This window comes from Oryctolagus cuniculus, chromosome 11 (assembly GCF_964237555.1).
Source record: "Oryctolagus cuniculus chromosome 11, mOryCun1.1, whole genome shotgun sequence".
NCBI lineage: Eukaryota > Metazoa > Chordata > Mammalia > Lagomorpha > Leporidae > Oryctolagus > Oryctolagus cuniculus.
The window spans coordinates 26895386-27160248 of record NC_091442.1 but is presented as its reverse complement, the minus strand read 5'-3'; the positions used below and the strand labels follow the sequence as shown (position 1 = coordinate 27160248).

Below are 264863 nucleotides of genomic sequence, written 5' to 3'. Positions count from 1 at the left end.
TGAGGAAATGGCCCAGGCACTAAAAGCTGTCTGTGCGGAGTCACAGAGTTGGGGCTAGTGGCAACATCCCCTTAGACAATGGGGGCACAGCCACTAGTGCAGAAATCTGGGAGGCAACCATGATGCTACCCTTGTGTGCGCGTTGATGTTGGTCCACCAGCAAGTCCATCACTCCGTCCTGATCTCGGCCATCTCCCTCCTAGCAGTATTGTCCCGGTCTCCTCAGCCACCTGTCCTGTCCCTGCCTTCCTAGAACCTGTCCTCCACACTGACTGCACAGCGGTCTTTGGCAAGTATGAATCAGACTGCAGTACCCCCTGCCCCCCTCTTTTGAGGGCCTTCAGTCTTTCTGTTGCTTTGTAAATAAAGCTGAAACTCCGCCCCTAACAATGACAAGAGCCTTGTGGCCTCCCCCTTCCTCGTTCTCCGGCTTCATTTCACCCAGGTGCGTTTACCTGGACACTGATGAATCTTCAGCTTCAGGGCCTACACTTACATGGGCCCCTCCAAGGCTGGGGTAGCAACGTAGCGATGGGTTTGCATGGGTATGGCTTTTTGTAAACTTTGCAGAAATGGAGTATGTAACCACAATCTTTTAAGTTCAAGGTCTCTTTCCACTCCAGCTCTCTCTGTCATGCTAGGCTGGTGGCAATGGAGTGCCTGAGGGGTGCAGCTAACGAGAGGTGGGTTAGGTGTGCACTGACTTCATGTGTGGAGGGCTCTGTTGTTAGGGTTCCACATCACTTCAGTCTGTAGTTAGCTCACTGCTACCCATCTCAGTGTAGGACTGCCTTGCCAAGCTGACTCACCCTGCACTCTGACCAGGGCCCTACGATGTGTTACTGCTCAGCGTCAGGACTGTGCACATAGACTGGAGAGGAAACAAGGTTTGAAATGTACAGAACCAGAAGCTAGTCCCTGGAAAATTCTTCCAATCATCAGACACATGAAACTGTAAGCAGAGTTGTCATCGAGTCTGGTGAAAGAAGTGCTTTGCAGGTGGAGATCTCTGTTGGCAGTGCGGCGTGTCAGTTACGACTGCACTGCCTGTGTTTTCTTCACAGACAGAAGACATCAGGGTTTTGTGTTTGAAGAGAACAGCAAACAGCTGGTGCATCCATGTAGGAAGATGAGTGGTTTTTTTAAAATTATTATTTGAGAGGTAAAGTTACAGACAGAGAAAGGGAGAGACAGAGAGAAAGGTCTCCCACCTGCTGGTTCACTCCCCAAATGCCACAATGACCAGAGCTGAGCAGATCCAAAGCCAGGAGCCAGGAGCGTTTTCCAGGTCTCCATGCAGGTGCAGGGGCCCAAGGACTTGGGCCATCTTCCTCTGCTTTCCCAGGCCACAGCAGAGAGCTGAATTGGAAGAGGAGCAGCCAACACACAAACCGGTGCCCATATAGGATGCCAGTGCTGTAGGCGGAGGCTTAGCCTACTATGCCACAGTGTGGGTCCAGAAGATGAGTGTTTTATGATATCATTAAACAGGATCATATCTTATGTGGCATATTTGTTTTAGCAATGTCTGGTGCTTACAAATGAAATGGCCTGTAGACCACAACAAAGGTAGTAATTCATAAAGAGGAATACATACATTTCAAATCAAAGGCATGGATTACGCTCAACTTTCCAATAATATAATCAATTGGGGTAAATCATAGAGATGCATTGGGAAAGATTTAAATTTATTGTTTGACATGAAATACTGATATGAATGAAGAAAATAGAGAACTCATAACATACATCTAAACGGGGGCATTGACAATGAACTGTTTACTGTGTTGTTAATTCCATGTTTAGAATCAGTCACTATACAACCAGACTTACAGGCTATGGATGAAAGGAACGGAGGGGCTTCCCCACATTTGACAAGAATCCTAAAAATGTACGTGGTGTTAAGCTTTATATCTTAAAGCAAGTTGTTCAAAGTATCCATCTCCACAGTTACTCAACTTTGTAGGAGACTTCTCTCTAGTCTCCTTTTAGGAGATAATACAACAAAAGCATTGCCTTATGACCAGATCAGACTATACAGCAAAAAATGTGGAGAAAAATTAGTATAGAGTCATATCATACAGCTAATGAATAAATATGCTATGTGTCTAGATTTTTGTGATGTTTTTCAGTTTTTAAAGTTTGTAATTAGTTATTTTTCCTTTCATTCTAAAAAAAATCCCTTTCTAGCCTAATCCTGTATTTGTGACTCTGTATTCCTTCTCTTAAGGAGTTCCTTGAACTGTGCCAGCTTCAGGTCCCACTCACGCACTGCCCCTCCACCCCCGGCCCCAGCCACACTGGATATCCTCTGACCATTCCTCCAGAAAGTGCATGACACATTGTTGCATCAGAAACATACTCACAAGTGAATGAGTGACACAAAAATGGGATGCCATAATGTTAACAGCATGAAAACATGAACTTTGTGTGTTGTATTTATCCCTGCATCCCAGTAGTGCCTGGCATACAGCAGGTGCACAATAAGCACTTTTTGAAGGAATCCAGGAGTATTCCACTACAGACCATGTTTCTTTCTCTTGGCCCCAGCTATACCCAGCTTGCAAAACATTTGCCTGAGATGGTTTCTACAGCTCAGAGGTGTCATTTTCATTTTAAAGACTAAAGGGAGGACCAGAGAAGGAGAAGTGGCTTGCCCCCAGGTAACTCAGTCAATGGCCGAGTTGAAGTTCATACCCAGGTCTCTGATGCCAGAAAGCATCGTCCTCTGAGGGCCTCCGGATAAGATGCCCCACAATGAGCAAGCAGATGGTGGCAGGAGCCCAAGGAGGGAGATCCCGGGGAAAATGACACTATATGGACACTAGGTGGCGCCCACATACAGCATAGTAATCATCTACTCAGGGTAAGGAGTCGGAAACATCTGCCCAAAGGGCACCTTTTTACTTTATTTTATTTATTTTTTGACAGGCAGAGTGGACAGTGAGAGAGAGAAACAGAGAGAAAGGTCTTCCTTTACCGTTGGTTCACCCCACAATGGCCTCTGCGGCCGGCACACCGCACTGATCGGAAGCCAGGAGCAAGGTGCTCTCCTGGTCTCCCATGCAGGTGCAGTCCTTGGGCCATCCTCCGCTGCACTCCCGGGCAAAGGGCACCTTTGAACCTTTGGTTTCATTTTTCTCAGCTGTTCTGCTTTTGCTTTCCAGGGCATTGCTCTCTGGGTCTCAGTTTTCTCCTCTGCCAAATGGAAGTGTTAACACGTATTCAGTAGTTGAATATTGTGTCCTGGTGTCTGTGTGTGGCAGTCATTCAGCAAGCATGAGCCCTGTGATAAGGCCCAAGTGTGCTCCAGCTATGTGAAATTCTTCTCGGTCATGCATTGCCTTTTTTTTTTTTTTTTTTTTTTTGACAGAGTGGACAGTGAGAGAGACAGAGAGAAAGGTCTTCCTTTACCATTGGTTCACCCCCCCCCCCCAATGGCCGCTGCAGCCGGCACACCACGCTGATCCGAAACCAGGAGCCAGGTGCTTCTCCTGGTCTCCCATGGGGTGCAGGGCCCAAGCACTTGGGCCATCCTCCACTGCACTCCCGGGCCACAGCAGAGAGCTGGCCTGGAAGAGGGGCAACTGGGACAGAGTCCAGCACCCCAACCGGGACTAGAACCCGGGGTGACAGCGCCGCAGGCGGAGGATCAGCCTATTGAGCCACAGCCCGGCCCATGCATTGCTTTTGACAGATTGCCCTGCAAAGTAATTTCTGTCATCATCCCCACTTCATAGGGAGCAAAATGAAACATAGAAACTTACATTATCTGCCCAATGTCACAAAACTGATGAGTAGCGGACCTGGGATTCAGATCCAAGCAGCCTGATGGCAAAATGCTCACCTGGAATCACTGCGTTATATTGCCTATGTGCTGCTGCTGTGGAGGAAGGAGAGGGGAAGAAGGAAGAAGGGGACGAGATGGAGGAGGGAAGGCAGAGAAGGAAGAAGTAGGAGGGAGAGGAGAAAGGAGGAGGAAGAAGAGAAGAAACAGGAGGAAGACGACGAGGAGGAAATATATGCCAATAACCTAGAATGTGTCCAGTGTCAAAAACTGAGCTGACTTGGGGCTGGCACTGTGGCAGAGCAGGTAAAGCCGTCGCTTGCAGTCCTGGCATCCCATATGGGATGTCCGGCTGCTCCACTTCCTATCCAGCTCTCTGGCCCAAGTCCCTGGGTCCCTGTGCCCATGTGGGAGACCCAGGTGAAGCTCCTGGATCTTGGCTTCTGCCTGGCTCAGCCCTGGCTGTTGAGGCCATCTGGGAAGTGAACAAGTGGCTGGAAGATCTCTCTCTCTCTCTGTCTCTCTGACTCTGTCTCTCTGTCTCTGTCTCTCTCTCTAACTCTGATTTTCAAATAAAAATAAAATCCTAAAATAAAATGAGCTGACCAATCAGACTCCCTCCCTATAGACATTAACTTCAAGAAATCACTAAGAGTGGGAGTAGAAGTGAAAAGATGGAGAAAGACCAGAAGGCAAAGCCCCAGCCCATGTTAAAGGAAGCTGGTCACAGTGCTGTGAAGAAGCTCAGACCCATGGAGGGTCGTGTGCGAGGGTCCCAGCTGCCAGTCTCTGCTAAGGTCCCATGCAACAGCCAGCATCCACTGTCAGACATGAGCTAGTAAGCCTCTGGCACAGACACCCTGAGAGAGCCAAACTGCCGCAGCAACCCCCAAGACCGTGGGAAATAAGGATTATGACAATGATGAGTGGTTGTTGCAATAATCATAGGACTGTTGTTCTAACTTGGGGCAGTTTGTTGCACGCCAGTATGCACAACTCATGCTGTCTGTATGGTTCAGGGTGGCTTCCACAGAAAGGCAGGCCTCTCAGAGTTTCTCATTAATCATAGTGAGAGTTCCCGCCTGCCCTCACCAGCTCTGGGTCCCAGGTCCTGCTCTGTTCTTCTACTCGCTCCTAAGTTTTGGTTTCTGACCTTGTTATTGATTTTCCCATCTGTGTCCCCTCTGCTCCTCACTCTGGGAGGAGCCAGGCTTAGAAGGATAGTATTGTTTGGGTTGCTTTGGCAGGAAAAACTCTGGACTTTGCTTTTGGCAACCGCAGTGCACGCGCTCCCCCTGCCGCTCACTGGCTGTCCTGGATGGAGGTGATTTCCAGCCTTCGCTGGGGACATTGTCCCCACCCCAACCTCCAGGGCCCCAGCACCTGGCTCAGCATGAGCCTGCTCAGACCTGGGATCAGAAACTGAGAGTTGATTCCAGATGTGTATTCTTGGAGAAGCCCAAATATTCCACAAGAGGAGGGCAGGTTCAGGGGGCTCTGGGTCCATCTTTCCAGGTTTGAGCGTGCGGAGTTTGGTTTGTGCGCCCAGTTGTGAGAAGCTGGGAGAGGCAGAGGTGCTAGTGGTTGGCACTGTGCATGGGAGCTGATGTCCTGTCTACTTTGCATGCCTGGATAGCAGGCAGAGGTCTCTCCAGGTGATGGGTGCATGCCGCTTGTCTGTCTGTCATGGGCATAGTTTCACACACCAATCCCATAGCAGTAAGAACAAACAGACATTTGTTACCCTTCCCATTGCCAAGGGCTCCATAAAGTGGTTTATGCACATTATCCCATTTAATCCACACAGCAGTCCTCTGAGTAATCACTGTTATTATCCCTTTTCTTGCAGATGAGGTAACTGAAGCTCAGAGAGGCTGAGGAGCTGTTATTTAAAGCAAACAGTAATGAAACATTAGAGCTGGAATTAAAATAAGCACATTTTTTAAAAGATTTCTTTATTTACTTGAAAGGCAGAATTACACGGAGAGAAAGATCTACCATTCACTCGTTCACTCCCCAAATGGCCAGAACCTGGAACTCCATTCTGGTCTCCCATGTGAGTGGCAAGGATCCAAGGACTTGGGCCATCTCCCACTGCTTTCTCAGATGAATTAGCAGGGAGCTGGATAGGAAGTGGAGCAGCCAGGACTCGAACCAGTGCTCCTGTGGGATGCCGGCATCGCAGGTGGTGGCTTAACCTGCTGTTCCACAATACCAGCACCAGCAAACACATCTGTAATCAGACCACACACGTTATGAACATCATCAAATTCCATCTTGCATCCATCATACTAGCAAACATCAAGAAGATTGATACATGTTGACCAGATGCGGAGCCCAGGAACTCTCATGCTTGGGTTGTGGCAGTGCAAAAGAACAGCCCATTTCAGAAAACAGATCTGTGGTCAACTTGGGCATCCCCATGCCTCCAGTTCAACTCTGAGACATAAAATCTAGAAAAACTCTCGTACTTGTGTGCCGGGAGACATGAACAAAAATGATGACAGTGGACAGTGGTAGTGGGAAGAATAGCAAAAAATTGTGTCAGGCAGGGACAGGTAGGAGACAGAAACCACATCAGTTATTTTAACACAGAATTTCATATAAAGAATTACTAACTAGGTATAAAGTGCTTAAGTGGGTGAGAGGAAGGTTATAAAAAGAACTTGAAGGTAGCAATTACAGGGAGTCTCTACCACCCCCAGGGCTGAGGGAACAAAGGAAAGAAGCTGAGACTGCCAAAGCTTCCAACTGCAGAGAAAGCTTCGTGGAGCTGAAATTCAGGTGTCTCAGAAGGGGAGTTGTGTTCTGCTGGGACTGGGCGCGCCGTGCCAGGGCAGGGACTCAGACTGGAGAGGAGGGGGCCTGGCTATCAGAACTACTGTCTCTGGGCTCAGGCAGGGACCCCGTGGGGTTGGGACTACACCCTGGAGCAGGTGATGCCTCAGCCTGGAACTGCTGCTGGAGCGTGCTCCCAGGGAAGGGGACGAGCCATTCTCTCTCCGCCAGCCAGGCCTGACCGGGACCAGCTGGTGGCACACGTCCGTGCTGTGCAGGGGCACAGCCCCAGCCTCCCAGAGCAGAGATTTTTTTGCTGTCAAACATTATATAAAACTCTCAGGTCAGTCTATGTGTAATGCACCCCCTCCATTCTGCCTCTGTATGCAACAGATTTACTTTTACAAAGCCACAAAAACGATTTTTTTTTTCGAGGGCTGCTAACTTTATTGTTTTGTTGTTAAGGAGCTTCTCGCAAGGGTTCAGAGCAGTTAAGTCACACATTCACGGTAATGTCCCCAAAGAGGACTCTTCTGCATCTGAGATGTTCAGATCCGAAAGTTTCGGCTTTGGGCTACAGCTTCTTCTTCCGAGTCCCAGCCACACTGGCTCTGTCCTACGCAGGCTGACTTTACCCTCCTGAGCAAAGCGTCCCCTCCCTTCTCCCCTGCCCAATCCTCACCTATCGACCATTCATTACCGTTGCACTCTCTTGAATACTGTTAACTCCTTCTCCTATGTGAGGGCAATGGCTGGGTTTCATTTATCTTTTTTTTTTTTTTTTTTTTTTTTGAGATTTAACTACATGCAAGCAGATTTTCAAAAATGAAAAAGCTACAAATAATCAGATTATCCTCACAGGATGGCTTTTTTTATTTTTACCTCCTTTCTCCCGTCTTTCTGGCCAGGAGATAAAAAATTTTTAAAAAGATTTATTTTATTTATTTGAAAGACAAGAATTACAGAGAGAGGTAGAGGCAGAGAGAGAGGTCTTCCATCCACTGGTTCACTCCCTAGATGGCCGCAACGGCCAGAGCTGCACCGATCCGAAGCCAGGAGCCTGGAGTTTCCTCCAGGTCTCCCACGTGGGTGCAGGGACCCAAGGACCTGGGCCATCTTCTACTGCTTTCCCAGGCCATAGCAGAGAGCTGGATAGGAAGAGGAGCAGCCATGACTAGAACTAGCATCCACATGGGATGCCAGTGCTTCAGGCCTGGGCTTTAACCCACTGCACCACAGCGCCGGCCCCAGGAGATAATTTTTTTTTTTTTTTTGACAGGCAGAGTGGACAGTGAGAGAGAGAGACAGAGAGAAAGGTCTTCCTTTGCCGTTGGTTCACCCTCCAATGGCCGCCGCGGCCAGCGCGCTGCGGCCGGCGCACCGCGCTGATCCGATGGCAGGAGCCAGGAGCCAGGTGCTTTTCCTGGTCTCCCATGGGGTGCAGGGCCCAAGCACCTGGGCCATCCTCCACTGCACTCCCTGGCCACAGCAGAGGGCTGGCCTGGAAGAGGGGCAACCGGGACAGAATCCGGCGCCCCGACCGGGACTAGAACCCGGTGTGCCGGCGCCGCTAGGCGGAGGATTAGCCTAGTGAGCCGCGGCGCCGGCTCCAGGAGATAAATTTTTAAAATCATGACTGCAGACCTTTTCAATGGAGTGTGCTGTTGTATAAGGATATTTCAAAAGTTCGTGAACAATGGAGTTAAAAGGTGCTCATTCTGGCACAAAAATATTTTTAAATACATGCATAGTTTTTTCAAAATATTCATTTTCCAAGAACTTTTTCAAGACCCCGGAATATGCATGGATTTCAAAAGTTTTCCACACCCAACTAAAATTGTCTTTTAATTGCATTTTCCATGAACTTTTTTTTGAAGTCCCCTCACATTGTGAGCTTGATGCTTGTTGTTAGGGAGGTCGTTGTCACAGATCCTGAATGAATGCATGAGATGTCATTTCTTGATGATCACTGGCCGGTGCTTCGTGGAACATCTGGATGTATTCCTTGGGACCCTTCTGGTTGCAAAGGAAGGAAACCCTGTTCACATCGGCTTAAGCAAAGACAAACCAATGTGTGTGCCTATGGGTGGCAGTGGTGGGGTTTCCTGGCTTCAGCCACTGGGAAGAATGCCAAGCTAACACAAGACTAGGGCCTGAAATCAGGCACTCCTCCTCCCTGTCTCTGGGGTGGCCCTCTCTGCTCCTCTTTGCAGATTTGTGCCTCTCCTCCTTACCACAGTCAGTCCCTGTCACGGCACATGCTCACTGGCAGCCTTCACTTTCTAATTGTAGTGGAAACAGCATCCAGATAGCAATCCCAGGGAAGGACGGTGATTGGCTCTGTTGAGTCACATGCCCACCCACTGGGCCAATAACATAAGGGCAACTATAAATTAAATAATGGGCCAGCCCTAACAACATGCCCAGCTCTAAGGCCAGGGTGGCAAGAGGGCCTGTTATCATCAGATGAAGGGGAACAGGAAGACATGCTGAGAAAATAGAAGACAGTCACTAAGCACTACACAGGGTTTGATTTCTCACCATGGCGTCCCTTGGGTGCCATCTTTACATAGCCAGTTCCTTCTTTGAACCGCTGCCTTGTGGGAAATTCCCAAGAATAGGATGGCCACTCTGGTACTTGCCAGAGCCATATACCCTGGTAGTGTTTTCAAAATGTGTTCACAGCCAGTAACTTACCAGGGCCTCACAAGAAACCTCTAATACATGACAGAAATGGAACCAGAGACACAGAGACGTGGACAGATAGGTGCAGGGACACACAGAGGATGGGGACAGAGATGAACTCAGAGTCTGGCTTCCTGACTCCCATTTGGATGCTCTCCCCACTGAAACACCGGAGTCACCTTAGACTGGAGTGGGAGGGTATAAGTCCATTGTCATCTCTGGCTGGTTAAGGGAGGGAGCTCCGTCTGCTTTCTTCTGCTCGGAGCTGGGCCAGCTGCCTTGAGGAGACAGACGGGCAGCCCCTGCCCTCGGATCCCGTCCGAGCTCTGATCGGGGAGGTCCCTGCGCTGGACCTGGTGTCCTCCCAGTGGGTGGTCTCAGCCCGAAGCTCCTCCAGGACCCTGTGCAGATGCCTGAGCGTGAGCAGCAGCTGCTGGTCCTGGAGCTGCATCTCAGCCTGTGACAGAAAAAGAGCCTGTGAGGGGTGTGCAGAGCATGGCTGGGTCCCCATAAAACCCCTTCCTGTCCCTGTCGCATCGGAGACAAGCCTGCTTGGCAGGTGTGCAACCTGACAGCACTGTATCCACCAAAGCCTGCTGCTTTGTCTGCAAAGCAGAAAGCAAACGACTTTCTACAAACGAGGACTGCATGAATGAGTGCGCAGAAAAACATGCTCTAAAATGTGATGCGTGTAACTCCACTCTCTCCTTTTATCTTCGCTGTAACTAACGGATCATTTTGTAGGTACTAAGATGAGAATGGCTTCTTAGTGAAACAAGATAAAGCTGGCAGGTTGGAGGCTGTGGGAACAGTGATTCTCACCATAAGATCCGGGAATGCTTGGGTTCCCAAAACCCTTTCAGGAGCTCAGTGAGGTCAAAACTACCTTCCCGGGGCCAGCATTGTGAAGTAGCTGGTAAAGCCACCACCTGCAGCACCAGCATCCCACATGGGTTTGTGTCCCGACTGCTGTACTTCTGATCCAGTTCCTTGCTAATGGCCTGGGAAAGCAGTGGGTGCTTGGGCCCCTGCACCCTCGTGGGAGACCTGGAAGAAGCTCCTGGCTCCTGGCTTCAGTCTGGCCCAGCCCTGGCGCTTGCGGCCATTTGAGGAGTGAACCAGCAGATGGAAGACTCTCTCTCTCTCTCTTCCTCTTTGTAACTCTCTGCCTTTCAAGTAAATAAAATAAATCTTAAAAAAAAAAAAAACAAAACACCCTACCTTCTTCACAAGACTAAGACACTGTTTTCCTTTCTCACTGTCGTCCTCTTAGTAGTGTACAGTGGAGTTTTCCAGAAGCTAATGACCTGTAATATCTCAACAGATTGGAGGCAGAAGCAGACAGGGGAATCCAGCTGTCTTCTGTTAAGCCAGTCATCAAAGCAATTTGCAAGCAAGTAAAGCAATATTACTCCTCGCTGAATATTTGCTTTGAAAAATAGTTATTTAAAATCAGATTTTATCAACAGGTAATGAGGTTATTATTTTAAGTGCATTGATAAATATTAAAATGTCCTAAGTTTTGGTTTCTAATTCAGTCAATATTGATATACTCACATGAATGAAAGATTGGTGTCCTTAATAAACTTTGCAAGCGTAAAGGGATCCTAACACCAAAAGACCTGAGAACCACTGCCCTGAAGCTCTACCGCCACCGCTCGTCCGTCTCCAACCTTTCTCCCATTTTCCCCTAGGAATTTTTCCCTACACATTGTGGGGAGCAGCTCGGACTGGACTGTTACTGGAATTAAGACTTATTCTATGCATCTGCTCTCCCACAATGTGGCGCTGGGAGAGAAGTAAACAGCTTCCGCACAGCTGCCTCCAGTTCAACCAATTAACTGTAGGACTTGCTCCTGATTGGAGAGCAGCGTACTCAGCCGAGTTAGGATTGGCGGAAGAGGACTATAAAGGAGGAGAGAGACGGCATGCACCGGGAACATCTATGGGGAACATCTATGGGGAACATCTAAGGGAACCCGTGCAGCCCCCGAGAGAACCGGCCGGCGGTGTGCCGCTCCCCTGCGGAAGTGGGGAATGTGGCCAGGGGGAACCGCCCTTCCACGGAGGTGGAAGGGATAGTAGCCAACCCGGGAAGAACCAGCAGCAAACCCGGGGAAGGCCGAGCAGACGAAAGAACAGCGCAGGGTCCTGTGTCGTTCCTCCACGAAGAGGGGGAGCGACACACATTTTCTCTCTTTCGTGTTCCCTTTGAAAATGTTAAAATACCGGGCCCGCTTTTGGCCCTTGGTTAAGATACCTGCTTCCTGTGGAGGAGGACCTCGGTTTGATGAGCAGCCCCAGCTCTGGGCTTCAGTGTCTACAAATGACGACCTCAGAAGGCAGCAGAGGGGCTCAGGTGGTCAGGGTCCTGCTTCCTACGGGGGAAACCTGCACTGATTTCCTGCCTCCTGGCCCAGTTCCAGCCATTGCAGGCACTTGGAGACTGAACCAAGAGAGGGCAGCGCTCTTTCATGCACTCTCTTTCTCTAGAATGAATACATTAAAAATCTTTAAATGCTAAAATTTTATTTTCTGACTAAATAATTCTTACACTGGATATAAAATTTAACAGCTCCTAAGATCATATAATTATTTTCTTTTTTAGAGATTTATTTATTTATTTGAGAAGCAGAGTTTTGGACAGAAAGAGGGAGAGACAGAGAGATCTTCCATCCGCTGGTTCACTCCCCAAATGGCCACAACAGCTGGAGCTGGGCCGATTTGAAGGCAGGAGCCAGGAGCCAGGAGCTTCTTCTGGGTCTCCCATGTGGGTGCAGAGGCCCAAGCACTTGGGCCACCTTCCACTGCTTTCCCAGGCCATTAGCAAGGAGCTAGATTGGAAGTGGAGCAGCCAGGACTCAAACCTATGCCTGTATGGGATGCCAGCACTGCAGGCAGAGGCTTAACTTACTACGCCACAGCGCTGGCCTCAAGGACATATTATTAAAAGTCTCTCCCCTTGTTTCATGCCAGAACTCAAAGTTTCCTTCTCCAGGGGCCGTCAGTGTACATGGGTCCAGCTTTCCCTTCCCACACTGCTTGAAGCACAGCACATGGCCTGACTTGCAGTCTTACTTTCTCCTCTCTCTTTCTCACAGATAATTATTGTCAGCCCTCCATGGCTCTAGGTCCCACGTCTGGATTCAAGCAACTGCAGCTTAAAAAGCTTTGGGGAAAAAAATTGCCTCTGTATTGAAAATGTTCAGACTTTCATTTCTTGTCACTAATCCCCAAACAATACAGGATCACAAGTATTTACATAGCATTTACATGGTATTCAGTAGTGGAAGTCATCTGGAGGTGCTTTAACATATACAGGAGGATGCGTATTGGTTATATGCATTTCCCTTTTTTTTAGGATTTATTTATTTAAAAGGCAGAGTTACAGAGAGAGAGAGAGAGAGAGAGAGAGCTTCCATCTGCTGGTTCACTCCCCAAATGGCCACAACGGTTGGGGCTGGGCCAGGCAGAAGTCTGGAAGCTGGAACTCAAGCCAGATCTCCCATGCAGGTCCAGGGGCCCAAGTACTTGGGACATCTGCTGCCTCTTTCCCAAGCACATTAGTAGGGAGCTGGATCAAAAGAAGAGCAGCTGGGACTTGAACATGTAGGATGCCAGCTTTGCAGGCAGTGGCTTAACCCACCGTGCCACAATGCCAGCACCAATATCCATTTTCTAAAAAGGACTTGAGCATCCATGGGTTTTGGGATCTACAGGGGGCCCTGGAGCCAGGGTTGACAACTATATTAATGTTCCCCCATTAAAAGCAGTGTTGTAGTTTTCTAGACAAAGAGCAAGTCCATGGGCTCCTCTGAGGCATGAAAAATCCTGCTGGGACAGTGAGAAGCTGGGAAGAGAGGGCCTGCAGGTGAAGGTATAGGCCGTCCCCCTGAGAACACTGGGATTCTTCCAGTAGCAAAGCAGGTAGTTGTGGGAGGTCCCTTCCCAATTCCTAGGAAAACAATCCATGTCTCCTCTGCTCTAGGGATTTCCACCCGTACATCTCTTCATCCATCCTTCAGCACTGGTTCAGGGTATGTGTGGTGAGAACAGCATTGAGTACCCAACAGGGCAGCCATGTTAAGGGAGGCAGTGGACATGGTGACTCTGGCTGGGAGGCCAGAAGACCCTGAGTGGTGGGGAAGTGTCTTATCTCACAAGGCAAGAGGTCCAGAGCAGGTGTGGTGCTGGGCTTAGTTTGCTCAATCTCTGCAGTGCCCAGCTCTGCACAGGCATCAGGCGGGTCAGCTGTGTGGTCATGGGTGTCTGTGGCTCTTCCCCCTCTTTTGGATCCCACCAAGACCCTGGGGTCCACAGGATCCCAGGCAAAGAGGGAGAGAGTGCTTTTGACTGTGGTAGTCACTGGCCTCCCTAATTTGTCCCCTCTGCTCCATGCAGGCACCATCCAGTGCTGGTCCTTCTCTGACAACCATCAAGTGGGGCTTCTTGGGTGGGCTCTGGAGGGGCCCTTATTGTCATGCAAATTCCATGCGATCCGCATGTCCAGGATCAGTAGGAGGAGGCTCAAGCCCCCGCTTCATCTCTCGGCGTCATGGGGAGACACGGAGACTGTTTCAGGTTACCTACCTCCCCTCTGCCCCTGGGTCTTGCTCCCTCTTTGTGGGGAAACAGGCGCTTTGTTTTCAGGCACCAAGCAGTCTCAACTTAGGCCCCCAGTGTTCAGGGAGCCTGGGGAAGTCCAGCTGTCCAGTCCTGGGTACCTGCGGGCTGGAAGGAGCTGCAGCCCCTGCTGGAATCCCCTAGTCCCAAAAGAAGCCTCTATGGGGTTAGGCCCTCTCTGTGGGGTAAAGACAGGGGTGGGTCCCAGCTGGCCTGTTGCCTGGCAACCCAAAAAGGTCCTTCTAGGACAAACACAAACCCGTGTTTCCCTCCCATAATGACAGACAGGTGTGTTGCAATACAAGCCTCTTTCTTCAAGTCCCTGCACTGCCTCCCTCTCTCCCTTGTCTGGTGTCCCCACACTCTTTGGGGGCACTCTTCTAGTTTTGGACTTGGAGAAAATGCCACAAAGAAGGGAACAAAGTCTGGCTTCCCTGAGCAGACACCAAGAGAGCAACGGGTGTAACTGAGGTGTGCAGGAGAGTTAGTGCCCCGTGGGCTGGGTCTTTAGAGCAGGAAGTGAAAGATGAGAACAACCTGGACCATGCATTTTCACATCTCTCTCTGCCGGGGGCAGTGTCTCTGTCAGCCCCTGCAGAGAAGTCCTGCAGGGGGAAAGCCAGCTGCTGTGAGACCTGCTGGGCCTCTTTAAGGCTCCTCCCAAAGCCAGCTCCGGGACACCAAGCACGGCCTGGCATTGTGCTGCCTTCGCCTCAACTCCCAGTTGCCCTGCCCCTCAGCACTCCAGGCTTGTCCCCTCACATACATCCTCAGTTCAATCTTCGTCTGAGCCTCTGCTTTTGAGAGGATCTGGGCTAAGACAGCGGGTGGAATTCATGTCCACCTGGGTCAGGATTATCAGAGCCAACATCTGGGTGCTAAGAGCAATAGGGTACTTCAAAAACCCTGGAAAATGGAATTAAAAAGTAAGTTTGTGGGCTGGCGCTGTGGTGTAGAGAGTTAACGCTCTAGCCTGCCGGGCTGGCATCCCATATGGGCGCTGGTTCGAGTCCCAGCTGTTCCACTTCTGATCCAGCTCTCTGCTATGGCCTGGGAAAGCAGTAGAAGATGGCCCAAGTCCTTGGGCCCCTGAACCCATGTGGGAAGACCTGGAGGAAGCTCCTGGCTCCTGGCTTCAGATTGGTGCAGCTCCAGCTGTTGCAGCCATTTGGGGAGCAAACCAGTGGATGGAAGACCTCTCTCTCTCTGTTTTTCCATTTTTTTGTAACTCTGTCTCTCAAATAAATAAAATAAGTCTTTTTTTTTAAAAAAGGTAAGTTTATTTTGGTGCTCCATATTTTTGAAATCCACTCATAGTTCTCTGATAATATGCATTTTCATTAATTAAAAAAATTTTTTGTGGCAGCAGGTTAAGCTGCTGCCTGCAACTCCGGCATCCTATATTGGGGCACCAGTTTGAGTCCTGGTTGCTCTGCTTCTGCTAACGTAGCTAGGCGAGCTCCCTGCTAATGTACGTGGGTGAGCAGTGAATGATGGCTTAAGTTCTTGGGTCCCTGCCACTGATGTAGGGAGACCTCTATGGAGTTCCTGGGCCAGCCCCAGCTGTTGCAGCCATTCGGGGAGTGAACCAGTGGGTGGAAGATCTCTCTGTCTCTATTGTACTGCCTCTCAAAAACTAAACAAGGCTTTTAAAAAGCTATTTATGTATTTGAAAAGCAGAGAGATAGAGGAAAAGAGACGGAAAGAGATTGCCTGCTGATTCTCTCCCAAAATGCCCTCAGCATCCAGTCCTGGGCCAGGCCGAAGTCAGGAGCCAGGAACTCAGTTCAGGTTTCCCACGTGGTTGATACCTGCTGCCACCTGCAGTGTACATTCTCGGGAAACTGCAATGGAGAAAAAGCCCAGGACTCCAACCCAAGTACTCTGATGAGTATGCAGGTGTCTCAAGTGATGGCTTAACTGGCTCTGCCAAACACGTGACCCCTTCTTAAAAAATAATTTTTATTTGAAAGGCAGAGAGACAGAGAGATTTTCAGGAATATTTTGAGATCTCTGGGTTTCAATTTTTTTTTTTTTTGCACCAAAATGAACTTATCTCTTACTTCCATTTTCCACAAACTTTTGGAAAGTACCCTGTACGCTCAGTGAACCTCCTTGCTGAATCCTGACCGTAACCTCTGCAATGTGGGTACGATTATTATCCACATTGTGTGATAAGGAAATGAAAGCGCAAAGAGGTAAAGCCACTCACTCGAGGCTGCAGAGCCAAGAGCTGGGCATGTGCCCAGGAGCCAGCGCAATCCTAAAACCCGTCTGGCAGACACCGCGCCCCGTGCCTCCTATGTAGGCCATGACCTACTTATTCTAACACCTGAGATTGCCTTTGTGTGCTGTGTGGCTGGTCCTGGGGGGGGTACGTGCAGGGCCCATACCCCAGCCCAAAGCCTGTCCTCAGCCAACAGACCCCTGGGAAGGAAGACCAGGGAACCCTGGAAAATATGGGGTGGGAGCCTCCGGCAAAAGAAACGCAAGGCTTACCAGTTCCTTTCTCAGCCATTCCAGGGTCTGCCCAAGACTTGGGGTTGGCTCCTCTGCTGTTTTCATCTCCGTGTCCTTGGGTGAGACCTTGACACTGCCCCGGTGATGGGCCCGAGGGACCTCTGACTCACAGAGCCTCCCACCTCCGTCAAGCTGGCAGCAGAGTCCGGCCAAGTCACCGAGGATGTAGTTAATGAGAGCAGAAAGTAGCTCACATTGGAAAATGTAATTTGGCTTTTTTTTTTTTAAGGTTTCAGTGCTTTGAACAGAATAAAGAGGAAGGAGGAAGGGAGAGAGGAAGGAGGGAGGAAGACCATCAAGGGTACGGATGCCTCTGTGGCTGCTGCATCCAGAGCCAGGCTGGTCTGATGCCAGTAGGATCTCAGAAACCATCGATCTTTAAGTGATACTGATAATCATTATCATGAAAACAGGGGTTCCTGCCTGAGAGCCCCTGTTTCTTTTTAGATTTATTTTTTATTTGAAAGGCAGTTTTACAGAGAGAGAAGGAGAGACAGAGATCTTTCAACCACCAACTTACTCCCCCAATGGCTGCCATGGGCCAGGCTAGGCCAGGCTGAAGTCAGGAGCCAGGAATTTCTGTCCGGGTCTCCCACATGGGTGGCAGGGGTCCAAGTCCTGGTGCCATCTTCTTCTGCTTTCCCATGCTCATTAGCAGGGAGCTGGGTTGGAAGCAGAGCAGCTGGGACTTGAACTGGTGCCCATATGAGATGTCAATGTTGCAGGTTGCAGCTCAACCCGCTGTGCCACAATGCCACCACCCCCAGCCCCTCCCAAGAGTGTGCTTTGCATATCAAATATGTGTATACCTCATGTGGGGCAGATGTTCCCCTGTGCCTCTAATCCATTTTCCTTCTCATTCATTTATCTACAGGATTTAGATAAAGGGATAGGCTCACTTTCCAAGTTCCTTTGCTTCTGGAATGCCCATATGATTCATTTTTAGAAAATGTGATCAAAGGAGAAACTTCTTAAGTTCAAGAAAAGCTTTCTTTCTAATGTAAGGAAAAATGGGGGTGGGCATTTGGCTTTGTGGTTAAGATGCCTGGGTGCCATATTGGAAGGTCTGGATTCAAGTCTCAACTCCTGCTGCTGATTCCAGTTTCCTGCTGATACAGATTCTGGGAGGCACCAGGTATGACTCAAGTAAACAAGTCCCTGATGCCCATTGAGTTCCTGTTTTGGCTTTGGCCTGGCCCAGTTCTCTCTCTCTCTCTCTCTCTCTCTCTCTCTCTCTCTCTCTCTCTCCTCCCACCCCTCACTCTGTCTGTCTTGAATAATTTTTTACAAACAGATAAACGGAAGATGTCACTGGTACTTCCCCTTTACTCCTATTTTCTCTCCCTTTCTTCTGCCTTGAATAGGATGCAATGCCTGGAGCCACAGTAACCATCTTGCAATCACAGACAAAGGCCAAGAAACTGACAGAGTTTTGAAACTTGAGTCATGGAATCATAAGTAGCAGCTCTGTTGAGGGGGCCAATAGATTGCATTTGTCATTGGGCACTCGCTTCCTTACAGGACACACAATCCTCACTGACACAGTTTCTGCTTCACAACACCCCAAGCAATGAGTATTCTTTCAGTAAATACTTACTGAGCATCTACTGACTGCATACCAAGTTCTGCAAGAAGCAGCCCCAAACCAGAGAGAGAGAGAGAGAGAGACTCCTTGTTTTCCTGGCTCCGATATCCCAGTGGATAGAAGAAAATAAAAACCAAATTAATGCTATAATAAAAATAAAGAGGATTTTTTCTCCTTATAGGGATTAATTTTTGTAAATTTACTTCATACACATGAAGTAGAAGCCCAGACCAAGAATTAACCTAGTGATTTCAGATAAGGATCTGAGCTGACTTGCCAGACAAACTCAATCCATGCTGGAGGGAGGCTGCACAAGATACCCACAGAAAGAGATCTGCTGAAGATGAAGACATAACCCCAAATTACAAAGCACACAAGGGAGGTCTGGCACTGTGGGGTAGCGAGTACAGCCGCCACCTGCAGTGCCAGCATCCCATATGGGCGCCGGTTTGGGTCCCAGCTGCTCCACTTCCTATCCAGCTCTCTGCTGTGGCCTGGGAAAACAGTAGAAGATGGCCCAAGTCCTTGGGCCCCTGCACCCACGTGGGAGACCCAGAAGAAACTCCTGGCTCCTGGCTTTGATTTGGTGTAACTCTGACTGTCGCGGCCAACTGGGGAGTAAACCAGCAGATGGAAGACCTCTCTCTCTCTCTCTCTCTCTCTCTCTCTCTCTCTCCCCCCCCCCGCCTCTGCCTCTGCCTCTCCTTCTCTCTCTGTGTAACTCTGACTTTCAAATAAATAAATCTATAAAAAAAGGCACACAAGGGAACCATTCAGCATAAGTGAGAGGCAGAACACACCATCCACTGCGGTACTGGAACCCCCTTCCCCTGAGAACTCCAGGTGAACACGATTCTAAAATATTTTGGGTAGAAAGGCAGACAAAAAGGGAACAACACACAGTACAAACAGTATTTTAAAAAGAACTCAATAGAATTTATAGAAGTAAAGACTGTAGCATCTATAAATTAAAGAGAAGAGTGATATTTATTGCATTTCCAGAAGACAGAGCTAGGGCAGTGGGTGCAGGACATAAAGGTGCAGGTTGGGACTCAGTGGGAGGAAGGGGTTGTTTGACTTCTTCCAGGCAGTGGCCATTTGGCCAGTGGGGTGCAGAAGCATAGCCCAGATGAGTGGGGAGGCCAGAGAAGGGACTTCACTGGCTTGGGGGTGGGACCTGGGACTCCTTCCAAGTGTGAGAACCATTGTGGGAGATAAGGGACGCTGTATAGGAAACCAGAGCACCTGGGCTCCACCTCTGACTTTACCAAACTTTCTTTGTGAGCATGGGCCTCGTCCTTTCTCTCTTAGGCAAAACAAGGCTCAAAACAGTTAGTAGATTGAGTCATAAGGAAGCCCACATTTCTCATACCCTGTGGTTTACAGTCTGAGATGCATTCTGACTGTCACATGCAGGTAAAATTTTTCTGTGCAGTGTCTCAGCCATCAATCTTTAGAATCAAAGTGTATCTGAGAGACTCCCATCTGGCACATTCACAACCTTCCAGAAATGGCTCCTCCCTGGCAGGTCACCAGGCATTGTGTCACCTGGCCCCCTCATCATGGGACAATGGCTTGAAGCAGAGATGGGTGCCCCAGCCCAAGGAGGCCATCTGCACACTGGACAGGAGGAAGATCCTCGGTTCCTGAGTGGCTGGTATTCCGGGAACTATGCTCTGAGTGGCAACCAAGTGATCCAAGCAGAGCTGTTCTTGGAGACTTGGGGTCTGCACAGACAGAGGAGTCGGGTTATCCCAAGCACGCTGTGTTAACAAACCTCCCCCAAACCCCATAGTTTTAAACAAACATCACTAATTTTCCTGCCTGAGTCTGTGCGTTGGCTGGGGTTGTGTGCTACTGGCAGCAGATCTGCAGATCTGAGGCTGGTCTGTGGGTTCCCTATCTTCCTAGAATCACGGGCATGCAGGGACACACTCTTTGCTTTAGTCCTAAGCTCAAAACTATGACATCGTTGTCTTTGTTACATGCCATTGGCCAAGCTCCGGCTGTTGCAGCCAATTGGGGAGTGAACCATTGGATGGAAGACCTCTCTCTCTCTCTCTGCCTCTCCTCTCTCTGTGTAACTCTGACTTTCACATGCTAATGCACAGGAACGCACACTCCACCTACAGAAAGATCAAGTGTGTGCAGTTAGGGAGGGTAGAGAAGTGGGAGTGAGAATGCCACACTAGGAAGGGATCAGTTCAGAAGTGGGGCCAGGCTTGTCAGGACTCAGAGGGAAGGTGACAATCAGAAACCAGGCCAGAGATGGAGACAGGAAATGTTGCACAGCAGCGGCAGGAGACGCAGAAAGAACCAGAAAGAAAGTGGTTTCAGAGCAAGACTTAACCATAACTTAGGACAACCAACAATGTGTTGATCTTCTACTCGAGACCAGGCATCATGCTAAGCCTTGGACATACACAGCCTCATTTCATCTTCAAAATCTAGGACTGTGGTTCCCAAACTGCATGCCAAGGCACCCTGAGGCATTGGAAGAAGAACACTCTGCAAGACAGTTGCAATTCTGAGGGGAACACTGACATCTGTGGATGCTGTGTGAACAACCATCATTAAGTGTGTGAGCCTAACTATTTAATGAGTGACTGTTCAGTAGCTCTTGGACCTGGTGCACTGTGAAAGGATGACAGACATGCTCTGGGGGCCTCCGCCTGTGGATTGCATTTTACAGATGATTACGCGTCTATCCTATTGTTAACAACTTTCTGCAGATGAGGAAACAGGCTTGGTGAGGCATGGATTTTCCTAGGGCCACACCAGTAAGCAGAGCTGGAATTTGAACCTCTCCTGACCTGAGTGGGGAGGGTCTTGAAGCACCAGAGGGCCACGTGGGGGTTCAAACCAGGCCCAGCAGGGTCCTTGCTGGGAGCACTTGACAGCCTGGGACCTGTCCTCTGTCCCCAGTGCAGATGCCTAATTACCCTGGAAAGCCATTTCTTGTGGTTAACTTGTTTTGATACACTGTCATTTATTTTTACTTCACTCTTGGGATTCTGACTCAGAGCACATTTTACTTCACAGGCTCAGAAAAGACTTGGCACATGGAGATGAGGAGCTGCAGCTTTGAGTGAGGAAAACGCCGTGACCAGAAGAGAAAGCCGGAATGGCTGTCCATTCAAATTCCTGGGCGACCAACGGCTCAGCCTTCGTGTGCCAGACCCCGGGGTACAGCCTGGGGATACAGTGGTGAGCCGGAAGCACCTCACTCCTGACTTCACAGGGCTTGTGGTCCAGCTAATCAGGTGGTCCATTAACAATCAATTCATTCAAACATTTGTATACTACAAGTCTGCCAGTGTTTGAGTGTGTGTGTGTGAATGTATATATGAAGGAAATAATTTGTAAAAGGAGAAACTATGACCCAGGTTAGTTCATAGCAAGTCAGCAGCTATGACAAAAATTGAGGTTGTCCCTCAATATCCCTTCTCAAAAGACTACATTTCCCAGACTCCCTTGCAGGTAAGTAGGCAAAGTGATTAAATCCTGGCCAATGGGATATCAAAGGAGGTAATGAGTACAATGTGTGGGTCATGCCCTTAGAGGGATGAGGAGATTACCTCCCCTTCCTCCACGTCCTCCTCCTGGTGGCTGCAGTGTAATGATAAGGGCTGGAGCAGGGGCTGTCACTTGGAACACAAGGTGAGGATGGCAGACGGAACCCAGGTCTCCTGTGATTGGTGAACAGAAGCTGAGACTGTGGATCCTAATTTCCCACCCTCCCCTGCACTCCTCTTTTCTCTTTCCACAGCAAGGAGAGAACAGAGCACCCAGGTTTGCCATTCGCCAATACTGGGAACATCAGCCAGGAAGGCCAGAGGTGCACACCTGTAGGTGTGGGTGCGGACACTGCCCCCCAGAGGCTAGAGGGCACCACTGATTTATTTCCTCAAATCCCTAAACCATGCTGGGTGCTGTGACATCAGGAGGGCTCTGTGAAAGTACAGGTGCTCCAGGCAAACCACATGAGCCCAGGTGGTGTTGGGGGGAAACATGAAACAAGCACACAAGCCCAGACTCCAGAACTCAGCCTGATTCCGAGACAGAGTTTGAAAACCAAGGGGCAGAAGGGAGAGCAGGCAGGCGTGTGGCTGGCTCATCAGCCCTGGGACGCAGGCCTATCGGAGGTCTCTCAATGAATCTGGAAGTCAGGGCCCCTTGGGTCTGACTGGACTTCTGCTACCTCTGCATGGTTTAGGGTAGGATAATAGCTTCTCTTCTTTGTACTGGATTTTCCCAAATGTGAAAATGGGGATGACATCATCAACCTCTCAAAATGTTTTTGAGTGCTTTGAAAATTATGATGAAACCTGGCATAGTCATTAGAAGCACAGAGCTGAGGCCTGATTTTGAGACACCAGGCCCGTGACCTTGGCCACGGTCATTGATGAGTCAGTGTCTTGAATTCCTTAAAATGGGCGTAATAATAGTAGCAACATGCTAAGGGGGTTAAGATGATTGAGTGCACTAATACTTGCAAAGCACATGCCTGACATACGGGGAGGGCCATATAGATTTTTTTTTTTGACAGGCAGAGTGGACAGTGAGAGAGAGAGACAGAGAGAAAGGTCTTCCTTTACCGTTGGTTCACCCTCCAATGGCAGCCACGGCTGGTGCACTGTGGATGGCGCACCGCGCTGATCCAAAGTCAGGAGCCAGGTGTTTCCTCCTGGTCTCCCATAGGGTGCAGGGCCCAAGCACTTGGGCCACCCTCCACTGCACTCCCTGGCCACAGCAGAGAGCTGGCCTGGAAGAGGGGCAACCAGGAAAGAATCTGGCGCCCCGACCGGGACTAGAACCTGGTGTGCCAGCACCGCAGGTGGAGGATTAGCCTATTGAGCCGCGGCGCTGGCCAGGGCCATATAGATTTATCAGATAAAATGAACATACAAGCAATTCATTGCTATTAATTATCTCTGGGCCTTTTAAATGTTGTTTCCTCTTTCAGGAACACTTTCCCTTGCTGCCTGCTCTCTTTCCACCCACTTCCTGTATGCAGCCTTTCCAAGTCCTCTGGCTGCTTTCTCAGTTGCTTCCCACGGCACCCAGAGTGATGGGTTGGATTTGTGTTTCTCAAACTTCAACCACTCATATACATCTTCTCCAACTCAGCCTATCACTTCCTCTTTGACTGACTTGTATGTGTCTCTAAATTGGGTATCTTAATAGGAATAGTTCTTCTGGGAGGCAGAAAGTCTCAATTAATAGTAGCATACATGAGATAGAAGTCTATTTCTCTCACATATGAAAGTATGGGGACTGTCCCAGGCTGGTGTTTCTGTCTGGTCATCTGGGATCCGGGTTCCTTCAGTTTTGTTACTCTCCTCTCATGCGCCAAGACGGATGCTCAAGCTCAAGCTATGAGGTGTCTACTTCTGGGAAGCAGGCAAGAAAAGGGGTGGGGAGAAGGAAACATCCTCTTAATTACAGAACATTTGCTGTGTTTTGACCACATCACCTCCTCTGGCCTTCCAGCTGCTTGACCATACCTAGCTGCAAGGGAGGCTGGGAAATGGAATCCTTGTTCTGGGTGCACTGTGCTAGCTGCTGATCACACAGTCTACCCTAGGGAAAGAAATCTTGGAGGAAACTAGCAGACTCTATTGCTCTTGCTTCACGTAGACTCATCCCCCACCCCACCCCCCATACTTTAAGCAATATTAGCTATGATATCTCTAGTCCCATTAGCTAGTTATATCTACACATATATTTTCTAAAACAACTTAAAAACTCAGCCAATGAAACAATCACACACACACACAGAGGTATAGATATGGCTATGGATGTAGCAGAGAGGATGGGAGACTGTTACTTTGGTAGCCCCCAATGATCCATGTCGCCCAGTGTTTACACCCTCATGTAGACCCCTCCCCTTGAGGGTGGGCAGGCCTGTGGCCTGCAGCCAGTGATAGAAGGCAATGGGGCAGTGCTGGGCCAGTGTTAGGTCTAAGCCTGAACATCCAGAAGCTTCTTTTGTGCTCTGGGGAAAGTTGAGGGCTGTATAAGAACTCTGACTACCTTGAGACCACCATTGTGAAAGGAAGCCCAAGCTAGCCACGGGGGGAAACCATGTGGTTGGGAGTGGAAAAATCTGGCTGACAGTTAGAGCCAAGCCCACAGGCACATGGTCAAGTCTGCATTTGTCCAGCCAGCTCCTACCTGATGTGGCTCCCCAGCTGACACAATACAGAGGAGAGTTGAGCTGTCCCAGTTGAGGGCAGCCCAAAACACAAAAGCATGAGCAAGTAAGTTATGATTTCCTTTTAAGCTGAGTTGTTGTAGTGGCTGAATACATAGCAATAGATAACCTAAACACATAAACACCTGAAGTCCACATGACACCCTGAATTATGCCGTGTGCTACTTGCCTTTGGGAAATTCTAGATGAAGTGATTCTCTAATGCTCTATGGTCCTCACTCTCTCTCACAGGTCACAGGTCTCCCCAGATACGTAATTGCAGTTAACTGATCGAGGCCTTATCAGGTGTCAACATGACCACAACAACCTCCTAGGACGCGGCCAGAGCAAGAACGTTTTCCTGTGACCACATCACTCCTTGCTTACCAACCCCTGCAGCATCCTCAAGGGGATCATCTCAAGTTCAGCTGCACACTCAGCCTCAACAGGTGAGCATGAGCCACAGTTGGCATTGACCTACCCTGAAGGACACAGCACAGGAACCTCAGCTTTCTCCTATGGTGCTCAGTCATCAGGCGCTCCTCTGGGCGAGAGTCCTTGTTGCACTGGCAGAGCAATACCACTCAGAGAGAAGATGTATCCCCAAGGGCACAAGGTTAGTCCTGGCTTACAGTTTTAGCTCGTGGGAGCCAATGACTTTGGATCTGCTGTTATGTCTCTGACCATGCTCAGGAAGCCCCCAGTATGGTTTCCCACCAGGTATTTATAGCCCTTCCAAACAACGGCTTTATTTTTTGAGAACTACTTTTAGATTCTCAGAAAAACTGGGAAGACAGTGCAGAGTTCCTGTGTACCGCATACCGGGATTCTTCTGTCATTAAAGTCTCAAGTTAGTGTGTGATACACTTGTTACTATTAATGAGACGTTATTGCTACATTATTGTGGTTTTTTTTTTTTTTTTTTTGACAGGTGGAGTGGACAGTGAGAGAGACAGAGAGAAAGGTCTTCCTTTTGTCGTTGGTTTACCCTCCAATGGCCGCCGCGGCCTGCGCATTGCACTGATCCGAAGGCAGGAGCCAGGTACTTCTCCTGGTCTCCCATGGGGTGCAGGGCCCAAGCACTTGGGCCATCCTCCACTGCACTCCCGGGCCACAGCAGAGAGCTGGCCTGGAAGAGGGGCAACCGGGACAGAATCTGGCGCCCCGACTGGGACTAGAACCTGGTGTGCCGGTGCCGCAAGGCGGAGGATTAGCCTATTGAGCCACGGCGCCGGCCTATTGCTGCATTATTGTTAGTTAGAGTCTAAACTTCATTTCTGCTTTTACACAAAGCCCTTTTCTGCCCCCAGATGCCATCACAGATGCCATTTAGTTACCGTGTCTCCTTGGCACCTCTTGTTTGTGACAACTTTTCAGACTTTCCTTGGCTTCTGATGACCTTGACAGTTCTGAGAACTAGTTAGGTATTTTTCAGGATGTCCCTTAATTTAGATTCACATGATATTTTCCTCACAATTAGACTGGGACTGTGGGCTTTGAGGAGGAACATCACAGAGGTCAAGTGCAATTGTTATTGCATCACATCCAGGACGCGTGACAGCCACAGGATTTCGTGGTTGGTATTGACCTTGACCACCTGGCTGTGGTCATCCGGTTTGAGTTTCTCTGAAGTAGAAGGTCCCTTTCCCCCTTTCCACAAGATGGCCTTGGAAAGGAAGTTCCACGGCACAGCCCACACCACAGGGTTTCAGTCCTGCAGCTCCACCCGAGGACCAGGGATCTGCAGATTTGAGGTTCTGCGTGTACATTCATCTTTCCTCTTCATTTGCTCATTTTATTTTTTTAGTTATTTATACTCGTATGTACTTAAGGATGTTCATTTTATGCTTTCAGTTACAATCCAATATTACTTTATTTTGTTATTAAAATTATCCCAGCTTTAGCATAGAGAACTTTTCTTAAAATTTACTTGTGTAGTTGTTAGAGAGGGAGATACCTATGCACACACATGGAGGGAGAGAGAGAAAAAGAAAGAGAGAGAGAGAGAGAGAGAGAGAGAGAGAGAGAGAGAGAATCTTCTAACCACTGGTTCACTCTCCAAATGGCCGCAAAGGCCGGAGGTTAGGCCAAGTCAAAGCCAGGAGCTGGAACTCCATCCAGGTCTCCCATGTGGGTGGCAATGGTCCATCTTCTGCTGCTTTAGCAGGGAGCTGCATTGGAACTGGAGCATTAGCAGGGAGCTGGATCAGAAATAGAGCAGCTGGGACACTCATAATGGATGCCAGCATTGCAGGTGGTGGCTTAACCTGCTGTGCTACAACGCTGGCCCCAGCACTGAGATCTTTCAGTTGGTTCCTGTGTCCCTTGGCATATCCCCTTCATTTTGTGTGTGTGCATGTGTATGTGTGTAGGCATGTATATATGTGTATGTGAATATACATGTGTGTATATATGTATGTATGTGTGTATGTATATGTACGTGTGTGTGTGTGTGTGTGTGTGTGTGGCATGCCTTTACTTTCTGGCAGTATAAGATGCTCCAGGCTCATTGTGCATGAGGGTTCTTTAAAAAGATCTTGGAAAATGGAATTAAAAGATACATGTATTTTTGGTACAAAAACATTTTGAAATCCATGCATAGCTTTTTCATAGTATGCACTTCCCATGAACTTTTGGAAGACTCCTTGTGTTTGCTGCCTTAATCCTAGAAACAGTTTCCTAAGGGGCCCTGGTCGCTTTTATTGGGGAATGAGGTTAGAAACCAAGATCTCTGTGCTGGGAGTGCTCGCGGCTGTGGAGTGTGGGCTGTCATTGCCTCTAGGCCTCTCAGCTGACGGAGTAGGAAATACACACATGCACACATACACACACACACACACACACTCACATGCACGCATGAGCATTCCCAAACCCACCAAAAGGCTTCAGAAAGTTCATGATAAAGTTCATGGGAGAATGGAATGAAAAGAGATGAGCACTTTCCATGGACTTTTTGAAGTCCCCTTGTATATAAAAGCCTGGCCTAGCATGCTAGCAGACCAGGTTGTTTTGAGGAGTCCATGAAATCGTGAGAGGGTCAGAGCATGAGCACACTGCGGCACGCAGCTAGGCATACCTCTGCAGGGGACATCTCTCCCTGTAATCATCTGCACCCTAGGTGAGTGAGCCCCAAGTGCCCAGTGACATCTCCACTTCTAATCCTGTCCGCATTCCTCCTTAGAGCATCCTCCTTGGCATTTTTATCCTAAGCAATGTTGCTTAGTAACATAGTGGACATGCATTCATCTGTTTCCAGGAAACAGGGCTGACAGTTAACCAAAGGTCAAATTCTCATGCAAAAGAGGAAAAGGTTTTGCTCACCCTTTACCCATGCTCATCAGTGGCTCCCCACTGCTCTGAGCACACACAGCAAGCTTCGTGGTCTATAAGCAGTGCCTGTAGTGGCCAGCAAGCTGAAGAGTCCAGTTCCACGACCAAGTCCGTTACTGAGCCCTCTGTTAAAATCACACGGATTTCCTCCAACTCTCATACCATTCTCCCTCCTGCCCCAGGGCCTTTGCTCATGAAATCCCTCTTTTTGCCCTCTTGTCCTGGCTGCCTTCTACTTCTTCTGATCTCAGCTCAATCCTCATTTCTGCAGGGTAGCCACCCCTGTCCCCAAAACTAGCACCCTTGTCTGAGACTTGCACAGTACTGTGCACCTTCACTGGGGAGCACTTCCTGCAGTTGCGATGACATATTTCCTTACTGTTTTCTCCTGGGGTTCTCGAGGGTGGGGGCGGAGTCTGTCTAGTTAGCTAGGACATAATAGGCATGCAAGAACTATTTGCTCATCCTCTGCTTTTCTTTTTTTTTTCCATTTTTTAATAAAAAATTTGGGAAATAATATTTACAAACCCTTGTCTTGAGGGCTGACTTTTTAAAAAAATTATTTGACAGGTAGAGTTATAGACAGTGAGAGAGAGAGACAGAGAGAAAGGTCTTCCTTCCATTGGTTCACTCCCCAAATGGCCGCCATGGCTGGCACTACACCGATCCGAAGCCAGGAGCCAGATGCTTCTTCCTGGTCTCCCACGTGGGTGCCAGGGCCAAGCACTTGGGCCATCCTCCACTGCCCTCCCAGGTCACAGCAGAGAGCTGGACTGGAAGAGGAGCAACCGGGACTAGAACCCGGCGCTCATATGGGATGCTGCACAGCAGGCAGAGGATTAGCTAAGTGAGCCACAGCACGGGGCCCCAAGGGCTGACTTTCAAAAGATCACAGCGAGGGGGCTGCTCTGCTATGTGCGAAACCCTGACCCAGAAGCTGGTCAGCTACGAATGGTTCCCCACGAATGTGCGTTGCGTGACGTCATCCTCTTCTTTTCATTCGAAGAACATTTATAAAGGCCTCGTAGGTGTTGGCCCCTTCCCAGCCTCTGGGCACTTGCGGAGTTGGTAGTAAACAAGCCGAGAACGGAGCCAATGTCAGGGGCTGACAAAACAGAGAGCAGCACAGAGTGAAGAAGTGCAGGGGCACTGCTCGTTTTTAAAGGGTGGCCGGGAAGATGTCTCTGGGCAGGTGACATCTGAGTAGAGACTCACAGGAAGTGAGGAACAGGACTGGGTGCTGGGGACACCCCGGAGAAAAAGGCCTGGGGCCCAAAGAACAGTGAAGGCAGGACTTGCACAGCTGAGGCAAGGAGCGGTGGCAGCCAAAGGCAAAGCTGTCATCCGGGCCTCGTAGATCTCGCCGAGTCCACTCAGATGAGTAAACTGAGCTCCAAGAGGGGAGCCCCAGGCACCAGGGCACTTGCTGTGAGAGGTGGAGCCGGGCTTCGCACAGGCATCCGGGGCCAGTGTTCGCTTCCCTTTGCAGTCCTCACAGGCAGGCCGGGCTGCCAGGAGGCAGGGAGGAGACAGAGGGTGCCCCTGCTCAGGGCTCAGTGACGCTGGCCTCGGAGGCCCAGCCCTCCAGCTGCCGGGCGGACTTCTGCTCTCGGCGTTTGAGGACAGGTGAGGCCCTGCCCACAAGGAGGCTGAGGAGCCAGGACAGGACTTCTCGTCTACTCGAGCTTCCAGATGGCCACCAGCTGCTGATGCACCTAGAGCCCCCGGGACTGTGCTGTCATGGTGGCAGGGACAGAGGTGGACACTGGGCTCACACAGGTGGGGGAGCCACAGAGCCCACTGAGTCTCCTGGAAAACCCGGTGCCACCCATGCTCTTCAGGTCGAACCTCTTGGTTTGTAGGAAATACACAGTAATGGTCACCCCTCCTCCGCACTTGTCCCCCCATACCGAACCACCCTGAGTGCTGGGGGATCCACGTGGGCCTTCTTCTCCAGGAGCTGCCAGTCTGATGGAGGAGGCAGGCCAGTAACTGGAAAAGCACACCTGTCAGATATGAGGTCGATAATGGAGGCAAAGGAGGATGGAAGTGGAAAGGATTCCAGGGCGAAGCGGTGCGGGTGAGGGGGTTGGACAGGCTTCCCAGGGAAGGAGGCACTGCGGCTGGGCCTTGGAGGGGCCGCTGTCCCACAGGGTAAGAAGAACCTGCAGAAACCGAGCTGGTGGGGGGGCCCGTCAGAGACTTCTTTTCAGCCTTCAGGGGGCGCCCTTGAGCTGTGCAGCTGCACGCGCCAGGGGCGACTGGCCGGCCCTAAGGGCCCGGGAGGGCACCTGGGTTCTACCTGGGGCTGCGTGCATGTGTGCGTGTGTGCGTGCATGTGCATGTGTGCAGAGCTGAGGGCATCCGGGCCTGGCGCCATAGGGCTCTCCAGCGGCGGGGAGAGGCAGTCGGCGGGGGAGGGTCCCTTCCTCCAGCAGCCCCCCGCCCCGCCCCTGCGCCCGGAGATCGCGGGCTCACGGCTCGGGTTCCCTAAGCCCGGGCGCAGGCGGCGCAGACCCGCCCTCCGGAGAGGGGAGGATGCCTTGGTGCCCCCCAACGCCATCCCCGATCCATCGCCCGCCGTGCTAACTCTCCAGACGCCCTCGCCAGCTGCGGGCGGAGCTCGATCCGCGTTGCTCGAGGATCCTCGGCCCCCGCCCCTTCCCCGGTCCCTCCCTCCTGGAGCCCCCCAGCGGCCGCCGCCGCCGCCGCGGTACAGCCCGGCGCGGCGCGAGCAGGTACGTGCGCCTCGGCGGCGGCTCCCTGCCGGGCCGGGAAGGGGGCGGGAGCCGGAGAGGGAAGAGACGGCGGTGGCGGTCGGGCCCGCGCCCTCCGGGGCTGCGCCGCAGCTGAGACCCCCGCGGGCGGCGCCGGCTGCAGGGAGGTGGGCGGGCGCCCGGGGAGGACGCACCCTCGGCAGCCCGGTGCCCTTCGCCGCCCGCGTGGGGAGGCAGAGAGCGAGGCCCGGCACAGGTACGCACGCGGGGCGGGACCTGCGGGGGGCGGCGGGAGGCTGAGGGCCCGAGGCAGGGAGTGGCGGCGAAGGACAGTGGCCTGACCTCGCGGCCCGCCGAAGGACACGCGGCCCTGGGACCCGGGCGCACGCCGGCCCCTGCCGAGCCCGGCCTCCCTAGGCCGCCTGGCTGCTCCGCTGCAGGCGCCACCCGGCCGGGCCCCGTTCGGCCTGGGCGGGCCGGTAGCGTTGGTGGTCAAGGGCAGGAGCAGGGGGCGTGAACCGTGGGCCGGCGGGCGCGCGGCCCCGGTGGGCAGCCGGGGAGCTGGGGCTTTTTCTGTGCGGAACTTTGGGTCTGGCAGCGTGTACCTGCGTGTGCGTGTCGGCGCGCCCGGGGCTTTGTGTACAACTTGTGCGTGTGTCTGTGATCGGGTTTGGGAAGCTGCGCTGGCCCCGGCCGAACGGCCCTCTCCGCGGGTGTCAGGGAGCGCGGGTGGGATGCTGGGCCCCGGGGGGTCTCGGGTCTTAGCAGTCCCAGGGACAGTTAACAGTCTGTCCCTGTTTTTGTGCGTGTGACCAGTCCTACCCCTCCTGGGGTCTGGGTACCACTGGCGTCAGTGCATCTGTGGGTCCCACTACGTGCCTTCCCCTGTTTGTGGGTCCCCCTGTGGGCACAGCCTCTGGGGAGCGAGTGTGGACCCGGGGTGGGAATGGCAGCACTGCTGGGTGTGAGGCGGGCAGGAGCACGCCTGATATTGTTTCTGCTTCTGGGTAGTGGAGCCGGCTGGGACTGGCGTACCTGGTGGGCGTCTCTGGACCCGTGCAGGAGAGCAGAGAGGGAGGAGGGGCCTCCTGTTCTCTGCTGCCTCACTCCCACATCCTAAGGGAAAAGTTTCGGGTTCCTGTAAGGTGGAGTGCCCTGCTCCGGGAATTTGGGTGCCCTGACGGGGGTGTCAGTGTGTCAGTCTAGAAAAGGGGACCCCAAGCTGCACTGGGAGCTGAGTTCTATGCAAGGTGCTGAGGGCTGGTGTGGGAGGGGCATCTGGGCACCCACATGCACCCTCTGTGGGCCCTATTTAGGGCTGGGCACTCAGTGCTAGGCGTGAAAAGCCAACCAGCCCAGCTCTCCTTTCTTCTGTTCTCCGGAAAGAGCGGAAGAGCAGGAGGGCAGGAGGGCAGGGCTGCAGGTGGAATTCAGACTTATTCCTGCCCTCCGAGATGCTGTTGGTGGCTGTGAAACAGGTGGATGAAGTGGAAGGCCCACGGGGAGGGTCGGAGGAGCCCGGGAGCGGGGGCAGAGTGCAGCCAGCAGCCCGGGAGCGAGGGTTTGCAGGGTGTGGGTGCTAACACCTCTTAGGGTAGCTGCCTGCGACTCCCTGCTCCCCCACACGCGGGCGGCGTGATCTTGCTTTACACACTGGAGATGGCGCTCCTGGGTGTGCAGTCTGCCGAGGGTTGTCTGAGATGCTCCCCCGTGAAGCACCCAGCAGGAAGTAGGTGCTTGGGTAGGGGGGTCTGTGGGAGGAAGGAGGTGGTGGTGGGCGTGTGTGGGAAGGAGACATGGGCTCGGCGCCCAGATGGAGGGCCCGGGGTGTGCTCAGAAGATGCAAGTCCGTGTGAGGGGAAGGTCAGAAGGATCGGACAGTGCTTTCCCGCGTGCAGGCTCCTTGAGCTTCCTTCATTGGTTCACTGTACGCATTCTCACTTCACTTGCTCATGTTCACACACACACACACAGAGAAGCTCTGAGCGTACACTCAAAGAATATCCTGCCATAGGAATGCAGAGAGAGAGAGTGTGTGTGTGGCACAGAGCCCCTGTCCGCCTGGCAGGCTCCGTGCCATGTACGGATTGTGTGCCTGGGGCTCTGGGGGTGTGCACGTGGAATGGTGTCATGCCGTGGGATAGGGATTGCATGTGACCCCGACTGACCTCTGAAGGTCATCCCTGCCCCTTCCCAGCGTGACCTCCTCACTCTCACTGCTGGGGAGTTTCGGACTCATCCTCCAAAGTCTGACTTAAATGCCAGCAACCCCCCAGAAGCTTCCCAGACTTTCTTGTTTGTTCCCATAACACCATGGCCATCTCCACCATAATCCTCCCCCCACCCCTGCCAACAGTGGTCACTTCCTGAGTCTGCAGGCTTTGCATGCATTAGTTTGATGAAATCCTCACAACAACCTCATGAGGGAGACATCCTTTATTCCCATTTTACAGATGGGCACACCAAGTCTGGAGAGGAGGTCACATCACTTGCCTAAGCTCAAGTGGTAGAACTGGGATTTGAAGCTACTTTGCCTCCACCATGGTGACAGCCCATTGCTAGTCCTTACTGAGCACTCACTTCTGAGTACTGAGTGTAGTGTATCTCAATCTTGGCATCTCTCTCGGGAAGTAGGGGGTAATGAGTTATTGTCCTTTTATAGGTGGGGAAACCGAGGCCCATGGAGGCGAGGTGAGTTGCCCACAGCCACACAGCAGCCCGTGGGGGAGCAGGATACTAACAGGGCCTGTCCTGCTGCGTCCATCTCCCCTCTGTGTGGTGAGCTCTCTTCAGGGGAAACCACACAGTGTGAGGTCGGCACCAGTAGGCACGTGCAAGAGGTTTGCTCAGTCAGTTCAACTGACTTTTTGTTTTCTCTTCTAGCGGCCAAGGGGCCAAGGGATGAGCTGGGACCCTCCCCTCAAATGGCATCTTCCCCTGGTCTGGAACTGAAGACGCTGAGCAATGGCCCCCAGGTCCCTAGGAGACCAGCTCCCCTGGGCCCAGGCGCCCCGCCCAGGGAGGGTGTGGAAAATGCCTGTTTCTCCTCAGAGGAGCACGAGACCCGTTTCCAGAACGCCACGAATGCCAGTCCCACCGGGGGTGTCCCTCCACTGTCCCGATCCCAGCAGGACGATCTGTCTGTGCACTCGGAGGAGGGGCCGGGCCTGGAGCCCGTGAGCCGCCCCGTGGATTACGGCTTCGTTTCCGCCCTGGTTTTCCTGGTGAGTGGGATCCTCCTGGTAGTGACAGCATACGCCATCCCCCGCGAGGCCCGCGTCAACCCGGACACAGTGACAGCGAGGGAGATGGAACGGCTGGAGATGTACTACGCCCGCCTGGGCTCCCACCTGGACAAGTGCATCATCGCGGGCCTGGGGCTGCTCACGGTGGGCGGCATGCTCCTGTCCGTGCTGCTGCTGGTCTCCCTGTGCAAGGGCGAGCTCTACCGCCGGCGGACCTTTGTCCCTGGCAGAGGTTGCAGGAAGACGTATGGCTCCATCAACCTGCGCATGAGACAGCTCAGCGGCGATGGGGGCCAGGCCCTGGTGGAGAATGAAGTTGTCCAGCTCCCGGAGCCCAGCCACACCCTGCAGCGGTCCTAAGAAGGAGCCTGCAAGTCTGGCTGCTTTAGCTCCAGGGCTGCTCCAAGGCCTGGGGGTTTCAAATGGAGCCTCCACCTGGGGCCAGTGGGAGGAGTCTCAGGGGTGGAGGGGGAGCCCCCTGGGGCCTGACGCAGGCCCCACTACAGTGGGAGCCCAGGGAGCTGTTTTGTAGCTTGAAGTTTTGCAAAAGGTTTTGGTTGGAGGATGGCTTCTGCTGCTAAAAATACAAAAGTTTGGAAACTGCTGCTCCTGGAAGGTGAGGTTTCATGGCCTGAGGACTGGGAGCTGTTTGGAAGGTTGCCCACCCCGTGCCTGGGGTCTGGGACTCCCGTTGTCCTCATCAGCCATGTGCACAAGTTGGGTGCCCTTGGCGGGGCCCTTTTCAGCCTGAACCATCTAGGGTGGGAGGCGGCTGCATGAGGAGGGGAGAAGGATGCGCCTGCAGCACCCGTGTGGACTAACCCGCGCCCCTTCCCTATCCAGGCCTCAGCCACCCTGTCTGTAAGGGAGGGCTGGGACGGAATGACCCCTGGGGTCCCTCCAGTTCTGCCATGGGGACAGAAACCTGGGCTCTGTTCTGGCCACCCCTTCAGGGCAAGAGGGTGTCTCTGGGCACTGATCGCTCTCCATGCCATTTGCTGGCCTGACCTTGGAGCCCACCACTGCCAATCATCAGCAGCTCTCGGGGTACTGCTTCCAAGCCCCGTGGTTGGCCTGGGCTAAGTCCAAAGTCTCCTACAGCCTGGTTTTGGTCTTGGGGTCTAATTTCCTGCAGTCATGCATTTTATACAGTCAAGTACACAGCAAGGGCTTTGCTGTCTTTCTGTGGGCATGAGGCTGGCCTTTGTCACCTCCCCCTCAACAATGGGAATCTTATCCAGCAGAACAATCTAAATATTTGGGACTGGCCCTCCCGCCTCAGTCGTAAAGTGCGGCTACCAGCTCCGTGGGGAGGACTTGGGCACACCCGGCGTCCTGGGCGCTCTGGCTGCATCGATTGCTGTTTGCTCCTATTCGCTTGTGGAATATTCCCAGCCTCCTTCCAGGCTCTCTAAAGACCAGGCAAGGAAGCAGGTGCTAGGGGGCAGGAAGATGAAGGTGTTTGAGGATGGGGGGAGGCAGCGCTCGGTCCGCAGGGCCCTGGAAGTCTTCACACCAGTGAGCCCCTGCTGCCTTGCAGGTCCTGCCTCCTGGGGCTCCTGACTGTCTTGCCAGTGGAGGGAGTGAAGGTCCGGGAGCCTGGTCTGCAGAGGCCTGATGGCCTGTAACACGAGCCCTCAGCCCGGGGAGTGGGCCATCTGCGCAGTGTGATGTCACAGCCCCAAGGCTGATCGAATGTCTGCTCTGCTCCTGCCAGGGGAAGAGACCCAGGGGGCGGAGGACCAGGCTTGCCTCCCTTCTCCTCTCAGGTTCCACCATGGTGTGAAAGGGGGCGGGGTTTGAAAAGAACAAAGCCCCAAGATGGTGGAGAGTCCCAAGTCCTGGGCTCCCACTGGTATGTTCACTCCTCCCAGCCTTAACAGGAGCAGTGGCAGGAAGCAGTGTGAGCTGTTCTGGGTAACTAAAGCTGAATGGGACATCCTGAGTAAGGGGCTCAGGTTTCGCAAATCCGTAAAGATGATAATAAAAATATTAAGGATCTCTGTGATGGGGTGGGGGTGGGGGGACTTACATGGAGACGAAGCCTGTTGATGCTGCATCTGGGACCGTGAATTCCTATCAGGTTAAAGGCTCTGAAATGTATTTAGGGGCTGAATCTGTTAGAAGATCAAATCCCAGGAATCTCCGGCTTTCTTCAAGCCAGAGAAGCCTGCTCTGCGTTCTAATGTAAACTCCTTTAGAGATGTGTATAATGGGTTGAGGCAGTCATTACTTTGTCGGTGAATTAAGAAAACTTGAGAGATGCCAACATTTCCCTAAGATTGCAGCTGAGGTCTCCCAGCCGGCGGAGCAGAAGCAGGTGTAGGAAGGTGTGAGGAGCAGTCTGGGGGAGGGTGCTGAGAACTCGGCAGGTTTCTCTGGGAGTAGGTTTGGAGTCATCCCAGGGGCCCCTGTGGTCACTGGAATATGCCTCATCTCCCGGCAGACAGGCTTCTAGGACTCCCAGTCTGCTTTGCCAATGTCTGAACAGATACCGATTTTGGAGTTGGTAAGACCAGGATTTGAATCCATGTTTGGCCATTTTCTGTGTGACCTTGGGCAAGTTACTCGACCTCTCTGAGCTTGGGTTTCTGAGTGAAAAGAGCCTACGAGGGGAAATGACGCCGATCAGAGGTAACTGGATACGCGGTGGCCAAGGTCCAGTAACAGTGATGTTCCCTTTCCCCACCCCATTTGGGGGTGACTGCTGGGTCTGAAACCACGGACCAACACCTCGGCCTGTCTCAGACCCACCAGCTGATCTGAAGAGTCTGACGCTGGCCACCCCTGGCCCCTCGCCCAGTCCAGGGATCGCACTGGTGTCCTGGCGTTCTCTCCTGTCCACCTTCCTTCTCAGCTCGTCCTGCCCTTGGCAGCTGGAGGGAGCTGACGGGGCGGTCAGGTCCTGTTGCCCTCTGTCTGAATGCGAAGGCGCCCTCTTGCTCTGGCAGAGCCAAATTCTCACAGCCAGAGGCCAATTTCCTGCAAGACTAGCCAAGCCGGAGGGGCCAGGCCCCTCATTTGGCCTGGGCCCCTTTCGAGGTGCTGAATTGCCTTTGGTGTTTGTGGCTTTATTTTTCCTATGGGTGGCCCCCTAAATTGCATAGGTTTCAGGTCTCCCCAACCTGAGTCTGTCCCTCTCAGTGGCCTACAATGTCCTGCACAATCTGGCCCCTGGGTCGCTCTGACCTCACTCCAGTTCAGCCATATTTGCTTCCTTGTCATTCCTCAACTTGGCAGGCACACTGCTGCCTCAGGACCTTTGCATGTAGTTTTCTCTCCATATCTGCAAGGCCTAGATTGCACCTCTTTAGGGGCTCTATTCAAGATCACTGCCCAGTGATACCTGCTGACTACCCTGTTTAAAGTCTCTCCCACCTCCTGGCCAAACCCCACCCCGTTTTCTCCTCCTGGCCTAACCCCCACCCCCTTTCCTCCTTCCCTGCTCTGTTTCCCTCTGGAGCTCTTACCACCCCCTGGCAGGCCATGTCTTAATTTCTTGTCTATTCCTCCCACCTCCCCCACCAGACTGCAGGCTTCTGGCATTTCAGTCTAACTGGCTCATGCTGTACTCCCAGTACTAGAAACATCCACACATAGTAGGTGTTCACTGTTGAAGGAATGGATTGGTAAATGAATGCAACAAGTTTCCTGCACCTGCTGGGGCAGCCAGGCCCACACGGTGTCCTGGAGCCCCCCAGTCCCTGCCCAGCTCCTGGTGTCTCATCTAGAGGTAGGAGTCAGTGATGGAGAAGAGCTGAAGGGGCTTCAATACCACTGGTCCCTGTAGCTGGAGCTTGGGGACCTGTCTGCTGTCTGTGCTCCTGTCTAGGCCTTGATGAAGGGAGACCCTCCTCCTGCAGCCTTTTCAGGACAATTATGCTAGGAGGTGTTAGCTGGGTGTCCAGGAGCTGAGATCACCACCCAGAATCTCCCTGACCAGGCCCTAGGTGCCCAGGCCAATACCCAGTGTCCATCTCACTCCTGTCACTTAGCCAGGCCCCCTGCGAGTCTCCTGGCTAGAAATGCCTGGCATCCCACTTTAAATGCTCGCTTTCTTGGGATTGAGCATTCTCTTCCCTGGGAGTCCCTTAAAGATGTCTTCCTCCCCGCATGTGCATCCACACACAGGCACACGCCCATATGCCCATACCTGAGCAGGCACACCGTGCACACCCCTGCACTTCTCCTTCCTGACGTCTCTCAGAAGCCATGGACATGCATTCTCGTGAAGCAGCTCCTAGCCAGGGTGTGCTCTGGGTGATGGACCCTGTTTTCTCTTTCTCCCCCAGTCATTGGTCTTGCCGACCCCAGGCTGCCAACCTCACAGCCATTGCCCTACTTCCCCTCCCCCAGCTTGGCTGCTGTCTCTGTATCCATCCAGCGCTCCCTCCACCCCCCTTGCAGGGAAGGGGAGTTCCAGGAGAGTTTCCACCTAGCATTTTGGAGGGGACCACATGGTCCTGGGATGCAGAGCAGGCTAGCCAGGTGCTGCTGGTCACCCCTTTCCCTGTGGGCCTTTGGGCAAATCTCTCCACCTCTCTGGTCTCCTAGAGGCACACTGAACACCTTCCCGCTCTGCCTTCACAGACTGCGGGGCCAGGAAACACAAGCAGTTCTCCAAGGCTGCACACACAGCACCTGTGTCTGGAGAACTTCGAAGGGGTAGGAATGCGAAGGGGGGCATTATGATGAAGCCGTGTCAGGTTCTGTCATGGCATAGTGAGGTGTCAGTGGCACTGGCAAAGCCAAGGAAGTGCCCTTGGTTTCTCCTGGGAAGTAGACTTGCCCTAATGTTGCTGAAGAGGCAGGTGTCAGTTGGGGAAGGGAAGCTGGCCTGGGCTGGAGTGGTAGGGGGCGCCCTGGCAGTGGAGGTACTTTAGCACTTACTGGGCAGGTGTTGGGTATGTTCAGGGGTGCAGCACAGTTGGGTAGGATCTGGCCAAGAGGCTCCTCAAACTTCCACACCTCTCCTTTGGGGACAGCCAGTGCCACAATGGCCAGAGACTGGTTCAAGGCGGTAACAATATGGGCCCTGTTCTGTCTTCTTGTCAGTGGCCCAGACCCCCTGGTCCCCACACCATTCCTCTTCCTGGGCTGGGCTGTGTCCGAGCAGATGGCCAGGATGTCAGAATGCTGCAGAGGTGGCAGCGTGGCCACTCTCCAACTCCTAGAGCTGAGTGCAGAGGGCCTGGAGGCAGAGCCCCTCGTGGAGGGCTTCTGCCGGGGGTCGTGCATCAGGTCTGTGAGTGGGAGCATTGCCTCCAGAGGCTGGCGGCCTGGCTGCCTGGGAGTTGCTTGGGGCCTCCTCAGGTGCTCCGCATGGGAGGCAGCAGGGCTGGGAGCAGCACCTTCCCCAAAGGCTGCAGCGAGCAGTAAACGAGCTGGCGCTTGTAAAGCACTTTGCCTGGCGCATGGCTCTTCATGACTGCTCACAGGTGTCGGCCCTCCAGGCAGCCACTCTGCCTTCCTCCTGGAATGGGGTGCTGTGGGCTGGTCACAGGCTGTCTGGGGACACAGGACAGTGTTGGCCACTGCTGTGATGGAGGCAGGGTGGGTGGCGTGTCTGCGAGGGCTGCATGCAGAGGGGGTGCCTCATTGAGCTGGGGTCAGAAAAGCCTTCCTGGAAGGGAGGAGGGCTAACAAGGGCTGAGTATAAGGAAAGGTACTCGAGGCAGAGAGGAACAGCACCAGCAGAGGCTCAGAGGTCTAAACAGCCAGTGTGCCCTGGGTGTTGAGAGGAGGCATGCTGAAGGGCAGGGGCCCAGAGCGGGGCTTTGTGCTGCATCCCCTGCAGAATGGGGCTGACTGACCAGAGTACTCAAGTCACAGGGTCATTACCAGGATGGAATTCACAGGGGGACAGTTCGTGGCAGCCCTTAATATCGCTTGCAGAGGTGTGTGGCAGGAAGATCCTCTGATATCAGATGCAGTGTAGAGGTGTCTGTGACACTGTGGGATCCAGCACTCAGCCACCCTCCCGGGGTCCCCGCTACAGAGGTCACAACCTTAAGCTCCAGGCCTCCATCTCGGCAGCCCGTCCCGTCTTGGCCTCTGAGTCATCAGAGTCAAGGTGGCAGTGGCTGCTCTCCTGGACCTGGCAGGAGGTAAGAGTGGAAGGGAACTCACTAATCAGCTTTTCTGGCAGGAACGCTGGCCTCAGGGGAGCAGGAAGGTAGGGAAGAAGGCGGCTGCTATGCCAACCTCTTACTGGGTGGCGCAGTGTCTGGGCCAGCGCTGACTTCAGGTTAAGGGCAGTCAGTAAAAGGCAGCTCTCTCTCATCTCTCTTCCCTTCCTCCACTCTCCATCCTCCTCTTTGTGATTCCTTTGTGCCTCTCTTTCCACTGAAACTACTCAGGGGGGGTCAGGCGGCCACAGGTGAGTCGTTCCCATTGCTGACTCCCTGCCAGCTGCCAGACTGTCCTCCTCAAAGTCCCTCCCCTCCCCCATCAAAGATTAAAGCAGAGGCCCAAGTGCAAATGCCTGCAGGGCCTGGCAGGTGACACTGATGAGTGCAGCAGGTGGCTGGGAACAGCAGTGGCAGGATTAAAGGGGGCGCCTGCTCTCTCCAGCCCTGGCCGGCTGCTGCTCTGTGGTGGCTGGGCTCAGGGTAGCCAGAGCTCCAGCTTTTTCAGCGGCAGCTGGACAGCCGGACCTCTGTGTGGGTAAAAGGATGCTAAAGGGGATTATCTTACTGCCAGCGAACTGCGAACTGCAGCTGAGGCCAAGGGACTGTCCAATGGATGCCGCCTGCTGGGCCCAGACATCCACATCCTCACCCCCTGGGGCTTAATCCATCACTCCCAGAAATGGAAGAGCCCTCCAGAAGGGGACTGGCCTCTGCCACTGGGCTGGAAACTTGCAGAGCTGCAGGGCCTGCAAACCATCCAGGAGCGCCCATCCGAGCATCCTTCATTCTCTCAAGGGTTTGCGCACCTACTCTGTACTAGGCTTTGGAGATAAGTGTGGAAGAGAGAAAGACCATAAAGAGAATGTTCTCAAGAGGGTGCAAGGTGCATTCTGGAGCCCACTGTTTATGAACATGGAGACGAGGCCTGTTTCTGACCAGAACAACTCCTGAGCTGGCAGGCCCATGGGAACAGCCCAATGCTGGCTTGAAGGGGTAGTGATGCGGGGGATCAGGAAGGAGGGCGGCCCTGCATCCCCTCCCTGAGCTCTGAGGCCTGGAAGGCAGGTGGAGGGCCCTGGCACGCCTGGTGCTCAAGAGCTGCTGTGGCAGATGGTAGGTGACCGCCGCCAGCAGATGTGCTGGGAGCTTCCGGCAGACGTGCACCCTTTGAGGGCCCAGGGCAAAGCTCTCACCACCTCCATACACTATGTGTGCAGCCTATTGGAGACCACAGAATCAAAACAACCCCCTCAAACCCTAGAATTTAGAGAAAGACCACCTCCTCCCACCCTCTTCTCCATCAGCAAGACCAGGGAAGAGGCACTTCTTGTGGCTCTCTCCTCTTCCCCGACCACACCAGAGGAAGTCAGAGGGGACTTCTTGGAACTGGAAGTGAGTTGGAAAGTAAATTGGGTTGGACTAAGTTTGAAAGTGACCAGTTAACTACTGGCTGGGTCCCAGCTGCTGAGATGAGAAAGGGAGGTTTGACAGAGCTCAGCTGGATGAAAGGCAAACAGTGAACAAGCATGAGGTATTCAACTTCTAACAACCTAGAGTGTTCTGTGCCTGGCCCTCTTCTATGCCTTTCCAATCCTGCTCACACAGTCCCATGACTACCCCACAGAGGGGCCCATCATTACCTCCATACAATGAAGAGCTTTGGCCCAGGCAGGTTAAGGAAGCTGCCAAAGGTCACACAGTGGGTGAAAAGCAGAATCAAGTTAATAACCTGCTCATGCATCCCATCGAAGAACACGCAGGCCAGTCGGAGCATGGGCTGGGGGCTACTACTCTGAGGTCTGGAGTTACGTGGGAACTAGGAAGCTCTGCGGCAGGGAAGAGGAAGGCATATGGGGGAGTACTGAACTCAGGCCCACGTCCACTTAGGGCCATGGAATACTACTGGTGAGCAAGACCTTAGAGACAGGTGCACCTTTACCTCCATTTACAGATAGGAAAAGTCAGAGGGGATAGGATGTGTCCACAGTCACCATGGCTTAGCCCTCAGCCCATTCTTCTCCTCATATGCTTCTCACTTGAATTTATGTCCTGGGAACTAAGAAAGGATAAGGGCTCCTGTGGGTGTAGTCTGAAGGAGAGGGAGAGGGCAGACTCTGTATTTCGACCAAGACACCTGGGTCCAGTCTGTTTGTCCTCAAGACTGGGCCAGATGATCCAAGTGGACTGGGGAACAGCAGTTTGGCCTATCCTAATGACCACCCCCAGCAGATTGACAGAGGGTGGGCGCTGACCAGGGTGCTGAAGCTGAAGGACATCGTCTGCTTTGGACAGTGTTTAGTGAAATGCCTTGGTCTAGGTGGCAGGTCTCTGTGGCCTGGGAAAGTCACTCATTCAGTGGCTCTGAATCTACCTCTTTACCTGCTCAGTGGGGAAGATTAACTCTCATCCTACCAAACTTAGGAGGCCAAGTGACAGGGCCCTGTATACATCCCCCAGGGCCCAAAGTGGGCTCTCAGGAATTCACCCTCATGGGCTTTTTGAGTGTTTCTTCTGTAGAATGGAGGTTGTGATGGGTGGTTTTGGGTGCCTGTTCAACCTGGGTGCCAAGATTACAGGTAGGAACAGAGGCTCAATTTGCAAACAGGATGGATTTCAGTCTCAGACCATCCTGGGGATTAGGTACCTTCACACAGATCCTGACTTCACCCTGTAAGTGCCAGACAAATGCTTTTTTCTTTCTCTGGGGGCAGCCCAAGGTTCTTTCCTCTTGTCCTTGAGCTCCACCCTTATCTACTCATATGGTCTCATTAATAGTAGCAGCTAGTACCTACTGAGCCTCTGCAGGCTGCTAATAAGACACATTATCAGGACGGATCCTGCAAGAATTCTGCAGGTGGAGGTGGTGCTCTTCTTGCAGATGGGAAAGGCCACGTACTGGCTAAGGCAGCACTGGGAGTCACACCCATGTCTGCCCAAATCTGAGACCCCTTCTGGACCTAGAAGGAGTTACTGGGCCTTTCCAGCCCCTCTTTCCCAGTTCAAAAAATGGGGATGACACCTCAAAGATTTGAACATAATGAATGCTACCTTACAAGAGTGCTTATGTACTTAGACATACATGAAACACATTTGGGTGACCAATGAGGGTAAGGGAATGGAATAGATACTGGGGTTATAATAGGCACACACTTAAAACAGGAGGGTTCTTGCATGCATTAATCATAATGTGCCATCAAGCAGGAATGACTGACTCAATTCCTTGCATTTGATAAACAGGTGAAAAAAAGCTTCCACCCTTGAACTTCTTAAACTTTAATGTGCACATGAATTATGGGAAGAACTTGTTAAAATGAAGATTGCTGTTTGGTCTGGGGTGGGGCCAGAGATTCTGCATTTCCTGACAAGATCCTAGGTGATGCTGCTGCTGGTGGTGGTCCAAGTAGAAAGAATGGAAAGTCTTTCTTTCCCTTCTCTGTTCTCAAACTTGTGTGATTACATCAATCATAGAGAAATTTGTAAAAAATGGGTTTGAGGGCCTTACCCTAGAGATCTGGGTGGGGCCCAGGATGTACTAATGCATACTTAGAGCAAGTATCTCAGGAGATAGGCTTGGCACGCAAGGCTGTGGGACATCCACTTGGCCCGTGGCACCAACACAGATGGGAGACTGGCTTACCAGACCTCTGTCCAATGCACTTTACTGACTGGAAAGGTGGGAAAAGGAAAAGGGACCTCCATTGCAGCTACAGGTTGAGAGTTGATGTAGATCCTAACAATCAGAAGCATTGAACTAATCCTTCAACTTGGACCTGAGCTGAGTGGGGTCACGCTGGCGGCACTGGTGCAGCTCTGCAGTTCCTAAGCTCCAAGTCATGGCAATGACGACGACGTGATCTCTGCATGCTAACCTCTTTGGCTAAAAAAATTAGTTTCTTTTTACTACGACTGCAGACTTACACTTCAGCAGTGCCCTACTAATCTCTCGTCCCTCTGAACCCTCATCACATTGTGACTCACGACACTCACCTTGTGTGGCTCATCTGTAACAGTTAGTCACATGGTCCCCTAGGGCCCTCTCTTAGACATTGCCATCAACCCCATATTCCTCCAACCCTTCCACTTTGTAGCTCCCTTCATCCCTGCCACTAGTAGGGTTTTCTGTCATTGCTGCTTTTTTGCATTCTGGGGTCTGTCCTCAGTCACCCAGGCTTGCCACCCCTCACTGGCTGCCACCTTTGCTTTCTGATCCCATCCTCTGGGGGCAGATTCAGGGCTACCAGGGGTATGCCTTGTTGGCAGTCCAAGAGCAAACAATGCCTGGGATTTGGATGCCTGCCTTTGAGTCTCTCTATTGGTGCAAAAAGTCAACAATGGTCTACAAGCATGAAACATTTGACAGAGAAATCTGGGCGTGTGTGCCTGTGGGCAATCTTTCCTCTCCTAGGGGTAGAACCTGTCTTTATTGGAATTGTACCAAAATGGACAAGATTAGGTAACAGACTACAGATTCCAATTTTCCTGTGAAGAGACACATGAATCAGTTACAAAAAAGTGCCATTAATGACAACAGAGAGGGAGCCCACGAGGAAAGCTGGGTTCCAGAGTGAGGCTGTATGGGACTGGCTGCCCTCTTTTGAACTCTTGTCAACAGGCACTGGCCACCCAGCACAGGAACAGTCTCCATTCTGAGCACAATATATTCTTGGGACCTTAAGAGACTCTTGATTTCTCAATGGAGGTTGGCAGATGCTCACAATTAGATAAATGTGATGAGAAACACAGCCAGCTCTGAGAACTAGGGAGGAGACAAGCTAAGGAAGAGAAGGTGGGATGTGAGTCAGTGCATCCCAGAAACAGAACTAGTGGTCCATGGCATTTCACCACCAACAGACAATCACTTAGAACCAGGCCTTTATTGTACTTGTAAAGTCATTGGATGAACAATTAAATTTTGCACCAAGCAAAAGTGATGCTGTGAATCTCACTAGAAAAGGCCATGGAAATTTCTTGCATCATATCAAGCCGAAAACATCTCCCAAAGTCAAACACAACTCCTCTGCAGCTCACCAGCCATGGTCACCCATGGTCTATTCCCCATGGTGAGTGCCTCTGGTCTCTGCCTTGTTTAGCCTAGGTCAAATTTCTTCTTAAAAATAAATAGAAGGCAAAACCCACAAGATACCACTTCACACCCACTAGGATGGTGATAAGCAAGAAGATGAAGAATAACCAGTACGAGGAAGTGAAGCAACTGGAACCCTCACAAGTTACGGTGGGAGGGCCTAGTGGTGCGGCTGCTGTAGAAAAAAGCTTGGCAGAGTCTTGGAACGTTAAACACAAAGTTACCACGTAATCCAGCAATGCCGTGCCTTGATTCCTACTAGCCAAAAAGCAGTAACCCAACTGTCCACCAACTGGTAAATGAGCGAGCAAAATGTGACATATTCATGCAATGGGCATTATTCAGCTACACAAAGGAATGAAATACAGACAGATGTTTCAAGATGAGCGCATCTTGAAAACATTACACCCAGTGAAAGAAGCCAGAGACAAAACGCCACTAGGAAGTGACTCCACTTATGAGAACTGTCTAGAATAGGCAAATCTTTAGTGATACAGGGATAGATTAGTGATTTCCTGGACTGGGGGTTGGGAGGAGGGAGAAAGGGAGTGACTGCTCATGGGTATGAAGCTTCTTTTCAGGGTGGTGACAATGTTCAGGAATTGCATATGGTGATGGATGCACAACACTGTGAAGATAGTAAATAAAGCTCACTGAATCGCATATTTGAAAAAGGTGAACTTTTGGTCTGTGAACTGTATCTCAATAAAGCTATCACTAAGAAAGAACAGGTTATGAAGTGTGGATGTTTATTGTTAAGGCTACAATTTGGGGGTTCTACAAAACACACACCTGCAACGTCCCCACCTGCTGCTCGGGGAGGACTCACAGCTGGAGGGAAGCAGCCCACGTCAAATCCAGCACCAACAGCTTGACCAGGAAGTTCCTAAACACCCCATTCCCTGCCCACACGCAACATCTAAGACATGGCCTGTGCTCCTCCTTGATACAGGGAGACCCACGTAACAAACAACTGATTCTGAAGAGGAATCACTATATTTTCTGCTTCAGAAAACAGAAGTATGTGTATGATTGTATTTTCAAACTTTGCTCTAGAAAACGTAAGTGGAAAATTTATTATTAATCTTATTTTTTCCTTGAATCAGACACACTGATCTACCCTCCCTGCCTGATGTCTCCAGTCTGATGTTCCTTTTACAGATGCTTCCTGTTATAATAAAGGATGCTTTCATGAGCAAATCGCTCCCGATCCCTTTGGTTACAGGTATGATCTGATTCCCAAACCAGAACTCATATTTCACTAACCCACCAGCCCTCAAGGAAGGAGGTTATGAGCAAGGATGGCATCTGTGCCTCTGCCTGATATCTGGGTCTTTCCCTAAGTGCACAAATGTTCTAAGGGGTTCAAAGCTGTCAGCTACCTCTGGCGTCTTGGTGTTTGACATGGAAAGGGCCTGCTCCTGCAAGCCTCCCACCCTGGGCCTGAGGGTCAGTTTAGCTTACTGCTACCCATCCTCAGGCTGAGCAGAGGAGCAGCATAGAAACAGCCTAGCAGTGCTTCAGCAAAGCTACAGGAGCCTACTGCCCACAAGCAAGCAATACGTCCTAACTGCCGGGAGGGATCAGAAAAGCTGAGAAGTAAAAGGACCCCCACACATCTGAAACGCCAGTGGGGAAGCCAAAGTGACTAGTGCCTGGACCTGTGCCTCTGAACCGCAGCTGTAGGGTGCTCTTTCCACTGTAGCACAGGGGCTCATCACTGCCCACGTGGCAGGCCTCAGCCTGAAAAGGATCTGGAGAACACCAAATGTCAGGTGGGCATGGACACAGGACAGTGGCTTCCAGAGCTGGGGCTCCCTGTTCCTCCCGAATTTCACCACCACACTCAGACAGAGCCCATGCTGCCGTGATCTTGACTGGGCGAGGGACGAGAGAGAGGGAGACTCAGTAAGCAGTACCAGAGAGCCTTGACTTTCAGTCTGCTCCTTCGGCCCAGTTCCTAGGGGCCCCAGCCAGAGAAAGCAGCACTGATGTTTCAGGGCAGGGAAGGATCTCTCATTTCATAGGTGGGCGAGAGGCCTAAAAGGTGGGACTTGCTTAGGGTCACTCAGTGAGTTAGGGCAAAAATGAGATTAGCCTCTAGGTCTGTTCTGTTTATTCCTCTGCTTATCAGGCTACTGCTGCCCAGGGGCAGATGGAGCTGAGGGCCGGCCCAGAACAGGAATACGGGAGGACTGTGCCCTTGTCAGAGTGATGCAGTCTTTCCACAGTGTGCCTGCCCTGTCCTAGGAGACCAGTGCATTTCTAGTCACTCATTTTCTATCCAAGGAGTCGGACCCATCTTAGCGATCTCAGGAGCAACAGCAGTTTATGAGCGCAAGTGCCTGAGAAGCAAGAGCAGGCCCTGGGCGGGAAGAGAGTTGCTGGGCCCTACAAAGACTAAAACTCTAAAGCCTTGTCACCAGAAGGAGCTGTGTGCATCAAAGCAAAAAGAAAAGTGAGAGACCGGCAACGTGAATTTTGTATTGACATTTGGTTCTTCATAATAACATCCAAAATGCGTTCTGTTCTTATAGCGCTGTGACTGGGACTCCGTCGGGTGGAGGGTTTATGTTGCCGGAGGCTCCCTTGGAAAGTAGGGAGGAGCTGATGGTGTGAGATCTTTGGGACCTAAGGCAGCCGGGTGGAGAGCTGCAGCAAGTGCCTCAGCTCTGATAAGGGGAGGGGAGGCAACCCCAGCCGGCCAGCAAACACATGGGCAGAGTCCCTGGGCCCCAGCCCGCAAGAACACGGTTGCTGACGGGGCCAGTGGTGGCAGCTCCAGGAGAGTGGAGAGAAGGCTGGGATGTTACATTCTTGAGGCCTTCACAGGTACATGTCATCGTAGCCCGGCGGGGGGAGATGGTCTGGGTTAGGTCTGGAATGGAAAGAGGGGCTGGTGAGTCGGAGTGCGGGAGGGGCCGGAGCACACAGGCGGATGGAGCCTGCCCCCAGGGTGCTGTGGTGGAGCGCGGCAGTTCAGACCACGACTCAAGAGCCTGGGTTTGATTTCTGAGTCCCTCACCCGGGGTCAGTGACCTCAGCTTTCAGAGCCTCAATGTCTGCATCCATAAACATGAGGATAGTACCACCTACCCAAGACTGCTGACAGAGGATACAATGAGTCTGACACATGCTTAACTTCTAGTTAGGGGTAGCTCTTCCTCCTTCTGAGTCCTCCCTGGAGGGGAGCTAGGGGAAGGGAGGCACTCAGAGATGGCGAGCTCCTGGAAGGCTCTATGGAGGCAGCAGACAGCACCACGGTAGAGGCTCTACCGTCTCGGCATCAGTGGGTGGAGGCAATGGCAACTCTGCTCCTGGTTTCAGAGACTTTAGCTGCCACTACACGGAACTGAACTGCCATCAGGTCCCGCTTCTCAGCATACCTGGGTGAATACCTACCCTGATGGGCTGGTCCCAATGGGTCCAAAGGGGTCAAAGCGAGCTCCTGGGGGTACAGCGCCTGGCGGAAGCCGGTTCGGGAGGCCTGAGGATGGGTCAATAAGTGCTCTTGGGAAGCCAGATCTCAGGGGATCCACAATCATGCCACCTCTCCGACACCTGAGGCAAGAAGGCAAACTGGGTAAGCAGCCATGGCAAGGACTGCCCTTCAAGCAAAGGTGAAGAAAGGGGGCGTGGATGAAGACTGACCGTGTCCACTCTGAGGGTCTGACAGTCATGTGAATGGTGCCTGAAAGCCAGCAGGAAGCTGGCAAAAGCAAGAATGCTAAGGGACTGTACTTTTGGTTCTGTAGGCCTCCCTGAGCCTACTGAGAACCCTTGTTATGTCCTATACCCAAGCGGGGTGATCTGATCAAGAACAGGAGCTGGAACTGGCTAAGGTCAATACAGAGCTGTCACAAGGCTCTACAGGGCATATGTTAGGTTGAAGGACTAATAACTAAAAACAACCCATGAAGCCAGTTTCTTTGGCTCTGTTTCCCTTTTGGGCCTCAGAGCCATCTGAGCCTGCCTGTAGGTTGCCCAATTCTGGCTCCTGACAGCATCTGTCCCCCAAGGAGTTCCATGAACCTGACCTCACATGCTCCAACTAGGAGAGTGAGCTGCTATTCCCCCGAGGTCACTGTTCAGGCTGCACTGGAGAGTTAAGTGACTTCCCCTCTATCTAAAGAGGAGATGTCTAAGTTGGGGTCACCTTGCAGCAGAGGCTAAATCCAGTCTGAATTCTGCAGAGCAGACAGTGCATAGCCGAGGCAGCAGTAACTTTATGGGGTGTATGGCAAGGATCACAGACAGTCTAACGAGGCTCAAAGACTCCCTTTATCTAGCGGGGCAACCTCACAACAACCCTGAGCAACGTTCAACTCAGCGGCCCACTGTGTGCTCCTCCATCAGTGCCTGGGCAATCCTGAGGCGGCCCCCGTGCTGCACTCGGGCGCTGCTATGGGCACGACGCACAGTCAACACCAGGGCTTGCTCAGCCGCTTGGCAACAGCTTCCTCCTCCACCCCAAAGGAAAGCCTCAAATTAGAAGATGAGCTGGGGCTGAGAAGCCACGGGAGCCGGTTAGGTTGCTGCCACCTCCCCAGCAGTACTCACCCAAAGGGGTCTAGGTCTTCTCCCCCGACGGCAAACGGGCCCAGGGGATCACACCTGAAACAAACAAGGAACAATTACCACACGTCACAGAGCAGCCAGGCGCCAGGCAGCCAGGGGCTCGAACCCAATGCCTGCAGGGTCAGAAAGGCACTTCCAGGCAAGGGGGACGGGTCCCTGCAAGAGACCGTAACACAAGGAAGGGATCCTTCCAAGGGGTCCTTGGCACAGATGAATACCAGTATTATAGCAGCAATTACGTGAAAAGGGCTCATCACAAAGCTAACCACATGGAGAATCTGCCTGTTTAAAGCTAAAAATATTAACAATGGTAACCTCCACATAAATTCTATTTTATTCGACCCTTTCTCTGTATAATGAACAAAGAACTTTTCATCAGAAAGTTATTCTAAAACCCAAACCCCAAAGCTCAGGTTTAAATGCTTCCCAGGAGTAACAAAGGCACGGAGTCTCAGCAGCCGGAGCTGTGCCTCTTATGTTTGTTCACCGTGGGTCTTGCATGAGCTCTTCCACTACTACACTGCACTGTTTAGGCACTGGAGCCCTCTGGAGCGTCATGGGCCACAGCCACTGTCAGTTCTCAACAGTCTCCTCTCCAGTCCCCCCACAAAGCCTGTTTTTGCCTTCACTGACACTGTGAGCTGTGAAAAGGAGTGGCTACTTTCTGGAGGACAACTCAACATCCTCTCTCTAATGCATACACAAAATAGAACCTGGCTTTTGGAAGTCTTGTGTAGCTTTATATTGAGCCAATAGTTAAATGCCTAAGTATCCATCTTAAATTAAGAATACAGAATTCAAATGAAAATATATCTAACAAAGACTTTAAGCAAGGAAATTGGCATCAGCTTAAATGGGGACCAGTCTGGTATCACGTGGTATACTCCTAAATGCAGCCATGGAAACAACAGAAACAATGTCCTCAGAATGTTTTCAAAATGCTTTTTCTCAAGTGTGAAGTGCGGGTGTGGGGAGGATTATCAACAGCAATGGGAAATCAACTGTGAAAAGTACGTGTGTGGGGGCGTGTATGTGTAAACAGAGCTACAAAGAGGCATTCTCAGAGTGTAAACAGTGACAGCACTCCTGGATGGGGAGTTTCTTCTCCACACCCTCCTGTGATTTTCTATACAGGATCTGTATACAGTAAGGCAGAGAATTAGTATTGAAGAAAATGTGCTTTGGAATCTGCTTGGAGCTCTGCAAGCAGTACAAAGCCAACAGTTCTGGGGTTCCCGCAGCTCCTGCCAGAACACAGGGTCGCTTGATACACAGCAGCTACCCTACACTTACAGGAAAGAAGCCATTAATTAGAGAACTGGGAAGAAATCCAAACAGGCGCTTCTCCATCGGTTTCACCTAATGGGCTGAAAAGGATATTGCAACTGAAGCAGATCAGGCCAGGTTTCCAAAGGAAGGAATTATTCGTGACCTAGGTTATTGTTCCCAGGCCACGGCTCACGGAGCTAGTAGTCAATGTTATTGGTGGCCTCCGACATCCTGCCTCACTGGAGACAGACCAGGCGGTGCCAGAGGGCACCCTGCCCACTACAGAATGGAAACAGGGGGGCTTTTGGTGGCTGTTAAAACGCCTCCAAGTAAAGGGCCTTGACTGCTCCTAATTTCTGGACCACAGCGTGTGGGAAGGGAGAAGAAAGACAACAGTGAAGGCTAGAAAGGCAGCCACAAGTTCCACTCTGCTAATCTGCGCCCTTGAAATTTCACAGCACATTCAGCAGTCACTACAACCCACGCACATTTTGGTGAACTCACAATGCACAAGCTTAGAATCTGACAAAAACAACACAGGGGGTCCGTCACCTCCCTCAGAGCCCCCTTGGCCGACCCTCAGTTTGGATGTGTGGAGATGAACTTATGGGCATTCAAATGCAAGTCATTTTTGTACAAGGATACTTTGAAACATTGTGGGGGGAGGGAATGCAATAAAAAATGTTATGATGCAAAAAATCTTTGAAATCACACATACTTTTTTCATAACTGCATTTTTCATGACATTTTTGAAGACCTCTTGTATGCATGGATTTTAAAATATGTTTGCATAGAAATAAACTTCCCTTTTAATCTCATTTCCCATAGACTTTCTGAGGCAGCCTCGCCTCATCCAGGGCCTCTGAATGCAAGCTTCTAGTGCTCACCTGCTGATCAGCTGCAGGGAAGAACCAGCTGCTCTAAGCTGTCAGGAAACAGGCCGGGGCTGGACCCACTGGGGAAGTACCTCCCAGCGGAAAAGTGGCCTGCTAAGCGGCTGGGGTGATCTTGAATGCCAGGGATGTCTTCCTCATGTGCTCCCCTTTCCTTTCCTGTAAAACCCACATGCCTTGTCTGGGCATGGAAACCAGCTGCTGCCCTTCTAATGGCCCAGTGGCCCAGTGAGTGAGCTGGACAGGCCTCAGGGCTGGGAGCCACAAGACGTGCTCTCTACTTCGCATCCTGGATCTTCTAGCTGGCTGGCAGAGGCCTGTACCTCAGCCTTTGGGGTCTGCTATGATGTGGAAACACAGTATCGGATGTAAACAGATGTCTTGACAGGAAGGGCCTGGAAGAAGGGGACCAGGAGCCACATTTGTTTTCTGTCAAATGCTGTGCAAAACTTAGGTTGTTTTTTCCAATTTAGTTTTCAAAAGATGACTTCATAAAATCTGATTTTCTAAATAGTAATGCATTCACTAGCTTTAAAATTGATGAGTAACAAAGGACCAGACGCTGGTCCCTTAGAAAGGTTAGATTGTGAGGCCGGTGCTGTGGCGTAGCGGGTGAAGCCACCACCTCCAGTGCTGGCATCCCATTTGGGCGCTGGTTCTAGTCTTGGCTGCTCCTCTTCCTATCCAGCTCTCTGCTATGGCCTGGGAAAGCAGTAGAAGATGGCCCAAGTCCTTGGGCCCCTGCACCACGTGGGAGACCAGGAAGAAGCTCCTGGTTCCTGGCTTTGGATTGGCACAGCTCTAGCTGTTGTGGCCATTTGGAGAGTGAGGCAGTGGATGGAAGACCTCTCTCTCTCTCTTTGCGCCTCTCTAATAAATAAATCTTAAAAAAAAGATAGGTTAGACTGTATACCAGCATATTTTCTGTAACACTAACATCCTAGCATTTCCATAAAATGAATGAGATTCACACTTCAGTGGGATAAATGCATTTATGAAGAGCTGCAGGCCACTTCCAGATAGGTTCTGGCACCAAGCTCATGACACAAACATTTGGTTTTTGGAGCTCTTTTGATTTTAGAACTGTAGCTAAGAGGCAGTCTCACTGTAACAGGCAAACATCTCATTTTTAAACCTGTCCCCAGCCCATAGTCTTTCCACAATGAACACAACCTGTTTCTTGTATGCGCCTCCAAAAACACTGCACAGAGGAGCAAATTATGTGCCTCCCTTACCTACTTTAACAGCTGCATGTGCTGAGCTCAGCAGTCCTCTGAGTAAGTCTGATTACCACCCCTGATTTTAGAATGAGGAAACAGGCTCTGAGGGGCAACATTTCTTACAGAAATCCACAGAGTTGGGTAAAAGACAAAGATCAGGTTCACACCAGGCATCTTTAGAACCTGGGCTGTTGCACTTGGTGTTGAGACCACTTACTTCTTAGGTGGTTACTGTAATGTTCAGATTTAGATCCACCATTTTACTATTGGTTTTCCAATTATTTCCTCTATTTTTTATTACTCTGTTTATACTACTAAATTTTAAATTTACTATGTTTTAGACTACATCTCTTCGTATAGTTTTGTTGTTGTTGTTGTGTTTTTTTTTTTTTTTTTTAAGTGTTTGCTCTAGAGATGATGATCTCTTACTGGACTTTTTAGTCTATTTCAAGTAGAATGTAGAAACCTTAACATTACACACAGGTCCCCTTAATTCTCCCCTCTTAATGCTACAGTTTCATAGACTACATTACATCTACATACATTGAAAATCCCATCATCTAATGTCATATTTTTGGATCTCAATGGAAAAAACCCACATATTTTACAGAACTCCAAAGAACAGTCCATTACATTGTTCAAGATATTTAGCCTTTCTATTGCTCTTCCTTTGTTCCCGATGCTCCAAGTTTCCATCTGGTATCGTTTCCCTACTGTCTGGAGAACTTCTTCTCGAGAAGCTCTGTTGACTCTGATTTCTTAGTTTCTTTTCAAGAAGAATATCTTAGTATCCTTCAGAAGTGAAGGTGAAATAGACAACGTACTCAGTGACTAAAATTCTGGGTTGACATTTTTTTCCGAGTATTGTTCTCCTTTCTGGCCGCCATGGTTTCTGATGAGAAATTCACAATCCTTTGACTCCTTGTTCGTCTATGAGCAATGCCTTGCTTTTTTCTAGCTGTGTTTGGAATTTTTTTTTTTCTATCTTTAGTTCAGCAGTTTGATGATGATAAGTTCTGGTTTATATCCCTTAAGATTTGCTGAGTTTTCTGAATCTGGAGGCCTACTTGTTACATCTGAGGAGTTTCCAGTCATTATTTTCTTTAAGCTATTTCTTCTGTACTTCGCTTTTCTCTCCTGGACTCCAGTGGCCCTAAGGTTAGACCTTTTATGACTGTCCCAAAGGTCCCCGAGGCTAAGCATTTTCTCTATTGTTCAGTTTCTACTCATCTATCCTCTAGTTCACTGACTCCTCATCAAACCTGTTCTGATACTGATGCATCTACTGAGGTGTTAACTTAGATCACTGCATTTTTCAGCTCTAGAATTTTCACCTGACTCTTCTTCAGATCTTCTCTGTTTATCTGCTGAAACTTCCTTATCATTCTGTCCGTTGCTCACTTCTAGGGGCATTTCTTTAAAGTTGCTTAGAAATCTTTGTCAGATAATTCCAACATTCGTGTCATCTCAATAATAGCAAATACTGATTGTCTTTTTGTGAGCTGAAATTTTGACTCTTTTATGCCCAGTGATTTTGGAGTTCTATCATAGATATTTTGAACATTTTGATATGAAGTTTGGAAGAATCCTGGTACTTTTGTTTCAGCAGGCAATCGACTTGGTTGGGTTTGGGTTCCAAGATCTGGTTTCATTGTCAATTCTGTTTTAAACCCTTTGCATACATGTATGCAAAAGGTGTGGCATAGTGTATCACATACGTGCTATTTAGTGATCTGTATGGGACCTGGATCCGTAGTTCTGTTCTCAAAGTCTTTGATACGCTATTCAGGATCAGGTCCACTTACGCACAGCTTTCAGGTAAGCCCAGGAGCCTACAATGTTATCGGATGCTTTCTGAGCTCCTCCCTCCCTAGGGCCCTCGTACTTTCCATTTCCTGGGGAGAGAGCATTCCCGTTTTGGTTCTCTGGCCAGAAAGGGGGGCTTTAGTTACCTACTTTGCCACATACTTCCCATGACTGTGCCACTGTTTTCACACATCCAGAATCAAGCAGAGAGAGGACAAAAAGCAACAGTGGTTGGCCTCACACTCTTAAGACGAAGTCCTCTTTTGACCGGGAGGTTCTTCTCCCTCAATGTTAGGTGTCAGACTGTCACAGGCTGAGGAGTGGGAAAACTAAATGGAGAAAGGACAAAGGAAGCAGAGAGATTTTCCCTTCCCTCTCTGGGCTTTAGTAGAGCTCTCTCCTGCACCTTCAGCCAGAATTGCAGGGCTCTCTCTCCAGGCTGATGTCTACCTCCTTGTTTTGGGCTTTCTTGAGTTCAGACTAGAGGATATCCGTGGGGCACACAGGTGAATTCTCTGTCTGTTTGACGGTACAAACTCTGATCTTCTCCTATCTGCTTTCCCAAACTGCAGGGTTTTCAGAGTCCTCAAATACTTACTGCATGCATTCTGTATGAAAGTCAGGATGGAGGTGCTTCCTCTAGAACCAGAAACTTCTTAACCGGTGCACAGCACCCACAGCGCTCGTTTCAACAGGCCAGGCTGCTAGTCTACACCCCTGGGTGATCGCTGAGTGTGAACACAACACTTATCCACACACCAGGCTTCTCTGGGAGTTCCAACTGTGGGTTCATGGAAAATCCAGCAGCACAGACCTGAGTGAGTATTTCCAGGTCCTAGTCCCTAATTCCACAGCATTATTTGACCCATCTAGGCCAGCACTTTGAACCTGTAAGGTGTGCATGAATCTAGGGCATCTGGCTAACAGATAAGTTCTAATTCAGAAGCACAAAGGTAGGACCTGAGATTCCAGTTCTGGGTTTTTCATGAGCTCCCAGGTGATCTGCCACTGCTGGCCTGGGACTACAAATGGCTAGGTTGTTTCTTGGTCAGCTATCTCTAGAGACAAGAGTGTATGCACTTACACAAACGGCACCAGGCCACATGCCCGGTGTATGCACACCAATACGTCTTTCCTTTCCCTTACCTTGAGGATACCTATGACTTGAAAGGTGAGCCAAGGACTGAGAAATACCACATTTAGGTTAAGCAAGCAAACATTTTTAAAAGAAACCAAGAGGAAAAAAATGCATAAATTACACTGAAATATTATAAAACATTTAGAAAAATGTCACCATAATCCGAGTCTAATGCAGTGATTATTTTGCTTTTTTCTCACCTTTCATAAGCATGTTTTTAAAAGTTTATTTATTTTTATTTATTTGAAAGGCAGAGAGAGAGAGAGAATCAATATTCTCTCTGCTAGCTCACTTCTGAAATGCCTGCAATAGCTAAAATCAGGAACCAGGAGCTTCGTCTAGGTCTCCCACATGGGTGGCAGGGACTCAAGCACTGGAACCATCATCTGCTGTCCCCCAGGGTGTGCGTTAGCAGGAAGCTGGATGGGAAGTGGAGGTGGGACTCTACCCCAGGCATCTGACATGGGATACAGGCATCCCAAGTTTTTAATGTAATTTTGGGTTCCAGTGTTTTCCTCCCCATAGGAAGTGCATTTCTGGAGTTGTCTTTGCTATCGACATTTTTAATAACAATCACTCAAGTGAAGGAAATTCTTAAAATCTACTTAATCTACTGTAGGCATTGATATTGCTTTTGGGGTGTGTGTATATAACTATAAATAATGTATTAATGGATAACTTTCATTCCTTTTTTCCCCCTCCCACTATGTGACAGCAGTAGCCAACTTTGGTTGGCAGACAGGAAGGAGTTATGTGCAAGAATTCAACTGCACCTGATTTAGATAATGAGATTTGGACTCTTCGACCTAATGAGACTTAGAGAAGATTTTAGACTGAGCTGATGCAGTAATGGGATAAGACTCCTGGGCCCCTCTGAGAGGCCAGAAGGTAGAGTATGGTAAGCAGAATTTTGCTTTCTCTTAAGATTCCACACACTCTGGTACCCAGAACCTGTGAACAAAATGAGCAAGCACTCATGCCACTATTTAGTTATACGGTGCAACTGACCCCACGATGAGAGTTATCTGGCAGACTAATCTAACACAGGAGCCGTAAAAAGCTGGGGCAGCATTTGGTTCAGCAGTTAAGATGCTGCTTGGATGCCCGAATCCCACATTGGGAGCTCCTGCTCCTGATTTCAGCTGCCAGCTACTGTACACCAGGGGAGGCAGCAGTGACAACTCACATAGTTGGGACCCTACCACCCATAACAGAGACTCAGATTGAGCTCTGGCTCCCAGTGTTTGGGGAGTGAACAAGTGGATGGCAGCAATCTGTCTCTCTGGTGGCAGAGGAGACTGGAAGCCTGAGAAGGCTGGTTCTGAAGATGGAGGAGGCCACATGAGAAGAAATACAGGTGGGCTCAGGGAACTGCAAGAGAGAAGCCCCAAGGAACTCGGTTCTGCCAATGACCTGAATAACTTGGAAGCAAACTGTTTCCCAGAGCTTCCAGAAAGCAGTGCACCCCTGCTGAGACTTTGACTTTGAGTCCAGACAAGCAAGTCCATATTTCTTTCTTTCTTCTTCTTCTTCTTCTTCTTCTTCTTCTTTTTTTTTTTTTTTTTTTTTTTTTTTTTTTTTTTTGACAGGCAGAGCAGACAGTGAGAGAGAGAGACAAAGAGAAAGGTCTTCCTTTTGCCGTTGGTTCACCCTCCAATGGCTGCTGCGCTGCGGCCGGTGCATCGCGCTGATCTGAAGCCAGGAGCCAGGTGCTTCTCCTGGTCTCCCATGGGGTGCAGGGCCCAAGCACTTGGGCCATCCTCCACTGCACTCCCGGGCCATAGCAGAGAGCTGGCCTGGAAGAGGGGCAACTGGGACAGAATCCAGAGCCCCGACCAGGCCTAGAACCCGGTGTGCCAGCACCGCAAGGTAGAGGATTAGCCTACTGAGCGGCGGCGCAGGTGCAAGTCCATATTTCTGACACAGAGAACTGAGACAAATGGTTGCTGTCTGAAGCCACGAGGTTCACGGGGATTCGTAACACAATAGGAAGCAAAGACACATATGCTGATGACAGTTACCCCAGGCTATCTGCTCTACAGTTTGGGTTTGACTAACTTACAGATACTATGGGATGATAAATAAATAAATCCTAAGTGATTTAAAGGAAAAATGCGACCAACTCCAACACTGGCAAGGATAGGGAAATTGGAAATACCAATTAATACAACTGTTTAGGAAGGCAACAGGACAAAATAATAAAATCTGCATCAAAACCTTTACAAACAGGCTTAGTCCCGAACAGTCATTCCTCAGGAATGTGTGCTAAGGAGAGGACCTCCACTGACACAACATGTGAATGAAAAGCTTCTCCAATGACACATTAAAGCTCTGGCCGTCCCAAAACAGAACAACTTGCAACATCCTTAATTCTTCTTCCCTTCAGAAAGCAAGTCCTGTCAGGTGCACCTCCCAATGACGCCCAGGCCCACCTACCCAGATCTCCACCCACCGCCACTACTCCTTGCCTGGAGGCCTGGGTCTTCCTATTTTGATCCTTGCCCCTCTATAATCCACCTCTACAAAGGAGTCAGGGAGACTTTTTAAAAATGTAAACAACTTGAAGTCCCTCGACCTGCAGTGGCCTGGGCAGACTCCACAGTGTCACCTCCATTCTCCGTCTCACTGCTGAACTGAGTTCCAGCCACACTTTCTCTTTGTTCTTAGAATAATCCAAACCAAGACAGTTTCTTCCAAAACAACTGCTGACCAACGTGTGAAAAGGAGGAAGTCCTAAAGGGCTGAATCCTGCTCTAATGCTCACGAGCTGTGTTACTTTGGGCAGGTTATTTAACCTCTCTGTACTTTTTTTTCTCCTATAAATGATAATGACAGCACCTACCTCATTTTCTTATTTTGAGGATTAAAAAAGATATTTTACACTTAACACAATTGCTCAGCACACTGTAAAGGCTCAATAAATACCAACTATGTTAGCATGTTACATGTAAGGCAGTTAACTGGGATGCCTTGAGAGAAAAAAGTCCCCTCACATGTTGACATGAGTGAAATATACACTTCCTTACCACCACCACTCCTCCCTACACTGGTTCCTTGGCAATAAGAGACAATTACACTCAACACCACAGTGCTTTTTACTGGTCCTTTAAAATCTGGCTCTTCAGGTGTCATCGCTATGAGCCTTTCCTTCTCCCTGCCCACTCAGTGTTTCAGGTGAATCACCCTTCTCTGTGTGCTGGAGCAGAGTAGACACATGCCGTCACTGCTTTAAAGAGACTCGTGATCTAGAAGGAAAAGGGTGGCTAGCCCTAACAGACAATGAACTCCCACAGGTTGGGTCCTCAGCACGTAGCCCCAGTGCCTAGTGCAATGCTTCACCCATGATGGACATTTAAACAGACTGGCTGGGGATCAGAAAAAGTGAAGGCTTTAGCTGGGCTCAGGTTCAAATTGTGGCTCCAGGAACATGTAATGGCTGTGTAATCCCCTAGCCCTCGCTTTCTCTTTGGTAAAACCCTTAAAGAAACTATTCCCTGTCAAGTTCTAGTGCAATAGAAAGAGCTACAATTATTTGAAAAGATTATGAAATGACCCCTTTCCTTTCTAACAGCCTCTGTGTGTGAGGCTGCAACAGAAACAGCATCCCCCATCCTCTTTCCCCCCCTTCCCCTGCAACACCCAGTACAAAGTGGAGAAGCGGAAATAAGAGATTTGCAAAAATGTAAAACAAGGTCACCTTTCTCAATACATCTTTTTTAAGAGTTATTTTAATAAAAGCATGTTATTTATATTATCACAAGTGAGTTTGTTAATTTTTATTTATTTTCACTTTATTTGAAAGGCAGAGAGGCAGATTTTTTTTCTTTCTTTTTAAAGATTATTTCAAAGAGTTATGCAGAGAGAGAAGGAGAAGCACAGAGACAGACAGACAGAGAGAGAGAGAGAGAGAGGTCTTCCATCCACTGGTTCACTCCCCAGTTGGCTGCAATGGCCAGAGCTGCGCTGATCCGAAGCCAGGAGCCAGGAGCTTCTTCTGGGTCTCCCACGCAGGTGCAGGGGCCCAATGACTTGGGCCATCTTCTGCTGCTTTCCCAGGCCATAGCAGAGAGCTGGTTAAGAAGTGGAGCAGCTAGGTCTCAAACCAGCACCCATATGGGATGCCGGCACTGCAGGTGGCAGCTTTACCCACTACACCACAGCACTGGCCCCAAACAGATTTTCAAATCAGCTAGCTCACTCCACAAATGCCTACAAAAGCCAGGACTAGGCCAGACTGTGAAGTCAGGAACCAGGAACTCAATCCAGGTCTCCAACAGTGTGGCAGGGACCCCTGCATTGAATTCCAGGGATGTATCAGCAGAAACTGGATCAGAAGCAGAGGAGCTGGGACTTGAACCAGGCATGCTAATACGGCATACAGGCATCCTAAGCAGCACCTCATTGCTGCACCACTGTTTGTACTGTTACTTTTAAATGAATAAATGTGCATTTAAAAAATCTGAGCTGTAATTTCTAATACAGTAAGTACTGATAGATACAATTCATACAAGAGTTCTTTGGGGGCCTCAATTTTTAGAGTGTAAGAGGGCTCCTGAGACCAGACATTTTGTGATTTGCTAGCAAAAAAACCCTAACCGAAGGAAAGAAAAAAATATAATATATATAATGTATGTATATAGTGCTATACTATTTATAATGAAAAATTGGAAATGTTTATAATAACTCCATAGAGGCTAGGTAAACTATAGCATACTAGTAAAATATCAGATATTAAAAATGTTTGGTACTTTAGTAAATGGGTTATGAAATTTTAAAAGAACATAAACTATCTGGAGCATTTAAAAAATATGTAGATACAGACTAAGCTGGATGAAAAGTGAATCCTCAAAATGAATTCAGAATGACATAAGTAAGAGCTTTGTAGCTAAAGATTTATTTTTAGTGAAGCTGGTTAAGCATAGGAAAAACTAGTCTTTCAAAACAAGGAAGAGGATTTGGGGCACACAGCTTCTGGACTGAGGACAGATGGAGCAAAGTGAAACAGGTTAGACTTATAACAATAATGAAGAGTTAGGCTTACACGAAGGACGCCTTCCCTCACAGGTTGTTTTTATTAGCTCTTTCCTAGAGGTTTCAGGAGCAGGACAGACACAGGTCTTCACCAGCAGGGAATGTCCTTTTTAAGTTCACTCCTAGCCTAGGAGCACCAGTGTCACAGCAGTGTACCCACTACCCTTTGACAAGCTTTGGACACATCACTACACATCTCTTTATGTGCTAATGCAGGTGTCCCAACTTCCGTTTGCATTTTGTAGGTTTCCAGGGATGAGACATGGGACTGTGTCCTGTGGGAAGGGATGGAGGATACTATTTGGGCTCAGGGCGCCAGCTACAGCTGTGCAGTGACAGAGTGATCAATGCCCTGAAGCAGCCAGATGAGCCCATCACTGTGTAGCTTTTCTGTCTTTCCTGCTGGGGCCTCAGCATTTGAGAAACAAAAGGTGGAAGTGAATACCTGGTTACTCAGCAGCATGGTGGTGGTGGTGGTGGTGGTGGTGGGGCTATGGTGAAGGAATCGGTGTCACTACAGCCATCTGTACTGACAGAGCAGGGGCCTGGCAAGGTAGCAGTACACAAGGAGAGGGAGTGCTCACTGCTAATATACAGAAATACAGTTGGCTTTTGGCTATTGTTCTTATATCCTGCTACAATGCTGAACGTAATAGTTCTAGCTTTTTAAGAAGATGCCCTGTACACAAGATCTCACATGATCTGCACACAGAGACGGTTTTACTTCTTACTTTCCAATCTGGACATCTTTCATTTCTTCTCCCTGAATGGCTGCCCAGGCTACATTTCAGGCTCAATGCTGCATGGAAGTACACAGAGCAAACATGCTTGTCTCCTGCCTCACTGCTGAGCTTAGGAGAAAGCATTCCATCTTTCTGCATCAAATCAGCTGTGGAAGTTTTGTAGCTGCTCTTTACTGAATTGAGCAACTTCCCTTCTATTGTTGAATGCTCTTTATCATGAAAGGATGTTGGATTTTGGCAAATGCTATCACTCTGCCTACTGAGATGGACACATGGCATTTGCCTTTTTTCTTTAAAACAGTACGTTATGGTGATTTATTTTCAAATGCTAAGCCAACATTCCTGGGATAAATTTCACCAGATCACAGTGTAGAATGCTTTTTTATGTTGTTAGATTAGGTTTGCTATTATATTTTGTTGAGGACTTTAACATCTGTATTTATAGGCGATACTGGTTTGTAGTTTTCTCATGTCATTGACCTCACAAAAGGAAGTTCGAAGTACTGAATTTCATTCTATTTTTTTGAAAACCTTTCTGAAGAATTGATATGAATGAAAAACTCATTATTAAACACATTTTCAAACATATCTAAAAACCAGTAAGAACAGTATCACAAGCCCCTGTTCATCCTTCTACCCAACTTTGGTAATTATCAACTGTCTGCCTTTCTTATTTTACCTGTAGCTCTTCTCCAATGTTTCACTCTTTTGAGAGCGAAATTATTTTAAAGCAAATTCCAGACATATCACTTCACCTGACATACTTTAACACACCTCTCCAACAGAAAAAGATCTTAAAAAAAAAAAAAATCACAGGGGCCGGTGCTGTGGTGTACCAGGTAAAGCTGCCTGTAGTGCCGGCATCCCATATGGGCACTGGTTCGAGTTCCAGCTGCTCTACTTCCGATCCAGCTCTTTGCTATAGCCTGGGAAAGCAGCAGAAGATGGCCCAAGTCCTTTGGCCTCTGCACCCACATGGGAGACCCAGAATAAGCTCCTGGCTTCTGGCTTCAGATCAGCTCAGCTCCAGCCATTGCGGCCATCTAGTGCGCGAACCAGCAGATGGAAGACCTCTCTCTCTCTCTCTCTCTGTCTCTGACTCTCTGTAGCTCTGCCTTTCAAATAAATAAATTTTTTTTTAAATAATAATTTAATTATTTCCTAATATTATCTAATATCAAGACCAAGCTCAAATCTTCCCAAATGTTTCAAAAATGATTTTTAGAATTATTTTGAATCAGCCAGCTAATCCTCCGCCTATGGCGCCGGCACACCAGGTTCTAGTCCTGGTCAGGGCACCAGATTCTGTCCCGGTTGCCTCTTTTCCAGGCCAGCTCTCTGCTGTGGCCAGGGAGTGCAGTGGAGGATGGCCCAAGTGCTTGGGCCCTGCACCCGCATGGGAGACCAGGGGAAGCACCTGGCACCTGGCTTTGGATCAGCGCGGTGCACTGGCTGCAGCGGCCATTGGAGGATGAACCAACGGCAAAGACAGACCTTTGTCTCTCTCACTGTCCACTCTGCCTGTCAAAAAAAAAAAAAAAAAATTACTGTGAATCAAGATTCAAATAAGGCCCAAAACTGTATTTAGTTTATGTGACTCTTTGAATAAAACATCCTCCTTCTCTCTTTTCTCCCCACGCCATTCACTTATGTGATGGGAAAAAAGTCAGTCTACCTGTAAAGATTTTCCATGGCTCAGTTTTGGCTGTTGAACCCTCATAAGTCTGTCTAGCTTGCTCATCTATCCTTTATACTCCTTTAAACTGCGAGTGAGATCAGGACTGAGGTTGCTGTGAACTTACTACTGCATCATGTTAGAGGACTTAACAGCCACCCCCTGTATCTATTGGTTTTAGCAAATATTGACAATTTGTCACTAGGTCCATTATTTCAGTATAAGTTACAAAATGGTGACTTTCTAATTCTTTCAGTTCTTCTAAGACCAGGAATTCGACCTTCACATTTCGAAACCTGAGGTCTGTGATCCCCAGGTAGAGTAGAACAGTCTCCAGGTGCCACTGTGGAAGCTCTGTGGGGTTTCTGCTTGTCACAGTGGTTGCAGAGCCCTCCTAGTGTCTATAAGCAGAGACCAGAGAGGCTGGATGCTCTACAATTCACAGCAGAATCCTGCAAAATGAAGAATGAACTGCATCCCACACAACTTTTCTTTTTTTAAAAGGTTTTTTTGTTTTCTTTGTTTTTGACAGGCAGAGTGGACAGTGTGAGAGAAAGACAGAGAGAAAGGTCTTCCTTGTCTGTTGGTTCACCCTCCAAAGGCCGCCATGGCTGGCGTGTTGCGGCCTGCGCATCACGCTGATCTGATGGCAGGAGCCAGGTGCTTCTTCTGGTCTCCCATGGGGTGCAGGGCCCAAGCACTTGGGCCATCCTCCACTGCACTCCTGGGCCACAACAGAGAGCTGGCCCGGAAGAGGGGCAACTGGGACAGAATCCGTCGCCCTGACTGGAACTAGAACCTGGTGTGCCGGCGCCGTAGGCGGAGGACTAGCCTATTGAGCCACGGTGCCGGCCCCACACAACTTTTCAATACTGTGTTAGAAACTCAGAGGTATAGGGGCCGGTGTTCTGGTGCAGTAGATTAATCCTCCACCTGTAGTGCAGGCATCCCATATGGGCACCAGTTCTAGTCCCAGCTTCTCCTCTTGCAATCCAGCTCTCTATGGCCTGGGAAAGCAGCAGAAGATGGCCCAAGCACTTGGGTCCCTGTGCCAGCATGGGAGACCTGGAGGAAGCTTCTGGCTCCTGGCTTTGCACCAGCTCAGCTCTGGTTGCTGGGGCCATGTGGAGAGTGTAAAAGAGGATGGAAGACCTTTCTCTCTGTCTCTCCCTCTCACTATCTGTAACTCTACTTCTCATAAATTAAAAAAAAAATCTTAAAAAAAAAAAAAAGAGGGGCCAGTGCTGTGGCATAGTGGGTAAAGCTGCCACCTGCAGTACTGGCATCCCATATAAGCGCCAGTTAGAGTCCTGGCTGCTCTACTTCCAATTCAGCTCTCTGCTGTGGCCTGGGAAAGCAGTGGAAGATGGCCAAGTCTCTGAGTGGGAGACTGGAAGACACTACTATCATCTAGCTTTGGATTGGCTCAGCTTCAAATGCTGTGGCCATCTCGGGAGTGAACCAGCAGATGGAAGACCTCTCTCCCTCTCTCTCTCTCTTTCTCTGCAACTCTGCCTTTCAAATAAATAAAATAAATCAAAAAAAAAAAGAAAAAAAAAAGAAATTCAGAGGTATAAAGTCTACAGAATTTACCCTAGTTTACAATAAACAAAGTTTATTTTCCACCATTTTAATATATTTGTCCAGGAATGTAACTATGGTTTTAATTGATGAAATACTGTCCAACCACTATTTTGTTCACTACTTCCTTAACAGCTGTTTATCATTTCAAAAAAGTATTGGTAACAGCAATACAGTTTTGTGGTATTTGAGTTGATGATACAAAATATCTATACAAGCCAGTTTTTTGTCATATCAAATTTAAGCTCATTCCACAGAGGTATGAATGTCTGTTTTCCAATGCAATCATGTTCAGACAACTATACATGGAAATAGACATTATCTTATTAACCTATTTTTAATAGTAAATATTCAACTATGTTAGGACTTTATATTATTGTTTAGAAATGTCTATTAGGTAAGTTAGATTATCTAGGAATTCTGTTTCAATATAGTAAAAGATAGTTCACAGAATATCTGCTTTGATATGGGCAATAGATCTATAAGAGCTGTGAATTAGTATTTACTTCAGGACTAAATATCTTCCCCATTTTGTTGCTGCTTAGGTCTTATCCTTTAAACTTGTCACTGTACTATGATTAGAGAGCACTGTGCACGGAGTGAAGACTCCTGACCTTAGTCCTGGCTCTGCCTGTTTCTCAGTGGCTGGGGACTGTAGACAGGGCAGGTAATCTTACCTCTGTTCCCATATGTAAAATAAGGAGGTTGGACCAGACAAGTTGTTCCCAACCTCTTCAATAAATTTTAGCATTTTCTGTTCTCTCGACAGGACCCAGTATTTTCAAAGATTTTGTCAAACTGACTTGCCAATTGTTACTTGTAATAGTTAATATGATTTTCCATTTTAAACTAACCAAAGGGATACGACTGCAAACAGAATAAAATAACAATAGCTGTGAATATTTATCGAGTGCTTGCTCATTATGTGACCCACAGGGAACCATGCCCCCTAACCCCATCAATGCCACCCTTACTACCCACTGTGGAATTCAAACTGGGAAGTACTGTCTCAGCTACTGAGACTTATCCCCCTCCTTAGGGCAGAAGTCTTTAGTCCTAATGCTGCCATCCTAATCTGCAAAGACGTTGGATGTGACCTGCTCACACCCCATGTTGTTTGGAAAAACTTCTGAAATTGTTAGTGGTCAGGGGACTACCCCCTTCCCTCAAAGGTCTTCTGTATCTGTGCATTTTCCCAAAAAGCCTGGGTTTCCAAAAAATCACCTAGGCAGCAACTGTGGACTATTGCACACTAGCTTGAGCACTGACTGGTTCCCTTGGGCAGTCGCAGGGCTCTGTGAGGCCTTGAGAAAGGAGGCCAGCAGCCTTCAAGTGCTAGAAGTTGGGGTGACTAGTTCTAGTGGAAGAACTCACTGCTTCCTCCCTCCACTGAGACAGGGAAGACTCTGTTGAAGACACACGAGGATGCGGGAGGGAGTCAAGCAGCAGAAAGGGACGAGACGTCCAGAATCCATGTGCAGAAGAGGGGGATGCCCGCTGGGGGCGGGGTACTCACCAGGGAGGCTGGCGGCTGGTATGAGGGTGGTGTGGAGGAATCCGGAGTGGGTCCACCTCGCTGGCGGTGGCAGGGGGAAACTCCCGAGGGGGACTGTTTACGTTAGCCTTGTCCCACTGCTCATGGATAGGCGTGATGATTCCTGACACGATGCGAGACCGCAGCTCCTCACTGTTCTTGTAGGTCCTGTAGGGAGCAGATGAGGAGTCAACTGCTTGCTGCTGGCTGCCACGCCTCTGTGCAGTATTGTAGTGGCGGCCACGGCGGCTGCCCTGACGGCTCTTGGCACTGCGCTTAGTCTGTCTGCAAGGGTGGATATGGGCCGTCCGGCGGACCTGTGTGAGGGGGGCAACAGCCCGGCGCTGTCTCCGAGATTTGGGCCTAAGCTTCTTAGGCATCTGAGTTGCCCCTCCTCCATTACCACCCCATTAGAAAGAGGTGAGGGTGTAGGGGCACAGGGCCTGGACTGGCTACTCCCCTGACCCTACCCCACCCCTCCCTCAGCTTCATTGTGTGTTCATCACGTGTCATGGGGAGGGTCATGGAAGGCCAAGGGTCTCTGGGGAAGATGAGGTAGGTTTCTGGTCCGGGTAGGCAGGGCTCTGGAGGGTTAAGGTCCAGTGTGTCACTAACTCAGGGGTTCTTGGAAGACTGCCCATACCATCTGTCCCATCCTGCCTGGGCCTCTTTTCTCTGCCTGTGAGAGACAAGAAACATGAGCTACAGCTCAGATACTGAAGTGGCCCAGGGAACAAAGAGTAGGCAGGACTCCAGGGTTCCTAAAACTCTGGTATTTTAAAGTGAGTCATATCCTATGTCACAAAGCAACTTCACAACTGAAATCCTACAGGGGATAATCTGACCGTGTAGAATCAGATTAGAAAACAACCCAGAAAGGAAGTCTCTAAATATATGGAAATTAAGCAACACCTTTCTAGATAATCCATGGATCAAGAGAGAGTAGCATGAAATTAAAATGAAAATACACCATATTAAAGTAGGTGGGATACAGCTGGTGAGAGTAAACCCCACAGCACTAAATAATTAAATTAGAAAAAGACTTCAAACCAATAATCAAAATTTTGACCTCAAGAACCTGGAAAAAGAACAAATTGAACTCAAAGCAAGCAGAAGTAAAGAAATAACAAAGAGGGGGCCAGAGCTGTGGCATAGCAGGTAAAGCCGCTGCCTGCAGCACCAGCATGCCATACGGGCATGGGTTTGGGTACTGGCTGGCTGCTCTGTTTCTGATTCAGCTCCCTGCTAATGCACCTAGAAAGCAGTGGAAGATGGTACAAGTCCTTGGGCCTCTACATCCATGTGGGAGACCTGGATGAAGCTACTGACTCCTGGCTTCGGCCTGGCCCAGCTCCGACTGTTGCAGCCATTTGGGGAGTGAACCAGCAGATGGAAAATCTCTCTCTCTGCCTCTGAATCTCTTTCTCTGCAACTCTAACTTTCAAATAAATAAAAAAAAAATCTTAAAAAAAAGAAATAATAAAGAGCAGAAACTAAGGAAAACAGGAAAATAGAGAAAATTAACGAAACACTTTAAAGCTGGTTATTAAAAAAGAAGAGTAATGTTGACAAACCTCTATAAGACTGGCAGATACCAAGTGAGAAGACACAACTCAGCACCACAGAGAATGAAATAGGGAGGCCAGCGCTGTGGTGTAGCGGGTAAAGCTGCCGCCCGCAGTGCCAGCATCCTATATGGGTGCCAGTTGGAGTCCCGGCTGCTCCATCCAATCCAGTTCTCTGCTATGGCCTGGGAAAGCAGTGGAGGATGGCCCAAGTCCTTGGGCCCCTGCACCCACGTGGGAGACCCGGAGGAAGCTCCTGGCTCCTGGCTTTGGAATGGCCCAGCTCCAGCTGTTATGGCCAGCTGGGGAGTGAAGCAGCAGATGGAAGACCTCTCTCTCTCTCTCCCTCTCTCTCTGCCTCTCCTTCTCTCCCTGTGTAACTCTGACTTTCAAATAAATAAATAAATCTTTAAAAATAAAAAGAATGAAATAGGATATTCTAACAGATCTGGAGCCACTCAAAGGACAACTGAATACCAAGAACAGCTCAATCCAACAGCTCAGAACAGACAATTCTTCCAAAATTATTTAACAGGAAAAATCAAATAGAAAAATTTAAATGGTTTTATTAAAGTAACTGAAATCGTACCTAAACCCCCCAAAAAGATAAAATATCCAGGCCCAGAGTATTTCAGTAGAGAAATCTGCCAAATATTTAAAGAAGTCACATCAATTTTACTTTTAGAAAACAACAGGAGGGGGCTCCCAAATAATTTTATGGAGCCAGTATCACTCTGATATCAAAATTAAACAAAGACAATATAAAACAAAACTACACATTAGCATCTCCCATGAACTTAGAAGCAAAACCCTTCACCAAAATACAGACCCAAACTGTATAAAAAGAATTATACAAGATCAAGAATTTATCCAAGGCATGCAAGGCTAGTTCAATCTTCACAAACCAATAAATGTAATCAACTATATCAATAAGCTAAATCATCATCATATGATTGTATCTACTGATGCAGAAAAAAAGTGTTAGATAAAACCAACACGATAAATCCATTCATGACAAAAACACTAAACTAACAAGAAAGAGGAATTATAACAGAGTGGAACTTATTATTCACCTCAATTTACTAAACATCTACAAAAATCTACTTCAATTCAAATGGTGAAAAAAGCTAACAGTATCTTCAAAGGTGAAAAATGGAATACTCTGCTCTAAATGGAGTACTCTGCTCTAGGACTAGGAACAAGACAAGGATGTTCTCTTTCATTACTCTTATTTAACAAATACTGGAAGTTCCAGGCATTGTATATGGCAAGAAAAAGAAAAGGCATACAGATCAGAAAGTAAGGAAGAAAACTGTCCCTATTAGCAGTTGATACTATAGTCCTGAAGTTTCTTTTTTTTTTTCCTATGGAATTTACATAGACAACCTCCTGGACAACTTTGAGTTCAGCAATGTGACAGGATACAAGATCAGTTATACTTCTGTATGCTAACAATAAATATTTTTTTACTTTATTAAAATACTGAGTTTATTTCACATGTATGTTTGTCTCACCACTATTTCCACATCTGACCACTGCTACTACTGTGTACTATCATAACATTCTATACATAGTTAAAACCAAGCAAAGGGTAGAGTTCCAACTTTAAAAACTAAACAGGCATTTTGGACAACATGTTCTTGGCAATGGACTTTGGACAACAGTTATCAAACACTTCTGGGAAAGTTCTCACTCTGCATTATAAAAAGGACAGCCAGATATCAACTGTTACATAAATGAAATAAGATGGAAACTGTTTAAACTATTTTTTTTTTTTTTTGGACAGGCAGAATGGACAGTGAGAGAGAGAGAGAGAGAGAGAGGTCTTCCTTTATCGTTGGTTCACCCTCCAATGGCCACAGTGGCCGGTGCGCTGTGCTGATCTGAAGCCAGGAGCCAGGTGCTTCTCCTAGTCTCCCATTGGGTGCAGGGCCCAAGCACTTGGGCGATCCTCCACTGCACTCCCTGGCCACAGCAGAGAGCTGGCCTGGAAGAGGGGCAACTGGGACAGAATCCAGTGCCCCGACCGGGACTAGAACCTGGTGTGCCAGCGCCGTAGACAGAGGATTAGCCTATTGAGCCACGGTGCTGGCCCAAACTATTTTCTTAAAAAGACTTCTTGCACTGCCAAAGATCTTGAATGGCCTCTTGGTTAGTCATCCGGAAGCAATTCTTCACATAATTGATGAATTTGGCTTTCATTCTGGGAAGAGAACCACCTTTTTCTATACTTGCTTGCATTTTTGCTTTAATGTCTTCTACAGAACTAGTTCCTTCTTGTGTTTCAGGAATTTTTGCTGTTTTTTGAAGGATTCTTGACCTTTTGATCTTGGTTTTGATTCTTCCATTCTGGTTTGATTTCTGTGCATTTTTGGCTGAAGTATCCCCTATAGATTTCTTCACTGGAGCTTTTTCTTCAGTTTCCTAATCACCAAAATCATCATCATCATCATCATCTTCGTCAGAAGCAGGTTTTACTTTATTCTGTGGTACCTTGCTGCCACCTCCGGGGCAGACCGTTTTCCAGATACACTTAAAAGCTTCACGTCTTCTGACTCTGTATCTTCCTCCACAGCTACTAAGTGCTGTCCACTAATATGCACAGGCCCCGAACCACACTTCAAGCTTAAGACCGCAGGTGGTGTTATTTCAAAGCCCCCAAGGGAAACCATTGGCTATACAGACATTTTCAGTGTTGCCAGTGTTACTTTAATTGGACTGCCTTCATAATTCATTGCCTCTGCTTCAACAATGAGCAGTTCGTCTTTTGCACCAGCACCTAAACTGACCGTTCTTAAAGATAGCTGGTGCTCATTTTCATCATTGTCCACTTCAAAGTGATAATCTTTGCTGGTCTTTAGTTCACAACTGAAATGACAGTTCCATGGCCTCAGGGAGCTTGTGTCCATGTCATCGAATCCTCCATGGGGTGGAGGGACGAACTTCAGTGGGAAAGAAGGTGGATGGAGATAAGACACCCACTGCTGCAAAGAACAGCTGAGGAGGAAGGAATCATGCCAGGGAACAATAAACATTTGAACACCAAAACTAAGAATTGAGCTTCTTTTATGATCACACCCTTCCCTCTTTTTGTTTTTTAAGATTTATTTATTTATTTATCTGAAAGGCAGTTACAGCAAGACAGAAGCAGAGAGAGAGAGATATCTTCCATCTGCTTGTTCAATCCCTAAATGGGTGCAGCAGCTGGAGTTGGGCTAATCTGAAGCCAGGAGACAAAAGCCAGAAGCTTCTTCCTGGTCCCCCATGTGGATGCAGGGGCCCAAGGACTTGGACCATCTGTTGCTGCTTTCCCAGGCACATTAGCAGGGAGCTGGATTGGAAGTGGAAGAGCTGGGACATCAACCTGTGCCCAAATGGGATGAAGGCACAGCAGGCAGCAGCTTTATCCACTGTGTCACAGCGCCAGCCCCATACCCCTCCCCTCTTAAGGAAAGAAAGAAAAAACTTATATAGCACTTACATACTGACAATTACAAAAATGATGATGAAAGAAACCAGTAAGACCCAAATAATGCAGAAACATACCATGTTCATGGCAAAATGTCAATTCTCCCCAAACTGATCTATACATTGAATGCAACTCCTATCAAAGCTTGTCCAACCCAGACAAGCTTATTCTAAAGTTTATGCAGAAACGTGCGGACTCTGAAGGTGCTCGAACACCTAAGACTATCTTGACAAAGAAAGTATGTCTCACCCTTCCCAGCAGACTGACCACACAGCTATAACAATTAATACTGGCAAAAGAGGAAAGCCTCTCTGTCTCTACCTCTCTCTGTAACTCTTTCAAATAAATAAAATAAATCTTCAAAAAATGTAAAGGAACTACTAATGTACACAACTCACATAGATCAGTGGAAAAGAAAAGAGAATCCAGAAATACTCATAGGAGCACAAACAACCGCTTTTTGACAAAGCTACAAAAGCAATCCAATGAATAAAGAACAAACAATATTGGGATTGGACATCCACCCATCCACCGGCAAAACAAAGAAACAAAAAAACCCCAGCCTACATTGCACACCTTCCACAAAAATAGACTTAAAACATATTACAGGGGGCCGGCGCTGCGGCTCACTAGGCTAATCCTCCGCCTTGCGGCGCCGGCATACCAGGTTCTAGTCCCAGTTGGGGCACCGGATTCTGTCCCAGTTGCCCCTCTTCCAGGCCAGCTCTCTGCTGTGGCCCGGGAGTGCAGTGGAGGATGGCCCAGGTGCTTGGGCCCTGCACCCCATGGGAGACCAGGATAAGCACCTGGCTCCTGCCATCGGATCAGCGCGGTTTGCTGGCCGCAGCGTGCTGCTGCGGTGGCCATTGGAGGGTGAACCAACGGCAAAAGGAAGACCTTTCTCTCTGTCTCTCTCTCTCACTGTCCACTCTGCCTGTCAAAAAACAAAAACAAAAACAAAAACATATTACAGGTTTCAATGTAAAACATAAAACTATAAAATGGGAAAAAAATAAAACTACAAAATGGGAAAATACATAAGAGAAAGATAATTCTTCCATCTGTTGGTTCACTCCCCAAATGGCCGCAACAGCCAGAGCCAGGTCGATCCAAAACCAGGAGCCAGGAGCCTCCTCTAGCTCTTCCTACATGGGTACGGGAGCTCAAGGACTTGGGCCATCTTCTGCTTTCCCAGGCACTGCAGGCAGTGGCTTTACTGAAGCCACAGCGCGGGCCCCACCCAGATGTCTTTTAATGACTGAATGGCTTAACAAACTGTTGAACAAACAGTATAATGAAACACTAATTAACGATATAAATGGGGGCCAGCGCTATGGCACAGTGGGCTAAAGCCCTGACCTGAAGCACAGGCATATCACGGCTGCTCCTCTTCTGATCCAGCTCTCTGCTATGGCCTGGGAAAGCAGTAGAAGAGGGCTCAATTCCTTGGGCCCCTGAACCCGCAAGGGAGACCTGGAGGAGGCTCCTGGCTCCTGATCCGCACAGCTCCGGCTGTTGCAGCCAACTGGGGAGTGAACCAGTAGATGGAAAACCTCTCTGTCTCTACTTCTCTCTGTAACTCTTTCAAATAAATAAAATAAATCTTTAAAAAATATATAAAGGGGCCGGCGCCGCGGCTCACTAGGCTAATCCTCCGCCTTGCAGCGCCGGCATACCGGGTTCTAGTCCTGGTCGGGGCACCGGATTCTGTCCCGGTTGCCCCTCTTCCAGGCCAGCTCTCTGCTGTGGCCAGGGAGTGCAGTGGAGGATGGCCCAAGTCCTTGGGCCCTGCACCCAATGAGAGACCAGGAGAAGCACCTGGCTCCTGCCTTCAGATAGGCGTGGTGCACCAGCCGTAGTGCGCCGGCGGCGGCAGCCATTGGAGGGTGAACCAAAAGCAAAAGGAAGACCTTTCTCTCTGTCTCTCTCTCTCACTGTCCACTCTGCCTGTCAATAAATAAATAAATAAATAAATAAATAAATAAAGGAACAAACTATTAATGCACACAACTCACATGGATCAAAAGGGTATTATGCTGAGTGAGAAAGGCAAATCCCAAAAGGTTACATATTATACTGTTTCATTTACATCAAATATTTGCAATGATACAATTCTAGAAATGGACAACAACTTAGTGGTTGCTGGGGGTCAGAGGTCTGGGGTGGCTGGTGTGTGAGTCAATAAAACAGCACCAGGAGGGGTAGTGATGAAAACGTTCTGCATCACTGCACTGTGTCAGTATCCTGGCTGTGACACTTTCCAAGGTGTCATCATTGGGGTAAGATGTAAAAAGGGTACAAAGTGGCTCTTATTTCTTACAGGTGCACATTAAGTCTATAATTAACCTAAAATGAAAAGTGTAATTAAAAGTGCATTTATTATACAACTACAAAGTAAGTTGAGACTATGAAATTCAGACATTCAGATTTTCTCTAGCACAGAAGGAGGCCCAAGGAAGGCAAGAGAGAAACCGAATTGAATGAGGCAAAGGGACCCCTAGGTTCTGCCCCATCCTTTCCACCAAAGCAACTCTATTCTTCCTAGCTTACCAGAACATAGTGCTTGTGGAAAGTGCTCCAAGGTGAAAAAGCCCGAAAGTTTCAATGACTTGGAGGACAGAAGAGCCTGCAGCCTGTTCAGCCTCACAGATCATGTTCCCACTTAGAACAAAGACCCTTGGGGACCCTGATGCTTCCCTACCAAAGCTGGAGAGAGGACAGAAATCTAATTCCTCTTCCTTTCAATTAGATGGGCTGTGTGTGATATGGGTAGAAGGCCTCTCATACTCCTAGGTAGGTGTTTTCCTGTGGAAGCCAGGCCTGATTCAAAAACTGCCAAGTCCTGAAGTTCGTTCTACAGTTTCTGAGCCTTGGTAAAAAAATAAAACAAAATAAAAATAACAACAACACAAAAACCAAAACTGTCATTTTGGTAGCGACAAAAGACAGCCACTATCATCCTGTCTGACACAGAACAGGCTTATTATCAGCAATGCAGCGTTGGCTCACACATCCCTACCCAGAGGAGGGGAAACACGCAGGATGACCTGTGAAGGCAGGCCAGGAACGTGGCCGAAGCAGGCAGCTAGCTCAGTGCTGCCAGCTGGAAGAAGGGGAGTGTGGGAGGGCTGTGATTAGCAGCACAGGGCAGCCCAGCGTTCAGAGATCAGTTCCCATGGAGATGACTCTTGGTGATCCGACTGCTTTTCCCTTTGCGTACCACTAGCAGCTGGGCCAGCACCGAGCACTCTGTGTACTAACGTCTCATTGCATTCTCACAATGCCCTGGAGTAGTACTATTGTGCCCCTCATTTCACAGTAACCAGAAGAGACAACAAAATCGCTTCCCTCTCACAATACACAAATACCAGTAACAGATGTATTTAAAAATAAACAAATGGAGACACCGTCACCAATTATCTCTCTGTATTGCTGTTGGCACTAAATGCTCTAATGTGCACTAATGGCCTACATAAATAATTCCTGGGTTCTTCCACAGTGTTGTCAGTTTCTTTCCCAATGGAATTCTGGATGAAGAAGCCAAAAGAGAGACCAAGTATCCTTCTAATAGCCCCTTAGCGGGGACAGGAGCATCGCGGTGTGTGCAACACCCAGAAGAGCAGCTCTCTGTCATGGCCAGGCCTTTGTCTACAAAACGCAAAAGACATGTCGCCACCATCATCTCCAGAACTCTTTTCATCTTACAAAACTGAAATTCCAAACTAGTTAAACAATAACTACCCAGTCTCCCTTCCTCCAGTCTCTGGCAATCATCATTCTATTTTCTGTCTCTATGAATTTGACCACTTTTAGAAATCACGCATGTAAGCAGAATTTGACAGTGTTTGTCTTTTTGTGACTAGCTTATTTCATTTAGCACAATGTACTCAATGTTTAATCATGCTGAAGCACATGTCAGAATGTACACCCTTTTTAAGATGGAATAAAATTCCATTGTATATATACACACCACGTTTTGCTTATCCATTCATCCATGTGGGTTGCTTTGACTATTTGGCTAGTACTAGTAATGTTATGAACATAAGGGTACAAATATTTCTTCAAGATTCTTCTCTCAATTCTTTTGAGTATGTGCCCAGAAGTAGAATTGCTGGATTATATAATTTCTTTTTTCTTTTTTTTGAAGAACTACCCTCAACTACTTTAGTTTCCTCAGTGGCTGTGCCATTTTATAGTTCCATCAACAAGGCACAATGATCCCCAATTTCTCTACCTTTTTATTGATATTTATTTATTTATTTTAATAGTAGCCATACTAACGGGTGTGAGGTGGTGTCAATGCAGAGTTTTAAGAAAGAATCACAACCATGATCTGATCCATGTTTTAAAAAGACTGGTCTGGAGCCAGCACTAAGTGCAGTGGGTTAAGCTACCCCTTGTAATTTACATCCCATATTGAGTGCTGGTCCAAGTCCTAGCTATTCTGTTTCCAATCAAGCTTCCAGCTAACGCCCCTGGGAAGGCAGTGGAAGATGGTCCAAGTACTTAGGCCCCTGCTACCCATGGGGAAGACCTGGATGGAGTTCTTGGCTTTAGCTTGGCATAGTTCTGGCTGCTATAGCCATTTGGGGAGTGAACCAGCAGATGGAAGATCTCTGTCTCCCCCTCTCTATCACTCTGCTTTCCAAATAAATAAATAAATCAAAAAAAAAAAGAAAAAAAAAAAAGACTTGTTTGATTGTTGTGTGGGAATGCACCGGAGGGTGGAAGGAAGGAGTAGATTATGGAAGGGACCTCCTCACATGGAGAGGGTAAGAGACAGAGGAGCAGCAAGAATGCTGGTGGTGGGTTATTTGGAAGTCCAAAAGGAGTGGAATGGGTTCAATATAGTTACTGCTGCTTGGATGCAATTAATGCAGCAGGATTTCTAGGTAAATCTGTGGTTCACTCAAGGTTTGATCTCTGTGAATTTATAATGATGCACAGCTTCACCAAAAATCTATAGGAGGTAGGCTGGCGCCACAGCTCAATAGACTAATCCTCCGCCTTGCGGTGCCGGCACACCAGGTTCTAGACCCGGTCGGGGCGCCAGATTCTGTCCCGGTTGCCCCTTTTCCAGGCCAGCTCTCTGCTATGGCTCGGGAGTGCAGTGGAGGATGGCCCAAGTCCTTGGACCCTGCACCCGCATGGGAGACCAGGAGAAGCACCTGGCTCCTGGCTTCGGATCAGTGCGATGCGTCGGCCGCAGTGCGCTGGCTGCGGCGGCCATTGGAGGGTGAACCAACGGCAAAAGGAAGACCTTTCTCTCTGTCTCTCTCTCTCTCTCACTGTCCACTCTGCCTGTTAAAAAAAGAAAAAAAAATCTATAGGAGGTCAAGTCAACAAGGATGGGGGAAAAGCCCCTCGAATGGAAGAAAGTGGAATGAGCTGGGCCTGACTATACAGCAAGCAGGTAACTTATTACTCTGAGGGAAAATCAAGCATGAATCTAAGTATCTTTTGAACACAATACTCTGACAATGCAGAGTCCCACTGTAGAGAGCCAAAGGACAAAGATAACTGGAAAGAGATCATACTCGGAACTTTATTTAGAAGTTTGCTCTGGGTAAAGGCTAATGGAGAAGTTCAGAAACTATTTGTGTGTCTTTTAAGACCAAGCACACGAATAAATATGGTGATGCTACTGGGAATCAGTATTCTTGCCACAGGAAAATGGAGACAGAAGTAAGGAACAAGAGAAGAATCCCGGGGTATTAGATTAAAAAGACAGGTAGCCGTGAATTTATAATTTAAGGAAAAGATTCCTAGCACTATCCACTGAAAGATCCTAGAAGCTATGCACCTTAATATTAGTGAGTACACTGAGGCCCCGGATTTTGTTTTTTAAATACGATTTCCCATTAAAGGACATCACGGCTCTTCAGAGAAATGACTGATGCCAGAGCAGGAGCAAGGGAAGGACAAGGTGAGCTCAGAACATCTTACTGTGCCAGAAGATGACATCAGGAGATCCAAGGAGCCAGACTGAAGAGCCTCCCCCTGGTAAACTCTGGGACAACCTGAACGTTGACATTAACAGAAATGACTACAACAGTGAGTAAAAAGAGAACTCCAAATCCAAGAATACACATTAATGTTTAATAAATGAAAAATAAAGGGGACAGGGAGAACAGTAAATTCTTGTATGTTTATATAAAAAGAGCTAATTAAAAATGTAGGAAGAATGATAAATACACAAAATTACTATTTTATAATCATCCCTGTAAAAGTTGGTTCAGGCAAGAATAACCAATAGATGCTAAAATCACAGGGCAAAAGACCATTGTGAAACAGAATATTCATAATCTTGTAATATCAATTACTTAATTTTTCTATATTCCTTTGTGTTCTTGAGTCATCTGAGAATTATGTGCAGATTTTATGAGCCTTCATAATTTATCAAACATAGAGGAAAACAGACGCCTTACAGAAATCTGGCAGATAACAGCACCAGTGATAAGGCTGACAGATATCATGTCCCCGATGTGAAGCCCTGAGGACAGGCGCTCACAGATGTAGTTCAACCTGAAGCAAATGAGGAAGCAATCTGATGAATCTGCGCATGTGCAAACAACGTGAAAAATCCTGCACACTGGATCCCAAGTCTTCAAAATATCAAGGCCTTGAAAAACAGCAAAAACAAGTCTAGTAAACTGTGCTACATTAAAGATTTAGGGACAAAAATGAATGTAATGTATGATTTTTGGACAGATGGGGAAAAAAACCAAAAGACTAGCTATAAAGAACACTGCTGGGATGACTGCACAAATCTGAACTGGGACTGTATATTAAATAATACTGTATCAACGCTACCTTCCCTAAGTGTGATTAAGGTTATGTAGGAGGAGGTCCTTCTAAGATACATGCTGAAATACTTAGGGATGAAGACTTATAAAGTTGGGCCGGCACCGCGGCTCAATAGGCTAATCCTCCGCCTTGCGGCGCCGGCACACCGGGTTCTAGTCCTGGTCGGGGCGCCGGATTCTGTCCCGGTTGCCCCTCTTCCAGGCCAGCTCTCTGCTGTGGCTCGGGAGTGCAGTGGAGGATGGCCCAAGTCCTTGGGCCATGCACCCGCATGGGAGACCAGGAGAAGCACCTGGCTCCTGCCATTGGATCAGCGCGGTGCGGGCCGCAGCGCGCCGGCCGCGGTGGCCATTGGAGGGTGAACCAACGGCAAAAGGAAGACCTTTCTCTCTGTCTCTCTCTCTCACTGTCCACTCTGCCTGTCAAAAAAAAAAAAAAAAAAAAAAAAAAGACTTATAAAGTCTGCAAATAATTCTGAGGTGGTTCAAGAACAAAAAAGAATATGGAAAAATGAAGCAAAAGTGGAAAAAGGTTAACAATTGGTCAATCAACATGATGGCTAAATGGGTGTTTGTTGGGTATTTTTGTAATCCACCTCAATAAAAAAGGTTAGGATGTCAAGAATGAGAAGACAATCCACAGGCTGGCAGAAAAAATTTGCAAAACACACATCAGATAAAGGATTGTTATATAAAATATCTGAAGAACCCTTAAAACTCAACAAGAAATTGGACAACTCAATTTAAAAAGGAAGAAGGAAAGACCTGAAGGAAACCTTTGTTCAGAAATATAGATGGCAAATAAGCTCAAGAAAAGATATTCTACATCATATGTCACTAGGGAATTGCAAATTAAAACAATGAGACACCACTATTAGAATGGCCTAAATCTAAAACCCTGCCACTATCAAATGTTAGCAAGGGTGTGAAACAATAGGATCTCTCATTTATTACTACTTGGAATGTAAAATGGTACAGCCATTTTGGAAGACAGTTTGTATGGAATCACATTCTAACTATGCAACATTCTAGAAAAGGCAAAACAATGGAGAAAGTAAGAAGGTGAGTGGCTCCCCAGGGCTGGGTGGGTTGGGAGAATGATGACTAGATGGAGCACAGAGGAGTTTTGAGGTAGTGAAACCACTACATCATATTCCAGTGGATAAAGTCTAAATGTATCAGAACCACAGGAAGTATAATGACAAGAGTGAGCCCTGATAGAGACAAAAACGTCAATGTAGGTTTGTTCATTGATTGTAACAGATGTCCCACTCTGGCAGGTGACCACAGGTAAGGCTGTGCAAGTTGGTATATGGGAACTCTGCACTTCCTGCTGAATTTTGCTGCCAACCCATTTGCTTTAAAAGAAATTGAGGGTGGCGTGGAGACTTGACTAAGCACACTTCCTCCAATTGGTGAGGCCTGGACTCTACCCGGAAGCCACTATAGCAGCTCATGGGCTCTCGATTGTTTTTCATTTCCTGTAGCATTTCCTATGTGTATCTTCTCTTCCAGAAAATTAAAAATGGAAGACAGAGTTGAGAAGTGACTGTGCCCAGGAAGGAAAAGTTCTGCTAACATCCCTCAACTATCTATGGACATCTCTAACCCAATCTTACATCTTGCCACCAAATCTCTCTTCCTACTCCCAAGGAAACGACAGCATTTAGAAGTACCTGTGGAAATCACCCAGGTGTTCTGCACTGATATAATCATCCAAGTTCAGAGTCAAGTCTGCCACTTGCTGTGTGCCATATTCCTAGAAAAACAAAAGACAGGGATATTTCTGGGCTAATGACTGGGAGTGAGGGAACAACACTTAAATACTCAACCTAGAGAAGCACTCACATGTTCACAAAGACACATACTACTAAAAGGATGGTTTGTAATCTATGATACTTCTGTAAAACTTGGGACTTCTCTGATCTAGGGATACTTCTTTCTGAGGCCAGAAAACCCAATGCCCAAGCCTTTGGGCAGCTCAGGCACAGCACGTCATTGAGGTACCAAACAGATGCACAACTTCAACTTGGAGGTGAGCAACATGGAGAAGTGAGGCAGGCAGAAATCTTGCTAAGGAGGACAGCAGCTGAGGCTGCAGGGGTCACATTAGTGGCTGACAAGAAAAGACACTGGCAGCCCTGGCCAGTACCTGATGTCTAGAAGTGGTGGCAGTAGCAGTGGTTTCTGTAGCACTGTTCCTGGAAGCCCAGACCTTTATGTGGGTCAATGAGCCCTACCCCTCCTTTACTACATACTTTCTAAAGATTCAACTAACCTCAAGGGATTTTGTTACTTGCCACTAAGGACTCTGTCTGATATAGCACCTTAATGTTCACCAAAAGGGAAAGGGATACAGGAATACTTAGTACCCAGTAGTTAAAGTCAATGAAATTTACCTGTATGTAGTCCATGTAAAGGCCAAACCATATTGAAAAAGCACAGTGCAGAACACAGTTAGCAAGATAGTTTTAAATGAACATACATGGAAAACCAAGACAAAAATGTAACAAAAATAAAGCCATTGCCCTCAAGGTGCTTACAGTCAGTGACAGACACAGACACTAGAGCAAAGCACAAGTATGTACACAATTACAAGATGGGGTGAGTACCAAGCAGGAAAACAAAATGGAGAAAGAGGCAAAGTTAAGATTTTTCTGGTAGACGGTGGTGGCTAGGTGGGCCCCAACTTTTTGTGGTGGAACTTTTGAGAAGGAATGAGCTGAGCTGGGGGCTGGTGCTATGGTGTAGTGGGTGAAGCCACCTCCCGTGGTGCTGGCATCCCATATGTGTGCTGGTTCGAGTACTGCTGCTAGACTTTTGACCTAGCTCCTGCTAATGGCCTGGGAAAGCAGCAGAAGATGGCCCAAGTGCTTGGGTCCCTGCACACATGTGGGAGACCCAGAAGAAGCTCGTGGCTCCTGGCTTCAGATTGGCCCAGCTCCAGACATTGCAGCCATTTAGGGAGTGAATCAGCGGATGGAAGATCTTTCTGTCTCTGTAACTCTGATTTTCAAATAAATAAATAAATCTTTTAAAAATAATAATAATAAGAGAAGGGATCCAGCCAGGCTGAAGGAATGTGGGAGGGGGTGAGTTACTGGCAGGCTGGGGGCTAAGAAGGCTCCAGCACAGGAAATATAGAGGGTGAGCCCTCCAAGGAGTCAAGAACTCAGCTAACTTAAAGAAACTAAAATAAGCCCACTGGGTTATGAGATTTCTTCACCTGTGTTGTCCTCTAATGGGTTCACCTTAAATCATTTAACCATTTCTCCACTAATACAAAGTCCTTCCTGGTAACACCAGGCAGTGGGCATCTTGGTGTACAAAGCTTTATCTAGAGTTCTCACTTTGGTATGAAGTTCCAGAAGTGAGGTTTCTGGGTAAAAATTTCATAACATTCACAGCTCTGGATCCATGCAGGTTTCAAAAGGGCCGTTCCCAGCCCTGCTCCCTTCAGCAGACCCCCGAGTGTCTCGGAGACTCACCAACACGTTAATGATCATGCTGTTCTCCATGGTGACGGCTTTCACCAGGAGCTTTCTGGACCCATCCTTAGCCTCATAACGGAGCACATAGAGGTCTTTATTGCTGTTCCACCCCTCTGGCAGCAGTTCTGATTTCTTATCATCGGGACTTGGCTAGAAAAGAAAGACAACAGGGTTGAAAGGAGAAAGATCATGACCTAAGAACACAGAGCTACAGAGGACCTTAAAAGCAATCAAATCCCACCCCTCACTTCACTATGAGGACATGTCTGAGGTCACAAGCAAGGCAGAGGCATAAGACCTCAGTCTCTGGACTCCTGCTCTCCTGTTCTCTCCCCCTATCTGACTGTCTTTACGATGCCGCACTAGAACCTGCAGCCTTGGTTTGATAAAACATCCTTTCTTTAGCCCCTGTCAAGAATAAGGCCAACCAACCTTAACAAAGGATGTTGAGAAAATCTAAATCAAAGGTTTGCACCTTGGGTCATTAACGTGTTGATTACATACTAAGGTAGCCCCCCAAAACCCCAAGAAAATGCAGCAAACAAAACTTCTGAATAATTTTCCTGTAAACACAAAACAGAACATCTGTACAAGACAGGAAGAGAGTTACAGAACAGACACCTGTGCAGCTGCCAGCTGCTGGAGAAACAGACATCACCACTACTGCTGAGGCCCTGAGCAGCCAACCCCAGCGACTCTCCCTCCTTTCCCCTCAAGGGCGATTTTTAAACAGTGCTTTCCTTAGAGTTACATTAATATGCATGTAACCACAGATATGCACTCGTTACAGTGTGTTTAGATTTGTGTACATGACATCATTTTCAGCATTTTTTATTGACAGCCACCCATGCCCATGAATTTAACTATGGCTGGTTCATAGTCACAGCTCTTGGTGAGTGTGCTGCGACTTGCACACTCACTGCTGGAGATCAGGAACACGTCCAGGTTATTGATTACGCTATTATCAACAATGCTGCTCTGAACATTCTTGTACACATGTGGATGAATTTCTAGAGTATGCCTGGAAGAACTTTCGATTTATAAGATAAAGTCAAATCATTTACCCAAAAGGTGCTTATCTGCCCACTCATTAGCCACAAACATTCCACATGGTCTGCAATGTCATGCTTCCAAAACTTTTTAAGCCTGGCTAGCCTGGTGGGTGTAAATGCTTCTGACTGTGGGTTGAAATGCTCTCCTTTCTTTTCCTTGTTAATAATCCTAGGGCTTTCCTTTTACATACTAAACTTTGAGAAATGTTCTCCAACTGTTTCTATTGTGAAATGAATACACTGAATTCTCCATGAGGAAACGATTTCTTAAAGAAGGTCTGTGAAAGAAAAAAAAAATGCTGCCATAAAGACAGTTACAATTTATAGCTTCTGTTCCATGAGAGGCTCTACAGAAAAAGTTAACAGCAGTCACAGGAGAGGAAGACAGTTTCCTTGGCTACAAAGGAAAGGAATTAATAACCTTCAAATAATAAAAAGTTGGGAACCCTAAAACTAGCAAAGTATGACCAAGGACAAGAGCAACTAACAGTGTACAAGTACAAACAGTAGCTCAACTCTACTAGCATCAGGGGAGCACAGGCTGAAATAGACCCGCAGGCTACCCCACAGGACTGGGCATATGCGTCTTCTGTTTTCTGCCGGATGTTTATGCGGGTGTCGGGAGAATAACCCCCAGGCACTCCGGCGGGCATTTAAACTCACACAGCCTCTTTGGGGAGCACTCAAGCAATATTTAGCGTCATTAGGTGAGCCAATATTCCATGAACCAAAATCCTAGCTCCTGGAAGAAATTCTGTATAGACACACAGGGAACATGCCAAGGGATCTTTAGCATAACCTTGGCTAGAGCAGGAAAAAAAGGAAGGTAAAACGCAAAATATGCTTACAGTGGAATACCACATATTAGTCAGAAGGAACAAAGAGCTAACTGTAACATGATACATAAAAGTAAAAAAAAATGCTTTAAAGACAATTTTTAAAATGAGATTCACAGTCCAGAATCATTCATATGAAAATTTTTAAACTACCCAGAAACATGCGCTATATATTTTCCATGGCTGGACATCTGCACTGCACAACACCGAGCAGCTGCACTGAAAATATTAGGGGGAGGGGTGGCCAAGTGGGGCCAAAGATGAAGACCAAGGGCAAAAGACAAAAGCCCAGCAATCTGAACTTTACACCAAGGACAGCAGAGGACACGAATTGGGAGCAGCTGGCTTCTCCGCTTTGGCCACCGCTGGTGCTCAGGAATCCCCTGGAGGTAGTGGATGCTGCAACTGGCCTGGATGAAAATCTGGCCCAATAATGAGGAAATTCATAGGCCTGAAGCTGAGAAATAAAAGTAACAAAAAGCAAAAGTGAAACTAATCAACCATTCTTCCAAGTGGGAAAAAGAAACTCGCCTCCTCCCACCCTGGACAGGCCTCCAGCACCACAGTAGGCATGGTGGACGTGAAGTCTGCTTTGTGAGTCAGGGATCTGATGACATGCCTCAGCTTTGTCCTGTTGAGGGTCTTTTCATTTACATAATATCCTCCCCATATAGCATTCGATCACCAGAATTCTCTCTTGAAATAAATCACTTGGGGAGCCGGCGCTGTGGCGCAGCAGGTTAAAGCCCTGGCCTGAAATGCCAGCATCCCATATGGGCGCTGGTTCTAGTCCCGGCTGCTCCTCTTCTGATCCAGCTCTCTGCTGTGGCCTGGGAAAGCAGTAGAAAATGGTTCAAGTCTTTGGGTCCCTGTACCCACGTTGGGGACCTGGAGGAAGCTCCTGGCTCCTGGCTTCGGATGGGCACAGTGCCAGCCATAGCGGCCATTTTGGGGGTGAACCAATGGAAGAAGAGCTTTCTCTCTTTATCTCACTATCTATATTTCTACCTGTCAAATAAATTAAAAAATTAAAAAAAAATCATTTGGTCTGCTGACCATCCCATCCCTTTTGGTTTTTAGAGTAAGAGAGAGTCCCTGAGGTCAGGTAAGGCTCATGCCTTGCCCTGCAGAGCAACTAATGTTCCCCTGAAAGCAGAGATGGGACTGAGAGGGACACGCCCCAGTGCTATCAGGCCAAACATAGCACTCAACTACCCTTTGGGCCCTGAGGTCAAATATCAGGTGTCCCAGAAAGCTAAGCTGGAAAGCAGCCAGTGCAAGATCAAGTGCTTTAACTCACTGGAATGAAAAACTGAAGCATGGTCATTACTAGTCAGGTGCACAGCTGTTTGAAATTCAGAGTTCCTGGCTACCCAGACTATAACTGGAGATTTTCCCAGCCATGCCCACCAGACCAGTCTCAAGAGAATACAGGTGACTGATTGACTTCCCAGGTAAAATCCTGGGGATGGAAGCATTCTTTAACGGCCATGAGTTCACTCCAGTGTTTCTGGGCTAAACTAAATGCAAAGAAATTCAAAAGGATCATTTTGGGCATTTTCTCTTTCTTTAAAATGCTTAGATTTCTACAACAGAAAACAATATTCTCTATCTGAAGTCCTTGACCATTTCTATGCTCTTGCCACCTAAATCACCTGTCACGGTTGTAAAGCTCTTAATGGGGAGTAGCACTGACTTTAAGAAGGAAATCCAAATTCAAAAACAGGATTTTTGTTGAAGTCAATTGCAGCACAGCTCTTCCAACCAAGTTTTACATAGCAGAATAGGCAAAATCAAAGAGAAAAGCAGACAGCACAACTTTCTATTTAACTGCTGACACATAGTCAAGAACAAGCTCTTGGGACCTTCTTCCCCTCTTATCACCCCCAGAAGGGTGGGGAGCAGGAGGTAGCTGGAGGCAACACAAACATCCTCTGAACCTGGCACACACTACCGGTCTCAGCCCAGTGTGCTGGCCCCAGGCTAGAAAATTAAACCTGCTCTTTAATAAACTAACAGCAACGATGCCTCTCCAACAGCTTCTGCTCCAAACGAGAGCAGACGTGGCAGAATGGAGAGATCAGCGCAACTGAGCCTCGTGGTGCTTGAGAAAAGGCCAAACGCAGCAAAACTACACCACAGTCTAGTCTGTCACCTAAACACCCATGGGGGGATGGGGGACAGTAGGCGAGGCCTTCCAAAACCCCCATCCCCCAGGCTCCTTGGCCTCCCCAAAGTTGTCACATCTTTTTCTGGCCTGCGGAGCCCCACAGCACATAGTACCAGGAAAAGAGAATTACATGGACCTTTGGGAATTGGTCAAGGATATTTATTTTCAGGAAAACAATATTAAAAACGAGATTATATTCTTTCTGCACATTTTACCTACAATTCTGGGGGCCTGGGGTGGAGGGCAAGAGGAAGATGACAACTGGAAAGAAGCACTCTCCTGTGTGAACAAACCCATTTATATAAACTGTCAAAGTGAGATGGGTGCTGAGGAAATGCGAGGGGATGGGCGGCGGGGGCGGGCCTGCAGCACTGATGCGTACCTGTGGCAGGTACTTCTACACAGTCCCCGGAGGAGGGCCTGGGGTTCTGAGAGTGTGGCAGAGTGGAAGCAGCCAGCTGGGCGTGAGGAAGGAGTAAGGTCTCTGGAGAGGGCTAAGGGCAGGGCAGACCTATTTCTTCTGATGGACAGGGCAAAGGGCAGGGGGAGCCAAGGACCGATGGGGAACATCAAAGTCAAAACCAAGTCACTCTACAACCCCAGCGCCCCGTGCACCAGCCTCCACACTAGCTCTCTGGGAGAACTTTCCGGGGCCAGTGAAAGGGCTGGCAAAGATCAGAAAGCCAGAGTGGGGCAAGTAGAGACGGTGTTTGTGTTGGGGAACCAGGCGTGAAGGGGAGCCTGACACTTGGGGGAGGGGGCTGTCTCCAGCTGGTCCCAACGTCTAAGATGCTGAAAGGCACGGTGAGTGGAAAAAAGTGCAGTGTGATGGGACAGAGCAGGGATGGGTGCGTTTGGGAAGAGACGGCTTCTGCTCTGTGTGTGAGAGTGAGGCCGGCCCTTCTCTTCCAGTCTCATCTCCAGTCTTAGAGCCCGCGTGAGGACGGGGTCTGTGTGAACCTGGAAGTGGGCATGGGGATGCTGAGTGTGTCCCAGGGGCCCCAGTGAGAGACCTGAGGCCTGAAAACCAGGAGCCAGAAAGGCACGCCGGTTGTTGATTCTCGCTGATGGAGGCAAGGCAGGAGTGGGTATAGTAGTTTTAGGCTTTGGTCACAAGGGGTAGAGAAGAATGGGGACAGCACTGGCAGGGGTTAGGAGCATAAGCTGGCTAAGTGTGCACAATGCATAAAGCCAGTTGGAGGGAACCCTAAAGCTGTGTCAGCAGAGGAAAATTAGTTAGACTGTGACGAGAATCTGAGAAACTACAAAAGGATTAGAGGACTCCAGAACTAAAGTTAGAAATGAAAGGAAGGAAGAAATCCCACCACAAGATCTAAGGTGTGGGGTGGCCTGCTCCTCAGAGTCGCTCCTGGGTGCGACAGGGACAGGACCCTGACAGGGAGGGGCGGGCCTGGGGCTCTCAGTGCCCAGAGCTGCTTAGGAGAGGAGTGAGTGGAGTGTGGCTGCAGGCCTTCCAGATGGAGGAGCCAGGAAATGACAAGGCAGAAGGGGCCAGGCCTCCGGCTTTGAAGAGGCAGAAGGGGCTGGCCATGTTGGGAGGCACTCTTACCCAATTCTCACACCAAGGGGTGTGTGTGTGTGGAGGGGTTTCCCTGAGGCAGAGGCTGAGCTGCAGGGGGCAGTGGCAAGTGGACGGGCCTGGGTCCTTCAGCAAAGGATGAAGGGCGGGTGCGCACTCTGGGCCCCTGCCCAGGGGTGCAGAAAGGGCAAAGCTCACGCCCGTACTTGTGCTTGGATCCGGATGCCTGGCGCGGGCCAGTACTGGGTGTGCTGTCCCACGCGCCCCACCTCGCAGCTCCGTGGTAAGGAGTTCACAGAGGGGAGCAGGTGGGTGAGAAGAACCCTGGGGGGCGGCCCCTCTGTCTCGGTGCGAGGCCCGTACACTCCAGGTCTGGGAGACTGCCGGGCTGTGCTGAAACGAGTTGCTGTCCTTCAGTTTACAAATCAATGTCGCACCAGCTGTTAGGAGGGGCGCCGGGCTGGGCTGGCACAGCTTTGCCATGCCCCGGGGAGGGGGGAGGTCAGGGGCTCTGGATCGGGCCCTGGGCCTCCGGACAGAGGACGGCTCCCACTCCACCCCGGCGGGCTCCGCGGCGTACCTGGTCGCTGGCACCCACGCCGTAGTAGCCGTGGGTCACCACCTCCCAGTGCAGGAAACAGATGAGCGCGTCCTGTGTGCAGGTGATGACCGGCGCCACCGAGGCGAATAGTACTTCCAAGCCCGCCATGAGCGTCCGCAGCTTCTGCGGGGAGAGGAGGGAACGGGGAGAGTGCAGTGAGTTGGCGTGGCCCCGCGACGAGCTCTACCTCGGCTCCGCTTTTCCGTAGCTCTGCCCGGGACTCCACCAGCGCCAAAATGGAGACGCCCAGGGGTGGGACGCAGCTGCCGGAAGTAACTGCAAGCGCCGGCGCAGCGGCGCAAGGCGCGCCGGACGGGAAACGCTAGCGCGATGCTGAATGGTTCCTCCAGGGAGCGCGCGTGCAGGAAGCGGCGCTTCAAAGCCAGAGTCTCCTGAGCCCCTCCACAGCCCTCAGGGTCTGCTACAGCCATGGCGTTGCGACCCTGAGGAGGGAACGCTTCCCTGTGAGTCACAGTCTCCCTATCCGCAAATGGGGGAGTGCTCGAGTGCAGAAGAAGCTAGAGAATATGGCCCAGGAATAGTCGCAGTAACTGTTAGCTCGTGTGCCGTGCCGTGCCTAGACGCTTTACTTGTGTTCACTTACTGAACAATCCTAGGTAGTTGGTATTAGTGTTATAATCATCTCACAGACGAGGAAGCCGAGGCACAGAGGGACCATTTGACCGAAGCAACGCAGCCGTCCAGCGAGTGGCCTGGATGGTTCTGGAAACCCACAGTCTGGCTCCTGGGATAACCTTTATAAGTGTTTATTGTGAGCTGCATCCTGTACCAAAACCTTTGCATAGCTCCTTCAACAACTATGCGAGGGAGTTCCATTTTTTCCATCAGCCCGTTTGGCAGATGACAAAGGGTTGAAGCCGCTTCTCCCAGAAGCCTTGGCTCTGCCCTCAGAGCCAAAACTCCTGACCCACTACCGAATTTCAGTCATTTCTTTGCCTCTCTCCTTCGTGATTTCTATCATTTCTTGAAGTCCGGTCAGTGCTTTTACTCAAATCAATGTAGTTTCCTCACGTACATGCCATGGTGGGCTCTCCCTTGGATAGCCCCAACCTCAGCACTGCCCCCCTTCACCCTGCCTTGCTGTGGGCTCCTCTGCAGTCTGCAACCTGAGACTCATTTGACACAGGTCAGGACCTCACAGGATTCCCTTTCCACCCTGGGGAAGAGCAAAATCTTCCCCCGTGGTCTGCCAGCCCCTGCCCCAGCTCAGTGCTCTGCTGACGTCATCTTCTCCATCTGGACCCACATCCCCTGTGCTGGGGGCAGCCATACTTTTTGGCTCCCCTCTGCTGTTGATCCAATGTGGCCCAACCCTCAAAATGTATTCTGCATCTGCACTTCCCACCACCTGCACTTCCACTTGTTCTAAGTCTCCAGCATCTCACACTTGGACCATTACAGCTGCCTCCTAACCAGGCTCCCCCACCACATGGGAGCCTCAACACATGTCCCCAGGCCTTTGTGTCCCTAGGGGGATTGGTTCCGGGATCTCTTTGAGATACCAAAATCCATGGGTGCTCAAATCCCTTATAGAAAATAGTGTGGTATTTACATGGAATCCACACACATCTTCATTTGCCTCTGGATGACTTATAATACATAATACAGTGTAAATGCTATGTATATGGCTATTGCATTGTGTTGTTTAGGGGATAATGACAAGAAAAAAGTCTGTGTGTTCAGTACAGATGCACTTTTTCTTTTACCATGTGCAGTTGATTGGATCTGCAGATGCAGTATAGGTGCAGGTGCAGAGGGCTGACTGTACTGCGTTCTCTGCTGGGAATGCTCTTTCGCCAAACATCTTCATGGTTTGCTCCTTCATTCTAAGGAGCCCCTTCCCTCACCACCCCCCAGCCTCAGCAGGGGGCTTTCCTGACCACCTCATCCAGAAAAACTTCTTTAACCCTTACCCTGACTTCTTTATTGCAAAGCATTCATCATAACCGGATACTACTTTAGATATTTATTGCTTTTTTTGGGGAAAAAATGTCTTCCTAAATGACTGTGACAGAGCGGTGGTAGGGACCATGTCTGTCTTGTGCACAGCTGCCCCTGGGTGGCTTCTACACTCAATGCACACCTACTGAGAGGAACAAAGCATGAATACTGCATGAAGGAATTCTTGGCTTAGTTTCCCCCTTTGCAGTCCAGGGCTCACTTTGTCAGCTGACCCTGTGCCTCTCCTGTTTTGTGGTCCTAGGGTTTCCAGGTTCTTTGAGCCCCATCTGCTGAGGTTCTGGCTGAGCAGGTGTGAGATGCAGACAGGTAAGCTGACTGCACTCTGATTGATGCTAAAGCTAAAGCTGGTAGTGACAGAACTATCTGAGGCATACTGCCTGTGCTGTAAAGCTATTTATCCTTTCCACTGAGAAGCCTTGGGCTTTCAGCTTCACTGATATTGCTTGCTCTGTTCCTTCTGCTTGTAATGTCCTTCCCCAGTTAAGGAAAATTCTTGCAGATTCATTCCCACTTTCATAGACTGGACTTCCATGGATGATGGAGCAGGCTATGCACGGCACAAAGATGCCTGTGCAATGGCAGCCCTATTCCCAAATGCCTGCTACGAGCCAGCTGATTCTTGTTCCTATGGCTCTTGCTCTGTCTAGTGGTAAAAAAATACAAAGATAACTCACTGTGAAAACTTCCCTAATAACGGGGTACTCAGGAGCCTCTGTAAGCACACAGCAAGCACCTAACACAGAGTGGGGGTCGGGGAGGGCTTCCCAGAGGAGGAGGTGGCTGACTGTACAGAACGTGGATGGAAGATTGGGACTGGATTATGGACCAAAAGGTAAGAGGGAAGAGCATGCACTCAGGCACGGAGTGTGTTATGCAGCTGGTTCTGTGTGATCAGAAGGTCATTGCTGCTTTCCGAGTGAGGCCTCCCCTTGTCTCTTTGGCCTACAATTAATTTTTCTTTCTTCTGTGCAGTTGGCATCAGTGGGATGCCAAGGGATGGGCCTGGGACAGTGAGAGCCGTTAGTCTCAGTGGAAAGGAGAATTTTATCATTGAAGTTGATTAGACTCTCTGGTTCATGGTGGCAATAAAAAGCACACTGACATTTGGTCAGTTTTATTACTAATTATAAGGCTTTTTTTAAAAAACAGACAATGTACAACCCCTGGACACCAGCACCTGGGCAGACAGTTCCCTCACTGCCACCCTTGGTTCCACTCTGTGTAATCCTGATTGTAGCCGTTATCTCGTTGAACTTTGCTTCCCTGTTACACTCTCTAATTCTGTCTTGGTGCGGGTTTCTTCGGGAGCAGAGTCCAGGAAGTAGCAGTAGGGGAGAGGGCACATGAGATGGGAAGGGAAGGGAGGGTGTGATCCAGCCCAGCCACTCTGTGGGCAACTGGAGCTCACTCCTGCTGGGAGCTCTGGAGGCAGCACAGGATGTATCTCCCAGCTCCCAGCTGAGGGAGTCGGCTGGGGTTTTTTCACCGACACCTGTGTCTGGAACAGGTAGATAGCTGCTTCTGGGATCATACAAAGCCCTTTGGCAGGTAGTTGCAGAATTGAGAGCAAGCAAGAAAGGAGTCTTTGGTGCCTAGAGATCCCTACTGAGGAGTGAACAGGGCGTTGCCATGGTGGCTCCTCTGGACTCTCTCTCCCAACTAAGGGTGAGCTATACCTTAAAAAGTTTGTGTCCCAGCAACTGCTAGGAAGTAGGTGCTAGCTCTGTATGTTGAAAGAATGAGATGAGCTCTGTCTCCTGTGTTTTGTTCTGTCTCCCTTGGCCCCAGGACCCTCCCTGGGTAGGAACCTGGGCTGGAGATTTGCAATCCCACACCTTGTGTGGACTTACCTCCACCAGCGAGTCCAAGGCTGCCCTGTGAGACTTGTGAGTGGCTGACAAGCAAGTGGCAGGTGCCTCCCTGGATGGGCCCCTACTACCTAGGCAGAACAGAGCCCATGCCAGAGACGAGGGCCCAGGAAGATGGAAAGAACCTGGCAGGTGGCTGCAGCCATCTGTTGCTGGTCACCAAGTGACAGCAATGTGGACATTCTAAGTTCCCTGTCTCCCTAGAAACCATGAAGAAATGAGTTTGAGGGGGCAGGGCCCAGACAGGCACTGATATCTATCACTCAACATTGGGATTCTTCCTTTCCTTTGGCCTTCTGTCAGCCAGACACGTCACCCACTCCAGGAAGACTTATGTGACTAATGGTGTTCTTTGCTTCGACCAAATGGCAGACTGGTGCCCAGGACTTCCCATTCCCCTTGTCCTCTGCATACTGGGTACCTGGAAAAGACAACTTATTTTTGGAAAGAGAATTTTAAGGTAGCTCTGTTTTTTTTTTTTTTAAAGATTTTTAACATTTTGGTAAAATGCAATAACAAAACATCTATCCTATTAACTAATTTAAGTATGAACTTTAAGAAAAGTGTTATCTATTTATTTGAATGGCAGAGTTAGAGAGAGAATGCTTCCATCCACAGGTTCACTCCCTAAATGGCTACAACACCAGGCCTGGGCTAGACTGAAGCCAGGAGCCAGGAGCCAGGAGCTTTATCCAAGTCTCCCACACGGGGTGCAGGGGCTTTTCCAGGCACATTAGCAGGGAGCTGGATTGGAAGTGGAGCAGCCAGAACTCAAACTGGCACCCATATGTGATGCCAGCATTGCAGGCTGTGGCTTAACCTGTTATGCCACAACACCAGCCGCAGTAAAAACTCTTAAAATGTCATTTATATTGTTGTCCACCATCATCACCGTCTATCTCCAGAACCCTTTTCATCTTGCAAAAACTGAAACTTGGTGCCCATTAAACAATGACCCTCCATTTTTCCACCCTGCACTCTAGGGCAACCACCATTCTACTTTCTGTCCCTATGAGTTTGTCTACTTCAGATAGCACGTATGAGTGGAATCATATTCTATTCATCTTTTCGTGATTGTCTTCTTTCACTCAGCATAATGGTCTCCAGATTCATCCATGTTGCAGCTGAGTCGGAATTCTCCTCCCTTATAAGGTTAAATAGCATTCCATTGTTTGGGTATAACACTTTTTTTTTTTTATTTATCCGATGATGGCTACTTGGGCGGCCTCCACCTGCTGGCTTGTGTGAGTTATGCTGCTATGAACATGAATAAATGTCAAGACTCTACTTTTGGGGGTCAGTGCTGTGGTGTAGCGGGTAAAGCTGCTGCCTTCAGTACTGGCATCCCATATGGGCGCCGGTTCGAGACCTGGCTGCTCCTCTTCCTATCCAGCTCTCTGCTATGGCTTGGGAAAGCAGTAGAAGATGGCCCAAGTCCTTGGACCCCTGCACCCACGTGGGAGACCCAGAAGAAGCTTTTGGCTCCTGGCTTCGGATCGGTGCAGCTCCAGCTGTTGCAGCCAATTGGGGAGTGAAACAGCGGATGGAAGATCTCTCTCTCTCTCTCTCTCTCTCTGCCTCTTCTTCTCTCTCTGTGTAACTCTGACTTTCAAGTAAAATAAATAAATCTTTTTTAAAAAAAAGACTCTACTTTCATTTCTTTGGGGGTATGTACCTAGAATAGGCATTGCCAGATTGTATGGTAATTCTATTTTTATTATTTTATTTTTTTAAGATTTATTTATTTATTTGAAAGGTAGGGTTACAGAGGTAGAGGCAGAGGCAGAGAGAGAGAGAGAGAGAGAGAGAGGTCTTCCATCCGCTGGTTCACTCCCTAGATGGCCGCAATGACTGGAGCTGTGCTGATGAGATGCCAGGAGCCAGGAGCTTCTTACAGGTCTCCCACGCTGGTGTAGGGATCCAAGAACTTGTGCCATCTTCTACTGCTTTCCCAGGCCACAGCAGAGAGCTGGATCAGAAGTGGGGCAGCTGGGACTCGAAATGGTGCCTATATGGGATGCCAGCACTGCAGGTGGCAGCTTTACCTGCTATGCCCCAGTGCTGGCCCATACTTTTACTTTTTTAAAAATTTTATTTATTTATTTGAGAGGTAGAGTTACAGACAGTGAGAGGGAGAGACAGAGAGAAAGGTCTTCATCCACTGGTTCACTCCCCAAATGGCCACAATGGCCAGAGCTATGCCAATCCAAAGCTAGGAGCCAGGAGCCTCCTCTGGGTCTCCCATGTGGGTGCAGGGACTCAAGGACCTGGGCCATCCTCCACTGCTTTCGCAGGCCGTAGCAGAGAGCTGGATTGGAAGAGGAGCAGCTGGGACTAGAACCGGTGCCCATATGGGATAGTGGCGCTGAAGGTAGAGGATTAACCTACTGTGCTACAGCACCAGCCCCTATTTTTAGTTTTTTTAGAAACCATCAAACTGGTTTCCACTGGTGGCTGTACCATTTTACATTCCCACCATTGACGCACTGAGGTTCCAGTTTCTATACTTTTGGCCAGTGCTTACATTTGGTTTTTGGGTAGTTGCCATCCTAACAGGTGTGAACTGCTCTCTCATTGTGATTTTGATTTGCATTTCCCTATTGATGGTGATGCTCAGCATCTTTCATTGACCATTTTTATGTTTTCTTTGGAGAAATATCGATTCAAGCTTCTTGCTGACTTCTGAATTGGATTGTTTGTGTTTTAGGGATTGCGTGTGTGTGCGTTAATCCCATATGAGGTATTTTATTTGCAAATATTTTCTCCATTTCTGCAGGTTACCTTTTTACTGTTTCTTTTCTTGGACAAAAATTTTTAATTTTAATAATTTGTCTACTTTTCTTATTTGCTGCCTGTGTCTTTGATGCCATATCTAAGAAATCACTGCTAATCTAGTGTGAATCTCTGTTGCTTTATGATTTTGAGTTTTATCCTTTTAGGTCTTATGTTTACGTTTTTGATCCATGTTGAGTTAATTTGGGGGGACGATGTGAGTACAGGTCCCATTTCATTCTTTTGTGCGTGGATATCCAATTTTCCTGGGAAAGGAAAGCATAGGTATAAGGAAAAGCATTCAGGGTGGAGACAATTAGTCTGGGTGTAGAAACCGCTCGGGTCTTGAGGACACCCAGAGGACCTGTGCAGAGACAAGGCAGGCCACAAGAGAGCGCCAGTGCCCACCCAAAATACCAGCAAAGGGCAGCCTTGCAAAGTGAAGCACACACTCCTTCGTTCTGAGTCACTCTTATACCAGGAGGATCAGGGGAGCCCTAGCCTGGAGCCCCCCAGCAGGCTGTGCCCACAGTGATGTCAGCCTTCACACTGGGAAATACTGCTTTTGGCTCTGAGCATCGCTGACCTCAGGGAGAGACAGTCCCCAGAGAACCCAAGTCCCAAGGGGCACAGAGCATCTGTTTCTGAGGAATAGTAGAACTGTCCAAGGTCTCTTGATCTGAGCTGAGTTCAGTCAACTAGGGCCCTTGCTGGGAGATGACTGGATCTGTAATGTAGTTGTCACTGTCTGCATTTGCAATGATCTTTGTGGTTACACCAATTATAATTGGAGGTTCAAGTGATGGGATAGTTGCATAAATAATTGTACCCCCAGACATAGCATTTCCCCAAATACTTCCTAGAAGCTCGCAACTACTTCCATTGTCATTTCGCTCTTCCTTACCCCTCCAAAGCTGAAGTCGGCACTGGCACCAGAGGCCACCCTCCTCCTGCACTGCCCCTGTCCTCAGCAGGTGTTTGCATCCTTTCCCAGACTTGCTCCTGCCCCATCCCACACCTGCACAGCTGCAGCCCCCAAGGCTGCCCCATGTTGGTCAGGCAGGCGCATGGGTCACCAGCTTCACTCTGGAAGGCCAGCAGCTTCGTCTCACTCTCCCCAAACTGTACCATTGGTGAGCACAGGACTGCATATCTGGCTCACTGCTGTGCCTCTAGCACCCAGAACACCACCAGGCCCCACAGTAGGTGCCAGTGCATTTTTGTTGAGTAGATGAAGGAAGTAACCAATGCACAATGAGGGAGAGGATCTAGGGCTTGGATTCGGGCACCCTGGGTTTGCATCCCGGTCTCAGTGCTTTCAGACCATGCAGCTTTGGACAAATGACTTATCGGATTGTCAAGGAGGGATTCCAGTAGTATCTCCTGCAAGGCTTGTTGGGTGAATTCCTGGAGATGATGTCAACCAAGCGCCTCCCACAGTCCTAGCCAGGGCTCCCAAGCGGTGGCTCATTATTTGAAATAATGAGGCCTTGGAAAGCAACTCCTGTTTATTGAGGATTTACCATGTGTCTGGCAGTAGGCACACATCATCTAATTGCATTTTTTTTAGCAATTTTAATGAGAGGTTAAGTAGTTCAGAGAAGTGAAATAACTTCCACAGGGTCACACAGCTGAGAGCAAAGTTGTCTCAGAGTCCAGGCTGGAAGGCAGTAGCACACAGGCTCTCAAGTCAGACGTCCTGGCTTCTAGTCCTGGCTCCATAGCTTACAAGCAGGATGGCCCTGGGAAAATGTCTCCTCAGGGAGACTTAGAAAGTGACAGAAGAGGGCTACCCCTGGGGTGTGGTCTGTCCTCTGGGATTTGGGGAGGCCAGAGACATCACCAGCTGTGTGGCTCCAGTCTCGATCCCAGATCTGGAGCCACCTGCCAAGGCCTTCAGGCCCTGCTCTAATCACAGCATCTCCTGGGCCCCCATCAAGTACCAGGCTATTTGCAAATATGTTCTCTGTACCCTGGAGCTGAATTCACAGTCTAGCCAGAGGTAGTACACACACACACACACACACACACACACATGCACACACACATACACATGCATCACACCCCACACAGTGCTCGGGAAGAAGGAAGTGCTGGCTTTAACTGTGTAACCTGGTCAAGTTGTTTTCCCTATTATATAAGCCTTACTTTGCTCATTTATAAGCAGGGGGCTGATAGTTGCGTCGGGGCTGATAGTTGCATCCTGCCTGAAGGTATCTAGAAGGTTCCTCAAGGCAGGGCTGGATTCTGAGCACTGGCAGTGAGCAGGGGAGCCAAGGGAGGGTTGGTTTCCAGCACGATTACAGTAAGTCTCAGGCACGGAGTTCTCAGGCCCAGTGAAAAGATAATTTCCAAGAAAAGGTCAAAATCGTGACTCTCAGCTGTGAAAATGGGCACGTAATAACAATTTTATTTCACTCATTAAGTAATGAAGGCACAGACAGATGTTATAACTGGTTCAAAGGAAACATTTAAAAAGGACAAATTTATATGGGGTAAAGGAGTTGAATCATAAATGGAAGCAAAGCTAGTTCTTTCCACAGAGGGGAGGGAAGTCATTTCTAACGGATAACACAGCCTTTGCATCTGTTGGTTACCTGCCATTTACAAAGAGGTGCAGAACAGTGAGCTGGGCAGGGTTCATGCAGGTCTGCTGCAGTTTTGTCTGCAGTTTGTTTTGGCCCAGAAATTCCAGGCTTCTCCTCTGGGGGAAGTGGAGCACTTCTCGACTTGCCTAGGTTTCAGTTTCCTCATCTGTAAAATGGGCTTACTAACTGTAGCACCCCCAGAGCTGGCATGGAGATGAAGTGAGCTGGGAGAGTGGCGTGCTTCAAGTAAGGCTGCACCCAGCCAGCGGAGACCTTTCTTTTTAGGGCTCCACACCGATTCTTCTAGGAGTCACCAAATGCTGAGTGTAGCCAGATCATGCACCTGTCATTTGTGTGTTGCCGCACGTCATCGTCGTCACAACCTGGTGAATGAGAGACCCCTACATCACCTTAGATTAGGAAATTGAGGGTCACAAAGGTGACAGCCCTTGGCCACTCTGAAGGTCAATACAAGCTGGGTCAAAACGCAGGTCTGTCTAAAGCCATGTGTGTGTTGACCACATGTGTGACCTTGGCAGCTGTCCTGCCCTGGCCAGCTGCGGGCTGCTCATCTCTCCAGGAGGGTTGGAATCAGCCGACCCCTAAATGACCCCAATTCCTCCACTTCATGGACACTTTTACGGCTGCCAAGCTGGCCAGGCCGCAGCGACTCTGGGACTGGCCTGGCAGTAGGTGGCATGGGTGTGGCCAGCAGGGACATGGCCGGGATGAGGTCCAGTGCCCAGCATGCAAGCTTCATCCCATCCAGAACCACCATAGTTTCCACCTTGCTCACATGGCCTGGTGGAAAGTCCTGGGCCGGCTGGACTTTGGCAAGAGAAAAGGAAGAGTTTCCCAATCACTGGGTCAAACCCCAAGTTGGTGAGGATGGTGCAAAGGGAGCAGAGGCCTTCTTCCTCTGTGGCAGTGTTTCCTCCTGCCTTGTCTGTGGCCTGGTGGCCACCCTGCACCACCATTCCCTTAGAGCATCCCATGCCATCTGCAGCAATGCAAGCTCTCCTGCTTTGGGTTGCTTCTCCATGGCACCCTGCTCCGTGCCAGACCCTTCAGTGGTACCAAAGGTGGAGCTGTCATCTGGGAGGGCCCAGCTGTCAAGACCTCCCAGAGGGCTGCAGTGCTTAGGAGTGCTTGGTCAGCAAAGGAAGGACAGCTCAAAGGAGTCTGGGCACAAAAACACAAGTTATTGGTTCTTGGAACAAAATCATCCTAAGGACAGAAGCAGAGTGAGCAGGAGTAAGAGGGGTTGGGAGTAAGGTGGGCACATTTTAATTCTGGAGGCCAAGGAAGGCCTCATTGACAGGGCAGGTTTGAGTGAAGATCTGAAGGAGGTGGGGAGTAGCCAGATGATGTCCCAGGCCGAAGGAGCAGCAGATGCAAGGTCCCCGAGGTAGGGGTGTGCCTGGTGTTTGTGCCCAGAGCTCAGGGAGGGAGGCGAGAAGTGGGCGATGAGGTCAGAGGAGTAACTAGGAAGCCAAATATTATCAGTAGGGTCTTATAAGTCGAGGAAAGGACTTGGGAAAAATTTTAAGAAAACTTTGTATCCCATAGCATGAGAGCAGGGTTGGGTTTCTGCAGACTTGGGTGGCAAGAGGAGTTAAGGTACGGAACAGAAGTGGGAGGAGAGAGGGATGAAGCAAGGCCTACCCCTTCCTGGCCTGGCTCACCTTGACCGTGAGAGGCCTACATCAGGAAGCAGAAGGGGAATTGGTCATCTGGGCTCCACTGCACAGCTAAGTAAGGACCCTGTGGTCAGTGACAGTCCTTGCTGGCAGAAGCCAACTCTGGAGTTCCCTAAAGCCCTGAGGTGCCTTGGCTGAGCCAGAGCCGTCTACAAAGTGAGGCCTTGGGGTGGACAGGGCGTCTTCTGTAGAGCAGATCCCAGGCCTGGCTCCCATCCAGGGTGCCCAGCTGGTGGCTGGTGGGCACTGTAGGCTCTGGGGTAACCCACAATCTTGGGAGAGAATAGGAGTTGAGAGCCAACCAGGTCATTTTACAGATGGGGACATTGAGGCAGAGAGCAGGGTACACTCATGCTGTGAGTGATGCAGCAGCAAAGTGGGCTTGAATCCAGAGTTCCGACCCCCCAAAGCCAGCACTGTTTTCTTCTTTCTGGGGATATGAAAGAAGCCAGTGAGCGCACCAGCCCCTAGTATCAAACTCTGTGTTTGAATCCTGGCTCCACCGCGTGGTGGCCATGTGACCTGGGCAGGGCACTTCAGCTCTGCCAAGTGGAGGTACTAGCTAAACAAAATAAAACAGTTCCTGCCTCCCAGGCTTCTGTCACTGGTGCAATTAAATAAACCATACCTGACATCAGTGAAAATGGTGGAGTGAGACTTCCAAAAATTCTCACCTCCACAAAAACAACAAGGAAACTGGCCAAAATGGACAGAATCAACTTTTTTCAGGACTCTTGAAATTAACCAAAGGCTTGGCACCGTGGAGGAGTTGTTGCTTCACGAAGGCAGGCTGAACCTTGGTGAGAACACCACGTGTGTGGCATTCTTACCTGCCCCCGCCACCTGTTGGCAGCTCTGCGGGAGCCTTGGAAATGAGCTTCTAGCAGTGTGGAAGCAGCGCAAGGTGGAATCTCCTTCAAAGCCACATTCTTTGAAAATGCCTGTGTTGCATCCGTCAGAGGCTGCCTGGAAGAGCCCACTTGCACGGCTGTCATTATTTAACTGGCTCTGAGCTTACCCAGCCTGAAGAGCCTTTTTTTTTTTTTTTTTTTTTGCCTCTTTACTGGGAGCCTTTGTCAAAAACCTTCTGAGGCAGTTGTTGAGCTCTGGGACTGCTTTGGTAGGGCATGACACTTAGGGCACACCATGGGGGAACCAAATAGCTTTATAAAGAAAACATGGGGAATGAGATGTCCCAGAGGAGCTTTCAAAAGCTGTGATGTGGCCGTGTGTGTGTGTATTGGGTCATACACATGCCAGGGCCAGGCACATACACAGGAAAGACATGAGAGCCCTAAGCTCCTACCGCTGGCTGACTTGTTTTTTTCTTTAAAGATTTTATTTATTTATTTATATAAAAGTTGGGGGAGGGGCGCTGTGAAGACTAAGGCAGAATGATGGATTACCTGGCTGAGTTTTGAGAGTGTGCCTCAAAACACAGAGATGGGGAGACTTCTTAGTTACAGGCATTCTAGGAAGTCTCTGCCCAGCTGTTAGCTGACCACTGATTTCTGTACTGAACACACAGAAGGATACGGAATTGAGAATTCATTCAGAAAAGTCATTGAAACCAACGACAACAAACAGCAAGAATAGTAAGCCTTGCGGTGGGGGAGATCCCACTCCATATTACGTTATGTAAATTGTCTAATTTTCTTTTTCCAAAAATATTTATTTATTTATTTGAAAAGCAAAGTGATGGGTGTGGGGGAGAGAGAGAGAGTGTGCTATCAGAGTGGTTCATGTGTTACCACTGATAAACTCATTGACACATCAGCATCACTCAGAGGCTGTAGTGTGCATTAGGATACATTCTTAATGTGGAGGTTCCTTGTAGGATGATGAAAATGTTCTGAAATTAGGTGGTAGCAATGGTTACACAAACTACTCTATTGTGTACTTTTAAAAGGCTGAATTTTTTGGTATGTGAATTATCTTTTAATTTTCAAAAAGTTTTAGAACACTGCTAGACACAGGATAAATTCATTAAACATAAACTGTACTAATTTTAAATTTTTAATAAGGCTTAAGAGGATAGCAGAATAGGGGCCAATGTGTGGCACAGAGGGTTAAACCACTGCCTGTGACACTGGCATCCTCTAGGAGCACTGGTTCAAGTCCCAGATGCTCTACTTCAGATACAGTTCCCTGGTAACATACCTGGGAAGACTGCAGAAGATGATCCAAGTGCTTGGGCCCCTGCCACCCATGTGGGAGACCTGGAAGAAGTTCCAGCTATTTAAGGAGTGAATCAGCAGATGGAAGAGTCAGTCTCTCTCCCCTTTTCCCCCTCTCTCTGAAACTCTGCCTTTGAAATAAAATTAATAAATCTTTAAAAAGAGGATAGATAATTAAGTTAACTATCCTGTGTCCTGTCTTGACCTCTATTTTTTAGAGAAGAAAAATTGGGGAAAGAAGCAGAATAAGAATGACTGTCAAACGTGTGAAGCCCTTTTGGTCTACAAAGCTGTCCTAAAATCTTTTTCTGAAGGAAATGTCCCACCCACCACAAAGCAGGCACAGCCTTGATCACTATTACATAGTCATTCATTATCTCATTAGTTTGTTTCTTTCCCCCTCGACAATGTGAGCAGATATTTTGTCCAATTAACTTGGCCTCCTTGGCACACAGTAGGTGCACTTTTTGGTTATGTGAATAGATGAATGAATGAATGAATGAATGAACGTCCCTATGATCTCATTTGAGCTTCAAGCCTACTGTGAGGGTATGCTTGGTTCTTAGCCCCCACAGAGGTAGAGACCTGAGACTCACCTAGGTAGGAGACGAACACTCTGGCTTTTTGGAAGGGCAGGAGTGCATTAGGGCCGTCCATCTGTGCCCTCAGGGGTCCTCCCTGTGGCTAAGGCTGTTTCTCTTCCTGTTGATTCACTGTAGGACTGCTGTTATCAAGCTCCTAGTCCCTCCAGCAGTCTCTCTCACACTGATCCCGACAGTGTGCCCCATCAGGTTCTTAGGACCGTCCTGTTTCACAGACGTTGAGTCACACATTCTTTACACTGACTCAACATTCAATGTTCTCATCCCTAAAATGGGTGTAATCCATGTTCATGCATGTTCAGTGTTGCAATGTCAGTTCTTTTTTTTTTCTTAAAGATTTATTTATTTATTCAAAAGGCAGAGATACAGACGTAGAGGTAGAGAGAGACAGAGAGAGGTCTTCCATCCGCTGACTCACTCCCCAGATAATCACAGTGGCCTGAGTGGGACCACTCTGAAACCAGGAGCCTGAAAGTTTCTTCCAGGTCTCCCAAGTGGGTGCAGGGGCCCAAGGACTTGGGCCATCTTCCACTGCTTTCCCAGATGCATTAGCAGGGAGATGGCTCAGAGGTTGAGCAGCTAGGACTTGAACCGGCACCCGTATGGGATGCTGATATCTCAGGTGGCAGCTTTATGTCACGATCACAGCACCTACTCCTAGGATTATACCTAGCATAAATGAATTCTGTGTGTACCAGAAGGCATGTGTGTGTGTGTGTGTGTGTGTGGTATTCATAGAATATCATAGTATCTATGATAGCCCCAGACTGGGAACAATTCCAAAGTACAGTACTAGTGGCATGAATAAATTGTGAGATACTCATGCAATAAACAACGAGTGAGCCTATCCTTCATCCAACAATATGGTTGTATCTCACCATCATAACTGAGTGAAGGAAGCCAACACATTAAATATGGACTACAGGATTTCATGTCCATAAAGTGAAAAATCAGGCATCAGAGGCCCTGCTGGGGCTACTGTTTGGAACAGGGAAGGAGTAGAACATGCGGTGTGGCAGTTAATAGTGTGTTCACTTGGTCTACCAACCCAAACACTTGGAATTCACGCACTTTTCTATTATATAAGCTATACTTGAATGAAAGGGTTGATTTTTTCAAAAGCAGGTATAGGGGCTGGTGCTGTGGTGTAGAGGTTAAAGCTGCTACCTGTGGTACTGGCATCCCTTATGGGTGCCAGTTCTAGTCCCGTCTGCTCCACTTCCGATCCAGTTCTCTGCTGTAGCCTGAGGAAAGCAGTAGAGGATGGCCTAAGTGCCTGCACCCCTGCACCCGCATGGGAGACCTGGAAGAGGCTTCTGGCTCCTGGCTTAGGAAAGGCCCCACTCTGGCCGTTGTAGCCATTTGAGGAGAGAACCAGTAGATTGGAAACCTCTCTCTCTCTCTCTATCTCTCTCTCTCCCTCCCTCCCTCCCTCCCCCTCTGCCTCTCTGCAATTTTGCCTTTCAAATAAATAAATAAATCTTAAAAAAAAAAAACAGGTGGGGCCAGCGCTGTGGTGCAGCAGGTTAATGCCCTGGCCATATGAGCGCCAGTTAAAGTCCTGGCTGCTCTACTTCCAATTCAGCTCTCTGCTGTGGCCTGGGAAAGCAGTGGAAGATGGCCATATCTCTGAGTGGGAGACCGGAAGACACTCCTGTCTCCTGGCTTTGGATTGGCTCAGCTCCAAATGTTGTGGCCATCTCGGGAATGAACCAGCAGATGGAAGACCTCTCTCCCTCTCTCTCTCTCTTTCTCTCTGCAACTCTGCCTTTCAAATAAATAAAATAAATCAAAAAAAAAAAAAATAAGGGAAAGAAAAGAAAAGAAAGAAATTCAGAGGTATGAAGTCTACAGAATTTACCCTAGTTTACAATCATTTAACATATAAAACAAAGTTTATTTTCCACCATTTTAATCTATTTGTCCAGGAATGTAACTATATAAATGAGAATAGTAGTAACGGTCAAGATCCTTCTACTGAGGAATGCTTCACAGAAGTGTACCTAGAGTTAGAGAACTGAAATATTTCTATGTGTTTTTCTTTTTTCCCTTTCCTTGTTTCCAGCCTTTCCTCCAGGCCTCCAGGGGCGTCCATTGGCCTTCAGTAGGGATCAGGATTGTTATGGGGGTGCTGCAACTATTTCAAGGGAAACAGTTTATGTTCAAGACAGGTTTTTGGTACAGCAGTTATGACACCAGCATCCTGTATTGGAGTGCCTGGGTTTGAATCCTGGCTCCACTTCTGATTCCAGCTTTCTGGTTATGCACAACCTTGGGAGCAGCAGGTGATGGCTCAAGTACTTGGGCTCCTGCTACCATGTGAGAGACTTAGATTGAGCTCAAAGCTCCTGGCTTTGGGCTGGCCCAGGCCCAGCCATTGCAAATGTTGGGGAATGAACCAGTGGATGGGAGCAGATTCTGTGTCCCTCTCTTTCTCTCAGATGAAAAAAAAATTTAAAATTTAAAGAAATAAAGCATTTTTTAAAGTTCATGTTCAATTTTGGCCTCTCAAAATAGTAATTCTCACTCCTTCACAAGGAAATAGCCTCGAAAGCCAGTGTTACTTAGAGATAAACCAATTTTTCCTCAACTTTTTATGGTGCCGTGAAGAGCCTGGACAGCGGGTAGGAAGGCTCTTGGCTCTAAGCCGTAGCTAGGACAACATCTGGGAGAAGTTGTTAGGGATATTGTGTCTGCTTGGAAAGACCATCAGGCAAGAGGGAGAGAGGACAGGGAAAGGAAAGGGAGAAAGCAAGATGCTCAGGAGCTTCTTACACACACACACACACACACACACACTCATGCACACCCATGCACAGATGCACTGCAAGGGAGGCGGGAGGCTTCTGGCAAAACGTCCAGAAAGACATAGGGATCTGTTAAAGGCAGCAGAGATGGCGTCGTCTGTGTGCAAAGCTCTGATCTCCTCGTCTCATAACCTGGTTCCCGCTGTTATCATCTTCATTTTTCACACGTGGAAACTGAGGTTTCTTCAGGGGTGTGCTCAGTCATGGTCATAGCTTGACTCCAGCTCTCGACGTTGCTCCGATCTGTGGCACTGCACTATTCATGAGATACTTAATGCACCCCCGGACTGTAGAAGGTGTTCGTGATCGTGACTTCCCATCCTTCCTCCCAAGTGAGTTGTATAGGACCCGATCGTTAGAAATCAAGGATCTCCAGTTCCCTGCTATTGCACCTGCAAAAGCAGCAGAGGATGGCCCAAGGTCTTGTGCCCCTGTACCCACGTGGGCGACCCAGGTGGCCCAGCTATGGCCATTGCACCCATCTGGGGAGTGAACCAGTGGATGGTTCACTGCGTGTCTCTCCCTCTCTCTCTCTGACTTTCAAATAAATAAAGCTTTTAAAAAAAGAAAGAAAGAAAGAAAGAAAGAAAGAAAAGAAAAGAAAAGAAAAGAAAAGAAAGGGATCTTGAGTTCTAGTAAGACCCAATTCTGCTGCCAACTAAGTAGAACCCAGCTAATGCTTGCCCGGAGTTCCTTGGTGACCACATGCCTCCTGCTGCCCAAGATCCTGTCCATGCTTCAGCTCAGTGGCACCCTTGGAGGTCAGGGGATAGTCCCCACCATCCTATCTTGTAGATAAGGAACCTGAGTGCTCGAATTGCTTCCAGAAGGTTCCTGAGCAGATTAGTATGGAGATTTGTAAGTAAGCCACTGCTCCTCCCTGGGGCTGTGTCTGTAAAATGGGGAGAAGGACCCTGAGTCTGGAGGATTTCTGAATTCCTCCAACCAGTTTGAAGTTACTGGAGTGCAAGAGGAAGAGAGGTACAGAGCAGGGAAAACACAGGGAGAAGAGGAGAGAGAGCGCAGCGACTGAGTGTTAAAGGGGTGGCTTGGATTGCAGCTTTTATTTTTTAGGTCATAATGAGGGACAATTCAAACCAGATGTTGTCCTGGTGACTTGCAGTAGCCAAGAGTGGAACTGTGTTGTGATAAAACCACATTAGCATGAAGCAATGTATCTATCAACATCCCCCAGCCAAATGCAGCAGTTGGCGTTTTGAGGAACTGGGTCCCCATACTTGGTTTCAGCCTTTGCAAGGTCCTCACACCCAAACTGGGTTCCAGACTCTTCCAGGAAGGGCCTGTTCTTCACTGAGCATCCAGCCCCCAGCATTTGCTGACACCTCACTGGCAGGGCCAGGCAGGGACCCCAGCCACTCACTTGGCGACTCATTGAGGCAGGCTGGGGAGGCAGGAAGAGCAGCCGCCCGGAGGAGCCAGGCTCAGTGGGGGCTGATGGAGCAGGGCCCAAAAGCCCACAGGATCACAGGCCACATGGTTATTACTTTTTAATGAAAATGGCGTCCTTTCCCCTTATTACAAAAGCCATGTCTGTTTATTTTAGCAAAATTAGACAGGACAGACCAGGAGAAAGAAAAATTAAAAACGACCCATGACCTGGTGAGAGCCGTTTCAATGCCAGGGTATATTCAGGGGTCATGAACTAAATGCCTCCAGGGCTGGGTGGTGAATGTCACCGTGGGCTGGGTGGTGAATGTCACCGTGAGCTGGGTGGCTTTAAAATTAATACAAATGTGTGCATGAGATGAATTAATTTATATGAAAATTAATGTAAGTATGTGGACTGTGATATTAAAGAATATCAGGAATGTCTAAATTTGTGCAGAAACAGAGTATATGCAGTCAGGGAAATTGTGGGGAGCAACCCGGTCTAGACTAAGTTACTGGAATTAAGACTTATTCTATGCATCTGCTCTCCCACAATATGGCGCTGAGAAGGGAGAAACAGCTTCTACACAGCTGCCTCCAGTTCAACCAATAAACTGTAGGACCTGCTCCTGATTGGAGGAGAGCAGCGTACTCGGCGTGTGGGTAGCAGAGTTGGGATTGGTGGAAAAGGACTATAAAGGAGGAGAGAGACAACATGCACCAGGAACATCTAAGGGGAACATCTATCTGAAGGAACACCTGTGCAGCCCCCGAGAGAGCCGGCCGGCGGTGTGCCGCTCCCCCGCGGAAGTGGGGAAAGTGGCCAGGGGAACCGCCCTTCCACGGAGGTGGAAGGGACAGTAGCCAACCCGGGAAGAACCAGCAGCAAACCCGGGGAGGGCCGAGCAGACGAAAGAACAACGCAGGGTCCTGTGTCGTTCCTCCACGAAGACGGGGAGCGACATAATGGTGCCGTGACTCGGATATGAAGTCTACTCAGGGTTTAGTGTCGTTCCTCCATGAAGAGGGGGAGCGACAGGAAATGGCATTCAGAAGTCCAAGAGATCTGAGGAACTGATTGAGGCCCCAAGGGCACCGTTGTGAAATCCCTGCTGGCTCTGCTTATAGATCTGTGTGAGTGTGTATGTGTGTGTACACGTGTATTATGTACATGTATATAAATAAAGACGTACACAACTACACACATCCATACTGATCCATCAAGGGGAGCTTTATGGGTACACTGAGTATAATATTTAGTTACAGGTGGAAGTGCTCAGGTTGAAAGCAGATTGAGGCCCAGCTCTTCTACCCCTTCTGCTCACCTTCTTATCCCAACCCAACCCCTAAAGAACTCTGGGCAACCCAGTGATTTGTTGTCTTCAGTGTTTGATAGACCAGTAAATTACACTTTCTAGGAATTAGCGGGGTCTGGTCTAGAGTTGCCAACTTTCTCTGCTTCTGTCATGGCAGACATGGCTAGCTACTCTCTCGAAGGCCACTGCCTACCTCTCTGTCCTTTTCCTTTGTGGTTTCGTTTGAAAGGGCTGTGTACCCTGTCCTGGGCAGTTAGACTTCCTTGGTCAACCCAACATGGGGATGCCATTCCTTTTGCCAGGTTCTTGATTTCTTAGAGTCTCTTGCAGCTAAGGTTGGCCCCATGACTGAATGTAGCCAATGAGACATACCCAGAAATCTACTGGAGAATTCAAGGAAAGCTTTTGCTCTCCTGTAAAAAGAAAGTATCATTGCACCATCTTGTCATCCCCCTTCCTGCTCTGTCAGGAGCAGCGCCAGCTGTCTCGGGGCCGTGAGAGATGGGGCCGGGGAGTCACAGGCACCTGTGTCCCCTCCATGAGTCCTGACACTTCCCCAGCAGGCACTACCTCCAGACTTTTTCCTATGTGAAAAGAAATAAACCCCTTTCTGTTCATACCACGTTAATTGGATTTTAAATTCGCATCTTGTATGAAAGTTAACGTCTGTTATCATTAAGCTGAAGAAATAGAGCAGAGGTAGTATTACAGAAAAACAAGTTTTTATAAACATACTGCTGTATCTCCAGTTTTCTGATTTTGCTAACACTTTCACAAAGCAGCCTTAGCCCATGGACAAAAATGTCTGGAGATCGTCAGCGTTCACCCTGTGAGCAGCTCGCATGACTAAGGAGTGGCCCATCCTCAGACTGCTGGGCATTACCCTGACCAGGGCCTGCGGCTGGACATACAGATTGCTTCCAGCTATTTCCTGGATAAACAGTGTTGCAATGAACATCCTGAAGCTCAGGCTTTGCCCTCATCTTTATCGGTTTTCTCTTGGTAAATTCCTATAAGTGGACTTTCTAGGATGAAGATTAGTTATGTTTTAGGCTTTAGCTCACATGGCCCAGTCGCCTTCCAGAAAGAGAAGAGGAAGTTGCAGTCATCTCCCACAGATGGACTGATGGCATAACTTGAGTCGCCCCAGGCCCCCTCCTAGGCTGTACTTTGGGCCAACGAGGTTAGAGCTGGCTGGTTTCTGTCCTCTACAACCCAGAGTCCTGATCCACCCACCTGTGCCACCCTCCAGTGCTCTCAAGAGCAAAGCCACCTGCACATCTACACGTGGTCATGCCTCATCCTGAAACCCTCCCACACCCTCTCCTGTCATGTTGTGAGAATTAAGTCACAGTTCTGCTCAGCTGCAGCCACAGGGCTGTGTCATCAGGGCCTGCTGACATCTTTAGCTTTACTGGATGCTTCTTCCCAGCACCTCCAGTCACATGGAGCCATTCATTCTTCTACAAGCACATCGTGAGCTCTTATACTTGTTGTTCCCATCCCTGGAGAGGCCTTTCTCCTCTTTGTCATCATGTTTATGTTTCAGAATTTGGCTCCAACATCACTGCTACCAGGAAGCTGCCTTGACCTCCCCATGCTGGGCAAGGGCCTCTGCTTGGGGCAGACTCCTCCATAGAATGCTTCCATCCAGTATGCCTTGGGCACACTGGGTCTGTCTCCTTCTTCTACCAGACTTTAGGTCCTCAAAGAAGAGAAGGGCAGAGAGGGAGAACTCCCATTGAGAGAAGCACTGTTCTGTCCACTCTGTCCTCTTCCCTGCCCTCCATGCAGGCCTTTGTTCCAAGTTCCCCTCACACACCCCAGGAATCTCCTGATGGCCTCAGAACCCCCGTGGACCCCTCTGGGGCCTGGCTCATGTGGCTTTGCCCCTGAGGAGGCAGTTGGTGGGAGAGTACTGGACTTGGTACCCCATGGCCTGGAACTGAACCCAAGTACACCCTTCCTTCTGTGCTCTGAGCAGAGGGAGGGGTTGGAAAGGGAACATGCAGGCAGCCATTCCCGCTCTCACAGTGGGTAGCTAATAATCACTCACAGCCTCAACTGGCTGAGTCAGACTGAAGATGCTGGCAAGTCGTCCTCCCAGAAGTTTGAGCAGGGAGTGAGTGGGAGGCCCCGTAAACGCTAAAGGCGTCACTGATGGTTTGTGACTCCATCCTGCCCAGATGTCATTGATGGTTTGTGACTCCATCCTGCCAGGCATCTGGCCCCTGTTCTTCTGGCAAAAGCTCTGATTTTCCTTGGGGCATTCACTCTGCTCCTTTCACTCTAGGAGGGCAAGAAGTTAGCTATTCCCTGGACTACTGTGACTGGTTCAGTTATGTGGACCTGTGACCTAAGAGCCAGAGTTATTTACTCCGTGGACCACTGTGATTGGTTCAGGTGTGTGGGCATGTGACCTGAGAGCCAGTCAGAGTTAGTTACTCCATGGGCCACTGTGATTGGTTCAGGTGTGTGGGCATGTGACCTGATGGCCAGAGTGAATCCCAGAACTGCTGCTAGGATTACTGGATTCTTGTCACTGCTTTGTGTGGCTTTGGAATCCAGAAGCTGCACCTGTAGGTTGCTAGAGGATGGTGTCCACACTGGTGGATCAAGACAGAGGCCAGATTCCAATGACGTTGTCTGAACCTTCTATCCTACTTCTCCTGGGCTGTTTGTTCTCTCTTCCTTCCCCTTTTCTCCTTTTTCTTTTGCTCTCCTGTATTTCTCCTCCCTCTGTTTCTTCCCTCTCTTACTCCATCTGCTACCCTGCCCATCACACTGCAGACATCCCAGGTTGTACACTGGCTCAGCAGCTCCCTACGCCCCAGGAGGGTGGGGGAATAACATCTGGCTGGAGAAGGTGTGTGGAAGGGGCAGAGTCACTGGGAAACAGGCAGTATTTTCAGAACCTTTTACAGGTTCTGAGCTCATGAGTCAGTTGGTATCAGTTCAGAGCCTGCCCCTTGCTGTGGAGGGAGAGGCTTCCTCCTTGTCTCCCACTTGCTCACTGCCAGCACAGTGGAAGGGAGCACCAGACAGTACAGGGCAAATTAAAGGGAGCATTCCCCATTGTAGTTTTAACCTCATCCTTGTCACTTGTCACATTGATTGGCAGGAACCATAAAGACATCATGGCATCACCTGAACCCATCTATCTCCTCTGTCCAGCCTGGGCCCAGCTCCACTTCTGGACACCATTGACTTCGGTGCTCACCACTGGCTTTTTTTTCCCCAAGATTTATTTATTTATTTGAGGGGTAGAGTTACAGACAGAGAGAGGGAGAGACAGAGAGAAAGGTCTTCCTTCCGTTGGTTCACTCCCCAAAGCCTCAATGGCCAGAGCTGCTCCGATTCCGAAGCCGGGAACCAGGAGCTTCTTCCCAGTCTCCCACACGGGTGCAGGGGTCCAAACACTTGGGCCATCTTCTACTGCTTTCCCAGGCCGTACCAGAGAGCTGGATTGGAAGAGGAGCAGCTGGACTAGAACCGGCACCCATAGGGGATGCCAGTGCTGTAGGCAGAGGATTAACCTATTGTACCACAGCACTGGCCCCAACTTTGGCTTTTAATCCAGCTTCATGGTCACTGATAGTAAGCTTAGTCTCCAACATGTGACTTTGTGGCCACTTCACATATTCAGGAGAGGTTAATTATAGGTTATTACTGAGAAACAAATTACAAAACATAGTGGCTCAAAATAGAGATGGGAAAACTGGAACCCTCAGGCCAAATCCGGTCCTCTGCCTGTTTTTGTAAATAAAGTTTTATTGGGACACAGCCACACCCATCAATTTGTGTAGTCAGTCGTTGCTTCTGCAGAGTCGGGTCATTGTGATAGACCATGTGGTCCACAAAGATGGAAGTATTTCCTGTCTGGCCCTTTCCAGCAACAGTTTGTTAACCCCTGACTTCACATAACAATAGTGACTTGTTATCTCTCATGCGCTGTGCAGTTCAAGGATTGGGGAGCAGGTCAGCCAGGTGCTTGTGGCTCCAGAACTTTCATGAGGTCACAGTTAGGCATTGGCTGGGGCCACATGGGACAATAGAATGGAATTGAACAACAGCCACCCTCTTTGTTTGGGGCATGAATCTTTCTAGTTTACCAGAGTCCTCACCATTCCTTATCGTTTTCCTTTCAGGGAAAATGAATTTCAGTGACCATTAATAATTATCTTTGGGGATCAGCATTGTAGTGCAGTGGGTTATGCCATCACTGTGACACCGGCACCCATAGGAGTGCTGGTTCGAGTCCCAGCTGTTCTGCCTCTGATCCAGCTCCCTTATAATGTGCCTGGGAAAGCAGTGGAAGATGGCCAACATGGTTAGGTCCCTGACACACATACGGGAGACCCAGATGGATGACCAGGCTCCTGGCTTTGGCCTGGACCAGCTCTGGCCCTTATGGCCATTTGAGGAGTGAACCAACAGATGAGAGATCTCTCTGTCTCTTTCCCTCTCATTCTATTGCTCTTTGAAAATAAATCAATAAAATCTTAAAAAGTAATTATCCTTGGGGCCGGCGCTGTGGCACAGTAGGTTAGTCCTCCGCCTGCGGCACTGGCATCCCATATGGGCGACGGTTCTAGTCCCGGCTGCCCCTCTTCCAATCCGGCTCTCTGCTATGGCCTGGGAAAGCAGTGGAAGATGGCCCAGGTGGTTGGGCCCCTGCATCCACATGGGAGACCAGAAAGGAATTCCTAGCTCCTGGCTTCAATTGTTGCAGCTCCGGCCGTTGAGGCCATTTGGGGAGTGAACCAACGGAAGGAAGACCTTTCTCTCTGTCTCTCCCTCTCCCTCTCTATAACTCTACCTCTCAAATAAATAAATAAATAAATAAAATCTTTTTAAAAAGTAATTATCCTTGGGGTGTTTCCCTCCTGTGGAGAAACACTTCTCTGCATTCCCATCTTTATCAAAAGATAAAAGGCAAAGAAAAGATACACTGGGAAGGCCTCCCCTTTTAGGAATAGCCAGGGGAGCTTGTGAAGCCCATCAGGATACCAGCCCGTACCTTGTAAAAATAGGTGGAAGGCGGGAGAGCACTCTCAGGCGTACAGTCGTTACTTTCTCCCTTTCCACCATGGGCCCTGCTTCGAGGTACTGCTCTCATTTTCTCTTTGTGCTGCGGACCAGTCTGACGGACCTCTCCTGCTCAGAGCCTATGTCAACACTGAACACTGGTGGATTTTCCACTCTAGAATGGAAGAAATAGGAAAGCTGTAGTCCTGGTCTTCATCTTCCTCCTCTTCCTCAGTGTCTTCCGAAATGGCTAGATGGGGAAATACAGGGGAGCTAGTGTTTACATATGGACAACAACAGCGCAAAAGCAGCTCAGTGTGTTTTCACAGCGTTGTGTTTTTATGTGACTTGCAATGAGGTGCTTTTATTTTTTGTTTTTGGCATCTGCTGTTATGCAATAAGTTTAATTTAAAAAAAACAATTATGAAGTCAAAAACTGCAGAAAGTTCTGAAGAATCAATGACTCAGGTTTTATGGGCAGATTCCTGAAATTAGATAAAAAGTGCTCTTGTGTTCTAGTTATAACTGGTTTGGGTTCTTAATTCAGAGTTAGTAGAGGCAACTGCAAAAAGCAGCAGCCCCTGTTTGATATGATATAGTTGTCTTTGGTAAAAACAACAACAACAAGCCGGCGCTGTGGCTCAATAGGCTAATCCTCCACCTAGCGGGACCGGCACACCGGGTTCTAGTCCCTGTCGGGGCGCCGGATTCTGTCCCGGTTGCCCCCCTTCCAGGCCAGCTCTCTGCTGTGGCCAGGGAAGGCAGTGGAGGATGGCCCAAGTGCTTGGACCCTGCACCCCATAGGAGACCAGGAGAAGCACCTGGCTCCTGCCTTCGGATCAGCGCGGTGCGCCGGCCGCGGCGGCCATTGGAGGGTGAACCAACGGCAAAGGAAGACCTTTCTCTCTGTCTCTCTCTCTCACTATCCACTCTGCCTGTCAAAAAAAACAAAAACAAAACAAAACAAAAAAAACCCTAAAACTTTGGAAGCAGTTCAAGTGTTGATAAAGCAAACAGCAAAGCACATTACTAAAGCAAAAGAATTACGGGTGAACAACTAGAAATAGGTTTTCAGACGCAATCCTGTTGATGATCACCGTCCTAAAGTCCTAAAAGCCAGGAAACATCGCAGAGAATCTTTTTGTGGATCACTGAATTGCTGGTGAGATTCAGCGGCTGCCTAACTGGAATAGAAATAGGCTCACATGGGGAGGTTTGCATGCTTAAGTGTCTGTTCCCCAGGGCTTGCCTGGGAGAGAGCTTGCCTGGGAGAGACTTAAATTGCAACAAGGTTAAAAACCACACTTACAGTTACAAGATCCAGAGTGCTTTACTTCCAACAGCACACCTGAGGAGCAGGCAGCCTCCTTCATGGCACACTCGCTGGCATTAAGTGGGATTGTCGCTGGTGCAGACAGGCTTGTCGGACTTGCCGTCAGGGTGCAGCTCAGCACAGAGGGAACACCGGCCTCTGCCAGCTTTGAAATCTCATAAACATTGTTTTCCACCGGTGCGCTGGATGTCTTCACTGGACTTTGCTTCTGGGATATAATGTGTTTGTGATGAGTAAACTGACTTCCCCCAGTCAGTTTCCTCTAGTCCCATCAATAAGTAAAAACATTGAAAAAATAGGGACCACATTTCTTATTAGGGGAGAATATTTCTGTGTATCTAATATGTACAAAAAAGTGTGTGTGTTTTAAACAGTTACAACCATGGTTTGTAAATATTTCTGCTTAGTATGCAGAGGGTAGCCTCCCTAGCTTGGCATTGCAGATCTTTTGTAATATGGTCCCTCCTCCCCTCCTGTCCAAGACAAAATGTCACAGAGACTAAGAGTTCAGATGCTAGGTTCAAATCGCATGGGTTCACCAGCCCTCAATTTTCTCATCTCAAAAATAGTGATAGCAGTAGTACCTACCCAGCTCATCTAGGGTCCTGTGATCGCCCTTCCAGCTCTGATTCTAGCCGTGTTGGCACTGTAGCTGCTTGAATACACCAGCATGTTTTAGGCCTCTGCCTTTGCACGCTGTGCTCCCTCTGTCTGCAGTTCACATGCCCAGCTTTCCTGTTGCAAAGCTCAGTCCACAGTGACCCAAAAAGGTTGTCCTTAGTATCGTTCACCAAACTGATTTTCTCCCAGACACAGCCGAGGAATGTGGGATGGTATTTGTTGGTCTCTCTGTGATTGGATTGCGGTCATGTGACAAGATCTGTGGCCATTTAATAGTAGGATTGAGACCCCCCAAATTCTCTCTTCCCTCTGCCTCAGCATTTGGCTCTCGGAGCTAGGATGATGATGGTGTGAGCAGAGCTACAGACAAGGTGTGTAAGGGGTGTTGAGTAAATGAAATCCACCTTGAGTGGGTTAAGCCTTTCAAGGTTGTTGGGGCCAGCAATGTGGGACAGCATATTAAACTACTGCCTGTGACACCAGCATTCCAAATGAGCACTGGTTTGAGTCCTGGCTGTTGCATTTGCAATCCAGCTTCCTGCCAATGGGCCTGAGACAACAGCAGAAGATGGCCCACGTGCTTGGGCCCCTGCCACTCATGTGGGAGACCCAGATGGAGGTCCAGACTCCTGGCTTCAGCCTGGCCCAGCCCCAGCTATTGTGGCCATTTGGGGAGTGAACCAGCAGATGGAAGATCTCTCTCTCTCTCCCCACCAACCCCATCTCTCTGTCTCTTTCTCTCTCTCTCTCTCTCTCTCTCTCTCTCTCTCTGTGCCTTTTAAGTAAATAAAATAAATCTTAAAAAAAAAAAAAAAGAGTTGTTACATCAGGCTACACAGACCACTGCAGTGCTCTCCGTGCCTTCCTCGGTCCTCGCAGACAGAGCAAGCGGTGCAACCCTCCATCCATATGCTATTCCCTCTGGCCACCATGGAATTCCTGGCCAATGTGTCTCGCCATGCCCAGGCACTGCAGCCCCTCCCAGTGGCCCTGCGCCAGTGCCCGGCGTAGAAATGTTCCCTGACTCTTCTCTGAATGAATGCTGTACTCAGCTTCTTTAGTTCTTGGCACTTTATTCTCAATTACAATTATTTTGATTTATTAACTCGTCTATTGTCTGCCTCTGCCACTTAGCAATAAGCTCATAGCCTGGGGGCCTAGCTCAGTGTCTGACACAGAGATATTAGTAAATGAGTGATTGAATGCATGATCAATGACAGCTGCATCCAGTGCTCAGCATGGTGCAAGTCTGAAGGAGCCGGCGAGTGGATGGCTGCTGGTACAGTCCAACAGCTGATGGTGATGGCAGCCCCAAGCGTACACTCTCAGGCCACAGACAGGAGGCCCAGGGTAAGGGGCTGTAGCTGCTGCCTCTTTGTTTTTCCCCCTGTGACCATTTAAAGCCAGGAAGCAAAATCAAAGGGCCCTGGATTCAAAGGGCACTAATTACCTTTCAAAGAGTTCCCCTGGGCTTCAGCAGCACGATTCCCGTCCATTCCCGTCAGAGGCCGTGGCCGTGGGAGTTTGTGGTTCCTGGGCTGGGCTTTGAAACTGGGAGGGATTAATGGGGCTTGATTAAGCCGCAAATGTCAGGAAGTGCAGAGGGCAGCTAGGAATGCTGGCCTCCTCCGTCCTGGAGTGGGGGGATCGGTCACTGACCTCCCCTCCCCGCACTGGGCTTGACCTTCTGATAAAGGGATCGAGGGCACAGGCCTCATCCCCCTATTCCCAAGGGCACGGCTTTCACACTCACAATGACGCTCATGGACATGGACATGGACATGACGTGGTGATAGGAGAATTTCGTTTTGCCTTTGAAAGCTGCCCACGAACTTTCCGTGGCTTGACGTCGGAACAGCAAGCTCCTCAGCTCCGCACAGGCTGGAGTTAAAATGATGATGAGAATGACAATAACAATAACAGGCACGAGCTCACTGAGTGCCTCCTTTCCTACTAGGCCCTGGGCTCGTGGCTTTCTAGGTTGATTGGGCTGCACTCCTTGCTCCCCCAGGAGGAGATGGGGGCCATCACTGCACCCATTTCGCAGAGGAGGAAATTGAGGCCCAGAGAAGCAGAGTTCCTTGCTCACGGTTGTGCAGCAAGGGAGTAAGAGGTTAGAAGTTAGCCGTGGGTCTCCTTCACTTCAGAATCTGAGCTGTTCTGCCCTGTGCATGCTTTTGGGGGCATTCTCAGGGTCTACCCACTGATATTCCTGCATGAATAATTCTGTGTAAAACAAAAGGACCACACCAGAAGTGGAAAGACACACTGCAGAAGCCTGTACTGACTGTGATGGAGCTCTGCTTGGGCTTTGGCTGAGCCCGGCCTCACTCGGGACCACTTTATTAAGCCCCTACCAGTGGGGAAGCGGCTGATAGTGCTCCTTGCAGGTAGTTCTTCAGCTGCATGCAGCTGGAATCAGCTCGGTGAGGAGGACACGCGCTGGATTTGCTAGTCTGGTAACACACTAGCCCCTCGCCTGTCCACAGGGATTGCAATAGCTCAGTACCCATGGCTCCAGACTTGTGAGCTTCCAGACATGCCCCCGTGGCCAGTTCTGGCCAATGAAACCTAAGTGGAAATGTCTACTTTCTTAATAAAAGGGCCAGACATTGCTTTCCATGTCTTCCTCCTGCCTGGAATTTGATATGGTACCTGACTTGTGGCAGCTATTTTGTGCTCAGAGGGAAAGGCCGAGAGAATCACAGCCATCAAGAATCACAGGCTGAGAGGCCAGAGGTGTGGCACAGTGGATTAAACCATTGCCTGCAATGCTGGCATCCCATGTGGGTACCAGTTCGAGTTCCAGTTGCTCCACTTCCGATCCAACTCCATGCTAATGTACCTGGGAAAGCTGCAGAAGATGGCTCAAGTCCTTGGGCCCCTGCACTCATGTGGGAGACCCAGATGGAGCTCCTGGCTTCTGGCTTTGGCCTGGTCCAGCCCTGGCTGTTGCATCCATTTGGAAAGTGAACCAGTGGATGGAAGAGTCTCTCTCTCTCTGTGTGTCTCTCTCTCTTTCCCTCCCTCCCTCCCTCTCTCCCCCCCTCTCTCTCTGTATTTCTCCATCTCTCCCTCTGTAACTGTGCCTTTCAAATATTTCAAATACATAAAATAAATCTTAAAAGAAAAAAAAAACCTGGGGCCAGCGCTATGGCACAGCGGGTTAATGCCCTGGCCTGAAGTGCCGGCATCCCATATGGGCATCAGTTTGAGATCTGGATGCTCCACTTCCGATCCAGCTCTCTGCTATGGCCTGGGAAAGCAGTGCAACATGGCCCAAGTCCTTGGGCCCCTGCACCTGTGTGGGAGACCTAGAAGAAGCTCCTGGCTCTTGGCTTCAGATTGGCGCAGCTCTGGCCATTGTGGCCAACTGGGGAGTGAACCAGCGGATCGAAGACTTTTCTCTCTGCCTTTCTTCTCTGTGTAACTCTGACTTTCAAATAAATAAATATATCTTAAAAAAAAAAAACAACACAGGCTAAGTCGTCAAACCAAAGCTGGCTACTGTCTCCATCTAGACTTTCTGAAAGTGAGAAGACTAAAACTCTTATTTAAGTCTAAGCTGAATTTTCTATTGCTTCAAATCAAAGTAGCTTACTGGGTATAGGCTTTCTTATGTCTCTCATGTCTCTCTCTCTCTCTCTCTCTTTTTAATAGATTTTATTTTATGCATTTTGAAAGTCAGATCTACAGGAGGCGGGGAAGGGGAGAGAGAGGGAGAAAGAGAGATAGAGTCTCCATCCGCTGGTTCATTCCCTTGATGGCCACAATGGCCAGTGCTGGGCCAGGCTGAAACCAGGAGTCAAGAGCTTCTTTTGGGGGTCTCCCATGTGTGTACAGGGGCCCAAACACTTAGGCCATCCTCTGCTGCTTTCCCAGGCCATTAGCAGGGACCTGAATTAGAAGTGGAGCAGCTGGGACTTGACCTGGGGCCCACATGGACGCCAGTGTTGCAGACATGGCTTTATCTGCTATGCCACAATGCTACCTGCTCTTGGTTTTTTAAGATTTACTTATTTATCTGAGAGGCAGAGTTACTGAGAGAGAGAGGGAGAGACAGAGCAAGAGAGATCTTTTACCTACTGGGTCATTCCTCAAATGGCTGCAATAGCCAGGGCTGGGTCAGGCCAAAGTCAGGAGCCAGGAACTCCTTTCAGATCTCTCATGTGGGTGGCAAGGACCCAAGTACTTAGTCCATCATCTGCTGCCTTCCCAGGAGCATTAGCAGGGAGACAGATCAGAAGTAGAGCAGGCCGGCGCCGCGGCTCACTAGGCTAATCCTCCGCCTTGCGGTGCCGGCACACCGGGTTTTAGTCCTGGTCGGGGCGCCGGATTCTGTCCCGGTTGCCCCTCTTCCAGGCCAGCTCTCTGCTGCGGCCCGGGAAGGCAGTGGAGGATGGCCCAAGTGCTTGGGCCCTGCACCCGCATGGGAGACCAGGATAAGTACCTGGCTCCTGCCATCGGATCAGCGTCGTGCGCCAGCTGCAGCGCGCCAGCTGCGGCGGCCATTGGAGGATGAACCAACGGCAAAGGAAGACCTTTCTCTCTGTCTCTCTCTCTCACTGTCCACTCTGCCTGTCAAAAAAAAAAAAAAAAAAAAAAAGGAAGTAGAGCAGCTGGGACTCCAACTGGTACTCCGGTATGGGATGCTGGTGTTACAGGCGGTGGCTTAGCTCATTGTGTCCCTTCTCTTACAAGGAATGAAGTGTATCCTCATTAAGAACCCTACCTCCCAATTCCTTTCATGTTGCTGCCCAGAATTCTGTTCAATGTCTCTTCCTAAGTTCATTGCTGATCAAGAGACAGGAACCAGCATGGTTGTCATATGGACCCACACTGTTCTTGAACTGGAACTGTGCCTTACCTGTTGGGGTTGAAAAAACCCAGATTACTGATTCCTACCCCGAGTTTCTGATTCAGTAGATATGAGGAGGCATCTGAGAATTTGCATCCCAGGGAAATGTTCTGCTCTGCTATCTATCTTTGTGAGGGTATTCCCTCACACATGATGCGAGCATCATGGCACATTGCATTAAGCTATCACTTGCAATTTTAGTGTCCCATATCAGAGTGCTGGTTCCCATCCCAGCTGCTCAGCTTCTGATCCAGCTCCCTGTTAATGCACCTGTGAAAGCAGCAGAAGATAGCACAAGTACTTGGGCCCCTGCCACCCATGTGGGAGATCCAGATGGAATTTTGGACTCCTGGCTTCAGCCTGGCCCAGACCAGGTGCGCTTGCTCTCTCTCGCTTTCTCTCTCTCTCTCACATACTTCCTTTCAAATAAATAAATACACACACACACACATATTTTAAAAGTTCATGGAAAGAGGAGTTCACAAGTAGTTTATTTTGGTGTGAAAAAAATTTTTGAAATCCATGCACTTTTTTCATAATATGAATTCTTCATAAAACTCATGCATGGAGTTCAAAAATTCCACGAGATAAACTTACATTTTAATTTAATCAATTTTCCACAAACATTTTGACGTTGTTTCATGCATATACCATCAGAGAATGTTCACTGTGGGGAAAAGCAGTCAGGGGAGCTTCCTGGAGGGTCACGAACTAGGTCATAAAGAACGCTTAAGGGTGGAGAAGAGCTGTAAGGGGTAGCAGGAGGAAGGCCCTGGATGAGAAAGGAATGGCCAGGTGTGTCATGAGGAGGTGAGACCCAGAGTAGGAGGGAGGAGACTGGATTGGGGGGGGTGGTGTTCTGCAGTGGGGACTGACGGAGGACCTCCCTCATTGGCTCCAGACGCCAGGCTGGATTCTGGAGACAAGAGGAAGCTGGGGTAGGAACTCAGTCTTTGTTGTCAGGCTGGAGTTCAAGTCCTGGTTCCACATTTTTCTTTCCTTATGTTTTTGCTGTGGTTTCTCTGAGTAAGTCAATTTCTCTCTCCAACCCCGTTTTCTCTCATCTGTAAAAAGGGGACAATGATTCCTCTTTCATTGGAGTCATTATAAGATGAGAGAGCGAGAGAGCCAGAGAGAATATGACTTAGCTATCAAATCTTGGTTGGCTCACAATAATGAATGTTTATTTCTTGCTCATTTGCACCCAGCGTGGGATGCATCTCTGGCCAAATGTTTTCCTTTTGGAACCCAGCTGACATGCTAGGTAGGACATGCGTCTCTGGTGGAAGGAAGGGAAGAAATCCATGGCGGAAACATGGAAATGTTAAGGCTCCGCTCGGAGATGGCATCATATCACTCACAAAATTATGTCTTTGGGCCGAAGAAGTCATGTGACCAGGTCTGGTGTCAGTGACACAGGAAATATTAGCCTTCAGAGTAAGAAAGAGCTCTGAGAATAAAAAATACAGTCTGCTCTGCAAGTTTAGTAGAGTTTATTTGATCACAGGACACTTCATGAATTGGGCAGCACCTAGAACAAGCAGAGGCTTAGCAGGGTGAGCAGCTGGCCTTTACGGGGGCAAACCAGTAGTGCTGTTGCTAGAGGTGGTCATTTGTGCTAGTTGTGTATGATCCTGCACAAAGTCCCTAGCTGGTGGTTTCTGATTGGTTAAGTCTCTAGTTTTGTTTCACTGTTTACTTTGGACTTTGGTTTGCTTACACAGGAAGCCAAGGCACTGGAGCCATCTCAGCCTAACAACCTCCTAATTAAAAAGTTTGCAGCACTGTAATTGGGAAAATAGTCAACACTTTTAAAAAATTGCCTAGTTTGAGTTGTTCACTGATCCAGAAAGCCATTCCTTTACGATAAATACAATGAATCTGTATTTAAAATTTCATCATTTCATTTTATATCTTTAGACTCAGTGGGACTTGATGTCTTTTTTTTTTTTTTGTAAGATTTATTTATTTATTTGAAAGAGTTACACAGAGAGAGAGAAACAGAGACAGAGAGACCGAGATTCAGAGAGAGATATATCTTCCATCCACTGGTTTACTCCCCAAATGGCTGCAATGGTCAAGTCTGGGCCAGACAGCAGCCAGGAGCCTGGAACTCCAACTAGGTCTCCCATGTGGGTGCAGGGGCCCAAGGACTTGGGCCATCCTCTGCTGCTTTCCCAGGCACATTAGCAGGGAGCTGGATTGGAAGTGGTGCGGCTGGGTCTTGAACCGGTGCCCATATGGGATGTCGCAGTTGCAGGCTGTGGCTGAACTGGCTGGATTACAACATCTGCCCCAATGTTGTCTTGTGGGATGAATCCTCCTTTTTCAGGCTTGGTGTTTCTGACCCTTTATTCTCCAACATGAATTTTTGGATGAAATTGTAAAGTTCAGTGAAAAATTCTATTGGAATTTTGCCTAAAAAATGTAATGATATAATAAATCCATACACTCTCATAACTGTGCTGTGAGGATGTCACTGCCAGCCCTCACTGGATCCCCATCCAATTCTCTCCTTCAGAGATGATGCGGGGAATGTCCTGGCCAAAGCCAGCCTGCAGACCCATTTGCATGGCCCACAAAATAGGTGTCTGGTGCTTTTAGAGATGGCTGCAAACTCACTGATCCTTCTCCATCAGGAGGGGGTCTGCTTCCCCCATCTTTGGGTCTGGGTGGGTTTGAGTATGGTGCACGTTACAATGCAGGACTAGAGGCAGGGTCAGGAAGGCCATGTGGCCGCCGCCTGGCTCTCCTGCAGTGCCACTCTCGGGACACACTGTCTCAGAACCCAGTCATCAGGCTGACGAAGCCCATGGCGACGTGAAGGAGCCATGTGGAGGTGCTCCGTGGACACCCCCAGCTGAGCCCAGCCTTTGAGTCATCCAACCCAAGCACCAGCTATGTGAGAAGGGAAACTTCCAGATGATTCTGTCCCAGCATTTGAGTCTTCCCAGCTGAAGTCCCAGACACCGTGGAGCTGAGTCAAACCATCCTCACTTACCCTGTCTCAATTCTGACACAGGGAGTCCATGGCCACATTAAGACGGTAACTTTACAGCACTAAACCTGGGGTGGTTTGTGACATGAAAATATTCATGAGAATGTAGTGCTTCTAGGATTTTTGATTCTATTGCCAGCACTTAAGATTTGAGGATTTCACCTTCAAATTTGGATTTCTAGATTTTAATGAGAAAACCGAATATCTGGTCAAGCTGGGTCTGCATCCCTATTTGGCAGAAAATGGTCAGAACTACTCCTTCAAGAAGGGACATGGGTGGCCTGTGTGGCTTAACTTCATGTGGCTGGGGTTTAAGTCACCTGCCTGTTCCCCCTGTGGCCGTGCAGCCCAGTGCCAGAACCATCCTATCCCCCCATGGGGCACCAAGTTTTAAGGATCTTTGCTTCTGGTCGATGACTTCTCCTTTGCTTCACCCTTGACCTCTGTGGGTGCCCCACTCTTATCCCTGGAGCTACATAATCCTACTGAACTGGGCAGGGTTCTACCTTTTCTCTGCTGAGAAAACCGCTCAAGCGAAATGGAAACCAGGTGGGGGCTGGGGGTGGTGAGGGCTGTGTCTGGAACTTGCTGCTGTGAACAATTTCCTGGTGATAATCTTTCCAATTATCCCCCAAGCTGGAACTGCTGTGTGAAATCAAGCTGGGTGCCCTTGGCTTATCCTGTGCATCTTGGAGTCATTACAATCTGGCTTTAGATTTTAGGGTAGGCTGTCCAGGGTTCAACAAACCCAGGATGTCCAGGATCCTTGACACACATCTCAGTAGTATAGAAACTTTGAAACAGACATAGGACAGATTTTAGAATCTCAGGGACAGACTTAAAGATCAGGCTCTCCTAACACCAAGCATAGATGAGCCAAGTACAAATTCTAGCAAATATGACTTTGTTTCTTATGTTATTTTTTACACAAATGTAATTTACTTTATAAGTTTCTATGCCTAAGTAGCAGAGACTTAATTAATTAGTTTAACAGATGTTTATCGAGGGCTTCTGTGAACTAGGAATTTTGGAGGGGTAAAGGGGGAGATAGGAATGGACCTGTCAGTAAAAACCTCTGGTGCTGTAGAGCTTCATTGTCAATCAGTGGACAAGACAGATGAAAACCAAGCAGATAAACACATGATCGAATGCATCCGTGGTGACACATGCTCTGATGGAAACTAAGAAGTAGGAAGGGACAAGGAGCAATGGAGAGGGAGTATTATTTTACAGGGGATGGTCAGAGGAGTGACCTGAGGAGGTGAGCCTTCTGTGAGTCTGGAAGCTGTGAGTGAGTGAGGCCCACGAAGACCCAGGGTCCACCTAGGTGGAGGGCACAGGAAGTGCAAGGCCTGCAGCTGGAGTTCCAGCCTTTTGTGGGAAAAACGGCCGGAAGACTCATGTGGCTGGATGGAGGAGAAAGAGAACAGGCTGAGATCGAAACCCCAGTTGAGGCCGGCGCCGCGGCTCACTAGGCTAATCCTCCACCTAGCGGGACCGGCACACCGGGTTCTAGTCCCTGTCGGGGCGCCGGATTCTGTCCTGGTTGCCCCCCTTCCAGGCCAGCTCTCTGCTGTGGCCCGGGAGGGCAGTGGAGGATGGCCCAAGTGCTTGGGCCCTGCACCCGCATGGGAGACCAGGAGAAGCACCTGGCTCCTGCCATCAGATCAGCGTGATGCGCCAGCTGCAGTGCGCCAGCTGCGGCGGCCATTGGAGGGTGAACCAACGGTAAAGGAAGACCTTTCTCTCTGTCTCTCTCTCTCACTGTCCACTCTGCCTGTAAAAAAAAAAAAAGAAAAGAAACCCCAGTTGGTTTAAGGTTCTTCTTCCCCGCCAGGCTGTGTCAGTGCTCAGGGGCTTACCTGACCCCATGGTGGGAGGAAGCATCCAGTTTTGGCTGCACGATGGCAGCTCCTGGACCCTCCTCATTCTGATTCTCAGTCTGGGTCAGTGGCTTTGATGCCTCATCTGGGCTCCCTGCAGGGGCCTGGCCCTCCTGGATTCTGTGACCTCAGGGGTCTGCAGGGGGCCACACAGATCTGTCTGGACAATTTTTTCAGCTCCGCTCCTGTGACAAGGAGTGCTCTCCCAGGGACTCAGCCTCCCCCTGTCTTTCGTGGCCTGGACACCTGGAAGACATGGCAGGCAGAAGGTGGAAGGAAGGCTGGAGCTGGGTTTTGTGAAGCTTAAAGCTTATATAATTTTGGGTAACTCTCTTTAAGAAAATGGAAATTATAAATATCTGTTTAGGCCTGAATAGTCATATTTTTAGAATGAGAAAATTAAAATACAATAATCCAAAAATTTCAAGAAACTGACCAAACTCTCAAGCAATACAAAATCTGGAAAAATATTTTTATTAACTGTCGGACAGCCCCTGTCATACTTTCCCTTTACGTTTTTGGCTGCAGATTCTATACCAGAATCCATGCAGGTAAGAGGAAGGAGGGACAACCTATTTGAAATGCTGAAAGAAAAGAATTCAGCTCAGAATTCTATATTTAGCAAAAATACCCTTTAGGAATGAAGTGAAATAAAGACACTTCTCAAGGGAAGAATTGTTCAACTAAGAGAATTGTTAAATAACAGAAATCAGAAGAAGCGGGAAATAATGAAGGAAGAGCAATATAAATGATGGTAACAGGTCATGAAGTGGTAAATATCTGGGTTAAAATAACGGACTGTTCTTTTCCTCGTGAGTTCTTTAAAATACATTTGAAAGTGAATTTTTTTCCAGTGGAAACTTCAATGTGTGTATTGTAGCATTATAAAATACAACTGTAATATGGGGGGCGGGTATGGATGGAGGTGGTGGTAAAGTTGCTACATTCCACTTGGAGTGGTGAAATGTTGACTCTAATTAGACTGTGATGGGTCATAATAAAGCAGTAAACAAAATGGGTTAAGATGGAATATTAAAACATGTTTAACCACAAAAAAAAAGGGAATGGAGAACAGTAGAATGAAAGACAGAGGTAGCAAACAAGTAAACATGTTATTACAAACAAGTAACAGACCTATTATTTAGATAAACCTAAATTCAAGCCTGTCAACAAGCACAGTAAACATAAATGGTCTAAATATACAAAAGATAGAGGTGATCAAAATGGGGTAAACAAAAACCAAGACACAACTGTGTGCTATCCGCAAGAAACTCATTTTTTTAAGATTTATTTATTTGAAAGGAAGAGATACAGAGAGGTAGAGGCAGAAAGAGAGAGAGAGAAAGAGAGAGAGAGAGGTCTTCCATCTGCTGGTTCACTCCCCAAATGGCTGCAATGGTCGGAGCTGCGCTGATCTGAAGCCAGGAGCCAAAAGCTTCTTCTGGGTCTCCCATATGGCTGCAGGGACTCAAGCACTTGGACCATCTTCTACCACTTTCCCAGGCCATAGCAGAGAGTTAGATTGGAAATGGAACAACCAAGTCTTGAACCGGCACCCATATGGGATGCTGGCATTGCAGGTGGTGGCCTTACCTGCTGTGCCACAGCACCAGCCCCAAGAAACTCATTTTGAATGTGATGATATAGGCAGGTTAAAATTGAAAGGATAAAAAAATTATATAACATGCAAATATTAATTGCAAGAGAGCTAGATTTGTGGAATCTTGGAGGGAAATGGAATGTTAGCTTTTTAGGGAATCCAGAAGGTGGTACTATTTCTGTTTTTTCAAACTTGTATCCTTTTTTTTTCCATAAAAGCTGTATTTATTTGTTTGAAGGGTAGAGTTACAGAGAGAGGGAGAGACACAGAGGGATATCTTCCATCCCTTGGTTCACTCCCCAAATAGCCACAATGGCCAGGGCTGGGCCAGACCACAGCCAGGAGCTAGGAATTTCTTCTGGATCTCCTACATGAGTGGCAGGGGCCCAAGGACTTGGGCCATCTTCTGCTGCTTTCCCAAATTAGCAGGGAGATGGATTAGAAGTGGTACAGCCAGGACTTGAACCAGTGCCCTTGTGGGATGTTGGTTCTGCAGGCAGTGACTTAACCTGTTGTGCCACAGCACCAGCCCCAGTGGTACTATTTCAAAAACCCTATAAGAAATTGTACCTCTGTATGTGCAGTTTCCTTAAGACAAAATAATTTTAAAATTTAAACCCTGGAAGGAAATAAAAGGAGTCCCTGGAGGTGAAAACTCTCAAAGAGTCCTATGTCGTTATTTTACAAATGGGAAAAACAGTAAAATAATGCAAGAAATTGCATTTTTGTAAGTGATTACACCCCTGGTCTCAATTCCTAGTACTCATGCTCTCTGCAACCCACACCATGAAGGGGGTGACTGTCGTCAGCTACGTGACTTGTTTTGTCCAGTAAAGGAGCTGCAAGTGAGGGTGTGCACATGTGAGGCCTGGGCCTCACGAAACCTCTCAGACTTCCATCTGCTGCCTGTGATTTTGCCTTCACCAGGAAAAGAGCGACAAGAGCGTGTCCAGGTTCCCGCAGGAGGAAAATGAGAGACATGGGGCAGAATTGCCCCAGTTAGTGTGTCCTGGTGGATCCCAGCCACAAGCTGTGCCCCAAACCAACAGTCGCAGGAACGGCCATAGCCAAGATCAACAGAATCCTTCCTGGTTGACTCCCTGAAGCATGTATGCAGCAAAAACGTTGTTTCAAGCACTGAGCTTTGGTGTGGTTGTTACACAGCAACAGCTGAGTGATAGAAGGGAGTGACTTTCAAGGCCTCACAGTGGGTTAACTATGCCGATGGGGCATAGTGGGTGTACCCCGGATGACCCAGCAAGACTCAGACAGGGCTCTGAGAAGCACTGACTCCCACAAGCAGAGTGTTACTCCATTTCTAATTCTTCCTGCACCTAGAAGGACAAAGTCTCAGTTAGGTGCTATTATGTCTTCAGCACCTCTCCAAATTTGCTAAAATATTTTCCTTTCCTTTTTTTTTTAAAACAAAGAGAGAACAGACGTCAGGTTATATTTTCTTCATGGACAGGAGTTATTAGGAGCCGATGTTCAGCCTAACATTTTTTTTTTTTTGACAGGTAGAGTGGACAGTGAGAGAGAGAGACAGAGAGAAAGGTCTTCCTTTGCCGTTGGTTCACCCTCCAATGGCCGCCGCAGCCGGCGCGCTGCGGCCGGCGCACCGCGCTGATCCGATGGCAGGAGCCAGGAGCCAGGTGCTTATCCTGGTCTCCCATGGGGTGCAGGGCCCAAGCACCTGGGCCATCCTCCACTGCACTCCCTGGCCACAGCAGAGGGCTGGCCTGGAAGAGGGGCAACCGGGACAGAATCCGGCGCCCCGACCGGGACTAGAACCCGGTGTGCCGGCGCCGCTAGGCGGAGGATTAGCCTAGTGAGCCACGGCGCCGGCCTCAGCCTAACATTTAAGATGTTCATGTCCCACATTAGACTGCCTGGGTTCAGTTCCTGGCTCCAGCTCCTGACTCCAGTTTCCCTCCGGGGCAGAACGTGGGAGTTGGTGGTGGTGGCTCAAGTAATGGGGTTCCCTCTGCATGTGTGGGAGACCAGGATTGAGTTCCTGGCTCCTGGTTTTGGCCCCAGCCCAGCCCCCAACAGGTATTCAAAATAGAGCAGCATAGAAATGAAGGAAGAGGCATATCCTGCCTACAATGAAGAGGGGGGTGCAGTTAGAATAGCTCAGAAAGCAAGCCGCTGTATTCTGGAACATTGTGCAAAGCTGCACAAGAGGGCGCATTAGGATTTAGAAGAGCTTCTTTGAACTGACTCCAAAAGCCCTCTTCCTAAATGCTCAGGTTAATGGAGTTAACGTAAAAAATGAGTCTCTGTGAAGAATCAAGGTCAAATCCCATACAAAATTATAAGAAAAAATTCAACAGAGACCAATATCTCTACTGATAATGAAAGCACTTCAGAGAGACATGCTTGCAAAGCTGATAGAAGTACAGTGCACTATTTCAAAACAAGCTAAAAGACATTAGGAACAGCACAGCAATTAGGTTTAGAAATAAATGCATCATTTAGGAACTAAGGGTAACCTAGGAGGAAAGAGTGGTTACACCCAACAAAGAATACCTTAAGAGAAAGAAAGGTGAAAAGGAAGAAAGTTCTTAACAAAAAACAATGAAGAAAAATATTTTAAAAATAAAAAGTAAATGACAAATTTCATTGGCAAAGAAGATTCACTGTATGGATAATAGGAACCCTTGAAAGAAAAAATCACAACCAAGAAATGGAATAAATATTTAAACAAGATAATTAAAAAAAAAAAAAACTTCCCTGAAACCAAAAAAAAAGTTTGAATTTACGTGTAGGAGTTCATACTGAAAGAGCATCTTCCATCCTTAGAATGCTGGCCTCTCCTATATTCAAGAGTTTAAAGAAAATTTTTAAAATCAAGAGTACATAACATATAGAAAAATCCTTGGATTGTCATTGACTTTTTTTTTTTGACAGAAACATTTTATGGTAGAAGAAAATGAAGTCACATCTTTAAGGTATTCATTGAAAGAAAATGTGAAGCAAGGATTTTATCCCTGTCAAAGCTATCCTTCAAATATAAATGGTGTGCATGTTTTCAACAAGGATATTTTTTCTATGTGCACTTTCCAGAGACTCCATTAGAAAGTGAGCTACAGACAACAAAAATGAGCAGAGGGATGTCAATATAAAGACAGGATGAGCATTGATGCTGACTTGTACAACTGAGGCTAGATGGTGGTGGAAAGGAAGAGTGAGTAGTAAATATGAATCCTGATTGTAGGGAGGAGAAGAGAAACAGGGCACAAAAATATTAACTGTTCTCACTAATTATAAATAAGATTAGTGGCATTATTTTTATTCATTTTTAAGATTTTAAAAAAGACTTATTTGTTTATTTGAAAGGCAGAATTACAGAGAGAGTGAGACAGGGAGAGAGAGATCTTCCATCTGCTGGTTCACTCCCCAAATGGCCACAATGGCTGGAGCTGGGCATCCGAAGCCAGGAGCTTCTTCTGGGTCTCCCACATGGGTGCAGGGGCCCAAGCACTTGGGTCATGCTCCACTGCTTTCTCAGGCCATTAGCAGGGAACTGGATTAGAAGAGGAGCAGCCGGGACTCGAACCATCAGCCATATGGGATGCTGGCACTGCTGGTGGTGGCTTTTACCTGCTATGCCACAGCGCTGACCCCTATTTTTTAGATTTTTAAAAAATTTATCTGAGAGAGAGAGAGAGAGAGAGAGAGAGAGATCTTTCATCTGATAGTTCACTGCACAAATGGCTGCAACAGCCAGGGCTGGGCCACCCAAAGCCAGGAGCCAGGAACTCCATTCAGGTCTCCCATGTGAATGGCAGGAACCCAAGCACTTGGGCCATTTTCCACTGCTTTTCCAGGTGCATTAGCAGGGAGCTGGATCAGAAGCAGAGCAGCTGGGACTCAAATCAGTATTCTGCTATGGGATGCCAGCCTTGCAAGCAGTAGCTTAACTTGCTGCACCACAAAATCAGCCCCAAGATTAAGATTAGTGGTATTGTTGTTCTGAGACTGTTATGTTTGTAACGTGGGATAGAAGCCATGACTACTAACAGACTACTGCTCTTCTAATTCTGTCATCTCTTGTGATGTTGAGAACCAGGATGCTCAGTGTTGTTTTTTAAAAGATGAATAAGGTAAAAGTAGTTAAGGAAATGAGCTGAGTTCTGAGTTAGAATTAAAGTACTAGTGTGAACTCATGAGTCCTATATGTGTACATGAGCTTTGTCTACTGAAAAAGCCTAGAAAGATGGCCAGCCCAGGGCCAGTGAGCATCCTGACCCTGAGACTGCAGTCTTGAAATGGCACCTTTCACTAGAGGGGACCAGGACTCCTTGAAGAAATGTCTTGTTCTGGCCGGTGCCGTGGCTCAATAGGCTAATCCTCTGCCTGCAGCGCCAGCACACCAGGTTCTAGTCCTGGTCAGGGCACCGGATTCTGTCCCGGTTGCCCCTCTTCCAGGCCAGCTCTCTGCTGCGGCCCAGGAGTGTAGTGGAGGATGGCCCAAGTGCTTGGGCCCTGCACCCGCATGGGAGACCAGGATAAGTACCTGGCTCCTGGCTTCGGATCAGCGGCCATTGGAGGGTGAACCAACGGTAAAGGAAGACCTTTCTCTCTCTCTCTCTCACTGTCCACTCTGCCTGTCAAAAAAAAAAAAAAAAAAAAAAAGAAATGTCTGGTTCTGACTCTCAGGCAGTACATGAGGGCAAGAAAGGTTTGGGTTGGGATACTCTGACTTGATACAGAGAAGCTGCAAAGACTGATGCAGGATGGGCATGGGATCTAGCAGTTAAGATGCGAGTTGGGTTGCACACATCCCATATGGGAAGGCCTGGTTTTGAGTCCTGACTCCTCTCCCAACTCCAACTTCCCACTAAGATAGACCCTGGGAGGCAGCGGATGCCGATTGAAGTAGTTGGGTCCCTGCTACCACGTGGGCTGGAGTCCGAGCTCCATCTGGCCCAATCCTGGTGATTGCAGACATTCAGAGACTGTACCAGCACACAGGAGTTCTCTGGCTGTCTGTCTCTCTGCCTTTCAAACAAGGAAACGCCTACTTTACAAGAAAAGTTTAAGGACTCAGGAACCAACTTGAAGCAGTACTGGCTGAAGACAGGACAATTTGAGTGTCAATTAGAACAAAAATGCAATATACTGAACACTGTAGTAAAATACACTTAAATCCATGACTTTTAGAAGGACAAAAGAATCAAAATGGAGACATAGGAGGATGATAGGGACTAATTCTTCATCTTGAAAGCTGGTAAGTAAAGAATTATGCACTTTTTTCTTTTTTTCTTTTATTTTTTGACAGGCAGAGTGGACAGTGAGAGAGAGACAGAGAGAAAGGTCTTCCTTTTGCCGTTGGTTCACCCTCCAATGGCCGCCGCGGCCGGCGCATCACGCTGATCTGATGGCAGGAGCCAGGTGCTTCTCCTGGTCTCCCATGCGGGTGCAGGGCCCAAGCACTTGGGCCATCCTCCACTGCACTCCCGGGCCACAGCAGAGAGCTGGCCTGGAAGAGGGGCAACAGGGACAGAATCCGGTGCCCCGACCGGGACTAGGACCAGGTGTGCCAGCGCCGCAGGCGGAGGATTAGCCTATTGAGCTGTGGCACTGGCCAGAATTACGCACTTTTATCTTTGAATTATTTCACTGAATAACTATATTAGTTTGCCAGGATCACCATAACGAAAGTGCACAGACCGGGTGGCTTAAACAATAGAAATCCGTTTTCTCACAATTCTTGAGGTTAGAAATACAAGGTCAAGGTGCCTGGTGGGTCCCTCTGCCTTGAATGCGGTTGGCTACCTTCTCACTGTGTCCTCATGTGGTCTTTTCTCTATATGTGTGCAGGTGGAGAGAAACAGAGGTCAGCATTGTCTCTGTCTCATTTTATAAATACACCAGTTCTATCAGATGAACGCCCCACCCTATGACCGCATTTAACCATAATTACTCTGGGATCTAGCTTCAAAAACTGTCATTTGGAGGTTAGTGCTCAGCAGATGAATTTTGGGAGAGATACAATTCAGTCCCAACAGTAACCAATGAACAAAGAGAAAATAGCTCTCTGTAAAATTATTCCAGTAAAAAAGTTGGGAAAGGGGTCTGCAGCAGGTTAAAGCCCTGGCCTGCAGCGCCGGCACCCCATACAGGCTCTGGTTGGATTCCTGGTTGCTCCACTTCCCATCCATTTCTTTGCTGTGGCCTGGGAAAGCAGTAGAAGATGGTCCAAGTCCTTGGACCCCTGAACCCGTGTGGGAGACCCAGAAGAAGCTCCTGCCTCTGGCTTTGGATCAGCTCAGCTCCCACCATTGCAGCCATTTGGGGGAGTTAAACAACGGATGGAAGATCTCTCCCTCTCCCTCTCTCCCTTTCTCCCTCTCTCCCTCTCTCCTTCTCCCTCTCTCCCTCTCTCCCTTTCTCCCTCTCTCCCTTTCTCCCTCTCTTTCTCTCTCTGTAACTCTTTCAAATAAGTATTTTTTTTTTAAAGTTGGGGGAAAAAGAACCTCTTTATTTTCCATTCCCCAGTTGAATGTCAGGAGCTTGTCAAAGAGATGGTTAGACACGCTATGCCTCATGGTAAAAGAACACAGCATCTGTGTTCAGGCTGCTGTCCAGGTGCAGTAGACCCAGTGGACAGAGGACCCTGTTGAACTTCCCAGGAGTGCACAGTCAGCAAAGTGCAGACTGTGGGGCTCTGTACAGGTCAAATGGCCTGGCTTCTTCAGCAGATGGATTTTAAGGAAAGGAAAGGAATGGAGAGGGAGCCCATAGAGACAAGCCCAAAAGATATATTAACTTGTTTCATTTTTATTTAAAAAATTTTTAAAGTTGTATTTATTTATTTATTTGAAAGGCAGAGTGACAGATAGAAAGAGAGATGGGTCTTCCATCCACTAGTTCACTCTCAAAATGCCTGCAATGACCAGAACTAGGCCAGGCCAAAGTGAGGAGCCTGGAACTCCATCTGTGTCTCCCACATGGGTGGTAAGAATCCAAGTACTGTGACCATGATCTGCTGCCTCCCAGGTGCATTGGCATGAAGCTGAATCAGAAGTGGAGGCATAACTTAATCCCAGGCACTCTGATTTCAAACTCACTGTGCCACAACACCAACCTCAATTTTTTAATTAGAACAATTATTATTTATTTTCATTTTATCTGAAAGGGAGAAGAGAGAGAGCCAGACAGAGAGATATCTTTCATCTGTTGGTTCACTCCCCAGGTGCTCACAACAACCAGGGAAGGGTCAGGAGCCTAGAACTCAATTTAGGTCTCTCATGTGGGTGGCAAGGACCCAGGCACTTCAACCAGCACCCACTGCCTCCCATGGTACACATTAGCAGGAAGCTGAATCAGAAGCAGGGGAGGACCTGAACCAGGCACACTGATATGGAGTGCAGGCATTTGAAGTGGCAACATAACCACTGTGCCACTTTTCATCCCCCACACACCCAACATGATATGTCCTGTCAATCCACTTTCATTTGCTCAGTGAAATGGGAACATGTCATCAGTTGGAATGAGGTGGGGAAGGACATGTTAAAAATTTTGAGGAAGAGAAGGTGTGACAGGATTGCCCAGTGGAGCAGAAGAGTAAATTGACTAGAGAAGTATGGTGGTGGTGTCAGGCAGCATGGGACTGGACAAAATATGCAAGAGGCTAACAGTGGGGGTGGAGAGAATGTAAGGGAAGGGGCTGCATTATGTAGTCACTGCTCTCTGAGGTAATTTGCCAGTTGTAGGGGAAACCAGGACGGTGATAACCCCTGGTTTCAGAGAGCAGAAAATCACTGTGGAAGAAAGCAGCAGTCTTTGGCAGACTTTGGACTCCATCACATAACCAGTTGTCTCTTGGAACACTTGCTGGATTCTGGATCTACCTGGTAGAGGAGACTCTTGGGATGCAGCCTCTGAGAAGGAGTTGAATATGTGATTGCCAGAACCACAGGGAGCCTGACCTTCCTGGGGTTACCACGCAGCCCAGACTTAGTCCCTGGCTGGATGATGGTGATGAGCCCCACTCTGCCCAGTGGAGGGTGATTCTTGCCTGGAGGAATCAGTCATTTGCACTCTTTCATTATGCATAAGGAGTGGCAATGGCTTGAAGTTAGCCATGCCAAAACCAGGACCAAATATCTGAAAACGAAAATAAAATAGACCATAAAGACAAATACATGATGCTGACTTTAAAATATTAAAGTAAAAAATAGAGAAAGATATGCACAGAACAGGTGAAAAGATGGAGAATTCCAAGATTTAGAATCGCAAAAAAAATCATAGTTCTAGAATGTAAAATATAATATTTGAAGTGAGAGATCCATTAGATGGGTTAACAACAGATTAGACATAGCAGAAGGCAGGATTAACAAACTTTAAAAAAGTCAAAAATGAAATAATAGGAAATGCATGAATGTGTCATAGGCATATGAGACACAAAATGATAAAACATGTAATTTGGAATCCTAGAAAGAAAGGAGAGGGGGAATAGAGAATGAATAGTATTTGCAGAAATAAGGATTGAGAATTTTTCCAAAACCAATGAAAGACATCAACCAACAGTCTCAAGAAGCTCTTCAAATCCCAAGTATGATAAATACCGAGAAAATTACACACAGCAACATTATAGTAAGACCATCAAGAAGCAAAGACAAAGAGAAAATCATAAAAGTAGCCAGAGGTGAATGACCCATTATCCACATACAAGCAACAGTAAGACTGTCGGTGGACTTCTCAACAGAAGTGATGGAAGCCAGAAGACAATGAAATTACATTCATGAAGCGTTGAAAGAAGATGCCAATGACCCAGAATTCTGCACCCAGTGAAATGAAGGCAAAATAAATATTTCAACACGCACACACCTGAAATAAATCATCACCAACAGATTTACATTAAAATACATATTCAGTAAAATGAGTTCCATAATTCAAAAGAAAATTATCCCAAGGCATGAACTTTGAGGAGGAATGAAAAATTATTGGAATGAAAATTCGAGTTTATTATGCTGCTCACATCACAGCACTATTGTCTCAGGATGTACAAATGTTCTCATTTGTTTTATTTTCTTTTTCTTCTCTTCCCTCTGAATCAACTTTTCTATTCCCCCACCTCACTCCTCCATACCAAGGAAGCACCTACCTTAGTGTTGATATAATGTCTTCTGTGATATGTGTATCTCTGGAAATCATTAAATTTTTTCATATATATGTGTTTTAAATTCATACAGATAATATTGGCTGTACTCTCAAATAACTGTACATCATCAGATGGTAATAGCTACTGTGAAGAAAAATAAAGCAGGGTTCAGACTCAAGTGATCAAGAAAGGCATCTCTGAGCAGATGATGGTTGGGTAGAGATCTGCGTGGAGTCAGAGGTAGAGGGAACAGTAAGTGCAAGGTCCTGCTTGCAGGAGATATGTGTTTCAAACGCTCCTTGGAAGTTTCTTGGAGTCACCCATCAGGCCTCAGTGGATATTGTATCTTAAGCCCCAGTGACTCATTTGGTCCTAATTTTGATGATTTGTGGCACCTGGTGCTGAGGCAGGGCTGCCCCTACAGTTGTTAACACTTTGTAAATCTGTCTCTTTTAAGTGGCACCATGTGCATATGCTTTGGCACAGATATAATTGCAGGCTTGATTTTAATTACAGGAAGCCCCCTGGGGTATTAACTATGTGCTAGCAATGGCAGTTAGATGTCCTGCAGAGTGCACATAACGAAGGATATGCTCTGGCTGCTGGGGCAGTCGGGTCCAGTCAGTCACCGAGGACCTCTGGGGCTACGGATGTAGCAAGAGCAGCTGAGAGATGCCCTCAGGTGAAGGTGGCCACCAGACCTTTCTTCCAAGGTGGTTTCCTTATATTGGCTGCAGCTCTGTGGCAGAGGGAGATCAGAACCACCTGCCCCACTTATGGGGAAACTGAGGCAAGACTTTCTCATATTCCTTTCAGGCCAATACCATTCTTTTTTTTTTCTTGTATATATGATTTTAAAACAGTTTTTCTTTTTCTTTTTTTTTAACTTTTATTTAATGAATATAAATTTCCAAAGTACGATTTATGGATTACAATGGCTTCCCCCTCATACCGTCCCTCCCACCCACAACCCTCCCCTTTCCCACTCCCTCTCCCCTTCCATTCACATCAAGATTCATTTTCGATTATCTTAATATACAGAAGATCAGCTTAGTATACATTAAGTAAGGATTTCAGCAGTTTGCTCCCACACAGAAACATAAAGTGAAAAATAATAGATGATTTTTTTTAAATGATGATGAAATCAGATCAGACCTATTGTCATGTTTAATCCCAGTGAGAGTCAAGTTGGGAGTTGATAATTTTTTTTTTTTTTACAGAGGATCAGTTTAGTATACATTAAGTAAAGATTTCAACAGTTTGCACCCCCATAGAAACACAAAGTGAAATATATTGTTTGAGTACTCGTTATAGCATTAAATCTCAATGCACAGCACATTAAGGACAGTGATCCTACATGAGGAGTAAGTGCACAGTGACTCCTGTTGTTGACTTTACCAATTGACACTCCTGTCTATGGCATCAGTAATCTCCCTATGCTCCAGTCATGAGTTTCCAAGGCTATGGAAGCCCTCTGAGTTCTCCGATTCTTATCTTGTTTAGACAAGGTCATAGTCAAAGTGGAGGTTCTCTCCTCCTTTCAGAGAAAGGTACCTCCTTCTTTGAAGACCTGTTCTTTCCACTGGGATCTCACTCACAGAGATCTTTTGCCAGCGTGTCTTGGCTTTCCATGCCTGAAATACTCTCATGGGCTTTTCAGCCAGATCCGAATGTCAGGCCAATACCATTCTAATAATGAAATGTTTACTGAACCCCCGCTTGGGGATCAGGGTCTGTGCAAATGCCAGGGATGAGGGAGTAAACAAGTTATGATTGCTACTCTCAAGGAACTTTAAAACTTATAATTCTGTGACAGACGGACAAATGGAGATCTCCCATCCTCTGGCTTACTCCTTAACTGCCCATGACAGCCAGAAGCCAAGAACTTAATCCAGATCTCCCACATGGGTGACAGAGACCCAACTACTCGAGCCATCACCTGCTGCCTCCAAGAGTGTGCACTAGCAGGAAACTGGAATTGGAAGCAGAGCCTAGACTCAAACCCAGGCACTCTGACATGGGATCACCTGGGAGGGCTTTACCATACCCATGCCTGGGCCACTCCCCAGAGAGGCCGATGTCCACGGTTTCCATCAGGTCCTGGGCACCTGCATGTTAACACCTTGCTCAGGTGATTCCAGTGTGTCCCCAAGTAGAACCAGTGGTTAGAATATGACTTAAATGTTGATGACTTAAGTGATATCTTGAGAGCTATGCCAAACACTTACCCTGCTCCTGAGGAACTTAAAAGACATTTTCACATTTTAGTTCTGCTGCCTGAATAGTCTGTCTCTCAAGGGAGCAGTTTGGGGTCACGAAGCTGGAGAGTTGAAATCTAACTGCTAACCTGAACCAACTTTGCGGTGAAGCAAGGGTGTCGCTCCCCGTCTTCGTGGAGGAACGACACAGGACCCTGCGCTGTTCTTTTGTCTGCTCGGCCCTCCCCGGGTTTGCTGCTGGTTCTTCCCGGGTTGGCTACCGTCCCTTCCACCTCCGTGGAAGGGCGGTTCCCCCTAGCCACTTTCCCCACTTCCACGGGGGAGCGGCATACCGCCGGCCGGCTCTCTCGGGGGCTGCACAGGTGTTCCTCTTAGATGTTCCTGGTGCATGTTGTCTCTCTCCTCCTTTATAGTCCTTTTCCACCAATCCCAACTCTGCTACCCACACGCCGAGTACGCTGCTCTCCTCCAATCAGGAGCAGGTCCTGCTGCTTATTGGTTGAACTGGAGGCAGCTGTGTAGAAGCTGTTTCTCCCTTCTCAGCGCCATATTGTGGGAGAGCAGATGCATAGAATAAGTCTTAATTCCAGCAACTTAGCCTAGTCCGAGTTGCTCCCCACACAAGGGGTCTCTGGGGTGCAGCTTATGGGCTCGGCATACTGCCAGGCTGCCTTTCTCCTCCCTCTGTCCCTTCTTCCCTCTCTTCTCTGTCCTTTTCTCCACCCCTCCCCTCTTTTACCAAGTATCGTTTGGGCACTCACTCTGTCTCATTCACTCTTCTGGGCACTGTGCTTCAACTGTGAACCCGACAGCCACCGTTTCTGCCCTCACAGAGCTCACAGTCTAGTGAGACAGACAATGACCCAGCAAATTTAAGACAATCTAGACCCTGATGTATGGTGGACGAATATAATTAAGTGTTATAATGAAGAGTAACACATGGGATGGGGATGTCCTGGCTGAGAAGGTGACACTGACACAGACACGAAAGATGAGAAGTGGCCAGCTGAGTGACACTCAGGGGGACAAAAGAACAAGGGAATGGAACAGAAAATTCAGGAAATAATTGGACATATTTGAGGGACAGATGGAAGGCCAGTGTGGTTGGAGCACCTAAAACAGGAAGGGAGTGGAATAACTAAAATCAAGAAACAGATAAGACCTCATTGGCCAAGGGCAAGAGCTGAGATTTCATGCCCAGAGAAGGATTTCCAGAACTTTCAGCAGGAGTGTGGGCTGGCCTGGCCATGGAGGAGAGTAAAGCATAGAGGTAGGGAGGTCAGGGTACTGTGGGATCCTCCCAGGGAGGAGGTGATGGTCTGCTGACGTTGGAGGTAGCAGTGCAGGTGGGGAGAAGACTCCGAGGATGTGTTTTGGAGGCGGAACTGACAGAATATGTCCATGTATTGAATGTGGGACCCAAAGGCAAGAAGGCAACCAAGGCTAGTGCCCAGGGCGTAGCGTGAGTTGCTTTGCTATGGCCATTTGCTGTGATGGGGAAGATGAAGTGAAGATTCCAATTTCTGTGTGTGATGTGTTAACCCTGAGGTGCAGGTGCTTGTGAGTGATCCGCATGGAGCTGTTGAGAAAGTGCCAGGCTGAAACTCACAGAACAAGGCTGGGAGAGGGAGTCATCAACATTCAGTCATATTCAAAGCACTGGTTCTCAACCTGGGGGCACACTGGAATCACCTGGGCGAGCTGTTAACATGCAGGTGGCCACGACCTGATGGAAACCGTGAACATCGGCCTCTCTGGGGAGTGGCCCCAGGCGTGGGTATGGTAAAGCCATCCCAGGTGATCCCATGTGCAGCCAGGGCTGAGGACCAAGGCTGAAAACGCTGGTTGAGACAGGGGGTGGGATGTTCTCAAGGTGTGGTCCCAGGACCAGCGGCATCGGCAGCACCTCAGGCTTGTTAGAAAGGCAGAAGTTCAGGTTTCACCCTGGATGGAATGGGGGCGAGACCCCATCATGGGTTAACAAGCCCTCAGGTAATGCTGAGACGGACAGAGGTTGGGGTGGGGAGGAACAGAGAGGAGGACAGGTGTAGGCCTTGAGTCTACCTGTATCTAGAAGCTAGGTAGGGGCAGAGAGGCCAGGCCTGGGAGGGTGCAGGAGCCCCGACAGGATCAGGTACTGAATGCTCAGGGGCATGAGCGGTGGATTTGACAGCACAGAGGTGTGGGCCGAGACTGTTGCCTCCTGAAGGAAGCAGGTCGTTGGAGGAGTAAATGCACTTTCAGGTAAGGCACTTGCCGTGGACTTGGGACCTAGGTTGTGCCCAATCAGTATTTGCTTTTCTTTGCACCTTGGGAAAGTCTGTTAAACACATGCAAAGTGTTCCTGTTCTCTTCCAATACTGATTTCTCTGAACAGGACATGACTAATAACAGAGGCCACATTGTATGGTGCGCTGGTGGCCTTCGGGGTACTACTAGCAACCCACGTTGTCACAACACTCTGTAAGGTAGAAAAGTAGATGGCAACAGACACTGCAAGCGGATTCCCCAGGAGGCAATTGTAACCACTCTTTCTTTGCTTCCTCCCACTAGAGAAGCTGCAGAATAGCATTTCCACCTCCCTTACCTCCTTAAGAGTGGCCCTCTCTGCCCAGTGGAGTGTGAGGGGAGGCCTCTGGGAGGCTTCTGTGACAGATGTGTCTACAATACAGAAGACAGGTGTGTGAGTGGAGTTCACAGATTCCACCTGTGTCCAGCTTTGCCCCTGGATGTGATACCTGCAGCTGTGACAATAATCTTGCAACCATCAGGCAATACACTTGTAGATGGAGGGCAAGCAGTTGGTAGGTGGCAGAGTGGAAACTCAACAAGGAACGAGGGCGTGGAGAGAGAGAGTGTGCGTGAGCACTTAGGTCTTTAAGGAGGAAACCAGCACTGGAATTCCTTGCTTGCAGGCATTTTTGTTTGTGAGAGATTGTTGCTGCGTAAGCTGCGGTTAGAGGTTCTGCTACTTGCAGCCCCAAGCATTCCTAACTGATACAGGAGAGTGTTCTTACTTACTAATGGAGGAGAGGAAACAGGAATAGGAAGAAAACAAGGTTTTCCAAGGGCCTCACCAGGTGCATGACCTCACCTGTACAGGCACATTTCTTGGATCCCTATCTCCCAGAGGGAAAAACCCAGGCCCGTAAATCTTCAAGATGACATTTCAGCTGAGAGCTGAGTCAGGGAGGGAGGTCCTCTTTCAGAGAAAAGGCACAGAGTGTTCAAAGGCCGAAATGCTACAAAGGACCTGGGGCTGCAGGTGTTGACTTTGCGCACTGCGCCAGAGAGGAGGGCTCAGAGGATGAGGCCAGCACAGTTGGCATCCATGAGAAAACACCTGTGCCATGGTGGATTAGATCCCTAACTCCTTACCTTTCCCGGTACCTGTGCACTTTGCTGTGACTCTTCCGTCTCCCCCACTCTAGGCAGAGTGTACTTGCCTGGCCTATTGATGTGGAGCTAGACCGTGTGACCTGCTTTGGCCTGTGGCCATTGGGCCACAGTGACAGCGGATAGTTCAGAACTAAGGCCTAGGAGCCCTTGTGTGTTCCTAACTGCCCCTGTTGTGCTTCTGCTATGGCCATGAGAAGAACACACCGTGGGTCTTGCTGGGTGTCAGGGAGGATTAGAGATGCAGGGAGTAGACCTGCACCCAAGCTTGGAACACAGCCCAGCCTGGATCAGAGGACTCTCAGCTGACCTACAGACCCTGGAGTGAGAGCGAGTTGGCAAAAGCCATAGAGCTTTGGGGCAGTCTGTTAGGCAGCACTGCTGCGTAGTAGCTAAGGGGGACAAATGGGAATGCATTATAGAGGGAGAGGCGGCCAATGTGGTCAGAATATCACATCGTCCAGGAGGAAAATTGGACATAGGCATGTGTAGTGAAAGTCTAGAATGACTGATAAATAAAATGAGAGAGGCAGCGTGCTCCAATGTGGGAGGATGGAGGAGGAGCCTGGCTCAATGGAGAAGGGCAGCCCCAGAAAGCTTCTCGGAGGCTGTGGCAGCATCATCCAGGTGCTTAGCATGGAGCAGGGCGGGGACTGGGTGAATGGTGTCAGAGGGACCACGTCCCCAAGTGCACAGGGGGCAGGGAGGGGTGAGAGGAAGCTGCAGTGTGACTGGAGCTGCTCTTTTGCAGTCGCTCTCCCCTCCGCAGCTTCCTGCTCTGTTCAGGAAAAGTGGTTGGTGGTCCACCTTGTGCCTTGCTCTTTGCAAAAATCTTGTGGAAATGCAATGGGTAAAATTTACCAACTTGGAAAAGATAAAAGAAACACAGCCCAATTATTCACTCGAGCCTCTCCCTCCCTTGACAGGATGTCTTGGAGTGTCCCAGCAGAGGTTCCCGTGCCTCAGCCCCAAGTGGCAGCAGGACTAAGGAGACCTCATTCGGACATCAAGTGGAAGGGCAGCTAGTGTAGCTGGGTCCACACCACTCGTGCCACTTGCTGCCACACACTGCCTCTACTGAGCCCTGGTCCAGTGCAGAGGGCAGGGGAGATGGCTTCCCGTGCCCTGGATGTGCACAGCCTTTCTCTCTGGCTCCTTGCATGCCCCAGGCTCGTGTTCCAGCGATTTAGTTCTCTCTGGTCTTTACTCCTACGCTTGGTCAGTGTTCCTCTGATACGGTGATATGAAAATTCAGTGGCCAATGTCGGCAGAAAATTTGGAACAGCGCGTGGTGTGTGTAATGTGTGCAATATGAAGACCCTTCAAAAAGTTCATGGAAAGATGGAATTAAAAGAAAATTTTATTTTGGTGCAAAAATTTGCTTAAATCCAGGCATGGTGTTTTCATAAAACACATTTCCCAGGAACTTTTCAAAGAGCCTTCTTTTTTTAACTCTGTGTAAACAAGAACTGTCTGGACAAGAGTGACTTCACTCAAGGGGGCTTTTAGCTTCATCCCATAATGTGTCCACCCCAAACCTTCTGTGAGAACCCAGGGAGGGTGATGGACACTTCTTTCCTCTGGACCTTGGATCAGCTTGGGCCACGCTCATCCCACCACGACAGCTCTCCCTAATTGTGTTACTTGCCTTTTTGAGCTGCTCAGAGTCCTTTCCAGAAAAGGACCTTCAGCAAAATGGCATTCAGAGCTGAGACCAGCCCTGAAGGACCCGACAGCCGGCGGTGAGGGGGGACCGTGGCTAGCAGGGGGCCTTTGGCATGAGCCTCAGCTCTGGGGTGTTGCTGTGTCCCGGGTGATGCCCTCCACGAGGCTCCTGCACCTGCTGAAGGGGCCAGGTGTTGATGCAAGGGTCCAGACATTTGGGCCTCTTTGGGACACTCCAGGGGATCATTCTTGCTCTCAATTTCCTCACGAGCTTAGCCAAAGCTCTGCTGGCTCAGGTTGTAGTTTTAGTCTCCTCTTCCATCCTGCATCCTCCCTCTTCCTTTCATAGATGCTTGTCCCTGAACCCTGTCATAGCAGCTGCCTGTGTGCAACCTAGCTTGCAATGTGCAGCGCTCATCCTGACACCTGCAGCCCAGATACCGTCTCCTCCTCTTCTTCTTCCCGTGTGATCCTGGCCTCCTTGTGCCAGCAAGCCCAAGCTCAGGCAGCGAGGCCACGGAGGCATCTGTTGTACCCTACTCCAGACAGTGGTGCCAGCTGCCTGGCGTTGCCACAGTCAGCGTGTCCTCCCGTGGCCAAGGCGGTCTTGTTGTTTCTCCTCGTCAGAGCAGTGGGCGGTGGCTCTGTCACCTCGTTATACTTTGTACTTATTTGTACTCAGTCTGCTTGTCTCATTAGCTTAGGAGTTCGTTCCTTCCTTGAGGATAAGGAATATTTTACTCATCTCTGTAAAGAGAGGGCTCTAATAAGTGTGTGTTGAACAACTGCCTATGAGTCTTGCTTCCTGCTCTGGACTCCCAGGCCCTCAAGGATGGGAATTGTGCCTTCTTCTCGCTTGGTAGCCCAAGGCCTGGTGGTGGTGCTAATTAATGATTGTTGGGTAGGCAGATGCCTGAGTGATCAGATGCCCATGGAGACAAGCTGCTTACTGGCAGGAGGTCTACAAGTGGCCTAAAAGCACCACCCGGAAGAGAAGGAGCAACTGCAACCTGGTCCTGGGGAAGAACTTCCTGAGCTGCACTAGGAAGGGCTGGGGCTGGGTTCCTGCACGTGGAAGGGACAGTGTGAGTGTGGAGCCCAACTGTCATTTCTGCCCTCCTTCGGTAAGTACCTGTCTGATCTCCATCTGAATAACAGCCCCTACATTTACTTCGCGGGGGTTGACCCCTTCCCTTGCCTCAGCTACAAGGGTAGGTGAGCATAGAACCCAAACTTGGCCACAAGATTGGTTTGGGGCTGGGCTCTTTGCCTAACCAGGCCTGTCATTGCCAGTATGCCTGGGACATTTGCTAGAATTTATGGGAAAGAAAACATAATCTGTCCTCTTCAACTGCAATTACAGAAAGAACACAGCTGAGTAGTTTTCAAGTAGCAAATGCATCATTTCACATAACAGGGAGTTTGTGGGCAGGGTAGCCTCAGGAATGGTTACTTGATTGCCCAATAATATGGTCAGTAGCCTAGGTTTTTATCTCCTATCTGGACAACTGAAGGACTTCAGCTTTGATCACATATTCACAAGGTGGCTGCTGCAGATCCAGGCATCACATCCATCCATGATAAAGATTAAAGGTGGAAAAAAGGACCTTTTACCCCTCTGTGGTTCTCATATCTATGGTCTATATTTGCCTCATATGCCAATGTTCTAACCAGTCCCAGAACAAAGGAGTTGCTTTAGATAGAGTCATGCATTCACAATGGGTAAAACATTTCTCCTAGTGGTGCAGAAGTTGGTTCAGAGTAGGGTGTGTGACACAACCTTAGCTATTGTCATGTTTTGTTGCTATCTAAAGGACCACAGCACATAAATAGATACATCTTTGGTATTACAAATACAAGGTGGGCACTGTTAGGAGACAGAATTTCTTATTTTTTAAGATTTTATTTATTTATTTGAGAGTTAGAGTTACAGAGAGTGAGAAGGAGAGACAGAGAGAAAGGTCTTCCTTCCGTTGGTTCACTCCCCAAATGGCCCCAATGGCCGGAGCTGCGCTGATCCTAGCCAGGAGCTAGGTGCTTCTTTCCAGTCTCCCATGCAGGTGCAGGGGCCCAAGGACTTGGGCCATCTTCTACTGCTTTCCCAGGTCATAGCAGAGAGCTGGACTGGAAGAGGAGCAGCAGGACTAGAACCGGTGCCCGTATGGGATGCCAGGGCCGCAGGCGGAGGATTAACCTTCTGTGCCATGGTGCCGGCCTCGGAGACAGAACTTCTAAAACGACTCCTTAGGGAGTCAGTAACAGAGGGCAATGGTGAAAACAACTGAGAGAGCTCCCTGCTGGGCTTACCTCTCTATTAGTCTGCCCAAGCTGCCCAGCAAAATATCATAGACTGTGTGCCTTCCACGACAGAACGTGTGGCCTCAGTGTTCTCAAGGCTGCAAGTCCAAGATGAAGGTGGCGGCAGGTTCGTTTTCTGGTGAGGCTTCTTCTCCTGGCCTGCAGACAGCCACCTGCTCACTATGTCTGTGTGTGTGTGTGTGTGTGTGTGTGGACAGAGAGTGAACTCTAGCGTCTCTTCCTCTTATAGGTCACTGATCCCTATTAGGCCTATTAGGCCTCCTCTTTTTTGATCTTGTTTAATTATCTCTGTCAAGACCCTGTATTCTAATGCTGCCACACTGAAGCTTAGGGCTTCAGCATACTAATTTGGGGAAGGACCAACACCTTCAGTCCCCAACACCTTCTCTGAAACACGCGGGTCTGGGGGATGGGCTGAAAGCAGGACAAAAACCAGGGCCTTCCAGGGAGTTCCTGCAGCCTCTGACTCCTGGGGGAGCTTGAGTCTCCTGGAGCCAATGGCTGGCTCACGTCATAAGCAGGAGCTGTCACTACGTTCTCTTGTATAACAAGTGGCTCAGAGGTCTGTTGTGGGAGTTGGCGGTAACCTAGGCCTGCAGCACCAGGGCAAATGGCAGCCGAAGCTTAGGGGATACCCACCAGTGGCAGATGCTTCAGCAGTTGAAGTGACGGCTGCACACACATGCAGGCTGCATCTTGAAACCTGGTGTTGAGTGAAAAAGGCAAGAAGCAATGACATTAATAGCATTTATGTAAATTAGAATCATACACACAGAAAACAACATTGCATACTTTCCAAGGGCACGTGCATGCTTAAAGACAGATGCCAAATATGTTGGGGGCTGGGGGAGCAGTGCAGAGTGGGGGAGGGATGAATAGGGAAGAGGCATGAAAGGGACAAAGAAATGGAGCAAGGGAGGGGGTCTCGCTCTGGTAACACAAGTGTGGCTGGAGTTAGGTCACTAACCTAACTCTGCACCTGGCTTCCAATTAGGGGAAAGCAGGAAGTGGGCATGCCAGCCGGGGGCCGAGGAGATCTGTGTGACTGGAGGCAAAGGGTGGGAGGAAGGTAGAAGAGAAAGCCTGAAAGCCTCCACAGCCCCTCTCCTGGAGGGCCCTGGGACCGAGAGCATTGAGCAGTGTTTTGGAGACAGAGCTTTGGACGGTTTTGGAGCTGGGCAATCATATGATTAAGTTAGGCTTTTGGAAGGACGCTCTTGCAGCTGTGAACAGTTGGATCAGGGTGGAGAAGGAGGTGGGCAGATGCTCTTAAACATGGCCCATGAGCGATGGCATCTAACAGCGCGTCACAAAGAGGCTCTTGGCTTGGGACGGTCAACTGGGGGAATCAGAGCCCCTTGACACTTTCTACACACAGTAATGCCTAAGTCAAAGCTGTGAATATGCCCAGCAACTTCAGACAGTAACGGACACTTAGGCACTCTGTGTACAGAGAATGCCATGTGTTTTTTCTCATCTGATGCTCCAAGAGGTGGGTGCTAAGATCTTCTCCCTTGCAGAGATGTGTGAGGGGAGCCTGCAAGCCCACCCTCTTCACCGAGAGGGCAAGCTGATGCTTGGCCCACTCCCTTCCCATTTATTTTCTGTTTTGCAGTCTAATTTTGGGCATATTTTTTCTATTTAAAGTTATTTGCTGGCAATAGAATCCAGTTCTCAAAGAGACAAAAATACCCAGAGTCTCTGTAATGAGGAACAGGGACACTCCCTTGGGGAGAAAGGGAAGAACAGTTCAGGACACACAGAGCTAAGTGCAGGAGAGGGGCTGGGGCCGGGAGCTGCCTGAGACGGGGCTGGGGGTGAGAAGGACCCCGTGAGGTGGAGAAGGAGAGTGGCTGCACCCCAGTCAGGCCGACGGGTCCCAATTACCCTCCACGTTTGCTCAGTGAACCTCAGGTTTCTCATCTGTAAAATGGAAGCAAAAAGCCCAATTCCCAGTCTCTGCCAGGTCACTTAAAACACAGATTCCCAGGTCCCAGACAGGATCCGTAGGGTCACTCCAACAGCACAGGGCTGGGCACCAGTATTTATATTCAAATGCTTCCCGGTGAGTCAGGTGGGCTGGCAGCTAAAGCGGAGCTTCCAGGGTTTGGGGGAGTAGTAGAATGTTGCTCTCATCCTCGTCCTCCCCAGGGGTCACCCCCTTGATTGCAAATCTATCTTCATGATTCCGAGACATCTTCCCCCACCCCCACCCCCTACCGAGTTTCATTTTGCTAAAATCGGAGCAAGTCTTACTCTCAGCATGATCGTTTCCTTCTTCCCCCTGAAACACTGCTCCCATGTTGAAGGTGCCTCCTGTAGGTGAAAATGTCATACAGTTAGGGAAACAGTCTAATGCGCTTCTGTGCAGAGAGTTTGAAAAACACAAACATGTTTAAAATCACAGAGGACAACAAAATCACCCATCATCCCACCCCTAGAGAGATCTATTTCCAGTGTTTTGGGTATTTCTTTCCTGCCTCTTCATTCTGCTGTTCCAGGCCTCCTCCTACCATCACTGAGTCCCTTAAGCACCACCTGTTCTATACACATCACTGAACGCTGGGTTAGGGCTGGGGGTAGAAGCCCTTCACTGATAGAGTTGAGGTCTTTTATTGCTTCGTTCCTCAGAGTGCTCCTGCAGGTGGGGGTATTATTTATTGTCCTTTTTAAAAAATATTTATTTATTTGAAAGGCAGAGCAACACACACACGGCAGGGGGCAGGGAATAGAGAGATCTTCCATTCACTGGTTCATTCCCTAAATGCCTACAACAGCCAGGTCTAAGCCAGGCTGAAGCCAGGAGCCAGGAACTCCATCTGGCTCTCCCATGTGGGCACATTAGCAGGAAGCTGGAACAGAAGCAGAGCATCCAGAACTTGAACCAGTGCTCTGACATGGGCTGTCAGCATCACGTGTGGCAGCCTAACCTGCTACACCTCAACGCTAGCCCCGGGAGATAGTATGTCTACTCAGCATGGCAGGAGGTAAAGGACTTGCCTGTCTTTTTTTTTTTTTTTTTTTTTTTTTTTTTTTTTTTTTTTTGGACAGGCAGAGTTAGTGAGAGAGAGAGAAAGGTCTTCCTTCCATTGGTTCACTCCCCAAATGGCCACTACGGCCATCGCACTGTGCCAATCCAAAGCCAGGAGCCAGGTGCTTCCTCCTGGTCTCTCATGCAGGTACAGGGCCCAAGGATCTGGGCCATCTTCTACTGCTTTCCCAGGCCATAGCAGAGAGCTGGACTGGAAGAGGAGCAACCGGGACAGAATCCGGCACCCCGAATGGGATTAGAACCCGGGCTGCCGGCGCCGCAGGCGGAGGATTAGCCTAGTGAGCCATGGCGCTGGCTGGATTTGCCTGTCTTATCCTGGTTAGTGAATGGCTGAACTGAGTTTTGAGCCCAGGCAGGAGGACCAGATGCTATCTCTCTGGCAGAAACCAGCATGGCCCCAGGAGGGAGTGCTTAGGGATTCCAGGTCAAAACTGGGACAGGGAGCTCCTGGTGAATCACGCAGAGGCTGTGTTAGCCAAAACCTGGCTCTGGACCTGGGGTCCAAGCTCCAATCCAGATGCTACTTCAAAACAGCACCTCCCTCAAGAGCGTAACTCAAAAAGAAGACTTAGTTCAGAGGAACTAGAACCACCAAGGTGCAGAGGAAATGTTGGAAGTCTCTGACTTGTCACTGCAAATATAGATGCCCTAGAAGGTGAGGCTGTTTTAGCAAGTTCTGTTTTGGATCTTTGGGTTAAATTCTGGGAGATCTATGATAGGCTCCTATTATAAACTCTGTGTGTGTGTGTGTGTGTGTGTGTGTGTTTATTACAAAGATGAAATAAGTTTGGTTCACAGTCAAGTAAAAACAGGAGTAGTTTTTGAGTTTGAGATCTTGCAAAACAGTATGAATATATCTCCTTCTGGCTTGGGACTTCTGGTTCTGTTCAAGTTTGACTCAGAACCGCTATCCCTTCTCCACCAGGGATGGGGCACAGATGTCTGTGCTCTTCAGTGTCCTACAGTAATGCTGTTGAGTCGCCAGCATGGAGCTGGGCCATCTGAGTGCTATGCACGGTCCCCCACCTGCCTGCCTGATGCCCATACTTCTAGCACCCTTCCCTTGGCTGGGCAAAACAAAAACGGAGGCTTTAAGTCTCGAACGGGGCAGCTAAGAGCACCTCCACCCCTCGCTCTTGAAGCACAGGCAGGAGGGTAGAACACAGCAGTGCCACCAATCCCTGATGTCCAAGAGAGGAGGAAAGACCAAGGTGCAATTGGAAGCAAGGAGGTAGGCACTGTTGGAGCACCTGAAGGGAGCCAGGCACTAGAAAGAGCTGGAAGATGTGGAGCTGGGGTAGGGATGCCTGCGTTAGAATCCCAGCTCCTATACTTCCCTGTGATGTCCTAAGAGAGCTCCCATCTCTTGGCCTCTCCATTCCCTGTCTGGAATGGGGGTTGTGCAGATCAAACAAAGGGGTGCACACAGGAGCCTGGGTTGGTGCCTGGTGCTCTGCAGGGATCACTGAGTGTTAACTGCTGTGTCCTGGTCCTCTTGATTCCTTATCACAACCTCAAAGGGTCAGTGCTGTTATTTCTGCCGCTTCACCAATGAGGAAATTGAGGCACAGAGAAATTAAGTGGTTTGCCTAAGGTTGCAGAGCAGGAATTTAGACTTAGATCCATTTGCTACCGAATTCATGCCTTCCTTCTATTGGCTGGGCAACAAATTGAGACTGCAGTCCATGAGTGGCAGTGCTGGGATTTGAACCCTGGTCAGCGAAGCCCTGAGTTCTGCACTCAATGTGACCTAGGAGAACGTTGATCCTTGCACTTGATTGAGGTCACACCCACCAGACAGGACCCCGAGGAGGCAAGGCTGGGGAGATTCCAAGGCTGAGGGTTTTCTACAACTGGGCCTTGTTTTGAGTTAGTTATTTTGGAAAGCAGAGGGGGACCAGAAGGGATGGTCTCACTCCCAGGCATATGGGAGCCGGCTGTCAGCTAATATGGAAAATGATTAAGACAGTTTAATTTTTTTTATTTTTTATGTATACTAATAATGAAGCAGGAGGAATTTGGAGGAAGGAATTCTACGAGGCGAGGGGAAAGTATTACAGATGTTGGAATCACGCATGGGGATGGCTCTGGCCCAGGTGGCACTGCAACTCCTGCAGCCACGTGGGATGGAGGACGGAAGGGTCTGGGGACATCTGACCCAGGAGCCCTCAGCAACTTAGGAAACCCCCAAGGTCTCTCCAGGGGCAAGAGCATGTCTGGCCTGTTGGCCCGAAAAGCAGGCATTCTTCTCTGGGCTGGTTCTGCTCTCCAAGTCCCGGCACAACCCTTACACACACTAGGCAGCAGGGTGGGGAGTGGGGGGCAAGGGCGGAGCATGTGAGAGGCAGGCTGGGGAGGTCAGTGGAGAACTTGGCCTGGGGAAGCTGAGGCCTGAGGCACGAAGGGCCATCACCAGATGCCGCAAGGCATGGAAGGGCTTGGGAGACGGAGAGGCTGGGAGGGGTGAGGACCAGCATTTTTTGAGCATTTAATATGTGCCAAGCACAGAACCAGAAATTAGAATAGAAATGCATTTACTCAACCAAATCTTTTAGTACCTACTGTGTGCCAACCATTGTGCTGGGCACCAAGGACAAAGCAGAAAATAAGGCAGACCCCTTCTCTCAGGGAGCCTGCTTTATCGGGGAGGACAGGGTGATAATCCCATCAGCAGATGAACACACTGTCGGGTGGTGAGTGGTATTGCAGAGAGAGACAAGGACCCCGTCCATGCTGAGTGCCCACTGTGTACCAGGCCCGGGCTGAGTGCCCATTGGGTTCAGGCTCTGACTTCAGCTGGTACTCCTGCATCAACACCAGCTCATGTCTCGGCCACTTACCATTGCCTGGCACTGTTCTAAGTGCTTCTCGTGCATGAACTCATGTGATCCTGACAAGACAGTAGAAGGACCATGCAATTATCATCATCCCCATTTTACAGATGCAGAAACCAAAGTGAAAGAACTCACAGAGGTCATGGGAATGATGAAAGGGTGGGATTTGAACTATGCAGACTCCAGGATCTGAGTGCATAACCAGAAAGCCATACCACTACGGAAACACATTCAGAGATTGAGTGTCGTGCCATGGTCACATCATGGGATGACCCCCTGTGACCCTCAGTATTGGCCCTTCCAGACCTCCTTCCCCCTTCCCTCCACACCTCCCCCCTTCCCACTCTCCAAGAATGCCCCAGTCCCTTCCCTCCTCACCCAGCACGGAATCTGCACCTTCTTCTAGTGTGGCACTGCCAGCTTCTGCCCTCTGGCCTTTGGTTCCCGCCTGGCCTCTGGCCTCCCCTGTGGCCACACTTACCATCTCAAGTAGTACAGGTGTGTGTGCAAGTGCACAGACAGACTCAGATGTGTATCTGGCTCCTGCCCCAGAGTCTTAGAACTGCTTGAGTCACAGGGACTGTGTTTGAGTTTGAGCCATCACGTGTTCCTGGTGCCCACACGGAATCTGGCACAGAGCAGAGGTGGCAGAGAGGAGCCACTCCCTACTGAGAGCGTTCAGCTTCAGTGGGCTCTGGGCATCCAGTGTCATATTGCATAGTTTCACACCGAATGCCTAAGGTGCCAGGATCTGTTCCACGTGCTGGGGCCCCAGTGGCGAATGAGTCAGACACTGTCCTTGCCTTGGGGAGCTAACGTTTCTAACAGGGGATGTAGGACAAAAATCAAATAAACAAACACAAAAACAAAGTTAGAGGCCCAGGAAGGAAGAGAACAGAGGTTTAGGATGAGAGTGGTTGGTCGGTTGGGGAGGGGGGCCCAGGAAGGACCCTCTGAGGTGAGAGTGGAAGGGTAAAAGGAACACACAAATCTTGAGAAAGAGACTTTAAGACGCAGGGAACAGCAGGTGCAAAGGGCCTGTGGTGGGAAAGAATGTGATCCTTGTGGTTTCAGGCCAGGGGTTGTGTCTACCAGGCCTGCCTATTGCAAACAGTGCCTGTCCACGCAAAGACTTGGTGTTTTCTGAATGAATGAAAAGGGCCTTCTTAGGTTTCAGGCCCAACCATGCCTCTCCAAAAGCCTGAGGTTCTTCTCACCCCGTCCAACCCTGACACTTAAGTCTTGATGCATGTTTGAGGGAAGCACTGTGGCCCATTTTAGGGAGACACAAGGCTGGGGGAAATGATCATGGGCTTGGGAAGAGATTTGACCTGAGGGGAAATAGGGAGTCAGCAGAGGTGTTTGAGCCAAAGAGTGACTTCTGCAGCAGGGCCCGTGTTCCACACCAGTGTTTGGAAGATCTCCGAGAGAGGCCTCAGGTCACAGACAGGCCCGGACACCAAGAGGAGTGTCTGGAAACTTAAGCAGAGTGGAGACTATGACCGAGCTCCCCAGTTTGACCCAGTGTTCTGAGTTCTGGTGCTGCCTTCCTGATCATCCCCGAAATCAGTGGTATCAAACCAGAATTTGCTGTGCCCACATCTTGTGCAGAACAGGAAGCTAGGCAGGGAATGGTAGATAGAGACGGCTAGGAACTGGACGCAGCTGAAGGCCCATACTCTCGTGCTGCCTTATTGACTGTTGGACAGACTGCTTCTCTGTGGGCGCTGGGCTTCCTTACAACATGGCGACTGGGTTCCCAGGGAGAATGTGCCATGACAAAGAGTCAGGGAGAACTGACTGACTTCCAGCCTTGTGAGTGTCACCTCTGCTGTGTTCCATGCACCAGAGCAGTCCCAAAGTCCCACCCAGCTCACAGGGGAGGTGAAGTAGACTCCCCTTGTTGGAGAGTGACAGAGCTCAGAAAGGAGAGGGTATACAGTGGTGGCCTGTTACGGAAAACACAATCTGTCATACTCAGCCACTCAACAGGTGGGGAAACCATAGTTCTCCCTTCCTTCTCAGGGGTGTGACTTGTCTGGGTGCACACATGGGCAGAACCCAGTGGTCATGCCTCCCAGCCTGGGAGACACACTCTGTCCTGGCAGGCCACACTCTGCATGGGCCGGCCCTCTCTACTTTGAGCTGGTGAGGGGCCTGTGGGTGACGGGGCTTGGCTCCACTGGCAGCTACACATTTCTCCTCCTGTGGGTGGATAGGTGGCTCTTGGAGCGCTCATGCTTTCTCAGCATCTAGGCCCACCATCCTGGAGTCTTCCCAAGGAGAAAGCCCCAGAATTTGGCCCCATTGCCATGCCAGCTCTGGACTCTGAACAATCTGACTGACTGAACCCCACTCGGGTCCATCTCTGGCCTAATCTGTTGGGGCAACAGAGGGACCAGTCTATCAGGTAAGTGTGGGTAGGAGCTGTCCGGGCAGAGAGATTCAGAGCTGGGAAAAGTCTAATGAACACACACTGATTTAATGGTTTGTGGGTTACCTTGTTTCCGTCACCCTCTATATCTAACCCTGTATTTCCTGAAACCATTTAGCTTACTCCCTCTCTACTGCCCCCAGCCACACCCAGGCCATCCTGGCTACAGCAGCCCCTCTCTGGTCCCATGTTCACACCTGCCTTTTTCCAGCTTCTCTGCACAGCATAGCCAGTGGGATCTTTTCCAAGTGTGAGCCGTGTGGCATTTCTCCCTTGCTCATGAACGCACCCCAGCTGACCTTGCCTAAAGTCCGGATTCCTAAGGGAGGCACCTGCCATCGTGTCTTGCCTCATCTCCTACCTCTTGCACCATGCACTGTGGCCACACTGGCATCTTTTCTCCTCCTACAACCTGCCAAGTTCAGTCTTGCCTTAACCCAGTCCATTGCGTCTTTCAGGTCTCGGTTCAAGCGTCATAATATGACTTAGGTAAGGCCAAATCACTGTGACAAAAGGGCCCTGAAGCCTGTGATGGCTCAAGTAGCCTAGTTTACTTCTCACTTCTGTAGTGGATGTGCCAGGACCATGAGTGCCTCTCTTCCAGGAAGTGACGCAGGGGCCCAGACTCCTCACCTTGCAGTTCCTCCATCCAGAGACATTGTTGTCATTTGCATTCAGGCAGAGGAAAAGGAAAGAGAACATGCAGGAAGCTCATCTAATAGGTTCAGAAGTGGCTCTCCCGACTCCTCCTGTGTGCCATTGGCGAGAGTTAGTCACGTGCCACACCTGGCTGCAGAGAGGACTTGCAGGTGTTGGCCGTGTCTGGCAGCCACTTGTCAGCCCCAACCATATACCAGCAAAGAGGAGAATGGATTTTGATTCCTCAGTCCAGTCACCTTTTCAGAGAGACCCTCCTCGACTCTCATCCTAAGAACGTCCCTCTGTCACTGTGCATCTCCTGGTCCTGTATGATCATCCATCTCCTTATTTATCTGTCCCCGTCTCCTTCTAGAAGGTCAGCCTTGTGAGGAGAGAAGCCTCATCTGGCTTGTTACTGCCAGACCTTGATCAGTGCTGGGCCTGTAGTAGACATTTAATCAATGCTTCTTGAATCAATGAAAGAAAAAGCTAGTGTCTGTTTTGCCAGTGGGGACACAGAGGAGACAGATGGCTTTGTGAATGGAAAAGGCTTTGTGCAAGGGTATAGCACTCAGTAGGAGCCCCATTCCTGCCCCTTCCTCTCCTCCCCATTGTCGGTCATGGGACCCTAGGTCTCAGGGAAGGGCTAGGCTGTGGTCGGTGAATCCATAGCCTGGGTTTGAGTATGGCTCTATCCTGATTCTGTGTGTGCCTCTCTTCTCTTCCATATATACCTCGGTTTCCCAGCCTGCAGATGAGGGTGCAGCAGATCGGCCAGACAAAATTCCACATTCCTTGTGGCCCGCCGAGAGTAGACGACCACCCCAGAGCATAACTGTGCCTTCTTTTTCCAACTGCCGACCTTTGGGAACAAGGTTCCTCCCCTTCTTGGTCCCATTCTGGGCTTAATAAGGCTTAATGAAGGGCCTGGGTGGGTCCAGCTTCTCAGTGGCCACCAGCTCATACTTCTAACTCGGAGGCGGGGTAGGGTAAGGGGAGCGTGGCTAATGACAGGGTCCTGGAAGTGGGGGGAGCTGCCAGCCTCGGCTGGCCTTTCTGGGCCTTTATTAACAGACCACACAAGGGAATGTCTTCCCAGGGCCCATGGTTTTTAATTTTTCCACTGGAAAAGGCAATTGGAAAGAGGTGGCCAAAAGGCCAAAGACAATCGCCTGTGCTTCTGTCAGCATTATCCTATCCGCCTGCCTGTCTGGCCACCCACTCATCCTTCCAATTGTGCATTCATTTACCCACTCAAGCTTCCAAGCATCTACCCATCTCTCCATCCATCCTCCCTTCTCACCATCTACCAGTTTACCTATCACTCAGCCAATAACCCATCTTTCTAACCAACCTGCTACCTATCTTCCACCCTTCCTACTTACCCATCCATCTACTCCCCATCTGTCCACTCCTCTGTCCATACATCCACCCATCCATTTATCCCTTTACACACATACACCTATGAGTCATTACAACACAGGGCTATCCAAGATCTGCCTGACATCAGGCTTGTGCCTTGAACTAAAACAGAAATGAACAATTCACTCGTGGCCTTCCCTTCAGCCTTTACATGATATCATGTGATAAAAGCACACAGTGAAAAGCATCACTTTGTTGGATGTCAGACTTGAGTTTGAATCTGAACTTTGCTTTTACTCACTTTGTGACCTTAGATAATTTTGTGCAAATTTAAGTATCTATTTTTGAGCAACTATATACAGACTTCATGATAAATAAAAATTCTAGCTCAATTCTTACAGCAGCTTTTTGAGATGGCTCCCATACTTCTTATCTTACAGACACAGTCCCTTGACTGGGCCTCCACATAAGATTGTAAAGGTTGCCTACTGCACAACCCTTGAGAGTGTCTTTCACATCCCAGTCTACAGTAGCAGTATCAGAGTTGCAGCTGAGATCTACCAGGCTCAAAGTCAGCAATCTTCCTAGAGCACGCTGCCCCCTGGAACCTAAGAGGACCTTTCCCCTGGCCCCTGAGGTGTGGTCCCAGGAGTCTAAGCTCAGGGTGACCCTTTTCCAAATTCTGCTCTTTGTTTGGGTGGAGGGAGGGAAAGAGGAAGGGAAGAGAATGAAAGGGGCTGATCCTGTGATGTGGCAGAATTGGAGTCTGTGAGGGCTGGCAAAAGCTATGGTTGGAGGAATGGAGTCCAGGAGACACCCACAGATCCTCAAAGACCCTCAGATGCTGATGACAGCCAGCAGCATTGCCGAGTTCTTCCTGTGCCACACTGGGCCCGGTTTCCATAACTCAGCAGTGGGGAAAAGAACAGCACTGACCCCACAGGCTTGCGGAAAAGATGGAGTAAATTCAGACAGCCAAAGATGTCAGCTGGTGCCGTCGTGGACAGTGCTCAGTGAACCTCACTCATTAGCATTAGTTCTAAATGACCCCACGGAGTTCTGGCAGGACAGAGCCTTTCTTCCCCCTGCCCCCTTGGCCTGAGGTCCCACATGCCAGCTGTGGTGGCCGCCTCCCAGCTCTTCCGACTCCCTAGATGGTCCCAAACTGGTTTGGTCTCGATGTGGTTTTGTGTTTTAAATATTTTCATTTATTATTTTTATTTATTTGAGAGACAGAGAAATCTTCCATATACTGGTTTATTCCCCAGACGCCTATGCCAACCAGGACTGTTTCAGGCAGAAGCTGGGAGCCAAGGAAGTTAATCTGGGTGGCAGGGACCCAAGTACTTGAACCATCACCTGCTGCCTCCCAGGGTGCACATTAGGAAGCTGGAATTGGGAGCAGAACCAGGACTTGAACCCAGGCACTCTGATATGGGATGCAGGCATCCTGCTGAGTCAAACCCTGCTCTCTAAGTGTGGTTTTAGCTCAAGCTAAGGCCACCAAGGGTCAGATTGTCTGAGAGAGCATCAAGGAAGACTCCCTGAAAATGTCAACCTCTTCTAAGTACCCTTCATCACACCCCAAGGTCAAGCAGATGTTGCCTGGGAAGCAGGATGGAGGAGCACTTCTGAGCCCTGGCTCTGGGGCCAGACATAGCTCACTGTCACTCTTTTCTAGTTGTGAGGGTTCCTTGGCCTCCCTAGGGCTATGTCCTCATATGTAAACTGGCAATTCCCAGCTGCCTAGCTGGTGCCCTCCTCACAGAAAATATCGCTTCCCCACCTGCCCAGAATTTGTTCCCATTCTACTGAGTTCATTCTTTCTTTTTTAAATATTTATTTATGGAGTTGAAAGTCAGGGTTACAGATAGAAAGGGAGAGAAAGGGAGAAAGAAAAAGGGAGAGAGAAAGAGAAAGAGAGAGAGAAAGAGAATCTTCCATCCACTTGTTCAGTCTCCAGATGGCCACAACAGCTGGGGCTGGGCCAGGCTGAAACCAGGAATCAGGAGCTCCATCGGGGTCTCCCTCATGGGTGGCCAGGGCCCAAGCACTTGGGGATCTTCTGCTGCTTTCCCAGGCCATTAGCAGGGAGCTGGATCAGAAGTGGAATAGCCAGAACTCGAACTGATGCCTATATGGGATGCTGATGTCACAGGAAGTGGCTTTAACACTATGCCACAATGCTGGCCCCTCTACTGATTTTACTGATTTCAATTTGTGGACTCCCTTTGATTGGTGTCACTGGGGTGCCCTCAGGTCTCAGTCAATCAGGGTGTGCCATTCCTTGCCCCTGGTGATTGGTTCAGGGTCATGTGTGACTGTCCTGGCCCAGTCACTGTTGTGACACAGCCATCTGGCCTCCAGAGAGCCCTGGCAATGAAGTTGATTCTGAAGGGTGCTGAACAGGAAGGTAGAGAGAAACCCCAGCCCTACAACCATCGCTGGAGCCCCTGGATCTGCCGCACCTGTGGCTACAGCCTGAGCTTTCCAGCCCAGCAAACTGTCTTGTTGCATGAGCCAGTTTTCCACAACCCATAGAGGCCATGGATACAAACTCAGGGAACATTAACTGGGGGGCAAGGCACGTTCCTCTCTCACGGTCAGTGTGCCTGGGTTCTCAACTTCTTCCTCGGGGCCTCGTTTGCCTTTGTGTTGTGCACTTGAGCTGCCTGGCTCCCTGGATTCAGGGCTCCAGCCGGGTACAAGCTCTTGCTTCAGAGTCTTTGTTCTGATGGTGCCTTTAATTAAGGGCTTCACAAGCACTTCTGTGAAGAGCTGTGCTGTCTGCTCTGTGAGGATTTAGGGGCCATCCCCAGGGAGATTGTCCCTGCTTCCAATTTTCCAAACTCTGAACCCCAGTTTCTCCCAGATGGTGCCTTATGAGGGCTAATAAGTGGGTAATTCTGGCTGCTGGGTGTGTTCTCTGTGTCCACCTCAAGGCAGCCACTGGCCTGGCACTGAAGACTGCAGGGCTGGGCTTGGAGCACTGGCCTCTGCGCACAGAAGCTTCAGGAGGGGAGAGGAAGTGACGCTCTCGGTCAGACTGCCCCGGGGGGAGCAGAGCTCGGGCAGCCAGAAAGCGAGCACGACTTGGAGATGCCAAGGGGCAAGACAGGAGATGCGACAGGATGCAGGGTGCAGGGGTGGGAACAGGGGTGAATTGGGCCCTGCAGGTTCACAGCTCTTGCACTCTCCCTCTCTCTGATTGCTCCATTCCAGTGGTCCCTACAGGTTAAGCCAGTTCCCTCTCACCTGCACAGTTGCTCTAGAATCCCCATTGGTCTCCCTTTCCCTTCCCTGGATCCTCCGATCCACCGTTCCCCAGTGGCACCCATCTGTTCATCCACCACATATTCATGGGTATCCTGCAGGGCCCTAGGTTGGGAGCCAGTCCGCCTCCATAACCTTGCCTCCCTTCCCCCACCCCCTGCATCTGTCCCAGGAGACCATGCCCCAATCCTCTTTTGCCTGCTCTTTGCACCTGGACTACCACTCTGCCCTGCCACTTTCCACAACGCGCTGCCTGCCCACCAAGGCAGAGTTCACCTCCTGTGTCACATCATGGGCCCCCCGCCCCTGCCACCAGCCCCAGGGGCTGCTCCTCAGCCTACTCTTCATCATTTTCCTAGGGTGCACATCTTGTCTTCCTTGCTGGACTGTGAGCTCTTTGAGGGTGGGAACTGTGCCCCCAGGGACAGAGCTGAGTTGCAGTAAAGGAACGCATTCTGACCAGCACGGGATCCTGAGGTCTCAGTGCTTTGGGTTAGAATCCTGGCGGCAGTGCTCTCCAGCCAGGTGGCTCTAGGCAAGCTCCTCATCCCGCTGAGCCTCAGTTTCTTCTCTTCTTTTATTTTTTATTTTTTGTAAGGGAAAGGGTTTATTGGGGGAAACTGGCTGACTGGAGGGAAGGAAGGGACAACAAAGGAAAAGAGGGAGAAAGAGAGCGTAAGAGAGAGATCAACAGAGAGAGAGAGAGCGAGAGAGAGAGAGAGCAAGATAGAGAGCTACGTGTTCAGGAACAGGTCCTGTTAAACCTTTGCTGGGGGGGGGGGGCAGGCAGGTAAATAGGAGCAGCGAATCCCATTAGGATGGGGATGGAGCTAACACCAGTGGTTGGGCCATGGGGTCACCTGGCTTCCAGCCATGACGATGTGGGCTAGATCCTAGGATGATATCTGGGGTGTATATGGCACCATAGATAAGACTGTGCCATTCTACTAACATTCCCCCCTTTTGTTTTTTATAAAGCAAGAGTTATATGGGATTACATCAGCCTCCAAAAGTCCAGGAGGGGTAGAGGGACACGGGGCAACAAGGTAGTCTCTGCTGGCATGGGGCGTCTCAAGCCACTTCTACTGGGTGGGGAGCCGAGTATATCCCTTTAGCAGCATTTGGTTGACTGCCTGGTTGCTAAAGGCCTTGGTTCATTCCATTATCAACTCCTGTAAACACTTAAACAGACAGTAGTATAAAAGACAGGGTGAGAAAAGCAACCTAAGAGTGGCATTAACCAAGTAATGAGAGGATTTCATAGAGGAGAGGAGGTGAGAGGGGTCTTCGGGCCCTTGTGAAGACTGTTTGATGGATGTGGTTTAAAACTGATCTCAGCCAAGACTGGGAGAAAGGAAACTCATCTTTTGTGGGTAGAGAGGTTTGTCTATAGAGAAAATTCTGAACAATCATACACATTAAGTGGGGGAGAGGACCATCAATACACACCAGTCAGGAGTAAGCCATTGAAGTTAGAGTATAGGCTATGATTACAAAGGAATGAGGCCCCAGGTGGGCCAGACAGGGTCTAGAACAAAGGACAGAGTCATTATTAGAGGACCTAAGAAAGGTGCTGTCTAAGCCACAAATCTGTTCTCCGATTGAGGAGCCTTAGTTTCTTCATCTGTAAAGAGGGGATCACAATGTCCCCTTCTCATGCTTGTCATGAGGACAAATGAGAGGATCCCAGGGCACATGCAGCAAGGCACCTGAGAGGTGGACAGAGCCTTGGCTGTGGGAGCCCCCGCAGTCAGGATTGTGGCTGGGAGGTAACTGTGACCCGGTCAGGTGGGAGCCAGGACTCGCCTGGATTCCCTCTGCAGACACTGGGAAGAGCAGCTGCTGACAGCTCCTGGCTGGGAATAGCCCTGCCCATGGACAGCTCCTTTGCCAGGGGCAGTTTGTGGCCGATGACTTGTTCATGTGTAACCCAAACACCTGGTCCAGCTGTCAACAGGGGACAAGTCTGGGGGGCACCCTAGCTGCCGAGCTTCCCAAGGACCAGCTGGGACCTTGGTTGCAGCTCCATTGTGTGGAACCTTTTCCCTCACCCCAGCCCTGTCCTTTCTCCATCTCAGGTGTTATTCTCGGGCGTTCACTGCAGCAAGTGCCCAGCACACTAGTCTCCACCCCCGAGTCTTTCTCCAGGAGCCCCCAGAAGGCACAGCAGGAGTCCCAAGTCATGGGACATCCAGGGATGGTTCCTAGGACTCTGGAACACCCGCCCATGTCTTCCTTATTCCTTGGTTGTTTTTTTTTTTTTTTTTTTTGACAGGCAGAGTGGACAGTGAGAGAGAGAGAGACAGAGAGAAAGGTCTTCCTTTTTGCCGTTGGTTCACCCTCCAATGGCCGCCGCGGCCGGCGCGCTGCGGCCGGCGCACCGCGCTGATCCGATGGCAGGAGCCAGGAGCCAGGTGCTTTTCCTGGTCTCCCATGGGGTGCAGGGCCCAAGCACCTGGGCCATCCTCCACTGCACTCCCTGGCCACAGCAGAGGGCTGGCCTGGAAGAGGGGCAACCGGGACAGAATCCGGAGCCCCGACCGGGACTAGAACCCGGTGTGCCGGCGCCGCTAGGCGGAGGATTAGCCTAGTGAGCCGCGGCGCCGGCCTTATTCCTTGGTTGTTGATCAGAGTGGCTGGCTTGCTGACTTTGGGGCTTGCCCTCGAGTTTGAGTCTCAACTGCTTTGGACTGCTGCGAGGCCTTGAATGAGTCCGTTTATGTCTTTGAGACTCAGTAGTTCCATCTGTATAATGGGGCTACAAAACTCTTAGCATAGTGCCTGCAGTCCCTAGCCAGGTCCCATGAGGACTACTTCATACACAATCTCTCCTAGGGGACCAACAAGTCAGTTTAGATTTCAACCTGTGTGGGCACCGATGGTGTATTTCATCCCAGGCCCTTTCTCTGCAGCCTCCATAGCTGAACAAGTGTCCCAAGACTTTCTTTTTTTAAGATTTATTTATTTATTTGAAAGGCAGTGTCAGAGAGAGAGAGAGAGAGAGAGAGAGAGAGAGATCTTCCCTTTGTTGGTTCATTCCCCAAATGGCTAGGACAGGCCAAAGCCAGGAGCCCAGAACTCCAACCTGGTCTTCCACAGGGTAGTAGGGTCCCAAGCATTTGGGTCATAATTTCTGCCTTTCTGGACAGTTAGTGGGGAACTGGATCAGAAATGGAGGAGCCAAGACTTGAACCGGTGCTCCTCTATGGGACGCAGGCATCAAGAAGCAGCTGTTTAACCCACTGTGCCACAATGCGGCCCCACCAAGGCTTTCTGAAAAAGTGTGGGAAGTTTTCCATTTGGGAAGCATTATCCTATACCCTTGCATTTCACAGTGGCTGACAGAATATCAGGCAAGCATGGGTCACCTGTGTCATTAGGTGCCAGGCAGGAGTCCGTGTGCTCTGTATAAACCACGTCCTAGTAGCCCTCCAAGAGGGTTACTATTGTAAAAGTTAGAGAAACTGAGGCTCAGAGAGGTGAAGCAATGTGTCCTGTTCACACAGCAAGCAAGTGGAGGGAGGCTGTGTGGGGGTAGTGGCTCAGATGCTGCACAGACTGGACCGTGAAAGAATCCAGCTCCACTCCAACACTGTGTTTTCCTGTAAGGTCCTAGCCTTCAACTTGGCTGTTCCTTATCTATAAGACGAGGCTGATAATAAGCCTTACCCACTGATCATTGAGATGAAATAAGACAATACACACCTGCTGCAAGACAGACCTTTATTCAGACACCACGGCCAAAGCACCTGCCCCGCGCCGGGCACTGCTGTAGATGCTGGGGGCAGAGAGTGTACAGACACAATCCTGTCCCTAGGGGACAGACATCTGGAAGCAACAGCTCACCAGATGTCAGTAGTAATAGCTAACTGATTGTTGGCTGGTAGTATCTGGTGGAATTGGAGCCCACATCTGTGTATAGGACCCCTCAGAGAGGCTTTTCAGAAAGACCTATTTTGCCAGAAATATTTTTTGCCATAGCTCTTACCACCCCCAGCACAATACAGATGTGTTTATTCTGCTTGTGATCATCTCCTCCACTGGAATGCGAGCTATTTACTTTCCTCATCTCTACAATGGGACTGTGACATACAGCTAGGCTGCCACATTTCTGTAAGCTAAAGTCTTCAAACAAGGGTGGTAGACGTGGGTGGCTGTCCTCATCAAAGAACACACAGAACAAGGGGGCCTTGTGGTGATGGGGAGAGAGTTGAGGGAGAGCCCCAGGTGGCAAGGGTCTCTGAACTGACAGCTGACCACAGATCAAACGTGAATCATTGGATAAAAATGGAGAGGGATTCCTGGCAGGAGCAGCTGCCTTGGCAAAGACCTGGAGGCTGGCATTCAAGCCTCAGGTCGGCCGGGATCTCGCTCATTCTCTGCTTCCACGCCATTATGGGTGGTGGGGTTAACACCGACCACTTAGTGCTTCATCACTTGTCACTCACCACTCAGCCAGTGCCCTGGGGATCCTGGTGAGTGTCAGCACCCCTAGTCAGAGGGGCTCGCTGATAGAATCACTCATTCATTCATTCATTCCTGATGAATTTGTTTGTTCAGCAAACATTTCTCAAGGGCCTCCTCTCTGCCTTGTGCTGGTTCAGGTGCAGAGACCCAACACTGGGACAGCCGGGAGCTGGGTCATGTGGAGAAAAGCTGAGAACCATCCACACCAATGAATAAATGTAAAATAGCTGGTGATGCATTCCAAGAAAGCAAACGTGAGGCTGAGTGTCAGGGAAATCCTAATTTCTATGGGGACATCAGAGAAGGCTTCCTGGAAGAGGCAAAAGTCAAGATGAAAGTTGACAGATGAAAGGAACATCTACTAGAAGAGTGTTGGGGGTCGAGGCCAGGGGTGGGGGTGGGGGTATGGTGTAATTCCACACAGAGGGAACAACACGCACAAAAGCCCTTGAGAAGGGGTGTGAGGGAAGGCAAGGGAAGGCTGGAAGGAGGCCAGTGTGGCAAGAGCAGAGTGAGGTTGGGGTGAGGGAGTGGGACTCGGGCCTCCAGGCCTGCAGGACCTCATAAGCATGAGAGAGTCTGGTGTTGCTCAGAGGGTAGTGGGAGACCATTGGAAATTTCGAGTGGGAAATGGAGACGATCCCTTAGCTGCTGGGAGTGGGAGACCGTTAGAGGCATTTGGGCAAGCAACGCCAGCCACCTGGTCCCTCCTCCATGCCTTGTTCTTGAATCCCTGTGTTTACACACACACTGTCACAAAGACTCAGTTTTTGGAACGTCAGCGTTTCCACTGTGGGACAATCTGAGCTGAAAGGCTGTTGCCATGTTGATTGGCGTTTCTCTATTGTCACTCCCCGTCTTCGTGGAGGAACGACACAGGACCCTGCGCTGTTCTTTCGTCTGCTCGGCCCTCCCCGGGTTTGCTGCTGGTTCTTCCCGGGTTGGCTACCGACCCTTCCACCTCCGTGGAAGGGCGGTTCCCCCTAGCCACTTTCCCCACTTCCGTGGGGGAGCAGCACACCGCCGGCCGGCTCTCTCGGGGGCTGCACAGGTGTTCCTTCAGATAGATGTTCCTGGTGCATGTTGTCTCTCTCCTCCTTTATAGTCCTCTTCCACCAATCCCAACTCTGCTACCCACACGCCGAGTACGCTGCTCTCCTCCAATCAGGAGTAGGTCCTACAGTTTATTGGTTGAACTGGAGGCAGCTGTGTAGAAGCTGTTTCTCCCTTCTCTGCGCCATATTATGGGAGAGCAGATGCATAGAATAAGTGTTAATTCCAGTAACTTAGTCTAGTCCGAGTTGCTCCCCACAGATCCCCCTTTCTTTTTATTTTTTGGCGTTGATACGTGCCTGTCTTCGGTGCCCCGTGGCACACACTCTGCTCTGCTTGCTGGAGTTGCCCACAGGTGCTTACAAGCCCTACCAATCAGGCAAACCAAATCCAGGTCCTCTCTTCGCCATGTTGTGAGGAGGTTTTTAGGCGCTGATGCGTGCCTGTGTTCGGTGCCCTGCAGCGCACGCTCTGCTCTGCTAGAACTGCCTGCAGGTGCTTACAAGCCCTAGCAATCAGGCAAACCGAATCCAAGCCCTCTCATTGCCGTCTTGTGGGAAGACTTATTGGTGTTGACAACGTGCCTGTCTTCGGTGACCTGCGGCGCCCACAGGTACTTATCGTCTTACTAATCAGGCAGACCAAATCCAAGCTCTCTCACTGCCATGTTGTGGGGAGGCCTTACTTTTCTCTATTTCTCTATCTCCGGGCATTCCTATTTCTCCTATTTTACTTCTATCTACCAGCATTCCTATTTCTCTCATTTTACTTCTAAACTTCTATTTCTCTTATCCCCGTGGCTTCCCGGTGCCCGCCCCGAGGCTGCTTCTCGGTGCCTTGCCCCGAGGCTGCTTCCCGGCTCTGCACCGCTTCAGCCCGTGCTTCTCTCATCTGCGCGGCTTCCCGGCGCCCGCCCTGCGGCGGGCTCCCAGCTCTGCGCAGCTCGGCTTTGCGCGCTCCACGGTCTCCACGCCCTTTGCACCCGCACCACGGCCTTCGCGCCAGCCCCGCATTCCCTATCTATTCACGCCCCGCGCGCTCTCTCTGCGCGCGGCAGCTTCCGCGAATCACACAGCGTAGCTCACATTTCCACCACCGGCATTCAGTCCAAGTTCCCCGGACTAACCTGGTGAATTCCAAACTGGCAGCCCACGTCTCTGCCTCTGGTTCCAGATTTTCGCCTTTTGCTCCCTGGGCTGACTTGAAGAATTCCAAGCTGGCTTACGTCTCCGCCTCGGCCTGCCCCCGCAGCTTCAATTTCCCTAACATTTTTCTCTACCCGGTATGTTTCCCTAACTTTTCTTCCAACAACAATATTCCCCTCTCATTTCTCCCGGTTTCTCCCCACAGTCCGCATCCGAGTCCAAGCCTCCTCCAGGTTTCACTTTCACTTTCAATCTCCTAGCTTCCCCGCCATAGTCCGCATCCGAGTCTAAGTTTCTTCTTGCTTTCACTTTAAATCCTAACTTCTTTCCCACAGTCCATATCCGAGTCTATGCCTAGGCTTTCAATAGCTTCTTCCGGCACCTTTTCCGTCCGGCTTTTCCCTAGGCTCTTTGCTAGTCTCTCTCTCTGGTATTTTCCCACTTCTTCACGTTTCTTCCCTCCTAGGTTTCCTATCCGAGTCACGGCACCATTATGTCGCTCCCCGTCTTCGTGGAGGAATGACACAGGACCCTGCGCTGTTCTTTCGTCTGCTCGGCCCTCCCCGGGTTTGCTGCTGGTTCTTCCCGGGTTGGCTACCGACCCTTCCACCTCCGTGGAAGGGCGGTTCCCCCTAGCCACTTTCCCCACTTCCACGGGGGAGCGGCATACCGCCGGCCGGCTCTCTTGGGGGCTGCACAGGTGTTCCTTCAGATAGATGTTCCTGGTGCATGTTGTCTCTCTCCTCCTTTATAGTCCTCTTCCACCAATCCCAACTCTGCTACCCACACGCCGAGTACGCTGCTCTCCTCCAATCAGGAGTAGGTCCTACAGTTTATTGGTTGAACTGGAGGCAGCTGTGTAGAAGCTGTTTCTCCCTTCTCTGCGCCATATTGTGGGAGAGCAGATGCATAGAATAAGTGTTAATTCCAGTAACTTAGTCTAGTCCGAGTTGCTCCCCACACTCTATCATTTTGGTCCTGGGACCATTTCACTCTCTTAAAAACTATTGAGGACTCCAAGGAGTTTCTGTTTAAGTCCAGAGCCAGGACTAGAGTGAACTAAACAAGGCACTCGCTTTGAGGGTAAAATTAAATTGCGCCAAAAATCTCAGTAATTAAGATGCAAAATTTAAGGCAATATATTGAAAAATCCACAGTGAAGCCAAGGCAAAAGGAAAACCAATAACGTTGGACATTGACCTTGTCATTTCATTTTTTTTTTTGCATGAATTATTTCATTGCTGTCAGAGTGTTGGCACCATCACGTTTCACATCAACTTTGCAAAACTCCAGGGAGTGAAAGAGTGAAAAGGGCAAACAGTCTGGGTATTATGATGACAGTAGTCTTGTCCTTGTGGACAGCTGTAATGGTCTTGGGAACCCCAGGCTCTGCTTGGGTGGACAGAAATCTCCTTGTCATTTCCACCCTTCAGTCTGCTGTCTGCCCCAAGGGGTCCACCCATCCCTGCCTTCAGGGGCAGCACCTAAAAGGGCTGAGCTTTGGAGGCCCCATCACTTCTCCCTATCCTTCCTCTGAACAAGCCCCGCTGGGTTGATGAGTCTTAGATTGAGGACCACACGTTCCCAGGTGTGGACTGAGCAGCATTGAGTTCCTGTGTACCTGTCACCTGCCCTCCTGGGGCCACTGCATCTCGGTCCTGCCCTTGGGCCTTTCCCTGCTCCCAGCCACCTGTCCCACAGTGCCTGTGCCCCATGCCTCCTGGGCTCATGATTCAAGTTTCATAACCTTCCCAGGGGCTCTTGGAGAGCTGGCATCTAGCCAAGAAACAGAAAACCTCTGCCTTCCTTAGGAGGCCAACTTCCGAAAATTCCGTTTGTTGGTGGTGTAAACAGGATGTGGAGGCTAGCAAGGGTAGGCTCCGAGGAGGGCATCGGCGCAGGAGAAGCGAGGCAGCAACCTGCGGGGGTAGCGGTGACGCCGCACACATTCCTTGCAGCAGTAAAACCCACTGCTAATCACAAACAGATCCTAGCTGACCCGGGCCCTTTCCCTGTCCACGCGGATTTCCTTCTTCAAACACCAGCGAGTCCACCTGGCTCTGCCTCTCTGGGGCATCTCCCCTCCCTTCCAGAAGCCTCAGTTTCCCTATATGCCAGATAAGGACTGGGCTTGAGTCACCAGCACAAGGTCCCTTCCGGCAGGCTAATATCCCAGGATCCAGACTTCTCGGGCTCAGAATCCACAAGAGTCTGGAATTCCAGGATTATAAGATGCCCAGATTTTATGGCTACAGAAATTGACGAGTCAATGGTAGTGGATTCTGAAGTGTTATGATTTTAGGATCCAGTGACTCCAAGAGCCTGCCCTTGTGACTTCCCAGGATTCTGAAATTTAGAGAGTTCTTTTATGATTTTAAAGCATTAGGGTCAGCATTGCAGACCAATGGGCAAGCCACTGCCTGAAGTGCCTGTTTGAGGTCCAGCTGCTCTGCGCCCAGTCCACCTTCCTCCAATATCTCAATTTCCACGTCTGTAAAGCAGGGGTCATGATAGCTGCTACCTCATGAGTGGGTGGAAGGGTTATATGAGCTGAGATCTGTGGACAGTGCCTGGAGCGTGACTGCTTTGCACCTGCCATGCTCCAAGATGGATGGCTGTTTCTACAATCCTGGAGTTTGAGCCGTGTGTTTCTGGGCCTCCAACACTCCAGATTATAAGTTTCTAAGAATCCAGTATTCAAAAATTCAGTGGCACACCAATTCTCTCAGCTGCCTACGGGCATACTCTGATGCACACTCATGAGGATTTGCTGAGGGCAAGCCAAGGAGCCCGGCTGATCTTACTGACCCTGGCACTCTCAACTTTGAATACAGTGAAGAAGAGAAGTTTGGGACCCCAGTCTTCTGAAAAGTGCCCTCATCTGCCCCCATCTCATGTCCCGGGAAGCAATTCAACGTCTGGCCAAAGTTTTCATTGGCATTGATGAACTCATGGAGTCTGTGCAGACAAGAAGACCATCCCTCCATAGCCTGGAACTCCCCTCTCGAGAACCTGCTGTGGCCCCCACTTTCCCTTGAATCAAGTTCTGTTCCTCATCCCAGTTTTTCCGGTCCTCTTGGCCACTTGAAGCTAAGGTGAGGTCACCTGGAAAGGGGGGCAGGGAAAGTGGGATGGTTTCTTTGGGTCCGGATACCTCTGTTCTTTCACGTTCACACTACAAGTGTTTATTAAAACATCTAATATATGCCAAGCTCTGGATTAGGCTCTAGGGACACAAAAGTGAGTAAGACAGACAAGGTCTGTGGTCTTGGAGGCTTGCAAAACCCATTTCAGACCCCATCCACTATGGAGTGTTCTCAGGGGCCATTTCCTAGATGTAGAACTTTGGGCTAGCACTCTGTGCCTCATTTGTAAAGTGGGCCAATAACACCATCGCCCACCTAGGTTACTGTGCAGCTCAAAGAGAAGGTGATGGTAAAGAGGTCAGCCGGCTCAGTGCCTGGCACACAGCACGTCTGCATCCACAGAAGCTGCTGTGGGGGAATCACTGCATTTCTACCCCCAGCCCCTTTGAAAGCACAGCATGCAGTGGGTAAAAGCCAGGTGGGCCTGGGCACAAGTCCTGGGGTGTAAAGGACGGGTAAGCATAGTGCCTGCTTCCCACGGCTGGTGCCTGGCATATCAGGCTCACCAAGCCAAGGCTTGGCCAGTAACAAGGACACATCTTCACTTCCCGTCAGCTCCCTCTGAGAAGTCATCCCCCCAGCCTCACTACTAGCCCAGGCCTTGTGCAGCACATGCTATGAACAACTCCCTGTTCCCTCTGGACTCATGTTTTTCACATTGGGGCTGAGCAAAATCTGCTGTCAGAAGTAAGCAGAGACTTTTTAGGCAGAATGCAGAAGGCAAGAGGGAATTATGGCTGGTTCTGAGAGAGAGACTCGCTAGACCAAGGGCATCCCCTGTCTCCCGGTAGCTCCTCTACGCCCCCCACGTCTTGTCCTCGTGGCTGCCAGGGGCTCCTGCCAAGGCCAACCATGAGTCCTTGGCCTCTTTAGGGATTAGGTTATTCTTTCATTAAGTTTGTAATTATTAAAAACAATGCAAGGCAAATTGCGCCGTGCTGAGCTGCGTAGAAGAGATTGAGGCTTTTTCCCTACCGGTGGCCTGTGGGGCCCCCACCCTGTCCTCAGTAACGGCAAACATTTTTAGGAAAATAAACGAGGACTTGGCCTTCGGGGGACTTCATGAACTTGACGCCTTCCCCACTCGAGACACTACCACATTAGCATGTCTGCTTGATCTCCCTGTTAATTAAAGGGGAGACTCGCTTCCAGGGCAGTTTCAACCCTGGCCAGGCCTGTGCCCGCGTCCTAGAGGGCCAGGCCATGGTGGTGGGCTGGCTGGGCAGCTGGTGAACTTGGAGGTAACAATTTGTCTTGAGATGGAGTCCATGTTCCTGAATAAAGGGATTTTATGTTCCCTCGAATTCTCAGAGTACCCCGGCCTCCAAAGAGGGAGTTATTGGAGGAGAAATAGCTGTGAGTCCTCAAACCAGGGGCGCCATGCTGGAAAACTCTAGACCACTCACTGCCTGGACCAGCAGAACTCTCCTTTTCCCCTCTGCATCCTCAGGGCTCCCGCCTTCTTGGGAAGGCTGTGTTCCTGTGACCGTTCTTCTGCACATGTGTTCCCTCAACAAGTCTTTACTGAGCAACTACTGAGCATGAAGGGTTGGGAAAGAAAAGGCTCCTCCCCCAGTCATGGCATGAGTATGAATCAGCCATGTGTAGGCCATTGCCAGGTGGCACAGTAAAGTAAAGCTTACGGCTAGAATGTGCTGGGAGGGCGGGGGCATCCTCCCAGGAGGTGATATGGAGCAGAAAGTCGCCCAGAGGGCAAGGGGAGCTGTGGGCTCTGGGGCACTTCCCCGAGGCAGGCACAAATCAGCCTCACACCTCCAATCCTCTCTCCCACTTCTGAGCTGCCTGGGCTGTCCCACTCTCCACTCTTGACCTGGCCAGCGATGACTTCTCTGTGTTTTCCTTAATACATAATTTGTGTCTTTACTGACTGTGTCCAATGCATTTGTCAAACCAGAATGTAACACCACAGGCTGTGCAGAGAAAGTCCCCAAACCCACATTGCCGATTCGTTCCTGCTCAGCAAAATGCTATTTTCCACGTAAAATGCTAATGAAATGGTTTGCTGACCTGCGTCTGCTAATATAAAGGTGTTTTTCCATTGAAGACTAATGAAACAGTGGTTTTAAGATGTCAGACTAAAGGCCTCGCTACTTCCCTTGTAAAAAGTAAGTCTCCCCAAACACAAACAAGAAACAGAAATGCCAATTCCGTCTTTGAGAGAACTGGGAGACACTTATAACCCTGAACCACAGCGTGCAAGGAAGGAGAGTGGAGGGAGAAATGGCCTGGGGCGTGGCCTAGAAGAAAGTCAAACCCAAATGGTTGGGCTGCGTGGCTTCTGCACCGGTGAATTGCTGCACGGAAGCAAACTGACTTCCATAAAGGCTTCAAAACTGGGAGGTACCAGGTGTCAGAGGAGGCGCTGCTGAGCCAGGGACTGGACCTGGGGGGATGATCCGGCAGTCTGTACCAAGGACCCCTGGACCCCCAGGTGGTCAACCCTCAGCCTGCCCAGCCTCAGTCCCCAACAGCCCCACTCACATCCAGCAGAGGGAAATTTGTTGTCTGGAAAAAGAAAAACCAAGACTCTCTAAAACCAGGGACAGCAGGCCCAGAGAAGGTGAGGTGTTCTGCCCCCTTCACTTGTCCGTTCCAGAGCATCACTGGGAGGGCTCAGGCCCTCCCCACTCAGGCAGGAAATGACGTGGTGAACCACTTCTAACACAAAGACCCACAGATGCAGCAATATGGGGAAGGAAGAGTGGCCCATGGGAAAAACCAGCCAGCGCCTTGATCCCCACCCCACACACAAGCCCACCAGCCAGCCACCGTCTGTACCCATAGCTTCCCATCAGATTGGTAATGTGACTGTGCAGCCAGGGATTGCTGGATATTAAAGACATTTCCAACATGGGAGACAGAAAACAAAACAAACCAAGAATGTAGAGGAAAACGACTTCCAATAACAGAGGATTTAGGGAAGAGGAGAAAACCTAAAACTAAATTCTGCCATTAGTATCTATTGAGACAGAAAGCTATTGTACCTATAAAACATGAACAGAAAGCAATTAAAAAGGAACAAAAAGTAAGAAAGTAACCATTAAAAATATATGCATCTGGAGCCAGTGTTGTGACACAGCAAATTTAGCTGCTGTCTTTGGTGCTGGCAACCCATATCAAAGTGCCAGTTGGATTCCTGGCTACACCACTTCAGGTCCAGCTTCCTGCTAATGTGCCTGGGAAGGCAGCAGACGATGGCCAAGTATTTGGGCCCCTGCTACCCATGTGGGAGACCAGGATAGAGTTCCTAGCTCCTGGCTTTGGCCTGGCCAAATGCTGGCCATTGTAGCCATTTGGTGAGTGAACCAGCAGATGGAAAATCTCTCTCTCTCTCTCTCTTTCACTCTCTCTGCCTTTCAAATAAGTGAATCTTTAAAAATTATACATGCCGTGACTTTCACAAATGGCCCCAAGTCCCTTCTGTCCTAGGATGCTTACCTCTTTCCAGTAAGACTGCTAATCCTCCCATCAGGAGATAGAGTTGGTCCTGGTTATCTGTTATCTGGTTATCTGGTGTGTTAACAAACCACCCCAAAATGAGTGGGTCAATTTTGTGAGTTATAAATATGGTCAGGGCTCTGTCGGATGGTTTTCCTGTTGCATGTGGTATTTTTTTTCTTTTTTTTTTTTAATTTTTTGACAGGCAGAGTGGACAGTGAGAGAGAGAGACAGAGAGAAAGGTCTTCCTTTTGCTGCTGGTTCACCCTCCAATGGCCGCTGCGGCCGGCGCACCACGCTGATCCGATGGCAGGAGCCAGGTGCTTGTCCTGGTCTCCCATGGGGTGCAGGGCCCAAGTACTCGGGCCATCCTCCACTGCACTCCCTGGCCACAGCAGAGAGCTGGCCTGGAAGAGGGGCAACCGGGACAGAATCCGGCGCCCCGACCGGGACTAGAACCCGGTGTGCTGGCGCCGCAAGGTGGAGGATTAGCCTAGTGAGCCGCGGCGCCGGCTTGCATGTGGTATTAATGGAGACCACTCAGTGGTATTCAGCTAGGGGTGAGCTGGTCTGGAAGATCCAAGATTACCTCACTTACACATCTGGTGCCATTGCCTGGAAGGCTGGGCTCAGCTAGGACAGTCACTGTGGTGTTTCATTGGGACCTTTCCAGCTTGTTGGTCTCAGGTAGTCAGAACTCTTCCTTGGTGGCTGGCTTCTCCCGGAATGATCATTCCAAGGTAGAAGGGACATGGCCTTTCCTAGTTAGCATCAGAGGTTGTGTAGCATCACTTCTGCATAACTAAGGTCAGTCCAGACTCCAGCCAGGGAAGAGGTCCCGAATCCCCTCTCCTGATGGGACCACTGTGGATGGACTTGTGGGTGTGTTTGAAAACAGCTGGGCTGCTGAAGGGTGTGCCCCACCCAACAGGAGTGCAACCAAGAAGAGGGAGACACGTGTTCCTTGGCTTTTCCTGGGTGACAATGTGACTCAACTTGGTGGCTTAAAAAAATAGCCCCCATGTACTGGCCTGTGGGCTATGCTCCCTGTGGTTGTGGCTTGCCTCCCTCCCATGTCTGTGGTCAGTTGGTAGTTGGTGGCCTCACTCGCATATCTGGCAGTTGGCGCAATGCCAGCTTGGGTAATGGAGATGATTTGGCCATGGGTCTCTAGTCCTCTAGCAAAGCAGCCTGGGTTCACTGCCAGCTTGGGGCAAAGGCCCAAAGGCGTGAGTTCTCTTGCATCTTCTGCTTGCATCATGTTTGCTGTTGTCCTATTGGCCAAGGCAAATCACATGAGGAAGTCCAGGGTCACTGCAAGAGGAGCTTGGACAAGGACACAGGCGGGAGAATATTGTCATCTTTATTCTGTAAATAGTGTACAACTTGCAGTACAGGAGACTGTGGTTTCACCACAGGAGAGAGAGGGAATTCCTGATGGTATCTGCAGCCCGGGCCCAGAGCAAAACAAGTCCAGATGGGCACTGCAGGTCAGGGAGCCCGGGGGGAAATGGTAACAGCCTTAAATCACTGGATGGCTTTGTCTGTGGGAGATCATGTTGAGGGGTGTTTTTTGGGTCAAATGTTCAAGTAAAACTAAACAAACCAAAAAAGGCAATTACTAGTTCAAGGAGAAAGGGCTGAGAGTTTCAGAGGAAGGAAATGTCATTACAATGTAGTGCTGACTCAGCAGGAAATGATATTTGCATGGTCATAATAATGAAAACACAATATGAAGTCAACAAATTTCAATATTGATTGTATTGGGAGGAGAGGAGAGAAAAAAACAGGTATAAATGAGTTAAAATCCCTCCTCTTTTGTATTGGGAAGTCAACATATGATGTTAAAAATGAGTACATTATACTTTTCTCTAAAGGGAGGAGAGAACTTCCACTTTACTTATGGCCTTGTCCAAATACTGACAGAGTTTGTGAACTCCAAAGGCTTCCATAGCCTAAGCAGCTCATTTCAAGAGCCTTGAGTGGTCATTGATGTCATACATAAGAGTGTTAATTGTTAACAACAAGAGTCACTGTGTACTAACTCCCCATGTAGGACCTCTATCCTCAATGAGTTGTATTGAGAGTTAACTGTAAAACCAGTTCTCAAACAGTTTGTGTGTGTGTATGTGTGTGTGTGCATATTGAAATCTTTACTTAGTATAGAGTTGGTCTTCTGTGTACAAAGTAATTGAAAATGAATCTTAATGGAGAATGGGACTGGCAGGGGAGAGGGAGCAGGAGGAGTGGTGGGAGTATGGGTGGGAGAGCAGGCATTGAGGGAAGAATAACTATATTCCTGAAGTTGCCCTGCACCCCATGGGAGACCAGGAAAAGCACCTGGCTCCTGGCTCCTGCCATCGGATCAGCGCGATGCGCCGGCCGCAGCGCGCTGGCCGCGGCGGCCATTAGAGGGTGAACCAACGGCAAAGGAAGACCTTTCTCTCTGTCTCTCTCTCTCACTGTCCACTCTGCCTGTCAAAAAAAAAAAAAAAAAAAATAAATTAAAAAAAAGAAAATGGGTACATTAAAGCTATGTATTTGTAGGATTCAGGAATATGGAAGTGAACCCCAGGAGACACAGCTAAATGCCTTTGGATCAGGAGAAGGAATGATCAAATCCTGGGAAAGGTGAGCATTTCATGACATTGCTCAAAGGCGGGATAGGTGCCAGAGTCTCGGCCCTGCTACCACGTGCACTCATATTCTTAGAGCCACCAAGGGCACGTGCTGAGAGAACTGGCCCTGCCTTTGCTCTGTGAGGTTGAAGGCATCCCCTGGGCTCCCGATGCCCCCTCATGTTGTCTAAAGGGCAATCACATCCTTATATCCTTGTCACTATGTTGTGGGGTCCATCTCAATTGAGTTGAGCCTTGCCACCCCCTCAGCTTTACACAAAGGTAAACTGGAGCTCTGAGAAAGGATTTGATCTTGTGGAAACTGGAGGCCTAGAGAGGGGTGCGGTGGGCAGAGCAGTGCTAGCTCTGGCTTAGCCATGAGGCCTTGGAGCCCTGAACTTCCTGGGACTCAGTTTCTTCACCTGTAGCATGAGTCACATACCAGGTCCTCAGGGTGCTGTGAGGGCCAACGGGGATCAGGTGACCCAATGGGTCGTTAAAGGTTTTCGTCTCTCATTCTCTTCAATGAACACTACCCTTAGTGTGTATATTTATATATTACAAGTATAACACATCACTCTATCAATATGTTATCTTATTATATAATATATACATACATACGGACCTTTAAAAATATAAGATCAAATATACAAATAATAGAATATATTATATATTGTTATAAATTATAATACTATGAAATATATTTTTAAAATAGAATTATCCATTTTTTTCCTGTAACCCAGTGGGGTATGCCCTGCAGTCTAGGAACTCCACTTTGGAAACTGCTGGTCTAGGACATAGCAGGTGTTTAATAAATGTAAGTACTTTAAAATATATAATGATTCTTACTATTAGAAAAAAATCTTTGCTTTTCTACTACACTATAAGCTCAAGGGAAGTAATGACCAGAGAAAGTTACCCTGACATGTATACAACAGGAGCTCGATAAATGTGTTAATGGATGTGCGTAGGGGTGAGAGAAGTACAGAGGAAAGAGCACTGGTGGAGAATGGGTCACAGGCTCATTGTGTGACTCCAGACAGGGCAGTGCAACTCCCTGGACTTCAGCTCCCTCACCTGTTGGAGGAAATTAACAAACCCTCTCCAGTAGGACTGAGCTGACGGCAGGGGTTGGCTGTGCACATCCATCCCATTCCCTGCACCGGTGCTGCTGCATGGTCATTGCCATTGCTCACCCAACAAAAACCTTTCTTCTGAGCCTCCACAATGTGCAGAGGAACATACTGAACTTAGCGTGCTTTCGGCTGCAAGTAGCAGAACACCCTATTAAATGTGGCTTAAACCATCGGGGCTACTATTTACACTGGTGTTTGCATACACACAGTGAACAAATCTTTTTGTTTGTTTGTTTGTTTGTTTTTTGGACGGAGTAGACAGTGAGAGAGAGACACACAGAGAGAGGTCTTCCTTTTCTGTTGGTTCACACCCCAGTGGCCGCTGCGGCTGGCACACCATGCTGATCCGAAGCCAAGGGCCAGGTGCTTCTCCTGGTCTCCCATGCGGGTGCAGGGCCCAAGGACTTGGGCCATCCTCCACTGCCCTCCCGGGCCACAGCAGAGAGCTGGACTGGAAGAGGAGCAACCGGGACAGAATCCGGCACCCTGACTGGAACTAGAACCTGGGGTGCCGGTGCCACAGGCGGAGGATTAGCCTATTGAGCCACAGCGCTGGCCAAATCTTTTTTTTTTTTTTTTTAAGCTTATTTACTTATTTGAACATCGGAGTTAAAGAGAAGGAGGAGGGGCCAGCACAGTGTGTGGCATGTGAGGCCACTGCTTGCAGTGCCAGCATCCCATATGGGCTCCAGTTCGAGTCCGGGCTGCTTCATTTCCAATCTGGCTCTCTGCTGTGGCCTGGGAAAGCAGTAGACGATGGCCCAAGTCCTTGAACCCCTGCACCCGCATGGGAGACCTGGAGGAGGCCCCTTGCTCCTGGCTTCAGATCGGCACAGCTCTAGCCATTGTGGCCAACTGGGGAGTGAACCAGCGGATGGAAGACTTCTCTCTCTCTCTCTGCCTCTCCTCTCTTTGTGTAACTCTGATTTTTAAATAAATAAATAAATAAATAAATCTTTTAATAAGAGAGGGAGAGAGAAGGAGGAGACAGAGAAAAAAGATCTTCCATATGCTGGTTCACTCCCCAAATGGCCATAAGGGTTGGGGCTGAGCCAAGCTGAAGCCAGGAGTCTGGAACTCCATCCAGATCTCCCCCGTGGGTGGCAGGGCTCCAGCACTGGGGCCGTCTTCCACTGCTTTCCTGGCTATTATCAAGGAGCCAGATTGACTGTGGAGCAGCAGGACTCAAATAAGCATGTACATAGGTTTCACCCTCTCAGGGCAGCTTACCCCGCTGTATCACAGTGTCAGCTTTATAGCGTGCAAATCTTGAGCTGTATGGCTCAAAGAATATTTCACAAATTTATCCACCACTTGGATCAAGATATGGGATGCTGAGGCCGGCACTGTGGTGTAGCATGTAAAGCCACCGCCTATAGTGCCAGCATCCCATATGGGCGCTGGTTTGAGTCCAGGCTGCTCCACTTCCAGCTCTCTGCTATGGCCTGGGAAAGCAGTGGAAGATGGCCCAAGTCCCTAGACCCCTGTACCCCCATTGGAGGCCCAGAGGAAACTCCTGGCTCCTGGCTTCAAATCAGCGCGCTCTGGCCATTTCCGCCATTTAAGGAGCGAATCACTGGATGGAAGACTTTTCTCTCTGCCTCTTCCTCTCTGTAGCTCTGCCTTTCAAATAAAATAAATAAATCTAAAAAAAAAGTTATGGGATGTTGTTGACATCCCATCTGGCTCCTTCTTGCCCCTCTCCCAGCTTTTCCTCCCCCCCAGCCCCACCCACCATTGTACTAACCTGACTTCCAACAGCGTGGATTGGTTTCCTGGTTCTTGAACTTCATAGGAATGGAACCATGTAGTATGTGCTCTTTCCTATGTAGTTCGATTTTTAAAAGATTCATCATGTTGTCTATATCTGTAGTTTGTTCTTTTTTACTGCCAGAGAGTAAGAAATCTATCCTTTGATCCATGTAGTATATCCAATATATCCATATTATGTATTCATGCAGTAAAAGGTGTAGTTGGTGCATAGATCTCACAACTTATTTTTCCATTCTCTTGTTTTCAGATATTGGTGGCATTTCTGCTGTTTTGCTGTTGTGAATAAAGCTACTATGAACATCTATGGGCACATGATTGTGTGGATATGTTTCCTTTCTTGAATAAATACTGAAGAATGCTGTCACCTGGTCATCAAGTAAGTTTGTGTTTAGTTGTAATAGCTACTGCTCAGCAATCTTCCAAAATGACTGTGCAATTTTTCATTTCCAATGAGTTCCAGTTGTTCTACATCTACACTAAAACTGTATTGTCAGATTTTTTTTTTAATTTTAGTCTTTCTGGCAGATAAAAGACTGTATCCTATTGTGACTTTAATTTGCATTTCCCTGGTGACTAATGAGCACCTTTTCATGTGTTTATTGGCCATTTGAATCTCTCTTTTATGGCTCCTGTTCAAGTGGAACTGTTTTTGGGCTATTCTGTATTTGAGGCCTCTGTCACAGAGATATTTCAGATGTCTTCTCCCTGAACATGGATTATTGCTTTGTTCACTTAACGATGCCTTTTTGAAACTCAGAATTCTGAATTCACTTTATCATTTTCTTGACAGCATCTTTTTGTCTTCTGTGTCAGATAACTCATGATGGCCAAGATTATTAAAATATTTTTCTATATTTTCTTCCAGAAAAAGCTTATTAAGCCCAAGAGATTTCTTACTGTCCCATCAAATATGAAATATTTGGTCCTAGGCTTGTTCAGAGGCTTAGTTATGTCATTAAAGTGTCATGTTCCCTCAGTCCTTCACATTTACACTCTTCGAGTGTGGTGAAGATGTTTCCTCATGGTTGCAAGATGGCTGTCATAGCTCCAAGCATCACATCCTCACAAGACAATATCCAAAAGCAGGAAGGAAGAAGGGATGCAGGTAGATAGAGGGAAGGCAGCCTCTCTGAGAAGCCCCTAAAATCATATTGGCTAAAATTAACCATTCTCACCACAAGGCAGGCTGGGAAAAATCTGCCATCTCGGCCTCTGTCCTGGGACATAGCCTCTGCCAGGATGGGGGAAGCAGAGGGAGGAAAAGAATGATGTCTTAAGTATGAGCAATTATGTCCGTCCTGGAGAATCAGCAGCTCAGGTAGGGTGACCAATTGCCTGAGAAATGGAACTTTGAGAGCTGAGCCAGGCAGAACAAGAGAGTCAGGAACCCTCCCTCAAGAGCTTTCACTTGGCCCAGTCAGGGGTGGACGTGACCCCGTCTCCAGCCTGGACAAAGAAAGGCATCCAGGCATGGGCAGAGGAGATAGTGTGAGTGAAGCTTGCCTGCTTCTTGGTTTCTCCCAGCCTCAGACTCCAGCCCCTGGCTCTGCTCTCTCCAGTGTGGTTCAAACTGTTTTTGGGTGTCTCACGTGTGCACCGAGGCACTGTGCTAAGCCTGAAGATTCCTGGACGAATCAGATCCTGATCCTGCCCAGAGGAGCTCCAGGCCAGATGAACAGGGAGGCATCAGCAAGTGTTGCAACGAAGCAGGCCGATAGAGGGCAGGTGCTCCTGGCAGGGCTCTGGGGATGTGCAGGCGACTGCAGGGGGAGGAGCAGAAAGGGCATTCAGGGCACTGTCCTTGCTCTAGTTTTCTCTTAAAGCCCTGGGGCAGTTGCTTCTTGGGAGTTTTATCTTTTCCTTAATGAAATTTTTATTTCCCCCTTAAATACACTCCCATGTTTGCAAAATGGTACATGCGTAAGGATAGGCAGTGCACCGTCAGGGTAACAGCAAAAGGCAGGAAACAACCTAAGCATCCATCAGGAGGGGTTGAGTAAATGCGAGCTGGTGCATCGCCACCGTGGACTGTAGACAGCTGTAAGAAAGAGGCTGCTCTCCGTGTGCTGAGAACAATCGCACACAGGGAAGCGCGGGGAGCCACGGAGCATGCTCCCATTGGGTGAATGGAAACGGTGCACGTGCTCACAAATGCGTGAGCCATTTCTCAGGAGAAATGCAAGAAACTAACAACAGCTGTGCTTCCTGGAAGGGGAAGTGGGTGGCAGGGCACAGGCAAGCCGGAGAACCACTTTCCTCGGCGTGTGCTTTGGTACTCTTTGATTTGGGCAACACGTGTGTGTGTGTGTGTGTGTGTGTGTTGCCTGTTGGAAGAATGAGCAGGAGGAGGAGGAGAATAAATGCATACCCACAAGCCTACAAGCATAGTTAATAAAATGCTAATTGACCAATTGATTTCTTGTGTAAACCGAGTGTCCTGGCACAGGCACATGTTGGAAATGCAGATAACAGATTAGAGGGGGCTGTTCACTGCTGTCTCCCCACTGACTGGAGGGAAAGACTGAGCCCCCCCTCCCCGGCAGGATGCAGAGAGGCCTAGAAGGTCCAGCACAAAGGTGCATTTGGCATTTGATTTGGCGTTTGTGTCCCTGGGTGCCCCTCAGCCCATACTGTCCCATTCTCTCCCCACACCCGTCCCACCACGCCTCCTTGGGGCATGGATTGCTGCACGGCCCATCAGGTCTCTGTTAGCCTGATTTCATCTTTTCCTCTGCTACCTATTTTGCCTTCATCACTGAACTTCTAAGTGCTGGCTAAGGGTTCAGGAGGTAAGGGCAGACTGCACTGAATTTGAATCCAGCTCCCCCAAGGCACCTCTTCCATCTGAGTATAGCTTGAGGCTACGCAGCTGCCTGCAGAGATGGCAGGCTGTCTGGCCCCATTGGTCTCACCGAGGGGAAGCTGCTGTTATCATGGAAAATGAGCACCATGGGCCAAGCCTCCCACTCTCACAAATGTCTCAGCCAAAGCCCGGAAAAATCCACAAAAGAGATTCTGGGGCCACCACTGATGCTCTGGGACGAGGATTTGAAAGGAGCTGCCCCAGACCTGCCCCGCCGTCCCCACTCACTCAATTGTGTGACCTCAGGCACCCCACCACCTTGTACTGTGTGAAGGGGAGCTGTGACACGGCCCCAACTGATGTCACACACAGTGTGGCTGTGGATGGATTTTATTTAATAAATGGTGATTCTATTTAATAAATGGTGATTCTCGGCCGGCGCCGCGGCTCACTAGGCTAATCCTCCGCCTTGCGGCACCGGCACACTGGGTTCTAGTCCTGGTCGGGGTGCCGGATTCTGTCCCAGTTGCCCCTCTTCCAGTCCAGCTCTCTGCTGTGGCCTGGGAGTGCAGTGGAGGATGGCCCAAGTACTTGGGCCCTGCACTCCATGGGAGACCAGGATAAGCACCTGGCTCCTGCCATCAGATCAGTGGCAGTCATTGGAGGGTGAACCAACGGCAAAGGAAGACCTTTCTCTCTGTCTCTCTCTCTCACTGTCCACTCTGCCTGTCAAAAAATAAATAAATAAATGGTGATTCTCCAACTTGCATGGGTGGAACTTAAGTGATGCACTCTTTGAATATTTGAAATGGACAGGAATAGATCAGTGAGAAAGGAAAATCATGAAACACACAAACAGAATATTGCACCAAAGAAGGAAAAGATGCAAAAGTGCATTCACTTTATGATATATAGTGTCCATGTCTATAAATTTCAGGCACTGGCAAGACTAGTCTAAGGTGATCAAGGTCACACGAGGGTGGTGGTAATGGTCTCTGAGAGGATACTAGGCAGGGCCACTCAGTGCTGGCAACTTCTGTCTTCATTGAGTGCTTGTCCAAGATGTGGGGGTGTCTGATGTGCAAAACTCAATTTGTGCACATTTTTTAAAAAGTCTTATTAATTTTTTAAAGGCAGAGTGACAGAAGAGAAAGAGAGAGATCTTCCATCCACTGGTTCACTTCCCAAATGACCACCACAGTCAGGGCTGGGAAAAGTCAAAACCAGGAGCCACCCAGCTGTTCCATGTGGGTGGAAGAAACTCAGGGCCATCATCTGCTGCTTCCTGGGCATGTTAGTAGGGAACTGGGTCAGAAGCAGAGTAGCTGGGACTCCAAAATGGGATGCAGGCATTCCAAGTGGTAATGTAATCCACTTCACTATAACATCTTCCCCATCTGTGCACATTTTAAATGCATTTAAAAAATACATTAAATGCATTTTAAAGTAAAAATAGCCCATTGCACAGATCTCCATTTTATTCTCTTTGTCAGAAGCTACCAGTGTTAATAGTTTAGTGCTTCCTTCCAAGATATTTTTAAATTTTTATTGATAGGTGATGGATGGTGATGGCTGGATGGAGTTTTTTTTGTTTGTTTTTCCTGTAAATGTTGCATACTGTTGTTCTGTGACTCTCTATTTTCTTGTAATAATATGTCTTAAGGCTCTCACCACATCAAAGATCTGCCCCCTTCTTTTCAAGAACACATAATGTTGCACAGTGAGGATATACCACAACTTATTTAATTCATGTGCATTGTTGGGTATTTAAGTCATTTCCAGCTTTTGCCATTTAGACAGTGCTGCAAAGAACATTCTTTTACACATGCCTTTGAGTGCTGGCGTGTTTCTGTTGAGTATATGGCTGGGGCAGGGCAGGGAGTGGAATTTCTGAATCAATTTATGTGCATTTAATTCTCAAGGACAGTGCCAAAATGCTTCCCCAAAATGTTGTACCGGTTTACATCCCATCCCTCCATCATTCACCCACACACTTGGTAAGTATTTGTTGAGCATCTACTGTGTGCTTGAATGCTGTTCCAGGTTCTGGGAATTCTGTGTGAATAGAAGATAGTTTTTGCCCTTGTAGAACTCAAAATCTTGTCATGGGAATGCCCCCAAACCAAATAAAGAGTTAAATGTATACCATGACCTGTGGTGGGAGGTGCCAAGAGTAAGCGCAGGTGTCTGAGAAGGGCCGCTTGCCCATGCCTTTCCCATTACTGCCCTCATACGCTCCTTTTATTTTTGCTGATTTGATCGCTGCTGCTTCTGTTGTGAATTGTGTGTTCAGTCGCCTTTGTCCATTTTGTGATGGAGGATTTTGTCTTTTCCTTATTGATTTGTAGATACTCTTGATTTATTATGGATTTTCATCCTCTGTCTGTTAAGTATGTTGCAACAATTGACTCCAGCCTGTCACCCGCCTTTTATCTTTACCCATGGCATTTCACAAAGTCCTTTTGATGGAGAATCACAAGGAAATTTATTTCAGACTTTTATTCCAGGGAAAATTGGGCTTCTTCTTGGGGACTGTGTTCTGGTGTTTTTTCCCCACTGTGAATCCATGTAACTGTGTTTCCTTTCTCTTGCTTTGGCTGCCAGGGGTCTCAGCACAAACTCTTCTGTTTACTTTTAGCAACTGTCCAGAGCTTCAGGGAAGGCACATGCTAACCTGACTTCATCCTTGGGTTCACCTCATTCCTGTTCCCACAATTTCATTATCCTTGTCTTTTCCTAACCTCTGGTTGTATTTCATCTATAACCTGCTTAAAATCATTTTTTCAACAAGGTGGGGGGTGAAAATAAATAAGTTTATATCCTGCTCCCAGCTGCCCATCTCACAGATATTGAAACTGAGTTCCAGAGAGGGGCTTAACTTGAGCCAGGGCTGCAGTGAGTCAGTGGAGAAGTACAGGCTGTTGCTCAACCTCTCCGTGCCTGCTGGGGTCCTTCCCTGCTCTGTCTGTCTCGGAAGAAGAGACCCACCTCTTATTTGCCCACTGCATTCATCAGAATTCTTTCAGTTTTCAAGCACGACAGACATGCTGTTAAATAAGCTTATCCACAGAAGGGACTGCAGGCACGGCTTGATCCAAGCACATGAACAGTGTTGCCAGGCAGGTCTCCCTCCACACTCAGCTTTGCTTCTGTCTCATTACGCGGTGGTAGCACCCTTTCTTGCTTCAGACAGCTCCATTCCATGTGGCAATAAATCGGATGCCAGCAGCCCCTGGGCTACATCCTGAAGAGGCAGACATCCCTCACAGCCCAACCACAGAAAGGATTCTGATTGGCCCCACCTGGACACCCTGAGGGACTGGCATCTTGATTGACGGTTCTGCCCTGGCTCATGGAATCAGGAAAGAGTTCCCAGGAGCCAGAAGAAAGCGAAAAGGAAAGCATGGTGGCCAAACCCTGTGCAGTGGCCAATGCTAGTGTCCCGACAAAGGACTCCCCAGCGCTGAGGAGAGAGGCGCTCACTCCAGAGATAAAGCAGCCAGTGAGCCACTCTGGAGCCTTCTCCCATGGAAACTCCTCTCCCCTCCTGCTCTCGAGCTCCCAGCGGCTTTGTAGCTGATCTGCCCTCTCTGCCTCCACCCACGGCTTCTCCTCTCAGTCCTGCCTCCCCACCCTGGTGTTGGCTGTTTCCTGCCCCTTTATTACCACCTCACCAAATCCTAGCATTTCTTCCCAGAGATCCTTCCTGGAGCCCCCAGTTCTGATGGCTTTCTCTCCTCAACTGCCCACCCGTGCAAAGACCTTTTTTTGATAGCAACAACAACATCGGTGGTTCTACCAGGAGAGACTAAGCTACACCAATGTCAGAAGGTGCATCAGCCTTGACAGGAAACTCCACATTAGAGGGGTGGCTGCATGGGTCCTGGGAGGCCTGAGTTCATGCTGGAGAAAGTCAACAACACACCTAGCACAGACCCCACGGTTGTGTTGGAGACTAACAGAAGAGAGATGCAAAGGGAAGGTCTTGAATATTTATGAAACACCTACTGTGTTCCAGCACAGGAAAAGAATTTATAGGTATGATGTCCTTTAAGCTCCCCAGATCCCTGCCAGGCAAATATTCATTTACAGACAAGGAAACTGGTGTTCCGAGAGGTAAAGCGGCCCGGCCAAGTTCACACAACCAGTGACTCAGAAGAACTAGGCTTTGCACTGTCCGACTGTCCTGCTCTCTCCCAGCCATTCCCTATTAAACACCCCTCCCCCCGTTATTAAGTGATGACTCACACCGCAGAAATGGCTCCTAATTAAATTTGAAAATAGGAAAAGCATTTGGAATGCACTCTGAGGAGGCTGGCCCTAGCGGAATTGCTTCCATACCAAGAATTTGTTCCCTAACCAGCTGCTTGTTTCTTCCTCCTTTCTTGATGCTCCCAGTGAGTGGATATATGGAGTAAAGAGGAGCATGGGTTTCTACCCTGCACTTCCTTCCCAGGCGCCTCGAACCCTTTGTACAACATAGACATGCAAATCAATGGATCGATTCATTGAGAAACCTACTGATGAATCCATAAGGTCCCACTCTTGCCGGATATGCTTGTTTGGGGGTGGCCATTGACATACCATGCACACAGCAATGTCCTCAGCTCCATCTCTGCAACAGTGACAATCAGTGGGGGACAATCAGTTTGTTTTGTAGCCAGTGGTCCAAAAACACATCTGTTATCGAGCTCAAAGTTAAGCCTCTAAAGCTGTTGAGAAAATACGGGCTCCTTTCCATCTCCTACCATGGAGAGGTATCGCAAAATAAGCTGTAAGCTGGGTTTCAGTGCACTGGCTTCATCTGCCCTAAGCTGTGTGGCAGGAAGGCTGTGCCTTTGTGACCCTGGTCCCTCCTGGGACAATGTAGGACTCTACTGAGTGACTGTGAACTCCCCAGGCTGGCTGGGAGTGACTGCACCTTCAAGTGTCTCTCGCTCTGAGACTGCTAACTACTAGGCACTCAAATAATTTTTTGAAAGATTGAAATTGAAGTGAAAAGGTTGAAGAAGGGGCTTGGGCGAATGTAGTGCCTCCTGCTGGCTGTGGGACCTCAAGCCAGCTGTGTGACCTCTCCGGGCCTCACCCTACCCTTCTGTCACAGGTTTCCTGATGGTGTCTTACCTTAGCCGTGCCTGGCACGACTTGTGTTCAGTGTGTACATGTTTGCCAGTTGTCTGCATTCCACAACCAAAGGTATGACTTTATCTAGCTCAAAGTCATAGCTCAGGCCCTGGCACAGTGGTTGGTGGGTGGTAAGCTCTCAGCAACTATCAATGAAATGGATGGGGGAATGTGGGATGGGGATGAATGGTGTGTGTGTGTGTGTGTGTGTGTGTGTGTGCTAAATCTACTTAAGCTGATGGGGAGTGGGTGAATTTGTGGATGGCCAGATGGGGGAATGGTGGGTGATGAATGGGAGGATGGGTCAATGGATAGAGTAGAAAGAGCACTGTGTTTGGAATCACACTCAGAGTTTTGTTCCTGTCCTACCCACACTCCCTGTATGACCTTAGTTGAGTTACTCACATCTCTGACCTGTTGTTCATACATCTGAAAAACACACAAAGTGATGGGTCAGCGATGAAGAGTGAATGATATCGTAGCAGGAAGGTTTGCCTCTGGCTGTCCCTGGGTTGTTTGCTACTTCATTAGAACAAGAACTTTCCCTCTGATAACCTTGAGGTCATGTTAACTACAACATTCTACAGCCCGCAGGCTGAAGCCAAAAGAAAGGCGGTGACCTGCCCATGGCCATAGATGAGCAGAGATCAAGCCAGACCTTGAACCAGTTCACCTGACACCAAGGTCCAGGCATTTGTGAATGCAGAGAGCTGAACAAAGGGAATTATTTGACTACTAATTTTATTGGTGACTGGTGATAAGGCCTGATCAGGAAGTGCCACGGTAGTGCCTTGGGTGCATCTGGGGCCTTCCTATGTCTCCAATCATTCTTGGCACCTCTATCTTCCAAGAGGATGGGCAAAAGGCAGTTGTGGCCGCATGAGGTGGAACACCAGCAGGAAGCACCACCTTGGAGAGCTGGTCTCCAGACAGGAGACTGGAAGTTCCCAGAGAAGACTAAAGCAGTGGGAAAGAGGAAGAGTGGGGTGGGAACACTGGGAAAAAAGGCTGTGAGCAGAACCAGCTACTCACTTGATAGTGGGTCTGGAGAGGGTGGAGCCCACGCATGGAAGGAGACAAGAGGTCAGAATCACACTAAGCGATCCTGGGTTGCTGGGCACAGATCATTTGCTGGAACTCTGCGATGATTCAGGAAGACAGCCCAGTGTTTGGAGCAGAGCTTTGGAGCTGGAGGGACCGGAGATCCAGTCCTACTCCTGTTACTGACAAGGGAAGGGCACCTCTGTGGTCCCTCAAGCACGTTTGTGAGGCTGTGTGTCAGTGCTTAGCATGGGAGCCCTACAAGGAAACCAGCTGCCTGAAGTGGTCATCGGTGGGCTTTTTTGTAGAGCAGGAAGGTGGCCAGTAAGGCCCAGGGCAAGAGGCAGAGAAGTCAGATAGAGGCTGCAGAGGGCATGCCTGATGGCCTTGTGAACTATGACAAGCAGTAGGGTTCATGCTGAGAGCAGTGGGAAGCCATAGGCAGGCTTTCTTTATGTCAAGCTCCCATGGCTCCCAAGCCTCCCATGGCTCCCATGGGGAGGGAAGGTAGGCTGCAGGAGCAAAGTAGGAGCAGCGTGGGAGGCCTTGACGTGTAGGCAGATGGGAGCCTCTGGGGCATGGACCAGAGCTGGCCCTGTTGCAGAGGCGATGGAGGGAAGGGGAAGAGTTTGAGAGTTATCCTGCAGGTGGACTTGACTGGGCGTCATGGTGCTCTTAGCAGTCCTGGAAATGAGAATCCAAGAACCAGTGGATGACTTGGGAGCAGATCCCAGGAGGTACCAAGAGGGAGCAAAGAAAGAAAGGGAAAGGAAAGAAGCAAATGCAGGAGTGGTGAGGATTAAGTCTGCCAGTTGGGCCTTCATCCCAGTCTGGTGACAGAGCTGTCCCAGCCATGGATGAGAGAACTGGACTGTTTATCCACCAGTCCCTACCATCATCCGTGTGGGGCTGCTCCTGGGGGCTGGTAACTTAGCAACACCATCAGCCTGCCCTGTGGGTGGATGGAGTCCTGGACCAGCAGGTACCTGAGACGACAATGCCAAGCTGGTAAGGGCAGGGCACCCAGCGATGGAATCAGAGAAGCGGAATAGGGGAGGCTTGGACTGGACAGCTCTGCCAAGGACGCCCCAGGGCTGACACCACCAGAATTCTCACGGGATTGAAGGGGAGCTGGGAGGACTCCCAGGTGGGAATTGGTCCTGGGACCAAGGAGCTAAGGAAGACCTGAAGGTTAGTTCTGCTTTGGCTGAGCCGTCCAGGAAGTAGGAGGCTGATGATGTGGTGGGCCAGGGAGCTTGTGGGCCTGGAGGCAGAGGCCAGAGAAGACGAGGAGCTCAGGAAGCCAGATCCATTATCTCTGTGTGACTCAAGCAAGTCACGTAAGCCCTCTGGGACCTCCATTGTCCTACCTGTGACAGGGCCTGTTGTGAGAATCAAGAGAGAGACTGGAAAGACCCAGAAGCCCAGCTTTCCAGGGCCAAGGTCTGATTCTGTCCAGTGTCCCTAGTGGCTGCCAGTGGCTTTGGGACAAGGTTGGAAAACTGGCACCCAGGCAAGCAGGGGCCCTCCCCCTCTTCTGCATCTCCCCACCTCCACCACCACCACCACCACCACCACCTCCACCACCACCACCACCTCCACCACCACCACCACCACGATGCACGCTCCCTGTGAGTCCCAAAGGCAGCAGCTCCTGCCTCCTCTCCCTTCCCCTCCTTGAATACCCTCAAAGCCCAGCATGCCCCTCTCCCCAGCTCCTGCTCAGCTCCCCTCCCACACAGCCCCTCACTCCCTCCAGTCCAGCCATCCCCCCTCCCTTCATGGCCTTCATTACCCCAAGTTCATTGCCTCCGCCAGGCCTTTGAACCTGCTGTTGCCAACACCTGAACACCCTCCCCAGATCTTCCCAGGACCTGCCCCTCCCTGTAGTCAGGCCCTTGGCAAGTGGCACCTCTAAGAAGCCTTCCCTGGCCACCCTGGCCACACTCCAGCCCCTCCCTCTGCAGCCCCCACATCACCAAGGCCACATTAAGTGGCTGTCTGTGTATTGTTCCTAGACCCTTAGCTCCAAGGGGCACAGATCTAGGCCTGTTGTGTTGTTGAATCAGTCCTCAGCCTGGGGACCAGTGCTCAGTCAGTGTTGTGGAATGGATGAAGGGTTAACTCCTGCAAGCCTTAACAAGCCTGCTGGGACATCAGTTCCAGGAGGCCTCTCCAGCACCTCCACTGGGCTCCCACGGGCCCTCCGGCAAGCCTGGATTTTAGAGTTCATCCGACTTCTCCTCTTTTAGAGTTCACTCTCTCCCCACCAGGCCATGAGGACCTTGACAGCAGCTACTGTGCCTTTAACTCTCACTGCTCCCTGGCATGCAGCTGGTGCTCGGTAGTGAGTGAGTGATGCCGTCAATGAATGAATTGCTGATGACAGGAACTGAAACACCAGATATGTGGCAGTAGAGGCTGGAGGCCCAGTATCCTTGGCTGCACCTCACGTGAAGGAGTCTTTCTTTCTTCATATAGATAAGCTGTAGTCTGCACATGGCAGGTATGCAGGAAATGGGTTTAAGATTTATTTATTTATTTTTGAAAGAGCAAGAGGAAGAGACAGAGATCCTCCATCAGCAGGTTCACTCCCCAAATGGCAGCAATGGCCAAGCACTAGGCCAAGCCAAAGCCAAGAACAAGAAGCTTCTTCCAGTTTCCCACATGGGTGGCAGGGACCCAAGCACTTGGGTCATCTTCTGCTGCTTTCCCAGACCATTAGCAGGGATCTGGATTGGAAGTGGAGCAGCCAGGACACAAACTTGTGACCATATGGGATACCTGAGTTGCAATCAGTGGCTTTACCTGTTACCCCATAATGCCAAACCATGAAATATTTTTGGGCAGATAATCATAGCTAACATTTTGAGTCACTGACTATGCGCCAAGCCCCTTTCTAAGTGCTTTGTCTGTATTAAGTCGTTTAATTCCCACAACTCAATTACTGTCCCCATTTTACAGATGAGGAAGCTGAGGCTCACGGGTTTAGCAGCTTGCCTGAGCTCACATAAATAGTAAGTGGCAGAGCTGGGACCTGAATCTGGGTGTTCTGAATAGCGTCCCTGCTTCATCAGCCCCAATGCCTTAAAGCTGACAGTATGCAAATATGAGGGGGTCTTCAAAAAGCTTATGGAAAATGCGTATTGTGAAAAAACTGTGTGCAGATTTTGAAATTATTTTGTACCAAAATTTACCTTTCTGTAGTTTTTAGAGAATGCTTATTTATTTGAAAGGCAGGGGAACAGAGAGAGAGAGAGAGCTCTTCCATCCATTGGTTGACCCCCACAAATGCCTGCAACAGTGGAGGCTGGGCCAGGCCTGAGCTAGGATTCAGGAACTCTGTGTCCAGGATCTGTGTCACCCACATGGGTGGCAGGAACCCAAGTAGTTGAGGCATCATCTGCTGCTGGATCAGAAGTGGAGGCAGGACGCAAACCCAGGCACCTGTTGTGGGAGGAAGACGTGGCTTTAACCTGCTGCACCATAATGCCTGCCCCATAAACTCATCTTTTAAATCGATTTCCAAGAACTTCTTGAAGTCCCCTTCTAATAACAATGACACCAACTATTACATACACCATTATTATTATTTTTTTTTGACAGGCAGAGTGGACAGTGAGAGAGAGAGACAGAGAGAAAGGTCTTTCCTTTGCATTGGTTCACCCTCCAATGGCCGCTGTGGCTGGCGCACCGCGCTGATCCAAAGGCAGGAGCCAGGTGCTTCTCCTGGTCTCCTATGGGGTGCAGGGCCCAAGCACTTGGGCCATCCTCCACTGCCCTCCCGGGCCACAGCAGAGAGCTGGCCTGGAAGAGGGGCAACCGGGACAGAATTCGGCGCCCCGACCGGGACTAGAACCCGGTGTGCCGGCGCCGCTAGGCGGAGGATTAGCTTATTGAGCCGCGGCGCCGGCCCACACACACCATTATGCTCTGTGTCCAGCCTCATGCTAGGTACTTAAAGCCACCTGTCCTTTAATCTCAAGAGCCCTCCTCAGGCAGCGGGTGTCGACTCCCTGTGACAGTGAAAAAAGTTCCAGGCACCAGCAGGTCACTGGCTGCCGGTCATGGCTCCTTGCAGGGCGGGAACATTTGGAGGCCTGGCCTCGGCTTCTCTCCTCCACCTTCCCGGCCCAGCTCCTTCCTTCCCACCCACCCACCTGCCCCTCCTCACCTCCCTGTAGACTGAGAGCCAGGGCTGGGCCCCACAGCCCACCAGAGACCTGCTCTCCCTTCGCTCTGCGAAACCTCTCTTTGTTCTTCCCTTCTCTCCCCAGTCAATTACCAAGGGATCAGCTTGATTGCGAACATATTTTGGAAATATTTTCACTGTTGTTTTTAAAAATTTTCCTTTGTTTGAAAGAGTGTTACAACTTCGACCGCAGGGGGAAGAAGCTCTACCCCAAGCTGCCCAAGGCTGCGAATGTCAAACCAGAAAGCATGGTATTAAATAATCTGGCGGGAAAGCCACCCCAACAACGGAGCTGCTCCGAGTCCTGGCGCCGGGAGGACCTGGGCCTCTGAGGCCGCCCCGCCTGGTGTGGGGTGAGGGGCCTTGCCTCTACAGGGCTATAAATCCTATTCTGATGCCCGGGCCTTTACTGAAGGCTGCTGCGACGTTCTTGGTGTTTCCTGGGTAGATGGACTGAGACTGGGGAAGATGGAAATCGCACTCACCCAGCAGATCAAGGTGGAGTCAGAGGTGCAGCTCCACATGAGAGGCTCCGTGGGTGCTCAGTCTGGGGCCCAGATCGTTAAATCAGCAATCAGCGTGGGACCAGTCTGTAACAAGAATCAAGGCTCAGTCTGCCACAAGAATCAGAGCTTAGTCTGAGGCTGGAGTCAGGGCCTTGGCAAGACAGGATTCAGGATTCTGACTGAAACCAAAGTCGAAGCTTACCCTGGGACTCAGTGTATGATCACAAATGGGGTCATTGGGGCTGGCGCTGTGGTGTAGAGGATAAAGCCACCGCCTGCAGTGCCAGCATCCCATATGGGCGCTGGTTCAAGTCCCGGCTGCTCCACTTCCGATCCAGCTCTCTGCTATGGCCTGGGAAAGCAGTAGAAGATGGCCCAAGTTGTTGGGCCCCTGTACCCGTGTGGGAGACCTGGAAGAAGCTCCTGGCTCCTGGCTTTGGATCGGCGCAGTTCCAGACACTGTGGCCAACTGAGGAGTGAACCAGTGGGTGGAAGACTTCTCTCTCTTTTTCTCTCTCTCTCTGCCTCTCCTCTCTGTGTGTAACTCTGACTTTCAAATAAATAAATCTTAAAAAAAAAAAAAAAAAAAAAAAAGAGTGGGGTCAGAGCTCCATCTGGGGCTAAAGCTATGATTTGGTCTGGGATCAGGTTCAAGCCCGAGTGTGTGATCCAGGATCAGGGCTGGATCTGAGACCAGCACAGGGCTCAGTATGTGACCAGCATCAGGATTTGTCCTGAGTCATCAAACCGTCAAGATGCAGTCCTGACGCTGCAGTGGCCTGGGACCAGGAGCTAATCAGTTCACCGTGCAGGCCTTGGTTTCCTCTGCTGTCAACTGGGGCTGCTGATAGCCCCATCCTGGATGCTCCCGTAGCTCCAGTCAGGCCAGAGGAGACGGCAGATGGCAGAGTGTTGGGCACACACTTACGTAAACACCCTGGAGGAAACTCCAAAAAAGGCTCATTGTGGAAACGTCCAAATGTCACTGAGCCTCCTGTTGCATCTTCTATCCTAGTTTCTCTTCCGCCTGTAAAACTAATAATAGCCAGCAGTTACACAGCGTGGCCCGCTGCCATGGTCCAAGAGCTTCGTGTACATTACTTAATCCTCAGACAGCCCCATGCAGCAGGTACTAGCATCATCCCTGTTTCTCCCTGAAGCAGGGAGAGGGTTGGTAACTTGCTTCAAGTCACAGTGCGTAAGTGGGAAACCAGAGACAAATGCAAGTGCTTTGGCTGCTGAGTCTGCGCTGAATGTAGGAACCGGGGTGGGGTGGGGTTGGGGGCTGGAGGCTGAGTCTCGGGGATGCTTCCCGGAGCAGACAGGGCTGGGAGGTACAAGTGAGACCCAAGGCCCGGGGCTGACTCGTGGCCCCCAGCAGCCTGCCCTGGCTCAGGAGGCTGGCTCCCAGCAGTCCCCACTCCCACATGGAGACATAGAAGGCCAGGGAAGGGATTGGCGGGTGGCATTAAGGCATCTCCTTAAACGGCTTGTTTATGGAAAGAAATTTCAAGCCAGCTGCGGAGAACCTGTATTTTATGGGTAATTTTTCAATTTATTTCACACTGGTATTAAAAAACAACAACAACCCAACCCACCATGAAGGCCGCGATTCCATGGGGGTTGGTGAGGGAGGGGCAGCTGGCTTGAAGCAGTTCCTTTGTGTGCCTGCACAGACCCACAAGGAGGAGTGCCTTCCCGGGGAAAAACCAGGTGACATGAGGAATGGCGATGGGGGTCGCGGAGATTTGGGGGAAGACAAGAGCAGTATGAGGTCCAGGGGAGCAGGGAGGGGGTTCCTACCTCTGTTCTGTCGACCATGGCACTGGGGCCTATAGTGGCAGTTATTAGTGAGAACCTGCCACGCTGAGTTTTGCCTGCATATCTGATAGGTTGTCACGAGGCTTGTCAGAACTCTCTTGGTTTGGGGTTGCCAGAAACAGACCCTGAGACAAAGATTTGCTTTCAAGAAGTTAATTTGGGAACTGACCCCCAAAACATGGCCTGGGGCATAAAAAGTGAAACCAGAAGGGAGCGCAGCTCATGAAGACAGGATCATCCAGACGGTTACCACGTGGGCAACTGGAGCTCACACCCGCGGGGCAGCTCTGGGAGACAGCGTGGAACACGTCTCGGGCCATCCTGCCCATTGACTGAGGGAGGTGGGACGTCTGTCTATAATTTCTGTTTGGTTCTTTTTTCTAACTTCTGCTTCATTCCTGAGATTTTCCATGTTTTTACTTGTTTCAAGAGAATTCATAACTTCTGGCCAAAGTGTATTTATGATGGCTACTGCTTTAAAATCTATGTTAGATAATATCAGCATCTGAATCATGTTGGTATTAGCATCAGGCAATTATCTTTTCTTGTTAAAATTGTGATTATCCTGGCTCCTGATAGGGCACATAATTTTCCATTATGTTCTGGGCATTTGGGATTTTGTGTTAGGAAACCTCAGGTCCTGTTAACGTCTTTTATCTTTGAGAAGAGAGACAGATAGAGTCCCTATTCACTGGTTCACTTCCAAATGCCCATAGTGGCCAGGACTGCTCCACGTGGAAGCCAGGAACCGACAAGTCAATGCAGGCCTCCTACCTGAGTGGTGGGAAGCCAGCTACAGCAGCCATCACCACTGTGTCTCACGCTCTGTGCTGCCGGGGTGCTGGAGTCAGGGCCAGAACCAGGCACTGAATACAGGTGCTGGGATACAGGACAGTGTCCTCACTAGCACCTCAACCTCTGGGCTAAATGCCTCCCCACTCCCTTCATCTTCCATTTCAGCTGGCAGTGCCACTGTTGAGGAGTAGCGCGTAGGTTCTCGTCTGCTTTGTGGGCTGTAGGTCTAGTGGCAGAACTGTAGCTTAGTTGTCACAGTCCTTGCAATTCTCTTCTGGTGTGCTTTGTTCTCTGGTGCTCCTGGGGCTAGTATTACCCTGATACCAAAATTAGACGAAGATAGAACAAAAACCCAAAATAAAGATCAATGCCCTCCATGAGCCTAGATGCAAAATATTAGCAAATAGACTTCAGCAATACAAGAAAAGAATGGTACACCATGACCAAGTGGGGTTTATTCCATCAAGGGAAGGCTGGTTCAATATTTGAAAATAAATCTACATCATACACACAATGCATCAGCTAAGGAAGAAAAATTAAATAGTCATATTCATATGCAGATATGCAGAAAAAGCATTTGACAAAATTCAGCATCCCCTCATGATAACTCAGAAAAACGCTCTAGAGATTTTCCTCAGCTTGGTAAACAGCATCACAAAAACACCAGCGCTAACATTCTCAGTGAGGAAAAACTGACTGTTCCCCCCACTAAAATTGGGGCAAGTCAAAGAATTCCATTCTCATCACTCTTATGCAGCATAGTACTGGAAGTCGTAGCCGGTTAAAAGAGGGAGGAAGACGAAAGAAAAGGCACAAAGATAAGAAAGAAAGAGGCAAAACGTACCCTGTGTGAAGATGGCATAATTGACTACATTAAAGCCAAGAAGCCTATAAAAATGCTTCTAAAACTAATCAGTGAGTTCAGCACAGTGGCAGGAGATAGGATCGACACACAAAAGTCAATTGTATTTCTGTATCAATTGCATTTCTAGATCAATTGTATTTCTATATAGTAGCAATGAACACAGAGAAAAGTACGATGTCATTTCTAAGAAAATGTAATTTACAACTTCTAAAAGAGAAAAAAAGAAATACTTAGATGAACAAATATGTACAAGACTTGTATGCTGAAAATGACAACACGCGGGGCCAGTGCCGTGGCTCACTTGGTTAATCCTCCGCCTGTGGCGCGGGGTTCTAGTCCCGGTTGCTCCTCTTCCAGGCCAGCTCTCTGCTGTGGCCCAGGAGTGCAGTAGAGGATGGCAAGTACTTGGGCCCTGCACCCGCATGGGAGACCAGGAGGAAGCACCTGGCTCCTGGCTTCGGATCGGCGCAGCGCTGGCTGTAGCGGCCATTTGGGGAGTGAACCAACGGAAGGAAGACCTTTCTCTATGTCTCTCTATAACTCTACCTGTGAAATAAATTTAAAAAATAAATAAAACTGAAAAAAATGACAACACGCTGATTAAGAAGCCAAAAAAGCCAAATAAATGGAGAGACACACCGTGCTCATGGCTTGGAAGACGCGTCCTAGCAAAGATGACGGTGCTCCCCAAACTGATACACACTTTTAATGCACTTCTGATCACACTCCTGGCCAGATTTTTTTGTAGGTATAAACAAGATTACTCTAAAATTTATATGGAAAAGCAAAGGAACTAAAATCACTTTGAAAAATAGGAATAAAGTGGGAGGGAGCAGTGGACCCAATTTCAAGCGTATTTTCTAGCCACAATAATGAAGGCAGTGTGGTAATGGCAAACAGGAAGGTTTGCAGTGCAGGGAACAGAAGAGATAGCCCCAAGTAGATCCGCAAAATCACACCCAATTCGTTTTTGGAAAAAGAGTAAAAGCAAAGCAGTGGAGGTGGATGAGGCTTTACAGCAAATCAGACTGGAGCCGCTGGACATTTATAGGCAAAACCTGAACCTTGGCCTGAGCTTCACTTTTTATACAACAGGTATTTCAAAATGTATCATGGGCTGAAATGTAAAATATAAAGCTATAGCACATTTGAGAAAAAATAGAAAATTCTCGAGCCTTGGGACTGGAAAGTGATCTTCGACTTGACACCAAAAGCATGACCCATGGAAATGAAAACTCGACATAAGGAACCTCATCAAACAGAAAACTGCCCTGGGAAAGATCTTGGTTAAAAAAAAAAAAAAAAAAAAAGATGAAAAGACAGATACAGCCCAGGAGATCACGTTTGCAAGTCATATCTCCAACAGGAAACTTTGGCCTGAAACTCTTAGAACACACTAACGACCCAAAAATCTAATTTAAAAATTGAAAAAATGGTTACCCAAAGAGGATACACAGAAACTTACACAAACGTGCATGGTAGCTTTATTCTCTCTCTCTCTCTCTCTTTTTTACAGGCAGAGTGGACAGTGAGACAGAGACAGAGAGAAAGGTCTTCCTTTGCATTGGTTCACCCTCCAATGGCCGCCATGGCTGGCGTGCTGCGGCCGGCGCACTGCGCTGATCCAAAGGCAGGAGCCAGGTGCTTCTCCTGGTCTCCCATGGGGTGCAGGGCCCAAGCACTTGGGCCATCCTCCACTGCACTCCCGGGCCATAGCAGAGTGCTGGCCTGGAAGAGGGGCAACTGGGACAGAATTCGGCGCCCCGACTGGGACTAGAACCCAGTATGCCGGCACCGCAAGGCGGAGGATTAGCCTATTGAGCCACAGCACTGGCTGGTAGCTTTATTCTTAACAAGCAAAAGCCGGAAGCAGCACATCTGTACCATAGGACACAACTCACCAGGAACAACAACTAACGACTACATGAAATCACTGGAATGAATCTCAAGGAAGTTATGCAGAGTGGGGAACGCCAATCCGAAAAGGATCTGTGCTGCAGGATTCCAGTCTGTAATATTTGCATAGCAGCATAATTACAGAGACGCAGAGCAGATTAGCGGTCGCTGGAGGATTGGGCTGCAGTAGAAAGGGGAGACTGGAGCCATAACGGGGTTCCCTGAGGGGCTCTGGTACATGACGCAGTTCGGAATCAGACTGGTGGTGGTTATACAAAGCTGTCCAGAGACTGCATCCAGGAAGCTTTTCAATCTCCAGCAATCCAGGACGCTGAGCACCCGACCACGGGCCATCCACAGCCCTCACCATTCTCGGGAGGAAGTGGTACTTCCCTGAGTGAAAAATCCAGGTCCTCTGGTTGCTTAGGAAGAAGAGTTTATAGGGCCCAGGGCAGACAGAGGCAGGAGCTACTGCACCCCTGAGGCAAGCAATGAAGATGACCCAGTGTGTTCAGTGGGCCAGATGTTCACCACACTCTTTTGCTTTCCTTCCTGGGGGTAGTCTAATGCATGGCTAGACTGTATTTCCCAGACACCCTTGCAGGTAGTTGTAGTCATCTGACATTTCTGGCCAATAGGATGTGAGTAGACAAGCCTATACCTCCAATAAGTCCTCCTCTTCTCAGTGAGCATTTTCTTTAGAAAAGATTTATTTATTTGCTTGAAAGAGAAGGCAAGAGAAAGAGAGAGCGATATCTTCCATACTCTGGTTTACTTCCCAAATGCCTGCAGTGGCCAGGTCTGGGCCAGGCCAAAGCCAGGAGCCAGGAACTCCATGTGGGTCTCCCATATGGGTGGCAAGGCGCCAAGCACTTGGGTCATCTGCTGCTTTCCCAGGCACATTAGCAGGAAGCTGGATCAGAAGCAGAGTAGCCAGGACTTGAACTGGTACTCTGTTATGGTATGCTGGTGTTGCAAGCAAGGCTTAACCCACTGCACCACACAACACCGCCACCCCCCACTTCTCAGTGAGCTTTAGCCCTGTCCAGTAGTCCCTTTTATAGTGGGGTATGTTCCAAGACCTCAGTAGTACCTTTCAGAACCTTCAGTACTGAAAGTACAGATAGTACCAAGACTTAAATATATATATATTTTTCCTATACATGCATATCTATGATGTTTAATTTATAAATTAGATATAGTAAGAGATTAGCCACAATGACTAATAATAAAATAGAACACTTATGACAATATGCTGTAGGAACAGTTATGTGAATGTGGTCTCCTTCTCCCTCTCTCTCTCTCAAAATATCGTAATGTCTTTGTTTCACTTCAAGCAAGCACATTCAGTCCCTTTGGCTTATCTGAACTTGTCAGTACCCTTCTGACGTATAACAAGGCTACCTGAACGCAAGCACCACATTTTTGCACAGTGGATCTGATGGCCACATGGGCTTGTACAGCGAGGAGATGCTAGATAGCAGATTCCCAAAGGGACAGAGTGACACTGTGAGATTTCATCACCGCACCGCACGCAGACCGGGGGGGGGGGGGGGTGCTGTGACACTGCAGGATTGCTTCTTTCTAGGATTCCCATTTTAATATCTCCAGCCCACTGCTGACTGCAGGCGCCTGCAACCCCGAGAAGTGAGACTGAGAAGGCAGGTGCTAGTGTACTGCAGAGGGCGGGACGGAAGCTGGGAGGAACCCGAGCCCCTGCCCCCAGGGTTTGCTGAGCAGGACGCGGGCTGGGAGCCTGGCACCTCTCCATCTATTTGTGACTGTGACAAGGTCTGGTGGTTGAGGGCCCACAATGAATCAGGGAATGGATGAGTGCTCATTCATTCGGACAGTCATTCTTTCATTCACAAATATCTGTTAATCATTTTGTGTGTCAGGCACACGGGAATAGCAAAGGAGACTCCCACGCTTGTAGAACTCACCAGCGAGCAAGTGACAAACAGAAGCGGCCTTCTGATGCTTGGTCATCTAGAGAATAGAGCACAGCATGGGGATAGAGGGAATGGGTGTTCTGTTTAAAAAAACAAAAAGCAAGAAATCTATGTATTTATTTAAAAGGCAGAGTTACAGACAGGAGAGACAGAACTTCCATCTGCCGGTTCACTCCTCAGAGGGCTGCAATGGCCAGGGCTGTGGGTCAGGCTGAAGCCAGGAACTGGGAGCTGCCTCCAGGTCTCCTATGTGGGTGCAGGGGCCCAAGCACTTGGGCCATTTTCTGCTGCTTTCCCAGGCGTATTAACAGGGAGTTGGATTGGAAGCGGAGTAGCTGGAACATGAACTGGCACCTACACGGGATGCCACAGTGCCAGCGCTGGGTGCTCTATTTTATGGGGAGTGGTCAGAGAGGGCTTCTCTGAGGAGGCAACACTGAGTGTAGACAAGTTCTGAGGACATCTGGAGAGAGTTTTCCAGGCAGAAGGAAAGGCCCTTGGGAAGACATGTTTGAGAGGTGAGAGGAAGGGCCTGGGTAGCCGGATCAGAGGGAGTGGGAAGTGGGGAGTGGGGTTGAATGGGGTGAGAAGCTTCGTCCCATAGGGCTGCACCCCGGGATCTGCAGGACTCCCTGTACTGGCTGCTCCTCCCCAGCCCTGCTCATGCCAAAGCTGCCCCCTGTGGGTTCTGGAGGTTCCAGGACTAGGGGTGGGAGGATAGCAGGCAACTTCTCACTTTCCTAAGGTTTCATCTTCTGGGGTGACCCTGTTTCTCCAAGAGTCTGCATTCTGTGTTCAGACTGGGAGACTCTCACACCTGGAGCATTGACCGATTCGCCGGCTCACTCATTCGCTGCACATTGTGCACACCTGCTCTGCGCCTAGCACCTGCTGGGCTCCAGGGGCCCAGGTAAGACTTCATCACTGGCCTGAAATTGGCAGTTTACAGAGAGGGGCAGACACATCCACAGTCACCCCCTGTGAGCAGAGCTCTGATAAGGGGAGCGCTGGACTTGGCCCTGAGATCAGGGCAGGCTTCCTGGCAGAGGGGCATGCCAAGCCTGGGTCCTCAGTGAGTCACTGGAGATGGAGGGTGGGATTTCAGCCACCATTCCCTGAAGAGGCCACAGAGGCCAAAGGAAGAACTGCGGCCCTAGTGTGGAGGGGACGTTTCTCTGGACACTGAACCCACACCACTGCTGGTCTGCTGTGTGGCCTTGAGCATGCCCTGTGGCCTCTTCAAGCTGCCCTTTGTCCCCCTGAAAAGGGCCGTTCATCAGAACAGAAACTCACTGGGTCGTTGTGAAGGATTTGTAGCATGCCCAACACAACACCAAGCACTAGGCCTTGAAACTGACAGCTAGCATTCATTGTCCTCCCAGCCGCTAATGGGCCGGCCGCGGGCAGGGAAAGTGTGCTGCTGGTACGGAGGAGGGAATCGGCCCCGAAAGGGTTAAAATTCACCCAGCTGCTCCTCATCCTGGTGATAAGGTTGGAGGAGACACAGTGCAGGTCCCCGGCCCTGTCACCAGCGAATTTATGAGGTGCTGGTCACTTTGAGCCAAAGAGCAGGGGCTCCCCCCCAGGAGGGGCAGGAAACATTCAGGGTCGGGGGCCAGAGGGAGCTTAGGGACTTTTTTGAAGAAAGAAAGCAGAGAGAAAAACAGAGTCAGGCAGTGCAGCCTCGGCCCCACACTCCCCACCCTGCAGAAGAGGGATGGGGCGAAGGGAGAGGCAGGCGGGAGGGAGTCCCGAGCCCTAGCCAGGTGCAGACGGAGACCTTGAACCTGCGAAGGGAACGCGGGCAGAAGAGGGGCAGTAAAGGCGTGGACCGGAGAGGAGCCATGGCTAGACAGAGGGGCAGGGAGCTGTGAGGCAGAAAGCAGGGGAGCCAGAAGAGGCGAAGGATGGTCCTCAGGCCGGGAGGAGGAAGGGAGAGGGGTGTGGTGCGAGGGAAGAGAAAGAAAACCGCGGGCGGGGGCGGGGAGAGCTGGGACTTCGCGGCTCTTACTCGGTGGCCCTGCGGGCGTGCACCCGCCGATGTACCTGCAGCTACCTGGCCGCCGGGGAGACTTTGCACGTGCGCAGGGCTCGGGAATGACGCACGCTCGCGGGCTGCGTAGCCGTCGGACCTCTGGTACCGCGTCCAGGAGACCCCCCCGCCCCTCGCCGCACACGCCCCGGCCCCGAGCGGGTTAACGCGCCGCCCCCGCCGCGCCGGCTCCTCCCCGCAGGGGCAGTGCCCGGGTTTAACTGACGCCCTCACTCGACCTGGCGGCAGGCCCCTGGGCGGACTGCAGGTCCCTGGCGGCTGGACCGACCCCGCGCTCCCGCGGATGCGCACGGCGCTTCCTGAGCAGCTCCCGCGCAGCTGCCGGGCCGTCGGGTCGCCCGTAGAACTCCAAGGCTCACGCCCAACTCAGGTCGCCCAGATGCGGGCTCCACTTTGCTGGCTGCTGCTCGTCGCCCATGCCGTGGACATGCTGGCCCAGACCCTAAGGAAGAAGCAAGGTACGAGGGGCGGCCGGGCTGGGTGATCAGGCAGGCGCAATGGGGAAGACCCGAGGATGGCCCTTTGGGCACCTGCCGGGTTCGTGGCGTTTGAGCCATTGGTTTCTCCAAATAGGTGTCAGTCCCACTTCACAGATGGGAAGACTGAGGCTCCAGGGTGCCCAGTCAGAGAGCTGTGGAGCAGGCTGGACCGAGGAGGCCACCAAGGAAAGAAGGGTCTCGCAGCCTCTCTGCCCCCCACCCACCGTGGTAGCAACTTCACTGGCGGTTTGGAAAGATGGTGGCTCTGTGCAGAGTCAGGAAGCCTCAAGTGGCAGCCTGGGGGGATGAGGGGCCAGGGACTTGGAGACAAAGTTGGTGGCTTAGAAGCCATCTCAAGCATCCATGCTGAGCCCTGGATGGAGTGTCAGCCACATCACCTCGCAGAGGGTTCGCCTGCGGTGAGCTGAGCCACACTGAAGTCTGCATTCGAGTTCACTGGTCTGGGGATGACCCAAGAGAAGTTCAGCCCCTCTGGGAGCCTCATCTTTTCTCTCCTAACCTGCTAGGGTCATTAAGAAGGTGAACCAAGCAAAGTTCAGACTATAGGTGACCAGGGACTCCTCGGGGTTCTATGCCCCAGCCCCTGGCTGCGGGTCAGAAGGTCTTTGGTTTGGGCAGAGGAGAGTGAGGGGGCAAGCAAGCCCCTTGCCTGTGCTGGGCAGCCTTTCAGCCTAGGGATGCCAGTCTGAGGGTCAGCATCCCAGCGCCAGCCACTGTGCCCCAGCACTGTCTCGGCAGAACCCCGCTAATCCTCCTGGCGTCTGGGTTGCCCTGGTTTATGAAGCTGGGGTGCTGAGGCGCAGACAGGTTAGGTAACTGCCAAGTTGTCTAGCGGGTGAGTGGAAGATGCAGTGTCTCTCTGCATAAAAATCCGGGGACTTCTGGTCCATTTGGGGAAAGCCCCATGTAGACACAGTCATGCCCAGAGTGGAGGAAGCACCGAGGGGCTGTGGGAGACCTGGGGGTGGGGCATGGGGGAGCCTGATATGGCTGCAGAGGGACTGCGGGGTGGACAGGCAGGTGGGCTTCAGGTGAGCTGGGGGCTTTGGGGCCCCATGAGGACACCCCCTCCTCTGTGAGTGGTCATTGTTAGTGGTTGAGAGTGTGACTCTGAAGTTAGCCTTCCTGGATCCAAATCCCAGTTTCCAGCTGCCTCTCCTACCCGCCGCTGACCCCTCCCCAGGGCCCTTTAGACCTCTAGGGGCTTTCTCAGTCCTAAAAAAAGATGAAAACAGAATCAACCAACAAACAAAACAAAACACCATCCACTCACAGATTCATTTTTTTTTAAAATATTTTTATTTATTTGCAAGACAGAGTTACAGAGAAAGATAGAGACAGAGAGGTCTTCCATCCGCTGGCTCACTCCCCAGATGGCCGCAACAGCCGGAGCTGCGCCGATCCGAAGCCAAGAGCCAGGAGCTTATTCCAGGTCTCCCAAGTGGATGCAGAGGCCCAAGGATTTGGGCCATCTTCTACTGCTTTCCCAGGCCATAGCAGAGAGCTGGATTGGAAGAGAAGCAGCCAGGACTAGAACTGGTGCCCATATGGGATGCTGGCGCTTAAGGCCAAGACTTTAACCTGCTGCACCACAGCACTGGCCCCATGGATTCATTTTTAAAATGGGACTAGTAGCCCCACTGGTAATGAAGGTTGTGGTGAACTGAGCTAGTGCATGTGTTAAATGAGCAGCTGAGTACCCAGGCTCCTAGCAGGCGTGGGTCTCTGTCCTCATGTCTGTGGTTATGCACGACCGCCTGGTGGAAGGAGGAGGGACATATTTTCTGGATGAGGAAACAGAATCAGAGGGGGAAACAGACTTGTCCAAGGTTGTACAGTGATCCCAATCTGTCTGCCGCACTGCTCACATGTCTCCTGGGGTGGACACTCTGCAAGCAACCCATATGGGCATCGGTTCTGGTCCCAGCTGCTCCACTTCTGATCCAGCTCTCTGCTATGGCCTGGGAAAACAGTAGAAGATGGCCCAAGTGCTTGGGCCTTTGCACCTGCATGGGAGACCGGGAGAAGGCTCCTGGCTCCTGGCTTCGGATCGGCACAGCTCTGGCCGTTGTGGCCATTTGGGGAGTGAACCAGCGGATAGAAAACACCTCTCTCTCTCTCTCTCTCTCTCTCTCTCTCTCTCTCTCTCTAACTCTGCCACTCAAATAAGTAAAATCTTTAAAAAAAAAACAAAAACAAAAACAAAAAAACTGTCCCCTGAGCTGTGTGCTCAGAGCCCGAGTTTCCCCACCTGGGAAGAAGCTGTGGTCTAAGATCTTTAAGATGCTTCTCAGTTCTAAAAGACGAGAGAAGGAGAAAGAGAAGAAAAGAAAAAAAAAAAAGGAAGAAGAGAGAAGGAGGAGGACAAAGAAAGGAAACAACTCTGGATCCCTCGCCTCATCCCCAGCTCGCCACCACCTGGCAGGCGCCCAGTGAGCAGTCAGGACGGCTGCTCCTCCCACCCGTAGCTGGCCCCTTGCCTCCAGGACACACACCTGCCCAGCGTCTTCTGAGAGGCCATGGTCTTCTTATTAGTCTGATGCGATGGCGATGGCCTTGGCTTGCAGTCCCACTCCTTGCTGGGTGGTGCTGGGTGACTTTGGGTGGGGGGTGGGGGGGTTTCTCCCCCGGCAGCTCACAGCATCAGCGCTCCCGCTGTCACTGGTGGCGGGGGGGGGGGGGGCAGATGCACACTCTCTGTGGCAGTTGTAGGTTTGGGCATTGTTGGATTTAGCAGATTCTGGGCCGCATGACTTCTCAGAGCCTGGTGGAGAAGTGGGTGGAGAGGACATCCCTTCTGGAGTTTTTGACACATCGGAGACCGTTTCTCATAAGGCATCTGCTTGCAATCCCCGAGGGGCCCACAGCTTTGGCCTCTCATCTACCCTCGGCAGGAGACAGTGCGTCATTCATTCATCGATTCATTCATTGACTCGTTCCCGTGCTCATTCAACACGTGCTACAGGGCAGCCTCTGTGCCAGGCTCTGGGTTGGGCCCCATGGGGACGCCGAGGTGAGCAGGCCTGGGCCTGCCCTGTGTGCAGGAGTGACCATTCCATGCCCTTCCCTGGCCTCTACCCGGTTACTGGGCCTGGCCGCAGCCCGGCCTGAGCCTCTGCCCTCCGGGCCTGGCCCCGCCAGACCTGGCCTTGCTCACCCGCTAGCGTCACTGGTGTTTGATGAAACCCAATTTCTGCGTTCCTAGGACAAGAAAGAACCAAAGAAAGGGCTTGAGAAAGGTTCTTGGATCTCAAGTGTCTCTTACAAAACAACGTTCTGATTAATTAAGTATAAATGAATAAGAACCAGATGGGGACATTTCCCTTGAAGCGTACTGGGGTGTCCTTCCTGGCAGTGGGACGTCCCCGGCAGTGATGGGACTCTGTCGCGCGGCTCCGGGGAGAAGCCAGCGTGTGACCAACTTCCCCTGACATCCAGGGGATGTCATCCTGATGGGGAGAGGCCCTCATTCACCTGGGCTTTTGGATCCTGCTGGACCTGAGACAGGCAGGGGCACAGAGTGGGGCCTTGGAATGCAGGAGCCCCGTCTTGCCCTAGATACGTGATCTGGGGCAGGCCACGTGGCTTCTCTGGTGCCCAGCATCCACATCTGTGAAGTGGGAATGACTGTACCTACCTCAGCGGGCCGAGGAGAAGACTGACCCCAGTCCCAGAGGGAACAGCCCCACAGGCACACAGTAGGGCTTCACAAGGATTCCCCCACAGTGTGGCGGGGTGTGCCTGGGCGGGCTGGAGGGAAGCCTCGTGTGGTTTGAATCTCAGCTCTGCGTCTAGCTTGAGCTGCAACCCCAAGCAAACCTCCTTCCCTCTTGGAGCCCCTTCTGCACTGGAGCAAGGCCCCAGCGGTTCCCACTCCAGGGCCTGTGCTGTGGCGTGGATAAACACCCGGCACAGACTGCAAAGCCCCGTGTAGAGGACCAGGCAGGTAGTGCCGTCTCCTATGCCCAGGCAGAGAAGCCGAGGCTGGGCAGGCAGGGGGCACCCCGTTTCCGGTATCCACGTTGGCCATGGCTGGGCACAGAAAAATGTCCCTGGAGCGCTGGTGTCCGGGTGGGACCAGATTCAGATGCACGGGGCGCAGTTCCGGCAGGGAAGAGGGATCCCAGGGGCAGAGTCAGGGGTATAGCTGGGCACCGAGGCCGCGGGAATGGTGCTGGGTCTGGGTCGGATGCCGCCTCGGCCGAGTCATCCTGGCCCATTGGCCTGGGTTTCCTCCTAACCCAGGGGCTTCTTGAGCAATAGAAAACACAGCCCTTGGCTCAGGGTCAGTGGTCACAGTCACTGGGTCCCGCCCGCCTCCCTCTCCCTCTGCAGCTAGGCAGAGCCACAAAGGAGACACTGAGTCCCCCTCTCACTTGCCCACACCCCCAGGGAACCCCTCTATGTCCTGTGGTTGGAAACCCCCCACCTCCTACCGTGGGGCCGCTGAGGGAGGGCTGGCCAGGAGCTGAGAGCTCTGCGTGTGGGGTTGTGAATCCTTCTGACCCTGCTGAGGTTGTACCCATTCCCCAGACCAGGGAGCCGAGGCTCAGAAAGGGGCAATGCCCTGCCCAGGAACTCACAGCAGCGGGGCTGGGATGTGGACCCAGGGTGTGCGTAGAAATGGAAATGAGACGTGCTAGGGACTTAGCAAGGGCGTCTCAGAGGAGGCTCCTCGGAGAGGGGGAGGATTTAATCAGGAAGGGAGGCAGCTCGGCAGGGACTCCTGCAGGAGGAGGGCTGGTCCAGCCAGGTGGCAAGGGCCCGAGGGACTCCTGCAGGGTCGTGGGTGCCATCTGGCTGTGACGCTCCTCCTGGCCAGGCCAGGGCCCCGTGTTGAGAAGGACAGCAGATTTGGGTGTCCCACCGCCCTGCCTTGGCGGGTCCAGCGTCTCCGGGAGCTCTATCATTGAGAAGGCCGTGGCCAGGCCCCCCGCTGCTCCTTAGCATGGCCTTGAGAGGCAGGAGGGCGGCGGCAGTCACGGGCCCAAGTGAGGAACTCAAAGACTTTGAGGGCTCAAAGACTGGACCTGGTTTGGCTGAGATGTCCCCTGGCTACAGTGTACTCATCCATCCTTCTGTGTAGTGCAAAACAGACGCCCACACTAACTCAAACGTTTTTGAACTGAGGTTTGTAACCCATCAGCCATCGGGGAACAGAGTTAGTAACCTGCAGAGCATCTGTGAATGGAATGGAACAGAATGAAACTGAATAGAATAAAATGCCTGGGGGTCAGCAGCGTTTTTGTAAAGGGCCAGATGGTAAATATTGCAGGCGTTGTGGGCCGCACGTGCTCTGTCGTTCTCACCACTCTCAGCTCACCAGCGTGACCCAACAGCCAGATTCGGTCCTTGGGCTATGGTTTGCCAACTTCCATTTTATAAGAGTGCCTTGCATGTGTTCACATACCTGTGTGAACGTGTACACAAGTGAGTGTGCACATGTGGATGGATATGTGTGTACCAATGTGTGTGCTCTGTGCATTGTGTGTGTGCTTAAATAAAAATGTGTGTTTTTAAAGATTTATTTATTTGGGGGCCAGCACTGTGGCACAGCAGGTTAAAGCCGCGACCTGCAGCTCCAGCATCTCATAGAGGCGCCGGTTCAAGTCCCGGCTGTTCCACTTCTGATCCAGCTCTCTGCTATGGCCTGAGAAAGCAAAAGAAGATGGTCCAAGACCTTGGCCCCCTGCACCCACATGGGAGACCCGGAAGAAGCTCCTGGCTCCTGGTTTTGAATCAGCTCAGCTCTGGCCATTGCGGTCATTTGGAGAGTGAACCAGCAGATGGAAGACCTCTCTCTCTCTCTGGCTCTACCTCACTTTATAACTGTCTTTCAAATAAATAAAATATATCTTTAAAAAATATTTATTTATTTGAAAGGCAGAATAACAGAGGAGAACAGGCAGAGAAAGAGAGAGAATCTTCCATCTGCTGGTTCACTCTTCACATGGCCATAATGGCTGGGGCTGGGCCAGGAGCTTCTTCTGGGTTTCCCACGGGGGTGCAGGGGCCCAAATACTTGGGCCATCTTCTACTACTTTCCCAGGTGCATTAGCAGGGAGCTGGATCAGAAGCAGATAAGCCAGGACTTGAATCAGCTCTTGATACAGGATGCCAGCATCACACACAGGAGCTTAACTCACTGCACCACAATGCTAGTCCCCAAAATGCAGGGTGTTGTTTTTTTTTCATCATTGTCTGAAAATTGTAGAGGCTGCTCTGTCAGCTGAGCTCAGCTTTTGTGCATGGCCCATTCAGTCGTGACCTAACGTGGGTTTTCCTGAAGTCAGAGGTTGGCTCTGATACCCACCTTACAGATGAAGACGCTGAACCCCACGGCTCACAGCGGCAGGCAGGGAGCTGGGATGCGATCCCAGGGGGTCTGGCCCGGGAGCTCCCAATGCTGCATCCAGTTGCCTCGGTAAGCAGCAGCCCTTGGTTCAGATACTTGTTTCTTTCATTAGATTTATTTTATTTATTAGAGAGAGAAAGGTCTTCCATCTGCTGGTTCACTCCCCAACTGGCCACAATGGCCAGAGCTGAGCCAATCCAAAGCCTCCTGGGTCTTCCACGTGCATGCAGGGGCCCAAGGACTTGGGCCATCTTCTATTGCTTTCCCAGGCACAGTAGCAGGGAGCTGGATGGGAAAGTGGAGCTGCTGGGACTCGAACTAGAACCCATATGGGAGGCTGGCACTGCAGGCCGGGGCTTTAACCCACTGCACCACAGCGCCGGCCTCCAGATGCTTGTTTCTAATCACCCTGAGTCTGGTGCCATGAGCATTTTGTCCCCGGAAGGTGGAGTGGTGTGAGGGGCCCTAACCTTCTGCGTCAGACAGCCTGGAGCCCCAGGGCGTGTCAGCCGCACACTCCTTTCACCTTGACCCTCACTGCAGCCCCCCCCTCCCAACGGAGAGGAGAACCGATTTGAAGAGGGGCCTGGTGTGTGGCCTGGGTCCTCTGGATCCCCTAGGCCCGCAGCAGCAGCAAGTCCTGCCTGCTGTAGACCTCCCAGAAAACCCGCCCAGTGCCATTATCAGCCGTGCTCTCGTGTGTCCAGCACTTTCCATGTGCAAAGCAGTCCTGCCTCCTGTCCTTGGAGTTCTGGAGCGTTCTAGAATAATGAAGTGTGAAGGCTGAAGAGGCCACGTGAGCCTTGAGAGCAGTTCTTGTCACACTGGAGGCTCCGGGGTCAGCCGCCTGGGCTTGCAGGCGAGGTGGGGACGAGGGCGGCTGGGGCGGTGGAGGACAGCAGCTGGCCCCAGAACAGCTAACTGACCTTGCGGATCTGAACCCCAGGAACCAACTGCACTTGGCAGTCACTGGCATCCAAGGCTGGGAACAAAGTCTCTTTCTGATGTGGCTTTAGGACTAGGCATTTACCCCTCGCCAGATGTCACCTGCATTGTTTCATTTTTAATGTCAGATACTGTTCGAAGCATTTCATATGTTTTTTTTTTTTTTTTTTTTTTTTTTTTTTTTTGACAGGCAGAGTGGACAGTGAGAGAGAGAGACAGAGAGAAAGGTCTTCCTTTGCCGTTGGTTCACCCTCCAATGGCCGCCGCTGCAGCCGGCGCACCGCGCTGATCGTGGCAGGAGCCAGGAGCCAGGTGCTTTTCCTGGTCTCCCATGGGGTGCAGGGCCCAAGCACCTGGGCCATCCTCCACTGCACTCCCTGGCCATAGCAGAGAGCTGGCCTGGAAGAGGGGCAACCGGGACAGAATCCGGCGCCCCAACCGGGACTAGAACCCGGTGTGCCGGCGCCGCAAGGTGGAGGATTAGCCTATTGAGCCACGGCGCCGGCTCCATTTCATATGTATTAAGTGATTAAATTCTCTTAATGAATCTGTGAGGTGGGTATTATTGTTTTTATCCCTATTTTACAGATGAGAAAACTGAGGCACAGAGAGGCTAAGCAACTTGCCCCAAGTCACACAGCCAAGGTTTAAAGCCAACTTGCTCCAATAGCTGGGCTCTCATTGTATCCTCACAGTGTCCTGCAAGGGGCTGTTCACAGCCACATGTTAGGAGAATGCAGAGAGAGGAGCACTGGAAGAGGATACAAAATTGCTGTTTTTGTAGGTCGAAAACAGCCCAATAGCTACCTCATGTAGAGTTAAGTTTGGCAAAACCAAGATTAAATCCAGACCATTGATTCCCAAGCTTGGGTTCACAGCCGCCACGCCAGGCCTTCTCCCAGCTCATCCACATCATAGCTCCGTGAGGCGCTCTGGTCCTATTATTCTATTACTGTACAGATGAGGCCCTCCACGCTCAGAGAGGGAGTTAACTTGCCAAGGGCACACAGCCAGAATGGGGAGAGCCCGGGATGTGGCCCCAGGTCTCCATGGGCCAGGGCCTCCATGACACAATCGGCACCGCCCAGCACACATGCCGTCTGGCCCGCCCTTGGGGATTTCTCCAGATCCCCCGGAGAATGGTCTGGTGCTCATGTCAGGATGGGTGAGGCCACCTCCCGGGCCCTGCTGCCCCAGGCTGTGCCGCCACGGCCTACCCTGGAATGAGTGCTGGTAGGGATGCAGCATGATTCACAGGCCCCTGCTCCGCCGCCATGCTGGGGGCCCCTTGGCGCTTTTGTGGATGGGGTGGGGGCGGGGAGGGGTTCTGTTTCCCCAGCTCAAAAGAAAGGCATTCCACGGCCAGGGACCCAGACCGCATGGGGAAACCACTCCCTTTCGCCCAAAGCCTCCACTTTCCCTGGAGCCTGACAGTGGTGCCACATCCGCCAGGGTGGGGACGCAGAGAGGCAGAATGTCACAGCCACCCTTCTGCGCCCGCTCTGCTGATGGCCAAGTCCAGCTGAAGGCCTTGGGCTCTGCTGCTCACTTGCGGAGGCACCTCGGGCAGGTCGGCTCCTGTCTGTGCCTCTTTTGGTTCATTTGCAAAATGGGATGTGAAGCACACACTCCCTTTCCTAGTCCGTAGGGAGCGCTCCGTCTGTGGCTGCTTCGAGCGTCTGGTGCCGGGCAGGGAGCGCAGGCTGTGGGCCGTGACAGGCCTGGGCTCAGCTCCCAGCTCTGCCACTGCCATGCTTGGGTGAAGCAGTTTCGCTCCTGAACCTCCGTGGTGTCTGTCAGCACGACGGGGACAATAACGGCGTCCACACGGTGCCGCTGGCAGGAAGGTCAGGACGGCTGTGCACGGGTCCCAGCTGGCAGAGGGCAGCTGCTCCGTGGTGGTGCCGATGGCCGTGCGGCGTGGAAGGCTGGCACTCTCCAGTGTGCAGAGCATCTGAGCTCATGGTAGGCATGGTCTGAGCCTGAAAGTCCTCAGCAGGCCAACTCATCTGAAGACGGTCGTTTTGAGGGGGCCAAATTCAGAGGGTAGGGTGATCCAAAGCGCTGTGTGACTGTGGCACAGTGGGCCTCCCTCTCTGAGCCTCTGTGGACTCTTCTGATAGAATGGGCTGTGGGGACAGCTGTGAAGATGGAATGATGGTGTGTGTGTATGCACATGTGTGTTTGGTATGTGTGTATGTGTATGAATGTGTGTGCGTGTGTATATGTGTGTGCCTGTGTGTGAATATATGTGTGTGTGTGTATGTATGTGTGTGTGTGCATGTGTGTATATATCTACGTGCCTGTGTGTGGCCGGCACATTGCAAATGTATAAATGATGTGTTGTCTATTTGTGAGTGAGGCTGCGGCAGGCCTGATGTCCTGCCCTCTGTACACAGTAGGCTAGAAAGACCCAGTCAGCTGCTGGCTTTCGGACATGCTTTTCCTTCCTCTCCCCTCCCCCCTCCTCCCCTGCCCCTGCGGGCATTTGAGCCAATTGGACTCCTTAATTCACAGATGTTATCATCATCACTTCTGTGGGACCTTGCTCTTATTTTGTGTCTGATTTTCTTTTTCTTTGTTTTTTGATTGTTTGTTACAAATTGATGAGTTGGTTTTTAGTCTTAAAATTTATTTCACCAGGGGTGGGCATTTGGCCTAACAGACGCCGGTGACGCACATCAGAGTGCCAGGGTTTGATTCCCGGCTCTGACTCCTGAGCGAACCTTGGAGGCAGCAGTGTTGGCTCAGGTGGCTGGGTTCCTGTCCCCGATAGGGGAAGACACCTGTGTGGAGTTCCCAGCTCCTGGGCTCAGCCCTGACCCAGCCCCAGCCAGTGCAGTAGTAGGGGAGAGAACCAGGGGGTGGGAGCTCATTCTCTCTTTCTGACTCCCAAATATGTAAGTAATGGTTTCAAGTGCCCATAAATTTAAAAAAAATGTGTCACTTATTTTAGATATTTTTATTTTTTAAACATTTTGATTTTTTTAAAGTTTTGATTTTTGTTGTTAGTGTTCAAATTTATTTTTCAGATTTTTAATCGACTGTTATACATACGTGTTAATGGGGGTATTATTTGATGTTTCAGTACATGCATACACTGTGTAGTTATCAAATCAGAGTAACTGGCATATCCGTCACCTCAAATGTATCCTTTCTTTGTCGTGAGAGCATTAAAAGATTTGCTCCTAAGTATTTTTGAAATAGACAATACATTGTTAACATTTTATATTTAGATTTTTGTATATTTTTACAAGATTTGTTAATTTATTTATTTGAGTGACAGAGAGTGAAAGAGACAGAGAGAGATCTTCCATCCACCGGTTTACCCTCTAAATGGCCCCAGCAGCCAGGTGCGGACCTGGCCAGAGCCAGGAGAGCCTGGAACTCCATTCTGGTCTCCCATGTGGGTGCAGGGGCCCAAACGCTTGGGCCGTTGTTCGCTGCCTTCCCAGGTGCATTATCAGGGAGCTGGATCAGAAACGGAGCAGCTGAACTCAAATGGGCACTCAGATACGGGATGCCAGTTGCAGGTGGCAGCTTAACCTGCTGTGCCAGAACGCTGGCCCCAGTCCTTACGTTTTTAAATTTTTTCTAATTTTGTTAGAATGCTATTTTAAATAAAATATATTTTATATTTTAATATTAATATTGTATTTTATATATTTTATAATATTTTATATAAAATGCTATTTTATCTTAGAACTGTGTATTAATTTTAGTTCTATTTATTTTTAATTCATCTTATTTTAAATTTCATTTTATTTTTAGCTTTTTTTAATTTTTTTATTTTATTTATTTATTTATTTATTTTTGACAGGCAGAGTGGACAGTGAGAGAGAGAGACAGAGAGAAAGGTCTTCCTTTTGCTGTTGGTTCACCCTCCAATGGCCACTGCGGCCGGCACGCTGTGGCCAGCGCACTGCGCTGATTCGAAGCCAGGAGCCAGGTGCTTCTCCTGGTTTCCCATGGGGTACAGGGGCCAAGCACTAGGGCCATCCTCCACTGCACTCCCGGGCCACAGCAGAGAGCTGGCCTGGAAGGGGGGCAACCGGGACAGAATCCGGTGCCCCGACCGGGACTAGAACCCGGTGTGCCAGCGCCGCAGGAAGATTAGCCTATTGAGCCACGGCGCTAGCCTTTATTTGTGTTTTTTTTTTTTTAATTGAGTTTCTTGACTTTTCCTTGTCATCATTGCATTGCCCACGGGTGACTCTGACATTGCATGTCTCTCCCTGGTGTGCGTCACCTGAATGGCCTTTGAAGAGCAGAAGTCATTACTTAGGCTCTTGTGAAGGGGGTTACCTCTGTCGGCGTCTTTTGCGGGGTGTACAGTGGAGGGGGCGGGGAGAGGGGATTGTTCCGCCTTATATTCTGGGTTTTGGTCTTAAGCAAAGTCCTTCTGAGAGGGTCTTATAAGAGGTGGCCCCTGACCGTGAGCCTCTGAGTCCCCGGCCCCAGTCTTGTAGGGCTATGGGGGGTGGGGGGATGGGAGCGGGTCAGGTGGTTTAACTCAGGGACCTGGGTAGCACAGGGCCTGGCATGCTGCGGACACTCGGCCTCCCTTAGCCTGGTTCCACCGCTTGCCCTTCTGCTGCCTTCAGAGTTGGCCTGAGGCCCCCGTGATCAGCGTCTCCATGTGGGCGGGGGTGGAACAGGCTTGGTAGCCTCTCAGTTCAGCCCCGAGGGTCCAGGGGGTGACTTCTTGGTGGCCCAGGCCCTCCCTGCTATCACTCTGCTTCCTCTGATCCACTGCCCCCTCACTGTCTGCAATGGCCCCTCTCCTCTTGTCTTCAGGGAGTCTGCATTTTGGATCTAGTATTATTTCATGTCTTTTTCTAGAATTTTTCTCTAGGCCAGTGATTTATCATTTCACTTTATTTAATAAATGCAATAGAAAACAAATGAGACCCTTTTTAAAAAAAAAGATTATTTATTTATTTATTTGGGAGAGAGAGAGAGAGGGAGAGACAGAGAGAGAGAGGTCTTCCATCCGCTGGTTCACTCCCCAAATGGTCGCAACTGCTGGAGCTGAGCTGACTTGAAGCGAGGAGCCAGGAGCTTCTTCTGGGTCTCCCATAGGGGTGCAGGGGCCCAAGCACTTGGGCCGTCTTCTGCTGCTTTCCCAGGCCACAGCAGAGATCGGAAGAGGAGCAGCCAGGACTTGAATCGGCATCCATATGGGATGCTGATGCCGCAGGCGGTGGCTTTACCTGCCGCGCCACAGGATTAACCTGCTGTTCCATAGCGCTGACTCCAAGGCTTTTGTCTTGTTCTTACCCTTTTATTCCTGGTGTTGAGAAAAGAGCCTGGTACATGATAGGCAGTTAAAAAACATCTGCTGGGTGAATGGATGGATTTATGGAATTATGAACACTGAGCTGAACCGCTCACTTGTCATCTGGAGAAACAGAGGCAAGGAGGGACTTGCCTGAGGACCACTGAACTGGACGAGGCTGCGTACCTGGGGCGTCTCCCTTGTCCTAGGCCTTGAGAAGGGGAGGGAGAGTCTGGCTCAGAACGAGACCCCTGAAGATGCCCACCCCCTGCCTGCTGTGGCTAGAAGCCCAAACTGGGTTCCTGACTCCTAGTCACCCCTAGGAACTGCCCAAGGCCCAGGACCCATTGTTGAGGCCACACGTGAGCCTGCCCCGCCCCCCCAAGATGCTCACTGGCAGCAGGAGGTCCCAGGTTCCCTCTGTGCTGGGACCCGATCCTAGTCTGCAGCTTCCTTAGGTCTTCATTTTCTGTGGTGTGGGGATATTCACGCTGAGCCTGTTCTGGGGGCGAGAGCCTCCCTAGAACTTCATAACTTCCAGTCACTGTGCTTGCCACTTAGAGCTGTGTTAACCAGGGCCACTTGCTCACCTTCTCTGTGCCTTAGTTTCCTTATCTGATCAACATACCCACCTTGTAGGGGCGTTTCAGTAGTCTGCCTACGTGAGAGCCCGTGGTCATCCCAGTCCTGTGCACCTGCCCTCAGCCAGACCCTGTTCTGAACGTGTCACACCCCCAGCTTCTGGAATCTTCACAGCCACCTCCCAGGGCAGGTGGAGGCTGAGGCTTGAGAGATGAAGCCGTGGGGCTCCAGAGCCGGTGCTCTGACTGCTCCCCATACTGCACCGCTTCTCCTGCTGCCTTTGGTGGGAGCGTGGAGGCTCAGGAGCTGCCTGCAGAACAGGCAGAAGGCCGGGATCACGACCCCCAACCCTGGCCTCAGCCAGGGCAGCTCAGCCCTTATCTGTTTCATCAGTTGAATTCCCGTATCACAGCTCCCCGTAGGTAAGCTCCGCTCATTGACAAAAAACCCAAAAGCCTTGTGTTAAGACCAATCGTCCTGCTTTTGGATGAGGCATGGGGTCACGCAGTGCTGTGCCAAAGGCCAGCCAGTGAGTGGGGCCGAGCCAGGGCTGGAAGCAGGGTCCTCATCCCTTGTCCTGGGCGCTGTTAGCCACAGGGCTGCAGTGTGAGAAAGTGAGGAACCTGTCAACCTGGGCCATCTCAGGAAAACCTTGTTCACCAAGGAAATCCTCCCCACCTTCCCCAGGATCCTGGCTCATGGTGGGCCTCATGGATTTGGACACATCCCAGCTTGTGTCACTGAGCACGACAACTGGCTGGACATGTCCCGGCAGGGTCCTAACCGCCGCAAGCGTCCTGTGGGCCGGATAGAACCGTGGAGTCAGCTGGTCAGGCGCCTGGAAATCCAGTTCATCTCTAGCAGGCAGTTTTTAAGTGGGTCATTTTGGAAGGCCCGTGAATGATGTTATAAACATCTCAGTTGCCCTTGGCGGGATAAAGATTCCCAGTGTAGCTGACAGCCTCCCTCAGAGCCCCAGAACCACAAGCAAGAGGCTTCCCTGGCGTTAAGAAGGCGCAGGGGTCCTGACCCCCGAGGGAGGGAGAGGAAGCAGCAGCTGGCCTTTCACGCCCCTCAGTGTCGCCCAGCTCTTCATCCACAGGCCCCCTGCTGCTTCAGGGCAAATGGGAGGCTCCTAGAGGGTCCAAAAGGCCAGAGACCCACACAAGGTCACTTCACCGGAACACCCCACCGTGGAAAAGAGCCAGAACCTGTGTGAGCCCAGCCCCCTACCCCAGCCCCAGTTACTCTACAGGTACTCATTAAGCACCAAATGTGTACCAGCTACTGTCCACTAGATAGTGGGACTAGAGCCAGGGCCTAGCCAGATCCAATCCTGCCTCGCGTAGAGCCCACTGCACTCATGTACACAGTGTGTGTATGGCAGGGAAGGAGGCTGTGAGCTCTCCCGAGCCCAGCTCGGTGAGGCCGGGCACTGTTTCGAGCCTGATGTATTGAAATAGCCCTGTGAGGTGGACCAGCCCGCAGTCCTGAGGATTCGTTCCACAAGGCTGAGTTGAGCACCTGCCTGCCCCAGGTACTAATATTACAGAAAACGTAGCATGGGGCACTGCCGCAGCTCGGTCAAGGTTAGACGTACAGCACATCCACCTGTATTACATGAAAAGAAAGGGCACAGTCTTCGCAGTACTTTTTTCTTCAGATGCATGGCCACTGTACCTCCCCAGCAATTGCTTGAGGGTTTTACCTGTAGGACAATGGCGAGATGGCTGCTCACGCTGTCTCACACACTTGGTGACACTGTGGCGCTTTCACACCGGAGATCTTTTTGTGACAGTTCCACACTCGGCTCCAGGCAGTCCTGTGTTTGTAGGTGATAGGGTGCTGGGCTCTGGGCGATTGGGAGCTGGAGGGCCGGCTGCTCCACCCCTGTTCCAGACTCAGCCAGCTGCTCCCGCCCCAGCACAGCTTGTCGAATGATAAAGAATCCAATTATGATCCTTTCCTTTAAAAAAAATAAAATGTGCTCTTTTCCGAAGGTCATTTGTGGCTGCTCTAGGCTGCCCAGGGCTCCCACCAGGGAGGGAAATATGACTTCTACGAGGAGCCAGTGATGGGCTGATTGAGCCTGGTGGGTCTGGAGCAGGCCCTTGAGGGAGGTAGAATCTGAGCTTTGGGCGGCATAGGGAGAGATGGCCGGTGTTTGCAGCCTGCTTTGTGCTGTGTGCCCCCAGCAGCTACGGGCCAGGCAGGGGCAACACAGGGCAGGGACGTGGGTCTTCCCCATGCTTCCTCCCAGGGGCTCCAGAGCCCTTTAGAGCCATACCTCATCCATCCATCCACACTCACCTGCTACTGTCCCACGGCACACATACTTGATAGGCACACACAAGGCCCGCCCCTCCACTTCCGGTCATGCCAAGCAGGGCAGGGACTGTCTCCATGGGGTCCATTTGGGAACATGCCCCTTCTGTGAGTGGTGACAGGAGTCAGGCTGCCCCTTCCAAATGTCACCTCCACTGCCTCTCTGTCTCATCCATCCTCAGGACAAGGCCATGTCGCCCAGTAGAGTCTGGCTCCATCAGCCGTGGGTTTCTGTTTGGCTGTGGCACCCACAGCTGTGGGTCTGTGAGCCTTGGCTTGCCCAGCCACGGTCGAGGAGGGATAGCAGCATCCACACCCTGCTCCTTGCAGTGGGTCTGGGGCCAGCACCGTCAGCATCTCCGGGAGCTTGTTAGAAAAGCAGAGTCTCGGGCGCCAGCCAGACCTCCTGCCCGCACTGCTGCATGTTTGGCCCTAGTTCATCCCTGGGCACTCTGTGTGCCCTGTACAGTTGGGGAAGCCCCAGCTGAGCTCCAGGAGTAGTTTCTGGAGCTCTCATGCGTTAGTGCCCATAACACCAGGCACCGTGCGAGCGCTATGCCAACTGCGTGTATTGAAAGGCAGGGTCGGCCGGCACCGTGGCTCACTTGGCTAATCCTCCGCCTTGCGGCGCCGGCACACTGGGTTCTAGTCCCGGTCGGGACACCGGATTCTGTCCCAGTTGCCCCTCTTCCAGGCCAACTCTCTGCCTTGTCCCGGAGTGCAGTGGAGGATGGCCCAAGTGGTTGGGCCCTGCACCTCCTGACTTCAGATCAGCGCAGTGCGCCGGCCGCAGCGTGCTGGCCGTGGCGGCCATTGGAGGGTGAACCAATGGCAAAGGAAGACCTTTCTCTCTCTCTCTCTCACTGTCCACTCTGCCTGTCAAAAATAAATAAATAATAATAAAAAAAGAAAGGCAGGGCCACCTCTTGCTTTTAATAAGCAGCCTCGGGAGATTCTGATGCAAAGCCCCACCGCCCATGAAATGGACAGATGCAAGTGTGAACCCCTACCCACCCCCACCTACCCCAGCCCATCTCAGCCAGGGTCTACGAAGAGGACTCCCCCCCCCCCCAGATCGTCCAGCAGGGACTAAGCACGCATCACCCCCTCCCCAGCCCAGGGGTCAGCAAGAGACTCCCTTATGGGGAGCTGGGCAGGGACCTGAGAGAGGGAAGTGAGTGTTCTAGCCCCTTCTTGAAGACGCATGGATCAGTTCGTGTCTGGTGGTGAGGACCGAGGGAGGAGGAATGCAGGGAGGGTGAGCCCAGTCCTGGGCAGCCTGCGCTGCAGCCGCGTGGCCAGTTTCCTGTCTCAGTTAAGGTCGAGCGGACACTGGAGGAGGCAGTGGCCATGGCACAGCACAGGGAACTTAGCAAGGCCTTCACTAGGCCAGGGGTGTTACTCTGCACGGATTAAGGGGGGCATGTGGCAAAGTGCAGGGCAGCCAGGAGGCAGCATGTCCAGGAGTTCAAGCCTTCAGGGTCTGCAGTCCCACTGCCTGCTATTTCTTCTTCTTTTTTTTTTTTTTTTTTTTTTTCACACGCAGAGTTAGACAGTGAGAGAGAGAGACAGAGAGAAAGGTCTTCCTTCTGTTGGTTCACCCCCTAAATGGCCGCTACGGCTGGCACGCTGCGCCGATCCAAAGCCAGGAGCCAGGTGCTTATCCTGGTCTCCCATGGGGTGCAGGGCCCAAGCACTTGGGCCATCCTCCACTGCCCTCCCGGGCCACAGCAGAGAGCTGGACTGGAAGAGGAGCAAGCAGGACAGAATCCAGCGCCCCAACTGGGGCTAGAACCCTGGGTGCTGGTGCCACAGATGGAGGATTAGCCTAGTGAGCTGCGGCGCTGGCCCCACCGCCTGCTTCTAAGCATCTCCTCCCAGCCAAACCTCACTGCCCCGATCCTCGGTTTCCTCCCATCTCAAATGGGTGTGATGGCAGCACCAGATGAGTTCTGCAGCCTCTGTTCGTGGGCCGGTCAGCAGCCGTCAGAGGGACAGAGGCCGCGCTGGGCAGTGTCCGCCAGGGTGACTTAATCGGTGAGCGTGGCAAGGTGCCACCTGCGGCTCTCCTGGAACGGGTGGAGAAAGGACACCAGAAAGCAAACAGAGCAGCCTGCACGCAGTCGGTGATGAAAGACAGCAGAGTGGGGAGGGCTGGGGGAGGCTGGGGGCAGGGGAGCTCCCTTAGGTGGGAGCTCAAGGGGTCTTACAGGAGGGGGCATCTGAATAGGGCAATGCAGGGAGCCCCATGGATGCATGTGGGCAGTCTGAAGAGGGAGTGCAAAGGCCCTGAGGTGGCTTTGGCCTTGGCGCGACTGAAGCAGGGTGAGTGGTTAGAGAGGCGGGCCGGGATGGGCTCGGGCAGCAGGGGAGGTGGACAGCGGCTGTCAGACCGTGGACACAGCTCAGAAATGGGGCAGCCGGGTTTCTGATGGGTGAGATAGAGGGGGTGAGAGGAGAGAGAAGAGACAGGCCAGCTCCAGGGTTCTTGCCGTGAGTGGAGTGCTCCAAGGCGCACAGGTTTGGAGGGCAAGGGATGCAGAACCTCTGTTTTGGATGCTGTGCCTACGATTAGCCTGTTTTCAGTGACCCGAGGGTGTCATGGGCTGGTGCCCAGCTGCACTTGCTGTCTGCTGCTTGCCAGGGCTTCCTCCTTGCTCCCAGCCTCGCTCCCTCTGGTCTCACCTCCTCAGAAACCTTCCCTCTGTCCGCACGCACCAGTCTGGCCCCAGGCTCCACTTCCGGCCCTAGCCCTCAGGTGTGCCCCACACACTGACACCATCCCTCTGTCTCCAGGAACCAGCGTTGTCCACATTCCCGTGGGTCTGATCCTTCCGACCACGCTGGGTGTCATGTCCAGTGCCTGGAGGCAGTTGCTACGATTGTCCCCATTGTGTGGAAGAGAAGACTGAGGCTCAGAGCGGTGACGCCGCTTGCCTCAGATCCCCCAGCCAGGAAGCAGCCATGTCAAGTGCCCAGGAAGAAACCATTTCCACGTTCTGCTCAACGTGGAGCCCTCTGGGTCCTGAGCCCTCCCTCTTCTGTGCTGAGAGGGGTCCAGTGACCTGGAGACCCCAGCTCTACACTCCTGGGGAGCCCCCAGGCTTAGTCGTCTCCAGGGCCTGCTGCTTCGTGGGGATGGTGCAGTCTGTCCCCAGGCAGGAATGCGCCGGCGGCTTCCCAGAGCCAGTCTCCAGTGGTGGCGACTGCCTCCCATATGTGACGGCCCGAGCCGGCAGGCGGGCCTCCAAATGTGGTTTATGCCCATTGGTCATCGGTGACAATGCGTCCTCCACTGCTGGGGGTGGGCAGAAGATGCCCTGCCCAGCTCTCTCTGTGTGGGGCCCTCCTGCACGCCTCTGGAACCTTCCCAAAGACAGAGCAGGGACAGGGCCAGGCCAGACTGCCCTCAGTCTGTCAGTCTTGGGGGCAGGGACAGTGGCCTCCTTCTGTCCTGCTCGTGCTTCATACCCCCTGGGGAGACTCCAAGACAGCTGCATTAAATCCGTAGTCCACCGTGACAAATGATGTTCTCACGCAAGACTGAATTCCCTGGGCACACCCCAGTTGTGAAGAAATTCTACCCCCTAAATGTTGGCCTTGAAATGAAAAGCTCTTTACTGGTTGTCAAAACCAATGTCCAGGATCACAAAACACCGAAGGAGCCAGGGCAGGTGGTGAGAGCCTTAGGAGGGGCAGTCGGATGTGCAGAGAGTTTCAGGCACTAGTTCAAGGTCACATGGCCAAGGACAAGAGTTAGAACTGGGACTTGAACCCAAGCAGCTTAGCTCGGAGCCCTGCTCTACACTGGTGGCTATGAAAGTGTGGCCCCAGAGCCAGCCGCATTGGCATTGCCTGGGAATCGGTGAGCGGTGTGGATTCTCGGGCCCCACCGCACCTGCTGTGGCGCAGCCCCAGGGGGAGGTCCCGCAGTCTGTGCTGCTCACGAGACCTCGTTGTCTTCCACGTGAGTGAGGGAGGTCGGCCCATGCGAGGCAGCTCCAGGGTGATAGCATCCGGCAGCCCAGGTCACACAGCTGTCCCGGAAGCTCACAGACACTGAGCCCCTAGTGGACTGACACAGAGTAGGAACTGGTAATTATTTCAAGGGAATGAAGGGAGGGATCACTAACCCTGGGTTAGCCTGTGAATTCAAAGTTGTCACAAGCCCGTATTGCTTTGTAAACCATCAAGACTGGCATGATGAATTCCACCGTCATTCTCAGTAAATGGACATCCAAGTGTCAGCCCACCCCCCTGGAGCCTGGGGAAAGACAAGTGACTCAGATGTCATTCAAGCCTTTCCAGCTACTGGGGCAACCTGGGGCCACATTTCCGGGGTCAACTGGCATCTGAGTCGGGGAGGATGGTCTTGATGGTGGGGGGTAGTTGTTAGAGGGTTTACGTGGGGTACCTTGTGCTCTGATGCTTCAGGAAACCCCAGGAAAGCTGCAGTTAGAGCTCAGATGCCTGGTTGGAAACACATGCCTGAGCTGAGCGAGGGCCACGGCAGCCGGGTCCACTTGGTGTGGAGGACCCAGGAGTTCTCAAAGTGCGCTCTCTGGAAGCCCAGGGTCCCCTGGGGTAGCGTGGAGGTCAGGCTGGGTGGGAGATGCTCCAGGCTGAAGTGGAGCTGCTGCACTGCGGTCTTTTCCCTATCTCGCGAGCTACACCCATTTGTTAGTTAGCAGAAGAGAACTTACTCAAATGAAAAAGTGACTTCCTCTGGAGTTGGGGGACTAGCCAGGCCTTGGGCGGGGGGGGGGGACTGGAAGGCAGTCAGAAACTCTGTCTGTGTTTTAGAGCCCATGAGGTTTCTGGTTGCCTCCTGTCTGCATATGATTTATATTCTCTCTCTCTCTTTCTCTCTCTCTCTCTCTCTCTCTCTCTCTCTCTCTCTCTCTCTCTCTCTCCCCTCCCTCCCTCCCTCCCTCCCTCCTTCCGTCTTTCTGTTTCTGTATGAGTCAGGAATCATTCGGTTGCAAGTGATGAAAACCTAACTCATAGTGGCTTGAGGAAAGAATCGATGGCTCCCCAGAGTAGATCCAGGTGTGCAGGTGGCTCCTGTGGGATGTGTCTGGTCTCCTCTTTCCTAAGGCGGTGCCCACCCTCTCTGGTCTGCATCCTCCTGGATCCAAAGAGAGGGCAAGGACACACACACTAGGCATCCACTGACTTAAGCAGAAACCCAGAGACTTGCCATGGGGATGCGTGCCTGCCTCTCTGCCTCCGAACCAGCACCCATTGAGGCTCTGACTGGCCAAGGGCAGGTCAAGTGCACCTGGGTGGAGAGGACTCTACATGACCCTCCAAGTCGGGAGGGGCTGTGTGTGTGTGTGTGTAAGCAAAGAGGGACTGTGCGCGTTCGTCCCCCTCCCCAGGACTTCTCACACCACAGCCCCCACCTGCAGGAGTCCTTAGGGCAGAGGCCATCCCATTCCATTCTCTGCCAGTCCGGAGGCAAACTTCTCCGGAGAGATGGTGTGACAGTCCCGCCATCAGCCAGGCTGTGTTGTACAGCACCGGCAGGATTGCCAGCGCCGTTTCTCAGGGAAAAGAAACTGTCACTGGGGAAGACACTTCTGAAATCCTCCTACAGTTATTGTTGGGCTTCTTAGAATTCACATTCTTGGGTCCAAACCAGACACTTTACAGCCTGCCTGGGTTCTGATGCAGAGTCAAGTTTAAGAACCAGTAAGTTTGGACCTTTTTAGAGTAGTTCTGTACAAACTCTAATTGTCATCACTTATTATTCATAATGTGAACGTCCAAGTCCCTACACCCGTGATCTTGGAGTTAGTGGGGAGAGGGGAAATAGCGTTGCTCTTTCTAATGAGTTACAGAGATGTAATGAAATGCCAGATGGAGGTGCCATTACCAGATACTGACACTAGAGGGCACCCTAGCTAACATCTGAGGACAGGGATGCAGTCGGCGAAGCCTCTCTCCATCCTGCATCCACCCTGCACCCCTCACGTGTGCGCCCGCACGCTTGAAGGTCTGGTGAAGGCGCCTATTGGGTTATTTTGCCTTCAGAGTGTGGAGTCATCATTCTACCCGTAGTGTTGTAGCTCTAACGCGGGCTTCTTTGGGGTTTGGTTGCCTGACCTTGGGGATGACTCCACCCCTTCTGGCTCTGGGGTCTCCCAGAAAACTGCAGGGGTCAGGCTGAGTGGTCCCTAAACCCTTACCAGAGCCTTGCTTTGTCCCCATCTTGGAAGCCTTATCTCACGCTGCTTTGCTGTCACTTCTGAGGGCTTCAGTCCCTCCACCAAGCTGCGAGGGCAGGAGCCACATGTGGCTCCCCCAGGAAGCCCCAGCTGGCTGACACAGAAGAGGCCTGGAGCATGCGCTGGAAAGGCAGAGTGGGGCAGACTGAGGTGGGCGCCCACCCCTGCCTGTTGGGTCGACCCTGGGCATGACATTCCACTGCCTGAGCCGCAGCTTCCTCAGCTGCTGAGTGGACAACCCCAGGCAGGTCAGGATGTGAGCCTGGGCCCACAAACTCAGTCTGTAGGAAATGTCACTTTATTTTTCTAACATTGGGCAGAATTCGTAATTTGAACTCATTCTGCCCTGTGACAGAGAACACCTCAAGCCCATGGAGAGTCTCAGTGCTCTTCGTGGGGCTGCGTCCCTGGCCAGCAGGCTCACGAGGTGGGGAGGCACACAGAAAGCACCCTGGGCTCCAGATACCACCTGGTGCTGACCGGGGAGGCTGAAAACCCGGTATCACCCATCATGCCTGTGTGAGCACCCTCAGTGAGATGGGCAATGTTTTCCTCCCTCTCGCGTGAAAGACTCCACAGTAGGCATTCGTCGGTCTCCATGGCCGCACATGTTGTCCACATGTAAGATCCTGCTGCCACCTCAATCTGCCATGACTCCAGCTAACAAGTCTGCAGTCCATCCTGTGGAAGGGAGAGAGAATACAGCAGGATACTCCCATTCACATCCCATTGGCCAGACTAGTGCATGTGACTACATGTTGCTGCAAAGGAGTATGGGAAATGTAGTCTTTTCTTAGAAGACATAAAGTCCACTAAATATCAGGGCTCCACTATGGAGGATGAAGTGGAAAATGGACACGGGTACTTTCAGCCCGGTGTTCAGGGCCATGGGTCTCCACTGCTGTCAGAACCCCCTCCCACGTCTCCAGAATTTGCCGGCTTCCCTGCCCAAGGCCTCACGTTGGGGATAAAGCAGAGTCCTGGGGAGGGGAGCTGGACATCGACCCCCACCCGAGGGCACAGTGGAGGTGAACCCCGTCTTTGCTCTCACTGTGAGCTGTTTCGGATCTGCCTCAAGTCGGCAGTAGCATCCTGAGCATGTGTGTGCCCACCAGCCATCAGATCTTGCCCTTGTAATATTTACTTTAGATTTTAAGAAAGTAAGCATTAGAGATAGAAGTCTTCCCCGGCCCCTCACCCACCCGGTGGCCCCGGCGAGTCCACCATCCAGAATCCAGTGTGTGCGATCCTTACATGGCCTTTCCTCTTAATACACACGCATGTGTCATAAGTGTTGCAAGCTGTGATTCTGCAGGCTTATGAAATTGATGCAAATGGCTCATAGTATACCTCTGATTCATTGTGTATCTCGCCTTTTCCGCTCAGCATGAGTCTGGGATGTATCCACAATGACAACTGTAACTCTGCCTATGTCATTTATCACAGCTGTGGCATGTGACTAAATCACAATGTATTTGTTTATCCATTTCTATCTATATCAGAGGCAGAGCGAGACAGACAGACATAGACTCCGAATCAGAAAGACAGGCAGAGAGCTCCCATCTACTGGTTCACTCCCCTAATGCCCGTGGTGGTCAGGGTGGGACAGGCTGGGGTCAAAGCCAGGTCTCCCACGTGGGTGGCAGGAACCCAGTGACTTCAGCCATCAGCGCCGTCTCCCAGGGTCTGCTCTGAGGGGTAGCTGGAGTCAGGAGACAGAGCCAGGCATGAAATTCAAACCTTTCAGTATGGGACACGGACATCTTAACGAGCGTCTTAACTGTTAGACTAAGTGCCTGTCCCGTGTACTTGTCTCTCCTTTTGCGAGGTTAGCTTTATGCAGCTGTTTGTTGTTGGGTAGTGCTGCAGTAAGCAGCCCATGTACAGGAGTTTCTCTAAGCCAGTGACCCTCAAAGTGTCCCTGGACCAGCAGCATCAGCGTCCCCTGAGAGCAGGTTAGAAATGCAGATTCTTGGGCCCCAGAGCCATGAGGTGGAGCCCAGGGGTGTGCACTGTGCTGAGCCCCGGGGGCTGCCGATGTGCGCTAGAGCTGGAGAACTGCTGTTCTGAGGTCAATACCAGAAGCCAGACTGCTGTTTAGAAAAGACACCCCCTCGAATTTTCTAGATTCTGCTAGGTTGTTCTCCAAAGTGTACATTCATCAGAAGTGAGTGCCTCCTCACGCCTTTCGCCCTTTGGCATGGCAGGAATCTGGGCAGGAAGTCTGGGCCCTGTTCCGTCCTCTGTCACTGCTCTCTCCACCCTGGGACCCCCTCCTCCGCCAGCACGCCTCCTCCTTGCCCTCCAGCCCCTGCCGCTGTAGCACTTTGCAAGAACAGAAGACGTTCCCCTTGCTCCTGCTGCTGAGAATCCAGGCCACAGCCGCCCTGGCTCACCACGTCGGGGCAGGCTCCCAGGACACGTGGTAGCTGCTGCAGGCCTCCACGTGGGCCTGCCTGGAGCGAAGCCTCCTCCAAGGTCTACGACAAGAGGGGACAGGGGCTCCCAGAATCCAGGTTAAGGGAAGTGACAGCAGGGGGACAGAAAGGCCCCGGCCAGGGCTGGGCAAGCCTGCCCCGCCTCCCCCACCACCTCTGTGTGTCTGCGTGCCGTGCCCAGGGCTTGCAGAAGGGATGGGCCTCCTTGGCTCCTGTTCCAGGGGGAAAGGCCAGGAGCTCACACAATGGAGACTTCCTTTCCTAGGGCGATGGGGCCCCGGTTGGAACAGGGGAGCCACGGGCGTCACCAGTTCACTGCACTCTGACCCCATGAGGGTTGGAGCAGGAAACAGTTTCCCTTACTCAGCTGCTGTCTCTGGGAAGCTACCCTGCACTTGCCCACCACTTAGTGACTCCTGGTCGTGTCCTCTGTTGTTTTCTTTTAATATTTATTTATTTAAAAGGCAGAGTGGTAGAGAGAGGGAGAGACCGAGAGAGACAGAGCAGGAGGCGGATCTTCCATCCAGTGGTTCACTCCCCAGATGCCTGCAACAGCTGGGGCTGGGCCAGGTGGACGCCAGCAGCCAGGAACTCCTTCCTGGTCTCCCACGTGAGTGGCAGGGTCACAAGCACTTTGGCCATCGTCTGCTCCTCCCCAGGCACACTAGCGGGGAGCTGGATCAGAAGCAAGGGTAATTAGGACACGAACTGGCGCTCCGATGTGGGAGACCGGCATCCCGAGTGGCAGCTTAACCCGCTTCGCCACAGCGCCCACGCCCACCCCTGGCCACTTGCTGACTCTCCCCACCTCCCACCTAGAGTGGTCTGCCCTGCTGCCGCCTCCTGCCAGGACACCTGCCAACGACCAGCCTTTCCGTGGGCAAAGGCAGCAGCAATACCACCTGGACTCAGTTCCTCCTACCAGCACTGCGGCCCCGAGAGCGCCCTCGTGTTGCCATGCCGAGACGGGGGCTCTTGGCCGCGGTCTCCCCTCCTGGCCTTGCCTGCTTGCTCCTGCTGTCCTTCCTTCCTCTGTTCGGAGAGATGTGGGAAGCCGACAGCTGTGCAGGGGCACAAGTTCACGTCCAGACTGAGCCAGAGTGCTGGCGCCATCCTGTAGGCACCCCCATCTTTGGGAGGGGTGGGGGTCCCCTGACATGGCCTCAGTTGGCTGGGACCGGTAGGGAAGGGGAAAAAGCCACAGCCCTGTTTCCTGCACCCCCGGCTGACCAGTCCTGACCCCTCGAGTCCCTCCTCCACCCCCTGGACTTGAGCAGGGACCCTGAGGTCAGGGCTGGGGAGAAGCCGGGGGCCTTGCTCAGACTCTGCGGCATGGTCTGCCTCTTTCTCCCCAGCTCTGGGTTCTGCTTCTCAGCTCGGGGAAAGCAGGAAGTTCCTCCTCTCAGCTGAAGTCTCATGGTGATGGGAGCCCTCGACAAAGGTGACAGCGAGGGGTGGAGAGAGCCTGGAAACCCAGCAGGAGGGCCAGGGTCTCGCCCTCCCCCTACTGCAAGGGCACCCCACACATGCCCAAAAACACACACTGCTTTGGTAAAGATGAAGTTTGCCTGTGAGTGATAGAAAGCTCCAAAGAACAGTGATTCAAGAATGTACAATAGACCTCGATGTCTGGCACGTGTCAACAGTCCACACAGCAGGCCTGCCTTCCGCAGGGACCCAGGTTCTTCTTAGTCCTATTATTCCACCATCCCAGGACATGGTTTCTGCTTCATGATAAAAAAAATGACTGCTTCTGCTCCAACCATCATATTCACGTTCCACCCAAAAGAAAAGATGGGAGGTCGGGTGGCCATGTGACACCACAGTGTCCCCTGCATCCTGTGTCAGTGCTTGGGTCCAAGTCCCTGCTGTGCTCTAGATTCCAGCTTCCTGCTAATGTCCACCCTGGGAGGCAGCAGGTGATGGCTCGAGTAGTTGGGTCCCTGCCACTCATGTGAGATCTGGATTGAGCTCGTGGTTCCAGCTTTGACATGACCCAGCCCCTGTTATTGCAAGAAGTGAACAGTGAATCAGTGAATGAGAGCTCACTCTCTCCCGCCCCACCCTGCCCTCTCCTTCATATATATATATATATATAGAGAGAGAGAGAGAGAGGATATATAGATATATATATGTATTCATATATATATGAGGATGACAAAGGGCATACTCCTAGCCTTTAAGGAAACTTCTAGAAGTTGGACATGCTGCTTTGCATCCATTGGTCAGATTTCAGTCACATGACTACCTAGGTGCAAGGGAAGCTGGGAAATGTAGTCTTTCTTGGGTGGTCATGTGCCCAGTTACTATCCCCACGAGACAGTGCAGCTGCTCACACACATGTTGACCGTTTCTCTCTCCCTTCCCTGCACCCTGCTCTGGCTGGCAGTGGACACTGGCCTCGGGGGCAACTGCACGGGCTGCATCGCCTGCTCCGAGGTGAACGGCTGCTCCAGCTGCCAGCACAGGCTCTTCCTGTTCATCAGCCGGGAGGGAATGCGCCAGTACGGCAAGTGCCTGCACGACTGCCCGCCCGGCTTCTTCGGCGTCCGTGGCCAGGACTTGAACCAGTGCAGAAGTACGTGGCTCCCCCTTGTCCCATGCTGGCCTGGACTCCCGGGCTCGGCCGGCCCACAGCCCACCCTCTCCCCCAGCGCAGCCAGAAAGGAAGCGGGTGTGTGCCTGAGCCAGGACTCTCATATCCACTTGGTCCCAGGGTGGCCGCGCAGCCCTGGGCCAGGAACCTGCACCTTGGCCACAGTCTACTGTGCAGCCGGGACCATGTTACTCACCTTCTCTGGGCTTGGGCCAGATGGGAAAGGAGTCCCAACTCCACCTCTATTTTCACTGTCACCTGGGACAAATCATGCTGTCTCTGAGCCCTGGTGGAAAAGGAGCAGGAAGTCCTCACTCCCAGCCCAAATTTGCTATGTGACTTCAGGCAGGTCACTTGCTCTCTCTGAGCCTCAACTCCTATCCAAAAGGGAGTTCTCTGCATATGCAGCCCAGTTTGGTGTTGACAGAGGCCTGAACCCAATGCTACAGAGCTCAGCCCCACCCCCCTGCCACCTCAGTACCCCCTCCCTGGCAGGTGCCTCAGCTGGGCTGTTACTGGCTCTGTTACAGAATGTCGAAACACGTGCGAGAGATGCTTTAGCCGAGACTTCTGCATCCGGTGCAAAAAGAATTTTTACCTCCACAAGGGGAAGTGCCTGTCCACCTGCCCGCCTGGCACCCTGACCCAGCAGAGCTCACGGGAGTGCAAGGGTGAGTGGGGGCCTCCTCGCCCTCCTGGCGAGAGGTGGGAGACCTGGAAGAACTCTTGGTAGAACGTCACGGGGGGATGGATGGCCCAGGCCCCGCACACCAGGTACAGCAGGCACCTGCACAGAGCAGCCTTCGGTGCGCCGCAGCCAGCACAGTCCCAGAATGGTGATCCCTGTCACCACCGATGCTGGTGTCATTGTCATGGCCAAGGGAGGCAGCAGGGCGCACAGAGCCCTGGCCAGGAGTGAGGCACTCCCAGGACCCAGTCCCCGCTCTAGAACTCACCCACGTGTGACCCTCAGCGAGTCACTCACCCTCTCTGTGCCTCAGTTTCTCCAAGTGCGCACAAGGTTACGGGCAGGCGTTTGGCCAGGTGCTTAAGCTGCCACTTGGGATGCGCATCTCCCTACTCGAGTGCCTGAGCTTGAGACCGGCTCTCCCAGTCCCAGCTTCCTGCTAATGTCACCCTGGGAGGCAGCAGGGGACGGCTCGAGTACTCAGTCCCTGTCACCCACGCGGGGGACCTGCATGGAGTTCCAGGCTCCTGGTTTCAGCCTGGCCCAGACTTGGCTGTTGCAGGTGTTTGGGGAGTGACCCGGCGGAAGGAAGTCCTCTCTGTATCTCTGTGTCTCTGTCTCTTCCTCTCTCTCAAATTAAAAAATAATAATAATAAATCAGAAACAAGTTACAATAGAACACAAAACTCCCTTATCTCATGGGGAGACGTTATTATGAGGATTAAATGAATTGCTGCAATTTGAAGTGCTTAACTCAGCCCCTGGCGCTGTAGATGCTGGGACGCAGCCACTGGCACTCTGTCTGCTCGGCGCTTCCAGCTGCCCCTGTCTGAGGTCCTCCTCCACAGTCTGGCCCTGGCTGCTCCTTGGCCTGCTCACCTGAGCCACGGTCTCGGCCATGTTCCCTCTGGGCACCCAGACACAGGCACCCGGCTGACTCGCTGTCTCCAGCCCCACACGCCGCTGCCGCCACCCCAGCCCCAACCCCAGCCCTAGCCCTGTGCTTCCTCGCTTCCTCGCAGCTTCCTGAGGAGGCCAGAGGAGCCGGCATCCCTGTCCTTTGTATGCAACCGGGTCCGTTCCTCCATTCAGCCACAAGCACTTGCGAGAGCGGCTGCCCTGCGGTGCGGGGCAGTGAACAAAGTCCCTGTCTCTCGCTGACGGACAGCGCAGTGGGAGGCGGAGGAGACAGAGAGTAGATCTGTAGTGCATCCTCCGACCACAGGGCCAAAATGAAGCCGCACTCCCCCCGCACCCCCCCCGCACCCCCCCACCCATCCCCCCCCCCCCCCCCCCCCCCCCGTCACTAGAAGCACAGCCGCCACCTCCTGCCCCTCTCCCTGGCTCGCGTTTCGGCCTCTGCAGCCCAGGCCTCCCTGCAGCCAGGGGGATCATTTCCAGGTGACAGTGGGCTCTGCTTTCTCTGTTGTTCAAGGCCCTTCTGTGGCCGCTGTGGCTCCCGTTGCCCACTCGGGCAGAGCCCGCCCAGGTCCTGGCCCCCACCTGCCGGTCCCTCCACCCCACTATTCGTGTCTTCCTGTGTGAGTTCAGGCTCCAGCCTGCTCAGCTCTGAGAGTCCTGGGAACTCTGCTGGAGTTATTTTATGTCTTCCACCTGGAGCACCTCCTGCGCCTCCTTGAGCCTGGCTAACTCCCCTCGCTCGCCCCTCCCCCCACTTCAAGGTTCACTTCAGGAGTCCCCTCCTCCAGGAAGCCTTCCCGGTCACCCCGGCTGCGCCCTGTGCCTTCTCTGGGCTCCCACGACTGCCTGTGCTTGCCCCAATACCGCATGGAGCACTCTGCCCCCCCCTCCAGCCTAACACCCCCAGGGGATACCCCTGGAGGCAGGCCTGGCACACAGTAGGTGCTCAGCCTTGACCTGCAGATGAGTGCACCCAGACCCCCCCCACGGCCTGGAGACTTCCATCCTGGGCCTCTGCATCTTGAACTTGCTGTGTACACTGTGCGAGCCCCTTCCTGTGTTCCCTTAGCAAATCTCTCAGCGGCTGCAGGCCTCAGTGTCCTGATCTGCGACAGGGGGGTGTTCACAGCTACCTCTATTCCACTATTAAAGGGTCAAATATGAAAAAAAAAGGTATATACACATGGTCTTGTTAAAGTTCATGGAAATGCATTATTATAAAAAAACTATGCATGTATTTCATTTTTTTTTTTTTTTGCACCAAAATAAACGCATCCTTTCATTCCATTCTCCATGAACATTTTGAAGTTGTAGGTTCTAAAATGACCGATGCTGGGGCTGGCATGTGGTGCCACCTCTGTGGTTTGGGTCCTGGCTGCTCTGTTTCCATCCAGCTCCCTGCTGCTGCACCTGGGAAGGCAGCAGAAACTGGCCTAAGTCCTTGGGGCCCTGACACCCATGTGGGAGACCAGGGTGGAGGTCCCAGCTCCTGGCTTCAACCTGGCCCAAACCCATCTGGCCATTTGGGGAGTGAACCAGCAGATGGAAGATTCTCTCTCTCTCTCTCTCTCTCCCTCTCTCACACACACACACACACACACACAGAGGCTTCAAATAAATCTTTTTAAAAATTTTTAAAAAACGATTCCATAAGGAATTTTTATTTTACCTTTATTTTTAATTTTATTTAGTTGTTTGAGAAGCAGAGAGACAATTAGAGAGATCTACCATCCACTGGTTCCCTCCCCAAATGCCCACAACAGCCAGGACTGGCCCAGGCCAAAGCCAGGTACCTGGGACTCAATCCGGGTCTCTCCCATGGATGGCGGGAACCCAGTTACCGGAGCTGTCAGTGCTGCCTCCCAGCACTGTGTTAACACAGGGTCTGTGTTAGCAGGAAGCCAGGGCCGGGGGCTGGGTACCGAAGCCTGGCGCTGCCGTATGTTACGCAGGCATCCTGACTGCGGCCCACATGCCCCAGCCTGCTAGGAACTTCTCTGAGCAGGGCTCCTTTCTCCTTACAGCTGCACTGGATGGTTTCTGCCTTGATCAAGGTGCACAGTCAGGTTCAAAACCTGTGTCCAGTGCTGAAGGCTTCCCCGCCGACCTTCCAGCCTTATCCGCACCTCTCTCCCGAACCTTCACGTCCCATCCCAGCCCCCGCCTCCCGAACACTGTCAGCCAGGCCTTTCACACCTGCCGAGCGTGTGCTTGCCCCTGTGGCTGGCACACCACCTCCTCCAGGAAGCCATCCCTCTGGCTTCTGGCTCATAGTGGTCACTTTGCTTTCGTGTAGCTCGCGCACAGCGTTGGAGGGGTCTCCTCACTGCTCCTGGTGATAGACTGAGTCCCTGGCAGGTGGAGCTGGTGTCACGGGGGGACTGAACTCCTCACGCCTGGCCCTGGGAGCTGAAGGGCCCGTACCACCAGCTGACCCCGTCTGTCTGTCTCTCCCTTCACCCCGCAGAGGAGTGTGAACATGGGTCGTGGGGCAGCTGGAGCCGCTGCACACACAAGGGGAAGACCTGTGGCTCAGCCTGGGGCCTGAAGTCGCGGGTACGAGAGGCCGGCCGGGATGGGCGGGCGGCACCCAGCTGCAAGGTGCTGTCCGAATGGAAGAAATGTTCCATGCAGACGTCCTGTCCCCCAGGTGAGTGCCAGGCAGGCATCGGGGCCACAGCAAGCAGGGCCCGTGGGTGACTCTTGGGGGCCTCAGAACTCGGCCCCAAATACGGCACCTGTAAAGTCCCCCATGAGCCACAGCCTGGTGTCATGCCGAGGAGGGTTGTCCTGGCTGGAGCCAGCCCCAGACACACAGACAAGCCTGAGTTCTCGGCTTCCAGTGGAGCAGCCCCCTTCCTGTGACCCCGTACCGCTTACTGCTCTGAGATGAAACCCATGGGCACCATCGCTGCCCTGCACACACAGGGCACCAGGGAGGTGATGTCATGGCGAAGGCGGTGGCCATGGTCAGCAGCACAGTACATGGCCATGTGGCCAACCCGAGATGCCATTTCCAAATGGTGGCCAGTAATGAGTGCAGCCAAACCGATCTCCTGATGGATGCCACAGGGATGACCGCGAGTAGCTGGAGGATAGAAGTGGTCACCAGCACTTGGCCTTCCAAGCTGAGACGGGTGCAGCTCTGAGCAAGCTCCCTGAGGGCAGTGCAGGCCCGGAGAATCTTGGGCAAACTGGGGCCAGCCCCTCTTTGTAGAGGATTGTCCCTGGGCACTGACAACCAAGACCACCACTCAGATTTCCCATGTGCCCCTGGGGCTATTAGAAACCTCTGACTTCTCTCGGAGAGAAGCCCCAGGGTATGGTGGGCGGGGAGGTGGATGGGCGGGCGGGAGGGTGGCTGGGTGTCTGGGTGGGTGAACGGATGAGTGCATGGGCAGTTACCAGGCAGGCGTAGGGTGGGGATAGGGACACCCACCCCCATAGCCCGCCTTCCAAGCAGCCAAGGGCCTCTCAGGCTGCACCCGGCCCAGGCCCTGGCCGAAGATGCTGTCCTCGCCCAAGGGCTGCCCGGCCAGTTGCTGAGCATAGAGTGAGGACCTGGCTTCAGTGCCCACTTAAGGCTTGGCGTGGACGTGGGGAACCCCCAAGGTGGCAGCCTGGCCTAAGGGATGAGCCTGAGTCTGCATAGGTGGGGGAGGAGCGGAGCTGACTCCCAGGACACAGGCACCGCGGACCCTGCGGAGGCGGGCTCAGACCTCCGCGTGCCCACTGCGGCCCGCACAGCGGCTGGCTGAGGCTCTGTGGGCGGGCGTGGGATGCTGTGGAGGACCTAATGGGGGCCTCGCTGCGTACACGCCCTGTAATGTGGAAATGTGGGGCTGCCGTGCTCCCAGCCTTCTTACCAGTGAATAATGGTGACAGAGGACAGCTGGGAGGAGCTCCAAGGTTCGGGGCCAAGCACAGCCAGTCCTGCGACGGGGAGGTGGGGGCGAGGCATGAGCCACAGGAGGGGCTGAGGTGAGGTTGGCCAGGCCGGGAGAGGCCCCAGGCGGCAGAGGAATTTGGGCACGGGGACCACCAGGGCTTGTCTGCTTCCGCGCAGGGCGTGCTGGGACTCTGCACCCCTCCCAGCCACGCGATTCCGGTCACTGGCCCCATCCCTCGGTTCCAGCTTTGCCGCCTGGACAAGAAAGCACAGGAGTGCCCTCCAGAAACCCCAGTTCAGGCTGTGCCCCTGGGCAGGTGGCTCCCCTGGAAGGGCCTCAGTCAGCCGCTCAGAGAAATGGGACTGATCAGGTGTTGGGTTGGGCATTCAGTGCAGGGGCGGGTGTTTGGCCCACACTGGGGTGCTGAGGTTCCATTCCCAGCTCTGGCTCCTGACCCCAACTTCCTGCTAGTGCACACCCTGGGAGGCAGTGCTAATGGCCCAAGTAATTGGTTTCCTGCCACTCACGTGGGAGATCTGGGTCGAATTCTGGCTTTGGCTTTGGCCCAGCCCTGGCCATTGCAGGCAATTGGGGATGAAACAGAGCATGGGATGTCTGTCACATGTGCTCTCTCGCTCTCTTTCTGCCTCTGAAATAAATAAATACTTTCTTGAAAAACAATTCACCCCAGCTCCACTGGGGGTGATGATGGGTGGGGAGACACATGGTTGAGGTCCAGGCAGGGCCAAGGGTCAGAGTTAGCCATGGGTTCGAAGCCCAGCCCCCTCCCCAACAGGGCAGTGATGAGACCAGAGCTCCTCTGTGCCTGTCCAGTGGGGGCCGCGGGGCTGCGCCCACTGCTTAGCCTCATGAGGACCCCTGCACATCGTGGGTCCTGGAAGATTATACAGCCTGGAGACGCCGCCTCTGTGATGTTGGCATGATGAAAAAATCGTCTAAGGAGGTGGTTGTGTGGGTAGGCACCGCCTGCCTGCACCGAAGCTCTGGGGTGCTGGCGCAGGGTGGGCAGGCAGCGGCGGCAAAGCCGGCGCAGGGGCCCCGGGAGCAGGTGCCCAGCCCAGGGGAACCCTAAGAAGTGAAGAGAAAGGCTCAGCTTGGGGCAGCTGACCCTGCAGCCACCCTCGGCCAGCACGGCTGTCCTGCCGGCCTCAGAGGACACAGTCTGCTCTCTCCTTGCAGGGAGAAGTCACCGCCCGAAGAATGGCCGCAAAAGGATGCGCCTGCGCCTGGCCCGGAAGTGAGGGCCGGACTAGAAGTCGGGCCGCCGGCCGCAGCCGACAGAGCGGCCAACAGAGGCCCCAAAGCCGCCGTGACCGAGCGCTCCACCACCTCCTCTTCCGCCCACCCACCCCGTCCTGTCTACCCTGTCCATATTCCTCCTGTGTTCCCCGTATTTCTTCCATCTCTGTTTTCCACTCCCCCCTCCTCTGCCCCTCGCTTTTCCTTCCATCCTGTTCTTCACTGTGTTCTCCGGCCCCACCCCCCACCCTTTAAGAGAGATTGTGAGGGGCCAGTGCTGTGGCGCAGCTGGTAAAGCCGGCGCCACAGGCATATGGGCGCCGGTTCGAGTCCCAGATGCTCCTCTTCCGATCCAGCTCTCTGCTCTGGCCTGGGAAAGTAGTGGAAGATGGCCCGAGTCCTTGGGCCCCTGCACCCACAAGGGAGACCTCAGGAAGAAGCTCCTGGCTGCTGGCTTCGGATTGGCTCAGCTCCGGCCGTTGCGGCCATCTGGGGAGTGAACCAGTGGATGGAAGATTTCTCTCTGATCTCTACCTCTGTATGTAACTCTGTCTTTCAAATAAATAAAATAAATCATAAAGAAAGAGAGATACTGTAAGTCCGTGACCTCCCTGCAGATCTCTCTCTCTCTCTCTCTCTCTCTCTCTCTCTCTCTCTGAAGAAAGCAGACCTTTCTCTGACCCTTGCAGGAGAGGGGTTCCCCAAGGCCAGGGCACAGGTGAGCCCCTCACTCTCCCCGGGAGACCCCAGCACCTGCCCGGAGCACCTTGTCTGCCCCCTGCTTCCTAGAACTACAGGACAGGGGCGACCAGGGGCCTCTAGCTGGAGAACCCCCCAGACCTGACTCCCGGAGCTGCCCCCCTGAGTGCACCTGTCCATGCCAGCCGCCCCACCCAACTGTGCCCCAACCCAGGTGCTGGCTCAGGTGGGGCTCTCCCCACTGCCGAAACCAGTGGCTCAGCCCCAAAGAGGCGATCAAGGCTGACAGGAACTCTGGGGTGACCCCGCCCCTCTGTCTCCTCCTGGGCTCCTCCTGTCCAATGTACTCATGGGGAAACTGAGGTATAGGAAGGCAGGGACTTTCCTGAGGCCACATCGGGAGCCTGGAGCTCTGCTCCCCTCTGAAGGCTGCCCTGCTCTGCACCTGCACGGGGAGGAGAGGGTGGCGACCCCCACGCCCCCAGCCTGTTTCCCTGCAGCCTTCCTCCCCCACCTGGGAGGGAGAGCACAGGGAGGAGTCTCCAACTTAGACGCATAAGTGCTTGGTGCTCAGTGCCTGTCACTCAGCCATCACCATGGTAGCACCCCCTTCTTCCTCTGCTCCCCGAAGTCCTAGGAGGGGCCCTCGGGGTTTGCAGGTACAACTGGGAGCCAGAGTGAGCAGAAGAGGCAGGAGTCTGAGCCCCGAGGGGGAGGGTGGTTTGGGCTGAAGGAGCCACAGGCTAGGGGAGGGGCTGGAGGTGCAACACCCCATCCCTACCCACCAAGAGAATGGCCCCTCAAACCTACTGACACCAGGCAACTGGGGACACCCCAGCACTGCTTCTGGGCAGACCACCGGGAGTCCGTGTGACCCCCAGGCCACCCCCTCATCCTCACACCCACGGCTCCCGGCAACAGCAGAGCCAGCTTCTCTCCCGCCAGCACAGTGCCTCTGACAGGCTCTGCTGACACCAGTTGTGTTTTAAATAAAAAGAAAAGAACAAAGACACTTGGAAATGCTTTTCTGGCATCATGCGAGTAGTGATGAGTTTGGAGCAGCAGAATCTAGGGCGAGGGCTGACGGGCGCAGGGTCCCTGGAAGAACCGGGCAGAGCTCCAGTTCAGGGGGTGGGCACCTGCCCATCCAGGCCGCTCTCAAGCAGGGGGCTCTGCCAGAAGCAGAGAGGACGCCTCCCTGCCCCGAGGCCCCTCCAAAAGTGGCCCTGGAACTGGTCTGAGTGGCCAGGAGCCCACGGGGATGTCCCACGGGACCCTGGAACCCCGGACTCTAGTGAAAGTCGCCCAGCGTTGAAAGGCACAGGTTCGAGTCCCAGCCTGCCAGGCAGTGTCTGGGAAACCTGAGCCCAGCTGTTTCCCCATCCTGGATGGAAGTTTTTCCATCTGATGGATAAAGAAGAGGCGTGGCTGGATGAACTTCACCTCTGAAATCTGGGACCCGCCCAGAGCATCTCCTGGGGAACCTGTTGAAAAACTGACTTGGCCAGCGCCGCAGCTCACTAGGCTAATTCTCCGCCTGCGGCGCCGGCTACCCCGGTTCTAGTCCCGGTCGGGGCGCTGGATTCTGTCCCGGTTGCCCCTCTTCCAGGCCAGCTCTCTGCTGTGGCCCGGGAGTGCAGTGGAGGATGGCCCAAGTCCTGGGTCCTGCATCCGCATGGGAGACCGGGAGGAGCACCTGGCTCCTGGCTTTGGATCAGCACAGTGTGACGGCCACAGCGAGCAGGCCGCAGCAGCCATTGGGGGGTGAACCAAGGGCAAAAGGAAGACCTTTCTCTCTGTCTCTCTCACTGTCCACTCTGCCTGTCAAAAAACAAACAAACAAACAAACAAACTCAGACTCCAGGGCCCCGTCTCAGACCTGCAAGTTGTGGACAGGTTTGGGGGCCGGTGGTGAGGACAGAGTCCCTTGTGCCAGGAGCGGCTGGGGGAAAGGTACTCTGGTGGCCCCTGGCCCCCCAATCTCAGAGTCTAAATTTTGATTCAGACCTCAAGGCTCAACAATCCTTTCAGACGCAGCTACTTGCAAAAGTGCGTGGAAAACAGAATTAGAAGATAGCTTTATTTTGGTGCAAAAAACAAATTTGCAATCCGTGCTTAGTTTTTTCACAGGATGCATTGGCCATGCAGTTTTAAAGGCTGTGTGTGTGTGTGTGTGTGTGTGTGCTGCTAAGAATCAAATCCCACAGTGGTGGAGGTTCTGATCCCACACTTCTAAAAGGTAACTGTAGAAGTTTCTAGTCCTTCAGTTCCCTGACCACATTCTCTCCCTTCTGGGCCTGTCTTCTGTCCCCAGCCGGGGGCTGTGAACAGATTTCTTAAAGTTTTCAAATTAGAAGGCAACATTGCAGGGGCCAACGCTGTGGCGCAGCAGGTTAAAGCCCTGACCTGCAGTGCCAGCATCCCATATGGGCACTGGTTCGAGTTCCGGCTGCTCCACTTCCAATCCAGCTCTCTGCTGTGGAAAGCAGTGGAAGATGGCCCAAGTCTTTGGGCCCTACCACCCACGTGGGAGACCCAGAAGAAGCTCCTGGCTCCTGGCTTCAGATCAGCGCAGCTCTGGCCATTGCAGCCATCTGGGGTAGTGAACCAGCGGATGGAAAACCTCTCTCTGTCCCTACCTCTCCTTGTAACTCTTTCAAGTAAATAAAAATAAATCTTAAAAATAAAAAAAAAAAAGAAGGCAACATTGTCTCAGCGTGCAAGCCCCTCCTCTCATAGGCGCTGCCTCCCTGGCTCCTAAGCCTTCCCAGTCCCAGGCTCTCCCACTTTCACCAGAGGACCAGTGGTCACCACCTATTTGCCTCTTACAGGCAGAGCTCAGAGAGGTTCACAAGCTCAGATACTAGCTGGGGTCACACAGCTTTTGCACAATGAGAGCTAAGCCCGGAGGAAGGCTGCAGTAGCTCTGGCTACTGGATCCCCCAGTGGTGGAATTCCTGCTCCCTCCCATTCCAGCTGGGCCACACCAGGGCCCTCTCTGTAGACCGCCCACCACCACACCCCACTCTGCCCATCCTTGCCTGAACCCAGGCCACTGCCTGGCTTGTTATTACCACATCCAGACCCCAGAGGGCGCTGCTCACTCAGGAACAGGCAGCAGCCAGGCCGGTCCCTTCTGGTTTCTGAAACAGAGAGGCCTGGGACCGCTGAGACCAGGGGAGAGGCTGCCTCCCGCCTCCGGCTGAGTGACAACAGCGGCGACGGGGGCCAGGCCCTTCCTTGCCCAGATCGGAAACCTGCCAGTCACCAGGAAATGGCTTCTCACCCAGCTCTGCAGACATCACATTCTTCATTTTTCCCTTCTGAGAAAATGTCACGGCACCCTGGGTGGTCCCACGGCCTCAGGAAATGTGCCTGCTACTAATAGCAAAAATAGTGGTGGCGATGGCGAGAAAATATGAGAGCTTCGAAAAGTTCGTGTGGAAAATGCAAGGACAAAGCTTGCATGGGTTGCAGAATGTCTCGTTCCGCGTGGCACGACCACGCCCTGCGGTCAGCTGACCGCGGAGCCCCTGCAGGTGCCAGGCGCTGCCCAGAGCCCCGGGGGCGGCATCCTGTTGGCTTCGATGTTCTTCGTGCACACTTTCCCGACTTCCTCCCACCTGCCCCCATCTTCACCTCCTCTGCCTCCCGCCAGCGACCTTGTAGAAGAGACTGAAGTTCCAGTTAAAGCCATCGAGCAAACCAGCAGTCTCGCCCATTCAATAAACACACACCAGGTGTCTGCTGGGCGCCTGGGGCTGTGCAGGGTGCTGGTGGTGAGGCCCCGGCCTGTCCCCCGAGCCTTCGCTCTGTGGACAGGGCAATCCCGGTGGTGTGACAGGCCTTCCCGAGGGGACAGGACCCCTGAGGAGGGACAGCAGGTCTGGCCGCAGCCTCCAGGGGCCAGGGAGCTCCCTGAGACAGATGGGCAAGGCGGCGTCGATGAGCTGAGACAGAGGGGAGGCTGACCTACCTCGCAGCTTCCAAATGGGGCCCTGGGGCCCGCTGGCTCCCCCACCCTGCTCCACGCCTCCTGCCTTTCCACCCGTGAGGTGAGTGGATTCTCATCATGTGGGAAGGGAGGCCACAGCCCCCGCTGCTCCGCCCTGCTAAGGCTCCCTGGAGCTGGGCTCCCCACTCCGTCCCATCTGAAGTCCTGACCTTCAGAAACCACGAGCAGACTACAGTGGCTGCTGGTTTACACCCGCGAGACTGGGGAGGGTTGTTCGGTGCCCACTGGGACAGGCTGACGGGCCAGATGACGCACTTCTCTCAGTGCCTAGCTTCCCTCTTCTAAGAAAGGGGCACAAGAGCTTTCCTCATGGTGTTGCTGCTAAGTTTAAAGAAGTTACTATGTAAGAAAGGGCTGGGGCTGGCGCTGTGGCTCACTTGGTTAATCCTCCGCCTGCAGCGCCAGCATCCCATATGGGCACCAGGTTCTAGTCCTGGTTGCTCCTCTTCCAGTCCAGCTCTCTGCTGTAGCCCTGGAGGACAGTGGAGGATGGTCCAAGTGCTTGGGCCCCTGCTATCCACATGGAAGGCCTGGATAGAGTCCCAGGCTCCTGGCTTCAGCCTAGCTCAGCCGTAGCCATACATTTTGTCCATTTGGGGAGTAAACTAGCAGGTGTAAGCTAGCAGACCTCTCCCTCTCTCTGTCTCTCTCTCTGTCTCTGTCTCTCTCTCTCTCTCTCTCTCTCTCTCTCTGTAACTCCACCTTTCAAGTAAATAAATAAATCTCTGTTGTAAAATGAAGTTCAGCCCTCTGAAGTGGGTCCCAATTTTTATGGACCAGGAATCCAAAGCTCAGAAGGCAAGTGGTGGAGCAGGAGCCCCAAACCCTGTCCCCCATGGAGCAGCCACGCCCGGTGCAGGTACCCACGGGGGTGCATCCCGCTCCGCACCACATGGCGTCTGGGCCGGCACAGAGCCCCTGCTGCAGGGCAAGCATGATTCGTCCAGCAGAGAAGCTCCACGTGGCTTCTAACCCTGCCCAGTAGCCTCACCCAGGCGAAACAACAGCGACGCCACACAGCACGGCCATCTCTCCCCTGTGTCACTGGTGAAGAGCCCAAAGCTTGAAGCCTGGGGCCTGGGCCATGCTCTCCCCTGGCCACCCGGTGCTGTCTCTGCAGACGTGAGCTGGGGACATCCACCAGAGTTACGTTCCCACCCCAGCAGTCCGTGCCTGGGGATTTATTGTCTACTTAGCCTGGTCCACGTGCAAAATGACAAGTGTGCCTGGCTCCACGGCTGCTCCTCGCATGCAAGCACAAAGGGCTGGCGAAAGCCAAGCCATCTGGAGGCCATCTGCTTCCCACGCAACCTCAGAACCCTCACGCCGTGCAGCTGATGCGTCCTTAGTGGGCAGGTTAGGTTGAGAACAGAGCACAGTAAGGTGCCGGGGGAGGGAGGGAGTTGGGGCGAGAAAACACACACGTGTGCGTGTGGTCCAAGTGTGTGCAGAACACGCCAGAAGCCAGGGTCAGTGCTGGCGGGGAGCTGCCTGGGGTAGCGAGGGAGGAAAGGAGACCCGGGCTGCTTTCTCGTGCCTTTTCAGTGTTAAGCCACGGCAGGGCAGGGATTACCAAGTCCCGAAAGGGTTAAGATGCAATCCTTTCGGGACATTTTGCAGGCTGGCAGTAGCTGCCCTGCATAAGGATGAAGCCTTTTGCACCTGGTGTCTTGGAGAGGCATCCTCGAGCCCCCCTCCCCCTCCGCGGCCCCCAGGTGTGGTGCCCTGGCTGCCCGAGCCACAGCACCTCCTGCCGTGGAGGTGAGCCTCGTGTGCTGCCTCTGCACAGCCTCCATCTCCGCCCCTGGGCAAAGCTGGTGTGAAATCTGGCTGACCCATCATTCCACGGCCAGACTCAGAGGTAAACGGTCCCTGAGTTCTCTGGGGCTCCTAGCTCCGCCCCAGAGAGGGGGTGCAGAAACCCACCAGCAAGTCGTATGGAGCCAGGGCTGCATCCCAGCTCCACACCCAGCCAGCTGCTTGACCTTGGGTGAGTCATTTGCCCCGCAGGCCCTCCCTTTCTGCACCTGCAGATGAAGGCAGAGCACCCCGTCCCCTTCCCAAGGGCAGGAAGTAGACAAAGCCCCAGTATGGAGTACGGCTAAGTAAAGTTGTGAGGATCTGTGGTTCCAGCCACTCGGGGTTGTGTCCCGTGACCAAGACAGACGAAGGAAGGGTAAGCAGGAAGGACAGTTTATCGAGCAAAGAGAAAGCAAAGGAGAGCTCCCCCCGTGGAAGGGTTCCTGAGCAGGAATCCCTCAGGGGAAGTTGCCTAGGGGTTTATAGCCCTTGAGGCAGGGGAGGCTGTGCAGGGTCTTGCAAACACGTCAGGAACCGAAGACCTCCTCATGGCTGGGGCATCAGCTCCTGGAGCAGGACTGGTCCAGCCGTGAGCACACCCTGTTTTGTCTTTGGTTCATCTTGTTCCAGGAGTCTCCCTCTGCACATCAGGCTGTGTGACTTATCTGGGCCCTTGGTCCCTGGCAATCTACCTAGGGTTACATCTCGGCTGTCTCCTGTCTCTGTTGGTCCCCTCCCTGAAGCAGTATCGCTAAGTGCCGTTAGGGACCGGGGTGCCGGTCGCTGTAGTGATTCTAGCATTGCTCATGGAACAAAGGCAGAGAAGCAGGCCGTCTTGTTTTCCAGGCGTTTTTAGATACAAAAATTAATTTTAAGATCATTGATCTTTATTTTTTTTACTCGCATCCATCCTAACCGTCCATAGCATTTAGCTCCCATAAACCTCTCACAACATGCTTGTTCCTTCATTTTATGAGTTTTCTTTCTTTTTTAAATATTTATTTGACAGGCAGAGTCTGAGAGAGAGAGATCTGCCACTGACTGGCTCACTCCCCAAATGGCCACAACAGCCAGGGCTGGGCCAGGTTGAAGCCAGAAGCTTCTTATGGGTCTCCTGTGTGGGTGGCAGTGACCCAGGCACTTGGGCCATCTTCTGCTGCCTTCCCCGGCAGTAGCAGGGAGCTGGATCAGAAGTGGAGCAGCCAGGACGTGAGTCAGTGCCCATATAGGTGCCAGCACTGCAGGTGCCAGCTTGGTCTGCTACGCCACAGCACCGGCCCCCAGTTTTCTTTCTTACCCTTCTTTTTTCATCAAGAATTCTCATGCTTAGAGCTTTCCCCACAACTTTCCCCGCTACTGGTTCCTTTAATTCATATCCTGAAACAGTCCTCTAACACCTCTGACTTCAGGGAACACCTTTTGTAGCGTGTTAGCCCAGAGCTACTGCAGAGTGGGTTTTGTGTCTGATATCGCAGGGCAGAGTAGCGCCTGGGTGGAACACCCGAGAGGCCTCGCACAGAAAAGGCGACTTTGGTTTCCAGGAGGGGATCAACTCCCTTCCTTTCAAAGCCGGGACCCCCGCCCCTGGCTCCTGGTGCTGACGGTCTGGGTGGCAGGAGGTTGTAGGAGAAGCTCCGGCCCCTTCAGTGCCATTGGGTCATCTGAGGAAGAGCCCGACCTGGATGGAGGCCGGGGTCTCTGGGACCAGTCAGCCCTCCAGGGCCCCCCACTGCAAGCAGGACAGGGCCTCGGCGGTGTCTCTGCTGACCGCAGTGTCCTGCCTGGCCGCAGTCACAGCACTTCGTAGACCCCCGGGGGCCCTCGGTGCGGCCTCTTGCTTATCCCCTTTCTGTCATCGTGGGCTCTCCTCCTTGTTCCGATTGTGAAAGACCAAAGTTGCAACTTGCAAGAAATTTGTGGCGACCCTCGGGAGACATTTGGTGACCCTTGGGAGATTTTCGAACGTGCTCTCAGCTACGACAGCCTGGTTCTGAAGCTTCCTGCTAACATCTGTCCCTCCAGAGTCAGGAGACTGGGACGGATGCTTGACTAAAGCCTCTGTGACCACGTCTACCTTACAGAGCTGGCACGCGCCTGGCTCATCTCACAGGGCAAGAAGGCTTGGACGTAAGGGATCTTGGGCCACGTCCCTGCTCTGGGATGCAGTGCAGGAAGTCCACCTGGAGGATGGCGTCATGGTCAATACTCCCTCTGGGGGCCAAGTCTCTGTCCTGCAGCTGTGTCCGGGCCACACCGTGTTGTAGAAAGAGACCAGGCTTGGCCGGCGCCGTGGCTCACTTGGCTAATCCTCCACCTGCGGCGCTGGTACCCCGGGTTCTATTCCCGGTTGTTCCTCTTCCAGTCTAGCTCTCTGCTGTGGCCCAGGAGGGCAGTGGAGGATGGCCCAAGTGCTTGGGCCCCTGTACCCGCATGGGAGACCAGAAGGAAGCACCTGGCTCCTGGCTTCAGATCGGCGCAGCACCGGCTGTGGGGGCCATTTGGGTGGTGAACCAACGGAAGGAAGACCTTTCTCTCCATCTCTCATTGTCTATAAGTCTCTCTCTCTCTCTCCCCCTCACTGTTTAACTCTGCCTGTCAAAAAATAAACAAATAAATAAAGAGACCAGGCTTTTTTTTTAAGGCTTTTGTTATTGTTATTGTTTGAGGGTCAAACAAATCCCAGTGGCTGACGATGCATTCCAAAGGGCTGTATGTCAAAGATGACCTCTTGCCCATCTGCAACGAAAGGACGAGAAATGCAGGCGTCACTAAGGTCCTGCCTCTGCCCACGGGAGTCCCTGGGCTGTGGGAGTTCTCCCGGCAGGGAGGGGGCAGAGGACAGGAGCAGGTGCCCTTACCTGCCCTCGATTCCCTGGGATGTGAACGCCCTGCGTAGGTGGCCTTATGCTTGTCACGCATGACTGGAAGACTCTGATCTGAAACTGGGCCTCCTGGTGAAGCCCTCAGCTAGGCGTGTGTGGGCAAGGGTTTGCAAGGGAAGGGCGCTTCCTCAGTGCAGGGGCATCTGACAAGGATGCTGGCGGGAAGAGGGCTCCGGGGGAGGAAAGAGACTTGCCCCAGTGGCTATCTCTTAGAGATGGGTCACAAAGAGAGCCTGCTGGGAGAGAGTTCAAAAATAAGGGGTCTCTGGACAAGAGCCACCTGACCAAGATGAATGAGGAGTAAACGAGGAAGGGTGAACGGGCAGGAAAAGTTACTGAGCAAAAAGAGACGGCAAAGCTTTATTGAAGTGCCCCCCCTTCGGTGGGGGCTCTGTCAGGGGAGGTTGCCTGGGGGCCAGGAGAAGATGTGCAGGGCTTCGCAAACCCATCCACCATTCACTGATGACCTTGAGCCGGTATCTGCAGCGGGATGGCTCTAGCTGTGACCTGTGTTGTTTTCGGTTTCCCTATCTCATTTCTGGGAGGTGAGGCATCTTGTTCCAGGCGGGGCCTTCTGTCCATCGGCCTTGCATCTCCCTCTGCTCATCAGGCTTGTGTCACTTGGGCCCTTTATCGCTGGCCATCTACCTAGGGTTGCACCCTAGCCATCTCCAGTCTCCATCAGTACCGGCAGTTCTTGACCAGATAGCGAGCGTGGGTGACTGCACATCCTATGCCTCCTTCGGCACCTGGAAGGTCAGCATGCTCCTCTTCCTGGAAGCCTTACCTGATCCACCATCTCTTCTTCTCCAATTACAAGTCACCCTTCCGGGGCCGGCGGTGTGGCACAGTGGGTTAAAGCCCCAGCCTGCAGCGCCGGCATCCCATATGGGCACCGGTTCAAGACCCGGCTGCTCCACTTCCCATCCAGCTCTCTGCTATGGCCTGGGAAAGCAGTAGAAGGTGGCCCAGGTCCTTGGGCCACTGCACCCACGTGAGAGACCCAGAAGAAGCTCCTGACTCCTGGCTTCGGATCAGCTCAGTTCTGGCTGTTGCAGTCATTTGGGGAGTGAACCAGAGGAACGGAAGACCTCTATTTCTGTGTCTCTACCTCTCTCTGTAACTCTGTCTTCCAAAGAAATAAAATAATTATTTAAAAACAAAAACAAAACAAGTCACCCTTCCTCCTGAGGCTCCACCCCCTCAGTCTCCCTTCTGCACGGACCAATTTCTGTTCCGTCCTGTAAGTCCCTGGCCACCAGGGGGCAGCACTGCCCCGGAGGTGGGAGGAGCATGACAGGGGCCTGGCGAGAACACGGGCCTGACAGCTCACCTCTCTGCAGCCCCACTGTGTACCAGGCACTGAGTACTGGGGTGGCTTAGCTCACGGGAGCCCCACAGCTCCGCACGAGGAAGCCACAGCCATCACCACCCGTCCTTCATCCCCATCTTACCTTCTCACCTTTTTTTTTTTTTAACCTGGGTATCAAGAGCTGAGTTTATCATTCTCAATTCTTGCAAACTATTGCTTAATTCAATGTAATTTCTCTCCTGACAGCCTCCCACTTCCTCCCCTCCCGGTCTACTCGGTGATCCTCACTCACCGGTTAAACGCATTGTTGGGGTTCTGTGGGTCGCACAGGGAGCTGCAGATCCCCTCCCATCTGTCTTTATTTGCTTCCCCTCTGCCCGGTGTGTCTGAGGCAACCCTGAGGTTTGCACTTCCTGACACTGGACGTGGATTGCTGCCCACCACTCACTTCCGGGGTCCCCCTCCCATCCCCTCTGCACCTGCAGGAGAATTGCTCCGGGATTTACCGAGGAGGAAAGCGCTGGGTCCCTGGACGTCCTCTTCTAAGGGCCCTCGGTACTGCCCCCGCCCTAAGGCCTAGCAGCACCTGCAGTCTCCCACTCTCACTCGCTAACCCTTGGTGCTCCCTGGTTTCCCCGTGCGTGTAGGGGGCGGGGGCTGCCTCGTCCTCCTGGAGCTTGCCTTTCCCTGGTGACTGCAGAGGCTGAGCGTCTATCATCACGCGTGTGCGCCACACTATCCCCATTTCACAGGACAGCCACTGGAGGCTCAGGTCCCGGGTGCTGGAAGTGGGAGCCAAGGGACCCCCCACAGGTCTGTGAGAGGCGGGGCCCCTGCTCTGAGCCCTCCCAGCAGGCCCCGCCCTCCCAGCGGGCAGCGATATATTTATCATCCGTTCAGCTGCCGACAACTTGCTGGCAGCTTCAGGATCTCAGGGGACTGTGGGCGGGGACAATGGCTCTGGGTAAACAGAAGCCGCTCCTGTGGGCTCCCCAGCGAGGCGGCGTGCAGTCAGGGAGGCGGGGCTTCATGGCGGCCCGGGGGCGGGGCGGGCGCTGGGGCATGGGGTCAGGGGGTGGCCAAGCGTGCCCCCAACAGTGAAGGATGCAGAGGAGGAAACAAGAGACAAAAGTCGCCAGGACTTCTGTCTGGTGTCAGCTGGGTGTTTCCCCACTCCTGGAATCCGACCCAAACTCCCCACAGTGGCTATGACGCCCTCCACAATCTCTCTCTCTTCCCCTCCGACCTCCTCTCCCGCCCTCTCCTCCTCGCCCCTCCAGCCATGCTGGCCTGATGGGCCCCTGGAACACACTGGGCTCATTCTGGCCTCAGAGCCCTTGCACCAGCTTGCCCTCTGCCTGCAATGCCCCCCCCCCCACCGGCCCCCATCTGCACCTGACTGGCTCCTCCTGTTCTTCTAGCTCCTGCTTCAGATGTCAGCTTGTCGAAGAGGCCTCCCTGGGACCTCATCTGAACGGCACGCGCCCCTCCAAGTTAGTCTTCTGCTTGGCCATTGCTATGAGTGAAGTTGTCTTCTTTAGTTCCGTCCTGGGCGGTTCACCTCCCCACCTGACTGCGCTCGGCCCTGAGCAGAACAGCACAGGGACGTCTGCCTCACTGCACCCTGAGGAGCCCCGCTCAGGGCAGACGCCAGGTCATCAGTGGTGGCACGAATGCAAGCAGCAAGGGAGGCACCAGGCCCAGGCCGCCCCGAGACAGACGGAGAGGAGAGCGCGGCACAGACGCGCAGTCACGCAGCTCAGGAGGTTGGCTGGGTGCGAGGCTGCCCACGGCACCACTCCGTACACGCCGTGCTGCACCGGGAGGGCCTCTTATCCCAAGCTCCCACCCCACCCCAGCGCGCTGTGTCCCTGCCCCTGCCGGGGCTTCCTGTGTTGGCCCACAGAGGTGCCTTCTCGTCCTGACGGCCTCCCCAGTGCCCTGGCCTATTGAGTCCTGCTCCTGCCCTCTAGGTAAGGCCGTGAGCTGCACCTGTGCGTTGGCAGGTGTACGCAGTTCATCCCTTGGTGTTGCTGAGCTGTGTTCCAGTGTCTGCGCTCAGACAGGGGCAAATCATTGTCTCCAGTTGTGGCGGAGCAGCAGAAAAGCCAATAGCAGGGGCCGCACGCAGATTTTAGCACGAACACAATTCTCATTCCTCAAGTAGGCCACTGGGTCATAGGAGAAACGTGTGCTTAATTAAAAAAAAAAAGTATTTATTTGAAAGGCGGTTATAGAAGCAGAAACAGGGAGGGAGAGAGAGAAGTCCATCTGCTGGTTCACTCCCCAAATAGCCTCAATGGCCAGAGCCAAGCCAATCTGAAGCCAGGAGCCAGGAGCTTCTTCCAGGTCTCTCATGAAAATGCAGGGGCCCAAGGACTTGGGCCATCTGCCACGGCTTTCCCAGGCCATAGCAGAGAGCTGGATCAGAAGTGGAGCAGCCAGGACTCAAACCCATGCCCATAATGGATGCCGGCACTGCAGGTGGTGGCTTTACCCACTGCACCACAGCACTGGTCCCACATAGGTTTAATTTATAGAAAGATTTTCCAAACTGTTTTTCCCAGGGGCCAGTGGCTTTGTAGCCACACCAGTACTTGGAACAGGGGGTCCTTCAAAAAGCTTTGGGGAAAATGGAATGAAAAACGTTTATTTTGCTGCCAAGAAATTTTATTTTTTAATTCAGGCATAATCAAGGAGGGAGGCACCTTTCTCTGAAGGGAGGAAGGAACCTCCACTGTGATATGGCCTTGACTAAACAAGTTCAGAGTTGGTGAACTCAAGGGGCTTCCATAGCCTAGACAGCTCATAGCAAGAGTCTTGGGTGATTGCTGATGTCATAAATAAGAGTGCCAATTGTTAAATCAACAACGGGAGTCACTGGGTACAGGCTCCCCACGTAGGATCTCTGTCCTTAATGTGTTCTACTATGAAACCTAAAAACAACACTATTAGTCGAACAATACCCTATACCTTGTGCAGTTGTGTGAGTGCAGCCTGTTGAAATCCTTGCTTAGTGTATACTAAGTTGATCTTCTGTATATGAAGGTAATTGAAAATGAAACTTGATGAAGGGCGGGATGGGAGAGGGAGTGGGAGAGGAGAGGGCCGCGGGAGGGAGGGAGGTTGGGGGGGAGCCACAACAATACAAAAGTTGTACTTTGTAAATTCACATTTATTAAATAAAATAAATAAATAAATAAATAAATACAAGTGGCTAAAATTTAAAAAAAATCAGGCATAGAAGAGGTCTTCAAAAAGTTCATGGAAAACACATATTACAAAAAAATTAATGAAATTCAAAGTTTCTTTCACTAATATATACTTATCATGTAAGTCCATCATTCCAGAGCCTGTGTGACGTGGCTTCATATTACAGTCCTGCCATTCCAGCAGGTGTGCAGGTGCATGCCATTTTTTTTTTATTTGACAGGTAGAGTTAGACAGTGAGAGAGAGAGAGAGACAGAGAGAAAGGTCTTCCTTCCATTGGTTCACCACCACCCCCCAGTGGCCACTATGGCAGGAGCTACGCCGATGCAAAGCCAGGAGCCAGGTGCTTCCTCCTGGTCTCCCATGCAGGTGCAGGGGCCCAAGGACTTGGGTCATTCTCCACTGCCCTCCCGGGCCACAGCAGAGAGCTGGACTGGAAGAGGAGCAACCGGGACTGGAACCCGGTGCCCATATGAGATGCCGGTGCCGCAGGTGGAGGATTAACCAAGTGAGCCACGGCGACGGCCCCAGGTGCACACCACTGTCACTGTGACTGGCATTTCCCTGAGGACGAGGCACATGGAGCAGCCTTTGTTGGGTGTATCTGTCACCAGTAGCTGCTTCTGAGTGAAGTGGCTTTTTAGATCTTCTGCCTATGTTTTACTGGACTCTCTGCTTTCTTACTGAGCTGTAAAACCACTGAATACATATTCTGAATAGGAGTCTTTTCTCATGGATAGATGACTTTGTAAATATCTTCTCCCAACCTGTGGCTTCTCTTTTCATTTTCTTTTTTAAAAAAAGATTTATTTATTTGAAAGTCTAAGTGGGGGAGGGGGCTGGGGAGAGGTCTTCCATTTGCTGGTCCCCTCTCCCAAGTGGCCACAACTCCAGAGCTGGGCTGATCCAAAGCCAGGAGCCAGGAACTTCCTCTGGTCTCCCATGTGGGTGCAGGGGCCCAAGCACTTGGGCCATCCTCCACTGCTTTCACAGGCGCGTTAGCCGGGAGCTGGCTCAGAAGTGGAGCAGCAAAGATGTGAACCGGTGCCCATATGAGGTGCCTCCATGGCAGGTGGCAGCTTTACCCACTATGCCACAGCACTGGCCTGTCTTTTCACTGTCTGACAAACAATGCCATTAGAAGAGCAGAAACATTCCCATATTAAGTCAAGCATTGTTTCTTGTATGTGATGCTCAGTGTGTGTGTGTGTGTGTGTGTGTGTGTGTGTGTTTGTGTGATATCTAAAACATCTAACCCAAGATCACAACGATTCCTGCCCACGTTTTGACCTAGAGGTCTGGCAGTTTTAGGTTTGACATGTAGATCTATGGTCTATTTGAAGTTGATTCTTACATGTGGTATGAGGTGGAGATTTTTACAATTTTTTACAAATGACTGTAGAATACCATTCCACTTCCAACAAAATTACCCTCAGTGCATCTTCCCACAGATGTGCAAGCTGGGCATTCATTGAAACCTTAGCTGAAAGAGAAATGTTGGAAGCAGCCTGTGTCCCTCGCCCGGGCATCGGTTAAGGACACGTTGGGCAGGCGTGTGATGGGAACTATGCAAACACAGAGCCAACCCGCAGCCACCGCCTTGTACGTCTGTAGGGGCTGTGCACTGCTGCAAGCTATCCTGGCTGGCCAGTTTCCATGCTGAACAGTTGTGTGATGTTTTGACAACGTTTTGGTCAGGCGTCATAAAGCAGGGGGTGTTCTTTATGGAGTGATATCAGCTCTCCGAGCGGCTGTCACTCTGTAACAGAGGAATGTTGCACAGTAACGTGTGTGTGTGTGTGTGTGTGTGTGTGTGTGTGAATTCACCACCAGTGGGTAAAAGGTTCCTTTGTGTATTTCCTTGTAGGGGGACAAAACATCTTAAGTGTCTTCACAAAAAATTAGTGATGGGGATTCAGGGGGAAGAAAGAGACAGGCTTTTCTTTTTTTAAACACTTATTTGTTTATTTGAAAGGCAGAGTTACAGAGAGGCAGAAGCAGAGAGAGAGAGAGAGAGAGAGAGAGAGAGAGAGAGATCTTCCATCTGCTGGTTCACTCCCCAGATGGCCACAACGACCGGAGCTGGGCCTTTCCAAAGCCAGGAGCCAGGAGCTTCTTCCAGGTCTCCCACGTGGGTGCAGGGGCCCAAGGACTTGGGCCATCTGCTGCTGCTTTCCCAGGCCATAGCAGAGAGCTGGATCAGAAGTGGAGCAGCCAGGACTCGAACTGGCCCCCATATGGGATACCAGCATTGCAAGCAGAGGCCTTACCCGCTACGCCACAGCGCCAGCCCCAGGCTTTTCCTTTTTTTAAGATTTATAAATTTACATATTTGACAGGCAGAGTGATGGTGGGGGGGGGGCTTCCATCTGCTGGTTCACTCCCTAAACGGCCACAATGGGTGGGGCTGGTCCAGGCCAAGGGCAAGAGCCAGGAGCTCCATCTGGGTCCCCCATGCGGGTGACAGGAACTCGGGTACTTGAGCCGTCATCTGCTGCTTCTCAGGCGCATCAGCAGAAAGCCGGCCTGGAAGCAGAGCAGTCAGGACTCGAACCAGTGCTCCGATATGGGGTGCCGGCGTCTCGAGCAGCAGCGTAGCCCACTGCGCCACAGCACTGGCCCCGAGAGAGAGGGACTTTTCAATGTGTTCCCCTCTTTGTACCTTTGAGATGTTGTACCGTAGATATGTATTAGACAGGCAGACAACAATACAAAAAGAAAATAAGCAAGCCCTGCTCTCCCGGTGCCTGGTCCGGAAGGTTTGGTTCCACGAGCCCAGCCCTGCACAGTCTGGAACATTCTCTCCCATTCTCCTTTCAGCTTCCCAGCACCCAGCTGCTCTGCCACACTGGCTTGATGGAAAATGCCTGTTGTTCAGATGGGGAGACTGAGGCTCTATGTGGTGCTGACACCCCCAGGGGCACCTAGTTCAATCCTAAATACTGCGTCGGGCATCTTCCTGGGCCAGCGGGCCTGAGAGCCAGAGACACAGCCGAGTCACTTAAGGTACCGCTCAGGGCCAAGCCATCTGGAAGCCATCGCCACGCCCCTCCCTGGGCTGCAGGGGAGGGTTGGGCAGGGGCCCTGGGCTCTGCGTGCATCTGGTCCTCATCAGGACTCGTGCTCTGGACCACGCGCCAGCCCTGGAAATCCCATTTCCCAGGCGGGTCAGGCCACCCTCAGGCCAGCCACCCTCCCTACCGGGACCTGCACAACCCCACCGCGCATGCGGGTTTCTGGCAGAGGTCAGCTTGCCCCTTTACCGCTCCGAGCTTTAAGTTCCCCTGGCGGTAAGGATTGCGCAGGCCTGCTAACGCAGAGCGCTGGGTACACCCCGTGTAACAGCAACAGCAACAGCAACAGCTGTCGTCACTGCCTGACCTCCCCACCCCCCACCTTGCTCTATCACTACACTATAGGCACGGACATCACGCACACAGCCAGCTAACGTGCCCGGTGCTTTCGCAATCACTGAGTGCGCCCTGCCACACCCACACATCGCAGCATCCTTGCTGCTCCCACCAGCTTGTCTTAGAGATGGAGACAGAGAGCCCCCATCCCCTCGGTCTCTCCCCAGATGCCTGCAACAGCCAGGGCTGGGCCAGGCCAAAGTCAGGAATGGGAGCACAGTCTGGGTGCTCCATGTCGGGGGCAGGGAGGATGCATATTTGAGCCAGTACCTGCTGCCTCCCTGGGTGCACAGCAGCAGGAAGCTGGAATGGAAAACAGAGCTAAGACTTGAGCCCCGCTCTCTGACGTGTGATGTGGGCGTCCCAAGCGGTGTCTTAACGGCTGTACCAATTGCCCCTAAAACCTGGCTTTAGGACCTAGCTGAGGCTCAGAGACACTGAGGAGCTTGTCCAAAGCCACACAGCCAGCCGGGGGCATAGCCAGGATTTCAAGCTAGCTATCTGGCTCTAGCACTGGGCACCGGCCCTGTCTTCCAGGCGTCCCTGGCGCCTCTGGGTACCCGCAATGTCGTCCCCCAGAGACGACAGCCAGTGGCCCGCAGCGGTGCTGGTTGACTGAGAGACAAGCATCTACTGTGCGGCCGTGGGAAGAATCTTGGCCCGCCAGCCACCTGGAACCCAGCAAGAAAACAAGAGGCCAGGAGGGTGGAGGGCTGGGGGCCCGGGCATCTCACGCGCAGCAGCGTGGCTTGGGACACAAGGAGTGGCGTGTTTGACGGATCCCCATACTCATGAGCCCCAGCTGCCCACCAGCCTCATGCCCAGGAGCCTGGCCTGGAGAGGTGTGCCCGTGTGGACACAGAGGTGGGAGCAAGGCCGTCCCTGCTACCCTGTTGGGAGCAGAAGGGACCTGGACAGCCAACTGGGTGGTGTCTACACTGCCGGTGGCCCAGCCACAGTACTGGGGGCTAGGCAGCGGTGACAAGGCCTGACGCAGGGCTGCGTGCTGACAGGGCCCGGCCAGAGCCCATTGTTCCACAGACAAAGGCAGCCGCGGGCTGCGTGCGCAGTGCACCGGTCACACAGCCGCAGCGGTTGGCCAAGGAGCTGGGGAAGGGCGGAAAGGGGGCCGGGAGCCGAAGGGCGCCACGCGGTTGCAGTTCCTTGCCTTACACCCACCTGGAACTCCTATCACCCAGCCAATCGCCGCTGTGTCAGGACAAGGGAAGAGCAGGCAGCCAGTGCGTGGGTGAGAGCAGTGTGGATGGATGGCAGGAGAGAGCCAGGAGAGGCGGGGGAATGGGCAGCTGGGCTCGGAGGGCCCAGGTCTCCCGGGATGCGTGGAGTGCCCACGCCCGTTTGGGCACTGCCGCACGTGTGAACTCATCCATCACAGTCCCCATCTGACAGACGAGGAAACAGAAACCCAGAAGGCACCCCTCGCTCCCAGCAGGCACATGGCAGAGCGGGGCCACAGACCCACGCGGCCCGCCATGCCGCCCTCCGCCAAGCCCTGCTCAGGCCGGCCACTGCCCTCCACGCGAAGCCCTGCCTGAGCACTGGGCCGGGCGTCTGAAGCCCAGCTTGCGGTCCACGCTGGCCTCTGTTGCTTCGTCCCACCCAACGCTGGGTGAGGGCAGCCAGCAGCCAGGGGCCACCCAGCCAAGAAGGCTGGGAGTGATTAGGGCCAAGCGGAACTTCCTGAACAGGGGCGCCCTCTGCATTCTCCTCAAGCGGGGCTGGGGTGGGGCTGGAGAGGGAGCAGGAGCATCCCCTGGGGAAGGGGAGGAGGGGAGGCGGGGAGGGGACAGGAGCCAGAGGAACGCGGAGAGGGAGAATGGGGGACCAGTGCCCTGGGCACTGGAGAGCAGAGGGGCTTGGACATTCTCTCCTTCCTGGGAGGCCAGGACTGTGCCCCATCACTGTACCGAACTCGCCCAGGCCTCCTTCTCCCAAGGTGGGGGCAGGAGAGAGAGGAAGAGAGAGGAGGAGGGAGAGGGAGAGAGGGGCAGGATAGAGGGAGGCGGAGGGGGCGGGAGAGGGAGCCCTGCCTTCCCCCCACTGCCCACCTAGACTTCCCTTTTGACCCATCCCATCTCCCTCTGCAGCTCCATCACCCTCTCCACACCCCTGCCCTGTCCCCATTTCTGCTTCCAGCCTGTGACGCACCCAGCCTCAGGGCCTTTGCACTTGCTGTTCCCTCTGCAGGAGCACCCTTCCCCCCATCTTCACAAGCTCACTGCCTTCACTGCGATGGTCTTGGCTCAGTATCAAGGTTCCCAGCAGTCCTCCGCTCTGGCCCAAGGCGGCCTCCTGACTTCCTGTCTTGGAGGTCTTGTGTACTTGCCCATGCGTCTGTGGCCCGTTTCTCCCGTTAGAATATCAACTCCGAGAGAGAGGTCCAGGATCCACAGCCATCTGGCTCACTGCTGTAGCCTCAGCCCATAAATAATGCCTGGCACGTGATGGGTGAAGGCGCACGCCCCAAGGAAGGCAGCATGTCTCAAGGAAATGCTGCTGCTCCAGAAAGGCTCCTCCATGGGCCTGTGTCATGGTCCGTGCAGCGGGGCCGACGCCAGCACAGCCTTAGATGCTGGGGCACAGGGAGAATTAAATGAGGTCTGGCCAATGAGCCAGCAGCCGAGCCCTCGGCAGGTGCTCGGCGCCCTTAGATAAAGCAGCGACCCCCTTATTGTCTTTGCTGTTACTGGCAGGATCCGTCTTTGGCCCCACACTTGGGGCCCATCAGGGGTTGCTGTCTGGTGGCAGCACCACAGGGGGTCACTTCCCACCCTCCACCCCTGCTGATGCCCACGTGGAGTGGTCTCCTGGCCCACATACCTTTTAGGGTTGGTGGATGTCAGCCCGAAGGTGCAACCCACCCAGCCCTGTGAGGTTTGTTCCTCACTCATCAGACTCCCTGCACAGCCACGCGGGGCAAGGGAGCTGCTGTCTCAATAGTCAGTCCAGGACCAGGCTCTCTCCACCCCACGGCCCTGCCACCCTCTGCTGCGGCTCCCCAGCCTGTGTACATCGAAGCCCGTGGAAGCAGAAGGAGAGTGGTGGATTGGAACTCAGGGCCAGGATCTCATCCAACTGCAGGGGAAGCGAGGGATACGGCCCAGCCACAGGCCCAGGAGGGAATAGCAGGGGCTTTGCCTGCTGCTGGCCAGGTCCTGCTTCGAGCTGGAGCAGAGCTTCTACCTAGGCTCCTCTCAGGGACAGGTTCGCAGTGACAATGACAGCTTTGGTGGCCACTGGACGGGGCAGGCCTTCAGTCCACTCAGCTATGGAAGCGAGCCCTTCTGTCTCTGCCTTAGAACGCAGGGTGCAGCGTGGTAAGGTCATGTGCCAAGGCTGCACCCACCTGCACTGTGTGTGGCTGGTAGAATCCTTACAGGCAAAGGGGTGGGGCTTGGGGCAGGGCAAGGCTTGTCATCATCTTCTTCCAGGGCGGTGAGGATTGAGATGGGTTGATGGGTTGGGATGAGATGCATCCCCAGAGTTTAATGGGGTTTTTGTGGCTTGGCCTCTGCTCCCAGGAAGATCCCCTGGTTGGGAAGTTCCACTGAATTCTCCCTCCCCCACCCCCCACCCAGCGCAAAGCTTGGAGGATAACTGAGCCTACGTCTCCGCAGTTCCGGAAACGATGGCAGAAACCTGAGGCCAGGGACAGGACATCTGTGGTGACTGCTGACCCTGGGGTGCAGGGAGGGGAGCCGCCTCCCCCCAGTCTGCTAACAGCTGCTCCTCACTCCCACTTCCACTCTGGGAAACCTGCTCCCTACCCTCTCGTAGCCTGCCCGGTGAGGCTGGTGCTGCAGTGGGCATGGCCGGCTCTGCTGGCCACCAAGCGCCCTTCTGGGCAGGAGCATGACCCCTTTGGGACCAAGGCGGTGCCTTCCCAGGAATGCAGCTGCCAACCACGGGACAGAGAATGCAGCAGCGTCAGTGATAAGGGTCAATGCTCCTCTCTAGTCAGCTTAGCACTGTTGGGACTGAGTCACGGGGACAAATTTCAAGGAAGAGGGGCCTTCCTCTCTTGGTGGAAACGTGATCCCCGCTCCAGGCTAGGCACAGGGAGCGAGGCAGCCCCAACAGAGTCTCCCCACTATCAAGTAGCAAAAACTCGCCCCTGCTGCTGGCTTGGGCTTCTGCCTTGCTGGCCAGAGCCCGGACTGGGGGCCGCCCAACTGTAGGCGAGGCAGAAGGGTCAGGCGTTGGAGCAGCACGTGGGCTCTCCAGTGAGAAAAGCTAACGGGAATGGGCACTGGGTCAGCCAACCCCGTGGCCTGCTGGGAGGTTCCTTCTCCCTGTGGACTTGATTCTTTATGGGGTAGGGTGGGGCAGGGTAAGGAGGGCTGGCGTGGCCGGCAGCCGTCTTGAGAGCCCAGCTAGAAGGGAGCCAGTTCTGGTGATGTAGAGACCCTAAAGCAACCGTGTCTAAAGGCGAATCCTGGTTGTCTGTGACATGGACAAAGTGATGACGACTGTTATTGTTACACATGTACTGTGTGTTGTGTGTATGTGCACACATAAGCTCCACACGCAGCCTTCTTGCTTGAGCTCACGTAGGCTGGACTTGACCTTTCTCTTGGGCAAACGAGGCCTCATGGTAGAGGCTCTTGGGCCGTCCGCCATTTCGGATGGCTACGAGTAACGCGGTTCCCAGGAACATTCGCATACGCTTGCGTGGACATTGGCTTTCATGTGGGGTGGAGGGCAAGGGAACTAATATCCAGGAGGAGAATTGCTGGGCTATGTGTAAGTATACGTTTACCATTGCAAACGATCACCACACTGTTCTCCCAAACAGCTATGCCGTGTGGCTTGGCCACCGCTCACGTCTGACACTTCCAGTCGCCGCAGAGCCTCACCCATGACTCCAGCCAGTTCCTGGGTACGGCCACCATGGGGCTTGTGCAGGGTGTTGTTTCATTTTGTTTTGTTTTTTAAAGACTTATTTATTAATTGAAAGGCAGAGTTACAGAGAGGCAGAGGCAGAGAGAGAGAGAGAGAGAGAGGAGAGGTCTTCCATCCGCTGGTTCACTCCCCAGTTGGCCGCAACAGTTGGAGCTGAGCCAATCCAAAGCCAGGAGCCAGGAGACTCCTCTAGGTCTCCCATGTGGGCACAGGGGCCCAAGGACCTGGACCATCTTCTACTGTTTTCCAGGCCACAGCAGAGAGCTGAATTGGAAATGGAGCAGCCGGGACCCAGAACCGGCACCCACAAAGGATGCTGGCACCGCAGAACTAGGATCTCTCCGAGCCCTGGGGCTGGGAGTCTGAGAGCCACGTGTCCGCAGAGTCTTTCCTTGGCTCTCGCAGTTCCTGGAATGTTGTCATCAGTCTCTGAGGTGCATTGGCTTGCAGGTGCATCGCTCCAGTCTGTGCTTCCATCCTCCCATGGTGCCCTGCTCTTGCATTGTCACATCGCGTTCCCACAAGAACACCAGGCACCTTGGATTAAGGGTCCAACCTACTCCAGCATGACCCCATCTTCATGTAACCAGCAATGTCTACAATGACCCCATTTCCCAACAGCTGCATTCTGGGTGCTGAAGGTTAGGCCTTCCACGCATTCTCGGGGAGGGACACGGTTCGCCTCCTAACAGTTGGGCTCAGAAGCCATCACAGCCCGAAGCAGAGACATGGCCTTTCTCTCTCATATTTTTGACAGATGGGGCTCATGAGGTTAAGTCTTAGCTCATCAAAACCTCATAGGGACCGAGGCTCGCAGGGCCTGGGCCACTGGATGTTGGGGCTGTCTCACCCCAAGGCTTCGGATTCTCTGCAGTAGGGGGAGGAAGCCCAGAGACCCACACAAACGTCCTCTTCCATTTCTTGGCCAAAGCCAATCACGTGACCATGCTGCATCTCAAGTGGGAGGGCCCTGGGCAGGAGGGGGTCCCGGAGAACACAGGGGAGGCGCACCACCTGCCGTGTGTGCACACTGCTGCCTCCCAGGAGGCCAGGCAGCATGAGTCTGTTTTGTATAAAGAGGAAGCTGGTAGAGCAGGAGAAATCAGAGGTCATAGGTCATGTCCAAGATGATGGGCATGTGAAAGAAGAGCCCTGAGATTTTATTTTTCTTCAGAATCTAACTAAAAGCTTTTAATTTTTTTATTTGTCAATTTATTTGTTTGAAAGAGAGAGATCTCCCATCCTCTGGTTCACCCCAAGATGTGTACAACAGCCTGGCCCAGGCCAAGGTTGGGGGCCTGGAACTCAATCCGGGTCTCCAGTGTGGGTGGCAGGGACCCAAGTGCTTGCGTCACCGCCGGCTGCCTCCCAGGGTGTGCAACAGCAGGAAGCGGGGATTAGAAGTGGGACTGAGACTCGATCCCAGGCACTCACTAAGAGGTGGAGTGTCTCAAGTAGCATCGGACCCGCTGTGCCCAGCACCCCTCCCAGCCGCAGCACGTGACGTCACTGTGCGCCGCCTCCCTCGGTCCTCACAGAGACTCTAAGGGCAGACATCGTCCCGGTTCTAGTGAGAAGGGTGCTGAGGCTCAGCCTCTTGGCCAAGGCTCACAGCCAGGAATCGGCTGAGCAGAAGAAGGGGCTGACCAGAGCTGTATCCGCTCCTGCTGGTTACCAAACCCCTCCCAAAACTCGGGCTTAAATCAACAAATGTTCATTGTCTCTCACATTACTCCAGGCCAACTGGCCTGGGCCTGCACAGCGGGCTGGGAGTCCAGTACGGCCTCGCTCACCGATCAGGGGGTTGGTTCCAGGTCATGAGGAATGGGGTCCAGCAGGTCTCATCCCCCAGCAGGCTAGGCCAGGAGACCCCCGGAGAGCAAGAGGGAAAGCCCAGGACACAGCCCTCTCCAAGCCTCTGCTTGCCTCTCATCTGAAAACGGCCGCAGCAAGTCAATGGCCACAGCCAGATTCCAGGGAGGGAGAGGGGAGACAAACTCCGCATCCAAACAGGAGGAGCTGGGTGCAAAGGCACGGGCTTCAAGGCAAGGGAGCAACCCGAGGTCAGCTTTGCAGCCCAGTGCGAAAACAAAGCCTGGAGAACCCACAATGGCGAAGCCATGAAGGAAGCAGCCGCACCCCGGGGAGGCTTGGAGACTTCTGCCCCTGGGAGGCAGGCGCTTGCAGAAGACCATTCTATGAGAGCCTTCCAAAAGCTCATGGAGGTAGGATTAAAAGAGCAGTTTACTGTGGGGTAAAAAAGATTGAAATCCACACATGGGAGCTGACGCCATGGTGTAGTCAGCTAAGTAGTAGTAGTAGTACAGTAGTAGTGCAGGCTAAGCCTGCACTTGGGGTGCCAGCATCCCATATGGGTGCCAATTGGAGTCTCAGCTGCTCGTCTTCTGATCCAGCTCTCTGCCATGGCCCAGGAAAGCAGAAGAAGATGACCTGAGTGCTTGGGCCCCTGCACCCACGTGGGAGACCCGGAGGAAGCTCCTGGCTCCTGGCTCTGGATCAGTTCAGCTCTGGCTGTTGCTGCCATTTGGGGAGTGAACCAGCGGAAGGAAGACCTCTCTCTCTCTGTCTCTCCCTCTCTCTGTGACTCTGCCTGCCAAATAAATAAATTTTTAAAAAAAGAAAAAGAAATCCACACACTGCTTTTCTCATAATCTACATTTTCCATGAACTTCTTGGAGACGCCTTTCATACACATGGATTTCAAAAAAATTTGCATCAAAGTAAACTCATCTCTTAGTCCCATTTTCATGAGGTTTTGGAAGCACATGTGTACATCACTAAACAGGAGAAGCTGGCGATAACATTCCGAGGGCCCTTTCATAGCCGTCTGATGGGCAAAAAGGTGTAGCCCGGCAGGGCTGAGGTGCAGCGGGGACCTCGGGCTTGCCGGCCGGAAGCAGCTGGGAGCAGCCACTCGGAAGCACGCTGTTTGGGAATGGACTCAGACCAGCAGCACACAGTCCCCAGGTGCCAGGAGAGGCACTCCCTGCTTAGTGCCCAGAGAAACCCTGGCTTTGGGCAAGATGGTAACAGCATCACCATCAGGAACACAAAAGAACTGAGGCAGCCCGCAGAGCCGCCCACCAAGGCTGGCTACACAGCCGGCAGTGCGATTACGTGATGCGATGCTGCTCAGCAGTGAAAAGAAAATGACTTTGGTCACAAGATCGCTATGTGTAATTTAGATGGATCTGGAAGACAAAGCGTAAGCAGAACACTGCATCCTGCACAATAGCTTATATTTTCGCTTGTTCTTTTTTAAAATATTTGCTTGAAAGGCAGAGTTCCAGAGAGAGAAAGAGAGAGAGCTAGAGAGAGTTCTTCCATCTGTTGATTCACTTTCCAAATGGCCACTACAGCTGGGGCTGGGCCAGGCTAAAGTCAGGAGCCCAGAATTCTATCTGGGTTTTTTCACATGGGTGGCAGGAGTCTAAGCATTTGGGCCATCTTCTGCTGTCTTCTCATTCACCTTAGCAGGAACTGGATCAGAAGTGGAGCAGCCAGAACTTGAACCTGAACTCATATGGAATGCCAGTGTCACGGGCAGCAGCTTACCCTGCTGCGCTGCCAGTGCCGGCCTGTAGCTTGTATTTTTTGAAAACACAAAAATATAGTTTCCATGCATACGTATGGAGCTGCGGGCAAGAAGGGAGAGAAAAGGAGGCTGGGGAGGCACCTGGAGGGCTCCCAACACTACCTGCAACGTTGCATGTCTTTAAGAACTTGGAGCAAATTTCAAAATGTGCCCACTTGGCATGATGGCCATATAGGGGTACATTATATTTTCCTGTGCACTTGTCTGACATTTCCCCTAAAAGATAAACCCAAAGTAAATAAAATAAAATTAAAAATGGTTCAGAGTGTTCCTTTGCATTTTGTTTTGTTCTGTGCTAGAGCAAATCCATGCGTCCGTGTGCAGAGGGAAGCGAGGCGGGAGAACAGTTCCCGTGCTGGCCGAGGCTTTTGCCCCTGGCTGGTGAGAGCCCAGGCGGCATCTGCTTTCTCCCGCTGGTGTATATTTTCTGACTCGTCTACTGGGGACACATTGTGCCTGTGTAATTAAAACAAACACAGCAGGCCACAGGGTCCTCTGGGCCTCCGTGGGGTCCCCGGTTCCAAAATAGATGTGCCCTCCGACCTGGCAGATACATTCTTCATGTCCTGGAGCCAGTGCCAGACAGCGGCTCAGAGCGGCTGAGCCCCCCCCCCCACCCCCAGGCCTGCAAAAGGGCAGGCATGGCTGGCAGCCCAGGCTGAACACAGCCAAGGGAGTGCCTGTCCTCTGCCCTGTCCCCTTGTTCCCCGAGGCGGCAGGACTGGGACACTCCCATTGTTCAGAAGGGAAACTGAGGCCAGGGAGGACACCCTCCCAGGAGCAACAGAGTTCTAACAGCAGAGGCAGCTGAGACCCAGGCCCAGCTGGCTAGGACTGGGTGCCAGTGTGCTGGGTGTCTTGGGATAAAGCCCACTGTGTTTCTGGACCAAGTTCTCTGGCAGCTCCAGTGGAGAGAATCCTACTTCCTGCCTGTGGCACCTTTGCATCCAGGGGGTCTGACGGACATTTGCAAGCAGAGCAGCGGGGCCTTTGCAGCACTCGCCAGGAAAGTTACAGCAGCTACAAGTCCGGAGTGCCGCAGCAACGCGGGTTGCCTCTGAGCTCTGGAGTAGGCACGCTCCCCTCCTACCCTCCCACGCCATTGCCTGTTCCAAACTCGGCCCCAGCGACGTACCCCATCCCACATCCCCTTCCAGAACCTGGCCACTCCCCATCAAGCAGTAGAGTCTGTTCCCTCTGCCCTTGAACTTGGATAGGACTTTGCATCTCCACGATCAGAACTGCACCCTACAGGTCCCACGCTTTCTGCTCAGCTCTCTCTTGGGATGCCCACCCTCGGAGGCCAGCTGCCATGCCACGAGGAAGGCCCGGCCACGTGTGCGGCTGTCCTGGTTGCTCGCCCCCGCTGGGTCTCAGACAGGGGAGCAGATGAACTTTCAGAGCCACAGACCCCAGGCTTCAAGCAGGGTTGAGCCGTTCCCACTGAACCAGGCCCAAACTGCAGCTCCGTGAGTAGGATGGCTCTGGCCCCTCTTCCAACCCACAGAGTCTTGGGAAACTGCTCTGCCCAGCCCTGGCACCCAGAGGACACCCCAGCCATCCTTGCCAAGCTGGATTGCTCTTTCCACTTTGATGTATATGTTTAAAAAAAGACTGGGGCCGGTGCTGTGGCGTAGCAGGTTAAGCCAGGTCGAGCCAGTTCGAGTCCCAGCTGCTCCACTTTGGATCCAGCGCCCTGCTAACATGCCTGGGAAAGCAGCGGAGGATGGCCCAAGAGCTTGGGCCCCTGCACCCTTGTGGGAGACCCAGAAGAAGCTTCTGGGATCCTGGCTTTGGCCTGGCCCAGCCCCGGCCACTGCAGCCATTCAGGGGAGTGAACCAGTGTATAGAAGATCTCTCTCTCTCCTCTCTGTCTTCTGTCTGTCTCTTCTCTTTTCTCAGTAATTACCTTTCAAATAAATGAAAAATGAATCCTCAAAGAACAAAAAAGATGTACTCGTTTATTTATCTAAAAGGCAGAGAAGACAGAGATCTTCCATCCTCTGGTTCATTCTCCAAATGGGCTGGGTCAGGCCAAAGCCAGGAGCCAGAAACTCCACCCAGGTCTCACAACTGGATGGCAGGGACCCAAGCACTTGGGCCATCTTGCACTGCCTTCCCAGACGCATTAGCAGGAAGCCGGATCAGGAGCAGAGCAGCTGGGATTCCAGCTCTAACCTGGGATGGTGACCTCGCAAGCCACAGCCTTAACCCACTGCAGGGGACAGGGGAGAAACAGCTGTTGTCTGGGGCAGAAAAGCTCATGGGGGCACCATGATGCTTACCCACAAGCTTCACCCCTGACCTCTGGGAGGACACTGACATCCCCCACATGGCCAGCAGTCCTGTGGCTTCTGGCCAGGGCCTCACCACAGGCCATCGGAGCCTCTGGGAGGTGGCCAGGCGATGCCCTCAGGGACAGGAACAGTTCAGCCTAGGAGCCTGGGACTTTCCCTGATTGACCCTCAGTTGTCAACCTGGGGGTTGAGCTCCAGAGGAGGGGCTGGATGGTGTAGATGACAACCGGAAGTGGAGGGCCCAGGCCGTGGCCACCTCTGCTTTGGGACCCACACCTTTGAGGAGCCCAAAATGGCCCTGCAGGAATGAGCCTGCTTGCCACCCTGCAGTCCCAAGAGCCATAAGACCAGTTCTTCAGAACAGATTCCTGGGTGTGACTTTGGCAATGGCCTCCCCTGGTTCCGCAGCCCCAGCTCCCGCTCAGCCTCAGTAACAGAGGGAACCTGGCTCCAGGCTGCAGCCACTCCCTTAGGTACCCTACACTCAGGAGGCATTAACCGGGTGCCTACTGTGTATTCAGGGCAGGGACCCGTGGAGAGGGAAAGTCGTCAGTCAGGACTCAGCCTCTCAGCAAGGGAGAAGCCTGGAGCAGGGGGGCCTCCTGATGGAAGACGAGCCCAGGGCCCAGGAGCCAGTGTGGGCAGGCGTCAGCCACACTGAAGCTGGAAAGCGGCAGGGGCATGGAATTTCTCCCGCCTGGGCAGAGCCAGAGGCAGCCACGCACCCTCATGCATGCCCTGGGTGGGCTGGTTGGTTGGTTGGTTTTAGATTTGCTTACTTAGTTCTTTGAAAGATAAAGTTACAGAAAGAGAGGGAGAGACAGAGAGAGGTGAGAGCTCCCGTGCACTGATTCATTCCCTAAATGGCCGCAACAACCAGGAACCTGGAACTCCATCTGGGTGTCCCTTGTGAGCAGCAGGTGCCAAATAGTTGGGCCGTCTTCCGCTGTCTTCACAGGTGCATTAGCAGGGAGCTGGATCGGAAGCAGAGCAGCCAGGGCTCGAAAGGGCTTTCTTCTGGGATGCTGGCTTTGCAGGTGGCAGTTTAACCGGCATTGCCACATGCCAGCCCCTGCGTGCCCCTGTTATGACTGTGATATTCCTCCCTCGAGAGAGAGAGGCACTGCGCTTCATGCCTCCAAGCCGGGCAGACCCTGACCACTAGATCGTGATGAAAATGCACAGTGACTTCCCAGGCCAGGTCACGACAGGCCCTTGGCTCCCTGGGGTTGCGCACCCTTGCGGCCAGGAGTGGCCATGTGAGAAGCCACCTGAGATGTCACCTGAGGCCGCCATGCTAGGAGATCACTTGCGGAGACCATGGGGATGCCCAGGCGCTGGCAGGCGAGGGAAGACACCTTGGGGATGCCCCCAGCCCCGCCACCTTCTGACTGCAACCTCAGGAGAGACCTGAGCAAAGCTGCCCGCAGGAGCAGCTCCCGGATTCCTGAGGCGCAGAACCCTGGGAGATAATGAGTGGTTCCTTTTGCCTTAAGCCACTAACTGTTGGGGGTGACTTGGCAGCAATCAGTAACTGGAGCACTGCTGAGAAGCGCAGTGAGGGCGGGTGCAAGGCGGGCTCCGGACAGAGAAAGCAGCACACGCACAGGCCCTGAGCTGGCGCCCAAGTGAGGGCGCAGAGGCTGGCAAGGCACCGGCAGGCGGGGCCCTGGGCACAGAACCCTCCTTGATGCCGCCTCCATTTGCCCTGCTGATGGATAAATTCGTTTCCTCTTCTGTGCCAGGTGCCCTTGGTGAGACCATGGGGCCCTTGACTCCCATGACTACTTGGCAGAGTGTGGGCAAAGAAGAAAACCACGTCATTCATTCATTCTCTGGGAGCTTGGGGGCTTCCCACAGCGGTGTCTCCCAGTAGCCTCCTCCCTGCCCCCCTACCCCCACCCCAGGCTCCGGGGCACAGACGCAGAACATGAAGATGGGAGGGGAGGTGTTCTCTCCCACTGCCCGGAGGGGCTGACTGGAGGCCGAGGATCAGGAACATGCCCGAGGAACCTGCCCCAAGGAATGTGCCCGGGGCCCGGCCAGCAGCTGAGTCTGCCCTTCTCTGTTCTTCCCACAGTTCCAGGTCAAATCCGTTCAGACTGCATGACTGTGGGCAGGTCACTGTCCAGCGCAGGGCTGGGTTCGTTTTTCTTGGGTGTACAATGGGGAGCATGGAAGTGCTTCCTCCAGGGAGCGACGCTGTGGTGTCATGGGTAAAGAAGGGGCCTGCATCCCACACTGGGCACCGGTTCGAGTCCTGGCTCCTCCACTTCCTATCCAGGTCCCTGCTATTGCACCTGTGAGAGCAGTGGAAAATGGTCCAAGACCTTGGGCCCCTGCACCCATGTGGGAGACCCAGATGAAGCTCCTGACTCCTGGCTTCGGATCAGCCCAGCTCCAGCCATTGCGACCATCTGGGGAATGAACCAGTGGATGGAAGACACCTCTCTCTCTCTCTCTCTCTCTCTCTCTAACTCTGCCTTTCAAATAAATAAATAAATCTTTTTTTTTAAAGTGCTGTCTTCCTGGGGCGATAGAGGGCGCAGCCTCTGCCTACCCCACGCTCACCTGCACCAGGCGCTGTAGACATCTCAGCCTGCGCTAACCCCGCTTCCTTCACAGTCCCAGGGGTCTGGCCCCATCCTCGGCAGAGGCGACTGAGGCGGGGCCAGGCTGAGAACCGGCTCCCCTTCCTCTTCCTGCCAGAGCCTCGCACCTGCTCGACTGTTCTCAGTCCCCCGGAAGAGCCCCTCATCCTCTGCTGCCCCCAAGCGCAGGATCTGGGAAAACAAAGAAAAAAATAACCAAAGAGCTGGGGAAATGAAGAGAGAGAGAGAGGCGAGACTGGCACAGCCCACAGAGCCTGCAGACAGCTCACCCAGGACGGGCAGTGGGTGTGGGGATCCACTATTGGGTGCCTCTCGCCCTGCAACCACACACACACACACCCCTGCACGACCTCACCTAACTGTCTGCCTTGTGAGGGGGGTGGTGGTATTTTCCTGTTTAAAGAGGAAATGAAGGCACGGAGGGGCTCAGTCATTTCCCTAAGGCACCCAGCTGTAGGGGGTGGCGCCAGATTTTGACCCAGTAAACTGAAAATCCCTCAGCCCCCATGCTGGGGACCCGCACTCATTCCTCGTGCCGGAGTGGGGCTCACTCCAGTCCATACCTCAGGGAGGGGAGGCCAGCTGTGGGGGAGAGGGGAGAAGAGTTAGAGACAGGTAGGTCGAGGCCCAGGGCTGTGCCAGTAATCGACTTCATCAGTGTAGCTGGGAAACAGGCCTTGTAACCTAAAAGAAATGTGAACCAGTCAGGGAATAGAGATGCTGGTACCGAGGT

At 51.1% G+C, this 264863-nt stretch overlaps 4 protein-coding genes, 1 long non-coding RNA gene and 1 pseudogene across 7 annotated transcripts; 3 read left to right on the top strand and 3 right to left on the bottom strand.

Annotated features, from left to right (window-relative positions):
- Positions 1 to 5734: 5734 nt before the first annotated feature.
- Positions 5735 to 19221, bottom strand: C11H20orf202 (chromosome 11 C20orf202 homolog). Its single transcript, XM_017342142.3, has 3 exons — positions 16370 to 19221; positions 9427 to 9704; positions 5735 to 6017 (listed from the first exon to the last, which is right to left on the bottom strand). The coding sequence occupies exons 1-2, from the start codon at positions 16760 to 16762 to the stop codon at positions 9474 to 9476; spliced, it is 624 nt and encodes a 207-aa protein (XP_017197631.3). The 5' UTR covers positions 16763 to 19221; the 3' UTR covers positions 5735 to 6017; positions 9427 to 9473.
- A 10888-nt stretch (positions 19222 to 30109) lies between these two features.
- TMEM74B (transmembrane protein 74B) lies at positions 30110 to 35455 on the top strand. Of its 2 annotated transcripts, none has more exons than XM_051845159.2 (2): positions 30110 to 30239; positions 33102 to 35455. In XM_051845159.2, the coding sequence occupies exon 2, from the start codon at positions 33143 to 33145 to the stop codon at positions 33821 to 33823; it is 681 nt and encodes a 226-aa protein (XP_051701119.1). In that variant the 5' UTR covers positions 30110 to 30239; positions 33102 to 33142; the 3' UTR covers positions 33824 to 35455. The 2 variants fall into 2 exon arrangements, with proteins under 2 accessions (XP_051701119.1, XP_051701120.1); XM_051845160.2 differs by lacking the exon at positions 30110 to 30239 and adding an exon at positions 30262 to 30474.
- Positions 35456 to 47141: 11686 nt separating this feature from the next.
- Positions 47142 to 91684, bottom strand: PSMF1 (proteasome inhibitor subunit 1). Of its 2 annotated transcripts, XM_070051980.1 has the most exons (8): positions 91506 to 91684; positions 87652 to 87795; positions 81471 to 81623; positions 79659 to 79741; positions 66128 to 66313; positions 49238 to 49291; positions 48080 to 48238; positions 47142 to 47555 (listed from the first exon to the last, which is right to left on the bottom strand). In XM_070051980.1, exons 2-8 carry the CDS (start codon positions 87778 to 87780, stop codon positions 47504 to 47506), a joined length of 816 nt encoding a protein of 271 aa, XP_069908081.1. In that variant the 5' UTR covers positions 87781 to 87795; positions 91506 to 91684; the 3' UTR covers positions 47142 to 47503. The 2 variants fall into 2 exon arrangements, with proteins under 2 accessions (XP_069908081.1, XP_069908080.1); XM_070051979.1 differs by lacking the exon at positions 91506 to 91684 and having other exon boundaries at positions 87652 to 87959.
- LOC127490967 (nucleophosmin pseudogene) lies at positions 66844 to 79650 on the bottom strand (annotated as a pseudogene).
- On the top strand, positions 87944 to 176607 carry LOC138844320 (uncharacterized). The gene is made up of 4 exons (XR_011379956.1): positions 87944 to 88136; positions 89897 to 89961; positions 174132 to 174205; positions 176545 to 176607. It is a non-coding gene; the product is annotated as an uncharacterized lncRNA (long non-coding RNA).
- A 22769-nt stretch (positions 176608 to 199376) lies between these two features.
- Positions 199377 to 233939, top strand: RSPO4 (R-spondin 4). The gene is made up of 5 exons (XM_051845158.2): positions 199377 to 199803; positions 226388 to 226576; positions 227125 to 227265; positions 230671 to 230853; positions 233294 to 233939. Exons 1-5 carry the CDS (start codon positions 199629 to 199631, stop codon positions 233353 to 233355), a joined length of 750 nt encoding a protein of 249 aa, XP_051701118.2. The 5' UTR covers positions 199377 to 199628; the 3' UTR covers positions 233356 to 233939.
- The last annotated feature ends 30924 nt before the right edge of the window (positions 233940 to 264863 follow it).

Excerpts from the sequence above, each read along its gene's own strand:
- C11H20orf202 (XM_017342142.3), bottom strand. The coding sequence starts at position 16,762 with ATGGTTTCTGAGATCCTACTGGCATCAGACCAGCCTGGCTCTGGATGC. Across the intron at positions 9,705-16,369 it reads AATGGCTGAGAAAGGAACTG|GCTGAGATGCAGCTCCAGGA; the intron begins GTAAGCCTTGCG and ends TTTCTGTCACAG.
- TMEM74B (XM_051845159.2), top strand. The coding sequence starts at position 33,143 with ATGGCATCTTCCCCTGGTCTGGAACTGAAGACGCTGAGCAATGGCCCC.
- PSMF1 (XM_070051980.1), bottom strand. The coding sequence starts at position 87,780 with ATGGCGGGCTTGGAAGTACTATTCGCCTCGGTGGCGCCGGTCATCACC. Across the intron at positions 48,239-49,237 it reads GAAGACCTAGACCCCTTTGG|GTGTCGGAGAGGTGGCATGA; the intron begins GTGAGTACTGCT and ends TTCTTGCCTCAG. Across the intron at positions 47,556-48,079 it reads ATTGGGACCAGCCCATCAGG|ACCTAACCCAGACCATCTCC; the intron begins GTAGGTATTCAC and ends TTTCCATTCCAG.
- RSPO4 (XM_051845158.2), top strand. The coding sequence starts at position 199,629 with ATGCGCACGGCGCTTCCTGAGCAGCTCCCGCGCAGCTGCCGGGCCGTC. Across the intron at positions 199,804-226,387 it reads GACCCTAAGGAAGAAGCAAG|TGGACACTGGCCTCGGGGGC; the intron begins GTACGAGGGGCG and ends TCTGGCTGGCAG. Across the intron at positions 226,577-227,124 it reads GGACTTGAACCAGTGCAGAA|AATGTCGAAACACGTGCGAG; the intron begins GTACGTGGCTCC and ends GCTCTGTTACAG.